Source organism: Rhinopithecus roxellana, chromosome 12, assembly GCF_007565055.1.
Source record: "Rhinopithecus roxellana isolate Shanxi Qingling chromosome 12, ASM756505v1, whole genome shotgun sequence".
NCBI classification, from domain to species: domain Eukaryota; kingdom Metazoa; phylum Chordata; class Mammalia; order Primates; family Cercopithecidae; genus Rhinopithecus; species Rhinopithecus roxellana.
The window spans coordinates 22,936,603-23,178,495 of record NC_044560.1 but is presented as its reverse complement, the minus strand read 5'-3'; the positions used below and the strand labels follow the sequence as shown (position 1 = coordinate 23,178,495).

The window sequence follows — 241,893 nt, the reverse complement described above, 5'->3', positions numbered from 1 at the left end:
CCTCAGCCTCCGGAGTAGCTGGGATTATAGGTGCCTGCCACCACATCTAGCTAATTTTTTTGTATTTTTAGTAGAGACGGGGTTTCATCGTGTGGACCAGGCTTGTCTTGAACTCTTGACCTCAAATGATCTGCCCGCCTTGGCTTCCCACGTGCTGGGTGACAGGTGTGAGCCACCGTACCCAACCACAAGCATAACTTTGATAGAAAAGGCAATAACAAATTAAGTTGGTGTGAGCTCTATCCTCTGAGGCCTGGGAATCGTTTTTAAAATATAAAGGTTTCCAAAACTCTCAGCTGTGAACTTATCTGTTCTCAAGGGGCTATCTTTGATCGATTTTCCTAACTCTTCTATGATAATCGGCCTTTTCACCTCTTCCACTTCCTCTCGTTCTGGCGGCCAATGCTCATCCGTAACAGTGCCTGTTTCCCTGGATTTTCCCAGCCCAGGGCCATGTGGTCTGCAGCTCCCCCACCACGGGCCACAACATTCCGTCCCTGTGTCACATGGCCGCACGTGGCCCAGCACCGTGGGAGCCTTTCCGTGTCTGAGGTCAAAGGCAAGTCGGTGCCTCACTCAGTGTGTGCCTCACAGGCCGCCCCGACGCTCTGAGCTCCAAATCTCTGCAGGACTGGATTTTGGCCGGGACAGAGGAGGCTGCGCCCCCACCCAGTTGTTCCCAGTGCCCATGTACCTCACCCTGTCAAATGGAATAAATCTGGTTTCCCTGCAAGAGCTCTCTGCCAGGAAATGTAAATCACAGCTTCTCAGTCTCTCTCCCCCTCCAAGGGCCCCCTGGCTGGGTCATTCACAGGCCCCCCGGGAACTCCAGGGCCTTCGCAGCCATCTTTTCCTACAGGAACCCCAAACACCCATAATCATCACGGGGACCCATGTGTCCCAGGGGACACATGGTCACACTGTGGCCCCCTCCAGGCAGCTATGGTCAGGCTATGGGACACCAGGCCCGGCCCACCTGGCCAGCAGAGCCCCACAGGTCCCAGCTGACCCTCACCACACCCCAGCCAATAGCAGAGGCCGCCAGCCCTGGGGAAGGCGCTCCTGGCTGAAATCTTCCTCTTCTGAGGCCTTGCTCTCCCTGCAGGCTCCGCCTGCCACTACCGAGCCCTGGGCTCACCAGCGGGACCCCCAGGTCCTCCCCAGCACACCATGGAGGCCCCTGAGGGCTGGGCCTCGGCCAGGCGACTGGGGAGGGGCTGGTTCCGGAAGAAAAGCTTTGTGGGGTCGTGGGGGGGGGAGCTTTGGCTCATCAGAAGCCACCAGCCCTTGAGACAAAACCTCCCAGATGCTGCGGGTCAGACCCACAGAGCCTCAGTCCTACCTGGTCCTGGGAGGGCGGAGGACGGTGTGGGCCTGGTCCCAGGACAGCGGAGGGCAGTGTGGGCCAGGCGCGGACTCCCCCGGGTGCTCTCATGGTCTTATCTTGGCCCGCACGGCGGAAGGCGGCGGAAACCTTTGCCTGGTACAACCACTGCTGCTCCACAGCCCAGGAATTTTGCATTGAATATTTTTTAACTTCTGCTCTGAGAGAGGAGCTGGCCTTGGGTTTAGTGTCCAGGCACACAGAAATGCCGGGGCTCCATTTTCAAGTAAGTGCCTCGTGGAAAGCCGGCCTCAGAAAAGCAGAGAGAAAAGAGCAAGAAAAGTTGGAGGGGCTGGCAGACCTCGCTGGCGTCCAGCAGTGGCCAAGCCCGCAGCCCAGGTCTGACCTCACAGATGGACAGCTCCCCATCGGGGAGAAGCTGTGGGCATCTGGGGGGGCACCAACTCCCTGGGATCCAAAGCAGGGTTTACACTTCCTGGCAGGGCAGAAAGGCTGCACCTCACACCTCTCTGGGTGCAAAGCGGCTCCGGGACGGCTCCCCTCTCCTGTGCGTCCACCCTGCCTGTAACCCGGGGCCTGGTCCCGCACAACCTCTTTGAATGCCAGAACCTGAGGGAGCCTGTGCCACCCCCGAAACCTTCACCCCCGTCTTGCAGTCGCTACCTTTGGCAGCCAGCACGAGCGCCAGACTTGGGGTTCAGTCTGTGCTTGTCCGAGGCTCAGGCCTGTGACCCTGGCTGCAGGCTGCCCCCAACCCCACAGCAGGGACCACCAAAGCCCCAGTCCTGGGCCCACAGCAGGGCGGTGGTGATGACACCCAGGGCCCTGCGGTTGATCGTGGCCAGGGCTACACAGACACCTGGGGCCACCTTGTCTCCAGCCATGGTAGGGGAGGCAGCGGCCCTGTGGCTCTCTGCCCGTGGAGTTGGGAACCACAAGGCCCCAAAGCAGACTTGTCCTTTAATTGAGTTTCGCTGGGGCCAGCTTGGGGACCCACCTCTCACAAAAGTGCCGACCTACCGGGGTGCCGGAGCCCCAACACCACACAGGAGCCGGGTGGGGGGAGCTGGGCGTTGCCCGCAGTGTGGCCCCCCAGACCCAGCCACCTCGGCCCAGGGCAGCACCCATGGAGGACCGGGATCTGGGTGGCCAGTGACTTCCCGTGGCCACTGCTCAGCCCCACTCTGTCCAGCCCCCTGGGAGTGGCTGTGGAGGGCACCCTGCATGCTGGAGGGCCAAGATGGGGAGGGCTCTTGTCCAGAGATCCAGGGGTGTCATTTCAGAAAACAGAGCATCATGTGCCAGGGCGAGACACACCTCGTCTTTTCCAGGGGACAGCGAGAAGCACAGGCTGGGTTTTGCAGACCCTCACACTCCTGCTCCTCACACGGGAAGTGCCTCCAGGGAGCTGCATTTGGGAAAATATTCCACCAAGCACTAAAGAAACACAACCATAAAGCATCCACGGGGAAAATGTATTCAGATCAATAAAGCTGCAGCAGACCGTGTGCGGTGGCTCACGCCTGTAATCCTAGGACTTTGGGAGGCCAATGCAGATGGATCACGAGGTCCAACATGGTGAAACCCAGTCTCTACTAAAATACAACAAATTAGCCAGGCGTGGTGGCACGTGCCTCTAATCCCAGCTACTCAGGAGGCTGAGGCAGGGGAACTGCTTGAACCCGGGAGGCGGAGGTTGCAGTGAGCAGAGACTGCACCACTGCACTCCAGCCTGGGTGACAGAGTGAGACTCCGTCTCAAAAAACAAATAAATACATAAAATAAAAACAATAACAACAACAGCAGCAACAAAAAACTGCAGCGAGGGCCTGGCGCATGCACCGCTCATCCACAAGTCAAAGCGCAAACCCCACGGTTGCACCGGCCGGACCTCGGGTGGGCTGGCTTTTCCACACCCAAACCAGCAAACCTCACACCCACTGCTCGGGGAGGGCCACTGAAGCCACAGCGACCTGAGCGAGACCCCCCATGGCAGAGAAAGACCCCGCCTGCTCGATGGCAGAGAAAGACCCCGGCTCCCCCATGACAAAGACCCGCCTCCCCCATGACAAAGACCCGCCTCCCGCATGAGAGAGAAAGACCCGCCTCCCGCATGAGAGAGAAAGACCCGCCTCCCGCATGGCAGAGAAAGACCCGCCTCCCTCAAGGCGGGTGGATCACCTGAGGTCAGGAGTTCAAGACCAGCCTGGCCAACATGGTGAAACCCTGTCTACTAAATCTACAAAAATCAGCCAGGAGTGGTGACATGCGCCTGTAATCCCAGCTACTCGGGAGGCTGAGACAGGAGAATCTCTTGAACCCGAGAGGTGGAGGTTGCAGTGAGCTGAGATGGTGCCATTGCACTCCAGCCTGGACGACAAGAACAAAACTCCATCTCAAAAAAGAAAAGAAAAAGAAAAAGAAAAAGAATTCCAGGGAAGAGGCCACCACGCCGGTGCCGCCCAGGGAGCAGCTCACGCTGACTTCGCAGACACACAGGGAGGCCGTGGTGCGGGAGAGAGCCAGACCGGCTGGCAGGCCAGCACTCCAGGCTGCTGAGGGGCTGCCCACCGGTCCCCACCCCGTGGTCCCTGCCCTCCCCCATCTCCCGTCCTTTCCAGGGAGTGCCTATGACGGACAGCAGTGTATTTGGTGCTGCCTGTGCCTGGGGAGCAGTTCTGGAGTCTGTCTAGGGCTTCTGCTTAATTGAAGGCTGTTGTGACTCTCTCATATTTATCAGCAAATTTTCGGGACTTTTTTTTTCCGGCAGGCGAATGGCCCAGGGCTGGGAGCAGGGTCCGCTCTCCTGGGCTTCCTGAGGGCTCAGGTCTCTGGAACAAGGTGGACTGGGGGACTGGGGATGGGTCCCCTCCAGGTGCACTCCACCCCAAGCCCAGCACGAAGGGCACAGAGGGCAGAGGTCTGGATGGGGTGCCCTGGCCTGGGAAACTGTGCTTGCCTGGGACTCCCGGGGTGTGCTGGAGGAGGACGGAGGACCCAGGAGTCTTCCTGCACGGAGCCTGGGCCACCAGCTCCTTGCCCTGGGGCAACTGGAGGGCCTGGGGAGGAAGCATCTTTACTGGAGTCCTGGCCTGAGAGGATGCTGAGGGTTAACCCCTGAGGCTGACCCCAAGGGTGTCCATCCCTGCACAGCTCAGCCGGTCCCACCGGCCACTGTGGTCAGGGAAGAGTGGAGCTCAGGCGAGGTGTGGGGCGGGCCCCTGCTGGCCTCAGAGTCCACCCCTGCAGGCCACACCTTGGTTGCTGCAGTCCCTTTGAAGGAGAAGGCCTGGAGGAGACGCCTCGAGGCAGACACACACCCTCCCCTGTTCCCGCCCCAGTTCTCTGAGCTCCTGTCTCCGCCACGGTCCTCTGAGCTCCTTCCCCACCACGGTCCTCTGAGCTCCTCTGGCTCCCAGGCCTCGAGGCAGACACACACCCTCCCCTGTCCCAGTCCCGGTCCTCTGAGCTCCAGGACCCACTCCTGTGATGGGGGCGGGCAGCTGTGCTGGACCCTGAGACCAAGCACTTCCCTGTGGGGTCAAAAGGCCACCTCGCTGTCTGAGTGCCACCCTGGGGCATCCTTCTGTGCCACAGCCCCGGGACCGGGAGCTCCTCCAGAACCATGGCCTTCCCTATTGTCTCATCAGAACAGAGAGAGCAGGCACGGGGACTGTCCTGTGCTACACAGGCCAGGCTCCAGCAGCCGGGGCTCCCACTGTTCCCAAACTGAGCTGGGGATCCACAGTCGGAGGCCCCCCTTTCCCCACATCCCTCCTGCCTCCGCCAGGCGGACAGACTCCTCGGCCTCCATGGCCGTCAGGGGCCGCCCTGGGGAAAGCCTTCCATGGCCTTCGTCCTGGTGAGCCCTTATTTGTCAAATAAATATTTGCGCAGGGTGGGGCTTGCTGCTCAGGGTCAGGCATTAAATGAGCCTAAAGTCCGAAGAGCCTGCAGCAGCACTGTGGCCCAGGCCGACAGCAAGCGAGGGGGAGGCTGGACCGGGGTCTCTGCCTGACCTGGACAGCGTCTTCCAACACTGAGCTCCTGACTCACAGAAACTCTGCAAGGCCAAGGGGCTCTCGGGGTTTGGAGAACATGGAGACCCCGGAGCTGATGCGAGGCAGTCACCCCCTGGGTGGGGCAGTGGGTGAAGGGCCGCACCCTCAGCCTGTAAGGCTCCTTCCAAAGAGAACCTGCGGTGCCTGCCCTGCCAATGCCCACGGGGCTGCAGTTTCCAACAGTACAGAGGCCGAGGGAACCCGGGAATGTGAGGTCTCAGAGGCAGCAACCCCACGCCTGTGGCAGCCCCAAGCAGCAAGCAGACTCCGTGCAGGAGGAGGCCCCAACAACGCCCGGAATTCACGTGGTTTCCTGCATGAGTTAGGTGCTGCCTTGTAACGAGTGACCCCACACACAGTGGCTGGAACATAGATGTTTATCACGTTTGCTTCTGGGACTTAGGAACTCAGACCTGTGGACATAGCAGGAGGCACAATTATGATGTGGACAGGGCTGTGGTTTGTCAGAGCTCAACAGCAGGGTGTGTGTATGCATAGGTGTGTGCTCAGGTGTGTGCTCTGGTGTGTGCGCAGGAGTGTGTGCAGGTGTGTGCGCAGGTGTGTGCACAGGTGTGTGCTCAGTTGTGTGCAGGAGTGTGCTCAGGTGTGTGCTCAGGTGTGTGCAGGTGTGTGCACAGGTGTGTTTGCAGGAGTGTGCTCAGGTGTGTGCTCTGGTGTGCGCAGGTGTGTGCTCAGGTGTGTGCACAGGTGTGTGCACAGGTGTGTTTGCAGGAGTGTGCACAGGTGTGTGCTCAGGTGTGTGCTCAGGTGTGTGCTCAGGTGTGTGCAGGTGTGTGCACAGGTGTATTTGCAGGAGTGTGCGCAGGTGTGTGCACAGGTGTGTGCTCAGGTGTGTGCGCAGGAGTGTGCGCAGGTGTGTGCACAGGTGTGTGCACAGGTGTGTGCTCAGGTGTGTGCGCAGGAGTGTGTGCAGGTGTGTGTGCCGGTGTGTGCACAGGTGTGTTTGCAGGAGTGTGCTCAGGTGTGTGCAGGTGTGTGCTCAGGTGTGTGCACAGGTGTGTGCTCAGGTGTGTGCTCAGGTGTGTGTGGCATGAGCTTCCGTACTTGCTCCTGTGCTTCTCACTGGCTAAGGCTGGCATCCAGGGCAAGCCATCCCAGGCGGAGCACACAGGATGCAGCATTTTCAGCCTCATCTGGAAAGCACCATCCTCACTTCTGCCTTTGTCCACAGGAGAGGGGCTTGCGCAGGGGAACAGCAAGCGCTGCCTGCCAGAGGCCCTGGATGTAGAGGGGCCTGCAGCCAGGACCCCCGCCTGGTGGGTTTGGTGTTGCTGTTTTCCTGGAAGCCGCTGCGTCCCATCTGCGGGTTTGCTGGCACTGGTGGCTGGCTGGTTAATGGAATGAAGCAGAGCAGTCTTGAGAAGATCTGCATTTTGTTTTAGCTTCATGCAGGCACGCGCGGGCGCACACAGCCCTGCGGGGGCCAGGAGAGCAATTGCGGGGAAGGCTGTGCTGAGGCTGCAGAGCTGAAGCCAACAGCAACCCCAGAAGTGTGGGGGCTTGTCCTCACGCCGCTCCTCAAAGCGTTCCTCTTCGCTCCGTGTTTGGCAGTTATTTCACCGTTTATATCATATTTAAACTGCATCCTTGCACAACCAAAGCTCTGGCCTGAGTCTGAGTGACTGGCGTCCCTATGGTGAACCAGGGTTTCCTGTGTGGATGCAGAACTTTGGTGCGTAGAGACCCCCGTGGGGCGGAGGGGCTGGTGGATGGGGCCCCAGGTGGGCGTCTGGGGTTCGAAGCCGGGGTGACTGCCCCACGATGGCCTCAAGGGTGTTGGTCACAAGCCCCACCTCCCCGCAGGTGAGGGTCCCCCTTTGATTCAGGAGGTAGAATTTGGCACCAGAGAGAGGCGCCATGGGCACGGGAAGACGTCCCCACCTCGCTGAGTGGCCGGCAGATAGGAAGGAGGGGCCATGAGGCACGGGGGGCCGTCGGGGTGCGAGGAGCACGGCTGGGGTCTGAGCTTCACTTCCAAGGGAGCTGGCCTCACAGGCCGAGGCGGGGACCCTCTGCCACCCACGCAGCCCGGCGGGGCTGCCTCCCATCAGCTCCGGGGATCCCCCAGATCCTGAGAACCCCCGCTCAGGGTCTCCTGAGGAAGGTCCCAGCCACGCTGCCTGACTTCCCAGACAGGAGTCGGAGCGGCTGGGACCGCAACGCCAGTGCAGTGCCCAGGTCCCAGCCCGGCGCCCGTGGGGGAGGGACGCCACCTGCAGGCGGGCTCAGGGACCTGGCACTGGGGAGACCAGGGTTCGCGGATGCCCCAGCCTGTGTTCCCAGGGCCCCATGACCCAACCCGAGAGTCTCTGCCTGGGTGCCAGGCCCACTGAGGCCACAGGGGAGGGCGGAGGGCAGGGTCCCATGGAGGCCATGGCCGGACAGAGGCCCCCCAGCCACCTGCTCAGCCGGGCAGCCGAGCTCCAAAGGCAGCTGCAACCATGGTCATCTCAGCCCTGGCGAGGGCGAGGCTGTCCCACAGCCGCTGGAGGCGCTTTAGCGAGTACAGGACAGTTTCTGGGGAGGAGATGCCCCCCCACACGGAGGGTTCCTGAAGCTCTGAGGAGGGAACAGCCACAGCCCAGCCCGCTGGTCTCCACGTCTCCTGGTCATCCATCAGCCAAGAGCCCAGCGAGCATCAGGGCCAGCGGCTCAGCCTGGGAGGCTCCAGGACCTCGGGGCCGGCACCCCCTGCCCAGAGCAAGGAAGGCCCCTCCCCACCCACAGAGCGGGCGCCACATGGGGCTGGCCCTGGGCCTGCTGTGGCTGCTGTAGGGGCAGGAGTCCCAGACGGGGCAGGGGAGGAATTCCAGGGGACAGCAGGGGGAGGGGTAGCGTGGGCACCAGGAGGGACTGGGGGTCGCCACAGCCCTGTTCCGCGCAGAACACAGGGTCTACCCCCACAGACCAGGAGGCTTTGGCCTCCTTGCAAGGCAGCAGTCTGGCTGGGGAGGAGGTAGGGCCGGGAACAGCACTTGCCCCTTCTAATTAGGGGATTAACGGTGTGCTGATAATTGCGCCTCCCCCAGCACCTGCTGTTTGGAAGTGCTGACACCTCCACCTGCTCCTCCCCTGGGCGGGGAGGCCTCTGGGCCCTCCATGTCAGTGTGGGGGGGGGGGTGGACAAGGTGCCAAGACTCCGCACTGCCAGGGGTACGGGGCACCCAGCTGCAGTTCTGAGCCTCCCTCGTCCGCGCACGTCCTGGTGTAGCCCCTTGCCTGTGAGCTGAAGAGTGCCCCCATCAGGGAGGCACAGCCCAGCCTGCTGGGAAGAGCAGCCCTTCTGGGAATGGCCTGTGGATAACTGGGGTCCCAGTGCAGCAGGAAGCCAGCAGGCTTTGGCACGCCAGCCCCAGGGACCGCAGAGAGGTGACACAACAGAAACCGCACCCCTCCGAGGCCCCCAAAACCGAGCCCCACCGAGGCCCCCAAAACCGAGCCTCGCTGAGGTCCCCGGGAGCCCTCAGGAGGAGCTGCTGTTTGGCATGGCTGGGAGCTCTGCCTCAGTTTCCCCTCTTTCCGAAGTCATCTCTTAGGGGTTGTTTTGTTTGGTTTTGAGACAGAGTCTTGCTCTGTCACCCAGGCTGGAGTACAGTGGTGTGATCTCGGCTCGCTGCAACCTCCACCTCCCAGGTTCAAGAGATTCTTCTGCCTCAGCCTCCCGAGTAGCTGGGATTACAGGCATGCGCCACCACGCCCGGCTAGTTTTTGTATTTTTTAGTAGAGATGAGGTTTCACCATGTTGGCCAGGCTGGTCTCGAACTCCTGACCTCAGGTGATCCGCCTGCTCTGCCTCCCAAAGTGCTGGGATTACAGGCGTGAGCCACCGCGCCCAGCATCTTCTAGGGGTTTTGAACTCTTTGTCCAAACAGCCATGTTCTAGCGTAAAGGACAAAGTCAAGGCCAAAAGACCGTCAAGCCCAGTCAGGACTGAGGAGCTCAGGGACCCCCGACCCCAACTTCCCCCAGCGGAGCTCAGGGATCCCCCAGCCCCCAACCCTGCTTGCCCCAGCAGAATGGCAGAACAGGAAGGCAGTGTCACGACCAGGAGGCATCCGGGCCCACGTGAGTGGTCCAACCTTCCGGACCCCTGGGGCGCCCACCCCACCCCTGCTCACCACCGTGATCTGTGACCCAGCTCCACCGTTTTACGCTTTAACAGCTGTAGAACCAGGCACAGCGAGAGGCAGGCAGGTCGAGCCAGGGAGTTCCAGACCAGCCCGGTCAACACAGCAAGACTGTCTCTGCTTAAAAAAATTTTTAAGAGGGAATGGTAGCCCGTGGAATCACCGAGCATGCACCCTTCTTTTTTTTTTTTGAGGCGGAGTCTCGCTCTGTCGCCCAGGCTGGAGTGCAGTGACGCAATCTCGGCTCACTGCAAGCTCCGCCTCCCGGGTTCACGCCATTCTCCTGCCTCAGCCTCCTGAGTAGCTGGGACCACAGGCGCCCGCCACCTCGCCCGGCTAATTTTTTGTATTTTTAATAGAGACGGGGTTTCACTGTGGTCTCGATCTCCTGACCTTGTGATTCGCCCGCCTCAGCCTCCCAAAGTGCTGGGATTACAGGCGTGAGCCGCCGCGCCCGGCCGCATGCACCCTTTTGAGGCAGGATTTTCCCACCAGCCAAGGCCCTTGAAGTTGTGCGGGTTGCCTACATACGGACGCTACCTCCTTTTTTTTTTTTTTTTTTTTTTTTTTGGAGATGGAGTCTCGTTCTGTGGCCCAAGCTGGAGTGCAGTGGCGTGATCTCGGTTCACTGCAACCTCTGTCTCCTGGGTTCAAGTGATTCTCATGCCTCAGCCTCCTGAGTAACTGGAATTACAGGAGTGTGTCACCACACCCGGCTAATTTTTGTATTTTTAATGGAGACGTGGTTTCACCATGTTCGCCAGGCCTGTCTCAAACTCCTGACTTCAAGTGATCTGCCCGCTTCGGCCCTCCCAGTGCTGGGATTCCAGGCGCTAGCCACCGCGCCCAGCGGGATCCTGGCCTCTTCATGGTGCTCGCTCCTCAGGCTGTCTGCACGGGGTGGGCTCACCACCCACCTGCGGGGAGAGTGTTGTTTCGAGTGGAGAACTACTAAAATGAAGCTGCTGGCGAGTGTGTGAAGTTTTTATTTCTCTGCGATGAACGCCCCAGAATGCCACTGCTGCCTTCCATAGCACCTGCATGTTCCAATTTTTAAGGAACTGCCAAGGGCTCTCTAGGGGGCTGCATTGCTCCACACCCCCAGCAGTGCATGAGGGACCAGCTGTGGCTGTTAAATCCTAGTCATCTGGACAGACGGTGGCATCTCCTGGTGCTCTGAATTCACAGCCCACTAGCCAACATTACACACTGTATTTACAAATGCATATGTTCTAACTCCTTTGCAAACACTTTGAATTAACAAAATCTTCCCCACTAAATCACTGATATACCTCCAGACTCATTAAAAGTATAGTTTATTCCTGAAATCTCTTAAGTTTTTCAAGACCCTACATAAATGTAGTAAGATTCCACTTCAACTACAGAGCCTAAATAATTTCATTTGAACGATGATTCAGCAGCAAAGCCACCCCTCTCTCAGGACAAGTTCTCTTCAGCATTATGAATGCTGGGCTGGGCACGGCAGCTCACCCCTGTGGTCCCAAGGCAGGAGGAGGATCCTTGAGCCCGGGAGGTTGAGGCTGCAGTGAGCTATGGCAGCACCGCCACGCTCCTGCCTGGACGACAGAGCAAGTCCTCGTCTCCAAAAACCACCCGCCCCTACAAAACCCCACACATTACAAACATAAAATAGGTCATATATATATATATATGTATTTTGAGACGGAGTCTCGCTCTGTCACCCAGGCTGGAGTGCAGTGGCCAGACCTCAGCTCACTGCAAGCTCCGCCTCCCGGGTTCACGCCATTCTCCTGCCCCAGCCTCCCCAGTAGCTGGGACTACAGGCGCCGCCACCTCGCCTGGCTAGTTTTTTGTATTTTTAGTAGAGACAGGGTTTCACTGTGTTAGCCAGGATGGTCTCGATCTCCTGACCTCGTGATCCGCCCATCTCGGCCTCCCAAAGTGCTGGGATTACAGGCTTGAGCCACCGCGCCCGGCCAATAGGTTATATTTTAATACAAAAAATGTTAGTGCACAACTTAGTTCCCCAACCTTCCCATACTGAATTTGAAATCTCCGGGGATTAAAGTCCTGTACAGGGACACAAACAGCCCAGTCGGCAGAGGTGGGTGCCCTCAGCCCCAAGACGTCTGTGGGGTCTCTGATGTGATCTGCAGGCACCTGCGACTCATGATGCTTCCCTGTGGCCTTCAGACCTAGCATCCCCACTATAACATGAGTATGGGATTCAGCCCAAGCGGCCCTTAGGGTAGTAAATGTCGTTTCTGTTTTAGTCTAGAGATTGTTGTTCAACTTGATACGACCTTAAGATGTCCTTACGTTTCCACCTGGCCTACTGGAATCCTGCACCCTTTCATGTTCTTGAGAACGTGCACCCCGTGGGATTCCTCAGGAGACTCCAGGGACATCTCGTGTGGCCTCATCTCCCTTCCACAGGGAGAGGACTAGCTATCCACTGCCCGCCTGGCAGACGAGTGAATGCCCAGTGCTCAGGCAGCTGCTGTCAGGTTGGCCCAGGCCGACAGGGGCTCTGCTCCCAGAGGGCGGGTGGGTGCTGGTCTGAGAGCACAGTTCAGCAGGTGCCGGGCGGGCCCTGTTGGGGCCTCCAGCCCGGGCCTGAGGCACACACGCACGTGCACTGCACAGCTTCCCGTAGCCCCAGGGCTTTGCCCTCTTCCCCCGGACAGGGGCCAACGTGTAGAGAGGTGCAGACCACCGTGAGTGAGGGAACAAGGGGCGGGGATGCTCATGCACCAAGCTCCAGCATAAGGACACGATCACCCAGGGTCACAGTCCCAGGCCAAGCCAAGGGGTAAGGACTTGAAACTGACACAGCAGCTTCTGCACCTGTGAAATGAGCTGGGAAACGCTGGTCTTCAGGAAATAGTCAAGAAAGTGGATGCCAGGCACGGTGGCTCACACCTGTAATCTCAGCACTTTGGGAGGGCCAGGCGGGAGGACAGCTTGAGCCCAGGAGTTTGAGACCAGCCTGGGCAAAACAGACCCCTGTCTCTACAAAAAATAAAGAAATATGTGCCAGGCATGGTGGCAAACACCCGTGGTCCCAACTACTCTGGAGGCTGAGGTGGAGGATCGCTTGAGCCCAGGAGGTCCAGGCTGCAGTGAGCCTCGATCACACCACTGCATCCAGCCTGGGCGACAGCGTGACATCCTGTCTCAAACACAAAAACAAAAAGGAAGTGGAAACACGGGCTCAGCTCCAAGATGAGTTGTCGTAGACAACAAGAGCCCGTGGCACAGACTCGACTCCGAGAAGGTGACCGCGACTGTGTCCTCCCCGTGGTCCTCAAACGTCGCCCAGGATAGGTTCCTCTTAATGGGGCCGACACACAGAAGCTGCACGTCCGCGGGCGCATGGCCGGAAACCCTGCAGCTGTCAGCGAACCCCTAGTGCTGGGCGCCCCCGCCCAGGCGTCCCATGGCCAGAGGCACTGGTGGCATCAACTCCTCCACAGAGGCCCCGAGGGAACCCTGGCATGGACCCTCAGGCGAACACTGTCCTTCTAAAGAGAAGACACAAACGTGGCTTCCCCACCTGTCCCCAATACTCCTGTTTAGAAAACATCCTCACGCTCTTAAGATGGCAGCTTTATTTCCATCGAAATCTCTGGCATTTAAACTTGGGAGAGAATCCGGAGGCGGCGTCCACCAAGGGGGAACAGCCCCCAAGAGCACGCAGGACGGGCCTAGGAGCTGCCAGGAGCCAAGGGAGCTGGAGGGTCTGGGGTTTGGGGGGTCTGAGGGTTTGGGGGATCTGGGGGGGTCCTAGGGGTTTGGGGGGTCTGGGGAGGTTGGGGGGCCCCGGGACACCTGCAGCGGCCCCCCACCCTGCGCGCTGGCCCAGCCAGGAGAGGGCCCGGGGACGCCGACAGGACCCAAGCCTTTGACGAGCGGACGGACGCCCCCAGTTCCTTCGGGGAGTTCCTTTAAAGGTGTTCGCCGAAAGCTGCGAGAGCCGCGGGACGCACAGAGCGGTCCTTTTCCTCCGCGGATGGCTCAGAGGCAGAGTCCCGGAGAAACCCACGCGCCCGGCCTGTGGCGCAGCGACGCCACCCGGACCCCGGGACAGCCGACACTCACGGGGTAGCGTCCTGAGGCCGCAGGGCCCTGACCCGCCCGAGATGCGGAGCCCCGGCAGCCCTCCGGGTCCCAGCCATCCTAGCCCCGCACCCGAGCCGGGGTCTCTCCCGCCGCGCTCCGACCCCGGCAGCCGAGGTCCCAGCACAGGCGCCGGCCGCGGACCTCGTGCGCATTTGGCGGCGGCTCGCGAGGCGCTCGGAGCCCTGCGTGGGTCTGGAGGGCGCTGGCTCCGCGCGCCCGCGGCCAAACCTGGGGCAGATGAAGCTGAAGCAGCCAGCCCGGCCGCCCCCAAACGCTCCGCCTCCGCGGAACGCGAAGGACGCCGACTCTTGGGCGGTCGCCCGGGAGACCCCGACGACGCCCCGCCCCGTCTCCCGGCAACGCCAAGCAGCCGGCGCGCGAGGAATCCTGGGGAATGTAGCCCCTCCCTATGGGGGGGGGCGCCCGAAACCTACGCCGGGTCTTCCAGGACTACATTTCCCAGGGCGCTCCGCGCCCCGCCCCGGCACCCCACCCACGACCTCGCGCGACGGTACCACCGGGCGAGGGCGGCTCTCGCGCGGGCCTCCGGGAGTTGTAGTTTTCTGTGGGAGCTGCGGGGCCTCGCGCCGGGGCCGGGGCGGAAGAAAGACTACAAGTCCCAGGGGGCGCGGCGCCGCCGCCTGAGGGCGGGGTGTACGAAAGAGAAACTCGGAGGCCGCCCGGGTGAGTGAGGGGCTGGGGGCGGGCGCGAATGCAGCGGATGGGGGCGTCGGGGTCCGTCTCGGTGGCTGGGTCGGCGTAGGGAGTGCGAGAGGCAGACAAAGGTCGGCGGCCCCGGCCCGGCCCGAGGGACGCCCCCTGCGCGTCCCCCATCGTTCAGCGCGCGGAGAAGCCGTCCTCGCCTGGGCCCGCGTCCTCGTCGCCGCCTCCCAGCAAGCCTGGCCGCGTCCTGTTGGGGAGAGGCGCCCAGGCCGAGCGGGACGCCTGGGGAGGGGAAGGGGCGTCTGAGGAGGGAAGGGGGAGCCCGGGGAGGGGCGGAGAGGGGGTCCCTGGGGAGGGGAGGGGTTCCCGGGACAGGGGAGGGGGTCCCTGGGGAGGGGACGGGACGGACACCCGGGAGAAGAAAGGGGGCGCGCTCGCCTCTCCTTCACCACAGCCGGGAGTGGGGGCCCCGGCGGTCCTCGGTGTCCTAGAAGTCGGCCACGATTCGGGTCTTTTTCCCGCGAGGCTTTAGGATTTATTTTTTGTCCGTTTGTCACCTGTAGTAGCCAAGGGCTAGTGGGGGTGCAGTTTTTCAGGAGCGCATCGTTGCGGTGGCAGCGAGTCGATGTTTGAGTTTGGGTGTAATTTAAGCCCAGGTGTTCGGGTGCATTTCTTACCGCGTTTCAAAGCAAACGCGGCTTCTTCCCTGGGAAACTACTTTGTGATTGAATTCTTACCCGCCTCGTCCTGTTAAGTTTCAGGATGTCAAACTTGGCACCCTGTTTTTGGTTTTCGTTTTTCTTAGTATTACCACAGTGTGCAGAAAAGGCAGAGCTGCGTCTTCCTCTTTTATTTTTCCGTAGGTTACTGCACAGGTGGTGTTTGGTTACATGGGTAAGCTTTTTAGTGGTGATTTGTGAGAGATTTTGGTGAACCCATCACCCGAGCAGTACAAACTGCAACCTATTTGTAGTTTTTTATTCTTCGCCCTCTCCCACCCTTTCCTCGAGTCCATTGTATCATTCTTAGGCGTCTTCCTGTTTCCTGATGGCTTCACCTGGGAAACCCTTGCCCTCGCAGAGGGCGACGATTCCGAGCCCCGGAGTAGGGGCGGCCGCCCGGGACGTTCAGTGATGCGCCCAGTTACTCAGGTTTCCGTTCCCCGTTTGCGTTCAGCCAGGATCCGTCACGGCCACGTTGTTTTTAACGTACATGTTTATGGATTATACAGAAACGTTCTTTTCCTGACACACACACATCCCGCCCCCAGTACTCCTCTTAAAAGCCGGTCAGGCAGGCGTCTCCACGCGCAGTCACCTCAGCGCTAGGGTCCACAGGCAGCATCCCGGGAACCCCCGAGATACCTCCCAGCCCCTCCCTGCCCTGCCACTGCTCTCCACCTTAGCTTTGACTTACTGGGTAACTCATTTAAAGAACAGGTGTGGATGCTGGGGTGTGAGATCGCTTGAGACCAGCCTGGGCAACATAGGGAGACCCCGTCTCTATAAAAAATACAAAATATTATCCAGGCATGGTGGCAAGCGCCTGTGGCCGTTAAAGTAGGTTGCTAGTCAGACATGAGCAGGGCAGAAGAGGGGCCCCCCTCTACCAGGGACATTTGGCTGGTAAGTGAAGGCGGCCTTGGCCGGGCGTGGTGGCTCACGCCTGTAATCCCAGCACTTTGGGAGGCCGGGGAGGGGGTGGAGGGGGTGGGTGGGCGGGTCACAAAGCCAGGAGTTCGAGACCAGTCTGGCCAATATGGTGAAACCCCGTCTCTAATAAAAATACAAAAATTAGCTGGGCTTGGTGGCCTGCGCCTGTAGTCCCTGCTACTCGGGAGACTAAGGCAGGAGGGAATTGCTTGAACCCGGGAGGGGGAGGTTGCAGTGAGCCAAGATCACGCCATTGCACTGCAGTCTGGGTGACAGAGCGAGACTCCGTCTCAACAACAACAACAACAAAAAAAAAAGAAGGCCTAGAGGGAGCGTGGGCACAACTCCAGTAAACTGCACATACTTCCTCCCAAGCGCCGGCAGCTGTGCGTGTGGATGGCCTACCCCGAGGGAAGAACCGGGAGAAGTAACACACCCCGGAAGCCTGCCAGTAGAAGACCCTAAGTCAAAGGTCAAACCACGCACTTGATCTCTCAGGTCTCCCGCCTGGCCCTCTTCCAAGAGTGCTTTACTTCCTTTCATTCCTGCTCTAAAGCTTCTTCATAAACTGTTGCTCCTGTTGTAGAACTGCCTGGGTCTCTTCTGCCTCCTGCCGCTCAAATTGTTTCTTCGGAGGAGGGAAGAATTGAGGTTCACTGCTGCTAACGTGCTTTGGTGTCAGCAGTGGGATATGTTCTGCCACTAACAGTCCCAGCTACTTGAGGGACTGAGGCAGGAGGATCACTTGAGCCCCGGAGGTGGAGGCTGCAGTGAGCCGAGATCACAATGATGCACTCCAGCCTGTTTCACAAAGAAAAGAAAGAGCCACCTCTTCTCACCACTCTGGCTGAGGATTGCGTGTGCTGAGATGGAGCGTGGAGCTCAGGTGAGCTCTGTTACCTGCAGAATGTATCTGAGTCTTGGCACCAAAGTATGTTAGCGGCGGCCTCAAATCTCGCCACTTCAGAAGAAAAAATAAGGTGGAAGGACATGAGGCAGAAGGAGAGACTGAGGCAAGTTTTAGAGCAGAAGTGAAAGTTGAAGCTTTAGAGCAGGAATGAAAGGAAGTACCCTTGGAAGAGGGCCAGGCTGGCGCTGTGAGAGATCAGGTGAGCGGCTTCACCTTTTGACTTGGGGTTTTATACGCTGGCAGGCGTCTGGGGTCTTGCGCTCCTTCTTCCCTGATCCTTCCTCAGGGTGGGCTGTCCACCCACGCAGCAGCCTGCTGCACGTGGGAGGGAGCATGTGCTGTGCGTTCCCTGGAGGGAGGGAGCATGCCCGGTGTGGTCACTGGAGGGCGGGAGCAAGCGCCATGTGGTCACTGGAGGGAGGGAGCGTGTGCCGTGTGGTCACTGGAGGGAGGGAGGATGCACCGTGTGTTCACTGGAGGGAGGGAGCATGCCCGGTGTGGTCACTGGAGGGCGGGAGCAAGCGCCATGTGGTCACTGGAGGGAGGGAGCATGCGCCCTGTGGTCACTGGCGGGAGGGAGCATGCCCTGTGTGGTCACTGGCGGGAGGGAGCGTGCGCCGTGTGGTCACTGGAGGGAGGGAGGATGCCCGTGTGTTCACTGGAGGGAGGGAGCATGCGCCGTGTGTTCACTGGAGGGAGGGAGGATGCGCCGTGTGTTCACTGGAGGGAGGGAGGATGCGCCGTGTGTTCACTGGAGGGAGGGAGCATGCGCCGTGTGTTCACTGGAGGGAGGGAGCATGCCCTGTGTGTTCACTGGAGGGAGGGATCATGCGCCGTGTGGTCACTGGAGGGAGGGAGCATGCCCTGTGTGTTCACTGGAGGGCGGGATCATGCGCCGTGTGGTCACTGGAGGGAGGGAGCATGCGCCGTGTGTTCACTGGAGGGAGGGAGCATGCGCCGTGTGTTCACTGGAGGGAGGGAGCATGCGCCGTGTGTTCACTGGAGGGAGGGAGCATGCGCCGTGTGTTCACTGGAGGGAGGGAGCATGCGCCCTGTGGTCACTGGTGGGAGGGAGCATGCCCTGTGTGGTTACTGGAGGGTGGGATCATGTGCCTTGTGGTCGCTGGAGGGCGGGATCATGCGCCGTGTGGTCACTGGAGGGAGGGAGCATGCGCCCTGTGGTCACTGGAGTAGTGCTCATGCTCACCTGAGGCGTTCTTCCCTTGCCTGTCAAACATCCCTGGAAGGTCGTAGACCAGTTACACGTCGCCATTTTGCCTCTCAGTGCACACGCCTGAGCCAACTTCCCCAGTTCCTGAGATCGTATCGGGAAGCTGCCAATCACCGGTTTCGGGTGTTTTCTAGCTATTGGGAGCTGCCTTTCCCTGGCGCTGGCTGCCGTCAGTTCTTTTAGAGAGACAGTTAACAGCCACCTGACCATCACCTGATGGTGGCCTGACTTTCCTGGTGGGGGGTGGGCCCGATCCTGCCCTGCTCCACCTACGGCAACAGCCCGACTCAGGTGTGCTGAGCCCACGGGTAGGTGGGCAGCGTCTACCGTGCACGTCAACAAAGAGGCCTGTCTCCTTCACACCCCATCAAGGGGTTTGCCGTATTTGTTTTCTATCAAAGCAGGAGAGGGGATCTTTAGATAGAGAGGCCCTGCGTTTAAGGCTCCCAGACAGTTCTCACTGGGCCCTTAAAGCTACGTTTCACGTTGGCTTCCTTTGCTTGCTATGAAGATGACCAGCAGTAGCTACACGGATGCAGTGGAAGCTCCAGCCCGCCCTTGGTGCTGTGTTTACCGAGGTTCGGCAGCGTGAGAAACCCGCCAGTGGGTCCTCCCGCCTCCCCTTTTCAGTTACTGCTGCCTGGAGGCTGGAGTTATGGTGAGCGTGGGTGTGGTCTACCCACTGCCCCAGCCGGTGGTTGCTTTTACAGGGTTGTTTTGCAAGATGATACTTATTTAAAATCACAGTGACCTGAGGCATCATTTTTTCATTGAAACCAATTCTTTCTTTTTTTTTTGAAACGGAGTCTCGCTCTGTGGCCCAGGCTGGATGGAGTGCAGTGGCGCAATCTTGGCTCACTGCAAGCTCTGCCTCCCGGGTTCACGCCATTCTCCTGCCTCAGCCTCCTGAGTAGCTGGGACTACAGGCGCCGCCACCTCGCCCGGCTAGTTTTTTTTTTTTATTTTGTATTTTTGTAGTAGAGATGGGGTTTCACCGTGTTCTCCAGGATGGTCTCGATCTCCTGACTTCGTGATCTGCCCGTCTCAGCCTCCCAAAGTGCTGGGATTACAGGCTTGAGCCACCGCGCCCGGCCTACCAATTCTTTTTTGTTGTTGTTGAGACGGGGTCTGGCTCTGTCGCCCAGGTAGAGTGCAGTGGTGCCATCATGGCTCACTGTAGCCTTGACCTCCGGGGCTCAAGAGAGTCTTTCACCTCAGCCTCCCAAATAGCTGGGACCACGGGTATGTGCCACCAAGCCCAGCTATTTTTTTTTTTTTTTTTTTTTGGTAGAGATGAGATCTCACTCTGTTGTCCAGGCTGGTCTTGAACTCCTGGGCTCAAGCGATCCTCTCACCTTGGCCTCCCAAAATGCTGGGATTACAGGCCGGAGTCACCACACCTGCCCTGAAACCAGTTCTTCTAAGGGAAAATAAGAGTGGTGAAACAGTGTATAGCACAATTTAAATTCTGACTAATTTTTTCATTGACTTGTAGAAATTTTCACCCCATTATGTAGCTTTGTGGCTCCAATGAGATTTTCAAAATAGAAAATGCATTTATTTAGTTACTGAGGCATAATTTACATACAGTGAAACAGAGCTTGTGTCCAGTTCAGTTGTTTTGACAGAGGATTCACCTGCATAACCCAGACTCCTGTCGTGATGGAGAATCTGCCTGAGACCCGCGGAGGTCGCCTCCCAGGCTGTTCCAGTGCCTGCCTGCCACTCAGGACCCGAGCGCTGATTCTGAGTGTTAGGAGTCACATGTGCGGGCAGTTTTGCGTCTGCGTCTGCCACGGTTCACACAGAGAACTGTTTGGAAGTTTCCTCTGAGGCGCTGCACGAGGAGCTGCTGTGGGACACGCTGTTGCGGGCTCGTGGTCTCTGAGGGCGCTCGGGTGGGTTTCCAGTGTCTGAAGACCTTGGGCCTATTTTTGTGCACATGTTTGGTGGGCAGGTGGTGTTTTTCTTGGGAACGTGCCCAGGGGAGGCGGCATCCCAGGTGTGAAAGTCCCAGCGGTTCCGTGTGTCCCCACAGTCGAGGGGCTGAGTGCCGTTTGGTGGTAGGGGCTTTAGTTTGCATTTCCCCGACGCTCACCCGTGTCGGGCACTCCACCCACCTGTTGCCATTCGCACACGTTTTCTGAGTGTCCGAGGATGTCTTTTGCCCAATTTTTGATGACCAGATTGTGAAAGTCCTTTTTATATTCCATATACAGGGCTTTTGTCTGGTACGTGTACTGTGAATATCTCCCACTGTTTGATTTGCCTGTTCATTGTATTACTGATGTTGTAAACTAAGAATAAAATCCTAAGTCCCAGCCGACTGAACGAGCTCCCTCTTGGCCAAGGGGACCCCAGAGAAACCTTCAAAATTGAATTTCCGGCCATAAAAGGATGGGAAGTTGGACACACCTGGTTATACTCGGTTTGGACACAGCTGACAGCATTAATGTTAAAGTGGTGATCACAAGACAGACTCTGTGGCAATGAGACGCCAAGTTATGACAGGACCTAAGGCTCTGCCAGGCAAGGGTTAAATAACACACACACCCCCCGACACACACACTGAAAGAATGAGGCTCCAGTTCCTTTTCTCTAGCAGTTAAGCAGGCACTGGCCTGAGGTGAGCGGAATGGAAACAGTGATGGCTCGCTGCCAGGCGCTAACTGACTCCCTGTTTTCCGGCCACAACTGCAGCATCACTGTCCGTGACTTCCTCCTGGTAGGACACCGCCGACCACGGACTGGTTCTGAAGGTCCATGGAGGACGTGACTGGCGTGACTTCCAGGCCCCGCCTCACCTTTGGCCATATGGGGCCTCACTGTCTTACATGTAAATGTCTCATCTCATGAACATGGGTCCTACGTTACACGCATGTTTATCCAGTGCACATGCATTAAGACACGCAGGAGAGAGGAGCGCTTGGGTCCAGGAGTTCAAGACCAGCCTGGGAAACAGCAAGGCACCCTTTTTACCAAAAAATAAAAATAAAATTAGCTAGATGTGGTGGCAGGCATGTAGTCCTAGCTACTTGGGAGGCTGAGGCGGGAGAGTTGCTTGAGCCCAGGAGTTCAAGATGGCAGTGAGCTGCTGTCGCACCACTGCACTCCAGCCTGGGCAACAGCAAACCCCTGTCTCTAAAAGAAAGAAAGAAAGAAATTTTAAAAAGGAGGAAAGGAAAGGAAACTGTTCCCATTGAACACTAACTCCCCATTCCTCCCAGCCCCTGGCAACCACCATTGTCTTTTCTGTCTCTATGAATTTGACGACCCTGGGAACCTCATGAGTAGAACCATACGGTATTTCTCCTATTGTGATGAGCTGCTATCACTTAGCATAGTGTTTTCAAGGTTCATCCCTGTTGTAGCATGCATCCAAAGTTTCTTTTCAGGACTGTAGAATATTCCACTATGTGTATAGACACGTTTGGTTTATCCATTCATCTGTGGGTGGACACTTGCTCCCACCTTTTGGCCGTGGTGAACAATGCTGCTGCAGACATGGTGGCTGTGGTGAACCATGCTGCAGACATGGTGGCGGTGGTGGACCATGCTGCTGCAGACATGGTGGCTGTGGTGAACCATGCTGCAGACATGGTGGCCGTGGTGGACCATGCTGCTGCGCGAACGTGGTGGCCGTGGTGGACCATGCTGCTGCAGACGTGGTGGCCGTGGTGAACCATGCTACTGCAGACGTGGTGGCCGTGGTGGACCATGCTGCTGCGCGAACGTGGTGGCCGTGGTGAACCATGCTGCTGCAGATGTGATGGCCGTGGTGAACCATGCTGCTACACAAACGTGGTGGCCGTGGTGGACCATGCTGCAGACATGGTGGCCGTGGTGGACCATGCTACTGCAGACGTGGTGGCCGTGGTGAACCATGCTACTGCAGACGTGGTGGCTGTGGTGGACCATGCTGCTACACAAACGTGGTGGCCGTGGTGAACAGTGCTGCTAAGACATGGTTGTACAAACATCTCTTGGAGTCCTGGTTTTCAGTTCTTTGAGGTGTAGACCCACAAGTAAAGTTCCTGGGTCATAGAGTAATTCTGTGTTTAATTCTGTGTGTATGTTTAGTTTTTGAGAAACTGACATACCGTTTTTCACACCATTTTATATTCTCAGCGGCATGCACAAGGGTTCCATTCTCTTCACATGCTTTTGCCAACGTTTATTTCTGTTTTTTTGGTAATAGCTGTTCTCATGGGTGTGGAGTAGTATGTCATTTTGGTTTTGGTTTGCATTTCCCTAATAGTTAGTGACGTTAATCGATCCTTTTTAATTGAAGTATTTAGTCATTTGTATTTAATGCCGATATTAGAGTGTTTGGGTTGGAGTCCCCCATCTTTATGTTCGATTTTATTTTTCCACCTACTTTTCCCTGCTCCTCCTTGTTCCTTCCTTTTTTGTAGGTGAATTGAGTTGTGTTTTTTAATTCAATTCTATCTCCTGCTGACTTTTTAGTTCTGCCTCTTTGTGTTGTTTTTTAAGTGGTTCTTCTGGAAATTAAATATGCACGTTTAGCTTACTGTAATCCATCTTTAAAAATATTCCTGTACTTCACAGAACCTTAGCGAACAGACTCCAGTTACACTCCGTGCTCTCGTCGGCATACATTTCACTTCTAGGTATGCTGGAAAATTGTACAACACACTTACTATTATTATTATTATTATTTATTTTATTTTATTTGTTTATTTTGAGATGGAGTCTTGCTGTGTTGCCCAGGCTGGAGTGCAGTGGTGCGATCTCGGCTCACTGCAACCTCCACCTTCCCGGGTTCATGCCATTGTCCTGCCTCAGCCTCCCAAGTAACTGGGAGTACAGGCACCCACCACCACGCCTGGCTAATTTTTTTTTTTTTTTTTTTTTTTTTGTATTTTTAGTAGAGACAGGGTTTCACCGTGTTAGCCAGGATGGTCTTGATCTCCCTGCCTTGTGATCCGCCCACCTCAGCCTCCCAAAATGCTGGGATTACAGGCATGAGCCACCGTGCCTGGCCCACACTTATTATTTTTACTTTAGTTAATAGTCTAATATTAAGGGTTTATTTATTTTTTAAATCCAATGCATTTACTTTTTTTTTTGAGATGGGGTCTTGCTCTGTCATCCAGGCTGGGGTGTGGTGGCACGATCATGGCTCACTACAGCCTCAACCTCCTGGACTCAAGCGATCCTCCCACCTCTCTCCCGAGTAGCTGGGATCACAGGCACGTGCCACTGCGCCTGGCTGATTTCTGTAAGGGTTTTGCCGTGTTGCCCAGGCTGGTCCCAAAACTCCTGCCTTTGAGTGATCCTCCAGCCTCAGCCTTCCAAAGTGCTGGAATTACAAGTGTGAGCCACTGCTCCTGGCCTTTACTTCTTAAATTGAGAATTTCTATATAGTTTTACAGTAGTTGGCCAGACATGCTGAACATATTTGTTGAATGTTGCAGTTGAAAACCGTCAGACACCAGTTTACTCTGGAGTCAGAGGGCCTGGCCTGGGCCTCTCCGTGCTGCCCACTCACCGTGGGGTCTTGTTCAAGTCTTTTCCTTATCTTTAAAGTGGGGCGATAAGAAGCATCGTTGAAATTAGTGAAGACCGTTTGTGTGTATAAATCCCTTTGCGTGGGGTCTGGCACGTGGCAAGTGCTCTGTAAGTGTTGACTGCTGCTGTTGTTGGACAGTGAACAGGTTCACATCCCTTGGAGACCCAGGATCTGTAGCACAGAGACTTGCCCTTTCAGCCCATGCTCTCCAAGTTCTGTGCTGCCAAAGCTTTTTTTTCCCTTTGAAACAGGGCCTCGCTCTGTTGCCCAGGATGGAGTGCAGGTGCGTTCCTGGCTTGACCAGCTTGAATGCACCTGCACTATGGCTTCGAACTCCTGGCCTGAAGCAGTCCCCTCGCATCAGCCTCCCAGGCAGCTGATAGCCTAGGTGTGAGCCACCATGTCGAGACCGCAGGCTTGTTACTGCCCAGAGCTGAGCCCCTGGGAAGCAACACCAGTGCCCACCGTCTGGAAACTAAAATCACCTTGGTTTCTGGATACAGAAAGCCATACGATGGGGTTCTTCTTCCAGTGCGAAAGAATAAACTTCTAACAGAGTGACCCTGCCATGGCGCAACTATAACCCTGGACAGAGTATGAGAAACAGCTCCCTGAGGGCCGTGGAGAGGGGCAAATTTTGGAGGCAAGTTTAGACTTGAAGGAAGCAGCCAACACAGTTTCCTGTTTCTGCATCTTTGCCCTGAGGGCAGCCACAGTCCCCACATGACAGTGTGAGGTGACTAACGCACTGACAGAAAGTCTGCTCTCTCGGCCTGGCGCAGTGGCTCATGCCTGTAATCCCAACAATTCAGGAGACTGAGGCAGGCGGATCATGAGGTCAAGAGTTGGAGACCAGCCTGGCCAAGATGGTGAAACCCCGTCTCTACTAAAAACACAAAACATTAGGCAGGTGTGGTGGCGGCTCCTGTAATCCCAGCTACTCGTGAGGCTGAGGCCGGAGAATCGCGTGAGCCTGGGAGGCAGAGGCATCAGTGAGCTGAGATCTTGCCACTGCACTCCAGCCTGGGTGACAGAGCGAGACACTGTCTCAAAAAAAAAAAAAAAAAAAAAGTAAAAAGTCTACTATCTGGCAGGGCAGCTCACTCCTGTAATCCCAGGATTTTGGGAGGCTGAGACGGGAGAATTACTTGAGGCCAGGTGTTCAGGACCAGCCTGGGCAACACAGTCTGTACAAAAGAATAGAATATTACCTGGTTCCCAACTATTCAGGAGGCCGGGGTGAGAGGATCGCGGCCAGTGCATTCCTGCCTGGGCGACAAGGCAGAATGTGTCTCCAAAAAACAAGCAAACAAAAAAGAAAGTACACTACCTTCCTTGTTCCAGGAGCAGACAGGGGAAGGAGCAAGCCACGCATAGCCACTCGAAAATGAGAGTAGAAGCCCCAGAAAGAATCGGAGGAGGAGTCCTGTGTGTAGATGCCACTCATTTCTGGCAAACCCCTGACCCCTGCGTGCACCCTGTGCCATGCAGTGACCTGAGCCACCGCTCACAGCAGGTGTGACAGTGTTTGCAGTTTGAATCTAATGAAATTAATTGCCTGCTAAGTAGAAACATGGATTCTCTTCAGAGGAATATCTCAGAATCCGCTGTCTCCACAATGTGACGTTTGCAATGTGTGGGATGCAGTTCAAACTAACATATGAAGAGCCGGGAAAATGTGAGCCCTTCTCAAAGGGAAAGATGATAGACATGAATCTGACCTAACTGCTGGGGTCATCAGAAAAGCACTTTGGAGCAGGCTTAGTGACTGTGCTCAGTGAAGAAAAGGGAAATGCACGCAGAATGAACAAAGTGCCGGAAGTCTCAGCAGAGGAAACATGTTTAAATGAGCCAAATGGGAATTTTAGGTCAAACGAATACAAGATCTGGCTGGGTGTGGTAGCTCACACCTGTAATCCCAGCACTTTGGGAGGCCGAGGCGGGCGGATCACGAGGTCAGGAGATCGAGACCATCCTGGCGAACACGGTGAAACCCCGTCTCTACTAAAAACTACAAAAAACTAGCCGGGCGAGGTGGCGGCGCCTGTAGTCCCAGCTACTCGGGAGGCTGAGGAGGAGAATGGCGTGAACCCGGGAGGCGGAGCTTGCAGTGAGCTGAGATCCGGCCACAGCACTCCAGCCTGGGCGGCAGAGCGAGACTCTGTTTCGAAAAAAAAAATTTCCAACTCGGGTGGGAAAAAACAGAAGAAGAAAATATATTTCCAACTGAATGATAATGAAAATATAACATCAGAATTGTTGGTGTAGCTGAAGTAGTACTTAGAACTCTGTAGCTGTAAGTGCATGTAAAGGCATGAAAGCAGAGACCTGAGATTCACTTCCAGAAGCTAGGGAAGAAAGAACAAAGAGACCCAAAGCCAAAAAAGGGAAATAAAGGAAAATACAGAAGTCAATGGCATCAAAAGCATGAAAGAAAAACTGGAGAAACTTAACAATATGAAAAGCTGATTTTTTCTCTAAAAGATTGGAAAGATTGACAAACCTCTACTCTACCAAGAATGGTCAATTTTAAGAAATGAGAGCCAGGTGAGGTGGGTCACACCTGTAATCCCAGCACTTTGGGAGGCATAGGCGGGAGGACTGCTTGAACCCAGGAGTTTGAGACCAGCCTGGGAATCGTAAGGAGACCCCATCTCTACAAAAAAAAAAAAAAAAAAAAAAAAAAAAAATTTAATAAGCTGGGCGTGGTGGCTCCAGTCTGTAGTCCCACCTACTCAGAAGGCTAAGGTGGGAGGATCACTTGAGCCCAGGAGGTTGAGGCTGCAGTGAGCTGTGATCGCACCACTGCACTCCAGCCCAGGCGACAGAGAGAGACCTGTCTGAAAAGCAAACAAACAAATAGAAAGATAGGCCAGGTGCAGTGGCTCACGCCTGTAATCCCAGCACTTTGGGAGGCCAAGGTGGGCGGATCACTTGAGGTCAGGAGTTGGAGACCAGCCTGGCCAACATGGTGAAACCCTGTTTCTACTAAAAATACAAAAATTAGCCAGGCATGGTGGCGTGCACCTATAGTCCCAGCTATTCGGGAGGCTGAGGCACAAGAGTCGCTTGAACCTGGGAGGCAGAGGTTGCAGCGAGCTGAGATCATGCCACTGCACTCCAGCCTGGGTGACAGAGTGAGACTCGGTCTCAAAAGAAAAAAATAGACAGCACAAATCGCCAATATCAAGAACAAAAGAGGCACTATTTCTAAGGATCCTATAGACACAGTAATAGACTATTGCCAGCCGTGGTGGCTCACGCCTGTAATCCCAGCACTTTGGGAGACCGAGGCAGGAGGATTGTTTGAGCCCAGGAGTTCAAGACCAGCCCTGGCAACATCGTACTTCAGTTTTGTTTCATAGTGAGACCCTGTCCCTGCAAAAAAAAATCAAAAAATTAGCCAGGTGTGGCAGCACTTGCCTGTGTTCCCAGCTACTTGGGAGGCTGAAGTGGGAGGATGACCTGGGCCTGGGAGACTGAGGCCGTGGTGAGCTGAGGTCACACCGCTGTGCTCCAGCCTGGGTGACAGAGCGAGACCATGTTTCAAAATACTAGGTGACTGTTATGACCGATTTTAGGCCAGTAAATGTAGCAATTTCAATGCAATGGATAAACTCTTGGAAGAATGTAACTGGTCAAAAGTGATGGAAATCTGCATGGCCCTCTTTCTGTTCAGGAAATTGAATTCATTACCAGAGAACCTACCTACCAAGAAAACTCCTGGCATACATACATGGTTTCCTGGTGAATTCTAGCCAATATTCAAAGAAGAAATCACAATATTCTTACACAGTCTTTCAGGAAATAAAATAGGAGGGGGAACGGGTGCTGTGACTCCTCCCTGTAACCCCAGCACTTTGGGAGGCTGAGGTGGGAGCATCCCTTGATCACAGGAGTTCAAGGCTGCAGTGAGCTATGATAGCACCACTACACTCCAGCCTGGCAACAGAGTGGGAGGCTGTCTCTCTTTAAAAAAAGGAGGGCATGGCCGGGCGCGGTGGCTCACGCCTGTAATCCCAGCACTTTGGGAGGCCGAGGCTGGCGGATCACGAGGTCAGGAGATCGAGACCATCCTGGCTAACACGGGGAAACCCCGTCTCTACTAAAAATACAAAAAATTAGCCGGGCGCGGTGGCAGGCACCTGTGGTCCCAGCTACTCGGGAGGCTGAGGCAGGAGAATAGCGTGGGCCCGGGAGGCGGAGCTTGCAGTGAGCCGAGATCGCGCCACTCACTCCAGCCTGGGCGACACAGCAAGACTCCGTCTCAAAAAAAAAAAAAAAAGAAAGAAAAGGAGGGCATATTTCCCAGCTGGTTTTATGAGGCAATATAACCCAATACCAAAACCTGACAAAGACATCTAAAAAAAAAAAATAGACCACTATCCTTCATGAACACAGGCAAAAGTCCTTACGAAGGTATTGGCAGGTGAAATCCAACAATAGCCTGAGAGGGCAGCACACCTTGGCCAAGCATGGTTTATCCCAGTGATACAAGGTGGTTTTGATTCGTAAATCAATCTTTGTCGCCACCATGTCACTAGAATAAAGAAGGGAAGGACGAACAGTGAAATAGGTGCAGAAAAGACATTTGGAAACATTTATATCTGTTTTATGATTTTTAAAAATAAACCTCAGCAAACTTAGAAGGAAACTCCCTGAGTCTGATACACAGACATCTATGAAAAACCTACACTAGACATTGTACTTTTAATGCAAAAACATTGAGCAGTTTATCCCTAAAATCAGGAACAAGGATGACACCCATTCTCACTCTTCTGTCCAACATTATACTCAAAGTCCCAGCCACTGCGATAAGGTAAGAAAAAAGGCAAATTGAAGTCACAAGGATTAGAAAGGAAGAAGTAAAACTGTATTTATTTGTAGATGACATGATTATTTATGTAGAGGACCCTAAGAAAGCTACAGAGAATTGCTAGAACTATTAAGTGAATTTAGCAAGATTCCAGAAATCAAGGTTAATGTGCAAAATTTTATCATTATATAGTAGCAGCAAACTATTGGAAAATGAAATCAGAAATTCCATTCTATTTGTAATAACAAAAAGTAAAATACTTGGTAATTACTTTGATAAAAGCTATACAAGACCTGTTCACTGAAAACTATAAACACTGCTGAGATACATTGAAGAAGACGTGGAGGGGTGAAGAGAGACAGCATGTCTGTGATGAAAAGACTCAATCCTGTTCAAACGTCAGCTCTCCCAGTCAAAATCACAGTAGGCTTTGTAGGAATTGAAACAATGAGTCTAAAATAGGAAACACATGTGACCTAGAACTGCCAGAGCAATTAAAGAAGGCAGAGCTGATTTCAAAGTTTCTATTCTAATGACTGCGTCAGTCATCCAGTCAGCCATGGTATCCCTGAAGAAGAGACACACAGGTGAGTGGAACAGAATAGAAAGCCCAGAAATAGACCTCGCATCTATAGTCCATTGATTTTCAATAAAGATATCAACATAATTCCACATGGAAAGAAGTATTTTTAGCAACTGTTTATGTATAAGGGAAGAAATGACGTTTGACCAGCATTTCACCATACACAAAGGTGACTCGAAATGCAAAAACTAAAGCCGTAACACTTCTGGAAGAAAGCAGTAAATCTTAGTGACCGTGAGGTCAAGGCAGAGATTTCTTAGGACACAAAAAACAAGAACCACAAAAGGAAAAATGGATGCATTCAATTTTATTAAAACTTTCATTAAAATTAAAAACGTTCGCTCTTCAGAAGATGTCCATAAGAAAATGATAAGACAGGGGCCGGATGCGGTGGCTCATGCCTGTCATCCCAGCACTTTGGGAGGCCGAGGCGGGCGGATCACGAGGTCAGGAGATCGAGACCATCTTGGCTAACACAGGGAAACCCCGTCTCTACTAAAAATACAAAAAATTAGCCAGGCGTAGCGGCGGCGCCTGTAGTCCCAGCTACTCAGGAGGCTGAGGTAGAATGGTGTGAACCCGGGAGGCGGAGCTTGCAGTGAGCTGAGATCGCTCCACTGCACTCCAGCCTGGGCGGCAGAGCAAGACTCCATCTCAAAAAAAAAAAAAAGATGGTAGGACAAACCACAGGATGGAAGAAAATATTTGCAATACATAAATCTGATGAAGAATATGTGTTTTAGCTGAGCGCAGTGGTGACACGCACCTGTAGTCTCAGCTGCGCAGGAGGCTGAGGTGGGAGCATCGCCTGAGCCCCGGAGATCAAGGCTGCAGTGAGCCACGATGGCACCACTGCACTCCAGCCTGGGTGACAGAGTGAGGCCCTATCCGCCACCCCACCCCACCCCACCCCACCAAAAAAGGTGTATGTTACAACTCCACCCGATTAAACAAAATGGGCAGAAGATATGAGCAGACACTTCAGAAAAGATACGTAAGTGGCTAATAAGCACATGGAAAGATGCCATTGTTAGTCTTCAGGGAAATGCGAACAACACAGATGCCTGCACGTGCACGGCACCCTGCGTGCACCCGCACTACCAGTGGGAGGGCAAACAGCACAGCCCCTGTGGAAGATGGCTGCAGTTTCTCAGAAAGTTAAACATGCACCTCCCTGTGGGCCAGCCGCTCTGCTCCCAAGAGAAATGAAGACAGATGTCCACATGAGGACATGTGCCAGGGCCTCTGCTGCAGCTTCATCCAGTCACCAGGAACTGGGAGCAGCCCAGGCACCCACCGGCAGGCGATGGGTAATGGTGGCGATGTTTGGCCACACGGTGGAAAAATCCTTTGGCTGTGGAAAGGAAGAAAGTGCAGATAAAACAACATGGAAGGATCTGAAGGTCAGTGTCAGTGTGTGCAACCCCTTTGTATAAGACCCTAAAAGATACAGCTGCAGTCCCGTCAACTCCTGGGTGCTGGGAGCCCAGGCTTTTGGGGGCTGCAGCGAGCGCTGGCAGCTGCATGGGACCAGGCGCCATCCCGGCTGTGGTGGCAGCTTCAAGGGGGTGGTCAGACTCACCCGCGTGTGTACTGACATGGATGTGGTTTATTGTATGTAAAGTACACCTCTGTAGAGTTGACTCAATAGCAGATGAAAGTGTAGGTTGAAATCTTGGTCTTCTGGTTGCTGAATCAAAATGATGTTTTGTGACTTAATGTGGCACTCAGGACGCCCTTTAACCAGAGAGGGAGCAGAAGGGTCTGTGATGTCTGGAGTTTTCCACCAAGCAGAGGAAGACGGACTCTGCTGGGCAAATGTTAAAGGGACAAAAGGAAAAACTAAGACCTGATCACACTCTGTGGGTGGGGCGAGCAGCATGTCTGTGACTTTAACACGTTCCATCTAAAGGATTTCACATCAGAGAGAGGAGGAGCTGAATTAGAGGAGAGCATGCTTTTTTTTTTTTTTTTTTTGAGATGGAGTTCGCCTTGCACGGGCTGGAGTGCAGTGGTGCAGTCTCGGTTCACTGCAGCCTCCACCTTCTGGGCTCAGGTGATCATTCCACCTCAGCCTCCTGAGTAGCTGGGACCTGAGGCTTCCGCTACCAGGCCCAACTAATTTTAAACTTTTTGTAAAGTTTAACGGGGTCTGGCCGTGTTGCCCAGGCTGGTCTGCAACTCCTGAGTTCAAGAATTCCGACCACCCCCACCTCCCAGAGTCCTCCAGCAGGCTCACACCTAGGCAGCCTGGTCAGTTTGTGAGGCCATGACCTGAATCCAGCATGGAGTGGGTGACAGAGTAGAACATCTCTGTGGCAGGGACTGGATCTGTGTCCTCCAGGGCCTCAGTCTCCCTGCTGCTCACAGCCCTTGTCCAAGGACCCCTGGCCTAGGCCATCAAGAGGAGCTTCACAGGCCTGGCTCAGCCTCAGCCCCTCTCAGGGTAACTTGCCAGGGAGGCCCCTGAGCCAGTGCAGTGATACCACTTGAGGGTTTGTGCGCCTGGCAGGTGTCTCCTCCCTTTACCTAGGAAGGCAGGGCCATGGTGCCAGGTCCAGTGGCTGGCAAGTGCAGGAGAGAGGGGTTTGTGCGGGAAGACTGGTGCCCACTGCGTACAGCCTGGGCCACTGAGTTCCGTGCTTGCTCCCTGAGCAAAGGCCAGGCCAAGGGCCTGTATCCCAGGCACTCTCACCCGCAGGAGGCCAGCTCCGGGGAAATGCTTGTGGAGACAGCCCTGCCAAGGCCCCCACAGCCCAGGGACGGCCCCTCCAGGACGCTCTGCTCGACAGCCAGGGACCAGCAAGGGTGTGGACAGAGGGCCCAGACTGGACCCAGACCCCGCACTGTAGGCCACAGCCCACATGAGTTGCCCTCGAGTGACCACGGTCTCACCTGCTGCCTTCATCTGCAGGACTGGGCCGGGGTCTGCAGGGCTCAGCTGAACCCATGAACTCCCAGAGCTAACCCCTGACCACCAGGGCGGGCAAAGGGCTGATGTCGGTATCTCCCATCCTGGAGGGGCAGGTAAGGCCCCGCCTACACCTCGCCCCACCCGTGCCTCCAAAGGCCCCAAGCCCTCACTCTTTCGCCCTACCTCCATTTGGCCCCGCCCTCTCCGTCATGGCCCTGGACCCCTGCCATGGCCCTGCCCCGTTTCCATTTGACTCAGCCTCTGCCTCTGCCGTGCCCTATCCCACCTCCATTGGGCCCCACCCTCCCTGCCACAGCCCCACCCACTTCCATTTGGCCCTGCCCTCCTCGCCACAGCCCCGCCCATCTCCATTTGACTCAGCCATCTGCCTCTGCCACGCCCCATCCCACCTCCATTTGGCCCCACCCTCCCTGCCACAGCCCCACCCACTTCCATTTGGCCCCGCCCTCACCGCAGCCCCGCCCATCTCCATTTGGCCCCACCCTCCCTGCCCCAGCCCGTCTCCACTTAGCACCACCCTCCGTGCCACAGCACCACCCACTTTCATTTGGCCCCGCCCTCCCCACCACAGCCCCACTCCCGTTTGGCTGCGCCCTCCTTGCCTCAGCCCGCCCCACCAACATCTCTATTTGGCCCCACCCCCGCTGCCTCGGCTCCACCCCATCTCTTTGGCTCTGCACTCCTCACTGTTGCAGGCCTTGCGCATCTGCTCCTGGCATGGCGCTGCGGCACCTTGTCTTCCTGGCGGGCCTTCTGGTGGGAGTTGCAAGCAAGTCCATGGAGAACATGGTAGGTGCCCCCATCACGTGTCCATGCGGCCTAAGCCAAGGCCTCTGAGGAGGGCGGTGGGCCCTTTCCCTAGGGGTCTAACCCTTCAACCTTTAGGACACTGATGTCCCAGCCCCAGAGGTGCTGACCGGGTCCACTGCTGGGGTCAGAGGGGCCTGTGCCTAGCAGAGGGGAGCCCTGTGCTGCCTGCTTGGTGAGCACCTGCTCAGGAATGACTGGGTCCGGCGGAGCCCCCGTGGTGAGGCATCCTGACCCGCACTGGGAGCAGCTCTGCCAGCGGTGACGGCACAGCCTGCTGCACGTTGCTATCGGGGAGTGTAGATGCAGTGGTTCCAGACTCCCAGTCGGAGTGGGTGGGGGATGGGGACCCCTTGCCAACCTGGCTGGGGCATTTGAGGGACTGGACCTGGACCTCTCCCTGGCGGTGTGGATTCTCTCCCGTACTCCACCGTCACCCCTGGACACCCTCACCGTTCACTGCATTCAGGTCACGAGCAACAGCACAGTTGTGATCAACACACAAGCTGAGGGCACCCTGAGCCCCCCAGGCCTGTCCAGCCTGCCTGTGGTCAAGGAATGGGCCCTCACACACACCGTAAATGCCAGCACCCAGTGCACCTGTGCAGCACCTGGGCACCCAGGCGTGAATTCGTCCCCTGAAACTCCAGCCAGGCCCAGGCACTTCCTCTGTGGGGTCAAGCTGGAAACCTGTGATGGAGGGGTGTCCAGAGAATTGCAGAGAATGTCGGTGGCACTGCCATGGTCTGCGGGTGCCACCTCGTGGGGGTGGTTTACTCTGTTCCAGGCCCAGCTTTTCCTTGGAAACCGCCCACCCAGGGTCCCACAGGGATGTGCACTGTGGCCATGAGTCCTCTTGCTCCCAGGCCCACAGGGGACAGAGGGCCACCGATGCTGACTCCAGAAGAAGCTGGAGCTGTGGGTGTTAAGATGTGCTCACACGGCACCCCTCAGCCACTGCTGCTCTGGGCATGAGCCTGCCTGGCAGGTGTGTCCTGGAGTTTCACTGCTGTGTCCCCTCCAGGCCCAGCTGCCCGAGTGCTGTGTGGATGTGGTGGGCGTCAACGCCAGCTGCCCAGGCGCAAGCGTATGTGGCCCAGGTAAGCTACTTTGTCCCAAGCAGATTCCAGACCAGCCACTGAGCTACTGGCATGTGCCGAGGTCCCTCCCCTCGGTGACAAGGACAGTGCTCATCTGCGCTGTGGGGCCAGGGGGAGTGGACGGGACGGTGAGGACTGCGGAGCTTGGGGAAGGACAGCTGAACCTCCTTCCTGGCGGGTGGCCTTGAGCATTGGCCCGGTGAGGAGACTGGCCCGGCAGTGGGCTGGGAGCAGAGGCAGGAGCTGAGAACAGAAAGGTGCTGGGGGAAGGGTCTGGGGGAGTGGCCCATGAGCTCAGCCATTCTCACGGGGCAGTCCTGGCTCTAGGGGCCTTTTTTGCCTGTCCATGCTCGGGCAGAGGTGCTGCTGGGCCCTGGTGCGTGGAGTGGGATGCTGCCAGAGGATTCATGTATCAGTGCGTCACAGGCAGGCCCTGTTCATCGGAGGTTCTGGGAGGCTGCAGAAGGGACTGCCTGGGGGCAGCTGGATGTTGGGAGGTCGAGGCTGGTGGGGACAGCCAGTGGGAGCAGCCAGGGTAGGGAAGGACAGAGTGAGAAGGTGCAAGGGCCTTTCCTTGGCAGCCCTTGGGGTGGTCTCCAGTGGGGCCATGGTGGACTTGGGGCTGAGATGCCCAGGCTGTCCCTCCAAGGGCCTTGGCACACTCATCCTGGGGGTCCAGCCCTCCCGTGATGGAAGAACCCAGAGGGGCTGCTCCTGGGGACCCAGGGGCCTTGTGAGGAGGGCATGGCCAAGACGGAGGCTGAGGCAGCCAGTGAGGCTGGGCGTGGGGGTCCGAGGCTGGGCGTGGGGGTCCGAGGCTGGGTGTGGGAGTTGGGGGGGCCGCAGGAAGGCAGTGGTGACATCTGAGTCGCAAGCAGGGTAGGAGGAGGAGGAGGGGGGCACTGCTCTGAGGGAGAACAGAGGGACTGGGAGGAAACTGAGCACCTTGGGGCCCCTCATGCTCTGATGCTGAAGCCCTGGTGGCCAGGTGAAAACCACCCCACTCACACCCCCATGGCAGCAAGAGTGCTGGGGGCATGGCGTCTCCTGTGAGGGATCGTGTACCCCAGGCACTGCGTGGGCGCAGGCAGCCATGCAGCAGTCACGGTGCCCATGGAGGGGCCAGGCCAGCGGGTCGTGAGGTCCAAGGGCCGAGGTGGCCCCATGCACAGGCACAGGGTGGGAACCGTCAGGCGCATGTGGAGAGGGGCCAGGCCTGCGGTGTTGGATGCACTTCTCCCTGCATACGGCCCTGCCATTGGCAGCTCTTAGAGAAGTCCGGTCACGTCTCCACTTGGGGAGGCAGTGGGCACTTCTGGGGACAGCGCAGAGCTGGTGTTGGGCTCCCTGCCGTGGACTCCATTCCTCGGCCTCCGGGGCAAGAGACTCTCAGGTCAGAGTGAGCCTCACTGAGGTCCGCCTGAGCCCTGTGCCAGCAGACGCCAGGAGACAGAGGCTGCCCCCAGTGCTGGGAGAACGCAGCTCCGCCCCAGTAGGACTGAGTGGGTGGGCTTCCATTCTCCCAAGAGATGCATCCGCAGAGTGACCCCTGTCACAACTGTGCCGGGGTCCCAGGCCCACTCTCCACCGTGGGGTCCCCGTGTCGCCACGGCCCGTTTGTATTCAGGTCAGTCCATGAGGAAGGGTCGAGGTGTGTGGTCCACCCGTGGCCCACAGCAGCATCAGCACTGCAGTCGGCATCAAGCGTGTGTCTGCTCAGCTCTGGGCTAAGTGTTGGAGATACTTAGAAAGTCGAGGGGTAAGAGTCAAGTCCTGTCCTTAAAGGCACCCTGGCCGGTGGGCAGAAATGAGGCTTCAGGGGCAGCATCGGCCTGGGGTGGGAATGAGGCTTGGTTTTGCAGGATCCCCCAAGAGGGACCCCGGGGAGGGCTCCAGGGTGTGGAGGTGACAGATGGACCAAGGGTCAGGATCTGCTTGGGGCAGGAGGCTGTGCTGCTGGGGGTGGGCCTGTCCTGCCTGGGCTGCTAGAGGGAACACGGCATGCGAGGCAGTGGCTCCAGGCATTGCAGGTGGGGGGTTTCTGGGGAGGCCGTGGGGGGGTCCTGGGGAGGCCGTGGGGGGGGTCCTGGGGAGGCCGTGGCGGGTCCTGGGGGAGGCCATGGGGGGTCCTGGGAGGCCGTAGGGGGGTCCTGGGGAGGCCGTGGGGGGGGGTCCTGGGGGAGGCCATGGGGGGAGGCCGTGGGGGGTCCTGGGGAGGCCATGGGGCAGGCGTTGCAGTGGGGGTTCTTGAAGAGTCCGTGGGGCGAGGGCTGGGTGGTGGAAGCTGGGCCCAGCCTCCAGTCCTGCAGAGCACAAGCCCCCGCCGCACAGACCCCCCCCGCACAGACCTGTTCATTCTGGATGCTGCCGCCTACCACTTTCTGGAGCGCGCAGTGTGGAGTGCTCAGGGCCCCGCCACGCTCCCTGGGGGTGTCCTTGTCTACCGCCCGCCCACCCTCCAGAGCATGTTCGTGTTCGTGTCCGGAGTGAAGGTTACCTCACCGACTCAGAGTCATTCCCAGGAGACCCGGCCGGTGTGGATGTCGCTTTGGCTGACACGCCTGTTCTCTGCCCCACGCAGGCTGCTACAGGCACTGGAACGCGGACGGGAGCGCCAGCTGTGTCCGCTGTGGGAACGCAACCCTCCCAGCCTACAATGGCTCCGAGTGTAGAAGCTGTAGGTCTGCCCGGCTGCCCTGGCTCCCTTCTCACAGCTCCAGCTGTGGGAGAAACTGTGGGAGTTGCTGTCTGTGTCCCCACCTTGCCCCAGAGCCACTGTCCACTGGGGGAGCAGTCCTGGGAGCCCCCTCTTCTCGAGTCCTCTGGCCCATTCGGGACAGCTGCTCCACCCCCTCAGTCCCCTTGCTTTCGTATTTCCGGCCTGAGATCCCTTCAGGGTGCTCGTGGGTGTCCCTGTGGGCTCCATGCACACAGGCTCCCCACGGCTCTGCTCTCCTACAGTCGCTGGCCGGGGTGCGCCATTCCCCATGAACAGAAGCTCAGGGACCCCTGGGCGGCCACATCCCGGTAAGTCTCAGCAGGCCATGGCCACCTCTGCTGGTGTCCTGGGGGCTGGGGGCTGTCAGAGCCAGTGCAGACCCTGACCACTGATGCGGCCACAGCAGGCTCAGGGTCCGCAAAACAGGGCCAGAGGAGAGTGCGGCAGCCCCTGCAACTTGGGGTCAGCTGACATGGGTGGGGATGTGGGGGCGTCACCAGGGCTCCACCACATCTCCAAAGGGCCGTAATTAGGGGAGGCCCTCATGGCCACACCGCACACTCTCAGGGTCACGCAGCTCACAGCCACGCTCTCAGGTTCACGCTCACGGCCACACCGCATGCTCTCAGGTCCCCGCTCACGACCACACCACACGCTCAGGTTCACACGGCCACACCTCACACTCTCAGGTTCACGCTCACAGCTCACGGACACACCGCACGCTCTCAGGTTCACACGGCCACACCGCACACTCAGGTTCACGCTCACGGCTCACGGACGCACCGCACGCTCTCAGGGTCACGCAGCTCACAGCCACACGCTCTCAGGTTCACACTCACGGCTCACGGCCACACCACATGCTCTCAGGTCCCCGCTCACGGCCACACCGCACGCTCTCAGGTTCACACGGACACACCGCACGCTCTCAGGTTCACGCTCACGGCTCACGGACACACCGCACGCTCTCAGGTTCACACGGCCACACCGCACACTCAGGTTCACGCTCACGGCTCACGGACGCACCGCACGCTCTCAGGGTCATGCAGCTCACAGCCACACGCTCTCAGGTTCACACTCACGGCTCACGGCCACACCACATGCTCTCAGGTCCCCGCTCACGGCCACACCGCACGCTCTCAGGTTCACACGGACACACCGCACGCTCTCAGGTTCACGCTCACGGCTCACGGACACACCGCACGCTCTCAGGTTCACACGGCCACACCGCACACTCTCAGGTTCACGCTCACGGCTCACGGACACACCGCACGCTCTCAGGTTCACACGGCCACACCGCACGCTCTCAGGTTCACGCTCACGGCTCACGGACACACCGCATGCTCTCAGGTTCACACAGCCACACTGCACGCGCTCAGGTTCACGCTCACGGCTCACGGACACACCGCACGCTCTCAGGTTCACGCTCACGGCTCACGGACACACCGCACGCTTTCAGGTTCACATGGCCACACCGCACACTCTCAGGGGCACGCTTACAGCTTGGTCCTGCCTCTGCCTCGCCCCAAACCCACCCCAGCCTGCGGTCACAGTCCCAGGAACCAGGAGGAGCAGGGGCTCTGAGGTCCGTGCTAATCATGCCCAGCAGCTCTTCCAGGGTGTATGGCCCCGGGAGACGGCAGACACGCAGGCTGGACAGGAATACCTGCCACACTGCCTGGGCCTGGGGCCATCAACACCTGATCCTCAGGAGGACACAGGGCCCGTCTCCCAGACGGACTCGTCTCCTGGGCCTCTGAACCCACCTGAGATGTGGGCACGGCTTACAGACCCTCATCCTTCAGCAGAGGAGGACACGCTGGCCCTGGGGCCGGGGCTGAGGGCTGTGTTCTGAGACGGCAAAACCCTCATGTCTTTAGAGCATGGACCCGGGCCCTGAGCTAGCCTGGGTCCATTGCTGACCTGAGTGGCGTGTTTTAGGGTAGGGTTGGCCTAGATGGGCTCCTGGCCTCCTGTGGCTCTGTGCCGGGGTTGGAAGGAGCAAGGCCTCCAGCCTGGCAAACACGCCTGTGTCTCCGGGTTGGGAAGTCCCCTCCCCAGCATCTCAGAGCACACCCAGCAGCCATCGCCAACTTTCCTGAGCCCCAGGCCAGCAGCCCTGGCCCGTCCTGGCCCAGGCAGGTGGAGGTGAGGTGGGAGGTCCTGGCCCAGGCAGGTGGAGGTGAGTGGGAAGGTCCTGGCCCAGGCAGGTGGAGGTGAGTGGGGAGGTCCTGGCCCAGGCAGGTGGAGGTGAGTGGGGAGGTCCTGGCCCAGGCAGGTGGAGGTGAGTGGGGAGGTCCTGGCCCAGGCAGGTGGAGGTGAGTGGGGAGGTCCTGGCCCAGGCAGGTGGAGGTGAGGTGGGAGGTCCTGGCCCAGGCAGGTGGAGGTGAGTGGGGAGCAGGAGCACCTGCTGCCAGCTTGAGCCTCTGCCCTGTGTGGGGGCCCCAGGGCCTGTGCTGACTCCCAAGGAAGGAACAAAGCTGAGAATCCCCTGGCTTTCAGGGGCCCCTGGAATCGGAGAGGCGTTTCTGCAGAGCCTGGCCAGGGCCAGATCCTGTAACGCTCCCAACATCCGAGCTCCTGCGAGAAGCTGAGGCCGGGGCAGGTGGTAACTTTCCCAGACCCTGCAGCCGGATGTCCAGGCATGGCTGAGCCTGCAGGGATGACCCAAGGCCAAGTGCAGAACCCTCGGCACCCACAGCCGGTCCGTGAGACTCACGCGTGTTCAGGGAGCAGCGAGTCTGCCGTGCTCTGGTGGCTCCGGGGGCCAGGCGAGGAGGCAAGGAGCCAGGGCCGCCGTCCTTCCTGCCTGCTCAGCGGTGTCTGTCTGCAGGGGCTCCGCGCGTGGTCGCCTCCCTCTTCCTGGGCACCTTCTTCATCAGCTCTGGACTCATCCTCTCCGTAGCTGGGTTCTTCTACCTCAAGCGCTCCAGTAAACTCCCCAGGGTCTTCTACAGAAGAAGCAAAGGTATCTCCTGGACCAGCGCGAGCCCCACGGGAGGACACAGGCAGGCGGGACCCAGCTGTGGGGATGGGGTGCCCCAGGGTCTGCCACGTGGCTTTTGGGTCCTGTTGTGAGAAGACCCGTCACTTCCCGGAAATGGCTGTGTGTAGATTTGAAGGTTGAAGCACCAAGGGGCCTTCCTCGGGCCCAGAGCCTCCGCTGGAGCCCTCTTCCGGCAGAGGCGTCTCCCCAGGGCCGTCAGGGCATGACGAGGGGCGAGTGGAGTGGGGCCAGGTGGCTCTTGGCAGCTTGGACTTGCCTGGACTTCTCTGGCAGCCACGGCCCCTCCCTCCCCTCTCCTGGGGTCAGGGCCGGCCAGGCTGGTGCAGGGCCCACACCCCAGCCTACACCATACTGTACACATGGTCACCCCAGGCCTGGGCACTGACCCCTCCCACCGAGAGACCTTGTGGTGACTGTGGTGCCTTCAGGTGGGGGCGAGTTCTGAGCAGGGTCCATGGTACCTGCCCTCATCGTCCCAGGCCAGCCCTCGCGGGGTCCCTGCCAGGCAGATGGTCCAGCCGGCAGATCGGACCCCGAGGTGGGCACTTGGCCAGACTGTCATAGCCGAGCTGGGGCCTCCTCCCAGGTCTCTGGGCAGCCCCACCTGGCTGCCGTGAAACCCCTGTCCACCCCTTTCAACCTCCCTTGGGGTCCCAGGGCTCAGCCTCCAGTCAGGAGCGCACTGCCAGGGGCTGCTGCACAGCCAGGCACTGAGAGGCCCTGGCCTGCTCAGCATCTCTGCCAATGGGCACCCTCGGAGCAGGGCAGGGCTCAGGGCTTGGTCAGCCCTGGTGGCCACGGGACAAGGAGAAGCCAGGTTGACCACGATGCCACGGCACCCCCACCGTGGGGGCACCATGGCGGCAGAAGCCCACGGCCCTGGGGCTCAAAGCCACCTCATGCCTGCGGCTCCTCCTGGGAGGGTGGGAGCGCAGCCCTTCCCCTGGGACCCTGGAGCCTAGGGAAGCGCTTCTCATGAGGGTGCCTGGTCCCCTCTGCTGAGGCGGGAAGTGGATCTGGGGAGAGGGGACTCGCCTGGGGTGCTAGGGAAGCCCCCGCACCCCTGAGTTCCCTGGAGGAATGTGGCAGGGCCGAGGGCCAGGCTGACGGTACCGCAGGGAGAGGTGGGGTGAGACCAGCCTGACCCCACAGCCCCGGGGGCCTCTGCTGCTCCGCGGACTCCGCACTGGGCTGATGCTGAGGCAGCTCCTCGGATCCAGGATGACTGTCCGCTTTCTTCCCCACAGCCCCAGCCCTGCAGCCTGGCGAAGCCGTAAGTAACCCGTGTCATCCGGGCTGAGTGTCCCCGGCCGCGTGTGCCTGTGCCGGGCCATCCCAAGTCCTCACTCTGCCTTTCTCTCCTTTTCAAGGCTGCAATGATCCCCCCGCCACAGTCCTCAGGTAACAGCAGCCGTTGCATCCTCCTGTGGGGTTTCGCATCTCTGGGCCAGACCCAGGGTGCTCGTGGGTGTGTCCCCAAACAAACGGGTTTGCCTGGCTCTGGATCTCAGCCACCCCTGCCCAGGTCCCCAGGAGACCCACGAGGCTGGGCCAGGGCCGGATTTGGCTGGCACCCCCTGCTCCGGATCTCAGCCAGATTTGGCCAACACACCCTGTCCGCCCCCTTTGATCCCCAGGACTTCCATGCCCTTTCCTGTTCCTGAGACGTGGGGTCTGCAGGAAAGGAGGACCCACCACAGGGCAGACCCCCAATGCCTGCCCCTCCTTCAAGTCCAGCTCCGCCCGAGGACGGACGCAGCCAGCCTCCGCCAGGCCCTCCTGAGCAGCCATCGCTTCAGTGGCGCTGGGTCAGGCGGACCCAAGGGTCAGCCTGGTTAGGACCCATTTTATAGGCGGGGCCACAGACACAGAGAGGCTGAGTGACTGGCCCACAGCCACACAGCTCCAAGGCCATGAGCAGGGCTCACCCAGCCTCCGTCCCCCTGTGCAGAGGTCTCTCATGGGGGCAGGTGACAGTGCCTTAGGGGACAGACAGTTCTCCATCAAGGCTGGACCTGCCCCGTCCCTAAAGCAGCTGTGTCTGCAAGGGCCCAGCAGACCACACGGTGCCCAAGTGCCCCGGGCCTGCCAGCTTCAACAGCAGACCTTTAATCTGACTGTCCTAGAGTTCAGAAGTCCAAAACCAAGGGGCAGGCAAGGCCACATGCTTCCCGAGGCCCCTGGGGAGGACCCTGTCTGCCTCCCCAGCCCCTGCTGGCTCAGGTGTCTGTGGCTGCGTTGGCCGTCTCTGCCCCCTGGTCCCACGGTGTCTCCCCCGCCTCTGCGTCTTCTCTCTCCGCCTCCCTCTCAGGTGGGCACTGGCCATTGATTCAGGGCCTGCCCCAGGAACCTTGGGCGACCACGCCTGAGACCCTGACGTTAACCCCTTGCAAAGCCTCTTCTAAATAAGGTCACATTTGAGGTCTCGGGGCCAGGGCCTGCTTGTCGCCCCGAGGTACATGATGTTCTATGACTCACATCTTTGTCTTCAGGGATAGCCTGGCCCTCGTCCAGGCCCCGGGGCCCAGGGTGTGAATGAGAGGATGCAGCGGGGCAGGAGCAAGCTGTCCCTTTCCGGAGCCGGAGCTCTCAGGGCACCTGAGGGGCAGGGGGCATCTGGGTTCCCATCTGGTCAGAGTAAACAGCCCTGGGCACCTGTGCCATGCCTGCTCCCGAGAGCCTCCGGTAGGGGTTGAGGCCTGCACTGTCCCTGCTGTCCAGGTCCCACTCTGACCCTGCCTGTCTCTGACCCATTTCAGTACGGAAGCCACGCTACGTCAGGCGGGAGCGGCCCCTGGACAGGGCCATGGACCCGGCTGCCTTCTCCTCGGCGGAGGCCCGTATCAGCAATGTCTGACCTGGAGGCCGAGACCACGCCATGAGCTTGGCAGCTGGGACCCGGAGGCTGACCCCTTGGCAGGAGCCCGGCACAAAGGGTTGGCATCGCCCAGCGCCTGGGACAGGCCTGGGCACAGCCCTGGCTCTGAGTCCCTCTGTCTCCCGGCGACAGACACCGAGGGGTCCCGGGCCGCCTGAGGCTCCTTCCCACCACAGCCGTCGGCTTTATGGGACCAGGAGCAGGCATCTGTGAGACCTCAGAGCATCAGATCGAGGCCGTGCGGGGTCCGGGCCCCCCAGGAAACACGGTGAGGCCCCAGCACCTGCAGCCGAGATGCAGGCCTGGCTCTGGCAGCCAAAGCTGGTGTGATCTACGGGGCAGGGGCCGCTCTGCCTAGAAAAGCCAGGGGCTCTGCTGCGATGCCCTCCGGAGCCCACGATGGACAGGACTCCTCCAGCACCACCGCACCAAGACCCCTGAGAACAGTGAGGCTTGTCCTCGTGCCCTTGCAGCCGATGCCGGGCCAGTGGGGAGGACGCAGCCTGGGAACCAGCTGCCTGAGACCGGGGCGCCTCTGGGCTGTCCTCCCGTGTGGCAGAGACCCCAAGCACACAGCCTGCCATTTCCGGGGCTGCAGGATCGCTCCCTCTTGATCTCTTTCTGTACTGAAGCAGAAATTCATTGTGCAGGAAAGTCCTCCACAGCTCTGCAGCCCCGCTCGGATCCCTGGGGCCCCTGTGCCTGGACCTCGTGCCTGGGGCCCCGGGCCTGGCTGATCCCTGCCCACGTGGGGCAGCCCACATCTAACCCCCACAAGTCACTGCCTCGCTGGACCTGCCAGGCTGCCCTGGCACTGAGTCCCAGGGTCCCTCCCGGGGTTCCTGGGAGAAAGGCGCCTTTGTGGCCGCCTCCCGCATGCCAGGCTGCGGGCTCCACTGTGGGTCTCAGATGCCCTGTGGTGACCGGCACTGTCTGCTCTAGCGTCGGGTCCCCATCTGAGGGGTGGCCTGGCCTTCAGGGCCCCCACGCTCCTCTGTGAAGTCCCCTTTGGGTGTCGCCATGGTCCCCGGGACCTGGGCCAGCGGGAACGTGGGGGCACTGGGTGCTGCTATAAAGTCAGCATTCCGAGCTACCCTTTCCCGTAGGATCCTCTGTTCTCTAAGTGCAAGTCGGGAAGCAAAGCCCCCCCCAGGCTGGCCCCACGCACTCCACCACCGTGTGCTGGGGGCAAGGAGGCGGGACGGGGGCGGAGGAGAGTTGAGCCCCCACCTGCTGCCTGGTTGGGGCCCTGAGAGCTACGCGCACAGGGTGCCCCCATCCCCCACCCCGCACATGTTCTGCCACAGACCCATTCCCTGAATACAACCTGTGCAGGTGGGACCTGCGGCCCCCGACCCCCAGCTTGGACTTGAGGTGGGACAGAGTGTGGGTGTGCGTTTCCATTGGCCGGCCGGGCTGTATGGGGCTGTAGACACGGGCCCCAGGAGGGCTGCCATGGGCCATTAGGGGGTCAACAGTGGGTGGCTCCTTGGAGGGGCCAGCAGTGGGGGCGTGTTTGCTGACGGTGATGGGCCTGGCCAGAGAGGGCTGAGATGGGGCAGGACAGGCCTTGAGGGGCAGAGGGCCTGGGCATCAGGACGCCGGAGCGCTGCCCCTGCTCGTAACCGTGCCCTCCACCCAGGCAGAAACGTCCACTGCCTGGAGGGCTGTGTCTTTAGACACCTGCCTCCCCGTCCCTGAAAACCCCTAGCCTGAGGTTTGCAGCCAGGGAGCGCCTGGGGGAGCATCGGCTCTGCCCTGGGCCCTGGCCTAGGAAGTGTCCTGGGGCTGGGAGGGTCACCTGGTCCTGGGGAGAAAGGGAGGGACTGGACAGCCCAAGGCTACTCTGAGCCCAGCACCGGCAGCCCCACCTGACCGAGGGTGGGGTGAAGGGAAGGAACGGGACCGAGAGGAGTGGGGTGGAGGGAAGGAGACAGGGACGGAGGTGGGGGTGGAGGGAAGGAGTCCACGCCCCACTGGAAACTCCACTCCTGCATTTGCACCAGGCTGGGCGTCTGGTTTGGAGGATAACATCGGAAACAGGCACAGACGGCAGGTTCAGCCAGGTAGGCTCTGGAGGCCGGGCCAGACACAGGCACCGTCCCAGCCCACCCTCTGAGTAGCCCCCCAGGCCCCATCTCTCTCAATTCTGGGTCCCCTTCCTCTCTCCCACCCAGTGGCCCAAACCAAAAACCCAGGGTCCTCCTGCCACCTCCATATATCCCCCTCAGCTGGCTCCCCGCGTCCCCCACCTGCGCACTTGTGATTGGCCCCTGGTGGGCAGCACGCAGGCAGCCAGGACCTGTGGCAGCGAGGGACGCACCCTCCTCACTAGGTATGGGAGGGACGTACTGGCTGGGCCTAGGGTTGGCCCCAGCACGTCCCAGAGCCCTACTTCCAACACCGGCCTCCCCTCTGCACATGTGGGCCCCTGGGAAAGAAGTCCAGCCCCAGAACCAACAGAGCTGCTGAATTTGAGCCAATGGCCCAGCATGGGGTGGGGTGGGGCAAGGCTGGGGCGGCCCCAGAGCAGCCCACGCCCGGAAGGCCCCTCCCCACACCGGCCACGCCGCGTCCCAAGGCCTGGCAGTGCTGGGTCTGACCTGTAATCCAGGGGCCTGGAGGGGAAGGAGTCCCTGAGAGGGCGTTGAGACGGAAAGTGAAGGAGGTAAGGGGTCAGGCACTCACGCCAACGTGCACGTCTCAAGCATGCGCATGTGTGATCACACACACGCCCACAGGCTCACCCAGCTGCCTGCCCACCGGCTGCGATGGAGGGGACCAGGCGGGCCCACCCTATGCCCTGGACATGGCCAGCCAAGCTGTTCTGCGGCCATCCCGAGCCCCCCGAGAGCCCAGCACCCCAACCCCGGCCTGGTCTGAGCTGGGAGAAGTGGAGCTGCTGGCTCCTCTCCTACACAGGGAGGCCTGGCCTGGCCCCGAGACCACACATTCCTCTGGCCTTCCCTCACCTTCGCCACCAGCAAGAGTGTCAGCCGGGAGCCCAGAGTGACCTCAGTGCCCAGATATTCCCAGGAGCTGTCGGAAGGACGTTCCCAGAGCTGCAGGGGGCTGGGCACTTCCTGGAGGCAGCATGTGACCCGAGTCACGGCCCTCAGGAAGCAGGAGCCTCCAGCGAGCGCTTTCTGGGCTGGGCCTCGCAGTGGCTCCCCACACGGAGTCCCCATAGCCTCCACCACCCTGGACCCCCTCACAGAGCTCCCATCCCTCCCCAACTCTGAGCATCCACCCCTCCCTCTCTGAACCCCCAGCCCCTCCCTGAATCCCCAGCCCTCGCCCCACTCTCCGAGCATCCACCCCTCCCTGTCTAAGCTCCAACCCCCTGCTGAGCCCCCCAGCCCCCCACTGAGAGTCCTCATGGAACTGGCAGGGGTCCTGCCTTTCCCTGAGCCCAAGCCCCATCCTCCTCCTCCATGGGGCATTGCCTGGCCTCTGCAGACCTGATTCCCGCTTCCCAGCATCCCTTAGGCTCCAGGATGCTCATGGCAGCACTGGGGGAGCCTCTGGGTCCCCACTGAGGGGTCAGCGGGCGCCTGCAGGGGAGTTGCCTGAGGGCAGCCTGTGGGGTGGCCTGGCCAGCTCTCCCACTAGGGTGGGCACCTCACTCCCTGCCCCACCCAGTGTGACACCCCCCAGGCTGATGTGTGGGGTCCCAGCTCAGGTCCAGCCTAGGCCTCACGGCGGGGATGGGGCTATAGCACCCAGTCAGACCTGCCGTTGCATGAGGTCCACTGGGCTGGGGGAGAGACGCCTCAGTGAGGTGGGGAGCCAGCAGCTGGACAGCCTGGGGGTGCAGCTCTATACCAGGCCCTTGGGCAAGCAGCAGAGTGTGCAGGGGGGTGGGGGCAGCCCATGCCACTGGCTGCTCCTCTGGGCCTCTCACACCCTCCATCCCAGCCCCCAGGCTCTCATCAGCTTCAGCCCTGGTCTTTGCACAGACCAGTTCTGTAGTCTGCTGGGGCATGTGGACACGACATGTGTGTGTGAATGTGTGGACACGGCATGTGAGAACATGTGGACACGGCATGTGAGAGTGTGTGGACATGGCATATGAGTGTGGACAGCACATGTGTGAGAACGTGTGGACACAGCATGTAAGCGTCTGGACACGGCACAAGTGTGACAGCGTGTGGACATGGCGTGTGTGGACATGGCACGTATGTGAGAGCGTGTGGACACGGCACGTATGATAGCATGTGGACGTGTGTGAGCGTGTGGACACAGCATGTGTGAAGGTCTGGACATGGCACATGTGTGAGCGTGTGTGGACATGGCACGTGTGTGAGTGTGGACATGGCAACTGTGAGCATGTAGATGCGTGAGAGCATGCGGACACGGCACATGTGGGGGAGCGTGTGGACGTGTGTGAGTGTGGACATGGCATGTGTGAGCGTCTGGACATGGCATGAGTGTGAGAGCATGTGGACATGGCATGTGTAAGTAGACACTGTGAGAGCGTGTGGACACGGGATGAGTTGTGTGGACACGAGGGCTATGTGTGTGACAGCGTGTGGACACATAGCCCATGTGTGAGAACAGCCACGTATGTGTGAAGTGGCAGGAATGGGCTGTGAGGTCAGGCAGCCATGAGCAAAGGGCAGGGGCAGGCTGGGCATAGGTTGTGGGGGGCTCAGGGGAGGGCCCTTGCTGGGAGCCCACCCAGGAGCTCAGGGGCCACAGGGACCTGGAACCCAGCGGAGCAGCTTCCCGGTTGCTCCAGCCTCCTGGGGCTATAGGGAGACAGGGCTTTGTCCAAGCACACTCCCCAGCCCAGACCCACCAGACAGCAGCAAATGTGCTGACCCCCACCTGGCTCCGACCCTCACCCCACTCCCTGCCCTCCAGCTGCCTGGCCTGCCAAGGAGAGGATGAAGCCAGCCAATCCCTGAGGCTTGGGGCCACACCCTGGGCCAGCACGACCCATAGGGTATAAATAGACCTGCTCGGGCGCCCACACCCGGCAACTCACACCTGCCTCAGACCAGAGCTCTGCGCGGGCGAGGGCGCCACAGTCCCTGTGTCCCCACCTGTCTTGGACGGAGCAGAAGCCACACCTGCCAGACCAGTGCCACCGGGACAGCTACTGGTGGCCAGCCCCGGGAGGGATACCTGCCAGGTGAAGCACAGGCCGGGCCGGGCCCGGAGAAGAGGAAGCAAACTCTGCCAGGGCAGGGGCAGCCCAGGGCCTTAGAGCCCAACTGTGGCCAGCGAGGAGGACCATGCCCAGGACCCGCTGACCCCCGGCCACCAGGTAAGGCCAGCTCAGCCTGTGTTCACCCCTCACCTGCACAGGCTCAGGGTGGGGCACCATCGTGGAGGGGTGGGGCCTGGTGCCAAGGAACCGGTTCTGTGGGGTGCACAGGCCACAGAGCACAGTCCCTAGGTCCCGGTGCCTGGGGCACTCACGGCCTCACCGTGACGGTGCGTGACTCAGGTGGTCACAGTGACCTGTGTCATCCCGCCAGCCTGTCTGGGACTCACTGGCAAGTCAGGGGCGGGCCAGGGCAGTGCCAGGAGTCACTTCTGGGGCATCCTCCTGGGCCCCAAGGGGACGCACAACCAGGCCCTTGAGGCTCACTCTCACCCTTGCCCACTTCCCTCCAGCTGGGACCCCTGCAGGGGATCCTGGGTGCAGGGGAGGGGCGGGAGGTGGAGCAGGGTCCCAGGTCAGCTGAGATGCCCACCTGAGCCACGCCCAGGGGCAGAGCAGCATCCCCCAGTGTCCGTCCCCCAGGGCCCCTGCCATGAAGTGGGAGTGGGTCAGGGAGAAGAAACAGCCACTCAGTGGGCGGCTGAGGGTGCCCTGACCGTCACCTGACCATCAGGCAGTGGGCCCAGAGGGAATGGCTGGGCTTATCCAAGTCCCAGTCCTCCGCCGTGCACATCAGACCCTCGGCAGCCAGACAAGCTGGCCCTGCAGGCCCCAGCTTGTGCCTGACACTCACCTTCCTCAGGCACTGACCCCTGCCCCTGCCTGGGCCCTCCCTGTCGTCCCAAAGCCCCCGGGGCTCAGCCCGGTCCCCAGACCCAGAGACCTCCACACCCCACCCTCACATAGCTGCCTGCAAATCGGGCCTGCACCGCCCAAGCCAGGCACCCATCCTGGGATCCGAATTCAAACTCACTTCACTTGACTTGGAGCCCCTGGCCTGCCTGAGAGTCGTATCCTCCAGGGTCCACGGCCTGCTGGCTCCCTTGGGGTGGCCCTGGCTGAGTCACCCATGCTTTGGGCAGCCTTTTCCACACTGTGGCGTTGTGTGAGTCCCCTGACATGGGCCCAGCCTTGCAGAGCCCTGACATAAACAGTGACCACTGTGGCTATTGTCATCCTCACCATTATTTCTGCCCAGGCAGAATATTGTCAGCCAACCAGGTGAGGCAGGGCCGACAGGAGGTGTCCGCCGAGCGGTCCGCGAGACCCCCGTGCACACGGCCTGCGTCCCCGGAGCAGGCCTGGGGTCCTGTGGGAGGCTCACCCCGGTGCAGCAGTGTGATGGGGCGGAGAGGGCAGGATTGCACGTGGGGCAGAATGACCTCCGGGGCACCGGAGGAACTTTCTGGAGTGGCGCACAGGGAACAGAGCCCTTCCCTGGGATCTCCGGGGCAAGAGAGGGGAGGGGGAGGTAAAAGACCACCAGAAAGGGACAGCCTGTGGTTGCTCAGCATGGTCCCTGTCCCACAGCTCCGAGACATGTCAGGCCAGCAGGTGTGGCACTCGGCCGTGCCCCCCCATCGCCGGAGCAGCTCCACAGCCTCGATGCCCAGGTCCCCCAGCTCAGCTGGCAGCCCCAGGTCCCCTGGCACCCCTGGCTCGGAGAAGGTGGCCTCCCCCCTGGAGTGCTCCATCTGCTTCTCAGGCTATGACAACATCTTCAAGATGCCCAAGGAGCTCTCCTGCACCCACGTCTTCTGCCTGGAGTGCCTGGCCCGGCTGGCGGCTGCTCAGCCTGTGGGCCGCCCCGGCGGTGAGGCTGTACCTTGCCCCTTCTGCAGGCAGCCCACGACCGTGCCACCTGCCGGAGCCCCCGCACTGCGCACCAGCCGCCAGTTGCAGGCCCGGATGCCAGCGCATTTGCGGCGCGAGGAGCCCGTGTGGCTGGAGGGCACCAAGCTGTGCTGCCAACCACTGCCCACCACACCTGGCCACAAGCCCAGCTTTGTATGTGTGGACGTGGGTTTGAGCAAGCCTGCCGAGCCACCCGCACCCGCCCAGGACCCTGCCCCCCGCCGGGGCTGCCTGGCCCGCTGCTGGATGCGCTGCAGGGACTGGAGGCGCATGGCACTGGTCTCTGCCCTGCTGCTGGTGCTCTTCTGCGTGGCACTCTGGCCGGTGCAGTGCGCGCTCAAGACTGGGAACCTGCGCTGCCTGCCGCTGCCCCCCCGGCCCCCGGCCACCACCACAGTCACCTCCCCCCTCGGGCCTCTGACTGACAACTAGGGCCACCAGCCTTTGCACAGGTCAGCTGCCCTCACCCAGCTCCATGGGTGGGTCCCCCACTGGGGGGCTCAAGGGCAAAGCAGCCACTGGAAGTCGATCCCCAAGGATGCAAAAGGAGCCTGGCATCTCTGAAGACTCCTTCTGGGCCCCGCCAAGCCCAGGCTCCATTTAGCTTGTCCACCCCCACTCTCCAGGCTGGGTGCTGATGGGGTGGACAAGAGGGTCCCCAAAGCCTCCGGGAACCACAGGTTCACCGGGCGCGGAGGCTCATGCCTGTCATCCCAGCACTTTGGGAGGCTGAGGAGGGAGGATCACTTGAGGTCGGGAGTTCGACACCAGCCTGGCCAACGTGGTGAAACCCCATCTCTACTAAAAATACAAAAATTAGCTGGGCATTGTGGCGGGCGTCTCTTAGCTACTCGGGAGGCTGAAGCAGGAGAATTGCTTGAACCCAGGAGGTGGAGGTTGTAGTGAGCCAAGATTGCACCACTGCATCCAGCCTGGGTGAAACAGCGGGACCCTGTCTCAAATTGAAAAAAACAAAAAACAAAACAAAAAACCAGGCTCCTACAGGAAGCGCCCAGGAGAGAAGCTGGTCAGCGCTCCTGCCACTCACACAGTGTGAATTGCCTGCCAGGGAAGCCCCTTGCCAAGAAGGAAGGAGCCTTGCCATGCTTCGACTCATGCCGATGTGTCCCCCTCAGGGCTGGCCCCACCATTGGGTGGGGGTGCTAGTCTTGCCCTCTGACTGTGGGGAGAGAGTGGAGGCAGGGCAGCCCCCCAGTGCGAGGTGACCACAGAAACTTCCAGCTGCCCTTGTACATTTTAAAATAAATTATTTGTATCCATCTTTGGTAAGAGAGCCTCACCTTGGGTTCCCCTGCTGCAGCCTCAACCCAGATGATACCCTGACAGGATTAGACTCCCAGCAGACACTGGGACAGGTGGGCCCAAGGTTCCAGGGGGTCCAACTCCCAGTCCCTCTGGCTACGGACAGGCTGGGGGTTTCTGGAGTTGGCTGGAGACTCACCAGTGTGAGGCTCCCCCGGGATGCTTGGGGCCTGACCAGGGGGAGGGCTTCAGCTTGGCTCAGAGCCCAGTGGCTGACAAAGGGGGCCTTTCTCTTCCCCCATCCCCCACTGTGGCCATACTAGGCCACACCTCCAGGAATTCATGCCCCATGGCCTGCTAGGGTCCCTGACTGGAGAGCCACAGAACCCATGACCCCTGTGGGAACCCAGAAGCAAAGGTAACAGCCAGCGTGCAGCCAGCAGATCCACAGACCCTCCGGCAACTCCAGAGCCAGCCTGGCTAGGGCAGAGGCAGAGTGCAGCTTCGTGAAGGCTGGGCAGGAGGCTTGCCAACCCCAGCCCTACCCCGTCTGTCATCAGCCCCAGGAATCCTGCACCACCAGGCAGGCACGGCCAGGAGGGCCCAGGCCAGTTCCAGCTCATGCAGGCCTCCTCAGCCTTCTCATCCCTGACCCCAGAGCCCAGGTACTTCCTGCTCCAACCAGCTGGGCCTCTGATCCAGGATGGGGAGGGTTCAGGAAGGCCCCACAGAAGCTGACTGCGGCTGTGGGCACCACACCCACCCTTGCCCCAGGTCCCAACAAAGACACAGAAGGGAGAACACAGCACTTCACGGGAAGGCCGCAAAGCCGGTGATGTGGGGAGTGCAGCCACAGGTCACAGCGACATCACTCTGTGTCACACACGCAGTCATGCCCACGCAGGCCCACACCCTTGTCATCGGGAGGGCCAGGCGCGTGACGCTGCACGGGTGGTCACATGAATATGTCACACCCACCTCACTCCACAAACATCCACCTTGTGACTGATGGGGCCACATCCCAGACCACAGGAGCAGGCAGGGCCGGCAGACCGGAGCTGCGGTGAGGGCAGCCTGGTGTCCTGGCCGCTCAGACCCGCACTGAGTGGCTGAGCTGGTGGCGCACACGTGGTCACGGGTGGGCTTCGCCGCCTGCCGCTCCCTCTGCTGCCTCTGGGCCTCCCTGAGTTGAGGACAGCTTGTGGCTCCGTCCCGGACACAGTCCCGGCCCGCGGCTCCGGCCCCACGCGGGCTCCTCAAACACCCGCGGCTCTGCAGGTTCGTGTCCAGGGCTGCGGGGTCCTGCGCGCGGAGCAGCGGCTCAGCCCGGCGCCCTGCACGTCCCAGTCCCTCCCGGAGGACCCCGGCCCGGCCCTGGCTCTCCACTCACACTGCGGGCGCCCGGGGAGACGCGGGCCGGGGGCTGCAAGCCGATTCGCGGGGGGCGGTGTCCACTTTTTGGTTCTCGCGCTCCTGGGGCGGCTCGAGCTGTGGGGAGGGGCCGCCGGTCACCATGGCGACGCCCGCAAGGCCCCGCCCCCGCAGGCTCGCGCAGGCGCAGTCGCCCGCCCTGGATGTACCGCTGCAGCGCCAGGTGCACGAACTTGTACTGAGCCTCCCTCTGCACCATCCCCGAGCGCTGCCGCCGAACCAGCTGGATAGGGACGTCGATCTCGCAGTCCAGCCCCGGGAACACGCGCGCTTAGGGAGGGGCTACGGATGAGGGGCGGGGCTTGCCGGCAGGGGTGGGGTCGTCCTGAGGGGTGGGGCTATAGGCGGGCAGGGTGGAGGCACCCAGGGAGGAGGGGCTCACCCCGCCTGCGGATGACGTCCGCCAGAATGTCAATCACGATGATGGTGCCGGTGCGTCCGATGCCCGCGCTGAGGACAAACCAGGCGGCCTTCGATGAGGGGGGGGCGGGGGCGCCCCGCGCCACCCGATGGCTCCGCCCGCATCGTCCCGCGTGGCCCCGCCCCGCCGCACCTGAAGGGCACCACCATGGGCCCGGCCCCCGGCTCGCTGCTCTGGGCCCGGTTCATCTCGTCCCGGAAGCCGAGGACGCCGTAGTCCGGCCAGCCGAAGTACTGGAAGTGCCGCGCCCTGTGCGGTGGCTCCTCCGGGAGGAGCAGGCGATGAGTGCGAACCCCCGGGTGGGAGGGGCGGGGGGAGGACAAGGCTGAGGCACAGCTGGGTTTGCCGGGAGTGCCCAGGTGGAGGGACTGCGGGGGCCACGGCGAGCAGGGGGAGGGAGGAAACGGGAAGGGGGCGCCGAGATGGCCGCAGGTGGCTCAGGTGCCTGGGGAAGGCAAGAGGAAGCTGGGGGAGGAGAAGCAGGCTGAGGACAGTGATTCTATAAGGAAAAACCAAATGCGAGGGCTCCATGGCGGCCTGGAGGACCCCTCACACACACTGGGCGGGGGCTGGGGGGAGCAGGAGGTAATCTGCCCGGGACAGAAATGGGCGCCGCTGGTATGCAACGGAGACCAAAGCTGCAGTTTTGAGAGGTGTGTGGGAGGAGCGGCCGCCAGCCTGGAGCTGAGAATGTGGCCACCTCAGTCACCCCTGCCCAGGCTTGGACTGCACCTCCTGGGTTGAGGGGCGTGGAAGCCCCCAAAGGCGGTGGGGTTGGATGCAAGCAGGTGTGGGGGGTCTCCCAGTGCAGGTCCATGGTAGGCACGCTCCCCTGCTGCCAGGCTCACCTGGCCCGGCCGCCACACCTGCAGCTCCTGCACGCAGTAGCCCTGGGCCTGGCCCTCACCCAGGATGCCCACATGCACACAGCCGAACTCTGGGCTGTGGGCAGCTCTGGCCAGTCCCGGAAACACTTGTTCTGGGGGGGGGAGTGGTTCGCATCAGCCTTGCCAGCAGCCCCCCAGCACCCCGCCCCTGCGCCCTGCAGAGATGCAGGTGTGTACGTGCAGCCACGGGGCTCTGTGGGAGCCTCCCCACTCCCACAGCGTCCCACAGGCTCCTTGGCCTGGTCGGGAAGGGCCTTGGGCAGCTGAAGATGCACAGGGTGGGATGGGCACTGGGAGTGCTGGCACCGCGCCCCTACCTGGCCTCGCTCCACCTCCCTGCTGGTGGTAATGACACGCGTGTTCTCCTGGTGTCACCATGTCCCAGAAAGCACCCACCATGGCCTGCAGACAGCCCTGCGTGGCGATGTACACCCTGCCCCCGCCATGGCCTGGCTCCTCTTCAGGGTCAGTCTGAAAGGGGATGAGGCCAACTGCTGCTGTTTCTAGAGGACAAACAAGTCCATGCAAATGCTATGCAAATATTATGCAAATACTAAGCAAAGGAGCTCTGGCGGCTCAAACACACTCCTCACTCCAGGCCAGCAAGGGGCTGAGGACCTATGCGCATCCAGCCTCTCTGAGGACCCCTTGGGGCCTGCTGCCCACCCCTCCCCTGGGGACCCTGGTTCTTCCTGGGCCCCCCAGGAGCAATGGGCCCAGGCCCCACCTCCCGCACACACCCACCCTGATGTAGTCGGCTCCAGGCCCACTGTCATCCTCGTCGTCGAGCAGGATGACTCAGGTGGTGTCAACTGGGAAGGGAGGTGCCACTCAGTTCTCCAGGGCAGAGCTCGTGGGCCCAACCCTGCCTCTTTGCCTGCAGACCTGGTGGTGAGCAGAGATGGAGGGTCCAGGGTGTGGGGGGGAAGCCTCAGGTCAGTGGTGGCAGATGCTTGGCCTGCCCCCCACCATCCCCAGGCCCGACGGGTGACGCCCTGGCCTCCGCCCTCACAGTGATTCTTGGGCTTGTTCTCTACCCTCTGCCCCTCCTTTCCAGGGTACAGGAACCAGCATTCCTGCTGCTGCAGCATCTGGAGGTGATGGAGCCTTCAGTTCACAGCCCTGGATCCTTCCCAGAGCCCTAGATGGCCAACCCCACCTTGTCCCGTGTGGACAGAAGAGCACCCAGGTGCGGAGGCAAGAGACTGAAGGCACAAACTGTTTCAGTATAATAAAGAAAATAGTTAGAATAGTCATAATACAAATTAGATATAGAGATGATCATGGGCAATTAGCAATCATTATTATAAACATTATTAATCGTTAGCTTTTAATATTACTCCTTGTTGCATTACTAATATAACCGAGGAATAACCGGTGGGTGTAGGGTCAGGTGCTGAAGGGACATTGTGAGAAGTGACCTAGAAGGCAAGAGATGAGCCTCTGTCACGCCCGCATAAGGGCTCCTTGGTCAAGCGGTAACGCCAGTGTCTGGGAAGGCACCTGTTACTTAGCAGACCGCGAAAGGGAGTCTCCTTTGCTTGGAGGAGTCAGGGAACGCTCTGCTCCACCAGCTTCTTGTGGGAGGCTGGATATGATCCAGGCCTGCCCGCAGTCATCCGGAGGCCGAAACCCCTCCCTGTGGTGCTGTGCTTCAACGGTCACGCTCCTTGTCCACGTTCATGCTCCTCCCGTACTCCTGGTTCCTCTTTGGAGTTCGTAGTAGATGGCGGTAGAAGAAATAGTGGAAGTCTTAAAGTCTTTGATCTTTCTTGTAAGTGCAGAGAAGAAAACGCTGATGTATGCTGCCTTCGCTCGCTCTCTCTGCTTCTGATACCTAAAAGGGAAGGGCCCCCTGTCCTGTGATCACGTGACTTGCTTCACCTTGTCAATCACTTAGAAGATTCACCCTCCTTACCCTGCCCCCTTGTCTTGTATCCATTAAATATCAGCGCCCCCAGCCGTTCGGGGCCACTACCGGTCTCTGTGTCTTGATGGTAGTGGTCCCCTGGGCCCAGCTGCTTTCTCTTTATCGCTGTCTTGTGTCTTTATTTATTACAATTTCTCGTCTCCGCACATGGGGAGAACACCCGCTAAGCCCCGTAGGGCTGGACCCTACAGTCCCGGACCCTGTGCTCCCATCGGGCTCTTGCCCCAGCCCCAGGGGACAAAGTCTGAGGGTCGCAGAGGTCAGGACGCACCTCAAACTCCACCCAGAAGCCCTGCCTCGCCTTCCTGCTGGCATCGGTGGCCCTGCTAAGCTCCTGCACACAGCCCTCCAGGCTCCGAGCACTGATCCTTGTGGCCTTGAGGGGCTGCCAGGGAGAGGCCTGCGTCTAAGATCAGGGGGACCCAGGGCCCCGCAGACCCCACCACAACACTCCAGGGCCCCACAGACTCCACCACAGCCCCCCAGGGCCCTGCAGACCACACCACAGCCCCCCAAGACCCTGCAGACCCCACCACACCCCCCCACCGAGGGCAGCTGCCCCGGGCCCCCCCCCCCAACCTGGCCACCCTGCCCCGGGCCCCGCACCCCTGCACCTGGCCACCCTGGCCCAGCCCCACACCCCTGCATCTGGTCACCCTGCCCCAGGCCCCGTGCCCCTGCACGTGGCCACCCTCGCCAGGTCCTGCATCCTCATCGGGTCATGGAGGTCGCCATGTGCCAGGAGGACACACAGGGGTTTGCAGGTTCTCCTTCCTGTGGCCATTCAGGTGCCTGCGGGCTCCCCTGGTCGGGGGTCGTCCCTGACCCCAGTGGACCCCCAGCTGCCTTCCTGGGTGAGGCTGTGCCCTCGGCTCTGGTGCCTGTGGAGAGGCCTACCTGCTTGAGGTGCACGACAGCCCCTGCCTTCTCCATCGCCGGGCTCCACCGGGTCTCCGAGGATACCAAAGTGCTCCCTGTCTCCCACATCGTACTTCTCATCTGGCTGTGGGGGCGGCGGTGAGGGGCCTGGCCAAGGCCGCCCGCCCTTCCCAGAGGCCGCCCCAGCCCACCGCCACCTCCCACCTGGAAGCGAATCAAGATGGGGGTGACCCGTGGCTGGCAGCCCACGCCCTGCACCTTGTCCCACCCCTGCGTCAGCGCTGACAGCGGGAAGTCCCCAGGATTGCTGTGACTCTCGTGCACCAGGAAGCTGCCCGGACGTCCCTTCTGCAGCAGCAGTTTCTCAGCCTCCTTGCCAGACAAGCTCTCGTGGTACTACCTGGCCCAGGCATAGGGGAGCACAAGTGAGCCTGGAGGCCATGACCTGGCCAGGTGAGGGGGAGAGACCCACACAGATGGGGCAGAAGGCTCAGTGAGACATACGCAGACCTCGGGGATCCAGGCAGCGCCCCCACCCAGGCCCCAGAGCTGCTCTGCCCACCTTTCTGGCCCTTGCCCACCCAGGAGCCTGCAGGAGGCAGGCGGGCGCTGCAGGGGTGGGCGGCCACCAGGTGGCAGCCTGGTCCTCAGCAAGGAGGGGCCGGGCGGCCTCCCCAGACCAGGCCTCCTTCCCTATGGATACAGGCCCCTGCAGTGGGGAAACCAAGGCTGGAGGAACCGCCTCAGCCCAGGGCAACAGCCAGGAGGGCAGGGATGGGGCCAGGGCAGGCACTGGCTCCCCTGAGTCACCCTGGACTCGAGTGCCTGAGACCTGAAGGAAGGAGGCCTGGGGGAGGCAGGTGCAGGACCCTGCACCCTCTGCTTTGCTGCAGCCGTGCCCTGAACCAGTGCTTAGCAGACGCCGTCCCTCAGGATGCACATGCACACACACACGCACACTCACACACACACTCACACACACAAATAAACACACACGTACCTAAACACACACGCACACACATGAACACACGAACACATGAACACACATGAGAACACACACGACACGCACACACATGAACACAACACACAAACACATGCGTACCCAAACACACACGCACACACATGAACACACGAACACATGATCACACACGAACACACATGAATATGCACACACACACGTGTATGCACCCGAACATACGCACACATATGAACACACGAACACATGACCACACACGAACACACATGACACACACATGAACATGCACACGTGCACATGCACGCACACGTGTGTGCACCCGAACATACGCACACATATGAACACACACACAAACATGAACACACGAACACACACATGCGTGCTGACAGACACATGGATGCTGGGCCAGGGCTCACCACTCCGACGTAGGGTGCTGGCAGCCCAGCAGGCACTGGAGCTGCACCCCCAGGCTCTGGCAACACAGTCATAGCCCCGGAAGCCCTGCCTGTCCCCTGGCCCCACACAGGGCAGGAAAGGGTCCTGCTGAGCCCCTGACTCAATGAGGCCTCCCCAAAGGCCTCACTAAATAGTTCCTTCCTGCCCAGAGGCCGCCCAGCACCCCGTCCAACTCTCACAACCTTCCCAGCGCATCGGCCCCCTGCACCAAAGCCTTGTGTCCAGGAAGCTGCCCACCGGCCCTGCAGGAGGACCCAGGTGTGAATTGCCCCAGGCCTCCAGCTGAGGACGTCCAGACTCCACGAGGCCTTCAACCAGAGCCTGTCCATGCCCTGATGGACACCATGAAGCCCCGGGGCTGCTCTCGCTGGGCCTGGCAAGGAAGTTCCCACACTGACCCCTGGATAGGAACAGCTGCTCCGCCTCCACTCCGCTGACCTCAGGGTGGAACCACCTGGAGTGGGGAGAGCAGGTCAGTGCCCAGAGGAGGAGTCTGGCCCCACACAAACCTCCCTCATTGTTTCCATGGTAACACCCACGATGGTGGCTTGAGGCCACTGTGCTCAAAGCCAGGAATGGTCACTGGCCAGGGGCTGTGGGGTCCCAGGGACATGGACGGGCTGGAATTCTCCCCCAGGTGGCAAGGCCTGGGGCCACTGGGGCTCCCTCCTTCTCCACACGCCCCCGAGGCTCTCAGCAGCTCCGTCCACTCCACCCCCCCAACCTCCACAGCCAGGATCTCGGACTTCCAGCCTCCAGAGCTGAGGGAAGGAGCTGCCTGCCCGCCCAGCTTATGGTCACTGTTCCCTGCACTGCAGCGTCCCGGGTCCGTAACACTGGAACTGAGACACTCAGTAGAGGGACGGGGTGGGTGCACAGGGAGGTGGGCAAGAGGCCGGCGGATGCCTGTGCAGGCCCCAGGGAGCCTCACTCTGTGTCTCAGGCAGGGCAGGTCAGGAAGCTTGGGGGGTGTCACTGAGGAGCTGGACCTTGGCTCTGCAAACCTCGGGGCCCCACGCAGGCAGAGGCTGGTGCTGCCAGCACCTGGAGGGGAGGTTAAGGCTGCAGCCCTGCCCGTTCCTGGTGAACAGCCACCCTGTTCCCAGGACCCTCCTCGTCCACAGCCTCCCACGAGGTCAGGGCTACCCTGGAGCCCACGTCTGAGATCACAACTGCTCCTTACTTCGAGGCACAGGACTCCAGAGCTCAGGACTACATTGTACTCAGGTGGCAGCCCCAGAGACCAGAATGTCAGCAAAAAAGAGTGAGTGACTGAGGGAGGGAGGGAGGGAAGGGGTGGAGGGAAGGAAGGGATGGAGGGAAGCGGGGAGGGAGGGAGGGAAGGGGAGGGAGACAGGGACAGAAGTGGGGAACGGAGGGAAGGGGGGCAAGGGAAGCAGGGAAGGGGAGCAAGGGAAGCAGGGAAGGGGGGCGAGGGACGGAGGGAAGGGGATAGGAGGGACCCCATCCCCGGCTTCAGCCCACCCTGGCCAGGTCCCTCTCCTGGGGCCCCAGCTCCTCCTCCTCCTTCGGGTCCTGCCTCCACTCCTTGCAGCTCCTGTCCCTCTGCTCCCCTCTGAGCACAACTTCTCCCGGAAGAAGCATGTATGGCTGTGTGATTTGTAAATGTGAATGAATTAAATTCATGGCCAGGCGCGATGGCTCACGCCTGAAATCCCAGCACTTCGGGAGGCTGAGGCAGGCAGATCACCTGAGGTCAGGAGTTCGAGACCAGCCTGGCCAACATGGTAAAACCTTGTCTCTACTAAAAACACAAAATTAGCTGGGCGTGGTGGTGCCTGTAATCCCAGCTACTCGGGAGGCTAAGGCAGGAGAATCACTTGAACCTGAGAGGCAGAGGTTGCGGTGAGCCGAGATCGCGCCATTGCACTCCAGCCTGGGCAACAAGAGCAAAACTCCGTCTCAAAAAATAAAAATAAATAAAGTAATTAACAATAATAAAATTCAGCAACAGCAACTTTGCCGCCACTCAGGAACACTGTGGTGCTGGTCGGCACGGCCAGTCCTCTCCTGTGTCTCCAGAGCTGTGTCCCGCCCTCCAAGCCCACGGAGGACTTGGCTCTCAGGGTCCCCATGGACCTTGGGGCCCAGCAGGTCCTCAGCAGCCTCCAAGGCCATCAGTGCCACCCCCTTCCAACGGCGCCTTCTCTGCGTGGCTGCGCGGAGGCTGCATTTCCCGGCTTCCCACCTTGCCCAGGCCAGGGCCCTTTGTCCTCCTCCTCCTCGATGGCAGCCCACAGGCCCTGGCTCTTCTGTGCAGAGTCTCAGCCTGTCCAGCGCCACCTCTGCTCTGAGCTCCAAACTCAGACACCTGGTTTCAGCAGCTCCGTTTGGAAAGCCAGCAGCACCTCGTTCCTACCGTCTTCAAAACCCAAAGCTCCTGATCTTGTCCCCGCCCCTCATACCCTGTTCTTCATCTTCCCCATGCAGGCAAGGGTGGTGGCCCTGCCTCCGGCCCCCCTCAGCACTCCCCACTGGCTCCAATCCATCAGTTCCTCTCGTCCTATCTTGAAATGGTGCCCAGAGGCCACACGCAGTGGCTCACGCCTGTAATCCCAGCAGGGTGGATCACGAGGTCAGGAGTTCAAGACCAGTCTGGCCAACATGGTGAAACTCCATCTCTACTAAAAATAGAAAAATTAGCCAGGCGTGGTGGCACACATCTGTAATCCCAGCTACTCTAGAGGCTGAGGCAGGAGAATTGCATGAACCCGGGCGGGGGCGGAGGTTGCAGTGAGCCGAGATCACGCCACTGCACTAGAGCCTGGGCAACACAGCGAGACTCCATCTCAAAAAAAAAAAAAAAAAAAAAAAAAAAAAAAAAAAAAAGGCCAGGCACGGTGGCTCAAGCCTTTAATCCCAGCACTTTGGGAGGCCAAGACGGGCGGATCATGAGGTCAGGAGATCGAGACCATCCTGGCTAACACGGTGAACCCCCGTCTCTACTAAAAAATACAAAAAACTAGCCGGGTGAGGTGGCGGGCGCCTGTAGTCCCAGCTACTCGGGAGGCTGAGGCAGGAGAATGGCATAAACCCGGGAGGCAGAGCTTGCAGTGAGCTGAGATCCGGCCACTGCACTCCAGCCTGGGCAACAGAGCGAGACTCCGTCTCAAAAAAAAAAAAAAAAAAAAAAAAGGTGCCCAGAGCTGACCACTTCTCCCCCCACCGCCTTGGCCTGCCGGGACTATTGGTTTCGTTCTGCCTGACTCTGACCCTATAGCTGAGCCATGGCAGACAGAGGACCCTCAGGATTTGCACGTCAGAGCTGCTTACGGCTCAGTGTCGGCCTCTATGGCTCTCGGGAAACGCAAAGTTCTGTCCACCCCGGCCTGGCCAGCCAGCTTGGCCTGCCCCATGAGGTACAGCACACACCTCCAGAGGGGCCCTCCCGGGCTGGCCCTGCAGCCCCATCCCTGTCCCTGCTTCTGCATTCAGCACTGATAATGGCAGGCAGCGCCCCACATTTGCGTTCACTCTCTCCCTGTGTCTTCACCTCTAGACAAGAGCCCGAGAGGTCTGCCCCCTTCCAACCTCATGGCGCCTCAGGGCCTGCACACTGGTTCAGGGAGGCTCAGGAGCTCAGATGATCTGTGCAGGGCCACCCAGCAGTGAGCAACACCTCCATCTACACCTGGCCTGTGGGGAAGTGGGGATCACCAGCCAGGCACGTCCTGGGTACTTGCTGGGCCTGGTGCCCTAAGCTCCTTCCCATGAAACTGGCTCCATGGGGGAGCCAGACCTGGGGGCAGTTCCCACTGAGTGGCCATGGGGGAGGCTACCAGGGAAGGCTTCCTGGAGGAGGAGTGCCACGTGGTGACCTCCAGGGCCAGTCACAGGAGAGCAGGTGAGGCCACCGGGAAAGGGTAAGCGCATCCCTGGGCCGGCACTGAAATGCTGCGGGGCCGGGGGAAGGGACGGGAACCCAGGAGGCAGCTTCCATCCCTGGCCTGGGCTGCCCACTCTGCTGAACCACATCCCACACCTGCTGCCCCTCCCCAGCCCCACAAGCCTCAGCCTCCACCCCAAGACGGGCGACGCCCAGGGTGTGGAGGCAGGGACAGGGGTGGAGACACAGAGCCGGGAAGAGACCTTATGTGACCCTCTATCATACTTTCCAACGCTCTCTCCTGCCCGAAAGCTGCCACCAAGTCTGTCGCGTGGAAATCCCCAGGGGCGGGGCCCCGAGATGCAGCAGATCACACCACCGCCCCCAGCATCACCGCATCCCCACTCCCGCTCCCGGCCAGCCCAATGCAATCCCAGGCTGAGCGTGGGCCTCACACCTGGGCCTGGAGGCGGAGCTGGGTGCCCAGCAGGCGTGGGGGAGGAGGGGGCGGCCCAGGTCCTCAGCTCCCATCCCTCCCTCTCATGGTGCTGCTCAGGCAGGAGAGAGGTTTGGAAGGCCTGGACCCTCTCTAGAGCGCCCAGGGTCAACTCTGTGCCGAAGGGGTCCTGGCTCCATGGTGGGCCAGTGGCTCAGCTCTACCCTGGTGACAGGGCCCACAGCGGGAGGGGCAAGGGGACTGGCTGTGGGCGGGACATACTGGGTTTCAAACCCCCAAGGTCCCCCAACAGGTCTAATGACACCAGACAGATGCGGTCACCCAAGAGGTCAGCCTGACCCAGACTGGCCACCGGCTGCTGCAGCTCCCTGCACTGGCCCTGGTCTTCGTTTCTGATCCGTAGTGGGGATGGCTCCAGCCCTGGGACACTGGGACTCCCCCTGAGGAGAAGTGTGGGTTGCAGGGTTCGTGAATGGCTTGTCAATGTACATATACACACACACACACATACACACCCGGTATGGGGGCGGCATACACACACACATAAACACAAACACACACACACACAAATACACATACACACACATACACACACAAAAACACACATACACAGTATGGGGGCCGCATACACACACACACACACACAAACACACATGTACACACACATGGTATGGGGGCTGCATATACACACACACACACACACACACATACCATATGGGGGCTGCTTTCCCCCACACAGGGGCCTGGCCACACCTGCATCTTGATGGTGGCAGGTGTGCAGACCAGGGAGAGGGTCTCAGAGCACGGGAAGTGCCCGTTCACCTCCCTCCCCAGAACCTCGAGGTCTCTCCTGCAGCCCCTAGGGCTGACCCCTCAGGACCCAGAGGAACCACAACCAGGGTGGGCTCTGCCCCTGACACCAGCCACAGTCACGTTTCCCTCCCCAGCCCCTGAAGCATAGGAAACCCAGGAGCTCGGCGAGTCCACCCCTGAGGGACCCAGGACCCAGACACCATAATTGCTACAAGACACGCACCAGGCACAACCCCGCCAGCCCCGCCCCGCTGCATAGGAGCCCCAGGGCCAAGTGGTGTTCACAGAGGTGACGTTGATGTGGCAGACCACGAGGAGGGGACTGGGGGCAGCGTGGTGGATCTACTCTGGGATTTGGCTGGGACTGCCCAGGCCTGATACGGCTGTGGGCAGGGTCTCAGGGGCCAGAGGAGTGACAGTCCAAATGGCCGTCCCAGGGCGGGGCGTGGAGGGGTGGCAGGTTGCAGCAGAGTCCCCGGGCTTTCCCAGGCAGGCCCCGGGTCACAGGCCGATGACAGGCACATGGCTCTCCCTGGGCACCAGCACTCTGCCCAGGGGTCCTGCCAACCAGTGCCTGAAATGGACAGTACACAGGCAGCCTCCTCCTTCCTGGGTTCCGGCTGGACGCTAAACATGAGAGGCACAGGGCTTTGGGCCGACAGATTCTTAGTGATCCAACTCAGTCCACTGTTCCTACGCCTGAGAAGCCCAAGACCCTGCTGGAGGCTGCCTGGGTTCCCCCCACACACCTGGGCCTCTGCCCTAGTGATCCCGGCCCCTGACTGCGGAGGCACTGCTGGGCAGGGTGGGTCAAGGGTCTCTGCTTTGGGTTATGGACCTTGAACTCAGGCCAGGAGAAGACCTGTGAGCCCTGTTGGTTCCTTCATGGATCTGGTCACAGAGCAACTGCTGTGAGCTCCAGGTTCACCGAGCCCCAAGCCCCAGAGGAAGGGGCCCTGGGGGCTGCGCCTGGAGCTGGGAAGTGGTGACGAGTGGCTGTCAGCTCTGAAGCTCCCGGCTGGCCGCCAATGCACGCTGCAGGGTGAGCCTGCATGCGTGGGCACACGCGGAGGGTGCAGGGGTCAAGCAGAAAGGGCAGGAAGTACCCGGCTGCCATACACGTACCACCCCCTCTCCCTGGAGGCAGGAAGCAGGCCCCACCTGTGGCCCGTCCCAGCTCCCACACGCCCCTGGCCCTGAGCCCAGCGACCAGACAGGGATCCCACCCTCTACACTGGGCCCCCGGAGGGTCTGGAAGGGAAATGAGTCCTCCAGAGAGAACCTGGTCCTGGGAGGTGGGCAGGCCACGCCTGGGTGGGGAGGGCAGAAGACTTCACCTCCAGGATTCCCTGGTGTTGCTGCCTCAGTTTCAGGACTAGGAAAAGCGGGGTGCCCCCCAACAGACTTCATCCCTGGTGGCCAAAAAGGGAGTCTGGAGCAGGGCACGGGGTAAGAGGACAGAGGGAGAGGCTGTGCCCGCCACCCGCAAGACACCTTCCCCCGGGTAGGGGTGCTGCTGACCCTCACCTAGGCCCAACCTCTGCAGCCCTTTCCACCCGCCTGAGATAGGCCAGGCCTGGCGGGCCAGGGACCAAAGTGTCCTGGCAGGGCCTGAGGGTGGAGGAGGGCAGAAGTCCGGAACCCCAGGTCTGAGGGGCGACCCAGCTGGGAGCGCGAGGAGGTCCCGGGTGGCATTTTGCCACGCCCACCCGTCGAGGCCGTAGGCGCTTCTCCTGGGGTCCAGGATTCTGGGCCGCCGTGCGCCAGACTCACCTGCACGAGGCCACGTCTCACCGCGCCGCTCGCTGGCGCTCGGGGTTCGCTCTGGGCGGCCGCACCCTCTGGGAGCTTCGCGAAGGCCCCGCCCCGGCCCCGCCCCTGAAGCCACGCCCCGACGCCACGCCCCGGGCCACGCCCCGACGCCACGCCCCCGGCTTCCTTAAAGGGTCCGCGCCAGCCAGTCTTGCCGGGCGCCTGGGAGGTTGGGCTGCAGGCGGAAGCTCCTCGGTCGTCCGTGCTTCAGAGCCGGGTCCGCGGGTAGCCGGGTCGCTGGTCGCGGACGCTGCAGCCGGCTCCGTCCCGCGCTCCCTTCCAAGACCCTCTGGCTTCTCCGGGGCCACCTCCTCTGCGGACCGGGGCCGGGGCTCCAGGCCGGGGGGCGTGGCGGGGCGGGGCCCGCGGGACCGGCCCCCCTGGCTGTGCCGCGTCCGCCCCCGCGCAGGTCCCAGCCTCAGGCCCGTCGGTTTCACGAGTCTAGCTCCCACCGCGCCCGGTCCCGGACGTGGGCGCCTCTCCCTCGCCTGCGCTCAGCTGCCCTCCTTCCCAGGCGTGGCCCCGGGCTGCCCTGGGCTTCCGAAGCCTCTCAGACCCACAGCCTCCAACCTGGGACCCAGCAGCGCCTCTCCGCCCGCGCGGCTTTCCGCCTCTTCACCCCCGGCCACGGAAGGCCCCGTCACCCTCCAGGTCCCCTTTGAGTCTTCTGGGTCCTGCGCGCTCAGCAGCGGTTGTTCCCCCAAAGTCCCTCTCCTGGTTCTGCGCCTCCTTTTCCTCCCCTCCGAGGTCCTCCTCCCTCCTTCATTTCTGGCGTCGGAGCTTTTTCTCCCCTGCTAGGCAACACCCAGCAGGGGCACCTGCGCCAGGGCTTCAGCCCAGCCTCTCCCTGCCTGACACCCCTCGGCCCCCTGGACCCCACTCAGGGGGCCCTAGCTTCCCCAGCCCGGCCCTCCCTCCAGACGCATCAGGGCGAATCCACCCAAAGCTTCGGTGCCTCCAGCTCCATCTCCACCTCCCTGAGCGCCTCTTCTCACCCCCCTCGACCCACCCATTCTCCCTCAAATCCCTCCCTCTGCTCCCCCTGCAGCCCAGCACCCTGTCCCAGCCAGCGGCGTCCTCATGGATTCTGGTGTCCTCCTGCTTGGAGCCCTCTGGGAACCTCCCACATCTCATCAGGCAGCGCCCCCAGCCCTCTTCCCCAGGCCCACGCAGCCTCGCTGGACCTGCCCGGCTTATCTGCGTCCAGCCCCTGCCGCTCTGATCTGTGGCCTCTGTCCTGCACGCTGGCCTCTGGCCACTGCTATGCCTCCGCTTCTGCTGAAAGCTCCCTTTGTCAAGACACAGGGCCCTGCACACCATCCAGTGGACCCACACCACATGCCCCACCTCGGGCCTCCTCACCTGCCCTTCCCCGCTCATGCTTCGGGTCTGGGTTTGGGCATGTGTTTCCTGGACCTTTTCTGGAGCCCAAAGTTAGTCTGCCCCCACCCTGGCGTCCCACCGTCAGCGACCTGTGTGTGGCTACCACTCCTGGACTCTCTCCTCCCTGACCCCCAGTGCCTGACACCTGCCAGGCACACAGGGTTGTTCAACGCGTCCCCAGAGGACCAAGTGAGGAAAGGCTCAGAAAGCAAACACCCAGACTCATGGGACCACCTGGGTGTGGAGCTTATGAGCATTTTCTTCTTTTTCTTTTTTTCAAAATGGAGTCACGCTCTGTGGCCCACGATAGAGTGCAGTGGCGCGATCTCAGCGCACTGCAACCTCTGCCTCTCGGGTTCAAGCGATTCTCGTGCCTCAGCTTCCCAAGTAGCTGGGATTACAGGCATGCGCCACCACACTCGGCTAATTTTTGTGTTTTTAGTAGAGATGGGGTTTCACCATGTTGGCCAGGCTGGTCTTGAACTCCTGACCTCAGGTGATCCGCCCACCTCGGCCTCCCAACATGCTGGAATTATAGGCATGAGCCAATGTGCCCAGCCATTGATGTTACTTTCTTATTTTCATGTTTTTGTGGGGTTTTGTTTTTTTTTTTTTTTTTTTTTTTTTTTGAGACGGAGTCTCGCTCAGCCACCCAGGCTGCAGTGCAATGGCGTGATCTTGGCTCACTGCAACCACCGTCTCCTGGGTTCAAGCAATTCTCCCATCTCAGCCTCCTGAGTAGCTGGGACTACAGGCACCCGCCATCATGCCCAGCCAGTTTTTGTATTTTAGTAGAGACAGGGTTTCACCATGTTGGCCAGGCTGGTGTTGAACTCCTGACCTCAGGTGATCCACCCGCCTCGGCCTCCCAAAGTGCTGGGATTACAAGGTGTGAGCCAGCGCACCTGGCCTTTTTTTTTTTTTTTTTTTAATAATCATTAATACAAAATAGAAAAGCACACTTATTTTTCATAAGAGCCAGCACTTTGCAAAGGCCACCCAGCTGGCCACACACCCCACCCCTTCTTCCCCTGCTTCTCCCCAGGGCTCACATCTGCCGGTGCTGGATGCCAGCTCTTTGGTTTTTAGACAGGTTCTTGCTCCATCACCCAGGCTGGAGTGCAGTGGTGCAATCACAGCTCACTGCTGCCTCAACCTCCTGGATTCAAGTGATCCTCCAGCCTCAGCCTCCCGAGTAGCTGGAGCTATAGGTGTGTACCACCACGCCTGGCTAAGTAAAGAAAATTTTTTTGCAGAGATGTGGTCTCACTATGTGGCCCAAGCTGGTCTCAAACTCTTGGCCTCAAGCGATCCTCCAGCCTCAGCCTCCCGAAGTGCTGGGATTACAGGTGTGAGCCACGGCGCCCTTCACTGAGGCTCAGCTTCTGCAGCACTCTCACCCACACACTAATTTAGGAAGCAGGTTAGAGGGAGTCCAGGAGCCCAACTACGCTGGGGGTTTCTAGTTACAGGCTTCCAGCAATGCCAAGGGTTGGCCCTGCACACCTGGGCCAGTGAAAAGGCTGCCCAGTAGCCCCACACACCCTGGCTCCCCCCAGGCCCTTCCAGCCCTGGGTGCAGCCTCCTCCCAACCCTGTGCTCTGACACAGACGTGGGCCAATTACGTGTGCAGGCACACGCACCCACACGTGCACGCTGGAGAGCCTCCTGCCTCCATGGCCCCGCCCCTCACGGTGCTCAGCGGTGTGTGCTCCCCACTCAGGGCCTCATCCGCCACAAGGAGCCCCTGTGCAGGGCCTGGCTCCATCCAGGGCCACCCAAGGGAGCTCCAAGTCTGTGCTCCCACCACAAAGCTGAGCAAGAAGCCACCAGGCCAGGGCGCTGGTGAGGATGGACACAAGCAATGCTTTTAAAGTTTTCAGACTTTATTTCACAGCGATCGACACAGAAATGTACTAGAGTTAGTAACAGGGCGCCCAGCCTCCCTGCCACCCGCTTCATCGAGTCCTGCTCCTAGGAGGACTGGGCGAGGGCTGGGGCTGGGGGTGGGGATGGGATGGGGGTGGGGAAGGGACGGGACGTTGCAGTTTAAGGCATTTCTGGCTTCGGAGCCATCCCTGCCACCCCTGCACCTGCCCCTTGACCTTGGTCAGACACTGGCTGGCCCCTGGTCGTTCTGAGACAAGGATGACCGTCACTGACGCTGTGGGGAGGGTTTTCAGTGAGGCAGCCCTTAGCTGCTCTCAGGCGAGACGGGAAAGATGAGACCCACCACTCCAGGGGTCAAATAAAATCAATACACAAAGAACACAGCTGGTGGCCAGACCCAGATACCCAGGCAGGCAGCAGAGGTCAACTGCACCCCACAGTGAGCCCCCCTCGATAGCCCCTCACAGGGCCTGGGGTGTGGCAGAGGGACACGGCCGCATCCAGGGTGGCTGGGCAGAGCCAGCTGAGGGTCAGGGCACCTAGACCGGCCTCTGCTTCTCAGCAGCCTGGGGCTGGTTCAGGCAGCACGGGGAGGGACGCAGAGCTGCCCAGCAGTAACATTGTTTCGAAGTCACAGTATTGGCATAGGAGGCCAGCCATGGCCCAGAGCACACACAGGAAGAAGCAGCTCAAATGAGGGCTTGGAAAGGCCCTGTGGGGGCGCCTGGAGGAAGGGCCCCATCAGACCTCAGCAGCCCCTTCCTCTCTGGGATGCAAGCCCCACCTGGCAGAGCGAGGGTGATTCAGGGGCCGCGGCTGCTTCCCGGCGGGGACCCCGTGGGGGAGGCGCAGTGCAAGGGGGGGGGGCTCAGCGCCCTGAGGCAGAGGTGTGTGTCCTGAGGCTGCCATCCACGCCAAGCCCTCCACGCTGCCACCTCGCCTGTCCGTCCCTCGGCACCAGGTCTGTCTGCAGCACTGCTGCCTGGACGGAAGGGAGGCCGGGCCAGCAGTCCGTCCGGCCAACACTCAGGCAAGAAAATCATATCAAAAAGCGACAAGTTTACAAAAATAGAAAATAATTACAGCGGGCGTGGGGCTCTGGTGCCAGCTCATGAGGCGGGGCAGGGCCGCAGCTCTGGTTTGGTGATGGCGTCCTCCAGTAGGTGCAGCGGGCGCTGGCCCACCACCACGTCCCGCAGGCAGCCCACGAAGCCCGTGCCGTAGGCCTTGGGCAGTGCTGGGCCCACGGGCAGCTCCGGCAGGCCCCCTGCAGCACAGATTGGGAGTCACCCAGCTGTGACTCAGTGATGCTGATGGGCAGAGGGACCCACGGGCACCCCAACAAGCAGGTGACCAGCAGGGGGACCACACCTGGGCCCCCGCCTCCTGGCCCCACAGCACTGGGAACTGCAGGGGCTACAGCGGGAGAAGAGAGAGCCCAGCCCACCGGCTCACATGCACCCTGACTCAAGGTGGGCCCTGGGGGGTGGAGTCTGTCCCTTTATTATGAGACCCTTGGGCATCCCTCCCTAGTCTCCCCAAAACGCTCACCAAGCCACAGGGCTCCATCAGTGTCCAGCTGCGTGGCGCCCAGCGGGGAGGAGCCGGTCACAGGGGCCTCATTGCCTACCTGCAGGGAACCTTCCCTCTGCTCCCTGGGGGTACAGGGAGGGGGAGACCATCAGGGCCCAGAGCTCCCTCTGCCTCCTCTAGACCGTAAACCCTGCATCCTTCCTATGCCCAGCAGGTGCCTCAGCCTGGCGCAAGGATGGGGTGACCTTGACCCCAAGGAGGGCACTGGGAGCCAAGGCGGGGGACATTCCCGCAGCTCAAGCTTTGCTGGAGGCGACGGCCAGGCTCGGATCAGAGCGACCCCCAGCAGGCTCTGGGCAGGGCCGGGATGCCTTTCGGACCTGAAAACTCATCACTGCTTCTCCTGCATCTCCTCGGCCCTTCCTCCTCCCACTGGCAGTGACCTCGGCTCAGGCAGCAAGGCGTGTCCTCCCTGACCCCTGGCCATAAGTGGCTGGACACAGCCCAGCTGGGCAAGTGTGGGCAGCCCTCACCACTATTCTCAGCACGCTGGGTTCCCTACTCACCTATGTGCCACGACCCGCAACCAGCGGTTGGTGTTGACGGGCACAGTGGAACGCAGCACCACGGGCTGGGAGCCCAGGTTGTAGCTCAGCTGCAGGTGGCCGTCCACAATGGCCAGTGCCACGTAGTCCGCCCGCTCCGTGGCCTTGCCGCTCCAGAGCACCAGCCCCTGCGTGGCCTCAGTGCGCAAGCTCAGTTCAAAATGGTTGCTCTGCAGTGCCTTCTCGCTGGAGGGCAGAGAGCAGGTCAGGGCCTCTAGGAAGGTGGCAACAGGACAGGGTGGGGGAGGTGGGAGAACAAGGGCCCCAGCGGCAGAGGCCACAAGGGCTGGTGACGGGACCCAGGGGTGGCTGGTGGGCAGACACCGACAGTGGGAGGGAAAAGAGGGACGGAGACAGGGGCAGCCTGGCAGAGAGAGATCCGAGAGAGGGGTGGGAGGACAGATGGGCCAGCTGGGCGTCTGCAGGCACTGCTGCCACGTGCTCACCTGTGAAGGGCCCCGGAATCCAGAGTTTCGGGGCTTAGAAGCAGGAAGAGAGGGAGGCAGGTGAGCAGGGGACAGGCGGGCCAATGCAAACCCTCCCCAACACCGTGGGCTGCAAGGAGCAGGCACCCACAGAAGACACACATGGCCTCGAGGATCATAGGCCTGCCCACCAAAGAGCCCCAGCAAGGACGCTTAAACATGCATGTGCGGACACGTGAGGGCACAGACACCCACGTGCAGACAGCAGGGGAGCACGGCCAAGGCTGGGCACAGAGATCAAGAAGGTAGGTGTAGGGTGGCATGGAATGGAGACCAGGGGCTCAGATGCCGCAGTACACACATGCATATGTGCATGCATGCAAATCTACACACGGACACACGCACCTGCATGTCCACACACACACGTGTACATGAACACACATGGACACCTGAATGCTCCCCACTTACACCTGTTCACACACATATCTACATATACCCCCATATATACACGCGCATACACAGACCTATGCACACACACACACGGACACATACCTGCATGTCTCCCCTACACACACACGGGCCCATGCACACACATGGCTGTATATTCACACACGTACACTTGCACGTCCACCCCATATATATAGACACGCACAGACATCTGGATGCTCACACACACGGAAGTGCACACGGACACACACACATACAGACACGCATGCATGTGCACACACGTGTACAGCCTCAGTGGTGGGGGTTGGCTGTGGGGCGACCCTTGGCCTGTGCCCTGGGAGGGGCGACTACACTTCTGAGGCAGGAAACAGTCTCTTGCCACAAAACAGCGCCGGACCCCCATCCTCCACCACGAGGGACGGACTCGGGGGCTCAGGACTGTGCTCCCCACCAGAAAGGATGGAGGGGTGGGAATGAGAGGGAGCAGGTGGGGGCTGAGCTCTACTCACACGGGGATCTCATTGGCCAGTTCGCTTGGAAACAAAGAGACAGACAGTGAGAGGTGGGAGGGGAGAGGCAGCACCGGCCCGTCCCCTCCTGGCCTTGGAGCGAAGGTGTGTGGGGGTCTGGTGTCCTGCCCCGCAGGCACAGACGGGACCAGCAGCCAGCAGAGGATGGCACATTACCTCTCGGTCACAGCGTTGAGGTACTCGACGAAGGTCCGCCCATCAAAGGCCAGGGTATCCACGTTCCCTGCCGACTTCTCCACCAGCCCTGTGAGACAGGCAGGTGAGGGTGGGCCTCGTGGGCTCTGGGCCCGTCCAGCCTCTACCCCCTGCCCTGTGCCAGGCTCACCGTTCTCGCAGTGTGGCCCTGAGAATCCCCCGGGACACAGGCACACATAGGCAGCCTCCCTGGGGACACAGGAGCCCCCATTGAGGCAGGGGTGGCCTGAGGCCTGGGTGCAGGGGTGATCTGCAAAGGATGTGACATCCACCTGCCGCAGTACGTGCTCTGGGGTCAGCAGCTGGCGGCCTCCCAGGGAGACCTGCAGGGGCAGAGTGAGAGCCTTGTCCCGCCTGCCACCCCGCCCACCCTGGAGGCCGGTGGGACGCCCCACCCCACATACCAGCTGGATGGCACCGTTGAAGCCAGAGGAGACGGCAGCAGCACGGGCCAGCTTGCTGAAGTCGGGAGCTCCCCCTACATACAGTGGCTCCTTCAGGTTGAGGACAGTGTGCGGAACCTGCGGGGACAGCGGGTGAGGGGCTGTGCAGAGCCCACCCACGGTGCAGACCCAGGGCCCAGGCACTTGCACGCACCCCCACCCAGCCGCCCACTGCCTATCTAGGGGGCAGCGTTAATCACACAGAAATGGCAGGGTCCTTAGTGGGGAGGAGCTACGCTAGGGGTGGAGGCGCCAGAGACGGTGAGCGGAGGAGAGGCCGACAGTACCTTGCGGGACTTCTGGCCTCCGAACAGTGGGTGGGGTTGCAGAGCGAGAGCAGAGAGCAGGGAGGCAGAGGAGGCAGAGGACAGGGCAGGCGGCCGAGAGAACAGGACAGAAAAATAGCTCCGTGAGCGCCGGCAGGGGCGGGGCTGCCGCCCGAGTAGGAAGAGCAGGCAGCAGCGGGAGTCCCCTCACGGCCCAGAGCACTCACCGGGGACTCCCCCAACACGCGGGGGCCGTCGCCCACACGCATGGCACCCTTGCGGCCGTTTCGCTCCAGTGAGACCCTGGTCCAGGCTCCCAGGGTGACTGGCTCCTTGCTCCTGGTGAGGAGGGGGCAGTGTGAGCGGGCTCTGGCCGCCACTGGCCGCCCGACCCCCCAGGGCCCGAGTGACCTGTTGGTGCCCCAGCCCCGGGCCAGTGCCCCAGACCTCCCACAGCCACCCTTGCCGGCCCACCTGATGACCGCCGCCCCCTTGCCCAGGTCGTAGCGGAACTCCAGGCGGCGGTCCTGCAGTGCCAGTGACACGAAGTCTCCCTTGCCGTCCGTCTTCTGCCCGTTGTAGAGCAGAAGGCCACTGGGGCCTCGTGCCAGGAACACGACCTCCAGCGCCATCTTCTCCCTGGGGTCATGGGGAGTCAGGGTGTCTCGCTGTCCTCTCCCCACGGGATAGACAGAGGTGGAGGCCGGCCCTTCCCCGCTCCTGCCCCACCGACCCCAGGTCCCGTGCAAACGTGTGCAGGCCTCTCAACTCCAGGTGGGAGAAGCCGTTGAAGTCAGCCACGAAGGGCCCAGAGCCGTCCTGCCCCGAGGCTGTAGGGAGAGTCACCAAGGCTTCAGTCCTGACCCCCAGGGCCTCCTGCACCCCATGCCAGCCGCATGCGGAGCCTAACTCAAAACCCAAACTAGACTGAGCCGCATCCTAACTGCAATGCTACCTGGAACCCGTACCCACCCAAACGTTTGACCCCACCCCTACCCCCTGCCCTGAGAGCCCCACGCCCCCGACCTGTCTGACAGAGGGTGCCCCCGCGCCCCAGGGGGCACTCGCACTGGGCACCACCCTCGGGCAGCACACGACAGGGCGCCGCCCCATGGCAGGGGTTGGGCTGGCAGGGGCTCTTCTCATCGGCGCAGGTTGGTCCTGGATGGAGGAAGACAGGACCAAGGTCCCAGAAGGTGTCGGTTGGGTACCGCCCACAGGCCCCAAGGTCCCACTCCCACCCGCCCCAGCCCCACTCTCACCGACGCGGCCGGGCGGGCACTGGCAGTGGAACCTCCCAGCCTCCAGGGCCTGGCACGGGGCCCCGCCACGGCAGGGGTTGGGCAGGCAGGGGTGGCTCCCGCACTCGCCCACGCCGGAGCCTCGGGTGGCAGCCCCCGGCCCAATGCCAAGCTCCAGGAGCTGGTTGTTGACGTCCAGCAAACGGATGCAGCCCCTCAGGCCCGTGCCCACGAAGGTCCGCTCCAGCGTCCTGCCACCAGGAGGGACACCAGGTCAGGGCTCAGGGGTCACAGGCAAAGCCACCTTGCACACCAGGACCCCAGAGGGCCGGGGCCGGGGCCACACCACCCTCCAGGAGACTCACACGGCAGCCTGGTCCTCCGGTACACCGCCCACAAAGAGGTCTGTGTCCAGGTTGAGGCCGTCGGTGCCACTGGGGCTTTCGCCCAGAACGGGGGTCTCACCATCCACCGAGAGGGTGCCCCGGCGCCAATGCCGCGACAGCTCCAGGCGGTGCCACCGGCCCGGCTCTACCGGCACCGCACTGGTCAGCACTGCGGGCCCCGAACCTGTGTCAAACCTGAGGGCGAAGCAGGTGCTCAGAACCGTCGCCTGGTCCCGCCCCCCGCCCCGCCCCGCCCGAGCTACCCCGGCCCCGCCCCCTCCCCACCCACCTGAGCTGCACGCGGCCATCCAGCAGTGCCAACGCCAGGAAGTCCTTGCCCCGGGCGTTGCCATTGTACAGCAGCAGCCCCTGAGGCTCCAGTGCCCGGAATTCTAGCGCCAGGCGCAGAGTGTGGTAGGCACGGAGGGTGGGGAAGGCCAGGAAGGAGTGGCCCTCGAAGGCCGGCACAGGGGCACCAAGCACTGCAAAGGGCAACCGGGAAGGCCAGCTGGAAAAGCTCCGAGGATTCCCCACTTTTATCCCTGAAACCACCTCCCCGCATTTTTTGTTGTTGTTTTTGTTTTTTGAGACAAGAGTTTCGCTTTTTTTGCCCCGGCTGGAGTGCAATGGTGCTATCCTGGCTCACCGCAACCTCCGCCTCCCGGGTTCAAGCGACTCTCCTGCCTCAGCCTCACGAGTAGCTGGGATTACAGGCGCCCGCCACTACGCCCGGCTAATTTTGTATTTTTAGTAGAGACAAGTTTTCTCCATGTTGGTCAGGCTGGTCTCAAACTCCCAACCTCAGGTGATCTGCCTGCCTCGGCCTCCCAGAGTGCTGGGATTACAGGTGTGAGCCACTGCGCTTGGCCAGAACCCCCGCTTAATCCAGGCTCCTGCCCCCAACTGAAAGCCTGATGGTGGCTTAGCCCCACCCTCAATCCTTGCTCCAACCCTGCTGCCTCCCTGCCCTCCCCTGCAGTGGACGTCCTTACCCTTCTCACAGATGGCGCCTCCCCTGCCTGCCGGGCAGCTGCAGGTAAAGCCCCCACCAGAGACCCGGTCCTGGCAGGTCCCCCCGTGGAAGCAGGGCTGAGAGTCACAGGGCTTTGGAGGTTGCTGGGGGGCTGGGGGCCGACGTCCAGGAACACGGCTGGGGGCAGTGGTGGGGGGCCGACGTGTGGTGGGGGCTGCTGTGGTCTTGGCAACAGGCTGGCTTGTGTGACTGGGGTGCAGGGCCCGAGGGGTCACAGCAGAGGACGGCAGGCGGGACGCAGTGGTGGCTCTGGCCGTGGCTACAGCAGCAATGGCTCCTGACGTGACTCCCGTGAAAAACGCAGGAAACCAGTCTGCCAGCAAAGGGAGCTGTGAGGGTTCCCTGGGGGCAGGGCCAGGAAGGGGTGGGGGTGTGGGCATGGGCAGAGGAGGGGGCAGGTAAGCCGTGGCACGCGGCCTGGCGCTCACCAAAGTCCATAAATCGCACATGCTCCTGCAGTGGCCGCCTCACCCCCAAGTACCGGCGCCTGGACACCTGGATCTGCCGGAGCAGGGCCCGGGCCACGTCGGGTGCCCTGAAGGCTGTGGCTGGGGAGGAGTGAGCTCTGAGCATGGCAGAGCCCCAGGCATTCCCCACCTACTGCCTCCCAGGAAGGGTCCGGGGTGGGGGTCTCACTGGGGTCAAAGTGCACATCCACAATGGCGCGGACGGATTTGCCGGGCCCCAGGTCCCGCAAGCGGACACTCCGAAAATCCTTCTTGACGTCTGAATTCCGGAAGAGGTCGTCCAGCTGTGGCAGGGGGTAGGCAAGGACTTGGGGGGCCGCCCAAGCCGGGCTGCCCTGGTGCTGCTCTGGGTATCTGGGGAGGAGGGCCAGTGGCTGGGTGGGGGCTGTGCCCCCCATCTTACGGTGCTCTCAATACTCCTGGCTGTCTCCCCGAACAGCTCTGACTTGGGGTCAGCCATCTCAGGCGTGTAGAACAGCTCCTGGCCCTCGACGCCCTCCAGCTCCAGGACGCCCTGGAACACCTTGGTGGCTGTGGGGGAGGTGCAGTGAGGCCCTGCCTGGCATCTGCCTGGATCCAGGCTGGCCCGGGCACAGGCCCCAGCAGCAAGCTACACGGGCGCATGGGAAGGTGGATGTTAGTCAGATGGTCATGAGGTTAGTGGGGACCCCAGGGTGGGGCTGGTGTCGGTTACCAGGCAGACTCCTCGGAGCAGTGTGCCACGCCGGCTTGCAACGAGAGAGACGGGTTAGGAGTGGGGTCCCAGGCACGCACGTGTTTGAGGGAGCCGAGTCCCAAGACCATAACCCTGGCACTGACCTGCTGCCCAGGCGAGGGGGCAGCACCCTGGCCGAGCCCAGGCTGGAACTCACAGTCCCCTCGCCCAGCCGTCCACTCACCAGGGCAGTTGGAGCCCTCTGCGTCCAGCGAGGGCGTCTTCCCATCAGAGCAGCAGCCCAAAGGGGAGTTGTAGCAGGAAGCCCTCTCGATGGGTGGCCCAGGGGTTGCCATGCTGCTGCCCTCGAAGGGCTCGAGCCCTGGGGAGACACGCTCTGAGCCCAGGCTCTGGGGTGGAACCTCTCTGTGCCCACCCACCCCAAGTCCTTGATCCCTGCTTACCCCCAGAACCACCCCCACTGGCCTCCTGGTCCCCGCTCAGTTCCTCATCACCACTTCCATCAGCGCTGCCAGATTCACCAAAGGCAGACGCCACCAGGCTGGGTGCAGGGGAGGGTGCCGTGGGGGGTACGGTCAGCACGGGCCACACAGTGGTCCTGGGGATGCTGGCGGTGGTCCGAGGTTGTGATGAAGGCAGAGGGGTGGTCTGGCTGTGTGCGGTACTGCTGGGAGCCGGCAGGGGGGCGCCAGGGGGAGTCGGCAGTGCCTGGCTGGGAAGGAGCCCTGGGCTGGTCACAGTCACGGAGGCAGATGTCGGGTGAGTGCTGGGAGCAACAGCCTCTGCAAGGAGAGGGAGGTTGGCAGGGGACCGGTTGGGACAGGCTCAGGTGGCTCAGGGCAGGTAGGGCTGGATTTAGGGCAGCGTCAGGCCTTTCTGGTCAGTTCTGGGGCAGTGGCCGTCAGGCCTCACCCTGGCACGGGCCCAGGCTCTGGATGGAGATTTGCAGGCCCTGGCGGCAGGCGATGGTCTTCAGCTGACACTCATTGCCGTATGTGACTCCATCTGACCCACAGACCTGGGGTAGAGAATAAGGGTGCTCAGGGCAAGGCCTCCTCCCCACTCCCCTTCACATTCCACACCCCATACCTTGGTAATATTGGCCTCTGGACAGGTGAGCATTGGGCAGACACAGTGGGCTGAGCCAGACTCCTCCATGCACAACGCACCGAATTCACAGCGCATCTCCGCACAGGTTGCAGGCGCAGAAGCATCTGGGGCACAGGCACAGGAAACCCCTGTGGCCCGGGTGGCCCCACCCCACACCATGAAGCCCCAGGGTAGTGCTGGCCCTCACTTACCAGCTTCACAGCCCGTGGGGCCCAGGGCACGGCCGTCTGGACACTGCCCACACTTGGGTCCAGCCACCCCGGGCTTACACGAGCACAGCCCAGTCATCTGCTCACAGTCATCCCGCACGGCGCCCTGGGGATCACAGCTGCACGCTTGGGGGAAATCGGGGAGGAATCTGATGTCTGCACCTGGACAGGCTTCCCCACCTCCTCCAGAACCTGGTCCCCAACCCTGGCCCCGCCTAGCTCCCAGCCAGGTGTGGGTCAGCCCAGGGTCTGGGCAGGTGAGGAGGGGCACAGTGACGGGGGTGGACAGGTAGGAGGGCATAGCCGGTGGCCAGTCCTGGGCCCTGTCACTCACGTGTACAGCCACTCTGGCCATCGGTGACGATGCCTCGAAAGTTCCAGAAGCCAGGCTCACAGCGATCACACCTGAGGCCCCCCACACCCGGGCGGCAGGAGCACTGGCCTGTGACTGGGTCACAGGTGCCACCGTAGGAGCCATGGGGGTTGCACTGGCAGGTACCTGCAAGGTCAGGGCAGGACAAGGTCACGTGGCCGCACGGCCGCACCAGGCCCGAGGTCAGAGCTGAGCTCAGGTACTCACTAGGACAGCCAGCCAGGCCCACGCCCCGGGCTGCAGTGATATTGTCCTGGCAGCAGCCATAGGGCATCTGGGCACAGTGTGAGGGGGTCACGGGCAGCAGTGGAGCGAAGGTGGGGCCTGCAGTGAAGGGCATGGGACTCAGATTTCATGCAGTGCTGGACACCCACCCTGGGCCCAGCCACTCGCCTCCACCTACCCCCACCATCACCACTCAGCCCTCCCGATCCCAGCTCCCACACAAGCCCTGGAGCCTGGGGCTGAGGACACAGGTGAGGCTCCCACATCGTACACAAGGACATGTCTGTAAATGCAGGTCCAGGAACACAGAACACACAGAGCACCCAAAGATAAAGGACACACAGCTCTGTGCGCACACACAGATGAGTGTCCTTGCCAATCGAGAAACACGTGAAGACATCAGCATGTTTCTCATCCACATTCCTCCAAACCGTACGGTTAACATCTCCCTGCAGGCTGGGCGCGGTGGCTCAAGCCTGTAATCCCAGCACTTTGGGAGGCCGAGACGGGCGGATCACGAGGTCAGGAGATCGAGACCATCCTGGCTAACACGGTGAAACCCCGTCTCTACTAAAAAATACAAAAAAATTAGCCGGGCAAGGTGGCGGGCGCCTGTAGTCCCAGCTACTCGGGAGGCTGAGGCAGGAGAATGGCGTGAACCCGGGCGGCGGAGCTTGCAGTGAGCTGAGATCCGGCCACTGCACTCCAGCCTGGGCGGCAGAGTGAGACTCCGTCTCAAAAAAAAAAAAAAAAACATCTCCCTGCAGACACATCTGTGCACGTGCATAACACACACTGGACACAAGTTTTCCCTAATCAATGTGATACACTGACTGGATGGATATATCCAGAGACAGTGCCCACTGGGTGGCGCCTCACATGGTTCATGCTGCCTTCCAGCACTGAGGCCTGGCCTGGTGCACGCCCACGACTGATGGACACACGCCCACACACGCAGCTGCACAAATGTGCACATGCACCAACGCTGGACACTGCTCACTTACAACACCACACGTCCACAGGGGCCCACCTCAGCACATAGGCACGCCCACATGCCCGACGTGGACACCCAGAGGCCGGCGTGCCCGTGCACAAGACCCAACGTGCAGCTGGCTCACCTCGGCAGGCTCCCTGGGCCACTACAGAGAGCTCTTGCCGTGACTCGCACCTGGCCTTCTTCAGCTCACACTCGGTGCTGTAGGTGACCCCATCTGAGCCGCACACCTAGAGGGTGGTGTCAGTGTGAGCGGCTGCAGCCTCGTCCTCACCACCCGCTGAGACCAGGGGCGCAGGGCTCACCGGGCTGCCCAGGACACTCTGGCAGCTGAAGTCACAGACACACGGCCCATCCTCTGAGTCCTCGTCCCAAACGCCACCACGCTGCCGGCACAGTTCCTGCTCACAGTCACCGTCCTCCCCCGAGCCAGAGCCTCCGGAGCCGCACTCAGCTGCAGGGAAGGGGAGCCGAGTCACCTAAGGGCTTCTTGTCCAAGGCCGGAGCCCAGCAGTTCTCGCCAGCTGTCCCCGGCCTACCCTGCTCACATGGCCCTGCCCGGGCCTCCTCGATCTGTGTCTGCTGCCGGCAGGCGGCTTCCCGTAGCTCGCAGGCACTGCCATAGGTGACACCGTCACTGCCACACACGGGGCCGGGCGGGGGGTGCTCACACCGGGGACACACACACTGCCCCGCCGAGCACACAGCCCCAAAAGCACACATGGCATCTCCACAGGTCTCTGCAGGAGACAGAGCCAGGCAGGGGTCGGCAGGCCCAGGCTGAGGGAGGCACAGGACCCCGGCCCGCCCGGCCCCACGGCCTCACTCACCGCAGGGTCCAGTCGAGGCCACGTGCAGGCTGATCTGGTGTGTGCAGGCGTGCACATGCAGCATGCACTCGCTGGGGTACGTGTGCCCATCGGAGCCACACACGGGCTGGGCCAAAGCCACGCATTCAGAGGGGCACACGCAGCGCCCGGTCTCGGCCTCACACAGGGCTCCAAAGCGGCACTGCCCGCAGGGGTCTGGGGAGGGGGCTCCATCACCATGGCGACCAGGAACCTCCCTCTCCCCGACCCCCACCAGACTCCTCGCCCGCCACTGACCACAGGGTCCTTTGCGTGCCACCCGGATCTCCCGCCCGAGGATGCAGGCTGTGGCCTCCAGCTCGCACGTGCTGCCGTACGTGATGCCGTCGCTGCCGCACACAGGATCGTAGAGGCTGGAGCACACCTGCCGGCATTCACACACTGCCTGCCCGTTCTTCACAGCACACGTTGCCCCGAACGCACACTGCACCCCGAGGCACGGGGACGGGGCCTGGCCTGGGGAGGACACAGGTGCTCAGTGGGCCCACAAGCACCCCCCGCCAGCTGCAGGCAAAGCCCCCAGCCCCACGCAGCAGTCCCTCTCCCAGGGAGGGGATGGTGGAGGAAGAGAGAACACAGGAGAAGGGCCAGATGCACAGCAGACACGGCAGAGAAAGGGACAGACACGCGGCAGAGGCGAGCGGGACACACACCCAGGAGTCCCCGGTGGCCGTGGGCAGAGCTGCCCCCAAGCTCAGGGCTTCCTGACTGTACACAGCAGGCTATGGAGGGGCCAAGCTTCCCCAGCCTGCCCAAGCCACTGACCCCTAGGGGACCCCAGCATCCCCAGGACACCCATGCATGTGGGGGGCTCTCTGTGGGTAGGAGGAGCCTGCACCCCCAGAGTCACACCCAGGGCTGCATGGGGGAGGAGGTGTCTGTCCACTTGCTCTGAGGACCACAAGGCCAGGCAGCAGCAAGCCACCCCCCCTGCCGCACCGGGGGCAGACCTCGGGCTGCGGGCTCCTGGCGGGCAGGCACGGCACCTCATCCTGCCAGCAGGTCAGGCTGGAAGACACAAGAGGCGGAGCCGACAGGGAAGGAGAGACCAAGGAGAAGAGACAGACGCAGAGAGAAAGACCAGAAGATGGGCGAACTGACCAAGACGAACACAGGCAGGCAGAGCCATGGCAGCCATGCCCGCCGGGATACGATGGCCACTGCCTCCCCCTGGCCCTTCAAGTCCTGACACTGACTCCAAAAGGGCTGCCCATGTCCCAAGAGTGAGGACCCTGGTGTTGTGTCCAGCCTGCCCACCCCAGCAGTCTGTGCTTACAGTGTGGAGACACGCGGACAGGCCAGAGGACTCCCAGGGAGGGCATGGCCGAGGGCAGCGACCAGGGAGCCCGCACAAGGCCCTGCCTCTGCTTCACCAGCCCCCAGGTATCCAGATACCCTCCACACACACAGCTTCCACCCTCCCCAGAGCCTTCCCAGAGGGACCGGCCCACTCCCAGGACCCCAAGAGGAGCATGACGGATGAAGATGGCATGTGATGTCCAGGCAGGAACTGACGCAGGAACAGCCCACCCCGCCTGGCCTCCACCCTGGGGCGCTCACCACACGGGCCCTGGTGCTTGCTGGGAATGGCACGCTGCTGCTGGCACTCAGCCTGCTGGCGCCAGCAATCACTGTCATACGTGCGCCCGTCCTGGGCACACACGGGCCTGTAGGCCCCATCACAGGTGACACGGTCGCAGGAGCAGCGGGGACGGCCACGGCGGGACAGGCAGACGGCATTGAAGCGGCAGGGCTCCGGGCACTGGTCTAGGGTGCAGGGGTGAGGAGATCACATGGAGAAGCCGGAGCACCCTCCATCCCTGCCCTGGGATGTGCAGGGAGCAGATGGCCCTCCTGGAGGGAGCCACCCACCTGAAGGCTGGCACTGACCGGAGCCCTCCCCCTAGGGGGCCACCCACCTCGACCCTGGCACTGGCTGGAGCCCTCCCCCTGGGGAGCCACCCACCTGGAGGCTGGCACTGGCCAGAGCCCTCCCCCTGGGGAGCCACCCACCTCGATCCTGGCACTGACCGGAGCCCTCCCTCAGGGGAGCCACCCACCTTGACCCTGGCATTGGCTGGAGTCCTCTCTCAGGGAAGCCACCCACCTTGACCCTGGCGCTGGCCGGAGCCCTCCCCCTGGGGAGCCACCCACCTGGAGGCTGGCACTGGCTGGAGCCCTCCCCCTGGGGAGCCACCCACCTGGAGGCTGGCACTGGCCAGAGCCCTCCCCCTGGGGAGCCACCCACCTCGATCCTGGCACTGACCGGAGCCCTCCCTCAGGGGAGCCACCCACCTTGACCCTGGCATTGGCTGGAGTCCTCTCTCAGGGAAGCCACCCACCTTGACCCTGGCGCTGGCCGGAGCCCTCCCCCTGGGGAGCCACCCACCTGGAGGCTGGCACTGGCTGGAGCCCTCCCCCTGGGGAGCCACCCACCTGGAGGCTGGCACTGGCCGAAGCCCTCCCTGGGGGGAGCCACCCACCTGGAGGCTGGCACTAGCCGGAGCCCTCCCTCAGGGGAGCCACCCACCTCGACCCTGGCACTGGCTGGAGCCCTCCCTCAGGGGAGCCACCCACCTCGACTCTGGCACTGGCCAGAGCGCACTTTCTGCAGGAGGAGACCCCGGGCGGCCCCCGATCTGCCCATGACGCAGTCGTTTTCGTAGGTGACTCCGTCGTCCCCACACACTGGCGCCCGCCGGGCAGGACAGCTCTCGGGCCGTAGAAGCATCTCAGGGCGCCGCGTGCGCGGGTTCACGCGGCAGCTGCGGCTCGGGTCAGGGAGGGCGCCCTGGCAGGGGTCTGGGGGTCGAGGGCAGGAGTCAGGACGCTGTCGCCGCGCGCCCACAGAGGTCGAGCCGTGCGCCCGCCGCCGCGCTCACCACAGGGGCCGTCGAACTTCTTGAAGACATTCTCCTGGCGGGCGCAGGCGCGGCGCAGGAGCTGGCACTCGCCGGGATAGTCGGCGCCGTCGCTGCCGCACACGGTCCCCTCGGGGGCGCCACGGCAGGTCGCAGGGCACAGGCACGAGGCCGTCAGTCCGTCGGCCGAGCGCGCACAGGTGCTGCCGAAGCTGCAAGTCACGTTGGAGCAGGGGTCCCGCGAGCCTGCGGGCAGGGCTTGCCGGTCAGACGAGCGGCCCCCGCCCCGCCCTTCCCGCCCTCTCAGACCCGCTACGCCCCCCCAGGCCCCTCCCAGCCCCGCTCCTTCCCGCCGGGCCCCGACCCTGCCACAGGCCCCGCCCCCACATCCCCATGGCCCTTCCCAGCCCTGCCCCGCCCCCGCCTCGCTCACCGCACGGCCCGCGGCTGAGCAGGCGGATGCGGCGTTGCTGGCTGCACTGCGCCCGCTGCAGCTCGCATTCGTTGCTGTAGGTGGAGGCGTCCGAGCCACACACCGGCGCCACCACGCTGGGGCACGGGCCCTTCTTGCAGACGCAGGATGCCCGGCCCGGCCCTTCCGCGTTGGGCTCGCACACGGCGCCGAAGCCGCACAGCATTCCTCGGCACGCTGGGGCGGGTGGGGGAGAAGGCTCAGGGTGCTGGGGCGCCAGTACCCACGTCCATACGCCCGCGAGACCTTGCCATGCTCGCGGCCCGCGCCTTCACCCGCCCGCGCCACATCGGGGGTTCACCATGGACACGGACACGCGTGCATGAGCTCAAAGGACCGGCCCTGCCCCTCGCAGATCCCGCCCGCCGAGGGTTCCAGCCTGCCCCGGGCCTCTCCAGGGGGGAACATTCTCCCCCACCCCGCCCCTGCAGCCGCGGAGAGAGGCGTCTCCTGCAGGCGGCACCCGACTGTTTCTGCGACGGACGAGCATCCACTTCCCACCCACCTCGTGCGCCCCCAGCGAAAAGCAGAGACACCTGGAAACCAACTCGGGCACAAGCGGTCCAGGCCCCAGTTCTGCTCAGGGGCCCCTTACACATCGGCACCGGCGCACCTCACCGATTCACCCCATGGAGCCTGGGGAACCCCTTCCTGCGCTGCTGCAGCGTCCAGCACACCTGAGCCCTGCCGCCTCCTGCCTGGGTCGCGCCTGACGGCCCCACGGGGGCGGGGTGTGAGGCCAGGTCACAGCTCTGACCCACCTCTGGCGCCTCCCTGACTGCTCCCTGCACCCAAGATGGGTGGGGGATCTTCTTCCAGCGGCCTCCCTCTCCCCACCTCTTCCCCAGCTTCCCTGAAGAAGTGCAAATTCCTGGCCGCCGCCTCTACTTTAATCTATTCTTCCTGGCCAGCCCCCAACCCTTGGCAGGCCTGTGCCTTCTGCAGCCTCCCATCGCTCCCTGGGATCCCTGGGACACCCACACGCCCCCTCCTCCCTGGGCGTCCCCCTTGCCCCCCACCTCACCCCTGCCTCCTCCATCCCCCTCACTCTCTGTCAAAGTGACCTTCCTTCTTGGGGAGGTGCAGGAACTGTTGCTCATTTTAGTTCTTACTGTTGCAGACCACAGCGCCTGGCACACATCCCATCACCAGACCTCAACGTGGCCAACAAAGCTGCCTCAGGCACGTTAAAACCCAGAGCCCCTGCAGCAGCCCATCCTGAGCACCCCCACCCCCCAGCATGGCCCACCCAGGATCAGGGAAGGGCCCATTAGGGGCTGCAGCTGTCTGGATTTAATAAATGTTTAATTGGATCCAATTATCATTAATAAGTCATGTCAGAGGGGTGGCTACCACCCATCACTTCCCAGCAGGCTCGCGAAATGGGGCAGGAGGAAACCCCCCGACCCCGTCTCCAAGGAGGGTGGGTACACCCGGAGCTGGAGCCAGCTGTTGCCACGGCAACAGCCCACCCCAGGCTCTGCCACTCTGTCTGGGTGTCCCTGCCCCCACCCCAGAAGGCTGAGTGAGGGCCATCAGTCTGCCATCCCTACGACCTACCCATGCTCCCCGCCCCCCCATCCCTGTCCTCCTCCCCAAACCTTGGCTGTGCCACCACCCCTCCTCTGCTCCTCTCCCACCTCAGGTCCTGCAGCTGCTCAGTTCTGCATTACCCACTGTGGGACTGTGGGCAGGTTCTCACCTGCCTGGGCCTCAGTGTCCCCTTCTGTGAATAGGAGCAATAGGACCTACCTCCCAGGATTGTGGGATTAAATGGGCCAGTATCTGCAAAGCTTAGAGGGTGCCCAGCACACAGCACTCTGTGGCCCGTCTGCTCCCATCATAAGTAGTCACGAAGGTTGCCATCACCACTGGCCTCCCACCATCCCGGCTCAAACCAAACTCAAACCACATGCACCCCTGGCCCCTTCACTTCCCTTCTGGCTCCCCTTCCTTCCCCTCAGCACCTCCCTCTCCCTTTGGCCCTGCCACATCCAAGGCCCTGGGACTCCCAGTCCAAATCCAACAGGCACCTGCCGATGCCCAACCAGCTGTTCTCCTGGGCTTCAGCTGGACCTGTGGACCAATGGTTCCCCCCAGGTCCCAACCCCACGGCCAAGGACCCAATCACCTCCCTGCACCTGGGTTCCTGAGCCTTTCTCCCCTTGTGGTCACCTTGGCCCAGCCAGACCTCTCCCAAGGCCCTGACACCACAGCCAAGGGCACTGTTCCTGGATGGCTGGCATGCTCCTCATCCACCAGGACCTGCAGCTCCCTCCATAGTCCAGCCCAAGGTCGGTCCTGCTGCATCCCAAGACAGAGTCTTGGGGAAGAAGGTGATGATGGCAGCTCACCAGGATGAGCCGGGCTGGGCTGCCTGCAGGGGCATGGAGGTGCACGGAGAGCAGGCTCTGGGGTGGGAGCCTAGAGATACCTTAGGGACAGGCCCTAAGCGACCAGCTGCTGGACCAATGTGGCAGGGCAGTGAAGAGACTCTGGGTACCTGGGGGGGACCTTGAAGCTGGGCTGAGCCTGGCCCCCCTATCCCCATCTGGTGTGCAGGGCCAGGTTCTGGCCCCTACCCCCTGCCTCCAGGGCCTCAGAGAGTCCGCTCCTCTTGGGATATGGCCCCAGCTGTGGAGTGGGGGTGGATCTCCCTCACAGCATCTGATGGTGTGACACTGCCATCCAGCCCAGGGTTTAAAGGTCACAGTGCTGGTCCCTCCCCCCATCCCCATCCAGGCTGGAAACACATCTGCCCCTCAAGAGTGAGCTCAGGAATCACTGCCTCCGGGAAGCCCCACACCCCATTCTCCACTCACACGGCAGGCTTAGGTGAGGGGCAGCTCCCATCACTGTGCTGAGTCCACCTCACAACTACTTGCTTCCCCACAGGCCTAGGGGATCATAGAGGCTCCACACGAGATCACCTGAAGACAGGTACACGTGGTGACGGCACACACGCATCTACCCACTAGGCACAGCGTATCGTAGCAGCCAAACCCCAAGACGTCAGGCCACTCGTCTCCCCAGCCAGCTGGCAGGAGGAAGGTGAGACATAGCTGAGGCCGCCTGACAAGGCCACATGGCTAGAAATGCCAGCGCTGGGCTCAGATGCATCTGTGGTCTGGTCACCCGCCCACATGGCCCCTCATAGATGCAGGTGACACACCTAGGCCCCTGTGAGCCCTGTTCCCGATGGATCATTTTTGGGGGTCCTGCCACATTTGTCCTAGCTCCGCCTCCTGCAGGAGCCCCTCCCCGGCCACTCGGCCTCCCCACCCACTCTCCCGCAGCGTGACGGGTCCCCCCACCATGTGCAATGCTGGAGGCGGCAGTGCTTTTTATAGGAGTGGGTATATTTAACTCCCTTGCTGGTCCTGGGTAGGCTGGGGGATGGAGAGGATGCCCCAGCCCTGCTGTGAGCTATGGCCCGTAACTATGACGGCAGTGAGGTAGCGCGTGGGTCACGATGGCCTTGGCGTGGAGCCCTCTGTGACTGTGTGGCAGGGCGGGCTGTGGCTGGGTGCAGGGGGCAGTATGTAAAGAAAAGGAGACACTCCCCAGCCTTCTGGGTGTCAGGACAGGAGGCTGAGGACGCTAAGAGAGGGGACCTCGGCCGGGCGCGGTGGCTCAAGCCTGTAATCCCAGCACTTTGGGAGGCCGAGATGGGCGGATCACGAGGTCAGGAGATCGAGACCATCCTGGCTAACATGGTGAAACCCCGTCTCTACTAAAAAATATAAAAAACTAGCCGGGCGAGGTGGCGGGCGCCTGTAGTCCCAGCTACTCGGGAGGCTGAGGCAGGAGAATGGCGTAAACCCGGGAGGCAGAGCTTGCAGTGAGCTGAGATCCGGCCACTGCACTCCAGCCTGGGCGACAGAGCGAGACTCCGTCTCAAAAAAAAAAGGAAAAAAAAAAAAAAAAAAAAAAGAGAGGGGATCTCCCACCAGAGCACATCTTTAAATCCAGATGGCTCCAGGCCTGTGGCTCACAGGTGGTGGAAACTCAGTTCTTGCCTTGGCCCTGCCCAGCCCCAGCCACCAGCACAGACCTGTCTCCTCCCCAGGACACAGCCCACTGGGAGGGTTCAGGCCCCTTCCTGCAAGACTCGGGTCCTTCTCTGAGTCCATACCCTCCTGCCCCCAGTCCTGGAGCTATCAGGAGGGAGAGGGTCTTCCAGCACAAGCCAGCTGCTCACCTACCTGCTCTCCCAGCCCATGTCCCGTCAAATGCCTCAGGTCACAAACCACCCATGGTGCTGTGCTACCCTGTCCCACAGGGCTCCTGAGTCTCAGGAAGGAGGGACAGCAACCCCACTGGGAGGAGTCCCTCAGAGGCCTCAGTCACCTTGGCCATGCAGACCGGTCTCTCCCCACAGTCCAAGAGGAGCCTGGCGCTCTGAGGAGCCTTTGGGATCTCACAGGAACACTGTGGGGGGCGGGGGTTGGAGGGCCATCAGGGGCTGGGGGCCAACAGACAGGTTGTAGCGCTAGAACCCAGGGGTAGGACTGGTTCACACAGCCACCATTCCCCGTTCCCACTGCCCAGCTCCTCACCCCAGGCCAGCGCTGCCCCAGCCCAGAGTCCCTGGGACCAGGAGCTTAGTAGCTCAGTATGGAAGAACCACTGTCCACTTGCTGGTACGCGGCTTCAGGAGCAAGGCACAGCTGACTACAGGCCACCCCAGCCAGGCCGGCGGCCGAGGAAGCAGAGTGCCTCCATCTCATGCTCCTCAATCCAGCTCCGGTTCCCAGGTGCCCAAACTCCACACTCCCAGGGAAGACCCCACCCTATCTTTCAGACCACTGAGAACCCCAAGCTGCCCCCACCCCTCAGCACAGGTGGGTATCACAGGGCCCCCTGCCCAGGCCAGGCCACCTCCTCCAGCCATCATCCCCCACTCCCAAGACCTGGAAAGTGGCCCAGACAATCTATGCAGCCCAGGGCCCTGTCCTCAGATCACCTCAGGATTTCCCCAGGTCATCCTCCCCACCCCGTGTCCTGATCAGGAAGGCCTCACAGCGCAGCCCTTGCACAGACAGCCCTGAACACGCGACAGAACGCAAGTGAGACCCACTGATGGGGCAGGTGCTGAGAGAAAACCTGGGTGCTCCTCCACCTGCTGGAGAGGACCCCAGGTTTGGCAAGGGTGACACCAGTCCCCCCGTCCGTGCTCCCCTGCGGCACTGACCGCCTCCTCTCTTCCCCTCATACACTCCGATGACAGTAGCCCAAACACCAGCAGCACCCCCAGGAGGACAGGCCCCACCTCACAAAGCAGATCAACGAGGTCAGCCCGCCCCTCCATCACTTGTGCCCCCCATGACAGCCTGCAGAGTCCCAGGGACAGACTGCGGCCTTCCAGGCCCCTCCCCAGACAGCTGTCACTGACCAGGCCAGGGCCCTCCCCCAGCCCAGCCTCCCCTCTGACCTCCTGTCCACTCCCAGCCTCTGTCCAGCCCCACCCCTTGCTGAACAGGGAGAAGGAAGGACAATGGAGCGGTGCCCCCTGACCAGACTCTGGCCCCCCCCCCACAGGTCTGACATCTCCTCACCACCCGGGGGTCCCAGGACTTGTTTCCAGTTTTGAGGCTGAGGGGGCTGAGGCCCAGAGAAGTGACAGTCGTGCTCCAGTGCCGCCAGGCCGGGGCCTCCAGACAGCGAGTTCCCACTGCCGCCTACCGCTGCAGACTCCCAGGACAGACCCAGGGGCCCTGGTCTAGCCGCCTCCGCACTCCAGACACACTCCACACATCTGGGGTGCACACCTCCAAATGGCCCTTGACTCTCAAGCGTGCCACAGCCCATCCAGGTCCCCCAAACTCAGCCCCACTCACCATCAGGAGGCGTCGGAGGCACCGGAGTAAAGTGGATCCCAGGTTTATCTGGAAGAAAACAAACCCCCAAGTTAGGCCCCTCTGAGCAGGCCCCTCCCTGTCCCATCCCTTTGCCCAGCCTGGAAAGGGGCACCCCTGCCCACCCACCTCCCTCCCCTCCCTAGCCCCAGGGATCCAGGCAGGGGTGCCAAAGGGTCCAGCCCTGACCCCATGGGCTGGCTGAGGCCTGAGACAGAGGCCCCTGCTTTTCTCTGCCCCTACAGCCAAAGGTCATGGCCTGACTCCTGTCAGATGGGGCCCCAGCCACAGGGGTGCAGGCAGGCCCTGCTGCCCTGGAAGAGTCCACTGCAGGCCCTACCTTAACCCCAGCTGTCGGCTCTCAGTGTAGCCGGCTGCCCCTCCCTCCCCAGCTACCGCAGGAAGTGTTTCTGCAGCTTTGGGAGAGGGCCAGGCCCACTGAGAGTCCAAGGACAGGCCTCCAGGGACCAAGGGGTCCACAGAGTGACCCATCCCATCCCCCTGAAGCTGTCGGCGGCGCCGCGGCCTCCAGCCTCTATGTGCAGGGACTTCGGGTTGGGGCTTGGCCAGTGCGGCGCCCCGCCCGTGGCCACCTACAGTTGTTGAGGAACAGCAGCACCGCGAAGCCGAGCGTGGCGGTGGCCAGCAGGATCAGGCAGGCGTTGCACGGGACCATGAAGCCTCGCACCAGCAGGGAGGCGCCAGGCGGCTGCCGGGTGTCCCGCGCCAGCGGCAGCGGAGGCATGGCCCGGGGCTCCGGCTCTGTGCCCCGCTCTCAGAGTGTGGGGGCTCCTCACGGGGTGCCCTTGGGCCTCTTCAGGGCTGCTCGCCCCATCCTGGGACCCCTGGGGCGGCGGACAGCAGCTGTGCCCTCAGAGTTCACCCAGTCACAGCCCTGGGGGTGCCAGGTCCCGGCTCCAGCCCTCCAGGCTCATCGTGGGAGGAGTGCAGAATTTTCCCGGAGTAGAAATCCCAAATGTGGGCTCCGAGGCAGGCAGAGGAGGGGCGGGGAGCCCGCGGCCACCCTTGCTGCCCACAGCCTCCCCTGGCCGGCCTCCAGCGCTTGGTCTTCCCGGAGCCCCGGAGCCCCGCAGGCCGGAGAGGCGGTGTGCGCGGCAGGTGCGCGGGGTCCGGGCGCCGAGAGCCTGGGCAGCTCCTGTCCTCGGCAAAGGCGGGAGCGGCGATGGGAGCGGGCAGGCAGGAGGGGCGGCCGCGTCGGGAACGAGAAGAAAGCGCCGCCTGCGGAGGCCGCGCCGGCTCCTGGGCTCCCGGGCTCCCACCACTGGGCGAGCACCGCCAGCTCCCCTCGTCCTCGCGGGGCTGGGGAGGTGAGTGAGGGGCGAGGGCGCCGCGGAGGGAGGGCGGGAGCAGAGACAAAGGAAGCTGCCTCCGGGGACCCCGGCGTCCGCGGGGAGTTCCAGAGGATCGGGCGGACGCGGACGGGAGAGCGCCGCACAAAAGGGAACACCGGGCAGGCGGGGCCGGCGGCGGAGCTGAGGGCGCTCGACTGGGGCTGGGGCTGGGGCTGGGCCCTGGATGGGGCCGGGACTGGGACGGGGGTGGCTGAGGCTGGGACCCGGGGTGGGCCTGAAGGCGCTGGGGCCGGGGGTGGGACTGGGGCTGGGCCTAGGGGCGCTGGGGCTGAAGCTGGAGCTGGGGGTGGGGGAGCTGAGGCTGGGGCTGGGACTGGGGGCGCTGGGGCTGGGGCTGGGGGCGTTCAACTGGGACCGAGACGGGTCGGCGGTAGGGCTGGGCCGGGGGAGCAGGGTCGGGTGCTGGAGCGGAGGCGGGTGCGGCCGGGGCGGGTCGCGGGAGGAGGAAGCGCCTGGGGAGCAGGAGCTGGGCCGGGCGGTCCGCGCCCCGCACCCGCTGGGGTGAATCGGAGTCGCCGCAGGGGGGCCCAGGGGGCCGCGTGCGCCCGCGTGTGCGCGTTGTCGTGCGTGTGCCCGCGAGTGTTTCTGCGCCCGCGGCTCCACCCTGGCGGGGCGTAGGTGGGGGAGGGCCCCAGGTGCGGGGCGAGCTGGAGGGTGGAGTGAGGTGAGCGGCCCAGAAATCGCCTCGCCCACTTTCCCCTGGGGATTGACAGTGGCTCCTCCAGTCGCCAGCGCCCCCGACTCCCGCGCGGGGCGGGGTCATGCAAATGAGCCCCATGCAAATTGCGGCGGGGACTCCCTGCGGGTCCGCGGGCCTGGAACGCCCCCGAGAGGCCGTTCCAGGAACGTCGAGGCCCTGACGTCACTGCGGCCCGGGGCGGGGGATGGGGGTCTCGGCCCATCTGGGACTCCTGATGCGGTAGCCCGGCGTCCCCACACCCGCCCCCGAAGGTCGCCCTCTCCCTGTCCGCTGCCCAGTTGGGGGATCCGGGGATCAGCGAGGGGCCCGTCTGGGCCGGTGTGTGCACCACCCCTAGAGTCCATGCCACGTCCGTCCACCCTGGAGGCCAGAATCCCTCGGCGACGGCACCTCGGTCCCCCGCACACCCCTGGCCACCAGCAGCCTTCGGAAAAGACCTCTGAGCACCCAATACCCTGCCCTCCCCTCTGTCCCTGCAATGACCTACCCCATCCCCCAAGCCCCAGCTCCAAGAAAGCAAGGACCCGGCGCCAGGGCGCTTCTGCTCCACCAGTCCCCTCCAGCACCGTGGACCGAGCCATCTGCCATACTCAGTCTCACCCACTTTGCAGACAACAGCTGCCAGCAGTCACCAGTGCCACCGCGTGGTCACACCCAGGTCTCACCTCAGTCCACCCCAGAGGACGCACTGCCCACACCTGCCTTCCTGGAGTCCCCCAGTCTGGCCTGTGGGCCACTTGACCCCATGGCCTCCATCTGGACTCTCCCCAGCGCCTCCTTCCCTCCGGGTGCCCTGTCTCACCCTCCTGGTCAGGCTCCTCCAAGGGCCCCAGCCAAATCCCACCAACCCCACCTTAGCTGGGAAGGTCCTATCCTGCCATCTCCCTCTCCTGGGAATCCTTTCCACCCTCCAGCCAGGGACCAGCACCATGCCCCATCACCCAGACAGGAGGCCTCCGCATCTCTATGGCCCTAGGACCTGGTGTTCCAATGGAACCTTGCAGGAAAATCCAAACTCAGCCAAGGGGTCTCACCCACCGCGAAGCCACATCCCATCCAGAGCAGCTGTCAAAGGAACCACTTGGAGACCCACCCCTGCTGGCCTCACCCTCTCCTCAGGGGAGCTCCTACCCCGACCACCCCACCCACCCCACTGGACCTTGGCACTATCCACACCAGGCTGACAGTGTCCCAGTGGCGCTGACTGTGGGTGCCCTGGGCAGGATCTGACTTTTTATCTCCCCAGCACAGGGTGTGGCCCAGGGATGAGAAAACCCAGAACAGGACTTGCTGTGCAGAGGCAGGTGGTTCACACACATTCCCCATTTCTCACCTCCCAGCTCAGAGTCCCAGGGACAGTGCCAGGGTCAAACCCAGGCCGTGCTACCAGGTCACGCGCCAGACCGCCTGCTGCCACCACCTTCAGCCATGGGATCTCTTGGTGGGCTCTGCAGGAGGAGGACATGCAGATACTAGGATGTGGGAGGGGTGGGGGAGCCCCCGGTACAGGCTGGCAGAGGGGGCCTCAAAGACTGCCTGGGAAGTTTGCCCCCACACAGAGAGACCCTGGGATCTGCCAGCAAAGGGGGCCCAACAAGCTGAAAGTCACATGGGGGGCCTGGCTGGCCCAGGCCAACACTGGAATGAGGCTTAGGGCCCCTTGGGCTGGCCCAGGGGGAAGGGGAACCAGGCAGGCAGCCTGGCTCCACCCAGCCCCAGTCAGTGTCTGAGCCCCCCACAGAGGCCCAGATGCCTTCGGAAAGACAAAGGGCCATTGAGGCCCCAGGCCCAGCCAGGGAGGGGAGCTCAGGCGACATGAGCTATTTTGGGACCTTCAGACAAAATCATTCAGCTCTGACCAGCCCACGCAGGCTCATGTGCGGGAAAGAGGCAGGCATGAGCCCCCCGGTCTCTGAGCTCACACTCACAGCACCATGCACTGCACACACACATGGCCACACAATGGGTATTCCAGGCCTGCCCAGCACACCTGCTCCCTGACCCCCCTCCGCCCCCTGTTCAGCCCCACTGCTGTCCCCAGCCCCAGCCTCAGTCCTCCCCCCCGCACCTGCCCGCATAGACACGGGATGTCCCCCTTCCCCCCCGCCTGCATAGACAGTGGGTGTCCCCTCACCTGCCTGCATAGATACTGGATGTCCCCCCACCTGCCTGCGTAGACATTGGATGTCCCCCCACCTGCCTGCATAGACACTGATGGGCCCCCCCACCTGCCTGCATAGACACAGATGATCTCCCCCCACCTGCCTGCATAGACACTGGGCGTCCCCCCACCTGCCTGCACAGATACTGGATGTCCCCCCACCTGCCTGCACAGACACTGGATGTCCCCCCACCTGCCTGCATAGACACTGATGGCCCCCCACCTGCCTGCATAGACACAGATGGGCCCCCCACCTGCCTGCATAGACACAGATGATCTCCCCCCACCTGCCTGCATAGACACTGGGCGTCCCCCCACCTGCCTGCATAGATACTGGATGTCCCCCCACCTGCCTGCACAGACACTGGATGTCCCCCCACCTGCCTGCATAGACACTGATGGCCTCCCCACCTGTCTGCATAGACACTGGGCATCCCCCCACCTGCCTGCATAGATACTGGGCGTCCCCCCCACCTGCCTGCATAGACACTGGGCGTCCCTCACCTGCCTACATAGACACTGATGTCCCCCCACCTGCCTGCATAGACACTGATGGCCCCCCACCTGCCTGCACAGACACTGATGACCTCCCCCACCTGCCTGCATAGACACTGAAGTCCCCCACCTGCCTGCATAGACACTGAAGTCCTCCACCTGCCTGCATAGACACTGGATGTCCCCCCACCTGCCTGCATAGACACTGATATCCCCCCACCTGCCTGCATAGATACTGGGCATCCCCCCAGTCTGCCTGCCTAGATACTGGATGTCCCCCCACCTGCCTGCATAGACACTGATGACCACCCCCCCTGCCTGCATAGACACTAATGTCCCCCTACCTACCCAAATAGACACTGGGCATCCCACATCTTTGTGCAACATTAATTTTGTCCCTCAACCCCCACCCATACAATGGGAAGGCATGTTCCCCACACACCCCACACATGTTCCTGCGTGGATACAGGCACACTCTGGTTGGGCACCCGCAGGTACTTATCCTGCCCTCAGTAGGTGGGGGTTGGGGCCTGGAGAGGGTGGAGCACTGGGGCTCTCTGGCAATTGGCAGGCCCCGGAGGGGCTGGGGCTCAGTTCCTTTGGAAAGGCTGGGGTGGGTATGGGTGCCGTCGCCCCACGCACCGCACATGTACGCACATGCGAGCGCTCAGTGCCCCCAACTCTAACCAAGGAAAACAGAGCTGGCATGGAGTGGTCAGTGCTCACAGGTGCTGCCAGCCAGGTGCGGGGGAGCGTTTCCCCACGGGAGAGGGAATGGCCAGCAGGGGAGACGGCAGCTCCGAGGCAGGAATCAGCTTGCTCCCAGCTGTGGGGTCATGGCAGCTGACGACTGCGCCCCAGCCCTCTCTCCTGCCCGTGTCCACAGCCTCTTTCTCCCACCGTTCCCTGCACGGACCTTCACCCCTCAATGCACAGCTGACTCCTGGCTTCCTTGGGAAGCCCTGTGGAGGTGCCAACGGTGAGCGTGTGAATGGGGAAGGGACTGATGATCAAATCAGTGAAGGCCAAGGTGAGCCCTGCTCACGCCCCACCCTGCCCTGGGAAGAGAAGGGGGCACAGCCCCTCCCGACCAGGGCCGCCGTGGGCCGGGTGTTTGTGTTTGTGCTTCTCCAGCAGGGGGTGCATGGGAGCCTCCCACTTGCAGACACACAGGGGCTTCTCCTAGGGCCTAGTGCAAGGGTGGCCAAGGTGGGCTGCCAAAGGGCAGGGCAGGGAGGCTCAGGCCAGTGACAGAGCCCCCCTCCTGCCCTGACCCTGCCTGGCTGACTCCCAGACTGCCCTGCCGCCCCCAGACAGAGCCCCATCTGGGTAGGGGTGGGCATCTTGTCAGCCTCGAGGTTCAGCAGACATGTGAGGGGACTTTGACCCAGGACCCTCTCCTGTCCTCACTGCAGCCCCAAGGGACCCAGCATGCCCCTTCATCTCAAACCTTCAGAAACCACACTGGTCATCTCAGAGGCAGCATCTGCAGAAGGTCCCGGGCCCTTTGCCAGACACGGGGCAGCCCGCTGGACGCAGCGAGCGGGGGGGGCAGGAGACTGGACAACCAACAGCAAGCTGAGGCAAGACACGTGCACAAGGAAGGACAGAGGCAGAGCCCAGCTCCGAGGCCCCCAGGACAGGCCAGGGTCACCCACCACCAGCCCCACACCTGCAGCACCAGCCCGGGCTGAGCCCAGAGTGGCAAGAACGGTGGCCCACTAGCAGAGGCTCCAGCCAGAATTCTGAAGTGCACAGGCTGGTACATCTGAGGCTGCAGGCACGTGCACACACATGCGTGTACAAACACACAAACACGTGCACACACGCAGGCCACACAGCTGGAAACAGCCGGCTGCCTGTAGGACAGAGTGCGCCCCTTCTCCCACGCCTCTGCTCTGTGGGGGGACTGCAGGAGGAGGGGCTGGGAGGGGCCATCTCCCTTTCCCAGGTCCCGCTGTGAGCTGCCCCTGGCGGGGGGCCTTTCTCAGAGGAAGTTCCCAGGATCTGCACTGGGGGGGAGGCGCCCCTTCTGGGGAGCTTCCCTCCGTGCTGGAGGCTCCAGTAGAGACCTGCCTCATCCCCTAGATCCCAGCCACAATCCTGCCACAGCCTGGGGGGCACACAGGACTGCTCTGAGCCCCAGTGCAGCCCCCCAGCAGGCAGGAGGTGCTGGGGCACTGAGCCTCCTCCTCCAGCGGGCGACTGTCCATGGGGCGACACTCAGCCCTGCGCTTCCTCTTTCTCATCTGTGAGGGGCAGGTACCGCCTGGGACCCCGGGAGGGTCCATCCTCAGGTGGGCGGGCCACCATGGTGTTTACATCTGCAGCCCCAGCCCAGCTGGGCCTCGGGGGCCCTGGGGAGCCCAGTACAAGTGGGGAGGGGGTGCCAGAACTAGGACTGCAGGGAGGGATCCGTTCCTGCCCCACCCAGGCCGCTGGTGGGGCTGTGGACAGGGGTCCCACAGGTGGAAGCAAAGCCCTGGGGGTGGGGCGTCTGCTTCTGCAGTTGTTTTCCACTCCCCTGCAGTGATGGGGGCCAGAGTCAACCCTTCAGGAAGGAAGCTGCACGGGCCTGGCTGGAATGACCTCAGGCCGGACCTGTGGCCCTGAGGCATGGGCACCCCCTCTCCAGAGCAGCTCCAACCTGCCTTCTGCGGGCTGCGGGGTTAATGATTCCCTCTCCTGATCTTGCAGGGATAGGAACCTGTCCTCGTCCTAACCTCCTTCTCCCCCACCTCGGCCTGGAGGCTGCAGCAGGTGCCATCCCCACCGCCACCCACAGAGGCCCCACCAGAGCGGCTAGTGTGGACAACGGGAGGGAGCCCAGTTCCAAAACAACCTTCCCTCTCCAGTCTACAGGAACAATGGAGCCAGGGCTGTTCTCTGGGTGGGGAGTGAGGGGGTGGGGTGGGGTCTGGAAAAAACCAAGAGTTCTTTCCACCAGCTCAGCCCGGCCCTCTCAAAGAGGTCATCTCCACAGAACTGACCAGCCCAATTCCTCTACCCCTCCCACCACCTTGCTCCCTTTGGCTCCAGCCAGCAAAGCCCCCCCAGGCCAAGGCAGGGGCAAGCCCAGGTGAAGGCGAAGACAGAACAAGTCCATTCACGCAGGAGGGAAGCACTGAGCCCCGACTTCCCACCAGGAGCCCCTGGGTTGGGAGGCACAGAAGTGGGCCCTTCACCTGGCAGACCTCCCTCCCAGCTCCACGAGAGACAGAGGTGGGGCCCCAACTTCCTACCAGGAGCCCCTGGGTGGGGAGAGACAGAGGTGAGTGGGGAGGGGCAGGGGTGAGTGGGGAGGGGCAGGGGTGAGTGGGGAGGGGCAGGGGTGAGTGGGGAGAGACAGAGGTGAGTGGGGAGGGGCAGGGGTGAGTTGGGAGGGGCAGGGGTGAGTGGGGATGGACAGAGGTGAGTGGGGAGGGACAGAGGTGGGCCCTCCCACCCGGCAGACCCCTCCCAGCTGCAGGAGGGAGATTGGGGCAGCAGCCTCAGGCCCAGACCTGCCTGGGGGAGGGCCTGAGAGGGGCTCATGGGGTGGGGGTGGGGGAACCAGGGGGCAGGATGAGAACCTGGAGTCAGGAGGGGGCAGGAGAGGGTGGCAGGAACAGAGAAGCCCCTTCCCCACTCCGAGGGAGAAAGGCAGAGGAGTTGGGGGCAGGAGCTGAGCCCTGGGCAGGAGAGGGGGCTGGGCCCAGCCCTATGGGAGGTCCTCCTGCACCCCAGAAACTTCCAGATCTCCTCGACTGCCCCACACTGAGGGGAGCCTGGTCTGGGGCTGCTGGGCCCCTCAACCCCAGCAGCGATGCTGCCCCCGGGGCCGTGGACTCTGGGCTTCCCCTAGGACTGCCATCCTGAGGCCTAGACAGCTGGCCAGGCAGGGAGGAAGGGAGGGCGCGCAGGCCGGAATACAGGCAGGGCCGGGACTAGGCCGCTGGGACCCCGGGCTTCAGAGCTGGGCAGGGCTGGGCTGGGAAGGCGCCAGACTCACTCCGACCCTGGCCCCCTGCCCTGTCCCTGTGCCAGGCCCCGGCAGGGGCAGACAACACTTCCTTTCTCTGTTCCTGGCTCCTAGCAGGGAGGGATGGGCCCCAGGCGGCCTGGCCGGCCCTCAGCCAGGAGTCCATCCTGGGGGCTTCAGGGAGGCTCTAGGACCAGCCTTCGTGAGGTGGGCTGGGAGGGCATGGGCAGTGCCCAGACAAGACAGGGTGGCAAGGGCCGGAGGAGTCGCCTGCTCAGCCACCAGCCTTGGGCAGCTAGCACTGCGGAGGCCAGGCCACTTCCCTGACAAAGCAGGGGCGGGGGACTCCTTCTGGAGGGAGCATGGGCCTCCCCCGCCCAAAGGTGGCGCAGAGGGAGGGACACATACCTGTCTTAGTTATGCCAGGAATGTGGCTCCCTAGGCAGAGAAGGGGGGGAGGAGCCTTTCCGGAGGGCTGTCGACTGGGGGAGGGGCCTTGGCTGGGCAGGGCCAGGAAGACCCGGCAGGGCCAGGTGAGAAACTGAGGAAAGGAAGTCCTCAGCAGACCTGAGTGCAGCAGCAGGTGCATCTCAGGCAGTGTCCGGGCAGGGGTGGTGAGGGGCGTGGCCTGGGAGGACGTGCCCTCCCCCACCCGGGGAGCGCAGAGGGACCTTTGACCCCAGCATGGGGTTCCCCATAAAAGGTGGGACCCAGTGGTCTCAGGGGTAGCTTCCGAAGACTAGGGACTGCCCAGACATCATCCTGTGCCCCGGGAGGTGGGGTCAGAGTCTGACAGGGAGAGGTCAGCTAGGCTCAAGCCCCCTCCCTCCATCCATCCCCCTCACTAGGGTGAGGCCTTGGCTACCAGAGGGCCCACGGTGGGGTTCAATACCCTTATCTCCTACAGAACAGGAGGTGGACCCACCTCCCACCCCACCCAGTGTGACGAGAGGAGTGGGCACACAGGACTGTCCCTTCTCTAGCCAGGTCAGCTCCAGGGACCTTGTCCCTCAGGGCTCAGCCAGGGCTTCTGGGAGGCATTTACCCTGTCCTGGCACCAGTGCTCCCAGCCCCCTGAGATATCCTTGGTCTGCTTCCAAAGCAGAGCCCCACATGTCCCACTGGAAGCTCCTGGGCTCCCCGGCACCTTCCAGTGGACCCCACTCCTCACGCTGCTTCCCTCCTGAGGCTCCCCTCGGCCCCTGGCTCACCTGCAAGGCCCCTCCCATGACATTCTTCCCTGGCCCACCCTCCCCTGGCCAGCCCCACCCCAGGGGGGTTCGGTGGCCACAGCCCCTCCCAGGTGCTCCCCAAGCTGCATATTGGCTGTGGGTCCCAGGCTCCCCACCTGGAGCTTGTCCCTGAGCATGACTGTGCACAGCTGGGCTAAGCCACACCCTCCTGGCAGGGGCTCCCCACGGACCCTCCTCCCAGCGCTCTGCTCTGCTCAGCCTGGGCACTCACTCCAGAGCCAGGGCCTGGCATGCGTAGAGCGGCTTTGCTAAGACACAGAGCCTCGTTCTGCCAGGGTGACTCTCCTGCCACGTGCCCTCTGACCTTACAGCAAGTCCTCAGTTACTAAGTCATGGACCCTCAGGCTAGACCCGCCTGGCTGTGGGGTTAATGATTCCCTGGATAGGAACCTGTCCGCGCCCTAATCTCCTTCTGCAGCCCCTCCTCAGCTCCCGACATTCCTATCCTGACTTCACAATGTCCCATCTTTTCCCCAGACCACAAGTGCCCAGAAGAGGGCCAAGGTTATAGTGTCCTTCCAGTGGAGGACCCAGGGGACCTCCTCTGTGCTCCACTGCGGCCTGGACCCTGAAGGCAGCTTGGGGGCCACTGACCACAGGCTGGGGAAGAGGCCGCAGCACTCCCTATTTTGGGTGCTGCCCCTCCCCCTGCACAGCCCCCAGAAGGCAAGAGCAGTGGACAGTCTAGAACCCTGCAAGGACCCCTCACGAGCCAGGCTAGCGTCAGGGCAGCAAAGTTTCCTGCACTTTCCTGCCGGCCAACGGAGCAAATCGAAGAGACAGGAAGTCAGGACCCTTGCCGTTGCCTTGGGGAGGAAGCATTCTCCTGGACCCCCCACCGACACATCCCTTCCCAGGCAGCCATGAGGGAGCAGACAGGATGTGGGGGCGACAGGGACCTCCTATATTTTCCCTGCCACATTCCCTAGCCAACAATCTCAGTCCCCAAATGGGACTTGTCCTGGGGGGGCTGTCACGGAACTTCTGCCCCCACCAGGCTGGGGTCAGGGAGGGCCACTCCTCGGCCATTCAGCAGAGCCATGGGAACAGCGAGCAAGAACTCTCGATGGCAAATCACACACCCTCCAAATCCGCAGAAACCTTCACCACACAGCCTCGCCCTCCCGCCCGACCCCCATGGCAAGGGGTGCTCGATTTGTGGGCCCATCTAGACGGAGGTCTGGGCCAACACAGGAGCTTAAACAGCTGGGGACATTCACCTGTCCAGCTTCTCCCTAGAAGGGGCCTCCAGGAGGAAGTGTGGAGAGCTCGGAGGAGGGGAGGAGGCAGGAGGCCATCCGTTTGCAGGGCTGGGACTTGCCTTTGGCCCATCTTTGCCAGGGCCAAAGATGTCTAATGTGAGGGCTTGGAGACGCAGCTGGGGAGCCGGGGAGAGGCAAGCAGAGAATAAGGTGGGACCACAGTCAGACCACAAGTCAGACTACAAGACGCCGTGTGCTGTAGCCCCCAGCAGAGCACGAAAGGGCCCCTCACAGTGACCCCTGCAACCTGTCCACCTTGGCCGGTGCCCTGACCCCCAGCGGCCCCCACGTGAGCCCCCCACCACGCACCTTCCACACAGAACTCCACCTCCTCCAGGTTTCGTAGAGTGATCCGCATGAGGCTGGAGTTGAGCATCAGCTCGTTCTTGTGGGCTGGCCACAGGTATGGGGGTGCAGGGTTCACAAAGAAGATCCTGGTGTCCCCAGTGGACACCTGGTTGTCACAGATGAGGGGGTCTCCGAAGCCACTGATCACCACCTTGTTGCCGCCGTCCAGCAGGCTCTCCCGGGCCACCAGCTCTTTGCCCTTCAAGTACCGCCAGACCCGAACCTGGGGTGGACATGGGGGTAGGGTGTCATTAGTCCTCTCCTGGGGAAGGGGCTAGACTGGGGGCTTTAGCTGCTCAGCACAAATGTCCACAGCAGACTCAAGCCCTGGGCAGACATGTGGGGAGACCTCTGGGTCAGACCGCTGGGCGGAAGCTGAGGGAAGCACACACTGGCCACCACGGCCCATGCAGGAACGCTCAGAGATGCATCACCTGTAAACACGTTCCCTCCCCCAAGTGTAACCATTGTCAGCCACCCCAGGTCCAATAACGTCCCTATCAGTTAAGGCTGAATTTGGGAAGGGGGCCCACCTGGCTTGGGATGCCTGCCTTCCACGTTCCCATCCTCTCCCCACTGGCCCACTGCTCAGGGCCCTCCTCCTGGCAAGCTTGGGCAGTGAAGGAGGGGGACGAGGCTTCAGGGTAAGGGGCCAGCTTGGCTCCTTGCGGCCCTGCGGCTGGGCTGAGATGCCCCTTCCTAGGGCTCCTACAGTCTGTGCAGTCAGGGCAGCCCGTGAACCACGAAATCAAGTTTGGGCAGCGCAGGATGCCCCACCCTCCACCTTCTCAGCTCCCGGGGCCCTGAGGGCAGCTGCTCTGATGGCTGCCTGTGGTAAAACCTACAGCCGACCTGGTGGCCCTCACAGGGTCAGGGACCCACGCACTCCCCTGAGAACAAAGCTGGGAGAAGAAGCCCCTTCCTCAGGAGATCTGGGGGGCTGGGGCTGCTGGATGGGGGGAGAGACAATGGTTGGCCTGTCCACTGTGCAGCCCCTGCTGGGAGCCTCAGGACTGCAGCATCCGCAGGGACCCCCTCCAGTTGCCTAGGCAGAGCCTCTTCCACGCCCCCCAACAGTAGGCTCCAGGAGGCAGATGACCCAGGCAGGGGGAGGGCCTGGTGGCTTTCATCGCCTTCCCCCACCCCAGCCACACCCAGGAGCAGCGGGGAGGAAGTCGGGAAAATCCTGCAGGGACCTGGCAAAGTGCCCTGGCCGCTGTGGAGGAGACGGGGCCGGCGGGGGAGCCCAGCTGTAGCCCGCACCGGCCAGTCTGAAAGAAGCTGCCACCTTCTCCACCTCCATGGAGGGGAAACGAGCCGATTTCCGGTCCCAGGAGGTGGTTTGGGGGCTACAGGGGAGCCGGGTCTGGGTTCCCCGAGCTCTTACTAGAAGATTGTGGGGGGCCCGGCGTACCTACCCCGGGGGCTCCCACAAGCACCTGAAGGAGAAGCCGGGCAAACTTCCCCTCCCCAGGCTGGGGAGCCCCGGTTCCCGCAGGAGCGCGATGGGGCACCGGCCCTGCCCCCAAGCACTCGAGGCCACGCAACGGCCCCGCCCACTTCTCTGCTCCTGCACGCCCCCCCTCGCCACTGCGGCACCCCCACCTGGCTTCTGGGGTTGGGAGCTCAGGCTGTGAGCCCCTTTCCCTCTCCTGACCACCCCCTCTAGCCCTGGGAAAGGCCTCTGGGGAGGGGGACAAGCGGATCCCAGGCCCAGCCCCCGCTCCCCACCCGGGCAAAGGCCCCTCGCCCCAGGCCCCTCTCCTTCTCCTTGACCGGTGGGGAGGGCGTGAGGCAGCCGCAGTCCAGGGGCGAGGTGCACTTGTCTCCGCGAGGAGGGAGGGGGCGGCGGGCGGAGGACGGCGGCGGCGCAGCAACTTTCCCCGGCGCCCGCGAGTTTCCCGGGACCCGGCGACCCCCCTCCCGGGGCTTGGCGGTCGCCAAGGGAGCCGGAGCGGGGGCTGCGGAGCGACCGGGGCTGGTTCCCACGGCCTGGGGCGGGGGTCCTGGCGGGGCGTCCGGCGTCGCGAGGGGAGGCCGGGGTCAGGGTGGGCGCACCTTGCAGGAGTACGTGTGCTGCACCGGGTCCACGTTGAGGATCTCCTCCACCGTCCCCGTGAGCACCACGTTCGCCTCCTCCTCGCGCCGCTCCAGCGCGCGCTCCGGGCACGTCCCGCCGGCTCCGGGCAGGACGCACGCGGCCACCACCAGCAGCAGCAGCGGCCGCAGCGGGCCCGGGCGGGACGGGCCGGCCATGGCGCAGGCGAGAGGCGGCGGAGGAGCGCGCGGGCCGCGCCGGGGACGGGACTGGACAGGACGGGACGCGGCTCCGGAGGCGGCGGAGCGCGGGCGGGAGGGCGGGGGCGGGGCCCTGGCGGCGCCCCTCCCCCTCCTCCTCCCCGCCCCCACCCCTCCCCGCGCCCTCCTCCTCCCCCTCCCTCCTCCTCCCCCTCCCTCCTCCCGCCCCCGGCCCGCCCGGAGCCCTGCGACCCGCGCCGGCCGCGAACAAAGCCCCGGGACGCGGCGCCCCGCGCGGCGGTGGGGCGCGGAGGGGGCGGCCCGGGAGGGGCGGGGAGGGAAGCGTGGGGGGGTCTGGATCCCGCAGGCGCCCCTCCCCCGCCGCGGCCCCCCGGAAGTGCGGCTGCACCCGAGTTAATGCCTAATCTGGAGGAGACGTGACGGGACTGCCGAGGGGTTCCGGGCGGTGGTGCTCACAGGCCGCCGGGAGGGTCCCCAGACCCGGGCTCGATACCGCCCCGCAGGCTGCGCCCCTCCCGCGCGGGGCCGGACACGGAGGCTCGGCCCGGCCAGGACCCCCGGGGCTGCGGCGAGGGGGCGGGTCCCGGCTCCAGGGTGGGCGCTGATTGGCCGGCACGGCCCGCCGCCCCGCCCATTCCAGTCCCGCCCCCAGGCCCCGCCGCGGGGAGGTGCGCGCCCCCTTCCGTCCCGAGGCTGCAAGCGCGGGTCCCGCCACGCCCCCTCCCAGCTCCGGGCCGGGTGCCACTGCAGCTTGGCCTGGCTGGGTGCAGGGGGAAACTGAGGACTGGAGGGCCCAAGTGAGAGCCTGGCCTAGCTGAAGATTGAGAGGAGGGAGCGGAGGCCCTCTTTGTCCCCTCAGAACTGTGACTAGACCGAGCGTGGTGACTCAGGCCTGTAATCCCAGCACTTTGGGAGGCCGAGGCAGGTGGATCACGTGAGGTCAGGAGTTTGAGACCAGCCTGGCCAACATGGTGAAACCCCGTCTCCACTAAAAATACAAAAATTGGCCAGTGTGGTGGCGCACACCTGTAGTCCCAGCTACTTGGGAGGCTGAGGCAGGAGAATTGCTTGAACCCAGGAGGCAGAGGTTGCAGTGAGCTGAGATGGTGCCACTGCACTCCAGCCTGGATGACAGAGCAAGACTCTGTCTCAAAAAAAAAAAAAAAATAGCCGAGGGGCCGGGCGCGGTGGCTCATGCCTGTAATCCCAGCACTTTGGGAGGCCGAGGTGGGTGGATCAACTTGAGGTCAGGAGTTCAAGACCAGCCCGGCCAACATGATGAAACCCCATCTCTACTAAAAATACAAAAATTAGGCCGGGTACAGGGACTCACACTTGTACTCCTAGCACTTTGGAAGGCCAAAGCGGACGGATCAGGAGGTCAGAAATTCGAGACCAGCCTGGCCAATAGAGTGAAACACTGTCTCTACTAAAAATACAAAAAAACGTTAGCTGGGCATGGTGACAGGCACCAGTAATCCCAACTACTCAGGAGGCTGAGGCAGGAGAATCACTTGAACTTGGGAGGCGGAAGTTGCAGTGAGCCGAGATTGTGCCACTGCACTCCAGCCTGAGCGACAGAGTGAGACTCTATCTCAAAAAAAAAAAAAAAAAAAAAAAAAAAAAGGCAGGTGCGGGGCTCACACCTGTAATCCCAGCGCTTTGGGAGGCCGAGACAGGTGGATCACGAGGTCAGGAGATCGAGACCATCCTGGCTAACACAGTGAAACCGCGTCTCTACTAAAAATACAGAAAATTATCCGGGCATGGTGGCGGCGCCTATAGTCCCAGCTACTCCGGAGGCTGAGGCAGGAGAATGGCGTGAACCTGGGAAGCGGAGCTTGCAGTGAGCCGAGATGGCACCACTGCACTCCAGCCTGGGCGACAGAGTGATACTCCGTCTCAAAAAAATAAAAATTAAAAAATAAATAAATAAAAAGGATTGGGCCTGTGGTGACCCCCCTCACCCCAAGCTAGCTATGGATCTCTGGACCAGAAGACACCAGGGAAGCCCCGCCCTGCTCTGCCCCTGTTGGGAGTTCAGGAGAGGCCCCTGGCTCAGTGCTTCACTTGCCCATTGTGTCACGGGGTGAGGTGGGGACCCAGACACAAGGCTGGAGCCAGGACAGCCCCAGCTGGGCACACGTGGGCACACAGTGGTCCTGGTGCAGCCAGACGGGGATCTCCTCACCTGGATATGGACCCCCACAGACCAGCGGGGACTCTGTCTCCAGCTGGATCCTCCAGAGGGCTCTGAAAGCTGAGGCCCAAGTGCCCAGAGTCTGGACTCTGCATGTCCCTCCATGCCCCATCCTCGCTGCGTCCTGGCCAACAGTTGGCTTTTGGGAGACTCATTTAGCAAATTGGAATAGGAGAGATAGAGAAGGGTGCATCGCTGGGGGAAGGGGTGTAGCTTGTACTGAATTAGGTGCCCCCAACCTGGGACAAGCTCTTCTTCCTGGATGGTGTCAGCCTCAACTCTAGGCGCCCCCACTGCTGGCCACAGCCCCTCATTCACGCAGAGCCTTGAGGGGATGTGCTTAGCCACCCAGGCTGTCTTCTGCAGCTGGCCCCAGTGGTGATGTGAGCACTCAGGACCTGTCTCTATCCCTCCCTTGCCTAGCCCAGGCAGGTGAAGCAGACTGTGCAGGCTGGGCTGGGGACAACTGAGGCCCCCAACCCCCAGTTCCTATGGAGAGCCTGCCTCACAGCCCACTGGGCAGGCCCCAAGGACTCACCCCTCACCGCTTCCAGGGGCCCACTGGGAGCCTCCCCAGTAGCCTTTTGATTTGAGCAGGCTGGTCCCTGCCTAAGCTGTCTGCTGTCCCAGATGGAGGACGGGCAGGATGGGCTCCAGCAACTGTGTCTCTTTTTCTTTCCCTAGAAGTTAATTTCCCAAAGGGTGGGGAGAGCTCTCTTACTTCAGTTTGGTTGGGGGAAGCTCCGTATTTTGATCCCTCGAGGCCATGACTGCAAACCCTTATCCCGTCACTTGGCCACCCAGGCCTGGTCACCAGGGTGGACCCTGGGTTCTCCCTCCTGACTCCTCTCGCCCCATCACTAGGGGTCTGAGGCGGACGCTGGAGGAGGGTCAAGTGCAGACACAGAGGCAGCCATTTCTCTTTACAACAACATTTATTTCCAGCCCTTGATCCTGCTCGAATGCTGGTGGAGGCCCTTAGCTCCGCCCGCCAGGCTCTGTGCCGCCTCCCCGCAGGCGCAGATTCATGAACACGGTGCTCAGGGGCTTGAGGCCGTACTCCCCCAGTGGGAGGTGATTCTCCAGGGGCTTCCCCTCAAAAGTCAGCCAGAACAGGTCGTCCTGCACACCCTCCTGCCGGCTCACTTGCTGCTTCAGGTGGGCCACAGTCTGCGTCAGCTGTACCTCATAGGTGCTGCTGCGGCCCTTGTCAGTTCCTCACCAGGATGCTCAGAGGTTCGTCGCATTTGTCCACCACCAGCAGGACCGTGCTGCCGGGGCCCAGGCCCTGGTTGGCAAGGGGGACCCTGTCCTGCAGCGTAGCGCCGCTCGAGTGGACAGCCAGACGCTGCTGGAAGGCGGGCACGCCGATCTTCTGGGCGATCTTTGCCTTCAGCTCTGACACCGACATGGAGTTGCTCAGGGACACCTGGAACTCGTTGCCCCCCAGCATCTTCACCTTCAGGTCCCAGCTCTGCAGACATGACACAGGCTCAGAGGCTGCCGCACCAGTCCCAGGCCCACGACACACAAGGCACTGGCTGCTGGGCGAGCTCCTGTGCCCAGGGACAGTGCTCCCTCCTGTTTGTCCTCTACATCCCATCAGCAGGGACCCCAGGCACAGAAGGCACTGAGGGGTCATTACTAGAAGGCCAGCTGCCCACAGCCATCCGTGGCCTCCCTTTACCTGCTTGGGTGCCCCTCTGTGCCCACCCTGAGGATCTCGGGGTGACCTGCTTTCAGGAGCACACTTAGAACCTGGCCGAGCTCTAAGCAGCTCCGCTCGCCCTGCAACCCTGGGAGACCTGGGCTGGGGGAGGGAAATGAAAATTGACTGGCACAGAGGCCTGCCTCCCCCCAACCCCCCACCTGTGACATCTCCCTTACCATGGCTGTGGGCTGTGGGACGCGGCACGAGCTCCTGTACTGGCAAAGATGAGTTCGCTGCCTCTCAACCGCCGGCTCCTGCAGGCAGCACCCAGCCCTGTTATAAGCCTGAGCCACACACGTCAGGGGGCGTTGCCGCACGAGCCTGCTCTGGTGGCCAAGTTTCGGTTTCCTTTTCCCCAGGCATGCCCCAGAGTGAGCAGAAGAAACAAAACAGAATGGCCGAAAGACGGGGAAAAGCAGAAGGGGGTGGGCAGGGTCTCAAAGGCACTGTCAGGGCCGGGGACTCAGGACAGCGGACCGCATCCCCACCCCCACCCAACACCCTGGAAACACCTAAATGTCGAGCATTCCAGGTCCTTCACAAGATGCACTAAAGCTGGTCGAGTGCCATGGCTCACGCCTGTAATCCCAGCACTTTGAGAGGCCGAGGTGGGCGGATCACCTGAGGTTGGGAGTTTGAGACCAGCCTGACCCACACAGAGAAACCCCGTCTCTACTAAAAATACAAAATTAGCCAGGTTTGGTGGCGCATGCCTGTAATCCCAGCTACTTGGGAAGGCTGAGGCAGGAGAATCGTTTGAACCTGGGAGGTGGAGGTTGTGGTGAGCCGAGATCGCACCACTGCGCTCCAGCCTGGGCAACAAGAGTGAAACTGTCTAAAAAAAAAAAAAAAAAAAAGCGCTAAAGCCTTCACACGAACTAATGGTTTCATTTTCCATTTACAACTTGCAAATAGTAAACATGGAAAACACCCCCATGGTTAATTCAGAAACAAAACCTCCAAACTCCCCAGAGATGACAACACTTGGTTTAGGGCAGTATTTGCTCAGGTTTGGTGTTTTTTTGTTGTTTTTGTTTTTTTGAGACAGGGTCTCACTCTGTCGCCCAGGCTGGAGTGCAGAGGTGCGATCTCAGCTCACTGCAGCCTCCGCCTCCCTGGCTAAAGGGATCCCCTCACATCAGCCTCCCATGTAGCTGGGACCACAGGGGTCCAGCTAATTTTTTGTATTTTTAGTAGAGATGGGGTCTCGCCATGTTGCCCAGGCTGGTCTCGAATTCCTGGGCTCAAGTGATCCACCTGCCTCGGCCTCTGCAAGTGCTGGGATTACAGGCATGAGACACTGCGCCCGGGCCTCAGATTGTTTTTTTTTTTTTGAGACGGAGTCTCGCTCTGTCGCCCAGGCTGGAGTGCAGTGGCCGGATCTCGGCTCACTGCAAGCTCCGCCTCCCGGGTTTACGCCATTCTCCTGCCTCAGCCTCCGAGTAGCTGGGACTACAGGCGCCCGCCACCTCGCCTGGCTAGTTTTTTGTATTTTTTAGTAGAGACAGGGGTTTCACCGTATTAGCCAGGATGGTCTCGATCTCCTGACCTCGTGATCTGCCCGTCTCGGCCTCCCAAAGTGCTGGGATTACAGGCTTGAGCCACCGCGCCCGGCCTCAGATTGTTTTTTAACAAAAGAGACCTATCTTGTATTTTCTACAAAAATGAACTCTGGGACACTACTGAGAAAGTGAAAAGACAATCCACGGAATGGGAAGAAATATTTGTAAATTATCTATCTGATGAGGGCACAGCATCCAGGACATATAGAGAACTCCTACAACTCAATTTAAAAAAAAAAAAGGCAACTCAATTTTCAAATGGCCAAAAGACTTCAACAGACATTTCTCCAATAACATAGAAACGGCTGTAAAGCGATGCTCAACATCATGAATTGGGGAAATGCAAATCAAAACCCCAGTGAGATGCTATTTCCTACTACTATGTCTGCAATAATAAAAATAAAGGACATCCGGGCGTGGTGGCTCACGCCTGTAATCCCAGCACTTTGGGAGGCTGCGGCAGGCAGATCACATAAGGTCAGGAGTTCAAGATCAGCCTGGCCAACATTTTTAGTAGAAACCCTACCTCTACTAAAAATACAAAAATTAGCTGGCCGTGGTAGCACACGCCTGTAATCCCAGCTACTTGGGAGACTGAGGCAGGAGAATCCCTTGAACCCAGGAGGCGACGATTGTAGTGAGCCAAGATTGCGCCAATGCACTCCAGCCTGGGCAACAGAGCGAGACAGTCTCAAAAAATAATATAAAATAAACATAAAGGACAGTAACAAGCATTGGAGAATATACACAGAAGTTGGAATCCTGGTACGTGCATTGCTGTTGAGAATGTAAACTGTGTCGCCACTGTGACACTCAAAACATCAAACAGAATTATTGGTAACCCAGCAATTCCACTTCTTTTTTTTTTTTTTTTTTTTTTTTTTGAGACGGAGTCTCACTCTGTCGCCGGGGCTGGAGTGCAGTGGCCGGATCTCAGCTCACTGCAAGCTCTGCCTCCCAGGTTCACGCCATTCTGCTGCCTCAGCCTCCCGAGTAGCTGGGACTACAGGCACCCGCCACCTCGCCTGGCTAGTTTTTTGTATGTTTTAGTAGAGACGGGGTTTCACAGTGTTAGCCAGGATGGTCTCGATCTCCTGACCTCGTGATCCGCCCATCTCGGCCTCCCAAAGTGCTGGGATGACAGACGTGAGCCACCGCGCCCGGCCTCAGCAATTTCACTTCTAGGTATGTGTGCAAAAGAATTCAAAGTAAGTGCTCGAATATTTGTATACAAATGTTCATGGCAAAACAGTTTACAATAAACAAGTAGCGGAAATGGAGCACACGTCCATCAGTGATGGACAGAATATTACGCAGCCATGGAAAGGACTGAGGCACTGATTCGTGTGAAAGAACCTCGAGAACATTATGCTGAGTGGAAAGAGCCGGACACAAAAGGCTGCAGAGTGTTGATTCCGTTCACTGCAGGGGAAACGACCAGAACTGGTAGATCCACAGCCACAGGACACCGACCCCATTACCGGGGGCCGGGGAGGGGAGTGGGGGTGAGTGCTTCAGAGCCACAAGCCCCTTTGGGGTGCTAATGTTTCAGAACTCCACAGAGGTGATGGTTGGACAACGTGGTAAATAACTAAACGCCACTGGATTACATTCTTTAAAATGGTTGATTTTATGTTATATGAATTTCACATCAATAAAAAGCAAAGGTGAAAAGGCCTCACCATACTTTCACCATTTTGTAACCAGCTTCATTCATGCAACAGTGTATCATAAACATTTATCCAGGCCAGGCAGCTCATGCCTATAATCCCAACATTTTGGGAGGCTGAGGTGGGCAGATCATTTGAGGTCAGGAGTTTGAGACCAGCCTGGGCAACAGGGTGAAACCCTGTTCCTGAAATACATAAAAAAATTGGCCGGGTGTGGTGGCTGCCACCTGTAGTCCCAGCTACTTGGGAGGCTGAGGTGGGAGGATCCCTTCAACCCGGGAGGCGGAGCTTGCAGTGAGCTGTGGTCGCACCGCCGCACTCCAGCCTGGGTGACAGAGCGAGACCCTGTCTCAAAGCCAAACCAAACCCAAGCAAAACAAACAAAAAACCCAGGATTTTCTATTTCTTTTTATCATTTTAGACGCCCTATTAAACATGGTATATGTTTCCTGATTTCCTTTTTTTTTTTTTTCTGAGACGGCGTCCCACTCTGTTGCCCAGACTGGAGTGCAGTAGCGCGATCTCGGCTCACTGCAAGCTCCGCCTCCCGGGTTTATGCCATTCTCCTGCCTCAGCCTCCCGAGTAGCTGGGACTACAGGCGCCCGCCACCTTGCCCAGCTAGTTTTTTGTATTTTTAGTAGAGACGGGGTTTCACCATGTTAGCCAGGATGGTCTCGATCTCCTGACCTCGTGATCCGCCCGCCTCAGCCTCCCAAAGTGCTGGGATTACAGGCGTGAGCCACCGCACCCGGCCCCCGTTTCCTGATTTCTTAATGCTGACATACGGTACTAGAATCTTCCTTTTCTTTTGGTTACTCCATCCCATCTCTGCCAGTTGTCTTCCTGCTTCGACAGAACCAACCCAAGGCACAGGCACCGAGGAAGGCGACCAGACCTACAGTCACTTGCTTTAGTTCCCTGGGGTTGCTGAACAAAGTACCACAAACTGGGTGTTAAACTGCACACCACAGAAATGTGTTTTCTCATAGTTCTACAGGCCAAAAGCCCAAAATTCATGTGGACTAAATGACCAAGATTATCAGGTCAGGATGGTCCTGATCTCCTGACCTCATGATCCGCCCGCCTCAGCCTCCCAAAGTGCTGGGATTACAGGCGTGAGCCACCAAGCCGGGCAGATTAACTGGTTCTTTATTTATTTTATTTTATTTTTTTTTTTTGAGACGGAGTCTCACTCTGTCGCCCGGGCTGGAGTGCAGTGGCCAGATCTCAGCTCACTGCAAGCTCCGCCTCCTGGGTTTACACCATTCTCCTGCCTCAGCCTCCCGAGTAGCTGGGACTACAGGCGCCCGCCACCTCGCCCGGCTAGTTTTTTGTATTTTTTTTTTAGTAGAGACGGGGTTTCACCATGTTAGCCAGGATGGTCTTGATCTCCTGACCTCGTGATCCGCCCGTCTCGGCCTCCCAAAGTGCTGGGATTACAGGCTTGAGCCACCGCGCCCGGCCAACTGGTTCTTTAAAGTCTGATTCATTCTTTCTACTTTCTCTGAAAATGGGTGATTTCTTAGTAAAAATACACATTAACAAAATGTACTCTAAAATAAGGAAAATTTAAATACACCAATTAGCCTAGAAAAGCTTGGAGTGACCCTTAGAGATACCCCATTATAAAAGGACCCCAGGGGCAGGGCGTGATGGTTCACACCTGTAATCCCAACACCTTGGGAGGACAAGGCGGGCAGATCACTTGAGGTCGGGAGTTTGAGAGCAGCCTTGCCAACATGGTGAAACCCCACCTCTACTAAAAACACACAAAAAATTACCCGGGCATCATGGTGCCCACCTGTAGTCCCAGCTACTTCAGAGACTGAGACAGGAGAATTGCTTGAGTCAAGGAAGGGGAGGTTGCAGTGAGCGGAGATCGTGCCAGTACACCCTAGCCTGGGCAACAGAGTGAGACTGTGTCTCAAAAAAAAAAAAAAAAAAAAGAAAGAAAAGAAAAAAGAAAAATACCACAGGGCCGGGCGCAGTAGCTCACACCTGTAATCCCAGCACTTTGGGGAGGCTGAGGCTGGTGGATCACTTGAGGTCAGGAGTTCGAGACAAGCCTGACCAATATGGTAAAACCCCGTCTCTACTAAAAGTACAAAATTAGCCACATGCCTGTAATCCCAGCTACTCAGGAGGCTGAGGCAGGAGAATTGCTTGAACCCAGGAGGCAGAGGTTGCAGTGAGTCAAGATTGCACCACTGTACTCCAGCCTGGGCAACAAGAGCGAAACTCTGTCTCAACAAAAAAGAAAATAAAAACTATATTCCCAATAAAACACGTTCAACTCTCCAGATCGTGGTGACATTTCCAGCTTGATATGGTAACGTGGTTGTGACCTTCAGTATAAATATGTGTGCCATCCCGCAAGCAATTCCTTACAGACCCGGCTCGGCTCTTCTCCAGCGTCTCCTTTGGGAGTTGTACCTGATTTTATTACCAGTTTTCCTCTGAATCCACTGGGGAACAGGACGATTTTGCTTTTGTTTCTTGGCCAGGAGTCACTTAATCCTAAAAGTCTGGTGAGAAAACACAGCGAGAAGCAGAGTCAAGCACGGATGATGGTAATGGCAGAGAAGGGAAGGGAAGGTAGGGGACAGGGTTCAAGCTTTTATCGTTATAGGACCTCCCGTGTCTCTATGCTTTGTTCTATGATCTTTGTTAATCTGTTAATGACAATGGCGTGAACCCGGGAGGCGGAGCTTGCAGTGAGCCCAGATTGTGCTACTGTACTCCAGCCTGGGCGACAGAGCGAGACTCCATCTCAAAAAAAAAAAAAAAAAAAAAGAAAGAAAGAAAAGAAAAGGAAGATTCTAGCACCGTACATCAGCATTAAGAAATAAGGAAACGGGCCGGGCGCGGTGGCTCACGCCTGTAATCCCAACACTTTGGGAGGCCGAGGTGGGTGGATCACCTGAGGACAGGAGTTCAAGACTGGCCTGGCCAACATGGTGAAACCCCATCTCTATGAAAAATACAAAAATCAGCTGGGTGTGGTGGCATGCACGTGTAGTTCCAGCTACTCGGGAGGCTGAGGCAGGAGAAATGCTTGAACGCAGGAGGCAGCAGTCGCAGTGAGCTGAGATCTCACCATTGCACTCCAGCCTGGGCAACAGACCAAGGCTCAAAAAAAAGAAAATTATTTTTTATTTGTTTATTTATTTATTTATTTTGAGATGGAGTCTCGCTCTGTCGCCCAGGCTGGAGTGCAGTGGCCGGATCTCAGCTCACTGCAAGCTCCGCCTCCCGGGTTTACGCCATTCTCCTGCCTCAGCCTCCTGAGTAGCTGGGACTGCAGGCGCCCACCACCTCGCCCGGCTAGTTTTTTGTGTTTTTTTAGTAGAGACGGGGTTTCACCGCGTTAGTCAGGATGGTCTCGATCTCCTGACCTCGTGATCCACCCGTCTCGGCCTCCCAAAGTGCTGGGATTACAGGCTTGAGCCACCGCACCTGGCCAAAAAAATTATTTTTTGAGACAGGGTCTTGCCCTATCATCTCGGCTAGAGTGCAGTGATGTGATTGTGGTTCACTGCAGCCATCTGGGCTCAAGTGATCCTCCCCCATTGGCCTCCCAAAGAACTGGGATGACAGGCATGAGCCACTGTGTCCAGCTTTGATTTTATTTTTAAGCCCTTTAACTATGTGGCAACAACAAAAATCGTCCCAAGACTGGTCCTCACCACTTATACCTGCATGCCCTGGTCCAGACCACAGTAGCCCTTCACGCATGTTCCTGTGGACACGTCCGGGTGGTCCTGCTCCCATACTGACCCCATGGCCTGCTTTTCACCCAGCCACCAGCTTGATCCGCACAAAACCTCCCATGGCTCTCCTTACCTCTCAGGGTGACCAGCCAGGCCTCGGTTCCTGCATTGTGGCCTCTGGCCTCTCCCTGGTGTCCCCTCCGGTCACCCCACACCTGCCTCCCATCCCAGCCTCTTGGCTCCAACGCCTGGGCCTCTGGGCCATGCCTGGCACACACATGCACGCTCTCACCCCAGCCCCTGAGACCCGTCCTCAGCCCTCCATCCTCCACATATGCCCCACCATCCTCCACCCTCTAACAACTTCAGCCGCGGTCTTTCTCCCTCACCAGATTGTTAGTTCGCTGCTACACCTGCCTTGTATGTTTAATAAAACTAAATTGTAAAATGTAAACATGTGCTGAATCTTAAGTTCCCAAACCTTCTGATTTTTTCCCCCTTTCTTTTTTTTTAAATAGCAACGGGGTCTCATTAGATGCGACCACTTGCCCAGGGTGGTCTTGAACTCCTGGGCTCAAGTGATCCTCCTACCTCGGCCTCATTCTGATTTCTTTTTTTTTGTTGTTGTTGAGACGGAGTCTCGCTCTGTCGCCCAGGCTGGAGTGCAGTGGTGCGATCTCAGCTCACTGCAAGCTCTGCCTCCTGGGTTCACGCCATTCTCCTGCCTCAGCCTCCCGAGTAGCTGGGACTACAGGCGCCTGCCACCTCGCCCGGCTAGTTTTTTTGTATTTTTTAGTAGAGACGGGTTTCACCGTGTTAGCCAGGATGGTCTCGATCTCCTGACCTCGTGATCCGCCCGTCTCGGCCTCCCAAAGTGCTGATTACAGGCTTGAGCCACCGTGCCCGGCCCATTCTGATTTCTTTTTTTTTTTTTTTTTTTTTTTTTTTTTTTTTTTTTTTTTTTTTTTTTTTGAGACGGAGTCTCGCTCTGTGACCCAGGCTGGAGTGCAGTGGCCGGATCTCAGCTCACTGCAAGCTCCGCCTCCCGGGTTTACGCCATTCTCCTGCCTCAGCCTCCCAAGTAGCTGGGACTACAGGCGCCCGCCAACTCGCCCGGCTAGTTTTTTTGTATTTTTTAGTAGAGACGGGGTTTCGCCGTGTTAGCTAGGTTGGTCTCGATCTCGGCCTCCCAAAGTGCTGGGATTACAGGCTTGAGCCACCGTGCCCGGCCCCCATTCTGATTTCTTAATAAATTCAATAACATCCTTCAGTCTTTCTCCCTAAATGATAAACCTAAATGGTTTGTTTGAGATGGAGTCTCACTGTGTCGCCAGGCTGGAGTGCAGTGGCACGATCTTGGCTCACTGCAGCCTCTGCCTCCTGGGTTCAAGTGATTCTCCTGCCTCAGCCTCCCGAGTAGCTGGGATTACAGGCGCCCACCACCATGCACAGCTAATCTTTGTATTTTTAGTAGAGAGGAAGTTTCACCATGTTGGCCAGGCTGGTCTCCAACTCCTGACCTCAGGTGATCTGCCCACCCCAGCCTCCCGAAATGCTGGGATTGCAGGTGTGAGCCACTGTGCTTGGAGATAAACCTAAATGTTTTATTCAGTGTGCATTTGAATTTAGAATCTCGAGGCGCATCTGATAAAACACTCCCAAGTGTAAAAATTCTGAGTCTAATTTTTTACAACTTGAATTAGGTGTGATTGACACACAGCAAGCTACATCTATTTCATGTGTAACTTAATGAGCTCTGACATAGGCACCTGGCAACCCATCAAACACGGGTTTTTGTGCTTCGTCACGTCTCTACGTAATCCTCAGCCGCGGAGGATCACGACAAAGCTTCCTGCAGAGCCAGGGTGATCTCAGGTGGGTGAGCTCCATCAGGGTCCGAGGCCTGGGCCAGGTGCAGGGCTGACATGGGGCCCTGGACTTGGCTGTTGCAGGGGTCTGGCCTCAGAGGCCAGAGGACGGGGCTCATCCATCTGGAGGAGTCTACCAGCCTGCAGCCCACTCCTTCGCTCTCATTCAAATCTAGACCCTTCCCCGCCTTCCCGTCTAGTCAGTCACCACTCCTCAGCCACCGCCCTGGATGACATCTGATTGACTCATGGTTTCTGATCACACGTGGCCTGTGGTCAGAGCTCGAAGGTCACTCCGACAACAGGGCTGGGCCTCTGCCTGGTCCCACTGGACAGGATGAGCTGGGAAACCCCATAGGTGTGCCGCAGCACTCTGAGAAAGTCACACCAAGTCTGTGATTCCCTGTGGCCACCTTTCCTAAGAAACACGGATTGCTGACGTCCGAGGCTGGGCTGATTACACAGGCAACCCCTCCCCTCCAGGTCCCATGAGGTGGACCCTCACCCTGTCTCTCCCCTCCAGGCCCCATGAGGAGGAGCCTCACCCTGTCTCTCCACCTGGGACCAGGAAGGCCGAGCTGCCACCACCTGACCTGGGTCACAGTCTCACAGTCCTGGATCCCATCTTACTGGGCTGGAGCCTCCCCACCCACTTGGCAGGCATGTCACCCCCCAGCTGCAGCCCCATGTAAGAGCCTCCTGGGAAAGCAGGACCTGGGACAGGGCGGAGGGTCCCATTCTACATGGCAGACCCAGTGGGCCATTTACAGCCGCCTGGTGTCTGGGGGGCTGGGCCCCCGGGGAGAGGGTCTGCAGGTTAGAAGCATGCCTCTGGCTGCGTTAGGGAGGACAGAGTGGAGAGGCAGGCCCATGACCAGGCAGGGCTGCTGTTCCAGCCAGGGGGAGGCACCCAGCTGGTGAGGGGTCGGGGGAAGGTGGAGCCTGGTGCGCTGAACAAGAGGGACCCTCTTAGACCCAAAGGACCTGGCAGGGGATGCAGGAGCTGCACACCTTTGGGGAGCAGGGGGCCCAGAAGTCCCGAGCCGGACACCTGACCCCACACCGCCACGGACAGGGCCCCCGCGCTGGGCCACGCATGCCTCACCACCTGGTGCAGTCACCGGGTGCGAGGTCGACCCACAGCCGCCTTCAGAAAACTCCGACCCACTGGAGACCCAGGCCCAGCTGTCCTGGCGCACTGCTGCAGGGAGCTAGGGCTTGGCCATACCAGGCTCCCTAAAGTCCCTGCCACTAAATGACACTTTCATCCTTGCCTTCCCAGAGCCGGCAGGGCAGAAAAACCCAGGGGGCTCATCAGGTCCTGCGAGGGGAGGGCAGAGGCAGGTGGTGGAGGGGAGGAATGGTCAGTGCATTGTTTGACTCCTCTGGAATCTGGCTGCTGTGACCTGCTTTGGCCGAGGGAATGTGGTGGAGATTTCACTATGTGCATTCTGGACCTCGGCCTCAAGAGACCCCAGGCTTCCACTGTGCCCTCCTGGAACGCTGGCCTTGTGCCATGTGTTAGGAGGAAGCTGACCAAGGGTGGGTAGGATTCCAGGCTGCACGGCTCTGGCAGAGCGCCCAGCAGCTGAGGGACAGCAGCCCCGGGTGTCCAGCACGATGCCACGTGGGCCCTTCCCAGCCAGCTAACCTTGGCCCAGGGCTGCAGCCTGCGTGAGGCCCCGGGAAGCCGCTGGCACCGCCCTGATCCCCGCTATGAGAAAGAATAGGCAGGTGGTACTTAAGCCACCAAGAAGGTCAGGATTCCACACAAGCTGTGGTCTGCCCACATGAACGGGAGGGAGGGAGGGAGGGTGAGGGGCAGACACAATGGCCAGCCAGATAGGCTTCCCTTGATAAGGAGAGGAGGACAGAGGGGATGAGGAAGTCGCAGATGCAGGCCGTGCACAAAGACTGCAGATCTCAGGGCTGGTGGACAGCAGAGCTGGGAGCTGGGAGGCGGGCAGAGAGAGTGAAGAGGCTGGAGTGTAGAGGGGCGCAGTTGGGAGAAAGGACCCAGTGGGGTAAGTGGGGAGGGGACAGGACCCCTGAAGGAGAGGAAGTCAAAGTTGGAGAACTGCCGGTGTGGCAGTTCTCCCATGGCTGGGAGAGTGACAGGGAGCAGGTGTCCCCTCCTGCAGGAAAGGGGTGCCAATGACTTCAGCATGGTGAGGTCTGGTCACAAAGCGGGGGTGGTTTTGGTGGAAAAGGAAAGCAGTCTGGGAGTGCCAGTGAGGAAGGACAAACGCACCGACCTCGTCCTGGTGCAGCGGAAAGAAAAGCAGCACCTGCCGGGAGTAGGAACGGGCTGGGAAGGCATCCCAAACAGGCAGGGTGGGGAGGAGACATCAGCACCATCCCGCTTGGGGACACAGCTCCCACCGCTGCTGAGAATGCGTGCAGGTGGGGTGGGAGTGGCACCAGCCTGGTGCTCCTGCTTCTGCCTGAGTCCTAGTCTCTCTCCTGCAGCCTGGATTCCTGCAGCGCTGGCCTTCTACCACTACAATCTCAGCAAGCACCCAGGAACAGCTCTGCGCCCACATCGGCTCTCCAGGAAATAAACTCACGCCAGCCCCAGCCTTGGTTCCTCGGTGGCTTTGGTCCCAGCTGCCTGAGTGCACAGCCCACTGCCCTTGGCAGGAGTTGGGGACCACGCTGATGACTGCCTGCAGGGGGTGGCTACAGGTCTCTGATGTCAGGAGCTGGTGTGTGAGGGGGGTGCTGAGGGCCATGGCGAGATGGTAGCTGCCACCTTCAGGTCAGAGGTTGGGAGGGGAGGTCACGGCCAGCACCTTGTAGGCCCTTTGGGGACACTGGCTGGGGTCATGGAGTGCGGCCACAGTGGCCCCGATGTGAGAAGACCCCCCCCACGAGGCTGAAGCCCCACAGGTCCAGCCTAGAAGACACCCTGGTTTTCCCCATAGGCTCTCCACTGACGTGTGAATGTCCTCATCAGTCACCCCCCTTAGCTAACACCGGGCCATGCAGATGCCCCGGGGCCACTTGCCATTTGGAGCTTGACCCACTCAGGGCCAGGAGGTTGGCTGGATTTCAGCGGCTCCCAAGAAGTACCTGTTAGATGGGGAGGAGGGGTGGGGAACCCGCTGAGCCTCTGCCTCTGTGGGAGAGAGGAAGGGATCCCCGAAGGAGGGAGCAGGGGTGAGGAGGGCCCCAGCCCACCTCCACTATTCCAGTCTTGAGTGCCGCAGCACAGATGACCCCAAAACAGCATGCTCAGCAACCACCCTACTGTATGCAGGCGGTCTTGGAACAGGGCACGCTGGGACCTCGGCTGGAAGCTGCTCTGGAGTCTGGAATCCGATGCTGGTTCCTCCACCGGGCCTCTCCTTGAGGCCAGGGTGGGCTCCCTCCCAGCACCGCAGCTGGGTTCCAAGAGTGACTGTCCCAGGACAGCGAGGTGCGCGTGGTGTCTTCCAAGTCAGCCTCAGAAGTCATGTCTCGCCAAACACCCCATTCTTCCTGGCTGAGGCTGTCACAGAGTCTCATGTAGAAGGCATTTCAAGGTACGGGGATGGGAGATACTGTCACGGCCATCTCTGAAAAACGAAACCTGCCTCCAACCCCGGGAGTCACCATCCCCTGCTGCAGCCCAGGGTCCACCCCCACACTCAGAGCAAGGGAACCCCAAGGCCCTCAGGAACCCTGAGGCTCCTACCACAAATCAAGGCCAGATTCGAGAGGCAGGGAGGGGACCGTCAGAGGCCAAGGGCACAGACCCCGAGAGACAGACACACAAACGGGAGCTGTCCTGTGGCAAAGATGGCGGGAGGAACACAGGCCCTGGAGACCCTGAAGTGGGCTCTCTGGCCGGGGGGTGGTGGGGGGGGGTCTCTTCCTTTCCAGCAGAGCAGAGGCAAGTGCAGGTGGCCCCTCCTGCCTCTGCTTAGCGAGGATCCCGCCTGCTCCCTGGGGGCAGGAACCCTGGCAGATGGGCATCAGTGCTCACTATGAGATGGACACCGTCAGTGGCTTTAAAAGTAGAATCTCCTGGCCAGGCACGGTGGCTCACACTTGTAATCCTAGCACTTTGGGAAGCTGAGGTGGGTGGATCACCTGAGGTGGGGAGTTTGAGACCAGCCTGACCAACATGGAGAAACCACATCTCTACTAAAAATACAAAAATTAGCCGGGTGTGGCGGCACATGCCTGTAATCCCAGCTACTCCAGAGGCTGAGGCAGGAGAATCGCTTGAATCCGGGAGGCAGTGTTGTGGTGAGCCGAGATTGCGCCACTGTACTCCAGCCTGAGCAACAAGAGGGAAACTCCATCTCAAAAACAAACAAACAAAAAGCTCCCTTTTACAGATGAGGAAACAGGTATAAGGAAGGGAAGTGAGCCCATCCAACAACCAGTGAGGGGAAGATCAGCCCCAGCCACGCTTGGCAGGGAGGAGGCTCAGGCCTGTAGTTCCAGCACGTTTGCAAGCTGAGGCAGGAGCATTGTCTCAGTCCAGGAGTTCGAGACCAGCCTGGGCAACACAGGGAGCTCCCCGTCTCTAGAAAAAAAAAAAAAAAGAACAACGATTCTCAGGCCCTTCCTTCCATCCTGAACTCCCTGCCTGTTTGGGGACTGGAGGAGGCCCAGAGCCCCCCAGAATCCCTTCCCAAGTCCGGGCCCAGAGGCTGGGGAGATTCAGGCCGACAGCTCCCCTAGGATGACCCCCAGCAGGAGGCGGCGGCGACTGCGGCCACTGGGGACGCTCGCGGGCTTTCCCGCCCTGGCCCAGCGCTCCCGCCGGGGAGGGGACGCGGAGCGAGGACGAGGAAGGGACGCGGGGCGGGGCCACCGTCCACACCATTTCCAGGGCTGCGGGGCCGGCCCAAGCCTCTCCAGCGCCAAGGCGTGCGCAGAGGGGTCAGGGCGGGAGAGCCGGGTTCCACTGGGTGCTGCCGGGGCTTAAGTGCTCGCGGGGCCACCCCCGAGACGCCAGCCCAGCCCCCGCGGCTTTCCCCAGTCGGCGAGGGGCGTCACCCCCACTCCGGCCTCACGGCCCCCGGAGGCGCACGCCCCTGTGCCGGCGGCGAGGTGTAGGGGGCGCCGCAGGGGCACCGCGGAGGGCCAGGGTCAGCGCCGAGAAGATGGGACCTCCCCGCGTGGGCCGCAGGACTTTGCTTGGGCCAGACTAGACGTGGGGTCCGAGGGGAGGGGAGGCTTCCGGACAGAAACCCCGGGCCCAGGTGCCCTGGCAGGGATGAACCTGCCAATCGGCCGACTCCCTGGCTCAGCAAAGCTCCCCAAAAGGTTCCCCAACCCCTTCCCGGCCAGAAGCTCCCGGTTCCCGCTGGTCCAGCTGTCCTTCCCCACTTCCCTCCACCCTGCGCCCCCTTCGCACCCTGGGAATGCCACGCCCTCCCCTGAGGCTTTCCCCCTGAGGACCTCCCACGCCGCAGAAGACTTTGGGGCTACCCGGTGGAAAGGGCTTTTCTCCCCCAGGCCACCAACAATTCGGTTCTCTTACAACGGCGTGACTGCTGAGTCTGCCGTCGGCCTCCTGCCCGGATTAAAAGCCCAGGAGGGTCTCCACACCCGGGCCCAGGCCCGGCTCTCCAGGAGGCTCAGGAAGCCTCAGCTGCACGGACGCGCGAGGCCGCCGGGGACCCCGAGTGCCGAAAGGACCAGCGTACCCCGCAGGGGCATTCGAAATAAAAACAGCAAACCCGAAAATAACCACAGCCCTGTTTTACGCAACCTGCCCCTTTGCAGTTACACACATTAACAGTGACCCCTCATTTTTCTGTGAACCCCACTTTGCTGCTGCCGAGTTCGCCAGAGGGGCACCCGGAAGCAGGTGGCGACAAGGACCCCATGACATCATCCCAGCAGGTTTGCGTCACCGCCCCGGGGCCCGGTGACGTCACCAGCTCGCTCGCGTCACGCGCACGTCCTGCTCCTCGTGGTCCTGCCCGGCCCGCGCCATCACCGGCCCTGCCCCGCGGGGTCACCCGTGCGCCCCTTCACCGTCCGCTGCCGCCGACCTTCCCCCGGCTCTGTGGTTCCCAAGGCTTTCTCTAGCCCTCCGTGCCCCAGGCAGGCCGCACACCTGAGGGTGGGACCCCCGGAGGCAGCGCCGGTGTCGGGTCAAACTCGGAGACCGAGCAGAGCCCAAACCGGGACCAGAGGGAGGGCGCGCGGAGGAAGCGAAGAGGCTGGAGGCCCAGGCTCGCCCACCTCTCGGCGCCGCCGGACCCTGCGCCACGGGGGAAATTTCCTTCCCGGCTTCCCGCGCCGCCAGCCCCAGCTCCGTCCCGCCCCGGCTCCGGGCCCCCTGGGCGGGAGAGCGATCCCCGAGACTCCGCCCAGCCCCGGGGGTCCCGGTCCCCGTTCGCCCCCAGCGGCCCCTCCCGGCGCGCTGCTCGGCCCTGGCTGCAGCGGGGGGCGCGGGCTCACCCGGCCGTGGTCCCCGCGGTGTCGGAGCGGGGCGCGGGCGGGGCGGCCCCGCAAGCCTTTGTCGCCCGCGGAGGCCGCGCCGGGAGCCGAGGCGTGACTGACAGCGGGCGGGGGAGGAGCGCGGCCGCCGATTGGCCGGCGCGAGTGTGGGAAAGAATGCGGAGCCGGGTTCACACACCCCGCGGCGGCGAGGCCTTAAATAGAGGAGCGGCCTGAGGCGCGCACGGGCCTGGGGACAGGACCCGCCCGAGGGTCTCGGGCCGCCGCGCGCTCGCCGCTCGCCCGCCAGCCCGCCCGTGGTCCCCGGCGGCGCGCTCCAGCCGGCACGGGGAGGCGCGGGGCGCACCATGGCCGCAGACACGCCGGGGAAGCCGAGCGCCTCGCCGATGGCAGGAGCGCCGGCCAGCGCCAGCCGGACCCCAGACAAGCCCCGGAGCGCGGCCGAGCACCGCAAGGTGGGGTCCCGGCCGGGCGTGAGGGGGGCGACCGGGGGGCGGGAGGGACGGAGGAACGCGGGACTCAGCCGGTGCCCGACCCGCAGTCCTCCAAACCAGTCATGGAGAAGCGGCGCCGAGCGCGCATTAACGAGAGTCTCGCTCAGCTCAAAACCCTCATCCTGGACGCCCTCAGAAAAGAGGTAAGTCGGGGGCCAAGGCCCGAGACCCGGAGTCTGGGGCGCAGCTGAGCCTGGACCTCCCGCCCATCCCCGCCCCCAGAGCTCCCGCCACTCGAAGCTGGAGAAGGCGGACATCCTGGAGATGACCGTGAGACACCTGCGGAGCTTGCGTCGCGTGCAGGTGACGGGTGAGGCGCGGGCGGCCGCGGCTTGGAGGCGGGGGAAGGGCGCGGGACCCCCCGGGTCCGGCACCGACCGCTCCTCGCGTGTCGCTCCTGTAGCCGCGCTCAGCGCCGACCCCGTCGTCCTGGGCAAGTACCGCGCCGGCTTCCACGAGTGTCTGGCGGAGGTGAACCGCTTCCTGGCCGACTGCGAGGGCGTCCCGGCCGACGTGCGCTCCCGCCTGCTGGGCCACCTGGCAGCCTGCCTGTGCCAGCTGGGGCCCTCCTGCCGCCCGGCCTCGCTGCCCCCGGCTGCCCCCGCAGAGGCCCCTGCGCCCGAGGTCTACGCGGGCCGCACGCTGCTGCCGTCGCTCGGCGGCCCCTTCCCCCTGCTCGCGCCGCCGCTGCTGCCTGGTCTGACCGCGGCGCTGCCCGCCGCCCCCAGGGCAGGGCCGCGGGGCCAGAGCGGACCCTGGAGGCCGTGGCTGCGCTGAGGCTGCGGCCCTGGGACTGCATCGGAGGCGGCGCCCCGTTCTAGGGCCGCGGCCTTTGCCGAGACTGTAGCAGAGAATACGTATTTATTATTCCAGAGGCCGCGTCACTAGTTTTCCTTTTCTGTCTTGGTGAAGAGTCGACTTTGGGAGCGCCCCGCAGCCACGCAGCGCCGGGGTCCCGCCCTCCTCCCAGGGCCGCGGGCCGCAGGTGGCTGGGGGTGTCGGGCGGACCTGGGGGGCGGGCTGGGGGCGGGACCGAGGGCAACCCCTCCGCCTCCGCCCTCCCCCCTCCTATCCCGCGCCCTCACTTCCCTCCCGCGCCTCGCCCTCCCCTCCCTCCGCGCCTCCTCCGCGGCCTCCCTTCCGCCCTCCTTCCCGCGCCCTCCCCTCCGCTCCGCGCCCTCCCTTCCCTCCGCGGCCTCCCCTCCGCTCGCGCCTCCCCTCCCCGCGCCTCCCTTCCTCCGCCCCTCCCTCCGCTCCGCGCCCTCCCCTCCGCTCCGCGCCCTCCCTTCCCTCCGCGGCCTCCCCTCCGCTCCGCGGCCTCCCTTCCCTCCGCGCCCTCCCCTCCGCTCCGCGCCCTCCCTCCGCTCCGCGCCCTCCCTCCGCTCGCGCCTCCCCTCCGCTCCGCGCCCTCCCTTCCCTCCGCGCCCTCCCCTCCGCTCCGCGCCCTCCCCTCCGCTCCGCGCCCTCCCCTCCGCTCCGCGCACGCGCCCTCTGGCCCCGCGTTGGGTTTGCCTCGCTCTGCGGTGGCGGTTGTGAGGGTTCCCCCCGGAGGCCCGGATGGGAAGCTGAATGTCCCTGAGTGCCCAGAACGTTCCCAGTGCTGGAAGGCGGTCGCGCAGCATCGCCAGGCAAGTTACTTTCCAGAGGCCGCTTTCCCGACTCCCAGCCCCCGGACCGCGGAAGGCAGAGGCTGCGGTCCGGAGCCGCGCTGGGGTGAGGGCGGCCGCCGTTGGCCCTGAAGACCCGCGCTGGGTTCTCCTGTTAAGTGACAGCTGCCCGTGCCCACCGCAGACCCCTCCCCCAGATGTCTGTGCAGGGAGGGCCCGACGGCAGCGCGCGCGGGTCCGAGCTGGGCTGCGGACACTGAGTGCCAGGGCCAAGGACGTCGCTCACGAGGGCGTCGGCCCGGCTAGGTAAGGGAGGTTCCGCCTCCCCAGTGGGTGAGGACTGGGGGCTCCTCCCTTATAGCCCTGAGCACGTGCCGTTGTCGACCACCGAGTTAACCAGGCAGCGCCGGACGTACCCTGAACCACCAAGGCCGTCGCCATCCCGGGTCGTGTGTCGAGTGGGGGGGGGGGTCGGCGCAGTTCTAGGCACTCAGCAGAGGCAGAGAGTCCCTCTGAGCCGCGCCAAGGGCCATTTCCCAACTGGGGCCGATTTCCCAACTGGGGCCGAGTTCACCAGGACCCACGGGAGGCGAGTGAGCCGTCCCACCAGCGCTGGCCCTCCAAGGCTCCAGTCTGTGCCTCCATCAGGAGCCCCCTGGGCCCTCCAGGACACAGTCGTGCGCAGCTTGCAGGAGCCTCGCAGTCCGGCCACCCCTGGCCCCTGGCTGCCCTGCCCCCTCCCTGAGCTCTGAGGGCCAGGCCAGTGACCCTGGGCGGAGGTAGCGTTGGGCTGGGGGCCGCACCCTTGGTCCCACCAGCAGTCCTACCCCCGGGGGTCCCAGTCCCAGGGGAGCCTCAAAGTAGCCCTTCTCCTTGGGAGCTTCAGACCCTATGAGGGAGGCCTCCTCAGCAAGGGGAAGGGACCGTCTTCTTGGGGGCAGGTGGAAGCTCTGCGTGGCCAGGGGAGGGGAGCTGCTCAGAGAAGGCGTCAGTGCAGAGGGGGAGGGAGGGCCCGGGGCAGCGAAGCTGCGAGTGTGGGAAGGGGCTCAGGGGCAGGAGGGGCACCCTGCAAAGTCACCCCGGCTGTGGGTCCTAAGAGGGCAGGACATCTCTCCACCAGGCCCTGGCCTCGAATGCCCTCTCCACTGTGGCTCAAGGGCCCTTTGTAGCTGTCCAGGGACCACTCCAGCTCTGGGGGAATCAGTGGGCAGGCCCTTCACACTGGGCTCCGCACCACCTGGCCCCGGCTTCTCCCCCGACTTTCCTCCTAACCTGTCCCATCTGCCACAGGCTTGGTGGTGTATCATCCAGGCCCAGCTGGACGGGGCTCCAGAGGGTGAGGGCCGAGTCTGTCCGGAAGCTCTGTCCTCAGCACCCAAAACGGAAATGGACCCACAGGGATCTAAGCCATCCGTTTGAATGACAGAGCTGGGAGGTTTGGGTTAGACTAAGGAGGTCTCAGGAAACACCCTGAGGGGCCAGACTGGACGGGCAACATAGGGGCTGTCCTGGGCTCCCCCTCAGGCTGCCCCCTTCCCAGAGCCCCCTGCCCCGGCCTCTGGGAGCCAGCCTCTGCCTACACCCAGCCAGGACGCCCGCCACAACCTGCGTCCTGTGGCCCCAGACGGGGGTGCCTCCTCACGCAGAGGTCCCGCCACAACCTGCGTCCTGTGGCCCCAGACGGGGGGTGCCTCCTCACGCAGAGGTCCTTCTAACCCTTCCCGCCGTCCAGGCGTTTCCTGCCCCTCCCCGCCTCAGGTGGCCGCTGGGCAGCTGGGATCTGGACCAGTTCCCTGCCCCTGCCCCTCCCCAGCGATTTTTATCTTGGCTTTTGGTTTTCTGCTGAATAATAGATGAAAGTCATCTTCTCAGTGGAGCGGGTGTGGCTGGTGGCCCCTAGTCACTTCCAGTTCATCTCCCACTGCCTCCTTGATGAGGACCGAGGGTCAATAAATGTTTGCTGAATTCCTTTGCCTCTGTGGTGTCTGGGCTTGTCTGTTGTGGGGGGGAACTGGGCAACACAACTGCAGATAACAGGCTTTTGAAATCTGGAGAACCTCAGTCCCTTGTTGACAGAAGTCTAGGCCAGGCCCGTGAACTCCAGGCGCTGGGAAGTTAGGGATGGGGGTGGGACTGGGGCTGTCTGGAGCCCGGGCTTGTGAGAGGTGAGGCCGAACTCGCCCTCCCTGGTCCCTGTGCTCACCTGGGTCCCAGCCTCCTCTGGCTCCCCTGGCTCCAGGACTGTCTCCTCACCATGCCTGGCTGCTGCCCCACTGCCCCCTGGAGCCCCAGGGCTGTACCCACCTCGGACGCAGCCAGGGCAAGGGGCCTGGGGTGGCAACCTCCCTGATGTCCCACCAGCCCCTCCTGGCATTCACACCTCAGTGTCCTGAGGGTCCAGTGGTCTGCAGGGTCAGTGGGGTCCTGCCAAGGTGATGAGCTGAGAGTGAGACACTGTCTCAGAAAAAGAATCAGTTGACCATAAATCTGAAGACCTATTTCTGAACCCTCAGTTCTGTTCCACCGATCAATACATCTATCCTTGTTCCATTATCAATCACACTGTCTTCTTGATGACTGTAGCTTTGCAGTAAAGTTTTTTTGTTAGGTTGGGTTTTGTTTTGTTTTGTTTAGACAGAGTCTCTGTCACCCAGGCTGGAGTACAGTGGCACGATCTCGGCTCGCTGCAACCTCTGCCTCCTGGGTTCAAGCCATTCTTGTGCCTCAGCCTCCCTAATAGCTGGGATTACAGGCACCCACCATCACGCCTGGCTAATTTTGTATTTTTAGTAGAGATGGGGTTTCACCTTGTTGACTAGGCTGGTCTCGAACTCCTGACCTCAAGTGATCTGCCTGTCTTGGCCTCCCATAGTGCTAGGATTACAAGCTTGAGTCACTGCACCCGGCCCACTCTCAGGCATTTCTTTATAGCAGTGTAAGAAGGGACTCAGTCAGCCTATAAGGTCAGCATAGAGCGTGGAGAGAGGAAACTGGTGGGCAGAGGAAGGCGGTGGCATCTGAGCCATTGGGCTCACTCTGACCTGGACAGGGCAACGGGTATGGGGGACCCTGGGAGTAGGGACAGGTGGAGCTGGGGCAGCTCTCCTCTTTTGGGACTGACTCCAGGTACATGTATACCAGTTGAACTTGTCCCACAGCTCACCATTCTTCTATTTTTCTGTTGCTTTTTTTTTGAGATGGAGTTTCACTCTGTTGCCCAGGTTGGAGTGCAGTGGTGTGATTGTTAAAGATAGTTCTTTCCTCCATTGAATTGTCTTGGCACGTGTGTTGAAAAATCAGTTGACTGCAGGCCGGGCACAGTGGCTCACACCTGGAATCCCAGCACTTTGGGCAGCTGAGGTGGGCGGATCACCTGAGGTCAGGAATTCAAGACCAGCCTGACCACCATGGTGAGATCCTGTCTCTACTAAAAATACAAAAATTAGCTGGGCATGGTGGGGCAGAAAAGACCTGGGGGACAGAAAAGAAGCTTAATTGGCTTGTGCTTCTACAGGCTGCACAGGTAGCATGGTGCTGACACCTGCTCAGCTTTTTTTTTTTTTTTTTTTTGAGATGGTCTTGCTCTGTTACTCAGGCTGGAGTTCAATGGCATGATTTCAGCTCACCGCAACCTCTGCCTCCTGGGTTCAAGTGATTCTCTTGCCTCAGCCTCCCGAGTAGCTGGGATTACAGGCATGCACCACCACACCAGGCTAATTTTTGTATTTTTAGTCGAGATGGGGTTTCACCATGTTGTTTAGGCTGGTCTTGAACTCCTGACCTCAAGCAATCCACTCACCTCGGCCTCCCAAAGTGTTGGGATTACAGGTGTAAACTACCATGTCCGGCCCTGCTCAGCCTTGGGGGAGACCCCAGGAGACTTCCAATCCTGGCAGAAGGAGAAGCGGGAGCAGGCAGGTCACATGGCCAGAGCAGGAGCGAGAGGGGATGGGGGGGTGGGGTGCCACCCACTTTTAAACACCAGATCTCCTGTGAGCTCATGTACTAACCCAAGGATTGTACCACAGGGGGTGGTGCTAAACCATTCACGAGAAACCCACCCCCATGGTCCACACCTCCCACCAGGCCCCACCTCCAACACTGGGGATTACAGTTCAGCATGAGATTTGGGTGGGGACACAGATCCAGACCATATCACTGACCATGGCTTGTGCCAAACACATCAGATGGCAGGGCTGGCTGTGCTCCAGCATGGGTCCCTCCAGCTGCCAATGCCCCCAACCATGGCCTCTTAAGCCCCAGGCCCAGTGGCACCCTTGGTCTTGTCCCTCCCAGCCTGGGTCAGGGATGCTCTGCTGGCTGTGGCCAAACTTCCTCCTTCACATGCATGGGGAGGCAGCGCGAGCTGTCGGCGGAGACGCCTGGGGGCCAGGACGTCATGTTGTGTGCCCATGCGCCTTCTGTTTCTCCAGTCTGGCTTTAGGAAAAGAAAAAGCTCCATCAGCATGTCCCCAGGAAGCTGGTTTGTTGGGGAAGGGGTGACAGCAGCACTCCAGGAGGTGGCCGATGAATCTACCATGCGGGATTTCGGCTGGATTTTTCTTGACTAAGCCAGGGGCTTGCTGATACCAAGCAGGTTGCAGGCAGAAGGCTTTCATCTGCTTCACAAAATCCTTAGGGCTAATGCCTTCTCCATGTGGGGGCAGCGATGAAAGCATGAAGGGTCGCAGCTGATGTTACAATGAGAGTATCCCCCTTCCTGGCACTCAGGCAAGGACGCTTCCCAGATGATAGATAGACAAAGGGGACCCTCCCAGATGGACACAGGGACCCTCCCAGATGATGGACACAGGACCCTCCCCAGATGATGGACACGGGGACCCTCCCCAGATGATGGACACGGGGACCCTCCCCAGATGGTGGACACAGGGGACCCTCCCCAGATGGACATGGAGACCCTCCCCAGATGGTGGACACGGGGACCCTCCCCAGATGGACACGGGGACCCTCCCCAGATGATGGACATGGGGACCCTCCCCAGATGGACACGGAGACCCTCCCCAGATGATGGACACGGGGACCCTCCCTAGATGGTGGACATGGGGACCCTCCCCAGATGGACACGGGGATCCTCCCCAGATGATGGACACGGGGACCCTCCCCAGATGGACATGGGGACCCTCCCCAGATGGTGGACACGGAGACCCTCCCCAGATGGACACGGAGACCCTCCCCAGATGATGGACACGGGGACCCTCCCAGATGATGGACACAGGGACCCTCCCCAGATGGTGGACACAGAGGCGCTCCCCAGATGGACACGGGGACCCTCCCCAGATGGACACGGGGACCCTCCCCAGATGGTGGACACGGGGACCCTCCCCAGATGGACACGGGGACCCTCCCCAGATGATGGACACGGGGACCCTCCCCAGATGGACACGGGGACTCTCCCCAGATGGTGGACACAGGGGACCCTCCCCAGATGGACACGGGGACCCTCCCCAGATGGTGGACACGGGGACCCTCCCCAGATGGACACGGGGACCCTCCCCAGATGGTGGACATGGAGACCCTCCCCAGATGATGGACACGGGGGCCCTCCCCAGATGGTGGACACGGAGACCCTCCCCAGATGGTGGACACGGGGACCCTCCCCAGATGGTGGACATGGGAACCCTCCCCAGATGGACACAGGGGACCCTCCCCAGATGGACACGGGGACCCTCCCCAGATGGTGGACACAGGGGACCCTCCCCAGATGGACACGGGGACCCTCCCCAGATGGTGGACACGGGGACCCTCCCCAGATGGACACGGGGACCCTCCCCAGATGGTGGACACAGAGACCCTCCCCAGATGGTGGACACGGGGACCCTCCCCAGATGGTGGACACAGGGGACCCTCCCCAGATGATGGACACGGGGACCCTCCCCAGATGGTGGACACGGGGACCCTCCCAGATGACGGACACGGGGACCCTCCCAGATGACGGACACACGACCCTTCACACATGGACAGGAGGATCCCAGCAATGTTATAGATGATAGAATTCATAGACCAGGATAAAAGCCCCGCTACAACTTACTCCAGATAATCAAGAAGCTATTGCAGGTGTGGTTGTGTGCCTGTAGTCCCAGCTACTCAAGATGCCAAGGCCAGCCTGGGCCACAAAGCAAGATCTCATCTCTAAACAAAAACAGAAACCAACTAGAAAAGCAGAAGCTAGAGGAAATATCAAATGTGTTAGGGGCTTTGAAGGTACGAAAATCCCAAGGGGGAACTTCTAGAGATGAAAATTGTGACGTGTGATTTGAGAAGTTCACTGGGTGGAAGTCCCAACAGGTTAGACACTGGAAAGGAAAACAGTAGTCAACTTGAAACTGTAACAGTAAAAACTATTTAAAATAAAACATTTTACAAAGCAGAGAAATAGAATGGTGAGCTGTGAGACAACGCTGAGTGGCCTAACATACGTGTAATTGGAGTTGGTCCTAGAAGAGGGGAAGAAGATAAAATAGCTGAAGAAATAATGGCTGGAGTCATTGCAAGCTTGATGAGAACCATAAACCCAGCAGTCCAAGGAGCCTCTCAGCACAAGAACCTGGATGGAGACTCCCAGAGCGTCATAATCACGTCAATAAAATGCCATGATAAAGCAACAGTGCCCACTCCTGCCTCTTACTTTCGACATTCTAGGAAGTTCTTGCCAGAGCAATTAGGAAAGAAAATGAAATAAAAGAGGCCAGGTGCAGTGGCTCACGCCTGTAATCCCAGCACTTTGGGAGGCTGAGGCAGGCGGATCACCTGAGGTCAGGAGTTTGAGACCAGCCTGGCCAACATGGAGAAGCCCCAGCTCTACTAAAAATACAAAATTAGCCAGGTGTGGTGGCGCATGCCTGTAATCCCAGCTACTCGGGAGGCTGAGGCAGGAGAATCGCTTGAACCCAGGAGGTGGAGGCTGTAGTGAGCTGAGGTCGCGCCATTGCACTCCAGCCTGGGCAGTAAGAATGAAACTCCATCTCAAAAAAAAAAAAAAAAAATATATATATATATGTATATATATATACACATATACACACACACACACATATATATGTATATATATATAGGAAAATAAAACAAAAGAAAATGAAAATGAACTAAAAGGCATCCAGGGCCAGTCACGGTGGCTCACACCTGTGATCCCAGCATTTTGGGAGGCCGAGGCGGGGAGGATCGCTTGAGCCCAAGAGTTCAAGACAAGCCTGAGCGACATAGTGAGACCCTGTCTCTACCGAAGGAAAAAAAGGAAAAAAATGCAAAAATTAGCTGGGCATAGTGGTGTGCACCTGCAGTCCCAGCTACTCTGCAGGCTGAGGTGGGACGATTGCTTGGGCCCAGGAGGCAGAGGTTGCAGTGAGCAGAGATTGCACCACTGCCTTCCATCCTGGGTGACAGAGTGAGATCTTGTCTCAAAAAAAAAAAGAAAGAAAGAAAAAGGAAGATGTAAAACTTTTCAGATGACATGATCTCATATGTAGAAAATCCTAAGGAAGCCACTAAAAAAATTATCAGAACGAAAAAACAAGTACAGCAAAGTACAGAATTCTTGCAGGGCACAAGGTGAGTATTTCAAAAATCAATTGTATTTCTTCACGGGCAACAAACAATATAAAAATGAAACTCTTTTTATTTTATTTTTACTTCTTGAGACGGAGTCTCACTCTGTCACCCAGGCTGGAGTGCGGTGGCGTGATCTTGGCTCACTGCAAGCTCCACCTCCCGGGTTCACGCCATTCTCCTGCCTCAGCCTCCCAAGTAGCTGGGACCACAGGTGCCGCCACAACACCCGGCTAATTTTTGTATTTTTAGTAGAGACGGGGTTCCACCATGTTCGCCAGAATGGTCTCGAACTCCTGACCTCAAGTGATCCTCCTGCCTCGGCCTCCCAAAGTGTTGGGATTACAGACTTGAGCCACCGCGCCCGGCCTACAGTCAACTGATTTTCAACACGAGTGCCAAGACTATTCGATGGAGGAAAGAATCATCTTTAACAAACGGTGCTGAGACCCCCAAACATCCGCAGGCACGTGAGGGAAGCTGCTCGCCTCATCCACGTCACACACACAATGAACTCAAAATGAATGACAGGCTGGGCATGGTAGCTCACGCCAAATCACCTGAGGTCCGGAGTTCGAGACCAGCCTGGCCAACATGGTGAAACCTTGTCTCTACTACACATACAAAACTTAGCCAGCGTGGTGGCAGGCGCCTGCAGTCCCAGCTACTCGGGAGGCTGAGGCAGGAGAATCGCTTGAATCTGGGAGGCAGAGGTTGCAGTGAGCCGAGATTGTGCCATTGCACTCCAGCCTGGGTGACAAGAGTGAAACTTCATCTAAAAAAAAAAGGGGGGGGGCCGGGTGCAGTGGCTCACGCCTGTAATCCCAGCACTTTGGGAGGCTGAGGCAGGCAGATCACTTGAGGTCAGGAGTTCGAGACCAGTCTGGTCAACATGGTGAAGCCTATCTCTACTAAAAATACAAAAAGTTAGCCGGGCGTGGTGGCAGGCAGCTGTAGTCCCAGCTACTCGGGAGGCTGAGGCAGGAGAATCACTTGAACCCGGGAGGCGGAAGTTGCAGTGAGCCAAGTTCACACCACTTCACTCCAGCCTGGGAGACAGCCTGGGAGACAAGACTCAATCTCAAAAAAGAATAAAACAAAATAGAACAGAATAGATGACAAACATGAGAGTTAAAACTACAAATCTTTTAGAAGAAAATAGAGCAGTGAATTGTCATGATCTTGGGTTTGGAAAGGTCTTGGGCAAAAACATTCTTAGGTGGTTTGGTGTCCCCAGAAGCTCATGTGCTGGGAGCTTGATCCCCCATGTGGAAGTGTTGGGAGGTGAGGCCTTTAAGAGGGGTTTAGGTTATGGAGGCTCTGCCCTCACGAAGAGATGAATGTTGTTATTATGGGAGTGGGTTCCTCAGGGAAGGGGGGTCCAGCCCCTCCTCTTCTCCCTCTCTGTCTTCTTTGCCCTTTGCCAGGAATGACACAGCAGAAAGGAGCTCATCAGATGCCAACACCTTCATCTGGATTTCCCAGCCTCCAGAACTGTGAGAAATAAATTTCTGTTCATCATAAATTACCCAGTCTCAGATATCCTATTAGAGCAGCACAAAATAGACTAAAACAGATACCAGAAGCATAAGTGACCAAAGAAAAATATAGATAAATTAGACATCATCAAAATTTAAAATTTATATTTCAAACGGCATTATAAAAAAGTGAAAAGACATCACATATGGGAGGAAACATTGGCAAAATATATATTGACAAGGAAATTATCCAGAACTCCAGAAAACAATCAACCCTGAACTCCAGAAACAATTAACTCTGAACTCTAGAAACAGTCAACCCAGAACTCCAGAAACAATCAACCCCCAACTCCAGAAACAATCAACCCCCAACTCCAGAAACAACCCCCAACTCCAGAAACATTCAACCCCCAACTCCAGAAACAGTCAACCCTGAACTCCAGAAACAATCAACCCTGACCTCCAGAAACAATCAACCCTGAACTCCAGAAAACAATCAACCCAGAACTCCAGAAACAGTCAACCCAGAACTCCAGAAACAGTCAACCCCCAACTCCAGAAACAATCAACCCCCAACTCCAGAAACAACCCCCAACTCCAGAAACATTCAACCCCCAACTCCAGAAACAGTCAACCCTGAACTCCAGAAACAATCAACCCTGACCTCCAGAAACAATCAACCCTGAACTCCAGAAAACAATCAACCCAGAACTCCAGAAACAGTCAACCCAGAACTCCAGAAACAATCAACCCTGACCTCTAGAAACAGTCAACCCAGAACTCCAGAAACAATCAACCCTGACCTCCAGAAAAATTAACTCTGAACTCCAGAAACAGTCAACCCAGAACTCCAGAAACAATCAACCCCCAACTCCAGAAACAATCAACCCCCAACTCCAGAAACAACCCCCAACTCCAGAAACATTCAACCCCCAACTCCAGAAACAATCAACCCTGAACTCCAGAAACAATCAACCCTGACCTCCAGAAACAATCAACCCTGAACTCCAGAAACAATCAACCCTGAACTCCAGAAACAATCAACCCCCAACTCCAGAAACATTCAACCCCCAACTCCAGAAACAATCAACCCTGAACTCCAGAAACAATCAACCCTGAACTCCAGAAACAATTAACTCTGAACTCCAGAAACAATCAACCCAGAACTCCAGAAACAATCAACCCCCAACTCCAGAAACATTCAACCCCCAACTCCAGAAACAATCAACCCCCAACTCCAGAAACAACCCCCAACTCCAGAAACATTCAACCCCCAACTCCAGAAACAATCAACCCTGAACTCCAGAAACAATCAACCCTGACCTCCAGAAACAATCAACCCTGAACTCCAGAAACAATCAACCCTGAACTCCAGAAACAATCAACCCCCAACTCCAGAAACATTCAACCCCCAACTCCAGAAACAATCAACCCTGAACTCCAGAAACAATCAACACTGAACTCCAGAAACAATTAACTCTGAACTCCAGAAACAATCAACCCAGAACTCCAGAAACAATCAACCCTGAACTCCAGAAACAATCAACCCCCAACTCCAGAAACAACCCCCAACTCCAGAAACATTCAACCCCCAACTCCAGAAACAATCAACCCTGAACTCCAGAAACAATCAACCCTGACCTCCAGAAACAATCAACCCTGAACTCCAGAAACAATCAACCCAGAACTCCAGAAACAATCAACCCCCAACTCCAGAAACATTCAACCCCCAACTCCAGAAACAATCAACCCCCAACTCCAGAAACAACCCCCAACTCCAGAAACATTCAACCCCCAACTCCAGAAACAATCAACCCTGAACTCCAGAAACAATCAACCCTGACCTCCAGAAACAATCAACCCTGAACTCCAGAAAACAATCAACCCAGAACTCCAGAAACAATCAACCCTGAACTCTAGAAACAATCAACCCAGAACTCCAGAAACAAACAACCCTGAACTCCAGAAACAATCAACCCAGAACTCCAGAAACAGTCAACCCAGAACTCCAGAAAACAATCAACCCAGAACTCCAGAAACAATCCACCCCGAACTCTAGAAACAATCAACCCTGAACTCCAGAAACAGTCAACCCAGAACTCCAGAAACAATCAACCCTGAACTCTAGAAACAGTCAACCCAGAACTCCAGAAAACAATCAACCCAGAACTCCAGAAACAATCGACCCCAAACTCTAGAAACAATCAACCCTGAACTCCAGGAAACAATCAACCCAGAACTCCAGAAACAATCAACCCAGAACTCCAGAAACAGTCAACCCCAAACTCTAGAAACAATCAACCCAGAATTCCAGAAACAATCAACCCAGAACTCCAGAAACAATCAACCCTGAACTTCAGAAGCCATCAACCCAGAACTCCAGAAACAGTCAACCCAGAGCTCCAGAAACAATCAACCCTGAACTCCAGAAACCATCAACCCAGAGCTCCAGAAACAATCAACCCCAAACTCTAGAAACAATCAACCTAGAATTCCGGAAACAGTCAACTCAGAACTCCAGAAAAGTCAACCCAGAACATCAGAAACAATCAACCCCAAACTCTAGAAACAATCAACCCTGAACTCCAGAAAACAATCAACCCAGAACTCCAGGAACCATCAACCCTGAACTCCATAAAAAATCAACCCCGGCAGAGCGGGAGGGGCAGGGCGCGGGAGGGAGCGAAGCAGCACGGGCAGCGAGCGAGATGCAGCACCGAGGCTTCCTCCTTCTCACCCTCCTCGCCCTGCTGGCGCTCACCTCCGCAGTAGCCAAAGAGAGCGAGTGTGCCTGGGGGCCCTGCACCCCCAGCAGCAAGGATTGCCGCGTGGGTTTCCGCGAGGGCACCTGCAGGGCCAGACCTAGCGCACCCGATGCAGGGTGCCCTGCAACTGGAAGGAGTTTGGAGCCGACTGCAAGTACAAGTTTGAGAACTGGGGTGCGTGTGATGGGGGCGCAGGCACCAAAGTCCGCCAAGGCATACTGAAGAAGGCGCGCTGCAATGCCCAGTGCCAGGAGACCATCCGCGTCATGAAGCCCTGCAACCCCAAGACCAAAGCCAAGGCCAAAGCCAAGAAAGGGAAGGGAAAGGACTAGAGGCCAAGCCTGGATGCCAAGGAACCCCTGGTGTTACATGGGGCCTGGCCCACGCCCTCCCTCTTCCAGGCCCGAGATATGACCCACCAGTGCCTTCTGTCTGCTCCTTACCTTTAATCAATCATTCCCTGCCTTGTCCCTCTCACTCCTCAGCCCCACCCCTAAGTGCCCAAAGTAGGGAGGGACAAGGGATTCTGGGAAGCCTTAGCCTCCCCCAAAGCAATGTGAGTCCCAGAGCCCGCTTTTGTTCTTCCCCACAATTCCATTACTAAGAAACACATCAAATAAACTGACTTTTTTTTTGCCCCATAAAAGCTTTCTTTTTTAATATAAAAAAATCAACCTTGAACTCCAGAAACAATGAACCCCAAACTCCAGAAACAATCAGCCCAGAACTCCAGAAACAAACAACCCTGAACTCCAGATACAATCAACCCTGAACTCCAGAAACAGTCAACCCAGAACTCCAGAAAACAATCAACCCCGAACTCCAGAAACAATGAATCCCAAACTCCAGAAACAATCAACCCTGAACTCCAGAAAAGGGCCAGCCCATGGGTGGATGGTCAGCTGCTTTTGACAAAGGTACAAAGACAATTCAGTAGAGAAAGGAAAGTCTTTTCTTTTCTTATTTTATCTTTTGAGATGGAGTCTTCCTCTGTCACCCAGGCTGGAGTGCAATGGTGCCATCTCGGCTCACTGCAACCTTTGCCTCCCGGATTCAAGCATTTTCTCCTGCCTCAGCCTCCTGAGTAGCTGAGATTACAGGTGCACACCACCACGCCTGGCTAATTTTTGTATTTTTAGTAGAGACATGGTTTTACCATGTTGGTCAGACTGGTCTCCAACTCCGGACCTTGTGATCCACCCACCCCAGCCTCCCAAAGTACTGGGATTACAGGCGTGAGTCACCACGCCTGGCCAGGAGAGTCTTTTCAACGGTGGTTCAAAAACAATTGGATATCCATATGCAAATAAATTAACGGATTCTTACCTCACATCATATATACAAATTAACTAAAAATAGATCATAGCCCTAAATGCCAAATCTAACCATAAAACTTTTTGGAGAAAACTTTACAAATCTTTGTGACCTTTAGGCAAAGATTTCTTAGATACAACACTAAAAGAATAATACATCAAGAAAAATGGGCAAATTAGATTTCATTAAAAGAACTTCTCTTTTTCGTTTAAAAAAAAATTTATGTATCCTCGTTGTTAAGCATGAACTGTTTTTCAAAAGACAGTGCTAAAAAAATGAAAAGGCTGGGCACAGTGGCTCTTGCCTATAATCCCAGCACTTTGGGAGGCTGAGGTGGGTGGATCACCTGAGGTCAGGAATTTAAGACCAGCCTGGCCAATAGGGCGAAACCCTATCTCTACTAAAAATACAAAAATTATCCGGGTGTGGTGGTGGGTGCCTATAGTCTTAGCTACTCAGAAGGCTGAGGTAGGAGAATCACTTGAACCCGGGAGGCGGAGGTTGCAGTGAGCTGAGGTCACGCCACTGCACTCCAGCCTGGACAACAGAGCAAGACGCCACCTCAAAAAAAGAAAAGAAAAGACAAACCACCAGCTGGAAAAAGATAAATCACATATCCGATAAAAGACTTACATGCAGAATATATAAAGAACTCTGAGCCGGGTGCAGTGGCTCATACCTGTACTCCCAGCACTTTGGGAGACCGAGATGGGTGGATCACCTCTGGTCAGGAGTTTGAGACCAGCCTGGCTAATATGGTGAAACCCCATTTCTACTAAAAATAGAAGAAAACTTAGTGGGAGGGTGTGGTGGCACGTGCCTGTAATCCCAGCTACTCAGGGGGCCGAGGCAGGAGAATTGCTTGAACCTGAGAGGCAGAGGTTGCAGTGAGCTGAGATTGTGCCATTGCACCCCAGCCTGGGCAACAAGAGTGAAACTCTCAAAAAAAAAAAAAAAAAAAAGAAAAGAAAAAAGAATACTGCAAACTCAAAAATAAGAATTTAATTTTTTGTAGCGACAGGGTTTTGCCATGTTGCCCTGGCAGGTCTCAAACTCCTGGCCTCAAGCAATCCACCTGCCTCAGTCTCCCAAAGTGCTAGGATTACAGGTGTGAGCCACAGCACCAGGCCACAACCTAATTTTTAAAATGGACAAAATAGGCTAGCCACAGTGGCTCACACCTGTAATCCCAGCACTTTGGGAGGCCAAGGCAGGAAGATCACTTGAGGTCAGGAGTTTGAGACCAACCTGGCCAATATGGTGAAACCCCGTCCCCACTAAAAATACAAAATTTAGCCAGGTGTGGTGTCAGGCACCTGTAATCCCAGCTATTCGGGAGGCTGAGGTGGGAGAATCGTGTGAACCCAGGGGGTGGAAGTTGCAATGAGCTAAGATCTCATCACTTTACTCCAGCCTGGGCAACAGAGCGAGACTCTATCTCAAATAAAATAAAATGGACAAAATATCTGATCAATCTTTTTACCAAAGAAGATATATGGATGACAAATGCACATGTGAGAAGATGCCCGGTGTTATTCACTGTTAGGGAAATGCAAATTAAAACCAGAATGAGCGCCTTCTGGAATGACTGAATTACAAAGCTTTCCATGCTGAGAGCGGGTGAGGACACGGAGCCTGGAACCTCTAGTGGGAATAAATAATTCTACAACCACACTGGAAAATGGTTTGGCAGTTTCTCAAAAAGTTAAATATATACCTATCACATGACCCAGCCACTCCAATTCTGAGTATGTACCCAAGAGAAAGGAAAGCTGTATCTACACTGCCACCCCCACGTACCTGAGACAGGTCTGACTCCATTTGGAAAGTGATTTTGCTGGCCAGGCACGGTGGCTCACGCTTGTAATTCCAGCACTTTGGGAGGCCAAGGCGGGCGGATCACGAGGTCAGGAGATCGAGACCATCCTGGTTAACACGGTGAAACCCCGTTTCTACTAAAAAATACAAAAAACTAGCCAGGTGAGGTGGCGGGCGCCTGTAGTCCCAGCTACTTGGGAGGCTGAGGCAGAAGAATGGCGTGAACCCGGGAGGCGGAGCTTGCAGTGAGCTGAGATCGCGCCACTGCACTCCAGGCTGGGTGACACAGCGAGACTCCGTCTCAAAAAAAAAAAAAAAAAAAAAAAAAAAAAAGAAGAAAGAAAAGAAAGTTGATTTTGCCAAGGTTAAGAACGTGCCCATGACGCGGCCTCAGGAGGTCCTGGCAATATGTGCCCAAGGTGGCTGGGGTACGGCTGGGTTTTCTACATTTCAGGAAGACACGAGACTTCAATAATATGTGAATAATATGTGTAAGCTGTATATTGGTTCAGTCCCAAGAGGCGAGACAACTTGAAGAGGGGAGACAGCTTCCAGGTCACAGGTGGTAAAACAAAGGGTCGCATTCTTTTGTTTCTGATTAGCCTTTCCAAAGAAAGCCATCAGATGTTCATTGATCTCAGTGAGCAGAGCAGAGGAATGGCTTTGAATTCTGTCCATCCTGTGTCTGCAAGGAATTTCCCTGTGAACACGTCCTGAGGGAGTTAGGCAGCTTTTTATTTTTTAAAATCTTAGCTGCCTTTTTAAAGAATAGAACAGAAGACAGGTTGGCCCTAAGCAGTTGCCAGCTTGACTTTTCCATTTGGCTCAGTGATTTGGGGGATCCCGAGATATATTTTCCTTTCACACTAGGAACACTTGTACACAAACGTTCATAGCAGTTTTACCTGTGAGAGCCCCAAACTAGAAATAATCCAAATGTCCTTCAACAGAGGAATGGATACAGAAATTGCAGTGTATCCAACAATGGAACACTTTTTATAAAAAGTAACAATAAACATATACCACAGTGTGGGTGAATGTCTAAGAAACGCTGTCACCGAGGACAGGCGTGTTGTACTCTTCTGTCCTATACAAAGAAGGGCCCAGTGGATGATTCTAGCCAGTGCGACTTACTCTGCAGGAACAGCAGATTCGTGGTTGCTTGAGTGTGGGGAGGGAAAGAATCACCAAGAGGCCGAAGGAACGTTTGGGAGTGTTAGAGATGTTTGTGGGGGCTCCCAGGGGTATACGTGTCCAAACCCAGCAAAGTGCACACTTTAAATAGTTGAAGTGGGCCGGGCGCGGTGGCTCACGCCTGTCATCCAGCACTTTGGGAGGCCAAGATGGGCAAGTCACTTGAGGTCAGGAGTTTGAGACCCGCCTGGCTAACATGGCAAAACCCCATCTCTACTAAAAATACAAAAATTCTCCCAACATGGTGGCGGGCGCCTGTAGTCCCAGCTACTTGAGAGGCTGAGGCAGGGGAATCACTGGAACCTGGGAGGCAGAGGCTGCAGTGAGCCGAGATGGAGCCACTACACTCCAGCCTGGGCGACAGAGTGGGACTCCATCTCCAACAGCAGATAGATAGTTAAATAAATACTTGAAGTGTATTACGTGTTAATTATACTTCAATAAAGCTATAAAAACTGAAAAGGAGGCCGGGCTTGGCGATGGAGCCTGTGGTCCCAGCTACTCGGAAGGCTGAGGCTGGAGGGATCACTCAAGCCTGGGAGGTCGAGGCTGCAGGGAGCTGGGATCGCGCCACTGCGCGCCAGCCTGGGCGACAGAGTGAAACCCCTGTCTCGCTCCCTGACTGTCTCAAGGTCCAGGGCTGCCACCAGGTCTACGTGGCTTCCAGAAGGGGAGCCTAGCAATCCCCCAAGAAGCGCCCTTCTCGCCCCCTGCCCGCCCAGACGAGGGGCAGGACCTGGGACCCCCTGACCAGGGCAGGAGCCGCAGAGCCAACCCCGTCCGCTGCGCAGTGGCGTCCTGGTGCCCTCTGGTGGCCGCTGGGGGCACAGCATGCCCCGTCCTCCCAGGGGACTCTGCCCCGCAGGCCTGGGGGCTCGTCTCTGCCTCCACGGTAGAACTGGGTTCTTCTTCCTCCCCGGACTGAGGGGTGCTGCTGCCTGAAGTGCAGGGGGGCCCTGGCTATTCCTCATCCTACAGCCGCCCTCCCCCTGCCGCTCCCACCAGGAAGGTTCATGACTGGGCTGGAGCGCAGAGAAGGGCATCCCGCTGAAGCCTCCGGCCAACTCCATTGATAGCTGGTGTGAAAAGGCCTCAGGGTAGAGCCCTTCCCTTCGCCGCCCTAGACCTCCTCCCACAGCTCCCTGCCTTGCCATGGGCCTCCCTGCCTTTCCTGTCTCATCTCGTGATGGTCCACGTGGGGCCTGGATGCCCACCCAGGATGTGGTGCTGGGTCAGCTGGGCGTCCACGTGAAGACAGAGAGGACCCCCATGCCCCCCACCTCCCACCGTCCACAAAAGTCAATGCCAGGTGTGTGGCAGAGCCGAGGATGAAAGGCAACACAATGAAGCTTTTTTTTTTTAAATGAAGGAATAGACCAGGCGTGGTGGCTCATGCTTGTAATCCCAGCACTGTGGGAGGCAGAGACGGGCAGATCACGAGGTCAGGAGATTGAGACCAGCCTGGCTAACACGGTGAAACCCCGTCTCTACTAAAAATACAAAGAAAATTAGCTGGGCATGGTGGCGGGCACCTGTAGTCCCAGCTACTCCGGAGGTTGAGACAGGAGAATGGCGTGAACCTGGGAGGCGGAGCTTGCAGTGAGCCGAGATCGCACCACTGTACTCCAGCCTGGGCGACAGAGCGAGACTCTGTCTCAACAAAAAAAAAAAAAAAAAAAAAAAGAAGAAGAAGAAGGAATAGGCCAGACGCGGTGGCCCACACCTGTAATCCCAGCACTTTGGGAGGCTGAGGTGGGCGGATCACCTGAGGTCAGGAGTTTGAGAGCAGCCTGGGAAACGTGGAGAAACCCCGTCTCTAGTAGAAACACAAAATTAGCTGGGTGTGGTGGCGCCTGTCTGTAATCCCAGCTACTCAGGAGGCTGAGGCAGGAGAATCTCTTCAACCTGGGAGGCAGAGGTTGCAGTGAGCTGAGATTTTGCCATTTCACCTCAGCCTGGGCAACAAGAGTGAAACTCCGTCTCAAACAAACAAGCAAACAAAGGTACCGTTAAGAGGGTGGAAAGTGGAGGCAGAGAGGGAGAAGATTCCCCAGTACAAGAGTTCAATGAAGAGCTTGTCCAAAGGAGGAGGCACAGGGAGGCAGCCAAAGCTGAGAGGCGCCGCCCAGAAGCAGACGTGCAGCTCCTGCAAAACTCCAGCCTGGAGCACGGCCACACAGCCGCCTGGCAAATGGGGCGGCACCTTCTGACACTGACCCCACGCGTCCTGGAAATGCGAGAGGTTTGCTGAAAGGAGTGTTCCCAGACATTCACAGCCACACCGCGTGTGGTAGCTGCAAACTGGAAATGACCCACATCACCACCCACGGGAAAAGGCGCAGCCGCGGGGGGCATTCACGCAGGACAGCCTCGTCCGCTCGGGCAGTCGCCCACAGCCCTCATGGCAGCTGTCTCCAGAGCGCAGCGTGGACCCGAGGACGCAGACGCAGAAAGGGATGCAGGGTGCGATTTAACTTGTGAAAGCTCAAGTCAGGCTGGCCCTGGGTGGCGGGACACCTTGTCCTGCGGCCTTGTGGCAGCTACTTTCTGGAAAAGCATCGTGTGGCACCAAGCATGCACTTTCCGCATGCCCAGCTCTCACTGCCACCCCTCACAGTGCAGGCACCAGTCTCCTAGTCCTGTGCCCTGGACTCCCAGGAACTTCCGGGTCCAAAACCCCTCCTTAGAGAGGTCTCTGACCCCCCCAGTCACCCCTCTCCCTACTTCTTTCTCAGGAGTGCTGCCATTGGAGCTGAGCTTATCTGCCTGTTAGATTGGATGTTTATTGTTGGATCTCTTGCCCTGTATTCTTGTCCCCTGGCTCAGAACCTGCCTGGGAATGGGCACCGTGAACCCCAAGGTCAGGACAGCCTGGAGGGTGCAGCTGAGCAGAGCTGGGCATGGGGACACCTGACCCTGACACTCCCTGGCTGTGTGGCTATGCAGGCCACTCACCTTCACATGAGTCCTGGAGGTCAGGACAGGGAGGCACAAGCCCTGGCCAGGACACAGAGGCCATCTCAAAAGCAGGCCAGGAACATTCCAGGGGTGGCAGGGAGGGCAGGTCTGAGGTTTCACTGTGGGTGGCGGAAGCACGGGAACTGAGTGGTGCTGCCTGCTGGTCAGCATCCTCCGGCCTGTGTCTGACCTCACCTTGGCCCAGCCCCGTGCCAGGAGTCGTTCTCACATACTGTAGCTGGAGGGCCCTCAAATGCCATCTATTTGTGGCCTGGACCCTGATGGCTGGCACAAGTCACGTGTGACCACAGGGACGCGGTATTTTTGGCACAGGGGGTGGAGCCTGTGCAGCCAGCCTAGCACCATGCCGCCCTGGGATGGGCAGCTCAGACACCCAGCTTGGCCGCCGGGACCCAGGTAGGACATGGTCAGCTGCTTGCTCCTGACCCAAGGGGTCCCAATGGCAACAACCCCCACAGAGGCTTCTCAAGAGACCAGAGAGGAGGGCGAAGGTCAGTGGGAGGCAAGCCACTGTCCCTGGCCTCCGTCTCAGGACTCTGTCCCTGCCAAAGGGACTTCCCCCTCCCTGGATCCAGAGGGGCTGACCTGAGGCCGAGGGCAGCCCCCTCTAGGGGTAGACCCCACAGCTGGCTAGGCTCTTCCTGCTTCTCTGAGATGGGGCAAAGGAGGGCACCCTGAGCAGCCAGGCAGGCCTGGGTTGTGCTGCAGACCTCGAGGACGGCCCGAGGTGGTTGCTGGGTCAAGAGACCCATCGCACCCTTCACCTCCTGCCCAGGCTCTCTCTGCTGACCGGGGCCAGCTCTGGTGAGCACCACTGGGAGCTCAGAGAATAGCCTGGCCCAGCCAATGCGATCGGAAGGTCATCACCGAGGGCTGGGCACCTGCTGGGCCCTGCAATCCTCTCCTGTGGCCGGCTGCCAGCTGGGGTGCCCTGGGATGGGCCAGGGCTGCCCATCCCCCGAGCGCACGGGTCCCATTGGGTGGACCCTGAAAGGTGCTTTGCCGTGTAAAGACAGCTCTGGCAGAAGGTGGAGGAAGTGAGGCCGCCCCAGCTAAGGTGTGATAGGAAACTGAGCATTCGAACCTGAGGACGGCTGGTTTTATAACTTCACTGGTAGAAAATCATCCTAGATTCTAGGAATGTAACACACTATGTAATGTAATCATCACACAGGTATCACTGGGGGTGCGTTGGGAACTAGGGTCATGGGAGCTGGGGATCTTCTAACTTGGAAATTGTCACCACTACGTGTGAAGGAAGCGCGGCCCTCCCCTCGAGATGTTCTCTTCCTTTCAGGGCCCAGATGGAGCCCCGAGGCGGTGGAACCCCCGAGTCTCATGTGGCAGGAGCTGCATGTGCAGGGTAGTGCCTGGGGCCTGAACCCACGAAGACCCCACCGGACCCATTCTGCCACCCTCCAGTGCCTCTGCTGACCCCACATGGAAAATTTCCAGTATAGCGTCCAGCTGAGTGACCAGGACTGGGCTGAGTTCTCAGCCACCGCCGATGAGTGTGGCCTCCTGCAGGCTGGCCTGGCCTCTGGGGACGAGCCCTTGTCCAGTGACATTGACCAAGGGGACAGCAGTGGCAGCAGTCCCCCCAGGCCCCCGCCTCTCCCAACTGGGCAGCCAGCTGCAGGAGGGCGGAGCTGGCGGGGCTGCGAGGAGGAGGACGTGGCCACACAGCAGCTGGTCAGCAGGTCTCTATGTGAGCCTGTCTTGGCCCTGGGGACCGGTCAGCAGACACCCAGCACGTCCACACGGGCAGAGGCTCCACCGTCCCTCGGCCCCGGCACCAGCCCTCCCTGCCAGTGCTCATCCTGCCCTGGTCCGGCGTCTTCTGGAGACCAGATGCACAGACTTCTGCAGGGCCCTGCCCCACGGCCTCCTGGTGAGCCCCCTCGGAGTCCCGAGTCCCCTGGCCACAGCACTGGCTCCCACAGGCCCCCCGATAGCCCTGGAGGCCCAGCACGGAGCCCCAGCCGAAAGAAGAGGCGAGCTGTGGGTGCCAAGGGGGGTGGGCACGCAGGAGCCTCTACTTCTGCCCAGACGGGCTCTCCGCTGCTCCCTGCGGCCAGTCCTGAGACGGCAAAGCTGACGGCCAAAGCCAGGCAGGAGGAGCTGGGGCTAGGCCCTATAGGAGCTCCTGAGCCAGGGCCAGATTTGGGCCTATCTACACTTGTCCCTGTGACTGAGCAAGGCACAGACCAGATCAGAGCCCCTCCCCGAGCTGAGCTGCACACGGTGTCCACACCTGTCCAGGAAGCCCACCCAGATGTCTCAAGGGCTAAGTCAGACATGGCTGTGTCCACACCTGCCTCCGAGCCTCAACCTGACACGGCTGTGTCTACACTGGCTTCTGAGCCTCAGTCCAGTGTGGCCCCGTCTACACCCATCTCCAAGCTGCAACCTGACACGGACATGGCTGTGTCCACACCTGTCTCCGAGCATGGCCTGGACATGGCCTTGCCGACAGCAGGCCCAGTGGCTAAGCTAGAGGTGGCTTCATCTCCACCTGTCTCAGAGGCTGTGCCGAGGATGACCGAGTCTGGCGGGCTTGTGTCTACCCCTGTTCCCACAGCTGACGTCGCTGGCCCCGCCTGGTCTCCCACCCGCAGAGCTGGGCCTGATGTGGAGACGGAGGTTGTTGTGTCTGCGCTCTCAGCAGGGGCCCCTGGACACCGCTCTGGGGAGCCCGCACCGGGTCTCACCCAAGTCCCCAAGAAGAAGAAAGTGCGCTTCTCCGTGGCTGGGCCTGGCCCCAACAAGCCAGGCTCAGGAGAGGCCTCAGGCCTGGCCCTATCGGCCACAGCCAGGCCCTCAGCCCCCCAGACAGCAACTGGGGGCCACGGGGGGCCCGGAGCCTGGGATGCTGTGGCCGTCGGGCCCCGGCCCCACCAGCCTCGGATCCTCAAGCACCTGCCTCGCCCCCCTCCCTCTGCCGTGATGAGGGCTGGGCCCGGGTGCAGCTTTGCCGTGACCCTCCCGGAGGCCTATGAGTTCTTCTTCTGTGACACCATCGAGGAGGACCAGGATGCTGAGGCGGCAGCGGCCGGTCAGGATCCGGCAGGCATCCAGTGGCCAGACATGTGTGAATTCTTCTTCCAAGACACGGGAGCCCAGAGGCCAAGGCAGCGGGGGGCCCCGGCGCCACTCCCAAGAGCTGATCCTGTACCGGCCCCCGTACCTGGAGACCCTGTGCCCATCTCCATCCCTGAAGTCTATGAACATTTCTTCAGGGAGGACAGGCTGGAGGGCGTGCTGGCGCCGGCTGTCCTGCCCCAGCTGCAGGCCCTGGAGCCTCCCAGGTCGGCCTTCCAGGGGGCGGGCCAGAGACCCCCCTCAAGCCAGCCGCAGCAGAGCGGCTCCACCTGGCTCTTAGGCGGGCAGGTACGTGCTCTCGGATGCCTGTCCAGGTCCCAGGCAAACACTGTCCAGGGAGCTTGCCGGGGAGGGGGCCACTGCGGGGGGGCAGGACAGACATGTCCTAGGGTGGATGTGTCTGGGACAGGCGGTTCCCAGGGCCGGCGTGTGCGGGGCAGGCAGTTCCTGGGGTTGGGGGGGGCAGGCAGTTCCCGGGGTTGGGGTGGGGGAGGCGGTTCCTGGGGCGGGCATGTGCGGGGCAGGCGGTTCCCGGGGTTGGTGGTGGGGGGAGGCGGTTCCTGGGGTTGGGGGGCAGGCAGTTCCCGGGGTTGGGGTGGAGGAGGCGGTTCCTGGGGCGGGCATGTGCGGGGCAGGCGGTTCCCGGGGTTGGTGGTGGGGGGAGGCGGTTCCTGGGGTGGGCATGTGCGGGGCAGGCAGTTCCCGGGGTTGGGGGTCAGGCGGTTCCCGGGATTGGGGGGGGCAGGCAGTTCCCGGGATTGGGGGGGCAGGCGGTTCCCGGGGTTGGGGAGGGCAGGCGGTTCCCGGGATTGGGGGGGCAGGCGGTTCCCGGGGTTGGGGAGGGCAGGCGGTTCCCGGGATTGGGGGGGCAGGCGGTTCCCGGGGTTGGGGAGGGCAGGCGGTTCCTGGGATTGGGGGGGCAGGCGGTTCCCGGGGTTGGGGAGGGCAGGCGGTTCCCGGGATTGCGGGGGCAGGCAGTTCCCGGGATTGGGGGGCAGGCAGTTCCCGGGGTTGGGGAGGGCAGGCGGTTCCCAGGGTTGGTGGTGGGGGCAGGCAGTTCCCGGGATTGGGGAGGGCAGGCGGTTCCCGGGATTGGGGGGGCAGGCGGTTCCCGGGATTGCGGGGGCAGGCAGTTCCCGGGATTGGGGGGCAGGCAGTTCCCGGGGTTGGGGAGGGCAGGCGGTTCCCAGGGTTGGTGGTGGGGGCAGGCAGTTCCCGGGATTAGGGGGGCAGGCGGTTCCCGGGGTTGGGGAGGGCAGGCGGTTCCCGGGGTTGGGGGTCAGGCGGTTCCCGGGATTGGGGGGGCAGGCGGTTCCCGGGGTTGGGGGGGCAGGCGGTTCCTGGGATTGGGGCAGGGCAGGCAGTTCCCGGGGTTGGGGGTCAGGTGGTTCCCGGGATTGCGAGGGCAGGCAGTTCCCGGGATTGGGGGGCAGGCAGTTCCCGGGGTTGGGGAGGGCAGGCGGTTCCCAGGGTTGGTGGTGGGGCAGGCAGTTCCCGGGGTTGGGGGGCAGGCAGTTCCCGGGGTTGGTGGTGGGGGCAGGCAGTTCCCGGGGTTGGGGGGCAGGCAGTTCCCGGGGTTGGTGGTGGGGGGAGGCAGTTCCCGGGATTAGGGGGGCGGGCGGTTCCCGGGGTTGGGGCGGGGCAGGCAGTTCCGGGGCGGGCATGTGCGGGGCCGTCTCTAAGCGCAGCTGTGGGGCTGACGGTGAGCTTCTCTCCTAGCGGAGCTCCGGGGGCCTGTCCCGTCATTTGCCTTCAGCCAGAATGACATGTGCCTGGTGTTTGTAGCCCTTGCCACTTGGGCTGTGAGGACGTCAGATCTGCATACCCCAGACGCTTGGAAAACAGGTTCGGGTGCTGGGGGCAGAGGGAGCTGTGCCTAGAAGCCAGACCGAGGGGCACTGGCAGGACGAGGGGTGCATGGGGGCCCCAGGGCTCTCCCCTGACCTGCTTCTCCCAGGCTGAGCTGCGGCCCTGGCCGCACCGGCCTAGCCCGCCCTTTGAGGGCTGGGTCTTGCAGGCAGACGGTGCTCACAGCCAAGCTGGCCCTCAGGAGACCCTTGCTTCTCTTGCAGTCTTGCTGGCCAACATCGGCACCATCTCTGCCATCCGCTACTTCCGCCGGCAGGTGGGGCAAGAGCGCCACAGCCCCAGCTCCTAGGAGCCAGGCCTGGGCCAGGGAGATGCGGGATGAGGAGACGACCACAGGCACCCAGGACGGGATGAGGTGCCACCCTTGCCCGAGCCCTCTGACCCCTGTCTTCTACGGTGTCCAGGAGGGGGGCGTGTCCTGGTGCTGCTCCTTGGGACTCACCTGAGGATCCAGCCAGTGGCCACGGCCACTCCCCACGCCTGGGAGGGAAGGTGCTAAAGTCTGGGTGGGTGGAGGGAGGCAGGTGGCTGGATAGGAGGGTGGCCAGATCCACAGATGAGAACACAGGGCATTCGGTTAATTTCAGACATGCAATAGTGGGGAGGTCATTTTACTAAGAAGTCATTTGTTTATCTGAAATCACATTTAACCACACCCTGCATTTCTTCTGGGATGCAGTGGGGGCTGAGTGGCAGGACAGGACTTGGACCCTGGAGGGGTCTGAGCAGCGAGAGGCTCTGGCTGGAGCTCTGGGCAAACGGAGGGGCGAGGACACAGGGTGGCCTCAAAGAGGGATTGGGCAGCCTCCTCACAGGTGGGCTGGGCTGCCAAGGGCTCCAAGGCCCATCACTCTTGATCCTCAAGGGACTGTGGCCAAGGCCTCCCTGAGCTCTGGCCTGAGACAGTGAAGGCAGCCCAGCGGCCCCTGCAGGGTGGGGGTCTGTGGCAGAGCTGCGAGCCCCTCCCTGGGAAGCCCTGGGTGCAGGTGCAGAGGGAGAATTTGGCGGCATCAGATGGAGGGCTGGGCTCCTGGGGGCTCCTGGGGGCTCCTGTGGGGCAGCTGGGGGCCCACAGCCAAGGGGAGTCAGAGACCAGTTGGGAAGGTCCGTGAGGGGCCGAAGGTGGCAGAGGAAGGGGGCTGCCTGGCTGGGTGCCAGGTGGGGGTCCCCAGGTGGGGGTCCTGCCAAGGCAGTGTGTGCAGGGTCCTCAAGACTGTGGGAGACCCCGGCTGCTGAGCAGAGAACACGCGTACGCGGCACCAATAAAATTCTTTCTTTTCTTTTTCTTTCTTCTTTTTCTCATTCTCTCTCTCTCTTTCCTTCTCTTCTTCTCTCTCTTCTCTCTTTTCTCTTTTCTCTTTTTGTTCTTTCTGGTCCGGTGGCGTCAGCATCTCCCGTGCTGCCCTATGGCGCATGCCCAGGCCATGCAAGACCCCACCCGCCCTCCTCCTTGGGACACTCTGGCCAGTGCTCCTCACACCTTGCTGACCTGTAACCCTCATGCCCTCTGACCTCACATCCTCTGACCCTGCAGACCTTTCTCTTTCCTCTGACCTTCACGCCCATGCCACCCTCCCACTCCCAGTGAGTCTCCTCCCTGACTCCTGGCGAGCTGAGCTGAGGGCTGACCCTGTGGATGGCCAGGACCTCCCTGACCTGTGACCCACCTCGCCAGCCAGGGCATCCTTGGGGTGAGCCCTTCTTGCCCCTCCCTGCCCCAGCTGCTGGCACTGAGGAGCAGGAGCCAAGGGACAGGCTCTGAACTCAGGGCCCCGGAGACCCCCCCATCACACTGGGTTCAGACCCTGACTTGTAATTTGAAGTGGGTTAGAGGGGCGGGTACCCTGGAGCTTGGTGAGGGTGGTCCTGAGAGCCGGCCTCACCGTGGCCATCAGATCCACTGCACAAGACCTGCACTGGCCTCAGGCCCTCCAAGCTGGGGGCACTTCCGGTGGGAGGAAGACAAAGTCTCGTCCCAGAGGTGGTCATAGCCGGGGCCCTGGCTCCTCCTGGAGGACCAGCCATCTAGTAGGGAAGGCAGAGATGTGTCAGCCTGTGGGAGGCAACAGGCACTCACCCCAGGAGGCAGGACCCTCACTCACCTGTCAGAGGCAGCTGGGGTTCAGGCAAACCTTCCCTGGCAGAGGAGACCTGGGAACCCCAAACTGCAAGTCTGAGAGCCAGGTACAGCCCCAGGCAGGGAGCTTGGTCGATGTGCAGACCCCCACCCCCCGGGTTGGCATCACCCACGTCCCCCTGCTCTCCCTCCCCAGTCCCGTCTCCCCACCTCCCTGCTGGCCCCCTTGGTCTCCATCTGCCCCCGTCCTCCTGTTTCCCTCCCTGCTCCCTCAGAGTCCCAGGAGGCCCCACACTAGCGCCCCCAGCACCCCGGAGCGCAGGGCACACTGGCGTGGGGACTGCTACTCACAAGCTGAGGCGAGTCTGGGGGCTGCGGCTCCCCATCCTTGGCTGAGCCCCGCTGTCTCTGAGAGGCTCTGGACTGCAGAACTCCCTTCTTGGAGAGCAAGTGGGGGCCAGTGGGGCCGGAGGAGCTGGAGCCGGGGTCAGAGGCAGGCACAGACACAGGCACCAAGGGGAGTGGGCTCAAGGGCACAGGTCCAGGTGAGCTCTGCATGGCACTGAGGAACTGCCAGGAGAGCCTGGGCTGGGACCTCAGTGGCATCCAGGGACCCCCAGAACCTCAACCTCCCATCAGAGCCTGAACAGACCTCAGGCTCGGGGCAGCCCCAGACCCCAGGCCGAGAGGCACGGTCTAGACCTCCCCAACCTCAGGCTGCAGGCACCTCCCGCCCTTTCTGTCGCCCAGCAGGGGCCTGACCTCCTCCAGGCCCCGGACATCGGTGACCCTGCGGTGGGAGGTGGCGGGTGGGGTGTAGGGGTCAGCATAGAGGGGAGAGTGTGATGTTTCCGAAGCGTGGTCAGGGGCGTCTGGGCTGTTCTCCAGGCTCAGCCTGTTCAGCTGCAGGGCAGAGGTGGGAGAGATGGGCTTCTCGGCTAGAAGCAGCCTAGGCCACCCCTTCTCTGTGCAAGACACCTCTGGGTGGCTCCAGGACAACTAGGCCCAGAGACAGAGGCCAGTGGTGCGGAATGGTGGGAACCAGGCCAGGGGCTGGGTGGGTGTGCTGGGCCCACCTGGGTCAGGTCCAGGTGCAGTGGGGTGGCAGGGCCGCGGCCCTCTGCCCGGGCCTTGCTCCTGGGTGACCGGCTGCTGCTACGTCTCAGCTCAGTCCTCCGTCGGCCAACGCTGGTGCGGTCAGAGTTGGCCTGGTCCTGTGGGGACCACAAACCTTCCACAGAGAGCCCTTTGGCCCCTCTCCTGTGCAACTCTCTGAGGCTGCAAGGGGCTCCTTCCAGTCTTGAGTTCCCCTGAGGAACCAGGGTCCCCAACACACACTTACCTGACAGTCTTTTGCCCCACTTTTGTCTGCCACCCCGTAAGCACTCACCGGTGTGTGCTGGGAGGAGCAGCCCACGGTGGATGGCACTGAGGACTCAGGCAAGGAGTGGCTGGTGCGTGTGGAGGGGGGCACCAGGCACCCCGAGTCCCAGCTGGTCCGTCCGCCTGAGGACAGTGAGCCTCGGCCGCTGCCTGTAACCTGGGTGGGCAGTGAGTGGGGGTGAGCGAGGGCTGGACCCCCTCCCCACCTGCCCCTGCCTGGACCTACCCTGCTGCCCCCGCTTTTTTCTTTTTGGGACAGAGTCTTGTTCTGTCTCCCAGGCTGAAGTACAGTGGCACAATCTCGGCTCACTGCAACCTCTGCTTCCTGGGTCAAGCGATTCTCGTGCCTCAGCCTCCTGAGTAGCTGGGATTACAGGGATGCGTCACCACGCCTGGCTAATGCTTTTTGTATTTTTAATAGAGATGGGTTTCTCCATGTTGGCCAGGGTGATCTCGAACTCCTGACCTCAAATGATCGGCCCGCCTCAGCCTCCTAAAGTGCTGGGATTACAGGCATGAGCCACCGCGCCTGGTCTGCTGCCCCGTTTTTACCACTGCCCAGGACCTGGGCTGTGGGGCCTGCTGATGCCTCACCTGCAGCCCTGGGAAGCTCTTGGCGCCAGGCAGCGGTGGGGCCCCCTCCCTGTGGGTGACGGCACGAAGGCACAGCAGCCAGTGGCTGTAGTCCTCGTAGCTGGCGCACACCACGCGGATGGTGTTGATGAGGGGGCCTGGCACACAGATGCTGTGAGGGGCTGGCAGGGTGGGGTGTACCCCTCAGAGCCCCCACTAAAGAGCCAGGTGTCCCTCAGGCTCCCGCCCCACCATGGCCTGGCCAGGCAAGAGGCAGAACTGGGGTCAGGACCCCACCTTCGATCAGGAAGGAGTGGATCTGCTTCTCCTTCTCCTCCAGGTTGATGTGGACCGCACGGAGTGGGAGCTCCCCCTGCGGGGGCGGAGACTGAGGGCCAGGCCTTTGTGGGGGCAGCCCCAGGGCCCTGCCTGGCTTCATCCCACCCTCGTGCCCTCCAGAGCTTGGCTGGGTACTTGGAGAGCTGGGCACCGAGGCCACCATCCTGAGGGAGGCCAGTGGGTCCTGTCTGTCCTGGGGCCACTGCTAACCCTGGTCGGGGGGCAGACACACAAAGCCACAGGACTGGCCTCCTGAGGTCCCCAGAGAGGAAGTTGGGCCGGGGGAACCACAGGGAGGGCCCTGTGTTTGTTCCTCAGTGATTGACGGTTACCATGAGTGCACACCCCCTTCCTGGTGCCCGCCCTGGAGGACACAGGCACACACACGAGTGCACACACACCCCTCACGGGCAGGCACACACGACGGAGTCCCTGGGAGGGGCTCTCAGCCCCATGCTGCCTGCCCCAGGGTGACGGTCAAGAACCTCAGGGTGAGAACCTCAGGGCGGGCAGGGGCTCCTCCACGTCACAGGGGAGACCAGACTGACCAGGACTGCGGGCTGGGTGGGCAGGGCCTTGCTCTCTGTCTCAACAGGCCCCGAAATACAGGTTCCTCCTGCATGGCCGCCCCCTTCCACCCTCACACAGGTGCCTCCCTGGGGCGGGCCCTCAGTGAGGAGGGGCCCACCTTGAAGCAAAGCCCGTCCAGCTCCTCGGAGAAAATGGCCAGGGACGTTGGGTACAGGACCAAGAGCCGGTCCCACTGCTCCTGAGTAGAGGGCGTCAAACGATATGGGGGCTGAGCTGCTGTGCACCCAGGGCCAGTCCCTGCCCTGCCCAGCACCCTGCACCCCTCCCATCCCCCTACAGCCCCATGCACCTCCCACCCAGCCCCATGCACCTCCCACCCACCTGTGCGGGCAGGTGCTGCAGCTTGACCCTCGAGGCACAGACAGCACTGCCGCCGGGTTCGTGCCCTGATGCTGTCTGCAGCCGAGTTAGGCGGCGTTGCAGAGTCCAGGGGAGCTCGTCTCCACAGGACCCCTGTGAGGAGGAGGTCAGAGCAGGCTGCGAGGATCTGGGTGGGGAGGGGCGTGGGGTCCCTGGCACTGACCTGTGGGGGTGCCGAGTGGCAGTGTTGCAGCCCCCCAAGGAGGGCCGTCTGCTTCTCCAGGTGGTAAAGCCAGCGGTCCAGCTCGGCTCGGCTGGGGCAGAGCACCAGGAGGGGTGCGGGCAGCGGGCCTGTGGGCAGGGCAGAGAGGGCACACACATACACACACATGCCCCGCAGCCCACAGGGCAGGCCCCTCTCCAAGTCCTGGGTCACGAGTGCCTCTGGGGGCCCGGGGAGCATCCCAAACACCTGTGATCTGGAAGGCGTGCTCTCGGGACCCCTCCAGCAGGCAGACGCTCAGCTCCGTCAGTGGTAACAGCCCCTGCCAGGCACAGGGTAGGCGCTTCAGGGATCCATGGAGAGAAGGGTGGCCACGGCCCCACCCCCACTGCCCACTGCCTCACCTGAAAGGTGAGTCCTTCCGAGCCGTGGGCCTGGAAGTACAGGTGGGCGGGGAACAGCTCCAGGTAGCAGTCGCTGACATCCTGTGCGGGCAGCAGGGTCGTCAGTACAGGGTCTGGGGAGCCCCGGGCTGGTGGGGATGCTGCACCCGGCGCGTGCCCCACCTGACCCGGCCCCCACCTGGCTGTGCTGGAACCGCAGCTGGACCTTGGCATAATGTACAACCTTTCCCAGGTTCCTCACAGGTACCCTCCGCCGCGCCTTCTTGAACACACTCAGGAACGGCTGCTCCAGGTTTTCTCGCTGGTTCTCCAGGTCCAGGATGTCCTAGGAGGAGCAGCACTCAGGGGAGGGGGCCTTGCCTGGGTCCCCCACCCCCTCCGCTGGCATCCACACAGCTACAGGACTATAGGCATGGTCTGCCTGTGCACAGCCACCCAACACATATGTGAAGAACAGCCTCCCCCAGGCATAGAATCTGCACACTCAGCCTCTCCACAGGAAAACAGTCATGGCAGAATTTACACACACACGTGCATACATATATGCATACATGCACATTTGCGTACACGTACATGCACACACACCTGATACGTGCACATACAGGCAACATGCTTGTATCCATATATGTGCACACACATGTACACATGCATACACACACATATGCATACACATATACCTAGACACATACATGCCACACAATAGACACGTACAGATGCATACACACATGTACACACACGTACACACACATTCACGCATATGCATGGATACACACGTGCACACATAATGCACTTGCACACATACACACAGATGCATACATGTCCACACACAGAGAAATACACCAAAACACACATGTATACACGTCATGTGCACACATACACATGTGCACACACATATACACATGTACACACACATGCATGCACTGCACACATACACATGTACACATGCGCACACATGCACACGTGCACACCTATACACACGTGTATGCACATGCACGCATATGCATACACACATGCACATGTACACTTCACACACATGCACACACGTGCATACATGCATACACATCCACACACAAATACACCAACACACACATATACACATACACACGTGCATACACGTGTGCACACGCACATACACGCACATGCATACGCACACACATGCATGCACACATACACAGTGCACAAATACGTGCACACACACGCACATATACACATGTGCATACACACGCACACATACACACTTGTGCACACACGTCCGTGCATACACACACACACAGACACACTTCCCCACACAGAGCTGCCTGGTCTAGTGGTAGAGATGGTGAGATTTGAACTCAGTGGATTAAATCCTATCTTCATTATTTCCTAAGCTGTGTAACATGTCTTTGGTTATTCAACCTCTGAAGACTTGTTAGAAGAATTTGGAGGTGTCTGGGTAACACTCAAAACCCTTCCACGTCTCCAATATTGGCTGGTGAACGTTTAACACCTGGTTCTACAAAAAACAGACACAGAAACACACCACTGCCCTGATTTGTAACGTTTGCCGATTTCCTCGGTGTCAATGTTCTCACCGCCGCCCATTTCCAGCCCCCAGCCTGAAAGATGTGAGGAGATTTCTGGGGTCGATCCCCTGAGTGTGTCCTGGCCGCCTGCTCAGGTGACAGCCAGGTCCTGGCAGTGCCCTGAGGGGTCAGACCCATGCTCTCCGGCCACTGCATGTGCTCTTCCCGCTTTGGGGACTGCTTAGCCCCGACCCACTTCCTTACCCGCTTGGCAGCTTTGCTCAGACATCACCTGCTCCAAGAGGTCCTTTTCTGAAACTGCACCCATCCCCTCTGTTTTTCTCCTTAGCACCAACCCCACCCTTCTCACTGGATCTTCTATTTATTTGCCCCGTCGTCTGTCTCTGCCGTGGGAATGGGAGCACTGTGAGAACAGGGGTTGTCTATTCCGTTCACTTCTGTGTCCCCAGAGCCTAAGACAGGGCCTGGGATGTGCTGTGGGTATCACTGCATGTGCTGAGAGGGAGGGGAATCCACATCCATGCCACATTTAGCCAATCCTGGCACACACAGTCAGTCCTCTACAAATGCAGGCTTTGATCATCAGGCTAGAGATCAGAAAGGGGACGGGTGTGAACCTGGGGCTGGAGAGCTCTGTGATCCACAGGCTCAGGGGCAAGTGGGAAGGTGTCCTGCTCCCTCTAGGAGCTGGCAAGGGCTAAATGCAGTGCCGCTGTGCCCTGGCCAAGCTTAGCTGCCCATGAGCAGGCCCAGGAATGTGAACAGACAGACACATAGGCTTTCCCGGCCTCCTGCCACTGGGTGGGGCCTCCTGTACCCACACCCAGCGTGGGAACTGATGCCGGGTAGGCACCCATGAAAAATAGGCCACAGACCAGGAAGGGCCACACAGCTAGCCCTGCAGCCCAGCTCAGCCTCGGGGCCCCGGGGAGGACTCAGCTTGGAGCCGTGGCAGAGCCAGCTCACAGCACTGGGTGCAGAGCCCAGGCACAGGGCAGAGGAGCACTGGCTCCAGGACTGGCCCTGAGCTCCTCCCCCAGCCCCATTTCCTGAGGCTCAGCAGGTTCCCTCTCTGGCTATCATGTCTTGGCAAGGGAGGACCACTAGGGCCACCCACCACACCTCATAGGACCCCACCAGGGTCCCACTGCATGTCCTGGGCCTGGACAGAGAGAGTGGCGTCTGAGATGCAGCCAAAGGGACCCCACCCCTAGGCCAGCCTGGCTCCCTCTCCCTGCCCACTGCTCTGAGGCAGTGTGGTTTCCGAAACCAGCACCTGTTGTCTGCAAGGAACCCTGAAACTCCGGAGGTCAGGAGAGGGTATGGCACGAGCCTCCTGCCTGGTGGGGGCATGTTGGCAACGGGGTCTGCACGGCCACACTAGCTGCTGGACCTAGGAGTGCAGGGCAGGGGTCCTCTCCCCTAGACGCTCCTAGGGCCTGCACATAGCATCCAGGCTGCCTGACAGGGGTGCAGTGGGGGTTCCTGTCTGCCCTGAAGCCCAGGTTCCTCCTCCTGTTCCCTCAACCCAGCACCAGGCACATCTGAAAGGGGCTGGGCATCTACCCTGTGAAGACCCTTAGTCCTACGGGGCCTGGGCGGAGGGATGGGCATGGGGGTGGTCTTCTGCTCCTTCCACGGAGAGGTGGCCTAGTGTGTGCTTGGGAGATGCCTCCTTGCTGCGTGGCCTTGGCAGGCTGGGAGGAGGCCGGTGCGTGCACAGAGGGGTTTCTGTGGACGGGGCGGCCGTACCCAGCAGCAGCTTCCTGCGGGACACCCAGGGAGAAACAGGCCGCGTAGGTGGCCGGCTGGCTCACTGCTCACCTGAGGCTCCTTACTGTCAAGTGGCACTACCAGCACGACCCCGAGCCCCACTGCAGCGACAGAGACGCGTGCGCCGGTCCCCTGCGGGAGGAGGTCCCGGGAGGCCCCGCCCGCGGCCCGCCCCGCCCACCTCGCTCCCGACTGACTCAGTCCTGCGTCGCGGTTTCGCTCTCCGCTCAGACTTTCGGCCGGATGAGCTCCCCAGGGCGGGGCAGTCAGCGTCCGCTCCTCACCTAAGGGGGTCTGAATTCCCCCGGGCCGAGGGGAAGACCCCGAGCTGCACGGACACGCGGCACACACGCGCGGGCAGAGCCACGCTCCCAGACCCCAGCCACCGCGCGCGCCGCGCTCACCGCGCCCGGGATGTAGTGGAAAAGCTTGTTGGCGGCGGCGTCCCCGCTTCGAGCAGCCTCGGGACCCAGCAGGCCAGCCGGCATCCGTGCGCCGTCCTCTCTGGGGACAAGGCAAGGGAGCTCGTGGCCCCAGAGCGGGTGGGGGAGCCCTGCGCCCAGGTGGCCGCACCCACACCCCGCTCACCTGTTTCCCTTCAGTGAGGGCTTTCTAGAGAAGGAGGCCCGGAGCCTCCTGGGGGCCTGAGGCACACAGTGGCTGTTCCCCATGGCCAGAGTCGTGCAGGTCGGCAAGTCTGGGTCCCTGTCCACAGCCTCCTGCCCCCACCTCCCACAGGCAGGCGGGGCTCTGGGACGTCCCGCCCGTCACCCAGGGCTGGGCAGGGGTGGAGCCTTTCTGGAAGAGGCCTGGCCCCTACCTGAGCCGTCCAGGTCTCTGCCCTGGGCCCTCCACACCGAGAGGCCAGCCTTGGGACCATCTCCCCTCTGGCCCAGACAAGGCCTCCAGTGTGCAAGAGGTACCCCACTTGCCTGTGCTCAGGCTTTGTGAACTCGGGGCCACCTTCCAGCACCCCTCCAACAGCATGCACACACATCCTGTTTCCATCTAAACCCTGGCCGGCCTGAGTCACCAGTGACTGCAGGGAGGGCTGAGGCAGGAATTCCAGCATAAGAGACAGCGGCCAGAGCCACCCCAGCTTCCCCTCCTGCCTGGGCCCCCTCACCACAGACCCATCAGGGTCCTCAAAGCTTAAGGGGACTCTGGAAGGCCACATGCCACCTCGGCAGCCAGGACAGTCAGCATACACAGGGTCAGTGCTGTCCTCCCAGCCGCACCCCCAGAGCCCAAGACGTGGCGGGGACCTCAGCCTCAGGACCCAGCCCAGGCAAACCCCACCTACAGCGGGAGGCTGGTCCACAGGGACTCCATGGCCCCCACCCTCCCTGGATGCCCAGCTCTGCCTTGCTGGCCCCAGACACCGGTGCAGCATCTCAGGCCACCCGCCCACACCCCTCACCCTGGACCCCCAGATGGGACCCAAAGTTGCGCAGCTGCCCCACAAGCCAGAGAGATGCTCAGCCTGAGGAGCCCCAGAAATGTGTTTATTGTTCAAGCTGGGCTTGTATTGCTGTGTGGGGCCCGAGTGCACACGTGTGCACCCACTACAAGATCCAGGGAAGATGGCACAAGGCAGACGACAACAGGAAGGACACCTGCTCCCCACCCTTCCCAGGACGCCGCCGTGTGCAAAATTCGAGCTGGGGGCTGCAGCTGCTTGGAAAGCCCCAGGGCCTCTAGCTCCGCGGCCTGCAGGGTCTGAACAGGCAATGGCCCTGGGGCAGCGAGGCCCACCTGGTCACTCCCAGCTGCCCGCCATGCAGGCAGTGGAGGGGAGGACAGGCGGCCGCGGCACGGCTCACCCCTCAATAAATAAGATAAATAACTAAATAAATAAACAACTAAATATAGACACAAAGGAATGGACGCAGAGACGTGAACAGAAGATGCAAGATGTCCCTGGTGGGGGCCACGGCCCCCTTAAGGCATGTGGGAGGCTGCAGGCCTCTGGGGGTTGGGGGGTCAGAGGCTGGTGGAGGACACGGACAGCGTGGGCGAGGACGGCGGCGGGAAGTTGAGCAGCTCCAGCACCGCCACGCCCACACTGCTACGCCGTGTGAACATGCAGGATGCGGCCACCCACTTGTTGGTCCTCGGGTTATACTTCTCGATGGAATTGAGGCTGGAGCTACCATCGTTACCCCCCACGGCGTACAGCCATCCATCCATGGCCACCAGGTCGTGCGTGCTCCTAGGGGGGCAGGCGGGGTGAGCACCTGGCTGCAGGAAGGGGTGCGGGGGAGGGGCTGCGCCACGAGAAGGAGTAGGGGTGGGACATGCCCACTGAAGGGGGGAAACCCCTCCCCGCAGCACAGCCCCACCACGGACCTGCGGATGTTCATTGGCGCCACGCTCTCCCAGGCTCCAGCCTTGGGACTGTATCTCTCTACCGAGTTGAGGCAGCTGGTCCCGTCGTTGCCCCCTGCCACGTACAGGGCACCCTCCAGCACAGCCACACCCGCTGAGCTGCGTCGGCTTAGCATGGACGCCACGGGCGACCAAGCGTTCACCTAGGGGCAAGGGTGTGGGCTGGAGGCAGACCCGCCATGGGCATCCCTCCCCTGCCGCAGCCCCAACTCCAGGGTGGGGTGTCAGGAATGGGTGGGACGTGGGCGACCAGAGAGGGGAGGGCCCCGCAGCGTACAGGAGGGGGTGGCCAGGAGGGGTGCACTATGCACCTGGGGCTCATACTTCTCCACAGTGGCCAGGTGTGAGGAGCTGTCGTAGCCGCCCACGGCATACAGGTTCCCATCTGCAGAAAGTCAACATGCCCGTGGCACTCCTGCTGGGAGTGGGGTCTCCAGGGTGGGGGAAGGTGGGGACCCCCCCAGGCAGGCCCCATCACCCACCAAGCGTGGCCACTCGTACATAGCGCCTCCGGGTGCTCATGGCAGCGACGGATGTCCACGTTCCGGTCAGGGGGTCGTAGCGTTCAGCACTGTGGGCACCAGGACCGCCACCACAGCTCAATAGAGACAGAAAGGTGTTCCAGCCCCAGGACCTGCCCTGCCCAGCAGAATGGCTGAAATCTTACCCTAGGAGTCACAAAAGACTCAGACCGCAAAGTCCTACCAGGCAGGACCCGCTGGTGGGCACAGGCCCCTGGCTGCCTGGAAAAGCCTGGGCATACACCCACCTGGGCCCAGCCTCTGGACTGGAGATAAGGATCCCAGAGAGGAAAGGGGACTGGGGCAGCAAAGCCAGTTCAGGCCCAATGTGGCCGTGGCCTGGGGTGAAGCGGCCTCGCAGATCACCCCCTTTAACACCCCGTCAGATACGACCTCCGTGATGGTGACACAAACTCGCCTCTTGCGAAGTGGACCCTACAAAGCCACTGGGGCCCCAACCCCAATTACTACCTGTTCAGGCAGGAGGCCCCGTCATAGCCGCCAGCCGAGTACAGGAGTCCGTGCAAGGCGGCCACACCCAGGCAGCTTCGCCTCGTGCCCATGGACACCTCCGGCTGCCACGTGTTAGTCACCGGATCGTAGGACTCCACGGTAGCCAGATCTGAGGTCCCGTCATAGCTAGCAGAATTAACCCACTGCAGGTCAAGACTGGCCTGGCGGGCATGCACCAGACCCGACCCCAGTCCAGCCTCCAGGCTTACCCACCCACGGCATACAGCCGATACCCATGGGGCACACACCAGACCTGATCCAAGTCCAGCCTCCAGGCTTACCCGCCCACAGCATACAGCCGGTTCCCCACCGCAGCCACTCCCACCCGGGCCCGGCGCGTGGACATGGAGGCCACCACGTGCCAGCGGTCGGTGCGCGTGTCATAGGCCTCACAGTCTCCGTGGATGGCAAACAGGCTCCCACCGCCTGGGGAGGGCAGGTGGAGATGGGACTCGTGAGTGGATCCCACTGCTGGGCCACACCCCGGGCTCCTGGAGAGGCCCCTGGATGGAGGGGCGGAGGAGCAGGTCAGGACCTGACCGGCACAGGTGGGGTGGGCTTGTGCTGGTGGGGAGTAGAAGGCACAGGGCAGGAAGGAAAGGGGCGGGGAGCCATACCCACAGCAAAAAGCACAGGCCCGGCCCCCTCACAGCGCCGGGGCCGCGTGCGGCTGGTGCCTAGGACGCCCCTCTGCTCGGGCAGCAGGTGGAACTTCAGGGCCTCAATGAGAAGGTCCTTGCAGTCAGGGTGGTGCCTCACCAGGCTCTCAGCATCCACGTGGCCCAGTAGGAAGTCGCGGCTCAGCAGAGGCAGCCGCACACACTTCATGAGCTGGGGCGCAGGGAACGCTAAGGTCAAGGGGGACCCTGGGGCACACTGGGCCCCAGGGCTGAGACAACCCCCCAGATGCCTGTACCACCTGTGTGACACGTTCTTCTTCAGACAGGGCGGGCACCATCCCCACGGAATCCCTGAACTCGGGAAAGATCAGGGTGCACCAGGCCCTCAGCCACCTGCACGCCCTCCTGGATGCTATGGGAGCCCCCGGGGCCGGGCCTCACCCGTGGGACATGCTGCCTGCGGGTGTCCACGTCATGTTTCACCCAGCTCAGGACTGCTCGGTAGACCTCCTCCTCCGAAGGCACGTTCAGGCTGTCACTAGACACCAGTTCCAGCACCTGGGGGTGGAGGTCCTCAGACCTGAGATCTGGGGAGGGTCTTGTGGGCCCAGGGAGCCCTGAAGATGCCTAGGAGGAGGGTTAGGGGGTGGGGGCTGAGTGTTCATACTGGGAGGGGCTGAGCAGAGTCAGGAGCCACAGACGAGGCTCCCAGGGGGCCTCGATCCAGGAGGGTCTTGGGGACGCACAGCAGGCACTAAGGATTGTGAGCAGGGCTGCATCAGGACAAAATGGGGTCGGGAGTCAAAAGCAAAAACTGGGGTGGGGTGGAGGGCGCCGGCTGGGCCCACCAGCTGTTACCTGTTTCAGGGGCAGCAGCATAAACTCCTCGGTCTTGGCCACGTCCACGAAGTGCTGCAGCACGTACCTGTGGGCGGCCTTGAGCAGGTCGCTGCAGGAGTGCGCATCGGCAAAGCCCCGGATGCCCAGGCAGTTGGAGGGGTCGAGCTGACTCAGCAGGAACTTGCAGCAGGCGTCTCGGACGCCATTCAGCTGCAGGAGGCTGGCGGCTGGGAGCAGAGTCTACGGGGCACCGAGATGCGGGTGAAGGAGGCACAAGGTGGAGGGCAGCGGGATCTGGCTGAGAGGACTTCACCGGGGCCCAGGGGAGGCAGTCCTCACCTGCACGTTGCCCTCGCCCACCACGATCTCAGCCGTGTACGCAAACTGCACCAGCTGGTCCAAGGCCTGAGGGTCGATGTCGTGCAGCGTCACGTGGGTCTGGCGGCTCTCGCTCATCTCATCTGTGGGAACAGCGTGTCAGACGGGCTGACCCGAGGGACCCACGGAGCCCCCAGCGCCGCGCAGGCGGGTACTTGCTTGTGAACATGGCATGGAAGTACGGGCTGCAGGAGGCCAACACCACTTTGTGTGCACGGATCTCCTTGGCGGCCACGTGCAGGACGATGTCGCACAGGAGGCCGCGCTGGCGCATGCGGCTCATGGCCACGAAGGCGTCGTGGTAGTGCCGCTTGGAGTTGTGGGCCACGCTGTGGCCCTCGCGGCTCAGCAGCTGCACGGCTCCCTCCATGGGGGCTGCGGGCCGAGCCTGCCGGGGCCGCGTGCGCTCTGCCTCGGGGCTGCAGGGGGCGGGCGGGTCAGGCTTCGCCCCGCTGGCGCTGCCCGCCCGCCCTGGTTGCCCTGGAGACTCTGGGCCGTGCCCGGGCAGCCCGCGGGGACCCAGGCCCTGGTGCGACGGGGGCGCCGGCCGCCCTCGCCTGACCTATGCCAAGGACCCCCGGCCCGAGCGCGCCGTGTCCAGGCCTGCGCTGCGCCCCTGCTCCCCCGGGCGTCGTCAGAGCCGCGGGCAGAGCCCCGCTCCCCGGCGCCCCCACGAGCTCAGCTCCTCCGCGTTCCCAGCCGCCCTCTCGGGCCCGCAGCGGGAGCGGCGACCTGAGAGCGCGAGGCGCCGGTGGGGACGCTACTCCGGGCCGACCCCGCTCCGCACCAGGGTCCCGACCTCCCCGGGCCCCCGGGAGCGGCCCCCGCCCCTTCTGCGAGCGGACACGAGGGAGGGGGCCGGGCAGGTCCCGAGGCCGCCCCCCGCGCCCCGACCCCCGCCCACTCACGCCGGCGGCTGCGGCGGCGGCGGCGGCGGCGGCGCCTCGGGCCCAGGCCCCGGGCTGCCGTGCTCCGGGCTCTGCGTCCTGCCGGCCGGGCGCTCGGTGCGGGGCTGCATTCGGCTGCCGGACCCGCCGCCGATTCGCGGAGGACGCGCGGGCGAACCGATGCGGAGACTGCCGGAGGGCTGCTCGGCGGTGGCGGCCCGCTCCGCGTCGCTCACTCCCGCCGCTCCCGCCCGCAGCCGCTGTTTCTCGGCGCCGCCCGCCCCGCCTCCCGAGAGGTTTCAGGGACTACACGTTGGACGCGGATCCTTCCAGCGCCGCGCCCCGGGTTCGCCTCCTCCTCCGAGAAGCCCCCAAAGGCCCCGCCCTCATCCTCCTCCGAGAAGCCCCCCAGGCCCTGCCATCCTCCTCCTCCGGGAAGCCCCTCCAGGCCTCGCCCTCCTCCTCCTCCTCCGGGAAGCCCCCCAGGCCCCACCATTCTCCTCCCTCGGGAAGCCTCCCTAGGCCTTGCCCTCCTCCTTCTCCGGGAAGACCCCCAGGCCTCCCCCTCCTCCTCCTCCGAGAAGCCCCCCAGGCCTCACTCTCCTCTGGGAAGCCCCCCCAAGCCTCGCCCTCCTCCTCCCCCAGGAAGCCATCCCCGCCCCCTCGACCCCCTAACTTGCTCTCTTCCGGGGAGCCCCGGGGCCCCGCAGCACCAAGAGGCCAAATGGGACCCCGAGGCCACTCCGCCCGCGTCCCTCACTCGCCCCTTCAGAGCCAGGGCTGGGGGAGCCGCGCCTGCGCCCTGGGGCGCCCCTGTCGTGGGGTCTGGCTGTCCAGGCCCGCGGGCCCCGGTGTCAGGCTGGTAGCAGGGAGGAAGGCGCCGGTCTCCCCACCGCCTTCACCCCGTGCGGCGGGCGTCCCCGGGAAGGGCTGCGAAAGAGCCGCCGTCGGCGTCCAAAGGGCCGTGGACGGGGAGCGCCCTGTGCGGTGTTCGTGGCGCTGGCCCGTCTCCGCGGATCGGGCGAAGCCAGCCTGGCCCTCGGGTCGCCCGTCTTTTGTCGAGTTGGCGACATCAGTGCGGTTCCCACCGCCCTTCGTGTTTCCTACTGGACCCTCGGCTTTTTATTGTTGATTCGTAGGAGCTCTTTGCATAGATGCCCCGCCGTCGCAGTCTGGCGTCCTTGCAGGCGCGTGCCCTCGGAGCGCCGGGTGGGCTGCGGGCGCGACGGGACTCCTGGTCTCTCTTCCCCGGGGCGGACACCGGCGTCGCCGCGTCCTGCGGAGCCGGGCGCCGAGCGGGAGGCGCATCTGGGCTCCACCTGGGCTGCCCGCACCGTGCACGCGAACGCGCCCTCCCGCTCGGAGACAGAAGGCGCAGCGGTCGGAGAACCGTAGAACCACTCGGCTGGGCGTGGCGCGGCGGGGCGGGGAACGGGGCGGGGCCTGGGCGGCGGAAGTGCGCCGCAGCGCGGCATTCTGGGGCCGGAAGTAGGGCGCATGCTGTGGACTGGTGTCATGGCAGCTCCCCGGAGCCGCAAGAGGTAAGCAGCGGGTCCGAGGGCCGGTTCTGCCTCTCGGTGGGTGTTTGTATCCAAGAGGCTTTTCTTGCTCCTCTCAGCGGGGTTGGGGCGAGCTGAGCCTGCGGGCAGCTGTGACTCCTGCGTGACCCGCAGGCGCCTGGCGGAGCTGACGGTGGACGAGTTCCTAGCTTCGGGCTTTGACTCCGAGTCCGAATCCGAGTCCGAAAACTCCCCGGAAGCGGACACGCGGGAGGCACGCGAGGCTGCCCGGAGTCCGGATGAGCCGGGCGGGAGCCCCTCGGCCAGGTGAGTGGGGACGTGGGTGAGCAGAACCTCCTTGCTCGCCCTGGCCCACCCCGCCACAAGTTTGCTGACCTCGCCTGGGGTCTCAGGGTCAAGGCCTAAGGACCTCCGATCTCTACCCCCAGTCCCTTCAGCTTAACTTACTGTTTCATCGGTTGTTTACTGAGCTCCTGCTCCGTGCCAAACCCTGTCCTGGGGAGGGAGCGTATATTGGTGAGTTCTGCAAACGTCTCTTCCCGATCTGGGAGAGCTCTCACGGTCTTGGGTAAAATAACCGCCTGCAGTTCCGTGGAACAGATAAGTGCTGGGGAGGGAAAGGAGAGACAGGCTGGAGAGAGAATGGCCAGGGGAGCCGAGTTGCTCTGTTACAAGGAGCGGAGGCTGGGCGCTGTGGCTCACACCTGTAATGCCAGCACTTTGGGAGGCCCAGATGGGCAGATCACCTGAGGTCAGGAATTCGAGACCAGCCTGACCAACATGGAGAAATCGCGTCTCTCCTAAAAATACAAACATTAGCCGGGTGTGGTGGGCGCCTGTAATCCCAATTACTCAGGAGGCTGAGGCAGGAGAATCGCTTGAATTCAGGAGGTGGAGGTTGCAGTAAGCCGAGATGGCACCATTGCATTCCAGCCCGGGCAACAGAGTGAGACTCCATCTCAGAAAGAAAAAAGAAAGAAACCCAAAAATACAAAAATCAGCTGGGCATGGTGACACGAACCTGTAGTCCTAGCTACTTGGGAGGCTGAGGCAGGAGAATCGCTTGAACCTGGGAGGCGGAGCTTGCGGTGAGTGTAGATTGCACCACTGCAGTCCAGTCTGGGCGACAGTGAGATTCCATCTCAGAAAAAAAAAAGAAAAGGAAAGCGGAGGTGACTGAGTAGATGATGTCTGAATAAAGACCTCAAGCGAGGAGGCCACGCAGACAGTAGGGGGAGTATGTCTTGGATTTCAGGTAGCAGAAACAGTAAAGGCCGTGCAGTGAGAGCATTTGGGGAGGGTGCAGAGGTAAAAGCGGTGGCTGTGGCAGGAGTGAGGGGGTGAGTAGGGGCAGATGAGCCTGGAAGGGTGATGAAGAGCCAGGGGCCGTAGACTGTCCTAAGGTTACCTTGTAAAACAGGAAGTTACTTCTGGGTTTGAGCGGTGGAGTGCCTTGTAGGTGGCAAGGGTGGAAATGGAGACTTTTATGTTAACTGAGAGTTGAACTGTGTGGTGGTTTGAGAGGAGGCACGAATAGTTTTGAAGGTGTTGCTAGTGAGATCTGATGACAAGTTGCATGCTGGGTATTAGAGACAGAGGTTTGCCTTTAGTCTGAACCCCTGGAAGGGTGAAGCTACCAACAGCCAGAGTAGAGCATGGCACAGGTGCAGCAAGTCCAGGGAAGACCGTGGCTGGGTTTGAGTGTATGTTGTAGAGGCTGTTGGGTAGGAGAGACGGGTCTGCCAAAAACATATCTCCTGGCAATCCTCCTGCCTTGCTTGTTGGTAACTCTCGTAAACGAAACAGATTAACCCTGTAGGCCACTCCCCGCCCCCTCTACTTCCACTTTCTGCTGGGGTTGCTGACTTCTGCCTTCTCAGCCGGCGTAAAGGCCGTGCCTCTGAGCACAAGGACCAGCTGTCTCGGCTGAAGGACAGAGACCCCGAGTTCTACAAGTTCCTGCAGGAGAATGACCAGAGCCTGCTAAACTTCAGTGACTCAGACAGCTCTGAGGAGGAGGAGGAGCCGTTCCACTCCCTGCCAGATGTGCTGGAGGTGAGGGCATGGGCCGAACCAGAAGGAGCGCACTGTGGCCTCTACACCCTCCTTCAGCTCAGCCTTTCTGTGCAGGAAGCCAGTGAGGAGGAGGATGGAGCAGAGGAGGGGGAAGATGGGGACAGAGTCCCCAGAGGGCTGAAGGGGAAGAAGAATTGTGTTCCTGTGACCCTCGCCATGGTTGACAGATGGAAGCAGGCAGCAAAGGTGAGCAGCAGCGAGGGGTGGGCAGCCGGGTGCCCTAGGCAGGAATCTGGCCTTGCTTCACTTGAGGTGCCTGAGGCTGTGCTGGTGGGAGGAGCTCTTCTCCACGCAGGGGACACTGGAGTCCTCTTCAGCGCAAGTCAGTACGCCTTGATCCTCCTGCTTGCTTGATTGCCCCAGGACTGTGTGTTCACCTTTGGGTAGATTCCAGGGGCTCTGTCGGCACCTGGCTCCCCAAAATCTGCCCCACTGTGGGTGGGATGGACTGTTTGTGCCTTTGTTGGCTGGGGGAGCTGGGGTCCTTCTGAGCCTCTCTCAGTGGTTTTTCTAGGGACAAGGATAGGGAGAGCTCCAGATACCACCTGGAGGTGGCCATAGTCCAGGATCTGGAACCCCCAGCCCGTTCCCTGGGGCTCCTGAGCCAGACTCCCTCCCCTTCCCAGAGAATTCTAGACTTTGTTTCCATTTTTGTTATCCGTATGGGGCTCTGTGGGCCCCCCCACCTCTGCCCTGTGTCTGAGGGTGAGGGTGCCTTTCTCTGGGGCCGCCGTTTCCACTCTGCCCAGTGCAGTCTCGGCTCCCCTGACGCCCCGGTACTCTTGCTCCTTCAGCAACGCCTCACGCCAAAGCTGTTCCATGAAGTGGTACAGGCGTTCCGAGCAGCTGTGGCCACCACCCAAGGGGACCGGGAAAGTGCTGAGGCCAACAAATTCCAGGTCACGGACAGTGCTGGTGAGCTGGGGGGATCCTGGCATCCAGGCTGGTGAGCTCGAGGGGACCCTGGCATCCAGGCTGTCTGGTGAGCTGGGGGGACCCTGGCATCCAGGCTGGTGAGCTTGAGGGGACCCTGGCATCCAGGCTGTCTGGTGAGCTGGGGGGACCCTGGCATCCAGGCTGGTGAGCTCGAGGGGACCCTGGCATCCAGGCTGTCTGGTGAGCTGGGGGGGACCCTGGCATCCAGGCTGTCTGGTGAGCTGGGGGGGGACCCTGGCATCCAGGCTGTCTGTTGTGTTCTCTATCCCATGAGTACATCCAGGCCTTTTCATTGCAGTGTTCAATGCTCTGGTCACCTTCTGCATCAGAGACCTTATTGGCTGTCTCCAGAAGCTGCTGTTTGGAAAGGCGGCAAAGGACAGCAGCAGGTAAGAGGGGAGGGAGTGAAAGGGGGATTGGGACCACACACAGGAGAAGCCAGAGGCCTTGTGGCCAGGACAGAGACCTGGCGACAGAGCCAGGCTCTTCTCAGGGACCCTGAGAAGGCAGCGAGGCATGAGGGACCCTTGGGAGAGGCTGGGCACTTGGGGCCGGTTGGAGTGGCCCCATCTTCTTTCCTTCCTGAAAAGGAAAGTTTTCTGCTCAGAGTCTCAGAAGGTGTGGAGTGTGCGGCGGCTTTTGTGCTTAGAATTTTCCAGGTTAGGGTGCTTGCTGTCTTCCCCTTCGTAAGGACTTGGAAGTTCTGTCCATGCTCCTTGATCTTTGCCCTGTGACTGGCATGTTTCCTGGAGCTGCGTGTGTCTGTAGACAGGGGCCTCATCAATGCTGAGGACCTGAGGGCCTCAACTTCCCCCTTAGAGGAAGATTGGGCAGAGAAGGCTGTGGAAGGTTTTCAGAGAAGAGAGATGCACAGCCAAGCATTTGGTAGAGCATGGGTCACATTGGGGTTCCAGGGGCCATGCAGCCATGTGACCTTGAGGCAGTGGAGGCCTAGAGTTGAAATTGCCCCAAGACACCTTCCAGAGGAAGAAAGGAGACCCAAGGGAGAGGTCTCGCCATCAGCACTTCGGGGGCAGGAGACAGCAGCTCAGGAGACGGGCACTGTTGCTGGTGGTGGTGGTCGGGGCTGGGCGGATCGAGCAGAACTGTGTCCACATGGAGGCAGTGCTGTCCGAAGGGGACAGGGAAGCTGGCAGATGGGGGTGGAGGACAGGCAGTGATTGGGGGACAGCAAGCACTGCAGCCTGAGCCACTAGGTCAGGGACCCCTGTCAAGGCAGCAGCTGTGCCAGAGGGAGTCAGGCCGTGGGGGAGTGGCAGCAGGTGCCCAGCAGCCAGTGTCAACACAGATGTGAGGAGGGTTGAGGATGGGGGTCTTTCTGGGGCCCTGCCCTTTGTCCTTCCCGTGCTGCAGCAGATTTTAGTGAGCGCCTACTGCATGGGTTCTGGTAAATGGTTTTTTTTTTTTTTTCCTTACGAGACAGAGTCTTGTTGTGTTGCCCAGGCTGGAATGCAGTGGTCCGACCATAGCTCACTGCGACACCTACCTCCTGGATTCTCCCACCTTAGCCTGCCGGCCTGGATGATATTTTGTATATTTTTGTAGAGACAGGGTCTCACTATGTTGTTCAGGCTGGTCTCAAACTTCTGGGCTTGGAGTTTGATACCCTTGCCTTGGCTTCCCAGAGTGCAGTGACTACTGGCGTGAGCTTCCACACCTGCCCTCTGATTTTCTTTTCTTTGTGCAGCAAATGTGGGCGAAAGGAAAACAGCCTGCGGCAGTTGGTGGTGCCTGGCAGACCCCAAAGGCACCGAGTACCAGCTGCTGGGCTTAGGGGCCTCATGTGGTCTCGTGGGGATGTGATCAAGGGGACTTAGAAAAGGTTTATGTCTGAGAGATAGAGCTGGAGGCTGGGACTTCTGGGGACTCTTAGGGAGGTGGCCAGCCCTGGGCCAGGGCAGACAGGAGTTCAGGGCCACTGAAGGAGGGGCTAGTGCCCTTGAGAGGGTCCTGCTAAGCCCCTGTGTCCGTCCAGCTGTAAGGGTCCCTGAGCTTTCTCGAGAGGAGAGATGGGAGTCTCTGCAGGGTTGTAGAGGCTGCGCTGGCCAGGACATGCGCCAAGACGCTGAGCAGCCTTGCGTCCAAGCCATGGGGCTTCCCAGACAGGGATGGGTGGTTTCTCTGCAGGATGCTGCAGCCGTCCAGCAGCCCGCTCTGGGGGAAGCTCCGTGTGGACTTCAAGGCGTACCTGGGCTCGGTCATACAGGTGCTGTTCTGGTGGGGAGGGCACAGGGGCCTGGCTGTATCTGGTGGTCCAGTCCTTTTTTGTATCCCAGAATGTGTGGGTTTGGGGCTTGACTGTCTCCTCCTGCCCCCAGCTGGTGTCCTGTCTAGCGGAGATGACGGTGTTGGCGGCCGTGCTGCAGCACATCAGTGTGCTGGTGCCCTGCTTCCTGACCTTCCCCAAGCAGTGCCGCATGCTGCTCAAGGTGGGCGGCCCAGTCCCCTCCCTGTGCCTGTCATGGGGTCGGGGGGCCATGCAGCTACCCCCACCACATCCCACTCCTGACCAGGGCACAAGTGGTGCCCACACTCCACTGGCTCCACTTGGCTAGAGAGGCCGCAGAAGCACCTGGCCCCCACCCCCACCTGAGGTTTCCATCTCAGGCAGCCCCCACCTGCCTGGGCAGCATGGCTCAGTCCGTGAGCAAAGCCACGTGTGGTGTTCTTTTCCCGGTGTGATTTCACATACGGTGGCGTGTCTGACGTATGCTTTTGTGGTCCTCTTCTCACGAGGAGCAACGCGCCTGTTCTGTGTTTACTTCTGTAACTGAGCTCCTAACTCACAGCTCCCTCGAGGTGCTTTGGGAAGAGCTGGTGGTCACGGGAGCTTTTGCCTGGCTGGGGAGGGCTGTGCTGGCCCTGAGGAGGCTGGGGGGCCAGCAGTGATGTCTGACCTTCTGCAGAGAATGGTGGTCGTATGGAGCACTGGGGAGGAGTCCCTGCGGGTGCTGGCTTTCCTGGTCCTCAGTAGAGTCTGCCGGCACAAGAAGGCCACTTTCCTCGGCCCCGTCCTCAAGGTAGTGGGAGGCCCTGCATCTGTGTCCCTCCGCGTCTGCTTTGGAAATCTCAGCCTGAGGTGGGGCAGGCTGCCTTGGTGGTGCCCCTCACTGGACCCTGCACTGCGGCTCTGAGCAGACCTGGGCCCTTGGACCACGAATGTCTTACAGAGCATCTGGGGGTGGTGGGCAGGAAAGAGAGCCCTCAGCCTTCTCAGGGCCCCACCTGGACCCTGCTTCACACAACTTCCCCAGGTGAGGGCCTCCCTGGCTGGAGGAGCACAGTGGGTGTTGGCATCTGAGGCCATGGTCAGGGTACAGTCCTGCCCGTCCCCAAGCTGTGGGTGGCCTGCATGTGGGGACCCTCAGCCCCCAGACAGGCCCCGTGTGCGGCAGGAGCTTCTGCCCCACCTCCTCCCAGGCCTGAGGTTGGCGGACACATGGGGGTGGGGGCTGTGCGGGCAGCTGTGGCTTTTCCTCGAGGCCCAGCTCTGAGGGAAAGGCCCAGGTGTTCACAGGGGCCTGGAGTGGGCGGTGGAGGTGCATGGCCCTGATCCCAGGTGGCTCTGACCGGGGTCCCTCTGCAGCAAATGTACATCACGTACGTGAGGAACTGCAAGTTCACCTCGCCTGGTGCCCTCCCCTTCATCAGTTTCATGCAGCGGACCCTGACAGAGCTGCTGGCCCTGGAGCCGGGTGTGGCCTACCAGCACGCCTTCCTCTACGTCCGCCAGCTCGCCATACACCTGCGCAACGCCATGACCACCCGTAAGAAGGTGTGTGGTGGGCCCTTCCAGGCTCATGCTGGGCATGGGGTGGGGCAGCCCAGGCGCTTGACCTAAGGCAGGGCCTGGGGCCTCCCCAAAGCCCGTCTGTTGGAGACAGCTGAGCACCTTGGTGCAGTCGGTCCCTGCAGGTTGGGGAAGGGTGGATGGGTTCAGACCCCACGTGCAAGTTGAGGAAATGGTTCCTGTGCCAGCCCAGGAGGAATGTGCGTCAGCCCGGCCGGGCAGCCTGGCCAGTGGCTGACGTGGTTCTCTCTGATCAGGAAACGTACCAATCTGTGTACAACTGGCAGTACGTGCACTGCCTCTACCTATGGTGCCGGGTCCTGAGCACTCTGGGCCCCAGCGAAGCTCTCCAGCCCTTGGTCTACCCCCTTGCCCAGGTCATCATTGGCTGTATCAAGTGAGTTGTGGGGTGGGAAGGGCTGTCCAGGAGGCTCAGGAGAAGCAAATTTGCTGGGACGGTATGGGCAGTACCTCTGGTGTTCAGGGCCTTGGGGCCTGATTCTGTGTCCTGGCCGTCCCTGAGGAAGGGCTGGGGTCCCTGTACCTGCTACAGGGAGATGCCCTGGATTCTGGAGAGCTGGGCTGGTGGGCCCCCGTGACATGAGCTCCTCCAATGGCGGTTTAGCTGCCTCGGGGGCCACCCAGTGTGTGTTCTGGGGGCTTGTGTGCAGTTTACAGTGAGTTTGGTTCATTACGTGGGGTTTTTGGGTGGAGCACATCTGATGCAGTGAGCTGCATTTTGGGTGTGAGCACTCAGGAGGGTCTGGGCAGGGTAGGGGCTGCAGCAGGAAAAGGTGGGAGCGACACTTTGGCTGGATGCTTCTGTGGCCTCTTTGGCCAGGAGGGGGCATCTGTCTGGCTGAGCCTTAGAAAGTCAAAGCTGGGAAGGGAGGTGGGAGGTCCAAGGGAAGAAGCAGGAAAGCCGGGAATGGAGAGGAGAGGAGGCAAGAACAGATAACCCCTGGCACCGTGTTAAAATGAAATTAAGCCGAAAGCTGGGTAAGGTACCTGCAGCCCCACAGCTGAGCAAGGGCTGCAGGTCCCCTGGGGTTCAGACTTGCCTTGCCCTGCTTGAGGGATCTGATGCCAGTGAGCGGGGAGTGGGTCCAAGACAGCAGGGGGAGGGACAGGGGTTGCCACAGCTGGGGCCTCTGCTCACTCGGCCTTCCCACCCCCAGGCTCATCCCCACTGCCCGCTTCTACCCACTGCGAATGCACTGCATCCGTGCCCTGACGCTGCTATCAGGGAGCTCGGGGGCCTTCATCCCAGTGCTGCCTTTCATCCTGGAGGTGAGTGGGGCTGCGGTGGGTGTGCGGCCCCTCTGCCTGCTCCTGTGGGGAGCATCTGCTGCTCAGGGTGTCTGTGCTGAGTTGTCCCGCGACCTCCCGGAGCCCTGGCCTCCTCCTTGTCACGGGTGTCCTGAGGACAGTGCTCCTCCGCGAGCTGGGGGCAGTGTTGGTCCTTGTCACGGGTGTCCTGAGGATGGGTGCTCCTCCGCGAGCCGGGGGCAGTGTTGGGGGACGTGGGGCCACTGGGGATGAAGACAGCTGCTGCTAGGGGTGTGTTTGAGGATGCCAGGCCCTGACCCTGTAGGTGCTTGCCCAAGACGAGTCGGCAGGAGAGCTGGGCCAAAACCCCAGTCTGATTGCTGAACTGTACACTCTGCAAGGCTCTGCCCCGACAGTTGTGTGCATGTGTATGCCTTTGTATGGGGGGGTGTGTACATCTGTGGGTGAGTGCGTTTGTGTCTGTGCGTGCATGCATGTGTGTGAGTGCACCATCTGTGTGCACATGCGTGTGCAAATTGTGTGTGCGCATATTGGTCCATGTGTGCATGTTTACATATGTGCATATGTGTGTGTGCACGTGTATCCATGAATACCTGTGTGCTTGCAGGTATGTGCATATGTATACCTGTGTGCATACCTTTGCACGCGTGCATCTGTGTGCATGCATGCTGCGTGTGTATGCCTTTGTGTACCTGTATGCATGCACATGCGTCTGCGTGTGTGGACCTGTGTGTGCACCTTTGTGCATGCATGTGTATGTGTGTGCACTATCTGTGGGTGCATGCATGTGTGTCTACATGTGTGTACCTATGTGTGTACCTGTGTGCATGCATTTGCATGTGTGTACTGTGCGTGTGTGAACCTGTGCGTATCTGTGTATGCACCTGTATGCTTGCACATGCGTCTGCATGTGTGTACCTGTGCATGTGTGCACCTGTGCATATCTATGCATGTACTTGTGTGTGTGCACCTGGGTGCATGCCTGTGCATCTGCATGTGTGTACCTGTGCATGTGTGCACCTGTGCATATCTATGCGTGTACTTGTGTGTGTGTGTGCACCTGGGTGCATGCCTGTGCATCTGCATGTGTGTACCTGTGGATGTGTGCACCTGTGCATATCTGTGCATGTACTTGTGTGTGTGTGTGCACCTGGGTGCATGCCTGTGCATCTGCGTGTGTGTACCTGTGCATGTGTGCGCCTGTGCATATCTGTGCATGTACTTGTGTGTGTGTGTGCACCTGGGTGCATGCCTGTGCAGCTGCATGTGTGTACCTGTGCATGTGTGTGCCTGTGTGCATGCCATGCGTCTGTATACACTTGTGTGCATGCATCTTTGCATGTGCACGTGCCACTCAGGTAGGGAAAAGTTGGAGTCTGAATTGCGACATTCAGTGGGTGGGTTAGGCCCCAGCCCACCGTAAATTTAGGACTTCACGATCTCCACTTTGTTTATCTAATTAGTTCTCAGCCTCATGAAGGCCCAGAGTCATGTCACAGCTGTTTTGGGGGCTGGGTCCCCAGGTTGCCAGGTCCAGAAGGTATGGAAGCCCCAGGCATGTCCTGATTCCCCTTCCACCGAGGCAGGGATGCTGAACATCTTTAGAAAGCCACGTTCATGACCGGGCGCAGTGGCTCAAGCCTGTAATCCCAGCACTTTGGGAGGCCGAGACGGGCGGATCACGAGGTCAGGAGATCGAGACCATCCTGGCTAACACTGTGAAACCCCGTCTCTACTAAAAAATACAAAAAACTCGCCGGGCGAGGTAGTGGGCGCCTGTAGTCCCAGCTACTCGGGAGGCTGAGGCAGGAGAATGGCGTGAACCCGGGAGGTGGAGCTTGCAGTGAGCTGAGATCCGGCCACTGCACTCCAGCCCGGGCGACAGAGTGAGACTCCCTCTCAAAAAAAAAAAAAAAAAAGCCACGTTCACTTCTATGGCAGCCAGCAGTGGTCTCTGACTGCCCAGCCCTTGGCCTGGCCCCTGCGTCTGCGGGCCTCCAGCTCTGCTGCCCAGCTCCAGGCATGTTTTGTGTCTGTCTGCTCTGCTCAATCTCCCCGGCTGCGTGCTTTCTTGCTCTCTTACAGTGTCTGTTTCTTCACCTCTGCACTGCTCTGGTTCACGGCAGCCGCACCCTGCAGGCCCCTCTCATGCAGGGATGCAGGCTTCTCCTCTCTGGAAAAAGCAAACCCTAAAGGCTAAAAGCAAAGCCCTCAGTCAGTTGTAGGCTGTGCCCGCCCTTCCCCGGCGCCTGGGCAGGAAGCCAGTTGCCGCCCATACTTCGGCCCAGGCTAGAGAAGGGTAGTGCCCTCCCAGAGGTTCATCAGTACCAGGGCGTTTTTCCATCTGGACCTGAGCTCAGCTGTCTGGCAGCTACCCCTGCTGAGTGGGGTCTCTTGCTGGGGCCTCCACCCTTGGGCCCCCTATAACCTTCTGTCCTCTGGGTGCCTCAGCATGTACCCTGAATCTCCATGGTTCACAGCCTGAGGGCCCCTGTGTCTCCTGGTGGTTGGGGAGGGGTCACAAGACTAAGAGGCCGGGCTAGACTCCTTCTCCTGGCATGTTCTGTGGAGGTGCACAGCCTGTGGCTTCTGTGGAGGATGTGGGAGGGGGGACCCCCGGGCCTCTCTCCATCCCTTCCTGTGTTCGGCACTCCTCGCTGTTGCTGCTGCATCCTCTGGTTGCTCAGGACAGAGCCCTGTGTGGCGCTGCCGTGCTGAGGGCCAGGACGGGCCTCAGTGCCACGTTGTCGGGAATGGGGACTGTCCTGGTACTCTGTGTGGCAGGGACCTCTAGGTCTCCAGATGCGGGTCCTTAGTGCTTCCCAGGATTTTGGGAGAGGACCTGTGTTCCTGATCCTGCCCTGCTGACCAGAACCCCACTCAGGGACACAGCAGGCCATGGGGGCCACGGGGCTGGGACCATGCCTAGCTGCCCATCTCTGGTCTCAGGTTGGGTCTCCTCGTGCTGAAGCCTGAGGACCAGGGTGACTAGGTCCAGCCAGGCGCGGGACTGAGGGGACAAGGGGGACCAGGGTGCAGCCAGATGCGGGACCGAGGACACCAGGCGCGGGGCTGAGGGGACCAGGGTGCAGCCAGGCGCGGGGCCAAGGGGACCAGGGGGACCAGGCGCCGGGCCAGGGGATCAGGGGGACCAGGGTGCAGCCAGGCGCGGGGCCGAGGGGACCAGGGGGACCAGGCGTGGGGCCGAGGGGATCGGGGGATCGGGGGATCAGGGTGCAGCCAGGGTGACCAGGCACAGGGCTGAGACAGCTTGACACGGCCCTTGGGCCAGATGTTCCAGCAGGTCGACTTCAACAAGAAGCCGGGGCGCATGAGCTCCAAGCCCATCAACTTCTCTGTGATCCTGAAGCTGTCCAATGTCAACCTGCAGGAGAAGGCCTACCGGGTGAGGCTGGCCTCCTGGGGAGGGGCCTGGGCAGTTCCCAGGGTGGGGTTGGGGGTACTGAGGTGAATGGGAGGGGGCTGGCATCCTCTGAGTTCAAGCATGGACCTTCATGGTCTATCAGGGCTGGGGGCCCAGGGCCCTGTCTTGCAGTCCCTGCTCTGGAGATGAGGCTGACCTGATAGCCTGAGTGGAGGGGACTGAGTGCCAGCCCTTCTCCCTAACGCACTCAGTCCTCTCCCCTGCTCCTCAGGACGGCCTGGTGGAGCAGCTGTATGACCTCACCCTGGAGTACCTGCACAGTCAGGCACACTGCATCGGCTTCCCGGAGCTGGCGCTGCCTGTGGTCCTGCAGGTGTGTGTCCTGCCTACACCTGCTTGTGGCCGACTCATACCGTCTTACAATGGGCCCGGCTGCCCCGGGCCGGTAGAGGTGTCCTTGTCCCGGGTACCTGGGGCCGGGGCACAGCCCGACTGGTGTAGAGGCTCTATGCTGGCAGCTCCCACCCCTGGGCCCCTGTGGAGGGGCTGATGGGGAGTGGGAGCCTGTGGGTGTCCTTGGGGGCCATGGGACTCTGACAAGGGGTTCTAAGCCATTCAGGAGGTTTGCAGGCAGGCTTGGGCAGCAGGCTGAGGACCCTGGGAGTACAACAGCCTCCTCCCAGTGGGGAGCCACAAGGCTGATCTTCGCTTTGGGGTTGGGACTGAGTGTGCCGACCCTGGCTCAGGCTGGTGCCCTGACCGCACACTTCCCCAGGCCATCCCGGGTGTGGGGAGTGGGTGTAGTGGCTTCTCAGGTGGCTGGAAGGCCCGGCCTGCCTCGCCAAATACCCCAAGTCAGCCTCACCTTAGACAGGAATAGGGCGGAGGAGGGGGTTCTCCTTGTCCTCAGAACGTCCTTCTGGGCCCCCACAGGAGGTCTGTTTGCTCTCAGCCCTGATGTTTCCAGCCTCAGGGAGGCCTGTGCCCAAAAGGAGGGTTGGAGGCCCTGATGTCTGGCCCTGGTGGCTAGAATCAGATGTGCCAATTACAGGTTTGTAGGGAGGAGGGGTCTGCTCACCTGAGCCACGACTGGTCAGAGGCTCATCAAGATACAGGGGTGTGTGTGTGTGTAGTCACACATGGCCACTCATGTGTCACGTGTCACATGCACAGAGCCGGGACCCCCTTTCCGGGGGCACTCAGAGCAGGGGCCTCAGTCTGTGTTCCTCCCATGTCCTCTTGTGTGGCAATGCCCAGCATTGGGGCATCTCTGCTTCTGGACTCCATGGCTCAGGGTGGGGTCTGGAATAGGGGTCAGAAAATGTTTTCGGTAAGGGGCCAAATGGTGAACACTGCTTCCCACAGATGTTCAGCTGCGCAGGCAGCTGCAGGAGCCATGCAATGGACACACCAGTGAAACTGTATTTTATTATTATTATTTTTTGAGATGGAGTCCGTTGTGTTGCCCAGGCTGGAGTGTAATGGTGCGATCTCGGCTCACTGCAACCTCCACCTCCTGGGCTCAAGCAATCACCAGCCTCAGCCTCCGGAGTAGCTGGGTTTACCGGCACCCACCACCACACCCGGCTATTTTTGGTATTTTAGTAGAGATGGGGTTTTGCCATGTTGGCCAGGCTGGTCTTGAACTCCTGACCTCAGGTGATCCACCTGCCTCAGCCTCCCAAAGTGCTGGGATTACAGGCGTGAGCCACCGTGCCTAGCATAAAACTCTTACTTCCAGAGGTGGGCGGAGGGCAGGGTTGGCCCAGAGGGTGGGCTGATTCTGCCTCTGCCACCCCAGCCGCAACACCGATGCACTTGAGCCTTGAGACTGAGTTCCCTCCTGGGGTATCCCCGTGGCCACCATGCGTGGTTTTGCACGGGACCTGGGCCAGCTGTGCACATGGAGCAGCCCTGGGCTTCAGTGGCTGACCCCTCCCTTCTGCAGCTGAAGTCCTTCCTCCGGGAGTGCAAGGTGGCCAACTACTGCCGGCAGGTGCAGCAGCTGCTTGGGAAGGTTCAGGAGAACTCGGAGCACATCTGCAGCCGCCGCCAGAGGGTTTCCTTTGGCGTGTCTGACCAGCAGGCAGTGGTTAGTGGAACCTGGGGGGCAGTGCCACCTGAGGGCACCTGCCAGGGTGTAGCTGGGATGTGGGGGTTTGCCCAGGGTAAGGCATGACCCTGAACTCCCCCAACCCCCCAGGAAGCCTGGGAGAAGCTGACCCGGGAAGAGGGGACCCCCCTGACCTGGTACTACAGCCACTGGCGCAAGCTGCGTGACCGGGAGATCCAGCTGGAGATCAGTGGCAAAGAGCGGGTGCGGCTTGGCGAGGGGCTTGGGGTGTGGTGTGACTTGCTAGGTTTTCAGATCTAGCTCATGGACTATGACTTGAGACTTTGTGACCAGGGTGAGGGTTTGGAAACAGTGCCAGGCGGCCAGGGCAGTGCCCAGATGATTCAACTTGGAGAGGGGGTAGGTGTTGCAGAACTGACCAGAGCCAGGTGTTTCCAGAGAAGGGAAGCCCAGGGCTGCACTGGGTTGGGGAGGCCACACCCCCTCAGGCCTGATGGGCTGGGGGCTCTGGGCAGGTGGAGTGGCTGGACTGACCTCGTCACCCCGGCCGGCAGGTGAGGAGAAGCAGGAAGGGCTCTGCCTTTGACCTTGGACATGGGGTGGGTAACCTGGAGAATGGCTTTGTGCTGATTGGGGAACAGAGAGGGGACTAGAAATTGGCCACACGGTCTTGGTGGTGGGTCTGGCTATGCCTGGCCCAGCTGTGGCCGTCAGCCCCTGCCCTCTCCCACCTGAGCCCCTGGCTCTTTGGCCTTCCAGATGGAAGACCTGAACTTCCCTGAGATCAAACGAAGGAAGGTGGCTGACAGGAAGGATGAGGACAGGAAGGAATTTAAAGATCTCTTTGACCTGAACAGCTCTGAAGAGGACGACACCGAGGGCTTCTCAGGAGAGAGGTGGGACCTGTGTGGTGCTTCCAGGGGAAGGGTTGGCCTGGAGGGCCCTACTGGACTTCCCAGAGCCACAAGGGCCATCTGTACCCACCCTGCAGGGCTCACCCGTCTCTGGCTCGGCTGGGGCCAACCTCAGCGCTCCCAGGCTTCTGGTGCTAGTGCCTTCCCTCCTTGGAGTAAAGGCCTACTGGGAGTGGTAACCCTGTCCCCAGGCCTGTGACCTCCCAGTTCCTCCCCAGGGCTCCTCTCCACCTGCTTAAAGTCAGCGGAGGGAAGTGCGGGCATCCAGGCAGGGTTGTGAGCCTGGCCACCCTCCTGCCCCCGCTGGGACTTTGCTGGACCCTGTGGGTGGGAGTCACATGGGCTCTGCTCCTTGTTCCTCAGGGATACTGGGGCCCCTGAGCACTCCGCATGGGGTGGAAGAGGATGAGGACGACGAGAGGCTGGGGCCCCTGAGCACTCAGCATGGAGCGGAAGAGGATGAGGATGCCTCTGAGGGTGAATGGTCTTGGGGTGAGGGGGTGTGGCCCTGTGATCCCATCTGGCGGGAGGGAGGGCAGAGCATAACCGGGGCGGGGAGGCAAGCGGGGGGGCTCGGGGCCAGGCTTTCCCCTCCCTGGGGAGGCCAGGCCAAATGCTCTATTCTCTCTGGCTTTGGCAGCCAGCAACAGTGGCAGGGCTAAATTAATTAGTGCCGTGATTAATTAGTGATGAGTAACCTCCAAGGCTGGCTTCTTCCTGATAAAGCAGAATTTATGTAGCCTCCATCTCTCCCCACAGATGGAGACCCAGACGCAGAGGTGGGGCTGGCCCCTGGGGAGCTGCAGCAGCTGGCCCAGGGGCCGGAGGACGAGCTGGAGGCTCTGCAGCTCTCAGAAGAGGACTAAGGCAGCCCATCTGGGGGCCTGTGGGGGTTGCCGTGCTGGTGGCCAATGTTCCCACCTCTCTGGCAGTCAGGCCCAGAGGCTGGCGTCTCTGCAGCTGGGGGAGGCAGTAGACAGGGTACAGGCTCTATTTATTTTTCAGCATGGAAGACCAAACGTACTGAGAGCTGCGCTGGGCTGGCGTGGCTGCTGAAGCCCCACAGCTCTGGACTGAAGTCAGCTCCGCAGGGGAGATGACCCTGCTGTCAGGAGACTAGACCAATCCTGGTTCCAGGGGGAGGCCTGCAGACCCCTGGCCCCTTCCACCCCTTCCACCACCTCTGCCCTCCATCTGCACACCTCGTCCGCACCAGGCTCTACAGTTACTCCCCCAAGTCTTTGGAAATTGCTTCCTTTTCTTTGAAGTCACATTTTCCTTCAAAATTTTTTGTTTTGCATCCAAAACCAAAAGAAATAAAGCTGTGGGAGGCAGGGCCATTGTACTGAGTGGTGGCTCCTGCAGATTTGTGTGGCCCCACCCCGTACCCTCGGCCACCTCAACACAGAGGCTGGGAAGGGTCAGGAGCCCCTGGAAGTAGAGCCAAAGTCCCATTCTCCTGCTTGGGTGAAGCTCGACCAGCAAGGGTGTGGCCCCCTCCATACGGGGATGTGGCCGTCTTGGGGGACAAGGGCTGCTCTCCTGTGCCAAGTTCTCGCTCCGGGGCCCGCAGGGTTGGTGGCTGCAGTGGCAGAGCCACAGGGAAGCTGGCCATGTAGAAGACTCGGCCCAGGCGCCTGGCCACCTGCAGAGAGATGGCCTGGTGGGGGCTGGCGCACACCCACCCAGAGCTTTGCCCAGCTGTGGTCTGGAGATCCTGACCTCACTCCCCCGCACCTCACCTGGGCCCGGATCTTAAGGGCGGGCCCCAGCTTCAGCCCCATAGTGCTCAGCAGGTGCTCCTCCGTCAGCAGTGGCAGGGTCTCCCCGTCGATCCCCTGCTCCCTGAAGACCTGGAAGAGAGAGGGTGGGTCAGGACCCGGGTGCCTGCTTCATTCTCCAGCCCAGAAAAGCCAAGGAGAGCTGTTTGTGCAGCTCACAGAAATTTGTTTTTAAATGATCTGTTGGGTTTGAGTCGGTGTCAGGCAGAAGACACCTGGCAAAAAAAGGTGGGGTTCACAGTCCTGTCCCTGCCACGCACTGCTTTTAGGGAGGGAGAGGACGTCGGGGAATAGCCCTACCCCACCATCCTTTCCAGGGAAGTAGTGAGTGTCAGCCAGCTCCAGTCCTGCCCTGGGGAATGGGGACCCCCCCCTTACCCGAGTGTACTCTCCGCAGCCAGACAGGCCCCCCACGAAGTTGCAGACATCATCCACGGTCCATTTGCTGACGTCCTCGGGGGCTGGGGCCTCCTCCCCATCCACGGAGAGTCCCCCTACGGCGCCTAAGTTGTGTGGCACGTTACTAGAGCTCTGGCTGGCTTTCCAATACCCCCCCACCCGTCTCCTGACCTTCGTGTGCCCCAACTGCTCAGGTGTGGGATGGGAGCCTAAGTGGGATTTTCCTCCCCACGGCCCCCCCTCCCCCAAGACCCTTCCACAGGCGGCCTGCCAGTCCTGTGGCCTCTGGAAGGATCTAGAGTGTGGGGGTGCCCACCTGTGTGAAAGTAGGGGCTGACGGCATAGGGGAAGCCCAGGGGCAGCGGAGGGGGCAGTGTGGACCCTGAGAAAAGCCCCTTCCCCTCGGCGCCGGCCCCTCCAGCTGGAGCTTGGCCCGGAGTGGGCCCCCGGCACCCAGCAGCTGCCGCCTCGGGGTCCTCTCCGTCCGAGTCTTTGGGGGGCTCGTCCTCCGAACCATCTTGTGCCCAGAGCCTAGCCCCCGTCATCTCTTTGGACTCGCTGGGCCGGGCCGAGGCAGAGCCGGGACCCCCTTTCCGGGGGGCTCGCCGGGCAGAGTCCCGGGACGGGGTGGGGGGTCCGGAGCCCGGGGGCCCCTGGGGGGGCAGGGCCAGCAATGGCGCCGCGCCGTGGTTCAGCACCAGCAGGGCCCCGCGCCGCTGCAGCTCCTCGGCGCCGTCGTTGGGGCGCAGGGCGGCCTCGGGCGCCAGCAGCTGTGGGCGCGCGCCCTCCAGCTCCTTCTGCCGCAGGAGGTCGGCGGGCAGCTCCAGCCTGGGACGGGGCAGACGCGGGTCAGCCGCCTCCCGGGCTGCGCGGGCCCGCCCGCCTCCCCGCACCTACCGGGCCAGGTTTTGCTTCCGCAGGAGCTCCTGCTGCCGGGCGAACATCTCCGCCTGGGCTGGGGGCAGGAAGCCGTAGCCTGGTGGGGAGGGGACAACGCGGGGTCGGGGGGTCCGAGTCCGCCCTTTGCAGCCCCTACCCCGTCCGTCTCGGCTCCGACCGGGGCAGGGACGGTCCGCGGAACTCCGCGCGGGATCCCAAGGGACGCGCACCCACCTCCTCACCTGGGGTCTGGCACAGAGCCGAGGGCACCCCCAGGAAGGGGGGCCTGAGGTGGGGGCCCAGGGCGATGTGAGGAGCATTCTGGGGCGACAGCAAGGGGGGCGGCTGCGGCAGCTCCCTGTGGACGGCAGCGCAATGAGCGGCGCCCCCCGCCCCCGTTCCCGTAAAGGCCCCGGCGCCCCTCCCCCGCCGCCTCCGCTAATTGCCGGCCCCGCGGGCGGTCGATCCGTAGCTCGTTACGGCCCAGGTCGCGCGCCATCCCCGCCCCCGCCGGCGGCGCCAATTAATCTCGGCGGCGGCGCGGAGGCGCTGACCCGGCGGGCGGCGGCGGCTGCAGCGGTAATTACTGCGCGGGGCGCCGGCCCCGCCTGCTCCCCTCCCCTGCGGACCCGAGCGGCGGGGGAAGCGGGGGCGTCATTAGCCGCAATCCGGGCGGCGGTGGAGGCAGCTGCAGACGCCGGGCTCAGAGGCGGGGCGGGGACTCGGTCTTCAGGCGGCCCCTCCCTTCTCCAGGACCCCCGCCCCCGCCCCGCCTTGTCTCCTGGACCCCAGAAACCCGGGTCTGTGCCGGAGGCCTTGTCTGTGCCGCGAACAGATCCGGCGCCGGCGTCTGAATTTGAGCGCCAGCCAGGTCCCCCTCCGCCTCCAGCTCTGAGTCCTCTGGCCAACCCCTCCCGACTGACCCCGGGGTTCCAGACTTGGAGCTCTCCCCTTCTCTGGCTTCTCCTCCAGGGAACCCCCTGACCGGCCTCAGCCCCTCTTACGCACCCCAGTGGCGCCCTCAACACTGCAGCCCAGAGCGGTGTCACCCACGAAACGCTCTGCCCGGACCCGAACCTAGACCTGCACACAGTGCTTGGCACACTCGGGGCGCGTGCTGGTGGCTGAGAGTGTGGGGTGCGGGTCGTACCCCAGACACAAGAAGAGAACGGCAGCCACCCCAGTACCTCTCCGAGAAGGACGGGGCGACAGCTGGGGCGGCGCCCTCCCGGTGCTGAGCCAGGCCCTGCTTCCGACGCTGACCTGCCGTGGAGGAGGGCAGGTGGGCTTCCAGGCCACCGGGGCCCCTCAGAGCTGAAGCTGCCACCTCCTGCCGGACCCTCAGGAGATCTGGGTGGGGGACAACAGCAGTGACCCCCCGGCTATTCGCCCCCCTTCCCCAGCCCGCGCCTAGCGTAGAACACCAAGGTGGGGAAGTAACCACACCACTCGGCCGTGTGCGGCCCCTGGGCTGGTTTCGGGCACGGGGCAGGAAGATGGGCGGCCACAGGGCCGAGGCGGCAGACAAGATGCGGGGCGGGGAAATGTCGGGAAACGCTCTTGCCCGAAGGGGAGTCGGGAGCCTGAAGGCCTCTGGCCTGGGAGGCGGTGAGCCTCGCGGGGAGGGGGCTGTGCAGAGGTCCCGAGGACACAGCGCCTGCGGGGCAGCGGGAGAGTCCAGGAGAGCCAGCCAGGCGCGGACCGCCCAGGAGACCCCCCTCCTCGGTGGGAGGCAAGAAAATCTGGGCTCCCCGTGGTAGACACGGCTGGCCAGAGCTTGTCACAACGGCAGGGCAGCGCCCGTGCACGCAGGCCACACTAGCGCAGGGGTCGCCCAGTCCCGGCTGCGCAGAGTCACTGTCCCGCGTGGCCACACTCGCCCCAATGCGCACGCGGCGCCCGCGTCTAAGGCGCCGCCTCCCAGGTCTCTCGTCCTCTCCCTCCCGCCCAGGCCCGGGCCTCCCGAGTCCCCGCAGCCCCCACTGTGCAGGCTCCGCCAGCTCCACCGCCGCCTGTTTATAAATTAATTACCCGAAAGCGGAGGTGGGTCCCGCCCCGGGCCGGGTGCCAGCCCGCAGAGCCCAGCCGGCGCGGCCGCCCGCATCGATCCCAGCGGGGCCCAGCGCCCCCGCGCTCGCGGCCCGGGTTATTTACGGCCGGCTCCGCGGCGGGGCGGGGGCGGCGGCGCGGCCTGATTGACAGCGCGCTCCCCGGCGGCCGGCGCCCCCTCCCCCGCGCGGCCAGCAGAGCGGCCCCAGGCAGAGCAGGGAAAGCAATTAAAAAGGAGGATTTTTAAATTATTAACATTTGGTGAATTATTCAGGCCCTTGGTGCCTGAGCTGCCCTGGGGGACTGTGCCTGGTGTGAGGAATCCTGCCTCCTTTCCCGGCGCCCCCACCCACCTCTAGCCCGAAAAGCCAAGCTCCCCTGCCAGGCGGGCGGCTGGGGCCTGGGAGGCTGAGTGCAGCGGGCAGGAGGTCCGACTGCATCCCGGAGTGACCCTGGAGAACGTCATGAGGTGGGGTGGACAGGGTCAGAGCCGACCCGAGGGCAGGGGCAGCCCCTCCAGCTGGGTGGGGTCTCTTCAGCACTTGGGGAGTCCTGATGGCAAAATGCCCACTGCACCCAGCCGGGCCGTCCTGCTCACTGCCCCTCCCCAGGCTCCCGGGGCAGGCATCTGGCAGGTCAGCGTCCCCCAGCTGGAGACAACTCACAGACCACAGGGTCCAGGAGCTTGCTCTCCTGGGGGGGTGCTGCTGAAATGCCCACCGTCCACCCTCACCTGGGTCCGCCCCATACTCCATTTCTCCATATATAAAATGGGAGTCACCCATGAGCCTGGGGACCTGGGGGACATGGAGGTGTGGCCCGCCCTAGGGGGCATGGGGCAGGACGTGTGGCAGAGGGGACCTCCAGGGACCTGCATCCACCCTGGCCTTGGTGTCAGCAGAGCCTCAGCAACAGGAATGGCCGAGCACACGTAGGTGCGGAGGTGATAAGGGCTCATTCCTGGGGGGGATCATGCCAGGGTGGGTCCTCACCGTGGCTGGGGAGGCCCAGGTGGTAGAGGCGCTGAGGGTCCTCAAAGGTGCTGGCCTCGCTCAGCGCCGACATGAGCCGACGGTAGTGGTCCTCCGGGGCCATGCTGGGCCCCAGCTCTGGCGGCAGCAGCAGTGCTTCTACTGGGGAGGACCCGGGGTGAGAGGCTTCTCCAGGCACTGCCGAGGAACACCCCCTCTAGAGCCCCTGCTTGAGGTCCAGGGGACCCTCGGGGACTGCCCCCTCCCCTGGTGACCTGTAAGAGACACGTTCTTACCTTGGGGGGATTCGCTTCGTGCCCTCTTCTCTGAAGAGCAGTCGCTGCTGATATGGGGGGAGCGGCCCAGCCTCTTGCCCAAGAGGTCACCTGCGGGAGGGTAGTGAGTGCCCACCTGCATCTCAAGGAATGGAAGGGGGACCCAGCCCCTGCTCCAGCTCAGCCTGGACAGCACCCACCATCTCTCAGGGGGCCCTTGGTTCTGGTGAGTACAGGCCTGCCCAGCCCTGGGAGCCCCAGCCTTCAGTGCAGAGGACATCACACCTGGCTGTGGTGGGGCAGGGGCACAGGGGAGCCCTGACACTGGCCTTGGTGCTGGTGCGTGTGTGCAGAAGAGATCCACAGCAGGCACCCGGCTGTCCCACCCGCCAGCCTAGCTTCTTGTGCAGTTAATGTGGCCCCCGTCATCCCCCTGGAGGAGAATAAAAAGCTTTTGATTTGACTGGGTACCACCTTTCCCTCCTGGACAGGGGTGAGGGCGGGCTGTGCAGCATCACATGCCAGCGTGGGGTAGGACAAGCCAGGAAGGACCTCACACTTGACCTCTTCCTGCACTGTGAGTCACTGGGCTGTGGGCCCCCCAGGCCACCTTGAGGCCCCTCCACTCCCAGGCCTCCTACTTGGTCATACCCATCCCTGCCCCTAGAAGGCCCAAGTCCTCCTCTCTGGCCCAGTCCTGCCTGAGCTAGCACCCTGGTGTGGCTGTCACGCCCTGTTCACCTGCCCAGCCAGGCTCTGGGCTCTTGGGGTGCACCTCCCAGTAGCCTCACCCACCTCCTCAGCCAGGAGGCCAGCCCAGCAGGTGGCAGAGGGGAGGCCCACGCCAGGCCCAGCCCACTCTCCTGAGGTCCTCCCTTGGGTCCTGCCGACCACACGCATTCCAGACCATACCATCCACGTACCCATCACCGACCTACCCCAAGTTCATCCCAAGCCCCTGACTCCATGCCCTGGGGGTCTCCCGGGCCAGCCAGTGCCTCCGACTCTGGCCCCTCCTCATCCTCATGAAGCCTCTAGGTGGGTGGGGTAAGGGGCCACCCCCCTGTGACCCAAGACCTCCATGAGGCCTAGGCAGTGGGGCTCCCAAGCCCGTCCGCCCGCAAGCCCTGCCGTCAGCTCCAGGCCTAATTCTTTTTTCTTATTCCCTTAATCTGTCATTTTTATCAGGCTGGGGAAGTGCGGCGGCCACACCGATCAATCCCACATTACAGCTGACAGAGCAGTGCTAATAACTTATTGATCCTGGCCCGGCCGCTATCAGGCCTGGCCCCAGAGAGAGGGTCAGTCCCATGGCCTGGTCCAGGGTCCCCATCCCAGTGACAGATTGGGCGGCTGGACCCCGTGGGCGGCGGGGGGCAGCTGGCCACGCACGGATCCAGGGACATGCCAGAGCTCAGTGGGCTGGGAGGGGTTGGGCCGAGGCTGGAGGAGTCTGGCTCTTTTCCACACCTGCTGCCTGGCCCACCATGCACATGCCCTCAGGGCTAGCACGGCCTCTCACCTCCTGACAATCAGTTTTCCATTTTACACGTGGAAACTCCCCTTTCCGTTCATGTGGGGGGCTAAGGCCTCCTCATAGCCTGGGGGAGGTGACTGGGTGGGGGAGTCCAGGAGAAGGGGGCCTGCCAGGAGACCGCAGGAAGGCCGATGAGGCCACGCGCACTCCTCACTCGTGGACCCCGGCGGTCTCACAGAGGCAGATGCAGGACCTGCTCTGAGTCCCTCACAGCCCAGGGCCGAGGGAGGTGCAGCTCAGCGGGAGGGCCCGGGCTGGGAACAGCACAGATGTGTGGTTCCTGGGGTCACAGGAAGGGAGAAGAGGTGAATGCCCCTCCAAGAGGAAGCTCCAGGGAGCGGGCCAGGCCCTGACACGGAGTGTGCGTGGGAGACGTGGACACGGGTCACCGGACACACGAGGCCCTGTAGAGCCCAGGAGCCCGGAAGTGCATGAACACGCCCTGACTCCATGGGTGAGACCTGCCGGGCAGCCCCCATCACGTGCACCCCACAGGACCTCAGACACACACATGCCTGCACACGCACACACGTGTACCTGAGGAGGTCTCCCTGTGTGAGGGCACGGGGGAGGGCCTGCTGGCTCAGAATATCTCAATCACTGTGGGGCTCCCTCAGCTCTGCCAATCGATGGGGCAATTAGATTTTATCAACTGCCTCTCAGCTGTCCTCCACGTGGCATCACCCAGTCCCACAAAGGCATTCCCAGGCGCACAGAACGCGGACGGGGGACCCAGATGGGGGCGGGCCTCCCCCACCCCACCTTCCCAAGAGATGCAGGCCCTGCTGGGAACACCCCTGCCCAGGGTCCACAGGGCCTCAGGATTGACCTCCTCCTTTCATGGCCTGCCCTGGGGCTGAGACTCTGCTGTGCCCCTCTCTACAGCAGTGCCCTCTGAGGGGGGCCTGGGTCCCCAAACTGCCCCCTCCCTCTGAGGTCCTGTGCCAGGTTCCCCTTATCCCCCCACAACTGTGACCAGGCAGCAGCACCTCCCTCAGGCACCGGATCTCTTCCCTCCCAGAACCCCTTCCCTCCGGGACCCCTTCCTTCCCGGAGCCCTAGGAGGCGGGACCCGTCAGGCGTGCGCTGCGCGGTTGTCTGTGGCAGTGAGTGCATTCCTCCAGGGTGTGCATTTCTGAACCTCTGAGGCCACGCCTACGTCTGCCCTGTGAAGAGGGGGTGGCAGGGCCCCCGGCCACTCCAAGCCCACCCCAGTGGCAGCCACAGCGGAGGCAGCCACAGCGGAGCCACCGCCTCTGCCTCCTGTCTGCCCCGCTGGCTGGGATTAACACAATTACCATCACATGCAGCCCCGGGGGACAGGCCGCTCCTCCTGCCTCTCTGGCTGCCTGCCAAGGCTGCTGGTGCTGAGTGGAGACGCCACTGTCCTCTGGCCCCACAGCCCCAGCCCGCCCTCAGGCCCCCTGTGCTCCTCACCTGCAGGTCCCAGGCCAATCTCCAGGCTGCCTCTCTGGAATTCACAGCGGCTCTGATGCTCAGGCATCACGAGGTGGCGGCTGCGGTGGATGCTGGATATGAGGGTGGGAAGGTTGCTGTCCTGGCTGCGGAATGAGACCGGGAAAGGCTGACCCCGTGGGCAGCTGCGAGAGGCTGTGCCCACACCTCGGCATGTGGCCCATGATGCCCCTGTGTGCACACCCACGGAGCAAGCCAAAGCGACACAGAACCTGGCACTGGGACCCCACTGCTGCTCCAGGGAGCGTCTGTGTGGAGCACCAGCGGCTCTGCCTTCACGCCCTCCGGAGGGAATCGCACTGTTACCTCACTCCCTGCCTCAAAGGGGGTCGAGGGGCCCACCAGGCAGAGGGACCCCGCACGGGAAGAGGCCGATCTGCACGGGAAGAGGCCGATCTGCACAGGGGCAGTCCTGCAGGACAGGCCCCAGGAGAGAACAAGCCACATGCGAGCTGCCAGCCCCTTGGTCATGAATTTCGGTGAAAACTTGCAACCATCCCTGACCCCCGGTTTCTGCACACGAGGAAACTGAGGCCCAGAGCACAGTCCTGTGGCTGATGAGATGTGCCCCACGCACACAGAGCACCAGCAGACACATGCAGCTTGCACCAGGCACCAGGGCTGTGTGCTCTGACCTCCCGCTATCCCCCAAGCAGGTGTGGGCTTGGAATCAACATGCATTTAACTCTTTTGTTCCCTCATTTCTCCTCTTCTTGCTAATTCAGCCAAATCCCACATCCACAGAGTCCCAGAGAGCAATGGGAGGAGCTGTGTGGAACACAGCTCTCCACCCCTTCCCGGTTCCATGAGCCTCTCCCCAGGTCAGCAGAGAAGGGGCTCAGGGTCCAGGCGACGCTCCCCGAGTAGCACTCCTGCAGCACAGCCCCTGCCCACCTGTAACGGAGCAGCCTCCTGGCGCAGTGACCTGGGAGCCAACCCTAAACCTCGTTAAATAGCCCCCAGCCCCCCTGACCTGGGCTGGCTGGAGCTGGGCTAATCCAGGGCTGCCCCTAAGCCGAGCACCAAAGACTCCCAGGCTGGGCTCTCAAGCTTTCCAGGAGACCCAGATGCCGGCTCTCTCCCCACCCCCACCGGCCCCCAGTGGGAACGCAAGCCCCCCCGGCACACAGGAGGGCAGCTGGGTGGGAGTAAGTACTTTATGGGATTAATCGGCAGCGAGTCTCATCCCTTCCATGATCCTAATCGATGCGGGGGTGTCAGGAGAGGACTGCTGGCCTCAGCATGGAGTGGGGGCCAAGGGCTGGCCTGGCAGCAGCCACAGCTGCCGGGGAGTTCTCCCTCGGGGTCCCCCCTCTGGTGCCCCCGGGACGCCTGCAGGAGGAGAACTAGCTTCCCAGAGACTCCAGAGGGTGGGGGCTGGCTGTGAGCCCTGAGCCTGGCGCCCAGAAGGAAAGTGAGGGAGGGCCTGACAGCTGGGTGGAGGGACTGTGTCTGGGCAGTGGCACCTGGTGGGGAACTGGGTGCCACCTGCCCTCCCCACTCCTGGTCTCTACCTTGGAGTTTGCTCCCGAGGCTCTGACACAGCCTGGCCTGGCCCAGCCCCTGAAAACCTGTTGTAGTCACTTGGCCACTCAGTGAGCCAGTTATGCCAGTTTTATGTAAAGAAACACGCCCTGGACATCCCAGAGTGGAGACGCAGGAACCTGGCCCGGGGCACATCAGCACATGGTCCTCGAACCACAGAATGCCCTCTGCACCCTCCTTCGCACAAGGGACAAAGTCCCTGAGGGTCTCTGTGGTGGGGCCGGGCCGCAGGTCAGGAGGTGGGGAAGCTGAGAGAAGCAGTCAGGGCCACGGCAGGAGGTGCAAGAAGGAGAGGGTGAGGGGGAGGCCAGAGCCTGGCAGGTGTGACCCCAGCTCCCCAGGCAGGGGCCTCCCACCACCGCCCCTCAGTGATCACCACACAGTCCAGCCCTTGCCCATTTTTCCACCAGCTCAGGGGCCCAGGAGAGAGGGGCCAAGCCCCCGCCTGCAAACAATGGCTTGAGGAGCATCTGCCAGCCCTGGTTCCTGAGGCAGAGGAGGATGGCCTGGGGCTCTGCTGGCTCCAAAAGGCAGGTGATCACTGCAGAGCCAGCCAGACAGAGGGACAGGGATGGAAGGACAGACGGACAGATGGGTGGAGACTAATGGATGGGAGCAAATGAACACACAGATGGAGGTGGCCTGGCAGTGTGTTCTGTGGGAGCCTGCAGAGGCAGATGGACCCAGGGACAGGCCGAAAGAAACACAGACACGGCCTGGGGCCAGTGTGGCCGCTGGGTTCAGGGACCACCACCCACTCTGACCAGACACCAGGGTCAGGTCAACAGACCGGGGCTTTAGTCCACTCAGGCGTGCTGCACCTTCTCCTTCGGGGACCCCGGCACGCCCTCCCCTCTGACCGAAATCTCGCCCTTGGGAGATTCAGAAACTCATTCTAGTCCCTTCTAGGGCCCATGCAGGATGGAAGACCTGGCCTCCTCCTAGCACACCCCAGGCTGCCAGCCGTCAGTGCTGCTGAGGGTCGCTGTATTCCCGAGGCCAGGCGGACGGAGGAGGGGATTGCAGGCAGGAGGAGCCGTTACTGGAGCGGGGGGAACTGCGGCTGGGTTTCCCTACGGGCCTCACTGACAAATTTATTCTGTAGTGTCCCAAGTAAAAGCCTCATAAAATGTCATCAATGTTCATGACAGTTCATAAAAATGATCAGTTGAGCTGGCAACCCCAAAATGAGGTGGAAATAAGTTTAAAGATGTTTTTATTGTAATTCGGCTCTGAGATTCAGACATTCTCAGAGACATAAATAACACATCTGGCGTGGAGCCAGGACATGCAGGTCCCCTGGGCCCTCACAGCTCTGGCCCCGGGAAGCTGGCTTTGCGGTGGACACCCCCTTCCCACCTTGCTGCCCTGGAAGCCACAGGGTAAGACCTGACCCCCCTGACAGAATCCACAGCTGGGCTCTGTTCACAGACTGACCACCCACTTCCCCCTGGAGCCAGGAACTTGGGTCCCCCAACTGCCTTGACCTCTTCCCTGGGGCTCTTCATTTTTATCTCCTTCCCACATCCTGGAATCGCACCCCCTACTATCCTGCTTCCCCAGCCTGAATCCAATCCCCCGTCTGCCAGGAGGGCCTCCAGAGGGACCTTCTCCAAACACACACCTGGTCATTGCCCCGCTCAAGAACTTCCAGTGGCTCCCCGCCTAGAGGACAGCGCCCACAGGCCCAGCATCCGCGAGCCTTCAGCATCCAACTGAGCCATAGCTGCCAGGTTCACTCCTCCTCCCTCCTACATGCTCTTCCCTGTTCCTCCACTCTCTGCAGCCATCCCCTCACCTTAGTGAGCTCCTACACATCCTTCAAGGCCCCACTCACACACCATTCTCACCTCCTGGTGGGTCTCTACCAGGGTGGGAAAGGGGAGGTGACAGCCTCATTTTTGGGCTCAAATGGCCAGTCTCACATGGGAGGATGTACTCTAACTCTAAGGGTGGGCTACCCAGAACTCACACCTGTGCTGCTGCCAACATCTACCTCTGACTGGGCCTGGGGCCCTTCAGTCTCAACTGGGTGCAACACTGTCTGCCTCCCGGGCTGGGGGACAACCTTGCAGCACACATCAAACCTGGCAGACAGCCAGCCAGCATCAGCTCACGCTGAGACAGGGGACAGCAGACAGCAAGCCACGGGCAGGGGTGGGAGGGAGGGAGGGAGGGGAGTCACGGCCCCCTCTTATGCACGCACAGCACGGCTCCTACCTGCAGGACGTCTCTCGGAACGAGATGTTCAGGTCCCAGTGGGTGTGGACTCTGCAGGAAGGGAAGCAGAAGGTCCACGTTGCTCTGGAGGCCCCTGACCCCAGCCTCAGGACAGCAGACCTGTCTCAGGTCAGTGCCCTGCTGGGCCACACAGCCCTGGGCAGTGAATAAGGGCGGCTGCCGTGCCCAGCACCATCTGCTACTGGCTCAGCGTGCTGGGGTCTCCTACCAGGAGAGGCCCATGGGCCAGTTCCTGGTCTCAGCAGACACAGATGTCAGGAAGAACAGAACCGAGGCCCCTTCTCCCTCCGGCTTGTTGCACTCAGAGGAGCCCTCACATTCTGCAGCAGGTAGGGGGCCGAGGCTGCTTCTGCACAGTCAGTCATGAGCCTGAATGGAGCTCCTTGTTGCTGGAGCTGCTCTGGCCAGACTGGGACCCGGTCAGCAGGGGTAGCTGGAGCGTCGGCCCAGGCAGGTGCAGACCTCTGGGTCCCAACTGCTGCCAACCTGCCTCCTGCAAGTGAGCGCTGCAGAGCAGATGTGGGAGGGGACACCAGACAGGGCAGATGAGGAAACAGCTCCTGCCTGCGACCCACACAGGACCCCAAAAAGACTAGCATCCGAGGGAAGTGTGGGAGGCCAGTGTGGACGCTCTCATCTGAGCAGCTGAAGGCCGGAAGCTCCAGCCCCATCTGAGCCTTGTGCCTTCCTGTCCGGCCCTGGTCCAAGTACCTTCTCTTCATGATACGGATGTGAGGGCCATTCTCCTGCTTCAAGCCTGGCCGCCGCCCACAGGTGGGACCACTCCCGTCGCTGTCACCATCGCTGGCAGAGAAGCTGGGAGTCCGCTCCTTCTTCAGGCTCCGGGCAGCAGGCAGAGCGACTGTCCTCTTGTCTGCCAGCCGCCCCCGGTTCTGGTGGGGCAGGACAGGAAGGTGAGGCTGGACTGGGCCGTTCCGTCTCCCGGGGGTCTGCCCTGGCCTCGCACCCCAGGCCCAGCCCCAGGCACAGTGGAGGTGCCCTCGGAGCAGCCATCCTCCCTCCACCCGCCTCCAGGATGGGCCTGGGGCCAGCAAGAGCCACAGCTGGCCAGAGACCCAGAGGAGAGCTGACAGACGGGGCCTCAGTTGGACATCCCCCTACAGACGGCGCCCACTGGCTCAGCCCTCCTCTGCCCGACCCTACTACAGCCCTTGAGAATGCTGGAGGGTCCTGGCCAACTCCAGGGCGAGTTGGGGCCCCCGTCCCGGGCTTGTGTGCACCTCACTCCCAGCTCCCTTCTTAGGGCCCCCGCGTGTCTCCTGGGATCTGCTTGTGGCCTGGGGCTAGTTCTAGTGGACGTGCACTCAAGTGCACATTACCTCCGTGTATCTGCCTGCCAATCCCACCCATATTTTGTGAACCTTCTGCCCCACCACACCCTGCCACCGACACCAATGTTGACAAGCGAATGCCCTTTTCTGTTTCATCAGCGCCACGCACAGCCCAGCTCAGGGGCAGCTGCAGCCGGGCGCAAGGCAACTGGCAACTGTCTGAGCTGAACCCTCACAGACTGCAGGCCTGGGGCTCACAGGTCACCAGACGACAAGCCCTGACCAGCCCAGGTCCTCTGTTCCACCAGCCCTGCCTGGCATTTTTCACATGGCTTCTTCCTCTCTCCCTTGCACCCACGGAACGAGTGTGTGGAGCGGTGGGTGCCTCGGGTGGGAGCAGACAAGCCTGGCATGGTCCCTGCAGAGCACAGCCGAGCCCCAAGCTCACGCACACATGCGGCGGACACGCCCGTACCACCCTGCACAGCACACTCGCTCTGGCCCAGCCCCAGGCACTTCTGGACTCCTCCAGTGCTTTTAGGTCCTGCCACCCCCAGGGGAAAAAGGAAAGTTATTGATTATTTTCCAGTGGGCGGGAGGCTTTTTAAAATGTAATAACAGGCTGCTGGCTCCAGGAGGTGGCAGAGCCCTTGATAGCATCTAACTAACTCCCTCTCCTCCATTCAGTCACCAGGGCCTCCTTGGACTTCCTCCCTCCCGATGCCAAAACACAGCCCGGAGCTTGGGGATGAAGGTGTTAGGAGAGTGTCCTCCTCAGACCTAGAACCACCATCACCTTCAAACACACAGCCCCAGCACCAGCTCAGTTTGGGCAGTGCCCCTCCTCAAGGGTCTGGAAGCTGGAGCATCCCCCAACCCAGCTGGAAGCCGCCGTCCCAGAGCCACGTCTCCCCTCACCGGCCACTGGGCCTGCGCTGAGTCCCCTCCTTTCTCTCCACAACAGCTCAGTGGGAAAACCCAGCACTGTTGGGCGGGGGTGGGTCATGGGGTCCAAGGCCCCTGCTAAGACCCTGCCCTGGCACTGGGCTGCCCCCAACACCAATGACCACAGCGTGCGGCCAAGGCTGTAGGTGCAGTGCCTGTCTGCCCAGGCCTCTGTGTGTCAGCTGGAGCTCAGGGCTCGCTTCAACAGCCACAGCCTGTCCGGAGTGTGCTGTGCTGGGAAGTCTCACTCAGCTCTGCCATTCTGCAGCCCAAGCACCAGGGCTTAGAGGCTCTGACAGCCTCTCCTCTCCCACCTCCCTTCTTTTTTCTTTTTTTGAGACGGAGTCTCGCTCTGTCGCCCAGGCTGGAGTGCAGTGGCGCGATCTCAGCTCACTGCAAGCTCCGCCTCCCGGGTTCACGCCATTCTCCTGCCTCAGTCTCCTGAGTAACTGGGACTACAGGCGCCGCCACCACGCCCGGCTAATTTTTTGTATTTTTAGTAGAGACGGGGTTTCACCGTGTTAGCCAGGATGGTCTCGATCTCCTGACCTCATGATCCGCCCGCCTCGGCCTCCCAAAGTGCTGAGATTACAGGCGTGAGCCACCGCGCCCGGCCTCCCACCTCCCTTCTTTTGAGAAGACACAATGCTTTTCTCTCTGCTTCTTGTCTGTGGGATGGGGAAGAGAGGGAAGCAAGGACCCGAAGACTGCCCCTTGGAAGGAGGCCAGGGCTGGCTGGCTGGGAATGGAGCCCAGGCTGTATGCCAGCCTCAGCCCCGTGATGCACAGAGTTGGGCGTGGGGACACACTGGCACCCCAGCCACACCCCAAGGCACCTGGAGGGCAAGTCTGGGGTGGCTGATGGGGGTGCTGAGGACCAGGACAGCTTCCCTGGCACCCGCCCTGCCCAAGGACAGAACATACCTCCTCCACACTACAGACCTCGGCCAGCCCACCCCAGTCCCACAGCACACAGATCTGAAAACTCAGCCTCTGACAGTACCTCCTCTCGGGAGGTGCTTGGCCTGCAGGGCCCCTGTACAGGGTCCCCAAGGCACATACACACTCATATTCTGCCCTGGAGTTTCCGTGACCATGAGGTGCACATACCTGTGGACCTGGCATGGGGTTTGGGGAGACAGCCTCTGAGTGAGAAACGTGGGGGTTGGAAAGAAGGGGCCCCTGGAGCTGCTTCCTAGGGGAAGGGTGTGGGACAGGCCTGGGAGGGACTGGCAGAGGCAGGCCTAGATCTGAGCTGTCCCTCACGCAGGGCAGCAACCTGGGAGCCCCAGGTGCGCGGGCATCTCCTGGCTGTGGCCCTGGGTTGGGGAAGAGATGCACGCCCATTGAAGCAGTGTCAGAAAAGACTGATGCTGGGCTCAGGCTGCCTGCTCCCCACTCCTGTGGGAGGCCTCAAGGGGGCGGCTCCCATCCAAACAGAGACCCAAGGCTAGCCAGTGGGCTGCCCAGAGGAGCCCTCTCCAGCACCAGCTGCTTGAAAGGAGGGAACTGGACCTCTTGCCCTGGGTAGGTCTGTGACAGCAGGCAGGGGGCTGCCAGCTGTCTGCACACTTGCCTGGAAACTCTGTTAACTGCCTGCCTGTGCATGCAGATCCGTGTCGGACTGTGTGTCAGGTGGGCACATGGGTGAAGTGCAGCTGTGTCCCCTTCCCCTGCCCAAATGCTGTATGTCTGAGGGACCAGCTGTCTTCACAGGTATGTCTGCAGCCTCCCAGCGCTCAGGCTACCAAGCACTAGCGGCTCACAGGCCCCTGGGGTATCCCCTCCCCCATCCTACCTCATGCCCAAAGCAGGCAAGCAGAGGTGGGCCACTCAGGCCACTTTGCACCTCTGCCTCTCCTACCCTTTCCTGGAAGAAGGGGCTCCTGAGTGTACCAGGAATTGCAGCCCCTACCCCCAGCAGCCATGGCCCTAATTGGCTCCAAATTGGTCCTTCCCAATAGGCAATCTTCATTTTCACATCAATTCTCCAACCCTCACTGCCCAACTAGGGGGCTGGAGGCTGGGTGGGGGGTGCAGGTGCCTCCCCGAGCAGAAGGGAGCTCCCAGCAACCCAGTCTCTCCTGCCTGCTCCCTCAGTGAGGGTGTCCATAGCTGTCTACCCTGGGTTGGGGCCTTGAACCAGGCTCCAGCTCCAGTTCTCCGGACACCAAAGGCCCACACTGCAAAGACTGTCCCTGGCTAGCCTCTGTGTCCCTAGGACACACTTAGACATCCAGGCCCTTGCACCCTGGCGTTCAGCACCCCAGAGACACAAGTCACTCACACCTAAGCCTGTAGCTCCCCAAAATGCTGTCATACCCAGAATCACACCTCATCAGCTGGGCCAGAGAACACGGTGACTCCCAAGCTGTGACAGGGCACGGTGCCAGGCCCATGTTGAATTACTCCTCCCAGAGACAAGACCCTGACCCAGGACTCGAGGAGAAGCAGCTCCAGGGCACCCAAGGGGAGGCTCTAGGACAGGCTCGGCTCCCCCACCCACCCCTCTCCACACTGGGAGGGGCTCGGGTGCTCAAGGACTCCTCCCCCTGTCCAGGTACAAGGGCTGGGAGAACGCGAAGTAAAGCCCCTTCCCTCTGCCCTGCGAAGGCTCCCTCCAGCACACCCACAGGGGTGAGGTGAGGACTCTCGATCCTGAAAACCACAGGGACAAGCTCCGCAGGGGGAGTAACTCCCAGCCCCAACCGAGCCCCGCATCTCACCACCGGGGAGGATATTCGGCAGCCCGGGCAGTCGCAGATCGGAGGATGCACCTGCAGGATCCCCTTGGACATAAGCGTCTTCAGACTCTTCCCTGCGAGCAGAGGCGAGGCAGACCCTGTGAGGGCGCGGCACGCTTCTGGGCGCAGTCGGCGGCAGGGCCAGTACCCGCTTCCCGTCTCCTGGGCGAAATACACCCCGACCCCCACACCCACCTCGGCCCGACTTCCCAGCCCGCTTCCCGCCCCACCCTCGCGAACGCGGCAGGGATCTGCTGGGCTCTGCAACTCCAGCCCGGGAGCAGCGCCCTCCCCCGACGAAGGGCCTGGGCGTCCCCACCCGGCGCCCCTCCTCCCGCGCTCCACCCTTTCCCCGGTCCCGAGGGAGCCGCCGGCCGGGCCCAGAAAGGCTGAGTCCCGGAGCGGTGAGCGGCGCCGTCGGGACCCTCGGCCTGCGCGGCAGGAGGCGGCGGCCACCGCGGAGCCACGCACCGCTCAGGTCTCGAACTTTTTAACTCCTCGCGGCGCCTGGCGCTCACCTCGCCCCGTGTCCCGGCTCGGGCGCCCCCGCGTCGCACCCTTTGGGCCAGGCGCCCGCAGGCGCCAAAACAGGCTGCGTGTCCCGGCACCGCCGCTCGGGCTCCGCGCGCGCCCCCGCCCCGCCCCGCCCCGCAGCCTCCCGCGCCGCGCGCTCGCACCCGGCCGCACGTGCGCCCCTCCACGCCCCCCAACCCGGGGCTCCGCGCCCTCCCTACCCGCCTCCTGCTGGCTCTCTAGAGTTCCCATAAACTTGTTTTGGGCCTTAAGGCCCAGGAGCCTTGCAGAGACCTTCCGAGTGGAGAGGGCGGCCCGCGAGCCCCAAGCGCTGTGGCCCAAGCTGGAGGGAGGTGCAGCGGTGGGCGCTCTGCCCGGGTCCACCGAGGCCTCCGCGCGCGGCGGGTGTGTCCCCGCGCAGCCCTGGAGCTGCAGCGCCCCCTCGGCCGAGCCGGAGGCTCCCGGGTGTCCGAGTCGGGTAGGGGGTGGGATCGGGGCCCGCAAGTCCCCGGGGAGCGAAGGGAGGGACGGCAGCGGCCCGCGCCCCCACGGGTGTCAGAGTCGGGTTGGGGTGGGGTCGGGGCCCGCGGGTCCCGGCAGCGAAGGGAGGGGCGGCGGCACCTTTGTGGCGGATGCTGCGCTTCCAGTCCTTGGCCGTCTCGCGGCCGCTGACGAACTGGAACTCGTTGGGCGTGAGCCACTCGCCGCGGTGGCGGATGGACGGGCCCTTGCTGCCCTGGCAGAGTTTGCGCACGTAGAGCAGCGCGCGGTTGGCGCCGCACTCCACCTCGATGCACGGCTCGCCGTTGTCCAGCAGCGGCTGGAAATCCGGGGCCGCGGCCGCGGTGGCCGAGAAGCGCTCGAGGGCCAGCGGGTCCCTGGGCAGGTGCAAGTGCGGGGCGGCCTCGTGCAGGCTGAGGTAGGCGCGCGGGGGGCGGAGCGGCGGGGCCAGCAGAGCCTCGTAGCCGGCGGCCGAGGCGGGCAAAGAGGCGGCCGGGGGGAGGGCCGCCGCCGCGGGCAGTGGCGCCAGGTAGCCCGGCAGCGGCGGCAGCGGCAGCGCGGCCAGGGTCGGGTGGAACGTGGCCAGAGCCAGGGCCAGGTCCTCGCGGCCCGGGAACTCCTTCTTGACGGCCGGCATGGCGCCCTGGTGGCTTCGCAGCCCCGCTCTCCGCCGGCGGCAGCAACTTATCCCGGCCCGGGCTGGAGTTGGGTCGCGGGGACCGGGGAGGCGCCTGGCCGCGCGCCCACCCCGTCCGCTACTGCGCCCCGGCGCCTGCAGCCGCCGCCTCCGCGCCGCCCGCCAGGCCTCCCCGGACTGCTGCCCAGCCGGCCGGCGGGGCCTCGGCGGCCCGAGACATGGAGCTGCCGGAGCTGCTATCGATCCCGGATGGACTCGCCGAGCGCCGCAGCTCCCGGGCCTTGGGGCTCCGCGGGGCGTCCGGAGTCCCGCGTCCCGGCCACCTGCGCCCGCGCCCGGGGAAGACGCGCGCCCGGCTCGCCGACCCACCCTCCAGGCCGAGCCCGGCAGCGAGGAGTCGCGGAGTCACCGCCCCGCCCGGGGGTCCCCAGCCCCCGCCCCGCCGCCCGGGCCGCGTCAGCCGTGCACCCGCGTCCACTGGCGCGCGCCCGCCCGGCGGGGACTTGGGAGACTCCGCCGCCGCCGCCGCCGCCACAACTTGGCCCATTTAAACGGCCCCGGCGCGGCGGGCGGCGCGGGCTCCCGCGGGGGGTGCGTGACGGCCGACTCGGGGCATCCGGCGGCGGCGGCGGGACAGGGCTGCGGCCCCCGGCACTATCCCGAGTACCGAGTCGCTGGGAGCGGCTGGAATCCAGGACTCCGCGCGGGACCGGGATGGGCTGGGCCGGTCGCGGACCGGGCTCCTCTCGGGGGGAGGGAGCTGGGGGCTGCTCGCCGCGGTGTGAGCCTGCGCCCGCGGCTCTGGGACTTTACCCAGCGACTCTGATGGTGGGCGTTGGTGTCCGGGAGGGCGTGGTAGTCTCTGCACCTGCAGGGAGCGAGGCTGTGGATTTGTAGTGTGTGGCCTGGGCAAAGTGTTCTGTGAGTGACAGGGCAGCACCTCCCCGCTCGTTCGTGCCCCTTCCTATGCACTTCACAGGAGTGAGTTCGCCTGAGCCACCGAGTTCCTTTTTAGCCTTTTGCTGGTGAGGACGCTGAGACAGAAAGATCAAGTAACGCTCCTGAAGTCACACAGCTGTTTCAAATGCACAGTGTCTCAGGCCAGGACGGCGCCAGGGCCATGGGGTGGGGCAAGAGCTTCCTGTCACCCCACACCCCCCAGCAGGAAGGTGTTAGTCAGGGTGGCGGTGGGGGACAGCGGGTTGGCAGGGTGCACGCCCTCCCACACCACCACTTCCTCCCAGACCAGCCCCCCTGAGCATAAACTTGACCCCGGGTGACCACGCTGGGCTCCCTCACCTTATCTCACCAGAGGCTTCTGCAGGCCCCCCAGCCCACCCTCGGAGTGAGATCTGGGCCAGTGGTGCTCTGCTCAGACAAGGAACACGGCCAGAAGCCTCCCCTCCCATCCTGGCCCCTTTCTGTGGGGGCTCCTTCTTGGTCTTTTGGGGTCCTAGGGGCCCGGTGGGAGTGTGGGTGTGACTGTGAGTGACCCTTCCTTACATGGCCACCCTTGGTGCTATCAACCTCTCTGCATCCCTGACCCCAGACGTGGCTGCCAGCAAGTTCCTGTGCCTCCCTCCCCTGAAGTCTGTGTCTTCTCTCAGGTCCGATGCCACGTGGAAAGTCCACCCCTGGGGCCAGCTGGAGGCAGTGTGGTCTGACCGTGAGTGCCCACTGTCCGCAGCCCTGACCCTACTGCCGCTGTGCGGGCTACTAGATTCACCTGCACCTCACCCTCCTTCCAGGTTCGCCTGCACCTGACTCCCTGATGCTCATACAGTGATTTGGGGAGGCTGGGGAGGCGCAGGTCCGCATGGCAGTGCCTCTCTGGGTCTGAGGCCCTTGGGCCAGCACAGGAGCCTCCTTTCCCTTCCAAGAGCCCTCCCCTGTTCACCGGTGTCTCACCATGCTCAGGCCCGCAGTGTGGTTAAGGAGGGGCCTGGGGCTGGCCCTGGGTTTCTGGCTGGGTGTGGGAGCCCACCCGGGCCCTGCAGCCTAACCTCCAGCCCACAATCTGTCTCCACCTATCTCTGGAGGACCAGGATGTCTTCCCGAAAAGACCCTGACTGGGTCCAAAGCTGGAGGCACCCCCCATCCTCACCATCCACTCCCTGATATTCTGGAGGCCCCTCCAGGGGCTGGGTGAGGAGGCCTTCCCCACCACCTCCTTGTCTTCCTGGGAGACAGGTACCTGTTTGGAGGCCACTTTCCCACATGACCAGGCCTCCTCACCCCCAGCATCATCCTTCTCCGTGGGTCTGTGCCCCTTCCTTGGTCCTGTCCACTCACACACTCATATCCTGTGTCCACTCACACACACCTGTGTCCCATGCCCACACCCGTGTCCGTGTCCATGCTCACACCTGTTCTGTGTCCACTCCCACTCGTGTCCACTAGCACACTGGGTCCACTCCCACACCTGTATCTCGTATCCACTCTCACATGTGTCGTGTCCACTCGCTCACACGTGTACTGTCCACGCCCACACATGTGCTGTATCCACTCGCTCACAGCTGTGTCTCGTGTCCACTGGTTCACACCTGTCCCGAGTTCACTCATGCACCTGTGTGCCGTGTCCTGTGTTTGCTCACGCACTCGTGTGATGCGACCACTCACCTGTGTCCGCTGGCTCACACCTGTCCCAAGTTCACTCATGCACCTGTGTGCCGTGTCCCGTGTTTGCATTTGTGTGATGCGGCCACTCACTCACCTGTGTCCGCTGGCTCACACCTGTCCCTTCTTCACTTGCGCACCTGTGTTGCGTGTCCTGTGTCTGCTTGCACATCTGTGTGATGTGTCTACTCGCTCACACCTGTCCCGTATCCTCCACTCACACACCTGTCTTGGTCTGGGACACCTGGGTCCCACTCTCCCCTGCACTCCTCAGGCTGGCGGCAGAGGCCAGAGGAACGGAGTTTTGTGGCTAGAATCATTCCGAGCAAGGCAGGGACGTGGTGGTGTGGACTCCACTGCGCCTCCTCCTGCCCACCGAACCCCGCCTGCCTGGGCCTTGGTGCTTCTGTCGCTGCTCCTGGTCCCCCTGCTGGGGCCCCTCCGCCGCTGGGCTGAGGCTGGAGCCGCTGCCTCCCGCCACCAGAGGGAGGAGGTCATAAATAACCCTGGGGCTGCCGTGGAGCAGAGCTGACGGTGACCCCAGACGTCCTGGGGGAGTGCGGGGGCGCCGGGGGCCGCTGCCCCAGCCCGCATGCCGCCTCTGCCATCCGGGAGTGCCTGCCCAGGCTCCCCAGCATTTCTGTTAGAGCGCCTCTCATCCATCCCCTCATCAATCAGTCAACCATTGATTGAGCCCAGATGTGGTACAGCCCCAGCCAGAGAGGACCCAGAGGTGGGGTGGGGAGGAGAGAGATGGGGAAGCCAAGTCCGGGGCCACAGGTGCAGCCAGGAGGTGCAGGTGAGCAGCGCTCAGGCCAGCCCATCAGCCTCAGTCCTGAGTTTACTTCTGGTGATGGAGGGAGATATGCACAAAAGATCCTGCAGCCCGCAGGTGTGGCACAGCTGACCTCGGGCCAAGGATGTACAGCTGTGTGTGTGCCTGGCCACCAGCAAGGGCATGCGTGCTCAGAAGCACAGGTGTGCCCACACCCTGCATGCCTGTGTGTGGCGCAGCAGCTCCAGACTCACGCGCATGACACACACACAGCACAGACAGACCCTCCTATGGCCACAGGGACAACAGTGCAGACAAGATGTGCACTGCCCTCCAAGGCCGGTGCGCAACACAGACCCAGGACCTGTGGGTACCCGCACCGCACAGACCCGACACACACGATCCCCAGCCAAGGCGGCCTGCCCAGTGCCAGGGCTCAGTCCTGGTGCTGTTGGACGGAAAGGCTAACCCAGGAGGTGAGGGGTTGTGGTAAATCAGCTGTGCTCCCTCAGATGCTCCTGCAGAAGCAGCCAGGACCTCAGGAACGCACCTGCTCCTGCTCAGACAGGAGGAGCTGCTGCGCTGCAACCTGCCTGCGCCTTTGGGTGCCGTGAGCTGGCTGCGTGCCACGTGGTTTCGGGGACGTAAGAAGGTGTCTCCAAGTCCAGTCTGTCCACCGACCTGAACCTTTACCACTGAAAGAAGAAAGGGGTGGGGCCCGAGGGACCCTTCCCTGCCCTCCCATGGTGTGTAGTCAGGGATGCTCGTGCAGGCACACACAGCTGGGCTCTGACCGCCGGATCGCAGGGGTGGTGCTGTGCTCCTCACCTGCCATGTCACCAGAGTGCTGACACGCACACCGGAGACGGTGCTAGGCCTGGCACATCCCAGCCAATTCCTCTGTAAATGATGCAGAAGCTGCAGCACCTTGAGGCTAAGCCAAGGGAAGCAATGGAATTCTCCAGAGCCCCAAGGAAGCGGGAGGGTCTGTCCCAGTGAACGTACTCGGCCAATTCCACCCTGTCCTCCCCCTGCCAACGCTGCTGGCCTGCAGCCTGGACCTGGCCTGGGTTGTGGAGGGGATCAGAGGCTGCAGCGGCTGCCTGCTGGGTGCACGTGGGCCTAGGTGGTCCTCAGCCCTCAGCCCTCATGGCAGGAGCCCCCGAAGCACTGCTGTGGCACCCTCTCTGACATCAGGCCAGGGAGACGCTGGGAGCCGGGTGCAGAGCCAGGGCCCAGCACGCAGGCCTTGGGCTCCAGCCCGTCCCCCACATCTGGAATGTGCCAGCAGGGCCCTGTATGAGAGAAGAGCGGATCCCTACGTGAGTAAGGGTGGAGGGATGGTGCCTCTGCCATGGCCACGGTGCCGCCATCCACATCAGCTCACTCTCAGCACAGATCCTGTGTGAAGGCCTCAGGTGCCACGATCCTCGTTCCGAGGGCCCTAACAGGTCGGGCTCCTGCTGTGCTGGCTCCACATTGACTAGCTGGTGGGCTTGGCGGGTCTATGGTCACAGAGAGACCAGAACCCGCATAACAGGCCCGATGAGGATGCCAGGCTGCACTGACCCCCGAGCTTCAGAGGAAAGGGGCACCAGCTGGGAGCCCTGCACAGACAGCCTCAGGTGCAAGAAGCTGGAGCCCAGGACAGCTGGGGAGGGGCGGGGTGTGGTGGCTGGAAGTTGCTGTTCTCAGACCCAGCTCTGAGACCCTCTCCAACTGCAGGGGGAGTCCAGGCTGGACCCCAGATGTGACTGTGTATGTGCTGGGATGGGAGCCCCCTGAGAGCAGGGCTTTTGTTAATTCACCAACAATCTCACACGTCTGGCATGAGACAGGTGCTCAGGCAGTGAATACCACATACAGGGGGTCCTCCACTGTGTCCAGGGGAGGGTGGGCCCTGCTCGCAGCCAGACTGGGTATAGCCCTGGGTGGGCCCTGGGGCTCGCCCAGGACAGCTCAGCCTCCCAGCCCTGGGCAGCCCTGCTGCCTGCCTGCTCCCTCCACTCCTACCACCTGCCCAGGTGGGACTCTGCCTGCCTTCTTGTCCCCGGTGCTTTGTAGGAGTTAGACCACAGGTATCCTCTTCATCAGAGGGAGAAGAGCTCACAACCTGGGAGAACTCCAGGCCTGGCCCAGCAAAGATGTCCTTATCTTCAGCAGATGTTGCCCAGTGCAAAGGGAGGCCAGCCTCAGGAGGCACGGACAGTGGCTTGGCATCCGTCTGAAGGCCCTGCCTGCAGCACGGGATGCTACAGAGGTCTCCTGTGACAGAGCCTCATGGGGCAGGCAGGGGTCACAGCTGCTCCTGCGTGAAGAGGCAGATACAAACCCACGGTGTGGCCTCTGGGGTCCCACATCCCAGGTAGAGAATGACCCAGGTCGCTGGCATCTGTGCCATCTCTGCTCCCCTGACCACTCATGGGGGTCCTGGAGATCCTGACACCAGTGGCCGGGGAGCAGCAGCCCAGGCACAGGTGCCAGTGCACACTCAGATCCCATGGTGTGTGCATACGGCCTTGTCCCGAGGCCTGGGTGCTATATGAGGGCCAGGACGCTAACACAGCGGAGGATACCCACACGTGAGCTGCTCTGGGTTTCCTGGTACCCAAACTGGATATGCAGGGTTCCACTGTGCAGTTGCTGTGTATTTTAGGATCTCATCTGCATGTGCCCCAGCAGGACCACAGCTGTGACCGGCTGCTGCAGAAGGGGTAGGTGGGTTGAGACCCCATTGGCAGGGTCACTGGGGGCAGCAGGCCCTCTGTCAACACTGATTTCTGTGTCACATCAGGGATTTTCAGGGTGGCAAGCTCAGGTGTTTTACTGTTTCCCATGTCAAGTCCAGCTCCAGACTGACTTTCTGAGGTCACAGACGGAGCCTCACCACATCCAAGGTGATGTCCTGGACTCCCAGTGTGCTCCCCAGAGAGCAGGGTGAGTGCGTGGCATTCTTTTGGCGGGCGTGGGCGCCTCTGTGGACCTGGCGTGAGGCTTTTCTGTTTCTGAGTCTCCTGTGGACCATCTGTCTTCTGTGTGGCTGCTGAGGGATCACACTGGGGTGACCATGCAGGTGGCTGAATGAGAACAGGACCCCCATGCTGCACAGCCCTGCATGACCCCGGGGGTGGCCCCAGAAGCGGGTGGGCGAGGCTGGGCGGCAGGGATTGGCTGAGATCCTATGAAGAGCCCAAGGGCAGCGGAAGGCGGCAATGCCAGGGTCCCTTTCTTCGCCAGGTACCTGGGGCCCAGCCTGGGCGGCAGGAGGGGACTCAGCCCCTCGCCCAGGCAGGAAGGCTCCCAAGCAGAGGCCCCTCCCTTGTGCACTCCCCAGCCCCCACCTGAGGCACTGGGATTGGGACTAATAAAACACCCACCTCGCAGAAGACAGCTTTATCTTGTTGATCGGAAGTCTGCCAGCCCAATTTATGATGGAACATAAGATCTCCAAATCTGAATTTATGCGCTGTAGCGTAACGAGAGGTCAATGAGATTAAACGGGGGCTCAGGAGAGGACCAGCGTCAGGCTCACTCGAGGCGCTGCACAGAAAACCCAAGCCAGAGCCCCTGGGCCCAGCCCAGGCAAGACCAGAAAAGGAGGGGCAGGTGGGAGACCAGCCTGGGGCTCCAGGGAAGGCCGCAGGATGGAGGCAGGAGAGCCAGCTGGCCTGGGGCAACCCTGGGATGGCTCCCGGATCCAGGAGAGCAGAGGGGTGATGAGGGCTCCCTCAGGGCTGGGGAGCCTGCTCCTGGTCTCAGACCCACCCCCCTTCAGCTGCCACACCCTGGGTACTCCTGATTCTGAGGACAGTTGGGCGCCTGCCCTGAGGCAGGTTTAAGGACAGAGCTCTGACCCTGGCCCAGGGCTGCTTTGGTGCCCATGAACTCGGCTTCTGGCTCAGAGCAGTTCCCTGCACCCCTTCCTGAGCCCTCTGTCCTCTGGAACCCGTGGGCAGGGTGAGGGACCAGTGCTCTGTCTGGGTGGGGGCCTGGGCGCCCAGCCAGCACACGGCTGAGCTTAGGGCAGACCCTGACTTCAGAATTTATACAAATAAACGCAATGAAAAGTGCTGGCAGCCTGATCTGATTACAGAGTCATTCATTCTCTGGTCGTTAATAATTTGTGCAATAAAGGACTGCAGCCGCTCAGTGCGGGGGAGGCTGTGGCCCAGCCTTCCCTCGGCGCCGGCCCCAGGAGCTGGAAGCATAAATTATTAGTTTCTTATCGCTGGGCCTGCCATCACTCATGCTGCCAGGGCCTGGTGGGAGCTGGTGGCTGTTCTGCTGCCCGCCAGGGCAGGCTCTCAGCCGTCGCCTGGGCCCTTTGTCACCCCCACCCTGGCCCCCAGGTGTGGGAGCCCCGGAGCCTGGTCAGGCCTGGAGGCTGCTGCGGAACCAGCAACTTGCTGGAAGCCAGAAAGGTGGGGCTTTAGTGCTTGTCCTCAGACCCTCGAGGTAACCAAAACCAAAACCAAATCACTCCCGGGTGGAAACACTCACCTGGTTGGAAACGCAACCTTACACACCTGGCCACAGCACAGACACTCAACAGCAGCAGGCCACAGGCCCCTTGCCCAGACCCTGACCGGGGGAAGAGATGGTTGTGTCTGGGTTTGTCAGTCCTCTGGGTGTGGCAGGGCCCCTCTGGGTGGGACTCGGCACCTGTACCTGGGAGCACCTGCCCAGATGAGGGAGTAGGGGCAGGAGCAGCGCTCACACTGTCTCCCTGTGTCCAGCGCTGGGGCCCTGGTCTGGCGGGCAGGTGTAGGGCACCTCCCGCCCTCTCCTGCTCTCACACGCCTGCTGCTGGGGTTCCCTGTCCCACCCCAAAAGGGAGAAGCCGAGGCTGAGGCAAGGTTGGAAAATTGGGGTGGGGACTCTGGAATCCAGACATCCCAACAGAGGATGCAGGACGAGTCGGGGCGTGAGTGCAGGGTAAACTCATGGGCCCCAACTCTCTGATATGCCTCCTGGGCTCAGCTTCCCCTTTCTGGAGGGCTGGGGTTCCAGAACCTTGCCTTGAATTCGTGAGGATGGTGGGACCTGGAGGGTAGGTGGTGTAGGGGGCGTGAGGCCTCACCCCAGGACGCTGTGCCCATTTCTGGCTGTGCAGCCTTGGGAAGCCTTCTGACTTCTCTAAACCTCAACCTGTAAAATGGCAATGAGAATGAAGCAAGATGAAATTAACATGCATTGAGCATGTGAGGTGGGGCAGAGACAGCCGCCCCGCACTGGTGAGGTCCTCACAGCATCTGGTCCTAGAGCCCACAAAGCCCCTTGCAGAGACTGCTCTACCCACGTGCAAGTGTTTCACCCTCTTCCCACGGGTGACCCCAGCTTGGCTGCATGTGTGTTTGCTCAGAACGTCCCCACCTATGTCCCACCTGCCCTCCGGCTTCGGGAGCACTGGGCGCAGTGGTGGCAGGTGCCTCGGTGCCCTGTGGACTTGCCGGTCGTCTGTCACTTCCGAGTCGGCTCCATTGTTTGGTCCTCCTATTCCGGGTTGCATTTTCCTGCTTCCTTGCATGCCTGATGGTTTTTGAATGGGTGATTTTTGAACAGGGATTGTGAATTTTGTTGGGTGCTGACTATTTTTAGAAATACTCACTTTGCTCAGGATTCCAGGAAGTTACTTGGAAGCTGTTTGGTCCTTCGGGGTCTTGCTTTTAAGCCCTGCTAGGAGGACCAAGGCAGCATTTAAGTCTGGGGCTGACTGTGCCCTCCTTTACCAGGGCACGGCCCTGCTTGCTGCTCTGCCCAGGGGCTGAGGTGCCCCAGCCAGGCTGGTGGACCACGGACCTTCCACGGTCCTGGTGGGCTCCGGCCATGGTTCCCTCTGGTGATCTCGGGAGGTTCTTTCTTCGCCTTCTGTCGTTTCTTTTTTTCTTGTTCTTTCTTCTTCTTTTTTTTTTTTTTTTGAGGCAGAGTTTTGCTCTTGTTGCCCAGGCTGCGGGCGCAGTGGCGCAATCTTGGCTCACCATAACCTCTGCCTCCCGGGTTCAAGTGATTCTCCTGCCTCAGCTTCCTGAGTAGCTGGGATTACAGGCATGCGCCACCACGCCGGGCTAATTTTGTTTTTTGTTTTTTTTGAGACGGAGTCTTGCTCTGTCGCCCAGGCTGGAGTGCAGTGGCCGGATCTCAGCTCACTGCAGGCTCCGCCTCCCGGGTTCACACCATTCTCCTGCCTCAGCCTCCCGAGTAGCTGGGACCACAGGCGCCCGCCACCTCGCCCGGCTAGTTTTTTATTTTGTATTTTTTAGTAGAGACGGGGTTTCACCGTGTTAACCAGGATGGTCTCGATCTCCTGACCTCGTGATCCACCCGTCTCGGCCTCCCACAGTGCTGGGATTACAGGCGTGAGCCATTACACCTGGCCCTGTAGTTTCCTTTCATGTGAAAATGCTCACTGGGGCTCACTCTCACCTGCTCTCACCTCACACCTCAGACTCCCAGCTTGGTCTCCTCCCCTGAAGGAGACCCCTGAACACACCTGGGTCCCCATGCCTGCACCACAGCCGGACACTCAGGGCAGTGAGCGGGGCGGTGAGCGGGGCATTCGCAGGGCTCCGCCTCCATTGTTCCCCAGCCTTGCTCACCTGGTGACCCTGGTGGGGGGGGTCTGGCTGCTCCCTCCTGCCTGGACATGTCCCCACTGGTGACCCTGGTGGGGGGGGGTCTGGCTGCTCCCTCCTGCCTGGACGTGTCCCCACTGGTGACCCTGGTGGGGGGGGTCTGGCTGCTCCCTCCTGCCTGGACGTGTCCCCACTGGTGACCCTGGTGGGGGGGGTCTGGCTGCTCCCTCCTGCCTGGACCTGTCCTCACTGGTGACCCTGGTGGGGGGTCTGGCTGCTCCCTCCTGCCTGGACATGTCCCCACTGGTGACCCTGGTGGGGGGTCTGGCTGCTCCCTCCTGCCTGGACGTGTCCCCACTGGTGACCCTGGTGGGGGGTCTGGCTGCTGCCTCCTGCCTGGACGTGTCCCCACTGGTGACCCTGGTGGGGGGGTCTGGCTGCTCCCTCCTGCCTGGACGTGTCCCCACTGGTGACCCTGGTGGGGGGTCTGGCTGCTGCCTCCTGCCTGGACGTGTCCCCACTGGTGACCCTGGTGGGGGGGTCTGGCTGCTCCCTCCTGCCTGGACGTGTCCCCACTGGTGACCCTGTGGGGGGGGGGGTCTGGCTGCTCCCTCCTGCCTGGACGTGTCCCCACTGGTGACCCTGGTGGGGGGTCTGGCTGCTCCCTCCTGCCTGGACGTGTCCCCACTGGTGTGCTCACGACAGTGCCCTACATGCCTGTGGGGCTCTCGCAGGTGTTTTCTGAGGGGCCTGGGTGGGGCCCGGGCAACCTGCTGGACAACAGACCCTCAACCCATCCCCTGCCAACCTAGCTCAGCCCTGAGCTCCTGGCAAAGGATGAGACAGCCTGAACTTTAGCCCAGGGAGGGGTGCGGGGGCTGCCATTGGGTGCCTGCTGCTCCCTGTGCACCGAAAGTGGGCCACCTGTTTCTTCCTCCTCCAGGACCTCAGGCATCCCCCGTTACCCAGGGTGGTGGCCCCACTGCGGGCACCAGGACAGGGGTGGAGGGTGGACAGCACGCCCACTGTGAATGCCCTGGATGGGTCCTTTCCTCTCCGAAGGCTTTGTCACCAGGGCCCAGGTGACAGGAGGCTGTCATTGTGAAGGAAATTTAATCTTGGAAAGCCCTCAGGAGAGCAGTGAAGCCTCAGGATGCTGGATTTGTTACCCGGAAGTGCACTCTGGGCTGGGGGCAGCAGCCGCGGTCATAACACATGTGCCACACCAGGAAACCCGTCTGGTAATATGTGGCAGGCTGGCAGCACCTGGCTTTGGCTTGCTTGGAGTGGACGTTGGAGCAGGTGGCCCGGTCTCAGCCTGACACTGCCTGGCACTGCCACTGTCAGGGTGGGGGGTGGTCTCCAGAGCGGGCTCAGGGTAGGGGGTGGTCTCCAGGGCCTTCCGGTTGAAGGAGCATATGGTACATGGTCTCAAGCAGGCCCCAGGATCCCTGACCCACAGGCAGGCCCAGGCCTTGGCTCACAGCCCGCAGATGGGCAGGCAGAGGAGATCAGGACGGGGTGGACCAGAGCAGGCAGGGGCCCCTGGACAGAAGGAGAAAGAAGGGGGCACGAGGGGCCGTCTCCTTGGGTTTGGGTCTCAAACGGGGTGGTTTTCTCTGTTTGAGGGGCAGCCTACACCCAGAGGCTCCAATGGACGTGTTTTGAGGGGGCAGGTAAATCTCTTTACCAGAGGCTCCCCAAGGACAGGGCCCGTTCCAAAGGCCGCCTCTCTCAGTGCAGCCAGCAGCAGGGCAGAGCTCTGGGGACCCCAAGCTGGAGGCCCACATGGGCGGGAGACACTGCCTCCAGCCACCCCTGGGAGCCAGAGTGTAGGGTCACTCACAGCGTGGCTCCCTCCCTGCCAGGCACAGTCCACAGAGGTAGCTGCTTTGGGAAGTTTGGTGCCAGACACCGCCAAGCCTCTGCCTGGGGCATCTCCCCCCGCACCCTGCACCCTTCGCTGTCTGAAAGGGCAGCTCTCCTGAGCCAGGCCTGCCGCCATCTCCTTTAGGCTCCTGCAGTTCCTCCGCTGGCCTCCACACTGCCCCAAGCAGGAGTGTTGGATCTGTCATTTCCTGACATTAACCATTAACCTGAATTTCCACTGTCTGCAGGATGAACACACATTTCATTATTTCTCCGATTCCTTCAACCATCACTGAGCCTATCTCTGTGCCAGGCGCAGAGCTGCAGACCCAGGAAGACAGTGGTGAGCAGTTCACACAGCCCTTCTTCCTGGTGTGGAGTGCAGAAAAGGAAGCTTGCACCTGGGGTGTGCAGACCCACCTTCTGCCAAAGCCTCCTGAGCCGCGCAGTTCAGGAAGGGGTGACCGCCCTCAGCCCAGAACAGCCTTTGCACTTTGGCCTTCCTTCACGCAGACACCAGTCCCCTCTGTCGAATCCTTTTCATCCTTGGTGCCAATTTCAAATGCCACTTCCTCCATGAAGCCTCCCTGGATCCTTCCAGTCAGAATGAGTCCATTGTCCTTGAGCTTTTGAACCCCCATCCTGGCATTTCCAGAACTGGGCGTGCTGGCTTACACAGGAGCCCTGTCTTCATAACTGAACTGTAGGCCCCACAGGGTCTCGTCTCTGCTCCAGGGGCCAGCCGGCACTCAGGAGGTCTTGGAAATACGTGTCCCAATGGCTCAGCACATTACAGTCAATATCTCAGATGACCCTGCAGCCACTGTGAGGTGGGTGCTGGTTCCACCTCCTGCACAGGTGCCAGCTGGCAGGTGGTGGAGGAGGTTTGAGGCCTGATCCTCTGGACCTCTGTGGTTTAATCAAAGGAGCCCACAGCTGCTCTGGGCCACGGCTCCTCCAGAGCTCATCATTGTGACTATTCATTAACCCCTTAGTTATCAGCTAGGACTTCACGGAGATTCCCGGGCTGAAAGTGAAAGCAAGCAGGGGATCCAGGAGCACCTGGAGGAGGCGCTGGGTGCTGTCCAGCTGCCTGGGCCTGAGCTGAGAGCTGCTGGTCTCTGGACATCTTAAGGTCCAGGGCTGCCAAAGGTTGCTTTGTCTTGTGGGTGTACTACGTGTTCGGTCACTGACAATGTAAAGCTCCTTATTCTCGGTTTCATCCTCTGGAAAAATGGGGATAAAATACTTGGCTTGTACAATTGTTGATACATTCTAGATGTTGACCAGCAGATAGTGGTTGCCCAATAAATTGCAAACACGATTGCAAACACGATGATTTTTATTACTGAAAATCTATACACTATACAAATTCAGCATTGAATCTAGAGAGTATGCCCCACATGTGCCCCCAGGAGCTGCCTGCTTCCCTCCCTGTGCACCAGGCTGAGCTCCCAGACACCCCATCTGCTCTGCACCCCACTCTGTGGCTCCCCCTGCTCTTCTGATCCCTCCTGGTGACACACCTTCTCCACTCTGCCGCCTGCCTAGTGGCCACCTGGGCCGCCACATCCGGACCCCACATCCCAGATGGCCTCCCTCAGCCTCCAGGCCCCCCGAGCACAAGCACACAGAATTGTGCACATGCGTGCTTTTACCAAGGGCACACATCAGACACATACAAATCCACTGACTTGCCCTTACCAGGCTGTGCGTGAGCACAAAGGCACAGCTCACCAGGTTTCTCTGGCCCAGGCCTGGGAACCCTGAGCGGGGAGCCCCACCCCACGCCGTGTGCTGGCTCTAGACTGGTGCCATTTATCACCGGCCTAGGATGAGTAATTTCATCGTGAACACAGTTCAGGGTGATAGATGAGCGAGTGGGGGCAGGTGATCGCCGTGCTGCCTGCCCACCCCAGAGGGAGGCTGGAAGGAGACTCCTGCCTGTTTATAACAGGATGGTGGCCCAGGAGGGGCACGCGGAGGGAGGACACCCTGTCAGGGAGGCTGGCACAGCCAAGTGGGGCAGGGAGGCAGAGGTCGCAGGCCTGGTCTCATCCATGTCCCGGGCCTTGTGAGGACCATGAGGCAGAGCCCACGCAGGGAGACGTGGCCATCCCCCAAATCCTGCTCAGGGCTGAGGTCCCAGGGGCCCTATGCTGTAGGAGGATGGGGACAAGCAGGTGTGCGGCTCCAGTGTCCAGACAGAAGAAAAGGAGAGTTTCCGCTGAACACCGCCACCATCTTTTCCCGGAGTCCTAACCTCACCTTTGGGTCACAGTCAAGCTCTGTGAATTGACATCTTTTCAACAGTGCTGGCCTCACTGCAGGTGCAGCTACACTGCCCACAATAACAAGGAAGACTTTATCTGCTGACCACGCACATGTGCAGTGGCAGGGCTGGGTTTTCTGGAGTCTCTACCACACTGTGGCCTGCTCAGCTGCCCACAGGACTGAGGACCTGGCAGCCTGGCAGGCACGCCCACCACTAAAGTCCCCGGCCTCAGTGGGGAGGCTGAGGGCAGGCACAGGGCGCCCAGGGGATGAGTCCATCCCTGTCTGTCTGTTCAGGGCCTGCCAGGTTCCTCCGCCCGGGAGGGAGCCTGCGGGGCCTGGCTGGTTACCAGACACCCCCCTAGCTGCTCAACCAGGACCCCTCCAGATGCCGCAGCAAGCTCCCCAGGTGTCGCAAAGAGTCCCAGGCCCCTCAGGGTGAGGTCGACCCCCCACCCCCAGCAATTGATCAAAGCAGGGCTCCCACCCCAGCTCCAGGGACCAGGCAGGTCGGGACGACAGAGGCAGCCCCGGGAGACCCCGCTGGGGCCGGGAGGGGCCACCCGGGCTGGCGGCGCCGTCAGGCACCCGCAGTCACTGCGGCTGACAGGAGATGGGGGCCCCCCCTCCGCGGGCGCGGCCCCGGGGCCGCCGTGGGCAGCAGAGGCGCCAGGGCGTCCGGGAAGTCTGGGCCCGCAGCTGCCCCCGGGTCCTGCGCGCGCCGAGCCAATCCCGAGCCAGTCGCGCCCCCGCCAACCCCCCACACCCATCCCCGCCGTAACCCTTCCCTCTCCGCAGCGGGCCGGGTGCTGGCGCGGTGCGGGGGGGTCCCGGGTCTCTGCCCAGGCAGAGGGCGGCGCTGCGGGTCCCAGCGCCAGGACCAGCCCAGCCGCGCCGCCGCCCTGGACGCCGCCCCCGCACACGACCCCCACCCGTGCCAGGCCCACCCTTGGTCCTTCCTCCCGGCCTTGGAGATAGCAGTGATGACACCAAAAACGACCACCGCATTCACCAGGATCAGTGCGCCCGGGGGGCCTGATCCAGTGCCCTTCACGAACCCCTGAGGCCCAGGAGATGGACTGAGCAGAATCCCACCTGCTGCAGGGCCAAACCCCCCTCCCTTCCCCCTGCCCTCTCATTCCCTCCCTCCTGTCCTCTCCTCCCCTCCCACTTGCCCCCTCTCCCCTCCCACCTTTCCCTCATTCCCCCCACTCCTACTCCCCTCTCTCCCCCCCCACTCCTCCCCTCCCACTTGTCCCCGCTCCCCTCCCCATTTCCCTTCATCCCCTCCCCCTACTCCCCTCTCTCCGGTCTCCTCTCCTCCACCCACTCCTCCCCTCCCACCTGTTCCCTCATTCCCTCCCCCGTTCCGTCCCATCCCCTCCCCCTTTCCCTCATTCCCTCCCCGTCTCCTCTCCCCCCTGCCTCTGTCCCCTCCCCGTCCCTTCCTCCTTTCCCTCTTGCCCTCCAGTATCTTTGCCTCCTCCTCCCTTTGCAGACACACTGCACACAGGCCTCTCCCAGGCCCTGCTTTCCTTTATCCATACCTTGTCTCTCTTCCCATTTTCAGGAAAACTTCCAAAGAATTGGCGGACACCTTGTCTTTCTGGCTCTGTGGCCTTCCCTTTCCAGCTCCTGCCCCCACCAGCCTGCACCCCTGTTCTGAGAGGCCGTCCACACCTCTCCGCGCCTGCCCTCCTGTGGGCCTGGCCTGTTCCGAACCTTCTGTCTATGAACCTGCTGTCCACGTTGTGCTGCCCTCCAGCTTGGCCACACTGGTTCCTGCTGCCTGCAGCTTTCATTCTAATAGGTGTGGGGCGGATCGCGAACAAATCAACTAATGAATACATAAGAAAGGTAGGGTGATTGTCACTGGGTCAGTGCCTCCTGGGTATCTACGGCCCCATCCTGACAGGTGACCTGTGAGCCTAGACCCTTCAGGTGGAAGAAGCGGCCTGGGAAGTCCCAGCGGGGGATTGGGGAGCAGGGGGCAGGGAGCGGGTGATGGGCCCTCCTCCCAGATCAGGGAGGGTCTGCACTCTCTTGGCTGGTCAGAAGGATCGGGCAGGAGGGAGGTGAAGAGGGTGTTTCTTAGCCCTGCCGGATCCCTGCGGAGAGGAAGTTTTCCTGAAAAAGGGAGGGTCCCATGGAGGAAGAGTCAACTCCAGATGCTCCCTAAGCCCAGAGAACATGGATTCCAGGAGGTAAAATCAGGTGTGCCCACAGCCTCACCTCTCCTCCGTGTCCCTTGAGGGTGGGCCAGGAAACAGACAGTGACCCCAGCCCTTCTGGCCAGTGCAAGAGGCCACAGGGCCTGACATTCTCACATCATGGAAAGAAGACTTTCTTTTCTTTCTTTTTGAGACAGAGTCTCCCTCTGGTGCCCAGGCTGGAGTGCAGTGGTGTGATCTCGGCTCACTGCAATCTCCATCTCTTGGGTTCAAACGATTCTCTCACCTCAGCCTCCCCAGTAGCTGGGATTACGGGCATGCACTAGCACGCCATGCTAATTTTTGTATTTTTAGTAGAGAGATGAAGTTTTGCCATGTTGGCCAGGCTGGTCTTGAACTCCTGACCTCAAATGATCCGCCCACCTTGGCCTCCCAAAGTGCTGGGATTACAGGCGTGAGCCACCATGTCCAGTCAATTTTTTTTTTTTAAGATAGGGTCTTGCTCTGTCACCCAGGCTGAGATGCAGTGGTACAGTCTTGGCTCGCTGCATTCTGGGAAAGGAGAGTGTAACAGGACTTTAAGGAACGAAGCCTTTCAATGGCCAGAGAGACGGAAAAGTCTTAGGGAGGCAGGGGAAAACGAGAGGCCTCAGAGCCAGGCTCCCAGGACCGCGGCAGTTCAGCCTTTTCACCGGTGGAGGTGCACCCAGCCCATGCGCTTCGGGCGGCGTCGGGTGTGGGTGAATGAGTGTGCTTCCAGGGGAGGTGACAGCAGACTCTGGCACTGGCTGTTCTGTCTGTGGCTAAGGAGAGTGCCCAGGATGGGTGCAGCCTGCAGGGGTGGCAGGACACCAGCTGCAGAGACACCTCCTGTGCTGCCCTCAGGGCGGGCTCCAGCCTCTCTTCCTGGCTCCTGTGCAGTTCAGGTGGGGGCCGGCTGAGTTGCAGGGGAGAGGCGGCTGAGTTTCCGGTGCTGTCCTAGCCAGCTCCCCTGCATGACTCCAGAGACCACCTTGCTCAGAGAGCTGCCCAGGGAGCTGCTGACTAGGGACCCCCACAGTTTTGCTGAGTGAGAAAGGGCTGAGGGTGAGAAGCAGGCAGGTGTGAAAGCCAGAGGGCATCTCTGGTTGCACACAGGATGCTCTCACCTCCAGCAGGAGAATAGCAGAGCCCAAGGGACTAAACATGGAAGAAGGTGAAATACCCAACCAAGGCCAGAGGCCAGGGTCCTGGTTAGGAAAGCTGGAGGCCCTGGCGGACGCAGTGCAGACACCTGGGCAGCTATTCCTGAGTCCCCGGCCCTGGCGGACGCAGTGGAGACACCTGGGCAGATATTCCTGAGTCCCCAGACTCTTCTTGGAGCCTCTGAGCCTATGCAATCAGCTCCTCCTTGGGCACTGGGCCTGGGAAAAAGCCACCGGCACATGCTGGGCTGCTGCAGGACACAGCTAGTCCTGGCAAGAGGGGCAGGTAGGGTGGGGGGCTTTGACCCAAGAAGAAGGCCCTGGGCTGCTCCCGGGGCTGCCACTGAGGAGACTGAGCATGCTAAAGGCCAAGGTCTGCTGCGGAGGCAGGGGTTGAAGCTCCAGGAGGCCCAGAAGGAGCAGGGCCAGCCTGGCAGCAGGCCAAGGGCAAGAGTGCCTGGTGGTGTGGGTCTGGGTGGGGGCTTGGTGGGCCGGGTCAAGGGCAGGGCTGGGGGCCAGAGGGGTCCTACCCATGGTTCAGGGAGATGGGAGATGGGCTCAGAGAGGATTTCAGACGTGGGCCTCCATGGTCTCCTGGGGGGTGGAGGAAGCTGGTCGTGGTGGAGCCTGGGTGAGGGCAGAGGTGGGGAGAAAGGCGGAGGTGGAGGAGCCTGCAGGGAGGGGATGCCATAGGCTACACCCCAGAAGACCCTGCTCCAGACCGGGGTGGGGTGGGCCGTGCAGCCAGCTTGACTTATTTATTCTTTTGAGATGAAATTCACATAACAAAATTAATGACGTTAAAGCAAACAATTCAGTGGCATTTAGTGCTTTCACCCTGTCCTGCAACCCTGACCTCCACCTCATCTCAGAACACGTCCTCACCCTAAAGGGAACCAAACACATTAAGCAGTGGGTCCCTGTTGCCCTCTCTCTCCAGCTCTGGCAACCACGATGTCTTTTCTGTATCTGTGGATTCCCTGTTCTGGACATTTTCACGTTTCCCAGGCTCATCTCTGTCGCAGCGAGTGCCTGGGGATGATGTTCGCACTGGGCACTGTGCCAGGCTTTGCTGGGAACGTTCACCGCCTGCATTCGCCTGAGGCGTCTTCAGCACTCCGGGGACTGCGCCCGGGAGGAGAATTTCTGGGCCTATGGGAATTCCGTGCTCACTTTTCTGAGGAAGCTGCTTTTGCACCGCGGCTGCACCCACCCCGACAATGCACGAGGGGGTCCAAGGCCTCCCCCTCCTCGGCAGCACTTCTTTCTGCTTTTCTGAAATCACAGCCATTCTGGTGGATGTGCCTGGCTGGGTTTATATCTGTTTTCTCGGTGAACGTGTACTGGGGTTTCGGGGACAGGCGAAGACAGCAGTGAGGAATCGGCGGACGCCCGGGGCCCCCTCGCTGGGTGCCCCCCCTGGGTTCCCTGGGACGCGGCGGGGTGGGGAGGGGGCCCAACGGCCCCCCGCCACGAACGCCCCCCAACAGCCCCCCGCGGCCCTCCCGAAGCCCCCGGCACCCCCGACCCTCCACGTCCTCCCCGCGGCGGAGTCCGGCAACGCTCAGAACTCAATTTCCGCGGACAGATCCTCCTGGAACGTGAGCTCTTGACTTTGGTGTCCAGGAAAGACCCCGGCGCTCCGGGCCCGCGGCCGTCGTGGCCGCGCCGGTCTTTGTGTTCGCGTTTCCGCCGCGGGGTCGCGGGAGGCGGCGGCGCGAGGAGCTGTGGCGCCCCCTGGTGGCGGAGTGCGGCCTGCGCCGGGCGCTGCTGAAGCGGCCACGACGGGCGGAGGCGGCCACGACGCGGGGCTGCGGAGGGGGGAGGAGGGGGCGGGGCTGCGGAGGGGGGGAGGAGGGGGCGGGGCCAGGGACAGTGGCCTCTTGGGACCCCGCGGCTTTGAGGAGGCCCCGGCACTCACTCCCTGACCCTGGCGTCCTGAGCCTGCGTCCAAGGGGTTGCCACCTGCCTCGATGCCGCCCCCCACCCCCCACCCTCGGCTCTACACCGGCTGGGGTGCAGGGCTCGCTTCTAATAAAAACGGCAGGACCAGGACGCCTAGGACCCCGGGCCCCTGGGGCTCGCTTTGTCCTCTGCACTGGCCCCTTGTGCATCCCGGTCCCCCCAGCCCCTTCAATCCCCCGACCCTCCGCCCCAGGCCTCCCATCCTCCACTCTGAGTGCAGCAGGAACCTCGTGGGATGAGCACGTGGAGGGAGCTCCCTGGGATGCTGGGCTGGGCACAGGGTCCACAGGGGCCCACGGCCGCTACGCTGACCTTCCGGAGCTCCCTCGGCAGCCACCCTGGAGGTCCAGAGACACCCGGGCTCGGCCTGTCGGGAACAGAGCTGCCCCGACCTTGTCCTGGTGGGCCTATCTGTAGGGTTCCCAGGACTGCCTTCTAGACACCTTCCCTGCTGGGGTTCTGACAGCGGGGTGGACACCTTGCTCAGCCTCAGGGCCGTGCAGCGCCAGGGGTAACTGTGGCTGTCCTTGCACTGCTGCGCCTAGGGCTGCCCTAAGGAAACGCAGTCGGTCTCCAAGGCTGGGGCTGCCTCCATGGATGCAGAGGGCCCACTGGGGGACTTGAACATCTGTGGCTTTTGGTATCTGTGGGGATCCTGGAACCAGTCCCCCACAGGTACTGAGAGATGACGGTACCACAAACTGGGTGGGTTAAAGAGAAATTAAAATTCTCGCAGTTCTAGAGGCTGGAAGTCCGGGGATCAAGGTGTGAGCTGGCCTTTTTCTGGCGAGGGCTCATACCTGGCTTGCAGATGGCTGCCCGCTCTGTCCTCACACGACCGAGACAGAGAGTGGGTGCTCTGGTGCCTCTTTTATAAGGACAGTAATTCTATCAGATCAGGCCCCACTCCTACGGCCTCATTTGACCTTAATTACTTTCTTAGAGGGCCTGTTGAACATTCGTTCAATGAACCAGTTGGTGAAAAAGATCACAGTCACACAAGCTAACCTGCAGCACACACCACGCAGTGGTGGGGAGGTGGTGCCGACTCAAAGTGTGTGTCCCCCGCCCCAAATTCCTGTGCTGAAGCCCTAACCTCGGGGACCTCAGAATATGGCTGTTTGGAGATGGGGTCTTTAATGAGGCCATTAAGGTTAAATGGGATCATGAGGCGGGGCCTGATACAATCTGACTGGTAGCCTCATAAGAAGAGGAGATGAGGATCTGGGGAGAAGACGGTGTCCACAAGCCAAGGAGAGGCCTCTGGAGAAGCCAGCCTGTGGACACCATGACCAAGGAACTCCAGCCCCCAGAATTAGCAAATAAACGCTTGCCCCAGACGCCTTGCAGCCGGTGGTGCTGTTATTGGCGGCGGCACTGACTAGCAGAGGGCAACTGTGCAGCCCATCAGGCCGGGCCTGTATCCGGCCCCCTTCCCCCCTCACGCGGGGCCTGCATCCCGCACTCCCCCTTTCCGACAGGCGGGGCCTGCATCCCGGACCTCGCGCCCTCACACATGAACACGCTCTTTATCCAAACCCAGTTTATCTTTCAAAGGAGGAATATTTTATTTATTTATTTATTTATTTAATTTATTTATTTTTGAGACGGAGTCTCGCTCTGTCGCCCGGGCTGGAGTGCAGTGGCCGGATCTCGGCTCACTGTAAGCTCCGCCTCCTGGGTTTACACCATTCTCCTGCCTCAGCCTCCCGAGTAGCTGGGACTACAGGTGCCGCCACCACGCCCGGCTAATTTTTTGTATTTTTAGTAGAGACGGGGTTTCACCGTGTTAGCCAGGATGGTCTCGATCTCCTGACCTCGTCATCTGCCTGCCTCGGCCTCCCAAAGTGCTGGGATTACAGGCGTGAACCACTGTGCCCGGCCAAAGGAGGAATCTTGAAACTGGATTGACTCCCTAGAGCTCAGGTGAGAGCAGATTATTATTATTAATATATATATATATATTTTTTTTTTGAGACAGAGTTTCACTCTCGTTGCCCAGGTTGGAGTGCAATGGCGCCATCTGGGCTCACCACAGGCTGCGCCTCCTGGGTTCATGTGATTCTGTCTCAGTTTCCTGAGTAGCTTGGATTACAGGCACCACCATGCCCAGCTAATTTTTTGTATTTTTAGTAGGGATGGGGTTTTTCCATGTTGGTCAGGCTGGTCTTAAATTCCTGACCTCAGGTGATCCACCCGCCTCAGCCTCCCAAAGTGCTGGGATTACAGGTGTGAGCCACCGTGCCCGGCCTATTATTACTATTAATTAGCACCACAAACCCACTCCCTCTCCTGTCTGGGAGCCCAACCTAGGTTCTCCTTCTAGGGAGTGCAGGGTAGTGTGGGCTGGAGCATCGGTCATGTCAGCCTGAGTGGCCATCCTTCCCCTGAAATGAGGACCCAGGAGATGAGCAGGGGGTGCTCTGTCCAATTCCAGGTTTTGGGCTGTGTTGGGAGACACTCAGGAGTTGCCCCTCCTGGAGGTGACCCTGAATGCTCCTGAGCCATTCAGTCCCATGGCACCTCCGGAGGGGAAGTCACACTCCTGGGGCCGTTAAGTCACCTGGTGTCACACCCACCTCCAGCCACCTTGCTCCCTCGGCCCGGGGTCTAGCATGAAGACTGGCTTCAAGATGAGGTGCTCATGGGCACCTCCCCCAGAGGCACACTGCACCCTGACGTTTCTTGGTAAACAGGGTTGCCTGCATTTCATGCCTAATTTGTATTAACCAATGAAATTCATATTTTAAGCATTTTGCATAACTGGAAATGTATTCCAAAATGTTTCACTTTTGACATAGTTTTGTGAAAAGGTGAAAACAGAACACGCTTGTGTACACACATGCATACATGTCTGTGCACACACGCATGAACACGCATGCCTTCGTGGAGGTAGGTAAGCATGTAGTCAGCACTCCCCAGAGCAGCCCTCAAGTGTCTGCTGTGTGGGCATTAGGAAAGGGAGGAGCAGGCGGGGTGGCCGTTGTCACCCTGAGTGTCAGGGAGTTCTCAACGTGGCTCCCACGTTGAGAACGCATGTTGCAAATGCGTCATCTGTCCTGTGAGTGACACATACTCTCTCCACAAACTCCAGCCTGGCTCCTCGAGTCCTCCTCTGGGCAAAGCCCCGTCTTTGATCTGTGAAGACTTGGACAAAACAGCAACATAGTTTCTCACAGCCCAAGGGTCTGCCATCGCCACATGCCCACCTGAGCGAAATGAAGGCTGTGGAAGAAACTCCTGTTCTGACACCTGAAGACACCCAGGCAGCTGCCAACCAGGTGGGCTGTGTGCACATGGACCAACCCCTGCCCACCTCCACTGAGCCCTTGGTTTCCCTCTTCTCTCATATTCTGTTTTCACTTTACACAAACTCTTTTGTGTGTGTGTAGACACAGGGTCTCACTCTCATTGCCCAGGCTGGAGTGCAGTGGTGCAATCTTGGATCACTACTGCCTCGACCTCCCAGCTCCAGAGATCCTCCCACCGCAGCCTCCCAAGTAGCTGCAACTACAGGCATGTGCCACCACACCTGGCTAATTTTTGTGTTTTTGGTAGAGATGGTGTTTTACCATGTTACCCAGGCTGGTCTCCAACTCCTGAGCTCAAGTGATCCACCAGTCTTGGCCTTCATCAGTGCTGGGACTGCAGGTGTGAGCCACCGCGCCCAGCCTACTAAATAAACTCTTTTAAAAGAAGGGTTTTAGATTTACAAAACAATTGAGAAGATGGAACCGAGTTTACAAATGCCTGGCACCCAGTTACGCTGCTACTGACGTCTTACATTAGCGTGACGCTTGTTCCAACTACTTGTTACAACGAATGCTCCAATATTGATGGATTCTTAACTAAAGGCCACATTTTATTCAGATTTTCTTAGTTTTTATGTCACATCCTTTTCTTTTCCAGGATCCCAAGATATATTCCATTTAGTAGTCAAGTCTCTTTATGTTCCTAAACTGTGAGTTTTTCAGACTTTCCTTGTTTCCATGGTCTTGGCAGTTTTGAGGAGGGCTAATCAGGTATTTTGGAGAATGTTCCTCCATTAGGATTTATGTATTTTCCTCACGATCTTACTGAGGTTCTGGGTTTTTTGGGGAGAAAGAACCAGAGTCAAGTGTGCAGAGTTCAAGGGATTACTGCTGATGTTGATCCTGGTCCATCTTCATCCACCACTGACCTCCACTCTGCACTCCTGAGAAGGAGGTCACTGCCATGAGCAGTGGTAGAGAGGCTGGGGAGTTAGGCTGGACCTCCTCGAGAGTGGAGCCTCCACATAGGTTATTTAGAACTCTTCTGTGCTGGAGAGTTGTCTGTTCTCCCCCATGATAGATATTTAACTAATCACGTTTACATATCGGGATGGACTCAAGTTCTTTTTAAAATGCAGGGTGAGTGTGGGGGCAGGGAGGCCTGTGAGGGGCAGGGTCACCTGTCGCTGTGAGGAGGGTGCTGTTTGTGTGTGTGACGCTGTGTGTGGGAGGCCTTGGGCCTGGGATGGTGTGGAAGGGTCAGCGCAGGAGTCTGAGTGGGCCCTTGGGCCAGCATCCCTGGCCTCAGCCAGCGGGACCAGCCCCTGCTCACTTGCCCAGATTTTATCTCCAGCATCTCCTTTATCCTCACTCCTCACACCTGTTTGGTCTGCCATCCCACCCCATCCCTGCATCCCACCCTGTTTCAGCCAGTGTCCCACTTCCCGGGCCGGTACCCATCCCCTTGCAGGCAGGGTGCACGTGCTGAGCCATCAGTGGCCCTGTCTGGCCACGGCGTGGGCCTCTGTGAGCCATGGGATGAGCCAGGCTGCCTGGGTCCTGGGGGACAGCGGGGCAGGAGTGCGGCTGACGATGCAACACTGTTGTGCTAAACATCATCTGACTTTTTTCAGAAGAAGCCAGAAATCCAGATTTTTAAAACATGGAATCTCCGTAATTGCCCTTTCAGAATCAGCATCATGGCGTGCCAGGCTCATCCTGGGTCTCCAAGCGATTTCCCCCTTTGTCCCCCACTCTGATGTCCCTGAAACCCGTTGAACACCTGAACTGATGTGTGGGCCGCTCGTCCCCGTATCTGCCACAGGGCTCTGTGCCACGGGCTTTCTGCTCAGGCCCATGTTATCGAACTGCAGACCTGGGGTGAGCACCCCTCACCCAGCGCTGATTTGGATCCATCTGTGGACATCGTAGCTAAGCATTTAGGAGTATTCCGTGCAGGCACCCCCATTCTGGCTTGCTTATTCCCTCATCGTGGGCCAGAAGGTGCCCCCAACTCCCAGGATCTTAAGCAAAGCTGAACTGAACGACCCACAGTTGTTCCCTCACAGTCCCAGAAGCGGCCTGGAGTGGGCTGTGTCACAGGTCATGAACACTTCATGTTGCCAAGTGCCAGCAGGGTGCGTTCTGGAAGACGCCCATCCGCTCACCAGCCCCCAGCGGTGCCTCAGGACCTCCACCTGCTACATGCTTGCTGACCGCTGTGTACATACAAGGGGTACAGTGGTGTGTGACTTTTGTTTTTTAATGTATTCAGTTGGAAGAGTTCAAATGTTGAAATAAGAATGACTTAACATCAGTTACTGTCGGGAACAGGCTCCCCCACATCTGGCCATAAACTGGCTCCAAAACTGGCCATAAACAAAATCTCTGCAGCACTGTGACATGTTCACGATGGCCATGATGCCCACTGGAAGGTTGTGGGTTTACCAGAAAAGCCACAAGCAATAGCAGGCGCGATCTGCGCCTTAAGGGCGTGTTCCTGTTGCAGACAACTAGCCAGGCCCACTCCTTTATTTCAGCCCATCCCTTCATTTCCCATAAGGGATCACTTTTAGTTGGTCGAATATCTATAGAAACAATGCTAAGGACTGGCTTGCTGTTAATAAATATGTGGGTAAATCTCTGTTCCGGGCTCTCAGCTCTGAAGGCTGTGAGACCCCTGATTTCCCACTTCACACCTCTATATTTCTGTGTGTGTCTTTAATTCCTCTAGCACTGCTGGGTTAGGGTCTCCCCGACCGAGCTGGTCTTGGCAGGTTACTTTGCCATCACTGGAACAGTCATCACGTGCTCATCCAGAAGGGACTCTACTCACAATTGCTTCAGAAAGGTTTTTTCCTGAGAGGAACACGGCACAAGTAAAGGAAATGTTTTCTGCATTTTGATGACCTGCATCCATGAGTGTGCCGTAAAATGGTGAAATAGTTAGACCTAGGACAACCTCTATGATGCTAAACGTTTACACCCAGCACAGCCTCTATGATCGTAGATGGAGCTGTTACACTCTTTCTTATCACAGCAGATTTCATCCTGGTACTGGAACACTTCACTTCCTTGCAGTTTTAGAATCGGAAAGGACGTCTGCCATCCACGTGCTCTAGCAGCTGTTCGAGTGGTAAGACACACAGCGTGGAGGAAGGACGTTTTAACTTCTGTTCTGGAAATTTGTTGTTTTGCCACTTTCTTGACACAGCTGACAAAACAATCCGTGTCTTAGGCTTAGCTGTGGCATGTGCTGGTTTCAATCTGCCTTTTCATCATTGTCCATATTGAATGACAATTTCAATTCTGACAACTTCCACATGTTGCGCAAATAGCCCCAAAAGGCTTTTTCGTTGTTTAATAAATGTCCGTGTTCAGAAAATTAAATGCAGAATTTACATGTGTGTTCTGACATTTAAATTTCTATATATGTTTTGGCATTTAGGGGTTCCAATAAACAGCTAATAATAGCTTAGCCAGGCCTGGTAGTGCGTGTCTGTCATCCCAGCTACTTGGGAGGCTGAGGCAGGAGAATCTCTTGAGCCTGGGAACTCGAGGCTGCAGTGAGCTCTTTTTGTGTCACTGCACTCAGCCTGGGAGACAGAACAAGACTCTGCTTCTAAAAACAAACAAACAAACAAACAAAAAAGCAACCACTGCCAGACTGGGAAAGACTAGATTTGATCATCTTACAACTGGGCCAGTGAGTCTTTCACTTTCACTTCCTAGTCCAAGTTTGTCACCGACCACAGACAGGGTTGAACTGCTGAAAGGATTGGAAATTTGTGAACTAACAATACATTTGTCAACCTCAATAATAAACAGAGGGAGGGGCCAGTCACAGTGGCTCACACCTGTAATCCTAGTACTTTGGGATTACAAGATGGACAGATCACTTGAGGTCAGGAGTTTGAGACCAGCCTGGCCAATATGGTAAAACCCCACCTCTAGTAAAAATATGAAAATTAGGGTGTGGTGGTGTGCACTTGTAGTCCCAGCTGCTTGGGAGGCTGAGGGAGGAGAATCACTTGAACCCAGGAGGCGGGGCTTGCAGTGAGCCAAGATCGTGCCGCTGACTCCAGCCTGGGCGACAGAGCGAGACTCTGTCTCAAAAGAAAAAAAGGAAAAGAATTTGGGGCAAGTCCAGTGAATAAAGTGAAAGCAAGTCAACCAGGAAAGTAAAGGAATAAAAGCACGGCTGCTCCATAGGGTGAGTGGCAAGAGCAGCGGCCTGGGCTGCTTGACTGAGTACACTTAAGGTTATTTCTTGATCATATGCTAAACAAGGGGTGGACTATCCATGAGTTTTTGGGGAAACGGGCAGGCAGTTCCCTGAACCGAGGGTTCCTCCCCCTTTTACTTTTATTTTATTTTATGTATGTATGTATGTAGTTATTTATTGTGAGACGAAGTCTTACTCTGTCACCCAGGCTAGAGTGCAGTGGCACAATCTCAGCTCACTGCAACCTCCACTTCCTGGGTTCAAGCAATTCTCCTGCCTCAGCCTTCCAAGTAGCTGGGATTACAGGTGCCGCCACCACGCCCGGCTAATTTTTTGTATTTTTAGTACAGATGGGGTTTCACTATGTTGGCCAGGCTGGTCTCGAACTCCTACCTCAAATGATCTGCCTGCTTTGGCTTCCCAAAGTGCTGGGATTACAGGTGTGAGCCACCACGCCCTGCCTCCTCCCGCTTTTAGACCATATAGGGTAACTTCCCGATGTTGCCATGGCAGCCGTAAACTGCCCTGGCACTGTGGGCGTGTCTCTCTCATGCTAGCGTGTTACAATTAGCACATACTGAGCAATGAGACTGCTGTCTCGGTTTTGGTGGGTTTGGGCCGGCTTCTTTACCTCATCCCATTTTATCAGCAGAGTCTTTGTGACCTGTATCTTGTGCCAACCTCCTATTTCATCCCGTGACTAAGAATGCCTGACCTTGTGGTGTGAGAAACAGACTCACCCCTCCAAACCCAAACAACGGATTCAGAGAGCCAGAGAACAGAGCAAGTGGGAGTTTTAGTGACGGTCTTGCAACATCGGATGCTTGATGAACAGGCACACCCAACATAGTTTTAACAAGCAACTTATCCCCTAGTATGCAGGTCTATGCCCCAGTTCCTCATAGGCTGAGTACTATGAGGTCACAGTCTTCCCGGATGTTGCCTATTGGTTGTTGGGCATGGGCTGTAGGGCGCAGGTCCCTCCCCTGGTTCCTCATAGGCTGAGTAGCATGAGGTCACAGTCCTCCTGGACGTTGCCTATTGGTTGTTGGGCAGGGGCTGCAGAGTGCAGGTCCCTCCCTTGGTTCCTCATAGGCTGAGTAGCATGAGGTCACCAGTCGCCCCAGACGTTGCCTATTGGTTGTTGGACAGCAGCTGCAGCGTGCAGGTCCCTCCCCCAGTTCCTCATAGGCTGAGTAGCATGAGGTCACCGTCGCCCCAGACGATGCCTATTGGTTGTTGGACAGCAGCTGCAGAGTGCAGGTCCCTCCCTTGGTTTCTCATAGGCTGAGTATCATGAGGTGCAGAGTGCAGGTCCCTCCCTTGGTTCCTCACAGGCTGAGTAGCATGAGGTCACAGTCCTCCTGGACGTTGCCTATTGGTTGTTGGGCAGGGGCTGCAGAGTGCAGGTCCCTCCCCTGGTTCCTCATAGGCTGAGTACTACCGGGGCACAGTCTTCCCGGCCATCGCCTATTGGTTGTCGGTAGGGGCTTTAGGTGTTTTCTTGGGGGTGGTCTTGCTGCATTTTGTTGCGGCCCACAATGCATTGCAATCCCAGTCAGCTCAGGGGCTCTTCAAGTATTTGACTTATGACCTAAGTAGCTGGGCAGGCTGATAAGAACAGACAAAACCGGCTATTTTGCAGACTAGTAAACTTTCATTTTAGACTAAGCTTTTTTTGGTTCGGGTGAGGGCAGCTAAGCGGGGTGGGCGACAAGCAGGTGTCCGCTATCCAAGCAGGGGCCTAGTCTTTCCTGTCTCTTCTGTAGCCTGCTCACCTAAAGCCGATTCAAGGCACTTTGTTTACATTATTCTCTTCATTGGGAATGCAGCTGTGAACTGCGAATGTCTGAGACAGGTCTCAGTTAATTTAGAAAACTGACTTTGCTAACGTTGAGGATGCACGCCCATGAGGACACGGCTCAGGAGGTGCTGACAACATGTGCCCGAGGTGGTAAGGGTACAGCTCGGTTTTTGGTCTGTCTGTTTTTTTGAGATGGAGTCTCACTCTGTCAGGCTGGAGTGGAGTGGCAAGATGTCAGCTCACTGCAACCTCCACCTCCCGGGTTCAAGTGATTCTCCTGTCTCAGCCTCCCAAGTAGCTGGGACCACAGGCACTCGCCACCATGTCTGGCCAATTTTTTTGTTTTCAGTAGAGACGGGGTTTCACCATGTTGGCCAGGCTGGTCTCGAACTTCTGACCTCAAGTGATTCACCTGCCATGGCCTCTGAAAGTGCTGGGATTACAGGCACAGCTCGGTTTTACACATTTTAGGGAGACACGAGACATCAATCAATATATGTAAGATGCACGTTGGTTCCATCCAGAACGGCAGGACTCGAAGCAGGGAGGCGGCTCCAGGTCACAGGTGGATAAGAGACAAATGGTTGCCTTCTTTGGAGTTTTTGATTAGCCTCTCCCAGAGGAGGCTGTTGGATGTGCATCTATCTCAGTGAGCAGAGGGGTGATTTCGAATGGAATGGGAGGCAGGTTTGCCCAAGCGAGAGGTGTACCTTGAGGTCTGAGCATGGTGGGGACTGTGAGCACAGTGGGGGTGCGAGCTCGGTGGGGGAGGTGCGCACATGGTGGTGTGAGCACAGCAGAGGGTGTGTATGTGGGGGTGTCAGCGCGGCGGCGGGGTGAGGGCTGTGCTTGTGGGGCTGTGAGTGTGGGGTGGGGTACGAGTGTGAGGTTGTGTGGTACACACAGGTCCTGCACACCCCTGCCAGGATCCACTGAGCAGGAGGACTGAGGGGCCCTGTTTGGCAAGAGCGGTTCCAGGGGAGATGGTTGCGTTGGCAAGGGGTGCCCAGCCTCACTCCTGGGTACCTGCAGGGCACGGGAGAGGGGCTAGGCACCCCCCTGCCTGTGCGTCCATCTCTGCATTCAGCTCTCTGTGGTCTCAGGGCTGGAATCTGTGCTGAGCAGATGATTTGAAGTCTGGGCAGGGGGCTGCACACCCACCCCGCACCTCCCCCAGGCGAGGGTCCAGGTCCAGGTTTATGTGGAAACAAGCCAGGTCCCTGGAGGTCAGGTGACTGGAGAAAGTGGAGGGCCCCAAAGCACAGAGGTTCCCAGCCCACCTACAGGTCTCCCAGCAGGGCCCACCGTGGAGGGCAGGGCCACCCCCAGGTGGATGAACAGAGTGGGGATAGGGGTGAAGACCACCGCGGAGTGGGGAAGGGGCCCGCCTGGAGGACGAGACCCCAGGGCCGGAGAAGAGTTGAGAACGCGTCTCCTCAGGGTCACCAGTGCTTGGGGCTGCTCTGTGGCACCTCTAGGAGCACAGGGCGGAGGTTTGAGCAGGACCATGAGGTTGAAGGCCTTGAGTTTCTAACTGTGGGCTTCGAGGTTAGCCTCAGCTTTGTGATGTGAGGAAACAAGAACCCATCCTTCCTACCCCTCTGTGCCATTGCTGGATTGGAGTTTACATAATTTTTTTTTTTTTTTTTTTTTTTTTGAGACGGAGTCTCCCTCTCTCGCCCAGGCTGGAGTGCAGTGGCGCGATCTCGACTCACTGCAAGCTCTGCCTCCCGGGTTCACGCCATTCTCCTGCCTCAGCCTCCTGAGTAGCTGGGACTACAGGCGCCCACCACCACGCCCAGCTAATTTTTTGTATTTTTCAGTAGAGACGGGGTTTCACCGTGTTAGCCAGGATGGTCTCGATCTCCTGACCTCGTGATCCGCCTGCCTCGGCCTCCCAAAGTGCTGGGATTACAGGCGTGAGCCACTGCACCCAGCAGAGTTTATGTAATTTTAAAGTTGCCAAAGTCTATGATCTTTCTTTCTTCCTTCCTTTCCTTCCTTCCCTTCCTTCCTTCCCTTCCCTTCCTTCCCTTCCCTTCCCTTCCTTCCCTCCCTTCCTCCCTTCTTTCTTTCCTTCCTTCCTTCCTCCCTCCCTCCCTCCCTCCCTCTCTCTCTCTCTTTCTTTCTTTCGACAGGGTCTTGCTTTATCACCCAGGTTGGAGTGCAGTGGCGCAATCTCCGCTCATTGCAGCCTCAACCTCCCAGGCTGAAGTGACGGGCCCACCTCAGTCTCCTGAGTGTCTGGGACTACAGCCGCGCACACACACGCCTGGCTAATTTAAAAATTTTGTTTGTAGTAGCCGGGCGTGTTGGCAGACGCCTGTAGTCCCAGCTACTCGGGAGGCTGAGGCAGGAGAATGGCATAAACTCAGAGGTGGAGCTTGCAGTGAGCTGAGATCCGGCCACTGCACCCCAGCCTGGGCGACAGAGCGAGACTCTATCTCAAAAAAAAAAAAAAAAAAAAAAAAAAAAAAAGTTGTTTGTAGAGGTTTCACCATGTTGGCCAGGCTGGTCTAGAACTCGGGATCCTCCCACCTCCACCTCCCAAAGCGCTGGGATTCCAGGTGTGAGCTGCCTGGGCAGCTTCATTTTCCTAAATGAGCTTGTTGTCATTCAAGCATTTGTCACGATGGCTGGGCTTTCATTGAGTAAGTGCACAAACAGCACCTTCCATTTAAACTTTCAATGAAAGTTCTTACAGTTTAGGTTAGGAAGTGGTGAAGTTTGGAAAGTTATGAGATTACAAAATTCCTGAAAGTTTATTAGAAAAACCACAGGATTAGGCCGGGCGCGGTGGCTCAAGCCTGTAATCCCAGCACTTTGGGAGGCCGAGATGGGCGGATTACGAGGTCAGGAGATCGAAACCATCCTGGCTAACACGGTGAAACCCCGTCTCTACTAAAGAAATACAAAAAAACTAGCCGGGCGATGTGGCGGGCGCCTGTAGTCCCAGCTACTTGGGAGGCTGAGGAGGAGAATGGCGTGAACCCGAGAGGATGGAGCTTGCAGTGAGCCCAGATGGCGCCACTGCACTCCAGCCTGGGCAAGAGTGAGACTCCGTCTCAAAAAAAAAAATTATTCTGCCAATGAATATCCAGTTTTCCCAGCACAATTTATTGAAGAGACTGTCCTCTCCCCCATGTATATTCTTGGCACCTTCATTGAAAATGAGTTAGTTGTAAATGTATGGATTTATTTCTGGGTTCTCTATTCTGTTCCATTGGTCTATGTGTCTGTTTTATGGCAGTACCATGCTATTTTGTTTACAATTGCTCTGTAGTATAATTTAAAGTCAGGTAATGTGATTCTTGTAGTTTTGTTCTTTTTGCTCAGGACAGCTTTGGGTATTCTGGGTCTTTTATGGTTTCATATAAATTTTAGGATTTTTTTTTTCTATTTCTGTGAAGAGTGTTATTAGTATTTCAATAGGGATTGCATTGAATCTGTAGATTGCTTTGTGAAGTGTGGGTATTTTAACAATATTTACTCTTCCAATCAAGAAATATGGACTATCTTTCCATTTTTTTGGTGTCCTCTTCAATTTTTTTGCATCAGTGTTTTATAGTTTTCATTGTAGAGATTTTTCACTTCTTTTGTTACGTTTATTCCTAGATATTTTATTTTATTTGTAGCTATTGTAAATGGGATTACTTTCTTGATTTTTTTTTTTAGATTGTTCATTTTTGGCATTTAGAAATGCTACTGATTTTTGTAGTTTGATTTCCTGTGACTCTGAATTTGTTGATCAGTTCTAATAGTTTTTTGGTGGAGTCCTTAGGTTTTTCCAAATATAAGATCAAATCATCTGCAAACAAGAAAAAAATAATCATTTTACTTCTTTCAAATTTGGATTCCAATTTCCAATTTTACTTCTTTCCTTTTATTGTTCTTCTCTTGTCTGAATTGCTCTAGCTAGGACTTCTAGTACTATGTTGAGTAACAGTGTTGGAAGTGGACATTCTTGTCTTGTTCCAGATCTTAGAAGAAAGGCTTTCAGTTTTTCCCTGTTCGGGATGATACTGGCTGTGGGTCTGTTGCATATGGTTTTTATTGTGTTGTGGTATGTTCCTTCTATATCTAGTTTTTTTAAGGGTTTATTTTTATCATAGGGATGTTGGATTTTATTAAATGCTTTTCAGCATCAATTGAAATTATCATATGGGTTTTGTCCTTCATTCTGTTGATGTGATGTGTCACATTGATTGATTGACATGTGTTGAACCATTTGCTGCCATCCTTGGGATAAATCCCACTTAGACATGATGAATGGTCTTTTTAACGTGTTGTTGAATTTGGTTTTTGCTAGTATTGGGGATTTCTGGATCAATGTTTATCAGTGATATTGACCTGCAGTTTCTTTGGTTTTAGTTTCAGGGTAATAGTAGCCTCATAGAATGAGTTTGGAAATACAACAGCCTTCTCTGTTTTCTGGAACAGTTTGAGTAGGATTGACAGTAATTCTTCCTTCGATGTTTGGTAAAATTAATCAGTGAAGCCACTGGACCCAGAAGACCAAGGTTTTGTCATGCAGATGAAGCCACTGGGTCGCAGGCCTCAGAGCAAATAGATTGTAAATGTTTCTTATTACACTTGAGGTCTGTGTTGATGCTAATGCTGGAGGGGTATAATAAGGCATCTCCAGCCCCCTCTTTCATCATGCCCTGAACTAGAGCTTCAGGTTACCTCCGGAAAGCCCTTGGCCAAGAGCAGGGGTCCATTCAGATGGCTGCTGGGGGGCCTCAGAATTCCACTTTTGGTTAACACTCTCCCCCTTCTGGCCAAGGCAGTGGCCACCCAATTTTTATTTTGTCCTGTAGTGTTGCCAGGGTGGCATAGCTGCCTGCCTCACGTCCATCCTGTTTTTGTAGCCTGTGAATTTCAGGTGATTACTTAAGAACCTTAAGAGTATATAGTTATTTTACCAATAATTCAAGATTTACCTGTTTTCATTACACCCACAATATTAACATCTTGCTGGTTTAAAAATTACACAAGCAGAGATAATTCTGTTTGGTGGCTGGGTTTAGTTTTATAACTTTTTTTTTTGAGATGGAGTCTCGCTCAGCCACTCAGGCTGGAGTGTGGTGGCGCCACTCGGCTCACTGCAACCTCCACCTCCTGGGTTCAAGTTAGTCTCCTGCCTCAGCCTCCTGAGTAGCTGGGACTACAGGCGCCAGCCACCACACCTGGCTAATTTTTGTATTTTTAGTAGAGACGGGTTTCACCATATTGTCCAGGCTGGTCTTGAACTCCTGACTTCATGATCCACCCACCTCGGCCTCCCAAAGTGTTGGAATTACAGGCGTGAGCCACCGCGCCCAGCCAATTTTATAACTTTTATGCCAAATTCTGACACCTTATAGTATGTTGCAGAGATAAGTATGAAATTGCTTGATCAATAAGTCATGTGAACTTGAAAAACATTTGGGCTAATTATTTAATTTATGGGCACTCTTTAAGTTTAAGCCAAATTTGCTGCCTTGTGATCAAAAACATGTAACAAAATACATGCACATACACATACACACATACACACTCGTACAAAACAAAGATCCTGTAGATTTTGCTTCAGAACTAGCCATGAGATATTGATACAGACTCTTAGGTTTGCAAAACAATAACAAAAATAACTGGACGCAAACAGTGGATTTTATCTTCGTGAATAAATCTTTACCACAAAGCCCCTTATCTCAGTAACTGGGTGTCTGTGTGAAGGGCACAGCGAGCCTGGATCAGTGTCATTGGGGTGGCCACAGTTGCAGATGCCACCTGAAATGTCCCAGGCCTGAAACTGCCAATCTCTTCTGGCCAAAGCTGTGCTCCTAGGCCTGTTGGGGACCCAGGTGCCAACGCTTGCAGGGACCCCAGGCCATGCACCTCTTGCCTGGGCCCACATCTGAGGCCTGACTTAGGGTCCTGGGTGGGTCTGACCTGGGAGTCCTTAAAACACCCCATGGAATTTTTTTTTTTTTTGAGATGGAGTCTCGCTCTGTCAACAGGCTGGAGTGCAATGGTGCGATCTCGGTTCACTGCAACCTCCGTCTCCCGGGTTCAAGTGATTTTCCTGCCTCAGCCTCCTGAGTAGCTGGGACTACAGGCGCCTGCCACCACGCCCGGCTAATTTTTGTATTTTCAGTAGAGATGAGGTTTCATCATGTTGGCCAGGATGGTCTCGATCTCTTGACCTCGTGATCCGCCCTCCTTGGCCTCCCAAAGTGCTGGGATTACAAGTGTGAACCATGGCACCAGTCTGACACCCCATGGAATTTTTAACATGCTTGGTGAGAGGCAATGGTACTGGGAACCGGTGGACCTGCACACAGGGGGTGCCTCCTGTGGCAGCACCCGGGGCCCTGCTGCTGCCAGGAGACCCTGGCCTGTCCTGCTGGCTGCCAGCCTGTGCTCCTCCACCACTGCTGCCTCTGGTCCTCCCAGTCATTTCCAGGTCCTCAGGGTTGCTCCTCCTCGGTCTCCTCAAGCCCTCAGCTCAGTGCTGCCCCTCCAACCTCACCGAGACCCTTGGTGGTTCCCTTCCATCCACAGCTCCCTCACAGAGCCTGGGGAGTATCCAGCCACACTCAGCTCTCTCTCCTAGATGCTCCGCCCTCCCATGGCCACTCCATACTACAGTATTCAGGTCCTGTTGGTCATAGTCTTTGTTGGGGCGTGATGAGGATGAAGAGCCATAGTTCACAGTGAAGTGGCCTGATTCAAGTTAGGGTTAGGGTCTGGTTCTGGTTTAGGGATTGGGGTGTTAAAATAAAAGCCTTAGGCTGGGCGCGGTGGCTCACGGCTGTAATCCCAGCACTTTGGGATGCCGAAGCGGGGGGATCACGAGGTCAGGAGATTGAGACCATCCTGGCGAACACGGTGAAACCCCGTCTCTACTAAAAATACAAAAAAAAATTAGCCGGGCGTGGTGACGGGCGCCTGTAGTCCCAGCTTCTCGGGAGGCTGAGGCAGGAGAATGGCATGAACCTGGGAGGCAGCGGAGCTTGCAGTGAGCCGAGATCGCACCACTGCACTCCAGCCTGGGTGACAGAGTGAGACTCCATCTCGAAAAAAAACCAAAAAAAAAAAAAAAAAAAAAAAAAACAGAGCCGTAGTTCACAGTGAAGTGGCCTGATTCAAAGAGGCAAAGAGGTACTCATGCTTTCAGTTGGTCTGTGTTTTACTCCATTTGTATTGTTAAAAATAAATACTTGAGGCTGGGTAATTTAGAAAGAAAAGAGGTTTATTTGGCTCACAGTTCTGCAGGTTATACAAGCAGCATGGTGCCAGCATCTCCTTTTTTTTTTGAGACGGAGTCTCACTCTCTCGCCCAGGCTGGAGTGCAGTGGCCGGATCTCAGCTCACTGCAAGCGCCGCCTCCCGGGTTCACGCCATTCTCCTGCCTCAGCCTCCCGAGTAGCTGGGACTACAGGCGCCCGCCACCTCGCCCGGCTAGTTTTTTGTATTTTTTAGTAGAGACGGGGTTTCACCGTGTTCGCCAGGATGGTCTCGATCTCCTGACCTCGGGATCCGCCCGTCTCGGCCTCCCAAAGTGCTGGGATTACAGGCTTGAGCCACCGCGCCCGGCCAGCATCTGCTTCTAAGGAAGCCTTGGGAAACTTACAATCACGGCAGAAGGCTAAGATGGAGCTGGCCATCACATGGTGAGAGTAAGCAAGAGAGAAACGAGGGAGATGCCAGCCTCTTTAAATAACCAGATCTTATGTGAACTCAGAGTAAGAACCTGCTCGTGACCATGAGGACAGCAGCAAGCATTCATGAGGGATATGTCCCCATGACCCAAATACCTCCCAGCGGGCCCACCTCCAACGTGGGAGGTCACGTTTCAACGCGAGATTTCCGTGGGCCCGCCTCCAACATCGGAGGTCGTGTTTCAACACGAGATGTGGAGGGAAAAAACATCCAAGGCGTATCAGTGGGGTAACGCAAGTCACAGTAACCTGGACTAGATGAAACATAAAAATTAGAAAACCTTGGAGTAGTCAAGCTGGCCACCCATCATTAGGGGGCCTACAAATGAGCCACATGCTGCTCCCAGAAGCACGTCATGTGTTTCCTTCCCCTGAGAAATTCCCTTAATGTATTCAATGGCAGTGTTTGGAGAAACAGCGTTACCGGCCACCTTTTAAATTAAGTTCTCCATAGTAGTAAAATCAGGGGAAAGATATGTGGAACATTCGGTCTTGTTCAGCACCACACACAAGCCCCCAGCATGGGCAAAGTGATGATCGAAAGCTGTGTCATGTTCCACCAAGCGTTTTTGTTGGACACAAATGTTCTCACCCACCAGCCAGCTGAAGGGTGGCCTCTACCTATCTAAATCCTAGTGAAGTCTTAACCCAATACAGTTTTGTTCCAACTCACCTCGGTTAGACTGTTATTGCAAACATATTAAATTCTGTAAGTCACAGGACAAACAATACATTGAATAGACATTGTTTTATAAATTGCTTTCTAAATAAATTAAGACAAAAAATAGAAAAATATGCATTTATACTGCCTTTTATTCTTTTCATAAGATAAAATATATTAGAGTTTCATGTTTACCTTTACTGGTAGGGGTGTGTGTGTGTGTGTAAATTTGGATTATTGTCTGGGTAATCATTTTCAGCCTAAATAACTTCTTTTAACATGTCTTGTGAGATAGGTCTGGTAGCAATGAATTATCTCAGTTTTGTTAATCTAGGTATGTCTTTGTTTCACCCTCATTTTTGAACCATAGCCATGCTGAATACAGGATTTTTTTCTTCAGACATTGTATATGTTACTCGCCTTCTTCCTGGCCTCTACTGTTTCTGGTGAGAAATCAGCTGTTAGTCTCCTTGGGATTCCTCCTATTTATAACCGTTTTAGAGGATCCCTTTTAAGCTCAATGGCTCCTCTTTCTTTATCTCACTTTCTGCTTTCAGCATTTCCTGTGTGTCTTCAGCTTTCAGCATCATTACTATGATGTGTCTATGGATCTCTTTGTCTCATTTGAAGTTCCTTGAGTTCCTGCATGTGAGTAAAACTTTATTTGCTGTATGCTCTTGGGACCATTTGCAGAGACTGTGAATGGTTATTTTTGTTTTGTGTAGTTTTTGAAATTTTGACTAATTTTCAGAAGAGAACTTATTTTTTTTTTTTATTTTTTATTTTTTGAGACGGAGTCTTGCTCTGTCGCCCAGGCTGGAGTGCAGTGGCCGGATCTCAGCTCACTGCAAGCTCTGCCTCCCAGGTTCACGCCATTCTCCTGCCTCAGCCTCCCAAGTAGCTGGGACTACAGGCGCCCGCCACTGCGCCCGGCTAGTTTTTTGTATTTTTTAGTAGAGACGGGGTTTCACCGTGTTAGCCAGGATGGTCTCGATCTCCTGACCTCGTGATCCGCCCGTCTCGGCCTCCCAAAGTGCTGGGATTACAGGCTTGAGCCACCGCGCCCGGCCCAGAAGAGAACTTATTTCTCACTCACCTTCCTATGCAGGTCAGTGAGGGGTATGTGGACTCCACAGAGTGCCTCAGGGACCTAGGCTGTTGCTAGCTCTGACATCTTACAGCTGCTCCGTCTGGAGCACATTGCAGGCTGCACAGCTGTAAGTGGACCACATAAGAGTTAGTTTCCCCTGCGACTTGATCAGGAGCTAGGCAGACTTAGGGATAGGCCGACGCAACTGAGCTCGTTTCACGTGCCATGATGTGACCCCTCTTCCAGCTCCCAGGGTATCTCCTGGGTCCGCAGAGAATTTGCTTTGTTCTGCCTTCTTGCTGGTTTGGACATTTTACAATAATAAAATAAAATGGCCAACTCATCAGTAAGAAAGTACAAGTATAAACATATATGCACCCAATTAAACATCACCAAAGTACATGAAACAAAAACTGACAGAAATGAGTCAAAACTGATGATGACTGGAGACTTCAATATTGCACTTCCACTAATGGATAGAAACACCATCAACTTCATAGTTCAACTAGACCTGAAAAGCACGTGCAAAACATGCCACACAATAAAAGAAGCTACATTCTTCTCAAGGGCTCATTAATATTGTCCATCATAGACTCTACGCTAAGCCATTAAAGGAACTGAACAGCATGTACCCCAGTCACAATAGAGCGAACCTAGCAATTAATAACAAAAAAGTAGGGAAACTCAAATATGTGGAAATTAACACACATCCAAATTATTAATCAAAGGAGAAATCAAAACAGAAATGTGAAAATATACTGAGAGGAATGAAAATGAAGTCACAATATACAAAACTTAATGAAAGACAATTAGAGACATGCTTACAGGGAAATTTATTGCTGTAAATACCTGTAATAAAAAAGAGAACTATTTCAAATCAATAACATAACTTTCAACCTAAGGACACTGGAAAAAGAACAGCAAATAGAAGCTGAAGTAAGCAGAAGGAAGGAAATAATAAAGATCATAGCAGAAAACAACGAAACAGAGAATAGAAAAGCAATGGAGAAAAACAATGAAACCAAAAGCACATTCAAACCAGCTTAACACAATTGACAAACCTTATTGTCATGAGAATGTATTTTGGGTATACGAACAAGAAGTAGTGTGAGTTGAAGGACACGGGAACTGGAGGACCAAGATAACTGCTGTTGCTAGGAACATCCCCCCTGCATCCCCTCACCTAAAAATGCTGACCAGATTTGTACGAAACCCGAACAATTCCTTTAAGTAGAAAGTAAATAAATTAAAGCGATTTAGATGGCTTTTTTTTTTCCCCTTTTTATTTTCATGATATAAAAGGTTAGACAGGCATGCATTGCAAATGTGGAGATCTGCCTCATCTTTCTGCTGCCCAAGACCACCTCAGTAAGATCCTCCTGAATAAACCTTCGACCGTCTACCAGCCTGGAATGGTCTATCTCTTTCTTTGGTCTGACAGCTTTCTCTCCATTATGTAGGACAACTCAGTTCTGGCAGGGAGTTTTCCTAACATTTTTCTAGACTGACTAAGAAAAATAGAAGACTCAAATAACTAAAATCGGAAATGAAAGAGGATATATTACTTCCAGCATTGCAAAAAGAAAAGAACATTTAAGGAAAACTAATATGAAGATGGTATGCCAATATATTAGATAATTTAGATACAATGGAAACATTCCTAGACACAAACCAGTGACACTGATGCAAGAAAAAATGCTCTCACTAGACATAATAAGTAAAGAGATTGAATTATTAATAAAGAAACAACTCCACACCAAGAAAAGCCCTAGCCCAGAAAGCTCACTGGTGAATTTTGTCCAATATTTGAAGAAGATTTAGGATCAATTCTTTCCAAATTCTCCAAAAAATAGAAGTGGTAGAGAGAGACATGTCCCAACTCATTCTATGAGGCCAGTATTACCACGACAGCAAAGCCATACAAAGACATCAAGAGGAAAGAAAAATTCAGACCAATATATCTTATGAATACAGATGCAAAACTCTTCAATAAAATACAAGCCAACAGAGAGGCCAGGTGCGGTGGCTCATGCCTGTAATCCCAGCACTTTGGGAAGCCAAAGCGGGCAGATCATGAGGTCAGGAGATTGAGACCATCCTGGCTAACATGGTGAAATCCCGTCTCAACTAAAAAATACAAAAAATTAACAAGGCATGGTGGCAGGCGCCTGTAGTCCCAGCTGCTTGGGAGGCTGAGGCAGGAGGGAGAATGGCGTGAATCTGGGGGGCAGAGCTTGCAGTGAGCCGAGATCATGCCACTGCATCCCAGCCTGGGTGACAGAGCGACTCCATCTCAAAAAATAAATAAATAAAATAAATAAATAAAATACAAGCAAACAGAATACAGCAACATGTGAAAATAATTATACCTCATGACCAAGTTGAATTCATCCCAAGTATACAAGGTTAGATAGCAGCCAGAATTATTGAATATAATATACCATACGAATACAATAAGCAAAACCACAGTCATCTCAATAGTTCAGAAACCAAATCCCACATCCTTTCATGATGAAACGTTCAACAAAGAAGGAAAGAAGGGAACATCTTTAAACTAATAAAGGGCATATGAAAAACCACTGCCAATCGCCTACTTAATGTTGAAAGCCTATATACTTACATCCTAAGATGAGGAACAAGGTAGATAAATCCACTCTCACTACATCCATTCATATTGTGCTGGAGGTGCTAGCCAGGACAATTTGGCAACAGAAATAAATGCAAACCATCTAGATTAGAAAAGGAGAAGTGGGCCAGGCATGGTGGCACATGCCTGTAATCCCAGCACTTTGGGAGGCCAAAGTGGGTGGATCACTTGAGGTCAGGAGTTTGAGACCAGCCAGGCCAACATGGTGAGAACCCGTCTCTACCAAAAACACAAAAATTAGCCAGGTGTGATGGTGTGCACCTGTAAACCCAGCTACCTGGGAGGCTGAGGCACAAGAATCGCTTAAACCCAGGAGGCGGAGGTTGTAGTGAGCTGAGACTGCACCACTGTGCTCCAGCCTGGGCAACAGAGCCAGACTCCATCTCAAAAAAGAAAAAAAAAAAAAAGCTGAGCTGATGCATACCTTAAATAAACAATCCTCCTGTTCTCCGTATCAGTCTCTCTAGTCCTCAGTTTCCCGCAACATTTTTGGCGACCATAAAGGGACCAGAGACAGTAAGTTTACTGTCTCTTTTGCCTCTAAGGGCTAGAGCCTCAGACCTCAGGAGACCTGTGACCCCAGGTGCCACCAGGAGAACTTTAGCCCACAGAGGAGATCGGCTTTCACATGACCCAGTGCCCCTACCCAGCAGCACAACAGAACCTAAAGAAAGGCTACAGGATGATTCCAGAAACAGTAAGCTTCAAGAACTGCAGTAGTTTTAAGGTCCAAGGCAGGACCTGTCCCACAAGGACAGAAGAGGAGCTTGATCACCTCCCGAGGTGTGCCTAGCAGTCCAACCCAGAGAGGCTAAAGGCAGCGAGAAAGGTTTGCCAGTTCAGCTGAAACTCACACCCCAACCGACGCAAGGTGCAAGAATGGCTTGCAAGTCGGTTAAGAAAAAGAAACTAGAGATAGAGAGAGTGGCTTGCCAGCCCAGTTAGGTACACAGGAACGAGGAGCAGAGAAGTGTGTGAAAGTGTGTGAATGAAAAGGCCTAATTAAGCTCATCAGCTGCGAAGTAAGGAGTCACAGATCTCCTAGCGTGGACTGTGTGCTCCGAGCGAAGTATAAGGCCGACTAAGACTAGTAGCGATCTGCATGTGGCTAATAAGAACTGCCCTATAGCTCAGAGTTGTAGCAGGAATAAGGAACTCCAAAGCCAAGCAGTGTCTGAAAACTCCCATAATAGGAGACAGTATGGTAGGCCGAAACAAGAGGGAAGAGTGTGCTGTGCGTCAAAGGAAGAACAGGAAGAAAGTCATCGAAACTCACCCCATAGAGGGCATGTCACAGAACCTTAAGAAAGGTTTTGCAGAGGATTATGGAGTTAAGCTAATCCCACAGGGGTTGAGAACTCTCTGTGAATCAGAATGCGTCAAAGGAAGAACAGGAAGAAAGTCATCAAAACTCACCCCAATAGAGGGCATGTCACAGAACCTTAAGAAAGGTTTTGCAGAGGATTATGGAGTTAAGCTAATCCCACAGGGGTTGAGAACTCTCTGTGAATCAGAATGGCCTTCTTTTAGTGTTAGATGGCTGACCGAAAGAACTATAGATAAGGAAATAATTGGCTGTGTATTTAAGGTGGTGACAAGAGTCAGAGGACAGGCCCGGCGCGGTGGCTCAAGCCTGTAATCCCAGCACTTGGGAG

General features: G+C 59.9%; 11 protein-coding genes, 2 long non-coding RNA genes and 1 pseudogene across 34 annotated transcripts; 7 read left to right on the top strand and 7 right to left on the bottom strand.

Moving 5' to 3' along the window:
- Positions 1-14,213: 14,213 nt before the first annotated feature.
- On the top strand, positions 14,214-43,576 carry C12H1orf159 (chromosome 12 C1orf159 homolog). 6 transcript variants are annotated; one of them, XR_004052097.1, is made up of 11 exons: positions 14,214-14,342; positions 31,961-32,073; positions 32,677-32,770; positions 33,813-33,888; positions 36,470-36,565; positions 36,850-36,915; positions 39,438-39,572; positions 40,859-40,884; positions 40,982-41,012; positions 41,249-41,445; positions 42,371-43,576. XR_004052097.1 is itself a non-coding variant. In XM_010377178.2 (10 exons), exons 3-10 carry the CDS (start codon positions 32,699-32,701, stop codon positions 42,466-42,468), a joined length of 600 nt encoding a protein of 199 aa, XP_010375480.1. In that variant the 5' UTR covers positions 14,214-14,342; positions 31,961-32,073; positions 32,677-32,698; the 3' UTR covers positions 42,469-43,576. The 6 variants fall into 6 exon arrangements, 5 of the variants coding, with proteins under 5 accessions (XP_010375480.1, XP_030768879.1, XP_030768880.1 ...); XM_010377178.2 differs by lacking the exon at positions 41,249-41,445; XM_030913019.1 differs by having other exon boundaries at positions 41,249-42,513.
- Positions 43,577-46,419: 2,843 nt separating this feature from the next.
- RNF223 (ring finger protein 223) lies at positions 46,420-50,796 on the top strand. Its single transcript, XM_010377177.2, has 2 exons — positions 46,420-47,761; positions 49,193-50,796. The coding sequence occupies exon 2, from the start codon at positions 49,202-49,204 to the stop codon at positions 49,946-49,948; it is 747 nt and encodes a 248-aa protein (XP_010375479.1). The 5' UTR covers positions 46,420-47,761; positions 49,193-49,201; the 3' UTR covers positions 49,949-50,796.
- A 2-nt stretch (positions 50,797-50,798) lies between these two features.
- LOC115892414 lies at positions 50,799-52,911 on the bottom strand. The gene is made up of 4 exons (XM_030913840.1): positions 52,764-52,911; positions 52,593-52,660; positions 52,170-52,267; positions 50,799-52,081 (listed from the first exon to the last, which is right to left on the bottom strand). The coding sequence occupies exons 1-4, from the start codon at positions 52,817-52,819 to the stop codon at positions 51,590-51,592; spliced, it is 714 nt and encodes a 237-aa protein (XP_030769700.1). The 5' UTR covers positions 52,820-52,911; the 3' UTR covers positions 50,799-51,589.
- A 2,262-nt stretch (positions 52,912-55,173) lies between these two features.
- On the bottom strand, positions 55,174-64,754 carry LOC104673207. Its single transcript, XR_749491.2, has 4 exons — positions 64,650-64,754; positions 56,586-56,727; positions 56,346-56,451; positions 55,174-55,355 (listed from the first exon to the last, which is right to left on the bottom strand). It is a non-coding gene; the product is annotated as an uncharacterized LOC104673207 (long non-coding RNA).
- Positions 64,755-67,936: 3,182 nt separating this feature from the next.
- AGRN (agrin) lies at positions 67,937-103,040 on the bottom strand. 5 transcript variants are annotated; one of them, XM_030942882.1, is made up of 37 exons: positions 102,791-103,040; positions 100,694-100,955; positions 89,162-89,209; positions 83,283-83,498; positions 82,871-83,095; positions 82,566-82,790; positions 81,549-81,755; positions 80,226-80,444; positions 79,950-80,144; positions 79,659-79,859; positions 79,425-79,573; positions 79,244-79,349; positions 78,108-78,224; positions 77,862-78,026; positions 77,510-77,653; positions 77,298-77,422; positions 77,121-77,226; positions 76,652-76,990; positions 76,432-76,569; positions 75,936-76,063; positions 75,702-75,816; positions 75,494-75,613; positions 75,025-75,378; positions 74,322-74,514; positions 74,012-74,227; positions 73,668-73,897; positions 73,432-73,566; positions 73,139-73,235; positions 72,880-73,044; positions 72,633-72,744; positions 72,427-72,438; positions 72,101-72,217; positions 71,827-72,019; positions 71,658-71,745; positions 70,061-70,285; positions 69,513-69,616; positions 67,937-69,228 (listed from the first exon to the last, which is right to left on the bottom strand). In XM_030942882.1, exons 1-37 carry the CDS (start codon positions 102,986-102,988, stop codon positions 69,071-69,073), a joined length of 6,147 nt encoding a protein of 2,048 aa, XP_030798742.1. In that variant the 5' UTR covers positions 102,989-103,040; the 3' UTR covers positions 67,937-69,070. The 5 variants fall into 5 exon arrangements, with proteins under 5 accessions (XP_030798742.1, XP_030798743.1, XP_030798745.1 ...); XM_030942883.1 differs by lacking the exon at positions 72,427-72,438 and having other exon boundaries at positions 102,791-103,039; XM_030942885.1 differs by lacking the exons at positions 100,694-100,955; positions 102,791-103,040 and adding an exon at positions 92,586-92,663.
- Positions 103,041-106,107: 3,067 nt separating this feature from the next.
- ISG15 (ISG15 ubiquitin like modifier) lies at positions 106,108-107,492 on the bottom strand. Its single transcript, XM_030942881.1, is given in 3 exon segments — positions 106,108-106,403; positions 106,405-106,665; positions 107,079-107,492. Coding segments are annotated over 3 exon segments (498 nt in total). The 5' UTR covers positions 107,082-107,492; the 3' UTR covers positions 106,108-106,169.
- Positions 107,493-121,442: 13,950 nt separating this feature from the next.
- Positions 121,443-123,489, top strand: HES4 (hes family bHLH transcription factor 4). 2 transcript variants are annotated; one of them, XM_030942879.1, is made up of 4 exons: positions 121,443-122,576; positions 122,663-122,758; positions 122,838-122,925; positions 123,019-123,489. In XM_030942879.1, the coding sequence occupies exons 1-4, from the start codon at positions 122,469-122,471 to the stop codon at positions 123,390-123,392; spliced, it is 666 nt and encodes a 221-aa protein (XP_030798739.1). In that variant the 5' UTR covers positions 121,443-122,468; the 3' UTR covers positions 123,393-123,489. The 2 variants fall into 2 exon arrangements, with proteins under 2 accessions (XP_030798739.1, XP_030798740.1); XM_030942880.1 differs by lacking the exon at positions 122,663-122,758.
- Positions 123,490-124,050: 561 nt separating this feature from the next.
- Positions 124,051-126,196, top strand: LOC104673205. Its single transcript, XR_749488.2, has 2 exons — positions 124,051-124,528; positions 125,513-126,196. It is a non-coding gene; the product is annotated as an uncharacterized LOC104673205 (long non-coding RNA).
- A 9,775-nt stretch (positions 126,197-135,971) lies between these two features.
- On the top strand, positions 135,972-136,659 carry LOC104673204 (annotated as a pseudogene). Its single transcript, XR_004052223.1, has one exon. The product of XR_004052223.1 is annotated as a midkine pseudogene (transcript).
- A 6,988-nt stretch (positions 136,660-143,647) lies between these two features.
- Positions 143,648-148,810, top strand: PERM1 (PPARGC1 and ESRR induced regulator, muscle 1). Its single transcript, XM_010377171.2, is given in 5 exon segments — positions 143,648-143,729; positions 144,631-146,655; positions 146,658-146,723; positions 148,155-148,280; positions 148,508-148,810. Coding segments are annotated over 4 exon segments (2,160 nt in total). The 5' UTR covers positions 143,648-143,729; positions 144,631-144,773; the 3' UTR covers positions 148,594-148,810.
- A 38-nt stretch (positions 148,811-148,848) lies between these two features.
- PLEKHN1 (pleckstrin homology domain containing N1) lies at positions 148,849-158,278 on the bottom strand. Of its 3 annotated transcripts, XM_030942413.1 has the most exons (18): positions 158,079-158,278; positions 157,895-157,994; positions 157,542-157,784; positions 154,373-154,519; positions 154,195-154,275; positions 154,040-154,112; positions 153,791-153,918; positions 153,589-153,720; positions 153,365-153,445; positions 152,635-152,710; positions 152,359-152,495; positions 151,772-151,921; positions 151,458-151,595; positions 151,144-151,284; positions 150,733-150,951; positions 150,407-150,455; positions 150,148-150,329; positions 149,688-149,708 (listed from the first exon to the last, which is right to left on the bottom strand). In XM_030942413.1, the coding sequence occupies exons 1-17, from the start codon at positions 158,159-158,161 to the stop codon at positions 150,196-150,198; spliced, it is 2,112 nt and encodes a 703-aa protein (XP_030798273.1). In that variant the 5' UTR covers positions 158,162-158,278; the 3' UTR covers positions 149,688-149,708; positions 150,148-150,195. The 3 variants fall into 3 exon arrangements, with proteins under 3 accessions (XP_030798272.1, XP_010375476.1, XP_030798273.1); XM_030942412.1 differs by having other exon boundaries at positions 148,849-150,329; XM_010377174.2 differs by lacking the exon at positions 157,542-157,784 and having other exon boundaries at positions 148,849-150,329.
- Positions 158,279-158,974: 696 nt separating this feature from the next.
- KLHL17 (kelch like family member 17) lies at positions 158,975-163,896 on the bottom strand. 5 transcript variants are annotated; one of them, XM_030942407.1, is made up of 12 exons: positions 163,659-163,894; positions 162,910-163,169; positions 162,712-162,833; positions 162,391-162,612; positions 161,974-162,159; positions 161,530-161,743; positions 161,194-161,338; positions 160,871-161,038; positions 160,361-160,449; positions 160,190-160,263; positions 159,840-160,021; positions 158,975-159,702 (listed from the first exon to the last, which is right to left on the bottom strand). In XM_030942407.1, exons 1-12 carry the CDS (start codon positions 163,766-163,768, stop codon positions 159,474-159,476), a joined length of 2,001 nt encoding a protein of 666 aa, XP_030798267.1. In that variant the 5' UTR covers positions 163,769-163,894; the 3' UTR covers positions 158,975-159,473. The 5 variants fall into 5 exon arrangements, with proteins under 5 accessions (XP_030798267.1, XP_030798268.1, XP_030798270.1 ...); XM_030942408.1 differs by having other exon boundaries at positions 161,974-162,090; positions 163,659-163,893; XM_030942409.1 differs by having other exon boundaries at positions 159,497-159,702; positions 160,156-160,263; positions 163,659-163,895.
- A 1,193-nt stretch (positions 163,897-165,089) lies between these two features.
- NOC2L (NOC2 like nucleolar associated transcriptional repressor) lies at positions 165,090-180,986 on the top strand. 3 transcript variants are annotated; one of them, XR_004060405.1, is made up of 19 exons: positions 165,090-165,178; positions 165,311-165,463; positions 167,038-167,212; positions 167,288-167,419; positions 168,028-168,148; positions 168,468-168,558; positions 170,318-170,396; positions 170,509-170,619; positions 171,097-171,210; positions 171,777-171,965; positions 172,238-172,377; positions 173,159-173,270; positions 176,563-176,676; positions 176,927-177,028; positions 178,604-178,747; positions 178,859-178,972; positions 179,489-179,625; positions 180,007-180,120; positions 180,403-180,986. XR_004060405.1 is itself a non-coding variant. In XM_030942406.1 (19 exons), exons 1-19 carry the CDS (start codon positions 165,135-165,137, stop codon positions 180,507-180,509), a joined length of 2,307 nt encoding a protein of 768 aa, XP_030798266.1. In that variant the 5' UTR covers positions 165,090-165,134; the 3' UTR covers positions 180,510-180,986. The 3 variants fall into 3 exon arrangements, 1 of the variants encoding a protein (XP_030798266.1); XR_004060406.1 differs by having other exon boundaries at positions 180,007-180,135; XM_030942406.1 differs by having other exon boundaries at positions 179,489-179,639.
- Positions 180,628-199,939, bottom strand: SAMD11 (sterile alpha motif domain containing 11). Of its 3 annotated transcripts, XM_030942403.1 has the most exons (15): positions 198,912-199,939; positions 197,760-197,851; positions 193,508-193,689; positions 192,776-192,826; positions 188,972-189,096; positions 186,019-186,108; positions 185,744-185,884; positions 185,105-185,203; positions 183,890-184,052; positions 182,945-183,060; positions 182,721-182,799; positions 182,140-182,651; positions 181,803-181,927; positions 181,386-181,496; positions 180,628-181,288 (listed from the first exon to the last, which is right to left on the bottom strand). In XM_030942403.1, the coding sequence occupies exons 1-15, from the start codon at positions 199,426-199,428 to the stop codon at positions 181,043-181,045; spliced, it is 2,649 nt and encodes an 882-aa protein (XP_030798263.1). In that variant the 5' UTR covers positions 199,429-199,939; the 3' UTR covers positions 180,628-181,042. The 3 variants fall into 3 exon arrangements, with proteins under 3 accessions (XP_030798263.1, XP_030798264.1, XP_030798265.1); XM_030942404.1 differs by lacking the exon at positions 185,105-185,203; XM_030942405.1 differs by lacking the exon at positions 185,105-185,203 and having other exon boundaries at positions 185,744-185,881.
- Between the last annotated feature and the right edge of the window lie 41,954 nt (positions 199,940-241,893).

Excerpts from the sequence above, each read along its gene's own strand:
- C12H1orf159 (XM_030913017.1), top strand. The coding sequence starts at position 37,152 with ATGGCCACACCGCACACTCTCAGGGTCACGCAGCTCACAGCCACGCTC.
- RNF223 (XM_010377177.2), top strand. The coding sequence starts at position 49,202 with ATGTCAGGCCAGCAGGTGTGGCACTCGGCCGTGCCCCCCCATCGCCGG.
- LOC115892414 (XM_030913840.1), bottom strand. The coding sequence starts at position 52,819 with ATGAACCGGGCCCAGAGCAGCGAGCCGGGGGCCGGGCCCATGGTGGTG. Across the intron at positions 52,661-52,763 it reads CCCATGGTGGTGCCCTTCAG|CGCGGGCATCGGACGCACCG; the intron begins GTGCGGCGGGGC and ends GTTTGTCCTCAG. Across the intron at positions 52,268-52,592 it reads GGACGTCATCCGCAGGCGGG|CTCGAGCCGCCCCAGGAGCG; the intron begins GTGAGCCCCTCC and ends CCCTCCCCACAG.
- AGRN (XM_030942882.1), bottom strand. The coding sequence starts at position 102,988 with ATGGCCGGCCCGTCCCGCCCGGGCCCGCTGCGGCCGCTGCTGCTGCTG. Across the intron at positions 76,991-77,120 it reads GAGCCTGGGCCCGTGCCAGG|AGGCTGTTGCTCCCAGCACT; the intron begins GTGAGGCCTGAC and ends CTCTCCTTGCAG. Across the intron at positions 73,567-73,667 it reads GTGCCCGCCCGGCCGCGTCG|GACCAACCTGCGCCGATGAG; the intron begins GTGAGAGTGGGG and ends TCCTCCATCCAG.
- HES4 (XM_030942879.1), top strand. The coding sequence starts at position 122,469 with ATGGCCGCAGACACGCCGGGGAAGCCGAGCGCCTCGCCGATGGCAGGA. Across the intron at positions 122,577-122,662 it reads GCGCGGCCGAGCACCGCAAG|TCCTCCAAACCAGTCATGGA; the intron begins GTGGGGTCCCGG and ends CCCGACCCGCAG. Across the intron at positions 122,926-123,018 it reads GCGTCGCGTGCAGGTGACGG|CCGCGCTCAGCGCCGACCCC; the intron begins GTGAGGCGCGGG and ends TCGCTCCTGTAG.
- PLEKHN1 (XM_030942412.1), bottom strand. The coding sequence starts at position 158,161 with ATGGGGAACAGCCACTGTGTGCCTCAGGCCCCCAGGAGGCTCCGGGCC. Across the intron at positions 157,785-157,894 it reads TCCACTACATCCCGGGCGCG|ACCCCCTTAGGTGAGGAGCG; the intron begins GTGAGCGCGGCG and ends GGGGGAATTCAG. Across the intron at positions 153,446-153,588 it reads TGCAGCACCTGCCCGCACAG|GAGCAGTGGGACCGGCTCTT; the intron begins GTGGGTGGGAGG and ends CCCTCTACTCAG.
- KLHL17 (XM_030942407.1), bottom strand. The coding sequence starts at position 163,768 with ATGCAGCCCCGCACCGAGCGCCCGGCCGGCAGGACGCAGAGCCCGGAG. Across the intron at positions 162,834-162,909 it reads CTTCCATGCCATGTTCACAA|ATGAGATGAGCGAGAGCCGC; the intron begins GCAAGTACCCGC and ends CTGTTCCCACAG. Across the intron at positions 161,744-161,973 it reads GCAGGCAGCATGTCCCACGG|CTCATGAAGTGTGTGCGGCT; the intron begins GTGAGGCCCGGC and ends CCTGCGCCCCAG.
- NOC2L (XM_030942406.1), top strand. The coding sequence starts at position 165,135 with ATGCTGTGGACTGGTGTCATGGCAGCTCCCCGGAGCCGCAAGAG. Across the intron at positions 170,620-171,096 it reads AGTGCCGCATGCTGCTCAAG|AGAATGGTGGTCGTATGGAG; the intron begins GTGGGCGGCCCA and ends GACCTTCTGCAG. Across the intron at positions 172,378-173,158 it reads GTCATCATTGGCTGTATCAA|GCTCATCCCCACTGCCCGCT; the intron begins GTGAGTTGTGGG and ends TCCCACCCCCAG.
- SAMD11 (XM_030942403.1), bottom strand. The coding sequence starts at position 199,428 with ATGCCGGCCGTCAAGAAGGAGTTCCCGGGCCGCGAGGACCTGGCCCTG. Across the intron at positions 193,690-197,759 it reads GCCGAATATCCTCCCCGGTG|AACCGGGGGCGGCTGGCAGA; the intron begins GTGAGATGCGGG and ends CTGCCCCACCAG. Across the intron at positions 185,885-186,018 it reads ACGAAGCGAATCCCCCCAAG|TAGAAGCACTGCTGCTGCCG; the intron begins GTAAGAACGTGT and ends GGTCCTCCCCAG.